We start from the raw sequence: 249,111 nt of genomic DNA on the forward strand, positions 1-249,111 counted from the left end.
TCTAAGCTGTAAGCTTCTCTTTCTTTGCTTTCCTTTCTTCCCTCCCTCCCTCTCTTTCTCCCTTCATTTCTCCCTCCGTTTCCCCCTCCCTCCCTCCCTCCCTTCCTTCCTTCTTTCCTTCCTTCCTTCCTTCCTTCCTTCCTCCCTTCTTTCTTTCCTTCTGCAAATGGAAGTCTAACTAACCTCACTTCCAAAAATGTCCATGCCCTAATAACATCCCATCCAAAGATGTTCAAGTCTTAATCCATAGAGCTGGTTAATTTGTTACAGATTGAAAAGGATTTTGCAGATGAGATCAAGTTAACAATCTCATTGGGGGAGATTATCCCAGATTGTCTGCATGGGCTTAAGAGAATCACAAGAGCCCCTAAAGGAAAAGGCAGGAGAGCCAGATTAGAAAAAGGACAGGTGATGATGGAAATGGATGTCAGAAAGATTTAAGGATACTACACTGCCTGCTTTGAAGATAGAAGAAAGAGCTATGAGCCAAGGAAAGCAGACAGTTTCTACAGTTAGGAAAGTCAAGGAAATAGTTTCTCCCCTAAAGCCTCTGGAAAGAATCAGCCTGTTATCACCTTGCTTTTAGCCCAGTGAGACACATTGCAAACCTTCTTACCTCCAAAACTGGGGAATAACAAATATGTACTGTTTCAAACCACTCATGCTTGGTTCTGATGGCTCACACCTGTAATCCTAACTTCTTGAGAGGCTGATATCTGAAGACTGAGATTTAAAACCAGTCTGGGGGCTGGGAATGTGGCTTAGTGGTAGAATGCTTGCCTAGCATGCATGAAGACCTTGGTTCAATTCCTCAGCACCACATAAACAGAAAAGGCTGGAAGTGGCACTGTGGCTAAAGTGGTAGAGCACTAGCTTTGAGCTAAACAGCTTAGGAACAGCCCCATGATTGGAGAATAAATAAATAAAAATAAAACCAGTCTGGGTAGAAAAGTTCATGAGACTCTTATCTCCAATTAGCCACCAAACAACAACAATAACAACAAAGGTAAGTGAGAGCCTGAGGCCCTCAGTTCAGCCCAGTACTGGCACAAAGAAATTAAAGCTAAAAACTATTGGAGTTTTGATTATTTGTTAAAGCAGTGATAAGAAATACAATGGATTTCAAATAAGGGTAAACACAATACATAGAACAATTACATATTTTTGTATAAGTGGTCCTCTTCACTTGAAATGAGAATCAACCCAGGTGATGGTGGCTCAAGCCTAAAATCCTAGCTACTTATCCCTGTTCTCTGTGATAAATGCAACTTCTGGACCCAGTAGCATTTGCTTTAACCTTAGGCCTTTTCCCATAGGTTACCCTTTACTGGGAGTCTTTCTCCACATGCTTGCACACACACATGCACATACACACACACACACACACACACACACACACACACACACACACACACACACATACTACAGAGCCAGTTTCTATGAAAATTAGCCTTTTTTTTTTTCTGGGACATGTCAGCCCCTCAGGGCTATGTGCCTGTCCAAAGCTGTTACCTCTGACCCATAGGCCAGGTCTGTCCAGAGTAAAAGAACCCAAGCCATTGGGAAAAAAGGCCAACTGTGTTTTTGTGTGTTTATGATCTGAATAATATCTTTACAGCTAGAACACATGCAAATGAGAAGACTGGCTTACTTGACTCCTGGGAAGTGTCAGGGAACTCCTAGGCTGGCAGGGTAGGGAAGGCTCATCCTAGCCTGGCTCTGAGCCAACAGTAGGTCCTTAATCAGAGCCTTGGGCTCTCAGGCTTCCTGGAACTCTTCCTGGAGCCCTGTCTTACTACAGATCAGTAGTCACCTGTTTCAGCCCTAGCTCTGCCAGTCACCAGCTGGAGACCCTGGGAAAATCTCTTAACCTTTCTAAGTCTCTGTTTGCTCTTATGTAAAATGAAGCTACTAACAGCTACTGTATCAGGCTGTGACAATTGATCATGCTGATAAAGCACACAGAGAATGTTCAATGGGTTGTAGTCACTGGTGTGTATAATCTAGATCTTTCCATGTCATTCTACCAGGAAATGATGCTGATCATTTCATCAACACATGCAATTAAGTTTAAATAGCAAATTAGCCTTTATGGGAGGTGGCCATCCAGAGCTCTTACTCTCCTGGCCTTCTTCATCTGGGTCACAACACCCTCTCCAATGGACCACGGATGATTCAGCCCATCCATCTGGTTTGCCCTATCACCAGCATCTTTACCCCTCTGGCAGCACCCTGGACTCCTGATTTGCCTCTCTGCTATCACTGGGGAAACAGAGTAGAGCTCCTGTTCCTGTCCCTACCCCATCAGTCTATTCTCACAGACTGCAGAAGGAAGAGAAGGAGGGAAAGGGGGAGAAAGAGAGGAAGAGGGAGGGAGAAGGGAGGAGGACCAGGAGGGGGACAGGCAGGGGGAAGAGGAAGAGCTAGACTAGACTATTTTACCTCCTGCTTATAACTCTTACCTCTCAATAAACTAAGAAATTAGAAACAAAGCCATCAGTCTCCAAAACTTTGTCTGCTCCCTAATTCCCAATGACCTCTGAGACCTCACTGACTTTCCTTCCTTTCCTAGAAAGACTCAGTTCCTTCCATCCCAGGCAAGCTTGCCTAGGAAATGGTCAGATAAAATTCCTGAACCAGCCAGCTTATCCATTTGGGCCTGGGCCATCAGAACTTGCCCTATAATTGATTCTCAGACCACCTGGAACATCACATCCTCTGGGAAAACTTATGCTACTCCATCCCCCTAGGAGAGGTCCTCATACCCATAGGACCTTGGGACTCTGCTTTCTGGTTGCTTGTCAGTGGCTCCTTCCTTGTGTAATAATCTGATTAAGGCCTGTTTCCCTAGTCAGAGAGGGATCAGACAGGAAGAATAATGCTTGTCTTGCTAGCCGATTGTTTCCCTAACTGAGCCAGGAACACAGTAAGCAGTCAATAAATGCACAAGGAATAGAGGAAGAAACGAATGAATAATGCTACAGATTCTTCTGAGAAGCTTTTTGTAAAGTTTTTTTTTAAAAAAAGGTGTAGGAGGAATTGATGGGATCTATCGAGAAAATCAGTTATTTACTTTTTGGGGAGATTATTTTTGTATAAAAGCTGATTTGAGGGCTGGGAAGGTGACTCAGTGGTAGAGCGCTTGCCTTGAGTTCGATTCCCCAGCACCACATAAGCAAAAAGAAAAAAGCCAGAACTGGCGCTATGGCTCAAGTGGTAGAGCGTGAGGGACAGCACCCAGGCCCAGAGTTCAGGTCCCATGACCGGACCCAAAAAAAAAAAAAAAAAGCTGATTTGATTGCACATAGTGCTGATGGTTTACTTCTGTAATCCTTGCTCCTCAGAAAGATGAGACCTCCAGGATCATTATTGAAATTCAGCTCTGATAAGAAAGTCTGTGTGACTCTTTCTCTAAGTGACTGTCCAGAAGCCTGGCTGGAGGTGTGGCTCAAGTGATAGAGCACCAACTATGAGCACGCAAGCTGAGCAAGAGCAAGGTACTGAGTTCAAGCCATGTAAGTAAATTTTTAAAAAAGCAATGGTAGGAGACATGGCTCAGGCTGGTACTCTCATTGGCTAATGAGTGAATGTCAGATACTGAGTTCAAGTCCTAGTCTCAGACCAAAACAAAAACAAAGAAACAAAAATGGACTTTTCTGGATTTGGGATGTTCAGTGGCAAGCATTTGCTTAGCATATAGCAGGGGCCAGATTCAATCACAAACTGGAAAAAATAAAATAAAAATAAACCTGGCTTTATATTATCATCATTACCCACATAGCTTGGTGTGTGTGTGAGTGTGTGAGTGTACCAGTATTGGGGTCACGCTCTCCCTTAGCTTTTTCCCTCAATGTTGTTGCTTTACCACTTGAGCCACTGCAAGAATTTTGTTGGTTAATTGGAAATAAGAGTCTCATGAAGTTTTCTGCCCAGAGTTGGCTTTACATTTTTATCCTCAGATCTTAGTCTCCTGAGAAACTAGGACTATAGGTGTGAACTACCATGCCCAGCTTTTTGTTTTTTTTTCTTCCAGTTTGCTACATTCAAGACATTTTCCTCTCATTAATTTTTTCCTGTTCAGTGGTTTTTACGACTAACTTTGTGCTTTAAGCAAGAAGTAACCTTGTTTGGTATTTAAAGTATTCCCTCAGCTTCCTTGTGAGAAGGTACTGGCAAATCTCTCTTATTGTTGGCTAACCACTCTGCTTGGAACACAATGTCATCCTTCTAAAACTCTTTTTAGGACGCAAATAAAACTTAATTCTATTTGTCTCTAGTTGGGAAACAAGGTGTTTAAAATCAGCACCTTATGAGAAAGAGTTGCTGAGGATTGTCTTCCTCAAAGGCACATGAAATAAAAACCCTGGTTGTGTGGGAAATTCTGGGAACTAAAGATTTTTTAAGGCTTTTTCTCTCCTCTGTTTTTTTTTTTTTTTTTAATTTTATGTTTCTTGGAAAACTGAAGGCTTGTATTTACCATATGTGTTACCTAAGATGCAGAAAGGGGGAGGGAGAGAGAGAGAAATCCCTGGGCTGCTAATGATTTCCAAGTTTATGCCAGCCTGGCTCTGACAGTGACCTTCAACCTTGCAGGGCTCCTGAGAGGGGGATTTCCTTTCAGCCTGCAATTCTTCATTTTGCTTGCTCATTTCTGTGGGGAATGGAGCCTGCATGCAAAGCTGTTGGCTGCTGTCTCTTTATTTCCAAAATTGTGCAGAGCTGAGACACCTGAAATTTTTTCCTCAAATGCTTTTGAGCAAAATCTCTGCTGAGAGCTTTCTCAGTCCTGCTTCCAGAGGAATTTGTTTTGAGTATTCATATCTCAAGACCTTAGATAACCCATCATAATTAACAGAAAAAGCTGAAAATCTAGTGCTCTGAGCTGGGACTGTAGGTTAGTGTTGGGAAAGGCCTGCTTTCTCCTGCTGCCTGATGGCTGGATTCTGGTTGGTGAGGAATAATGCCCAATTCATGTTTTAAAAAAAAAAAATGTTCAGGGACCAGTGGTTATACTTGCCTCTTCTCTCTGAACAAGGAATGTATTTTATTGTCTTTTGCCTGGGGCTTGAACTCAGGGTCAGGGCACTGTCCCTAAGCTTTTTTTGCTTAAGGCTGGTGCTCTGTCATTTGACCCACAGCTCCACTTCCAGCTTTTTGCTAGTTAACAGCCTGGGCTGGCTTCAAACATCCATCCTCAGATGTCAGCCTTCTGAGTAGCTAGGATTACAGGCATGAGGCACTGTCACCCAGCTTCAAGAAATGGTTTGATGAGAGCTCTAGGGGTATTATAAAGCCCCAAAGGCTGTCAGTTAAAAATATTTCCAGGGGCTGGGAAGGTGGCTCAGTGGTAGAGCGCTTGCCTTGCATGCCCGAGGCCCTGGGTTCGATTCCTCAGCACCACATAAAGAAAAAAGCCGGAAATGGCACTGTGGCTCAAGTGGTAGAGCGCTAGCCTTGAGCTGAAGAGCTGAGGGACAGTGCCCAGGCCCAGAGTTCAGGCCCCATGACAGGACCCCCCAAAATTTTTTTTCCATAACTACCCTGACTGTCTGATCTTGCCATGATGGAAGCCAGAGTGGATTTGGCCCTTTTGGGAGGGTAGAGGTTGGTGGAGATTAGCTAACTCCTGACTAAAATAACATAATGCAATGAATAGGACATATATGGGGGGGGGTCTGGTGTGCTTCTTTATTTTTTATTTTTGCCAGTCCTGGGGCTTGAACTCAGGACTTAGGCACTGTCCATGAGCTTCTTTTGCTCTACCATTTGAGCCACAGTACCACTTCTGGCTTTTTCTGTTTATGTGGTACTGAGGAATTGAACCCAGGGCTTCATGCATGCTAGGTAAGCACTACCACTAGCTGGCATTCATATTTTTAACCAAGTGATTAGCACAGGTGATTCTGATTCATGTCTACCCCAAGTCCCCCACTCTTAGCCTACCCCTAACTCATGAGAGAGCCAAAAAGAAAGAGGACACAAAGTGTAAACTTAGACCTCCGATTGGGGCTCCATCAGGAGATGACCCCATATTCTGAAAAGCCTTTCAAGCCACAAAACTCTCTCCCTCCCCCCCCCCCCACCGCCAGCCTTGGGTTTTCACATTTAGAACAAAACAAACCCACTCACTATTTGCATACCAGTGGTAAGGGACCTCCACAGAGAACAGGGACCACTCATAGGTGGTTGCCTTTTCAAGGAATTTGCTGGAGAAAATTGGAGGCAAGGCTGTGAACAAAGCCCCTTCCATCTGGTTTCAGTTTATTTAAAAAAACAACATACACAGGCCTCCCTACCAGCAATCAGAAGACAGCCTGTGCTACCCCAGGGGAGTATTAGCCACCAGGGGTGGGGCTGAATTATGTATATGCAAATAAATTACACCAGCCGGCCAACAGCAACTAATTTTTGTATCTTTTGCAGTTGTTCTGCCAAGAAAAGGCCTGAATCAGGGACAATGAAGCTGTAAAGAAGCAAGTTTTGCAATTACTTTTAACAATCAAGTTGCCTTAATTCTGCCTTTGGGAGACATGTTTCTTCTCCAGAAGCAAAAAAAAAATTAATAAGTCTTTAACCTGGGCTATTGCCCACTGAATAATACCAACCTCCTAGGCTGAAGGGCTGGGGCAGTGTGGTCTCAGAGTTTGGAGAGCCTGTGATCCAGGGTGTGGCATTTTAACTTTTCTAAACTTCTTTCCTTAGGTCTAGGAAAGGGCTAATGATAGTACCTGCTTCGGAGAGATGAGACGAAGATAGTAAATAAAATAAAGTGCAAGCAAGCTGAGCACCAGGACTGGCATGCAGAAACACACAATAAATGTAAAAGAGGGTTATTAATAACTCAAAATCACACTGGAGGATCCAAGAGGGATCTCAAAGACAGCCAAACACTCTCCCTTCCTAAGTGCTCTCAGCTGGGGCTTGCTTGTCCCCTGGGGCTGACTTTGAACCGTCTACAAAATTCTGTTTCCCACCTCCTAGGATCCTAATTCCCAAGCATCTGCCTCCAGTACTAGAGACAATAAAATAACTCAGCGGAGGGTGCCAGACAGAATTTGAAAACCCAAATGATGCTCCTGCCTTCCTGAATCTTACTGCCCCTCACTCCACAACTCAGCCTAGATAGGATACCTCTGAAACATCAGCGATTTCACCTTCCACATCTGGGATGTGTGCTTGAGCCTGTGGGCATCCAGCTGCCTTTGGCCTTAGCCCTTACATGTCCAAGGATATCTCATTCTGTCTAAGTAAGACCTTTGTTCCTGGCCATTATTAGATGCAGTGACAAGACTCTCAACCTCCATCCTTCCCACCTCTGCCAAATCCATTTCCTGGCCAAATAGGACATGAGTCTCCTTTGCTAAGAAGTGTCCCAAGTTCTCCTTTGCCTTTGGAATCCAATATAAGAGATTCCATGTTACAAACAGCTCTGACTAACACACTCTCCGGGAGCACAGACTTTGGGATCAGGTACATTCGAGTTTGAATGTTGAGGCCGATCCAAGTGAGAGGTTTTCTTAGCCTCAAGAAGTCTCCTTTCCCTTGAATGAAAAACAGTGATAATGAGACCCACTATAAAGGGCTATTGTGGGGCCTCCTGCACCCAACCCAGGCTTGGCACAAAGCACGAGGCCAGTGCATACAATGAAAGTTGAGGATGTGGTGGGAAGGAGGTGGCTGCCAGGACTTGGGAAGATGATGAGACCAGCTTTGGACATGTTGTATGCAAGGAGCCTATGTGTGTGTGTCCAAGGGAGGCATCCAGGGCAGCTGGAAGAGTGGGACTAGAATCAAGAAGGAGGCCTTGGCTGGGGAGTACGGAGTGTGGGCGTCATCAACATGTGAGTAGGAAGATGAGCTCATTGGGGGGGAGGTGGAGGGGTGAACAGGACATGAGGCCCTCACAGCAAGAGGCTCACCCACGAGGAAGACAAGCTCATGAAAGAGGCTGGAGAGGTAGGAGGAAACCCAGCCACACTGGCTTCACATCCACCAAAGGGAGACAGGGCTCGAGGTAGGCAAGATGCCAGTAAGAGGCTATAAAGAAGCCACGCTGAAGGAAGACCATGGGTCTGTGGGATTTAAGGACTAGGAAGTATTTACTGGTTACATCTGGTGAGGTCAGGATGGAGATTTGGTCCCTGGGCTGAAGTGGGAGAGGCTAAAGTAGTTATGGCAGCTATAGACAACGTTAGGCTAAAAATGGGGGAGAGAGTACAAGAACAATGCCTGAGGAAAGGGATGTAGGATGAGGTTATCAGTAGGAGAGGCCAAAGCCTAAGTGTCGCTGCTAGGAAGTGGCCAGTGGTTTATTGCTCTACGTGCAATCCATACACAGGACTTCCAATAGGAAGTCAGTTTAACCCCCCCCCAAAAAAAAACAAAGCTACCTTTTACCTGTAAACCCAAACCACTCACTCAGGAGGCTAAGATCTGAAAATCGAAGTTTTGAAGCAAGCCTAGGCACAAAAGTCCATATGGCACTTATCTTGAGTTAACCAGCAAAAAGCTGGAAGAGAAGGTGTGTAGCCCAAGTGGTAGAGCCCCAGGCTAGTACAAAAAAGTCGAGGACAAAGGCCCTGAGTTCAAGCCCTAGTCACTTGTGTGTGCATGTGTGCGTGCATGCATATACACACACACACACACACACACACACACATGCACACACAAATGCTATCTTTGAGGATGGAGTAGGATAAAGTCTAGAATACAGATGAAATGACTGATCATTGACAGGAAGAGGACTTCTTTGTCATTGTGTCAGGGGGAGTGAGCATGAGTAGCACACAAATTTAACTGCCTCTGAGCTGGATCACAGAGGGAGGAAATGGTGATAAGTGAGTTCCTGGCTCCAGGAACCCAGTATAGTCAGGAGCCCTTGGAGACTGACCATCCCCCCATTCCTGCCCACCGCCTAGCCTTTTCCCTAAAGACTCCAGCAAGTTGCTGGCCTTCACAACTGCACTCCCTCAAAAGGCCAGCAGATGGTACCAGTGAGTTGCTTGAGTCCACTAGAACAGAACAGACCCTTGCTCCAGACCCTTGCTCCTCCAGGGCCTGGGGCATGCTAAGAGTTTGAGTAACCAGGTTTTTGACGAAGGTGGATGGGGAGGTGGGACAAAGGACTAATGGAGGCTGCTGGCTGAGGGTTTGGGGTTAACAATGGGGCTCTGCCCCTTCTGGTTGTCCTTCATTCCTCTACTTTTCCAGACTCTGTTAGGGCGCCTGCCCTCTGCTCCCCTTTCCTCCTCTTCCCTGGAGGCCCTACCAGCCTAGATTCCTGCTTCTGGCAAAGGCTGGTTCTCTGCCCCTAGGCAGGTGCAGCCTGGCACTAAGCCTCAGAAAGGGCTGGGCCAGCCACTCCCAATATGACTACCTGAAACACCTTTCACTTTTAGAGTACTTCCACCTGACTAAGGGTGGCCACAGGGGGCTGGAACACAGATCCAGATGGAATGGGCCACCTAGCCTAGGAAATGGGATACATGAGAATAATATGGCAGAGAATCCAATTTCACCAAGACCCAAATCTTACAAGATAAACAGTTTCACCCAAATGTGTCAGTGTCTCAAAAGCTGAGTTGGAAATATCCACTTTCCTATCTAAGCTAATCTATACTCAACAACCAAAGGCAATTCCTTCTACCTCATCATTATGGACTTCCTGATGAGTCAAGATCCTTCAGGGTTCGTCACAAGGCCAGGATAGGATCTTGCTTCTCAATTTCTTCACCTTGCTTTTCTGCCTCCACTCCCCTACTCCATTTCTTACCACTCTTGCTCTGGCAAGTAAGGTACTGTCTGTGTGGCTTTGACCTTGAGGGTTCCTTAGATTCCTTCCCCTTCTCTCCCCTTCCCCCACCATAAGGAGGAGAAGTCCTTAAATGGGCTGAGACTGGAAATTCTACAGCTAGATTTTTTTTTTTTTTGGCTAGTTCTGGGGCTTGAACTCAGGGCCTGGGCTCTGTCCCTGAGCTTCTTTTGCTCAAGGCTAGCACTCTACCACTTTAGCCACAGCACCACTTCCAGGTTTGTTTTTTTTTTCTGTTTATGTGGTACTGAGGAATAGAACCCCGGGCTTACTGCATGCACGGCAAGCACTCTACCACTAAACCACATTCCCAGTCCATTCCAGACTCTTGATGGGGTAGATAGATCTGAGGGGCCCAACCAATGTAAGCCCCACAGTTAAAGCAGGAAGCCAGGCAAAGGGTACTGTGGTTCAGGGCAACAAGAGTGGGTTGGGGTGGGGGTGGGGGGAATGTTTGCTTGAATTTCCAGAGTCAGGATGACCCAGAGTTACCAGAAACACACAGAATACACACAAGTATGTACATGCATCCCAGGGAGATAGTATAGGGAATTATATAACCAAGTGGCACAGATAAGCCATGAGCCCCATAACCTAAGAGTGTATACAGGCACACAAGGTCAAGTATCCAAGGTCAGGCACACACACACCTGGGCAAATCTTGCCTCCCAGGCCAGGGCTGGCCTGCCATCCATACTTCGACAGATGGAGGCACAAGAGAGGCTCTGGGTGGAGATGGGTTCTCTCCTTAAGTGGGTCTGGCTTTGAAGCCCCCTCCCTGAGATCTCTGTGGCCCATCAGAAGCCTATGCCTGGGTGGCTGAGATGGCTTTGGAGTAAAAACCTATCGAAATCTGGGCATAGGAGAGAGGTACTAAGCTGGGAGCTGTGTGACAAGGAGTCCGTGACCTTTCAGGAGCTAGAGAGGGCAGGGATGCAGCACTGGCTAGGCTCATTGGGAGCAAGGATTTCCACTGCCATGAATTACACCTACTCTTCTCTCCATAGGGCCTGGCACTCAGGTACTGGCACCAACTCCCGGTCCCTGGCACAGCCCTGGCATGCCTGCTAGGCACAAGGTGCCAGACACGGGGGTGTCTGGCCACACACAAACAAGGACCTTCATACACATATGGAGGGAAACGCACCCACACACCACTTATTTTATCCCCTGAGGATTCAGGGGAGCAGAACACAGCAGACCACCCTGGCCTAGAGGCTGTCTTCAGGAACGCCCCAGATGCTGCTATTAATTTGGCTCAGGGTGGAGGATGAAGGGGAAAGACAAAGGTAAAGAAAGATCTAGAAACTTCCTCTGACAACCTATTGAGGTGGGGTTGCATATCCCAGTGCTGGGCCCTGGAGAGAAGGGAGGGAGGAGAGGTTGAATTCTGAAGACCCTGGGTAGTCATTCTGCTCCCCCAACCCCTGTCCTATTAAGATTTTGGGGCTCAGAGCTGCTCAGCTGTGAGTGCGCGTTAGGACACGTACACCAGGGACCCTCAGCCGTGCACCGCGTGTGGGTGCGGGTGTGGCTGGCGGCAGGCTGGTTCCGAGGCACGGGGTTCCTTCACAACAATACCATCGATGTGGATGGACGTTGCGCATGTTTTTAGGTGTCCTGAGCAGGTACGAGCAGGATGTGCTCACCTGGGCGAAGTAGCTCAGGGGCCAGGAGGGGAACAGGGGGCGTGGATGGGGCGCAGGAGTGAACGGATGCAGGGCGCACGGGCTTGGGTCCGCCGGCCCTTTCCCCAGCGCAGCCCGCCGCGAACAACTCCGCCTCACCCAGCAACTTGGGACTTTGTTCCGGCTTCTTCGAAAGCGGATCTGGCCGAGGGGGCAGGGCTGGGGGGGAGGGGGCACCTGCCCGGCGGGGGGTGCCGGGAGAGACGTGCAGGAAAGCCCCACCCCTGCCCCCGCCCCGGCCCCGCCCCGGCCCCGCCCCCGGGGCTCTTTATAAGCTGGGTCGGAGGGCCCGCGGAGAAAGCGAGTATCCCTCCCGCCCCAGGCTGGTGTCCCCCTGCACCCCGCGTCCCCCACCCCTCTCAGTCACTCTCTTCATCCTCATCCCAGCCTCCGCCCCGCCCCGCCCCGGCCCAGCCCGGCCCCGCCGCCATGGAGCGCTGGTCTTGGCCGTCGGGCGGCGCCTGGCTGCTCGTGGCGGCCCGCGCGCTGCTGCAGCTGCTGCGCGCAGACCTGCGTCTGGGCCGCCCGTTGCTGGCGGCGCTGGCGCTGTTGGCCGCGCTCGACTGGCTGTGCCAGCGCCTGCTGCCCCCGCCGGCCGCACTCGCCGTGCTGGCTGCGGCTGGCTGGATCACGTTGTCCCGCCTGGCGCGCCCGCCTCGCCTACCGGTGGCCACTCGCGCGGTGCTCATCACCGGTGAGTGCGCAGAGCGTGGGGATTCCAGGCTCGAGGGCGGGACCGCACACCTAGAGGGAACGGCCCCGACGGGCTCCCCGGCGCAGAAGTGAGAGTCCCCTCCCCTGGGCGCAGGGGAGCGAGCCAAGTAGCCAGCGCTGGGCATCTCCCCAAGTCCGGTTAACTACCTGCCGCTGTGCAAAGTGTTGGAGGGAAAGTGAGGTGGAGAGTGGCAAGGTGCTCAAAGGAAACTTGGCAGTAGAGAAAAGGGATCCTCCTGGAGTTTGAGGGTGCATGCTCTGCTCCCTCCCCCAAAAGAGCGGGAGTGGAGCAGGGGACAAGTGCTCTGAGGGACTTGAGAAGACCCCGGGAAGGGAAAACAGTCATCCCTTGGACGGTCTGATATCCCCATGTGGGACACTGCAGCTCCTATTCACTGGCCAAGGAAAGAGCTTAAGTAGTGAGGTCCCTGCATCCAATTGGCCAGAATTCTTGGAGTTTAGAAACTCTTGAGGCCACTATGAGGGGCAGCTGGGCATTCAGCTGCTTCTCAGGTCCGGCCACCTCTAAACAAATAGCATATTCAGTTGTCTGCACCCAGCATCTCATCCCCGAAGTGCCTGGTCCTTAATGCCCAGGAAAGCAGTCTTGGAGATCTGACTCAGGTGCTTCGGGCTGCCTGGCTGAGTTCTCTTTGTCTGGAACAGGGAATAAATCTGTCATCAGAGCAAGGGAAGGGAAGGGGGGGCTGCACACCCAGCAGGAAGTGAAGAGGGGGAGAAAGGATAAGGGGCACCGGTCTGCTGCATGGGGGGAGGGGTGGTCTAGTTTCTCTCTCAACCACCACTACTTGGGACCCGGTTCTTTGGGTTTTGCCCCTTTTGACCTAGGCTGGGGACAATCAGCAAGCTGACTTCTCAGAGACCTTGGTCCGTTATGGGGGTGATAGCCATGATCAGATGAGGTGAATTCAGGAGGAGGTCCTAGAACTGGGCCTTGGGAGACAGGTAGAGGAGAGGTGTCTTAGATCACGAAAAGGGTGTAGGACAACGGCTTAAGGCAGGAATAATCATGGTTTGGGTAAAAGACAGTTAATGGCCAATCTAGCTGCCAGTGTGTGGTGGGAAGTGAGGTTTTCTTGGGAGGGGTCTTAAATGTCAGGTACAAAGTCAAACGTGTCCTGTGGGGAAGGGGGGTGGCACAAGGGCTTTGGATTTTAGTACAGAGGATGGCGCTGGAGCAAGACTTGGGTTAAATGTAGAGATTCAAGTTCAGGGTAAGTATGAAGCCTAAAGGAACTCCAGTTTTAGAGATTTGAGGAAAGAAAGCCACCAGATCCTTAGGATCTTGGATCTGGTGTGAAGCAGGATCTAGGCTTGGGTTTTGCCCCCAGAAACAGGACAGATCCTCTCCCGCCTTCTAATTTGTGAGCTGATCCTACAAAACCATCTCAAGTACTCATGACTCTTCCTGAGCTCTCACCTCAGATCATTGAACTGCTGGTGTCACTTCAGCCTTGAACCAGGGAGAGAGGATGGATGCTTTCATGACCCGGGCTCCTTCCAACTTCAGTTGCAAAGCTGAAGGTTTGGGATTGGGAACAGAACTGCCCATCCCATCCCTTTGAAAGCAGTAGCAGTGGTCTCCTAACTTGACAATTCCTGCAAACTCTGGAGTTTTCCTCATCACCACTCGGCTGTAACAATTTTAAGTGACTAGCTCCTACCCCACCTGCCAAGGGCAGTCTTGTACCTGCCAGAGCTGCTACCCACCCTAACCTGAAAATGCTCCTGAGAACTGCCTGCCAAGCCTATTCCTCAAGCTCAGCCATACGGTTGGGGGTTGGGCCATGTCGTGTGACTGGTTACCTTGTGTGCATGCATGTGCACATCTGTATGCCTGTAAGTGGCAGGGTTCAACTTTATGCGTGAACATCTGGGCAGGTTGGAGGTATGTGCAGGTATCTAAGCGTGTGCAGGTAAGTAAGAGGGTATATAAAATGTGCACGACTGTATTAGAGCCCCAGAGCTCAGGCTCTGGGAGGTCTGTTTTCCTGTGGAGGGCCTGTCTGCTCTGGGAGGCAAAGTGCTTGCATTTGTGCGCACATACTCCCCTCCCCCAGCCAGAGTTGCCTGGGAAGGACCCCTCAGCACAGACCCTGCGGGCCCCCAGCTGCACAAAGCCCAGTTCGCAGCCCCCTGCCCAGCTTTGTTCTTGCCTCAGCAGAGGAGGCGGGACTGAGATGAGGAGGGGTACTGATCATCCAGCAGTGGGGAAGCAGAGCTGCTTTGCAGCTTTTCTGCTCAGCAGGACCCCAGGGCTAGAGAGCTCCACAGAGCCTCCTCCCTTGCTGGCCCTCCTCCTCCCTTCACTGGCCACCCACGGAGCCAGAATCAGAATGGAAACTATCAAGGAAGCAGGGGCTTATCAGTGCTTGGGACCCCCACACTGGCTCTGCCTGGTGGTTCTTATCTCTGCATACCAAGGACAAGAAATTAAGCCTCCAAGAGTAGTAACTGACCTCAGGTCACATTCAATAGTTATGGGGGATTCAAATGCAGGTCTGTTTTTTGTACCACTGTGGTCCTTGTCCTGTGAGCAAGTGGCCTGGGATTCAGAAAATACCTTCCTGTTGTCACTGATTGGAATTCCAGGGGGGTGGGGCAGGGATGAGATGGGGATGGGCCTGTAGCTTGCCTACAGCCTGGAATAATAATAGTAGAGGGAATGAATCTGGGAAGGGAATGGGCACTCAAGTTCGAGAGCACCAGAGTTTAGGCTGCATTGTGAGGCTGGCAAGGTCCTTAGGACAGTGGGGAGCCTCGGGAAAGTTTTCAGAAGCAAAGTGATATTGTTGGCTTTTTTTTTTTTTTTTTTTTTTGTCGGTTGTGGGGCTTGAACTCTAGGCTTGGGCGCTGTCCCTGCGCTCTTCAGCTCAAGGTGAGCACTCTACCACTTGAGCCACAGCCCCACTTCTGGTTTTCAAGTGGTTTATTGGAGATAAGAGTCTCACAGACTTTCCTGCCCGGGCTGGCTTTGACCGCGCCCAGCTTGGTTTTGTTTTTGATGCCAGTCCTGAGACTTAAACCCAGGGCCTGAGCACTGTCTCTGAGCTGTTTTGCTCAAGGCTTAGCACTCTACCACTTGAGCCACAGCTCCACTTCCAGCCTTTCGAATAGTTTGCTGGAGATAAGAGTCACAGAGACTTTTCCTGCCCAGGCTGGCTTTGAACCTTGATCTTCAGATCTCAGCCTCCTGAGTATCGAGGATAGCAGGCGTGAGCCACCAGTGCACAGTGATCTTATCATTTCTGAAAACTCCCTCTGCCTGCTTAGGTAAAGGATAGATTCAGGAAGCAATATGGACGAGGTCTCTATTTCTTCTGTGAAATGAGAATCAGGAGCCATGTTGGATGGGGTAATTATGGGCAGTCAAGGAGATGATAGTTGTCATAATTTGTGTTTAGGGCTCAATCAGAAGGGCAAAGCCTGTCAGAAGTGTCTATAGGGAAGAAGGGAGGGCTGTTGACTGCTGCTGGTATAAGTGCCTAGGAACCTGGATCCCACCTATACCCTGATTCTTTTGTTGTCTTGGGCTAGTCTGGGCGACAGTGGGAGTTTACTGGTTTCTCTGCCCTGGCCAGGTTGTGACACTGGTTTTGGCAAGGAGACAGCCAAGAAGCTGGATGCCATGGGCTTCACAGTGCTGGCCACTGTATTGGATTTGAATAGCTCTGGTGCCCTAGAGCTGCGTGCCTGCTGTTCCCCACGCCTAAAACTGCTACAGATGGACCTGACGAAGCCAGCAGACATTAGCCGTGTGCTAGAGTTCACCAAGGCTCATACTGCCAGCACTGGTCAGTGAGCACATCTCCACTATGGGAGGGAATGCATGGCTGGGCAGGATAAAGGCTGGGTCAGCAAGGATTGCAGATTTGCTGCTAGGCTGATCGGAGGCTTTCCTCTGTCTCTGTGCCCTTAGGCCTGTGGGGCCTGGTCAACAATGCTGGCCTCAATGATGTAGTGGCAGATGTGGAGCTATCTCCTGTGGCCACGTTCCGCAATTGCATGGAGGTGAACTTCTTTGGTGCACTTGAGCTAACCAAGGGCCTCTTGCCGCTTCTGCGCTGCTCGAGGGGTCGAATTGTGACCATGGGCAGTCCAGCAGGTGAGTGTATTTCCCCTCTGGAGCAGGGCAGGAAAGGAGCCTTTGCAGGGTGAGGGAGGGCAAGCCCCTCCCAAGGCCCAGTTGCCTCATCTCCTATTCTATCTTTAGGAGACATGCCATATCCATGCTTGGCAGCCTATGGAACTTCCAAGGCAGCCATAGCTCTGCTTATGGACACATTCAGCTGTGAACTACTTCCCTGGGGGATCAAGGTCAGTGTCATCCAGCCTGGATGCTTCAAGACAGGTGAGTCAAGGTCAGGAGTGGGGAATACCTGGGGCTGGGAAAGGAGGGGTGTGCATGGTCTTACAGATAGGGGAAGGTCTGAGGGGGCAGACCTAGCTTTGGGTTAGCCTCAGTGAGAGGTCTTTGGCTCCCCCGGTGACTGTCCTTTGACCTTCCCACCCCTTTCCCAGAGTCAGTGACAAATGTGAATCACTGGGAGAAGCGGAAGCAACTGCTGCTGGCCAACATGCCTAGAGAGCTGCTGCAGGCCTATGGTGAAGACTACATCGAGCACTTGCATGGGCAGTTCCTTCATTCACTTCAAATGGCACTGCCCGACCTCAGCCCAGTTATAGATGCCATCACTGATGCCCTGTTGGCAGCTCGGCCACGTCGCCGCTATTACCCAGGCCGTGGCGTGGGGCTCATGTATTTCATCCACTACTACCTGCCTGAAGGCCTACGTCGCCGCTTCCTACAGGCCTACTTCATCAGTCACTGCCTGCCCCGAGCACTGCGGCCTGGCCAGCCAGGCCCTATCCCTGCCCAGGATATATCCCGGGAAACAAACCCAAACTTAGACCCTTCCCCAATGGTGGCCCGGTGAGCTATGTGCACAAATGGCTTAGCTGCTCCAGTACGGGAGCCCTTGGCTCTCTCCTGGCCGTTATGAACCCCAAGTCTGCCCTAGAGCCTCTTATAAAGAAACCCAGCCCCTAACTGCCAACGCCTGGTCCAGGCCTAGGAAGCTAAGGTTTCCCAGATAGCCTTGGTCTCTCCACTGCTTCGTGAGTCCACATGAACCTTCCAGGATCAGTGCTCCTCCCTGCAGCATGGAAAACCCAGCTGGATGGGAAGGATAGTACATGACTTTAGCTGTAGCCTTTGACAGGACCCTACAGCAGTGCCTCTGCAAACTAAGGGGTGACTGGGTGGGTTGGGGACCTCCTCAGGATTGTTTCTTGGCACCTATGCCTCAGTGCTGCAATTCCAGGGTAAATCCCACTGCCTCTTGACTGGTTCAAGAATTAGGACCCCCCACCACCCCCCTCAAGCCACAGGGAAGCTGCATACCCTACTTGCTACATTTTAAATAAAGACAAATTTTTATTTCTCCTAGAGTGGGGGAGATGCAGTGTTTGGAAGAGGTGACTGCTTGGTTGCCTGGGTGACAGGGTGTGGCTGTGTGGCAGAGGTTGGGAACCGCCTGAGAGCTCCTGGGGCTCAGCATGGGGCCTGGGCTGGCATGGGCCTGAGAGGCTCCCCTGGCCCACTGCAGTTCTCACCCCTACTCCTCCACTGACTTTAGGCAAATCACTTATCTCTAGGTCTGGTTTTCCTCAGGAAAAGTGGGTAATGACACTGATTGCAGGGGTTATAGGGCTCAGTGAAACAATGATGGAGCTCTGGAGCCCTCCAGAGTGAGAACCAGCTCCCAGGCCTATTTCTGCATCTGTGTCTCCAGCAAAGGGGGACTATCCTCTAGGCATTCACCGACCCTGAAGAATCTAGGCTGCTGGCTTTGTAGGGTGGACTCAGTAAGGGTCATGAGGAAAGCCAGGGGTCTAGAATAGGTACTAGGGCCCAAATGAGGCAACAGACAGTGGCGTAGGGAGGGCAGTTTTATTGTTTCAGTGACAGTTAAGGGTGTTGCAGAGCTAGCTATCCAACATCCCAAGGACACACATACTATCTTTGCCATGGGCCATGACTCTGGGCTGACCCTCAGACAGAGGAGGAAGCTCACACTACTCCCAGGGATTCTAAATCAGGGAGATACATGACAGTGACCACATGCTTCTGAGACATGTTAGTGGCTGTAAACATAGGGCTGAAGGGGGACTCATTACTCTCAGGGGGAGGGGGGGTGAGTGTTGGTCCATTCCTGGTCAATAGCCCCTTTTCAGGCTTAAAAGCAGTCCCAGAGGGGGTCAGAGAACCTGGGCAGCCCCTAAGACAAGGTGCTACCCTCCTGAGCCTCCCCCTCCCCCACCCATACCAGGTGAGCCATGGGCTTCATCACAGCACACACAAATACACATCGTGCACTTGAGTGAGGTCAGGATGCTAGAAGATGGGAATATAGTTGTCGATCTTGGCGCGGTGGCGCTGGGCTATGCACTCAGCAATCCATACAATGTTGCGACATTCCTGCTCCTTGAGCTTCACAAAAGCATAAAAGACACCAAAGTGGAACTGGTTCAGGAAGGCCAACTTGTTCAGCTTTACCTGTGGACAGAGGTAGTCATGGTATATAGATGGCCCTGCCCAAAGTCAAGCCTAAGCCACAACCCTTCCTATGCTGGGTAGGCCCTGTAAAACCCATGCTTACCTCATGCTCAAAGAACCGGTCCTCCAGGGTCTTGTCTCCAGGGTTGCTGCCTGCACCCTCAAAAAGCAGCTTGTACTCCTGGCCAGGGAGCAATGGGAAGCATGAGCATGAGGGTGGTACTGGTAGGTGCGTAGTGCCAACATGCCCACCCACCATCTTGCCAGCCAGGGTACTCACTGGGTAATAATCAGCCACATTCTTGACCTGCTCATAGTCATCTGCCCGAGCCAGCTGAGCCAAGCCCTCAGGGTAGAGGCGCCCGCAGTGTGGGAAGAGCTTGGCACGGTCTTCCTTGGACAACTCTGTGCCGAAGGAGTTGATGGTAATGATGAAGGCGCGGCGGTCTGCTTCAAACTGTGGGGCCAGTGCATAGGCAAGGAGAGAGGGAGGACGGGAGAAGTTGTAGTCAGTTGGCAGAATTTCTCCCAGACCAGAGGAAGTGGAGACTATAAAGGCAAGAAGGTGGGCAGGCACTCACCTCTAGAATGGGGCACATGGCATCAGCTGTGGTCCCGCCCAATAGGGTGCAGAACTTGTAGAAGGACTCTAGGTAGGCCTGTGCAGGGCAGGGAACTTGTTCAGTGCAAACAAAGGGAACTGGGGGCCTTATTAGGCCCCAAATCACAGTTTCCCATTTCCCTCCTCAGCCTCTTTTATGGTATAGAAACGAGCCAGTGCACCTCTGTGGCCAAGCACCTAAAACGTCCACCAATTTCAGTTAATCAGCCATGCTTGGCTGTTATCCAGGAATGAAAGAACAGTCTCTGACCCAATGTCTGCTTCCGGGTACATGTCCTCCACCCTTTCACCTTACAAAGGTTCTGTCTTCTTCCTGATGCTCTGCATTCCTCTTAATCTCCCCAAACCTCCTGTTCCTGGGCCTCAAAATCAGGTGTCCATGGGTCAGCGAGGAAAAATTACTCCTGAGAGTTCATGAAGATGGCCTGGACTGATTACTCAGCCCTCCTTGTACCCCACCACCTTGCAGAACAGGTAGCCCCTAGCCATCACACAGCAGGAACTAAATTGTCAGCCCAGCTTCGGCTGAAGGATGGTTATTGCCTGTGTGGACGTCAGCCTCACAGTGCAACGGCTGGGCACACGGGCTGCTGGTGGGAACAAGTACTTCCTGCCCAAGCAAATTGGATCTGCTTGACATAAGGAAAGATCAGCCCAGACCTCAGATCCCTCTCAACACTCACTCATAAAGCCAGCCAGGCTACACCTCTCCATGGTCTCCATAGGGAGCTCTTTTGCAAGGACTTCCTTCATTCAGAACCCCTCAGGGTCTACCTGTGGCATGATCAAGCAAGACTAAGGATCAACAGAGACTATTCGTCTAAGCTGTTGGAGGAGCCTGGGAGGCATGACAAGTTTTGTACACTAAGATGCATGTACTAAGCTGACTTGCACCTGTAGGTTCAGCTATTCCAAGAAAGATGAGACCCAGGAATCCATGAGATCAGGTCCAGCCTGACCAGCAACACTAGACAAACTGGGCACAGGGGAGAGCTGAAAGGTGACCACTGGAGTGACAAAAACACCCAAAAAACTAGGAGAGTTCAGAGATAAAGAAGCCTGGAAGAGCTTCTTTATCGCTGGTGGCTCACGCCTGTAATCCTACCTACTCAGGAGGCTGAGATCTGAGGATCACAGTTCAAAGCCAGCCCAGGCAGGAAAGTCTGTGAGACTCATTTCCAACAAAGCACTAGAAAACCAGAAGTGGCATTGTGACTCAAGTGGTAGAGCACTGGCCTTGAGCTGAAGAGCTGAGGGACAGCGACTAAGCCCAGAGATCAAGCCCCACGACCAACCAAAAAAAAAAAAAAGAAGCCTGGAAGGGGAGTGTGAAGCCTAGTAAACAGAATCAGAAATCAGATGGCCTGGGAGCAGACCAACCCTGACTATAGCATGATAGTCCTTTCAAACCCTCCAGGAGTCAAGTCTCCTGTGACCAGAAAAGCTGACTATGCTGAAATTCCAAGGTCTACCCTATGAGGACTGTAGTTCCTATCTGTGGAGGAAGCAACCAGTCATGTCTTAGGCCTCATACTCTGTACTTCCCAATTGACTTAGGCAGTTGTGTTGGTTTCTGGAAAAGCTGATCATATTTGGGAAGGCTGGAAGGATAGGCGTAGACTGTCCTCTGGAGGCTAAAACAGCTAAAGCAACTGGCAAGACCCAGGTACCAAGGTCACCTCCCCAACCCCAACCTGTCCCCTGGAGTCATCCAGCTCATGGTTGCTGCACCAGCTGCCTACAGTTCCCACCTGCCAGGCTGCAGAGGGTCCACCTAATCTCCTATCTGTGGCTACCAGGCTGGGAAATTGCCTGATGGGCAGGTGGCCCTGGCACAGAGCCCATAGTGTTGGGTTGGAGTTTATTAGCTGGTGCCTGGGCAGCACACACTGGTGAGTGACTCCAGCTAGAACCAGTCAGGTCCAGTGAGGGTGTGAATGAGGTTGGGGTACAGCCACACCCCTTAACCTGTCTCAGGGCAGGGAGCCTGGCAAGGGGCCAGCTGGGTGGGAGCACTAGGAGAGAAAAAAAAAGAGAAAGTATGGAGAACATGTGTGTATCTGTGCACACACTTTCTTTCTCTGTCTCTCTGGGACTAGGTTGGCTTGTCTCCCTGTGAGCAAGGTGCATGAGAAACAGGCTAAGCCAAGTGTGGTCTCTGGTGCTGTTAGTGACTTACTGTGTAGTTTTAGACAACCACCTTGCTTCTCCAAGTCTTGTTTCCTCATTTTTCTAGTGGATACAATGGTGCATACTAGTTTCTGGGATAGTCAAGGATGGAAGTTGAGAATGACCTTCTTGCTGCTAATATGCCCCCTACACTGCAGGATTTTCTCAGCATACTCTACTCTGCTGGAAACCTTCACTGGCTCATCCTGACCACAGAATAAAGTTCAAATGTATGGCTTGGCATTCCAGGCTTGGGGTGATGACTTGACCCTGTACCTGCCTCTTTCTCTGGACTTCTTTCCAAGTGTCCATGTGGAATCTGTAGTTTTTCAGCAAACTTCCTCACTATCTGGTTCATGCACCATGCTCTTCCTCTGTATGTTCTGTGCCTGTCTATACCATCACCATCTATAGGCAGACTCTTCATTTATCACTAAACTCTCCCTAAAGTCTGGCTCGGGTCTCTGCAGAGAGACTGGAGAGCTAGGACCAAGGCTGAGCCAAATGTCAGACAGCTTGAACCAGGGCAGGAGACGACTCTGTTATGGAGAATGATGCTATCAGGGTTAGCTCAGCATGTTCTTTGGCTAGCACCATCCTCAGCCCCTCTTCAAGGACTGTTCTCTGCTGCTCAGTGTTCCTGACTACAGTTCATTGAAGATCTTGGCACTACAGCTCAGTATCTAACTGCAGGCAGTGTCTGGTCTATCTCAAATATCCCTAATTGGTCTCTGGCTTTTGGAGGTACTGGGATTTGAACTTAGGGCTTCTTAGTAGGCACTCTACCACACCTATAGCCATAGTCCCATCCTCTTAATCTCTTTGGGCCTAGTTAGTGCTGACCCAGGAGTCTCAAGCCCAATCCTCTATCACCATGGTTCAGCCAGTCTATGCCACAGCCCAGTAGGAAGCAGAAGGTGGGTAGAGGATGAAGACAGTGGGACGTAGAAACTGGCTCCAGACCTGGGAACCTGAAAAGCTCATAATGACCTAGCTATGCCTGGCTGGGTCCCTCCCCAACCACAACTGAGCAGTTACCTTAATGCAAGTGCCTATCTTGGCTGGCAATATCCCAGGTACAGTAGGTCTAATGGTTATAGCCTGGGTGGTAGCCTGTGACCTTCCAGAATGCTGAGGGAGTGGCCCTCCAGGAGCCAGCTCTGACAGGCCAAGCAGTAGAGTGCCAGCCACTCCTGCTGATTTTATCTGAGCCTGCCGCAGGCACCAGGGGGATGGATAACCTGTACCATGCAGCCTTGTACCACTCACAAGAGCCAGCGAATGAACGGATAAGCCCCAGGGACAACAGCCTGGCACAGCTGTGCCCTATCACAGCACTTAACATAAATTCACTATCCCACCAACCAAGAGGCCATTCCCCACCATTCATGCAGGGCACTACCTTATAGAGTGTGTTACGGATGATCTCGATGTTCATCTCATCAAGGTCTTGCTCTGAGATGCAGTCCTGGAAAAAAGCCGCTGAGGAGGAAAGATACATGTGTCAGGGCTGGGCAAATGGCCTAGGCGAGAAACCCTGCTGATGTCCAACCATTCTACAGGGCATAGAGGACTCCTGTCACAAGGACCATTGTGCTAGATATGGAGAGGGGGCTATCCAGCCTGAGATATTGCCTTGGAAGTGGCAGAAGCAATGCTCGGGGCCATGAGCACTGACCTGAGCTTTTCCTGCCTCCTTGCTCCTAAAATTGATTTATAAAGGAGGCGGCCAGCCATAACATGATCTAATCGCCACTGGGGCAGACCCAAGTTTAGACCATGCCAAAGAGAGGCTTGCATAAGAGGCCATGAGATTCTCCTTTCTCCAGGGGCAGCTGTGGATTTGGGGCCTGATGCTCACTTTTCTGCCTCCCCTAGGAAGGCCTGGCACCAACATTTGGAAAATCCTCCTTCTCTTCCTCGGGACAAGGAATGAATCCGGCAGCTGGACAAAGCATGGACCTACAACCAAGGGGGCCACTGTAGGGCTGGAAGGGGAGGCAAAGCAGGATAGAGCATCCCCATTCCCCAAAAGGGCCTGAAGACTCACGAATCTGTCTTTTCTTTAAAGATGGGGAGACTGAAAAACCAGGAACTAGCTCAGAGTTACTGGAAGCATCCAGAACTGACTAAATTGGGCCTCTTAGCTGAGAGCCCCTGTGGCTCAACTTTGGTGGCTTTCTATAATGGTTGCTCAGGGCTCAGGCCTTTGGTTATGAGGGCACTAGCTGGTTATGGTCCTCATACCTTCTCCCCAGCCTCCCTAGCCTCCCAATTCCCTTCCCTTCTTTGGCCTCTGACATTGACATGCATCCTGCTGAACACTGTGTGACCTGGTCCCTGGGACCTGCTCAATGAAGGCAAGTGAAGCAGTTTGCTGACCACCCCTTTCTCAGAGGAAGCCAGTCATTCTGACCTCGCTTGAGGCTCCTATCTTTCAGGACTCCCAATACTCCAAGGGACCCAAACCTCTCTCCCTTTTTTCTCTATGTGTCCAGCCCTTCTCTGCAAACCAGACCATTTCCAAAGTTAGATGGTCAAGTCAGGCCATGGGGTAGCCTCCTGGCAAAAGCAACAGGAAAGGAGAAGTGGGGAGGAGAGAATGAGAGGAGAAAGTTGAGGGAAGGATAAAGGTCAGCAGCAGCAGGCAGGTCTCACTTTCAGGATCAGGATAACCCACCCCCAATAGTCTGCAAAGCCCACACTGAGGCTGAGACCCCTACCCAGCTCCTGCTTCTACCTCACTGGCTCACCCAGGGGAGTGTCCACCAGAATAGCATTGTAGAGTTCAGCAGGTGTCTGTGCGATGTTCACGGCCTCCATCTGCTCAAAGCTGCCTAGTGGGTGGCACTTGGGCACAAGCTCAGCGATGGAGCGCTGATGCAGTGTGCCTGTGATGAGCAGGATCACGTTGTCAATCATGTAGCTGTAGCTGTGGGAAGCAGAGAACAGCAAGGCAGCCCATTGAAGTAAGGGGCTTGGAAGGCCTGGCTACGCACCACACCCTTGCCCCAACCCTACACGGTCCACCAGATCCTGAACAATATGGGCTGGTCATGGTTGCTGGAAGTTCCGCTGGTTCTATCTTTGGGTGCCTCCTTGCCCAAGTTCCTCTCAAGTTTCTGATCCCTACCAGCACCAGATACAGAGGACAGACATGTGACCTCTCCCTTTGAGGTGATGGAAGATTCATGTCTCACACGTAACTGAGATATAGGTGACTCTTGCACAGTGTGAACAATGTTCTAACAGGACACAGAAACCATTGGCACATGCAAATGTGGCACACAGCCCAGCCCTAGGATAGGTGTGGTCAGCAGCTTGAGAGATAAAAGGACTGTGAGATGAAAGTGTGTTCTGGGAGGAGGGAACAGTGTGTGCAAAGGCCTGGAGGCACTGAGAGGCCAAATTTGAGGAATTGAGCAGAGTCAGGACAAAGGAAAAGGAAAGGTGCAGCCACAGGCAGGGCAGTGTTGCCAACAGGGTGGTGCCTGGAGGCTGAGCCAGGCCAGACTAAGGATCCTGACTTCAGCTCAAGCACCAGTGATCCATGAGCAGAATATAGGCAGGGATATCATGGTCCAGGACAGGGTCACTCTGGCTCATTGTGGTGACAGAGAAGAAAAGAAAAGCTGAATAGGGTGGAAGAAGCTTCCTTAGGGCCAGTCATCCAGAGAGGATTTATGAAGGCATCCTCTAGAGCAAAGGCCTAGGTCAGGCAGAATGGCACAACCCTGCTCCAAAGAAGAGAACCCATCTTCTTCTTTAGGGCTGAGACCAGCACCAGGCCTCTTCCTAGGAGGATCTGAATGAGACACAGGAACTTGATAGCCTGGGCTCAGATCAGTCCTTGGCTAAGGCTCCCCTAGGCTATGCCCTGGAGGCCAGGTCTGGAGAGTCCATGGGCAGCAGAGGGGGCTATGGAGCTGGGGAGGGTTGGACTTCTCAGTTCAGATTTGGTATGAGACAAAACTCTACCTCCAACCAAAAGGCATAGCTATACAAAGGAGCGGAGGCAGAGACTTCTGTGTAGTTATCTATGAGAGGATGAAGTGAACGAGAGAACAGCCTAGGCATAGTCCACTACCGTAGTCATAACTGTTCTCTAGCCTGTTACTAAAGATAACCTCAGAGAGCTGGATGAGACCTCAGGGAAATATCCTTGAAGGCCATGTTGGGCCATGGAAGGGTAAAAGCTAGAGTGGAGACTGCTGTTATGAGTTAGACCTGAACACAAGTCTCATCCTAGCTTCTTGAGGAGCTGACTTAGGGTCCTATCTTATGACAGTATTTTGAGGACCCAGTGCTGAAGATGTCTGAGGAGGGCTTTGGTAGGAAGTAGTTCCTAGTACCAAAGGACCAAATGGAACAAGGTGGTGGCTGGGGCCTTAGCTCAGAGGGCCAGCCACTAGGGCATTCCCATAGGGGCCTCCAGGAAGGCAATAGGAGGAAGAGGCCTCAGTTCTTGTCCTGGCCTGACCCCTACTCCTCCTGCTTGCTGCACATTTCCTCAGCTCCCACCTGGCCCAGTGCCTTGTTACAACCTCTGTTCTCCTGGGCCTGGAGCCAGGCAAGCTGCCCTCTTCACCCCCAGTCTGGCTGGGTCAGCTACAGGATGTACATTGAGAAGAGGCAGGCCCCACCCCCAGCTGAGGTCCTCAGGCAGGGCCCATTTGCAGCTGCAAGCCAAAAGGCCCATATGGCCAACCTCTTGCCTCCAACCCCACAAAACTGGTAGAGTAGAGGGACTGCAGGGAGAGCCTGCCAGAACTTTGTCCCTTCGTGTCCAGCTCCAGATTATGTCTTCTCTGCCCCCGATGTCTTCTGCTTCTCATGTAAATCAGGACACACCCACTACTCTTCCACACTCAACTTGTGCTCCATTCAGCCTCACTACACCCACTGCATTACTGGAGGTAACAGAAAAGATTCTGCCTCTGAGCCTGAGGATGCTCTGGTATGTTCACATCCTTCAAATAGAAAGGAGAACAGCACTTCATTGGATCCATGTTACCTGAGTGGTTTCATATTCACCAGCCTCGCTGTCAGAACAAATAAGGTTCCAGAGACAGCCAGCACAACATAAAAGGAGCTCTGCCCCCATAGTCACTGTCCATACACCTCTAGCCATGTCCATCTAGCTTTATCTTCTCAGAGGAGCTCCCCGCTCCCCCCACCACAAGCCAGTTTCCTCTTCCTAAACCTCCTGCCTCTTATGTCTACAACTCAGGATATCTGTTTAGGGCAGGGTCAAGGCTGGGGGCTGAGCCCAAAGAGAGTACCTTGGCATTCTTGAGGGTCCTAGCCAAGTCTCAGAGGAAAGCTTTGTGGTGAGACACTGAGTCTAGCTTTGCTGCAATTTCTCCAGTGATGTGGAAAAGACCACATGTGATTCACTTTTCAGCCCTGACAGCATGGAGGCCAGTGGTAGCCTCCCTACTCTACCCATCTCCCTTCAGCCTCTCCTGCTATAAGCTTTAGCTGAGCACAAGGGGTAATTCTGGATCAACTAAAGACCACTCCTGAATATGCCACTGAGCCCTTCCAAGACCTCCTGCTACCCAAGGCAGGTCAGCCTTTATCCTGTGCCAAGCCTAACACTTCCCTCCCCCTGGACTAACTACAAGGTTGCTATAGCAGAGGTCTCTGATTTTCCCCCCATCTGGTGAGGGTAAAAATCCTTTTCTGTGATATAGAAGGCAGGACAGGTCTCGCAGAGATGATATAGCCCAGACATATTCTTTTATTCTAAGGCCGAGATCTTCAGCTGGCAGAGAAACCCTCCACTTCCTCTTCTTTCTCCTCCTCTTTGCCTGGCTTCAGCAGCTGCCTCCCTGCCCCCAGAGACCCACTCCACCATTTCTTCCTTCATTTGGCCTCAATAAAAGAGAATGAGGTTCCAGCTGGTCAGCATCTCCCTCCAGGGGAAGACAGCTGGGGAGTGGATGGCCGGCTGCTGGCCAGGCCAAAGAGGCCCTTGTAGGATGGGGGTGGGGCAGTCTATAATCCGGTGCCCTGAGGCCTGTCTTGCACTGTGCCTCTAAAACAGTTTGAATCCCCAGAAGTCTCAGGCTAGAGTTTGGGAAGCTACTTCCTTCAAGAAGTCTTCAGAGTCCCTAGCCAACCCTTTGTCTTAAGGCATTGTGCCTTTTGGTGCCATCTGCTGGAGGGATTTGGTTTCTTAGCCCTTGGGGTTAGCTTACTGCAGGACAGGAGGCCATGATGTCTGGGTATACTGCAAGTCTGTCCACCCACAGCACCCACCAGATGCCCTCATGAACTCCAAGTGACAGTACCTGTACTGGATTACATCTAGGTCTTGATTCTTGTTCAGGGTAGCAAGTAAACAAAAATATCTACTATAACCTCAGCCCACCAGCTCAGAGGCCTGAGCCTCTGTGCAATAAAGTGAGAAGCTCAAGGAAGAACCAGTAAGACTCTGACCTGCTCTTCATTAACATCCTTCCTCTCCCAGATGGAATGTGGCTTAGTGGTAGAGTGCTTGCCTAGCATGGATGAAGCCCTGGTTTGGTTCCTCAGTACCACATAAACAGAAGAAGCTGGAAGTGGTGCTGTGGCTCAAGTGGTAGAACACTAGCCTTGAGCAAAAGCAGCTCAGGGAGAGTGTGTAGGCCCTGAGTTCAAGCCCTAGGATTGGAAAAAAAAAATCCTGCCCTTCCCCAGAGGTCTGGTTGTGTCCTTCCACCTGATCTGAGCCTTCTGGACCTTGAGGTGCTTTCTCTTCAACATGGTGCTCTTTCCTAGGCTGGGAAGAATGGGGTTAACGCTGTCTCTCATTCCAGACAGAGGCCACACCTAGCCCAGAACCCAGAAGCCCAACAAGTTGAGTGTCCCATTCTATAGCCCACCTACCTTGTTGTAGACAGTGACGGCGGAAGGTCAAGATTTGAGGCTCAGGGAACTACGAATGCCCCTTTGTGGCCAACCAGGGGCCCAAAGTGGGAGACATACTAGAGAGAATGCAGTGTAGGCAGGACCTCAGAGCACCAATTGGTGATAGTGGAAGCCATTACACAGTAGGAATATGGGACCTTGGCTCCCCAAGATGGGTCCATTTCCCCATACTCAGGCTATGCCAATGGGCACCTATGCTACAGGTAGGTTATGTATACTGAATAAGGCCCCTAGCAGAATAAGGCCTCTATTTTGTCCTCATCCAACTAAGACCAAGTTCTCTCTGCCTACAAACAACTCTCCTAGCTTCTCTTCCAGAGCTGACTTTCCTGTAGGAGAATATCATGAAACTACCCAGATCAAAGTCTCCTGCAAGGAAAACCAAAAAGCAATAGAGGCTCTACCCCAAGTCACACAGCAAGCTAATGGTTGGTCCAGATAGGAGCCCTTGATACAGCAACATTGACATATCAATACTATGAAATTATGCTGGCCAGGCACTGGTAGTTCATGCCTATAATCCTAACTACTCAGGAGACTGAAATCTGAATATGACAATTCAAAGCCACCTGGGCAGGAAAGTCTATGAGACTCTAAACTCCAATTAACCAGAAAAAAAATGGAAGTAGGGCTATGGCTCAAAGTGGTAAGAATACTAGCTCTGAGCAGAAAAGGCTAAAAGGACAGTGCCCAGGCCCTGAGTCCTGAGTCCAAGTCCCAGTCCAGGCATAGATGAGAGAAAGAAAAAGAGGAGAAACAAGAGAGAGAATAAGAGAGAGAATGAGAGAGAGAGAGACAGAGACAGAGACAGAGACATAGAGAGACAGAGAAAGAGAGAGAGATCAATCTGGTTCATCTCAAGATCACATGCTGACAGTCTAATTTAAAGTACTTATCTCACTCAGTCTATCCTATACTACATGGCCTCTACTGAGACTACTCTCTCTTGTTCTCTCAAGCAATCATCTGACCCCCTGGAGTTCTTTCAATACTGAGAAGCCCTCTGTGACACTCATTCCCAATTTCTAAAGCTGCTTGTAGGCCTCTCCAGCACCACTGCACTATCCCCCATGTCCATCCATCTCCCTCCTAGTACTAAATCTGGCCCAGAGTGAGTGTTGGATGCAGACTGGGGATCTATAAAAGCACAGAATGCTCTCTCTCACACAGAAGGGCAGGGTGTCTTGACCAGTTTCTGCTTGCATCCTTTCAATGTCAGGAAACTCATTACTTCCTGCAAAAGCCTGTTCCAGTCATCAAAGGGAAGCTCTGAAGGCAAAAGCTGTCTGAAGGATGGAGCTCACTGACCTCTGTGGTGTTCCTAACTTCTGCCTCAGCTGTAGCAGCTTTGTTTGTGAGTAGCCATGTCTCCAGATGGGGTCTCTATCTGTCCCCATTCCTATAGGAATGCACTCTCTAGGTACACCTTTCTCTGGGCATTTCAAGAGGAGCTTACTCCTTTCTAGAAGAAGCAATGCCTTTGGAGACTATTGGGGCACAGGGCCAGAGACTCCATGATCACAGCTCAGGATATATATAGTTCCCTCAGACTATAGATCTTCTCCAATTCTTCCTTAAAAACTTCACCAAGCCGGGTGCTAGTGGGTCATGCCTTTAATCCTAGCTACTCAGGAAGCTGAGATCTAAGGATTTCAGTTCAAAGGCAGTCCAGGCTCCAGGCAGGAAAATCCATGAGACTCTTATCTCCAATTAACCACCAGAAAACTGGAAGGGTGCTGTGACTCAAGTGGTAGAACATTCACCTTGAGCTGAAGAGCTCAAGGACAGTGTTCAGGCCCAGAGTTCAAGCCCCATGACTGACAAAACAAACCAAAAACAAAACAAAATACTTCACCAAGTAGCCATGTCCTCAATGAAACCAGTCATGAGTCTGAGTCTGGGGTGACACTTGGCACAAGCTCTGAAGGGAAGACTTTACCCCTTCTGTAACACTCCTCATACCTGCAATGGTTTTTCTGGGGCAATGGAGAAAGAAAAGCAGCCAGAGGTAGAGACATGAGAGGAGGATGCTACATAGTGGCCAAGCCTAGAGACCTTGTTCACATGAAGGCCATGAGTGACACGTGATTGAGTGATAGGACTGTCAGAAACTGACTAGAGGCTTGAGCAAAGGGGGAGATGAAAGAACACAGGAAATGTAAAAGTTTAGACCACATAAAATATTTATTTGTTGTTATTGTTGTTTTGTTTGTTTTTTGCCAGTACTGGGGCTTGAACTCAGTGCTTGCGCAATGTCCCTGAGCTTCTTTTGCTCAAGACTAGCACTCTACCACTTGAGCCACAGCATACCACTTCTGGCTTTTCCTGTTTATGTGGTACTGAGGAATCAAACTCAGGGCTTCATGCATGGTAGGCAAGCACTCTATCACTAAGCCACCTTCCCAGCCCCAAGAAGGCTTTTAAGGTGTGCTTAATGGTGTTAGAGATTCCAACAGGAGTAAAGGGGAATAGCCACTCAGGGTCCAGGAGTAGGGTGAGCATGTTCACAACACTGGATCTCAGAGTAAGGAGAGTAAATCTTCCTCTGAAACAGTGCTAGGGATGTGGAGTCCAGATGCAGTCCTGGGAAGTATACTGGCTTCTATTGTCTTAGTAGAAGAAGAAGTGGGCCATTTGCCCAGAGAGGAGGAGGCAGAGGGCAGGAGAGGGATGATATTTAAGATGGAGGTGGTCTTCCCAGCCTTGGTAGGGATGGCTATAGGATGCTGAGTAGGGGCAGTAAGAGGCAGCCACAAGCTAAAGCTACCCGAGTGGGTGAGCATGCATGTCTGGCAGCAAGAATGATCATCTTCCTCCAATCACTGAGTTTTCTAGCCTTGCTCTCAGCAGTGGACAAGGGGGGAGGGTAGCTCTAGGCTGGAGGCTCTGGGATTCCTCCAGGGCTGGGGGGCTGCCAGCCGGGCGGGACTATGAGTTGGGCAGCCAAGAGAACTGCGGATGTTGGCAGAAGAGAGCTGGAATGATGGACCAGGGAACCTCAGCTGGGGAGGGCGGGAAATGAAGACAGAAAGGGTAACAGGGGAGGAAGCAAGGCTCAGTGTCCTGCTGAGTCTGGAACCCATGTCCTACAAGGGGCTGAGAGTGGGCTGGAGACTCAGAAGGCTGTGGGTAGAGAAAGGATGCCTGACTCAGCCATTTTAGAGGTGGAGCAATTCCAGGTGGTGACATGGTTTTGGGCAGCCCTCAGTGTGTGTGAGGGGGTGGGAGAGTTGAAATGGAGAGCAAAAGAGCAGGTCACTGGAGATGATGGGGTCAGGGAAGGAGCAGCCACAGGCTCAGACTGGCTGACACGTGGCTGCTGAGCTCTTCCCAAGTGAGGGCAGAGTGAGTAGATGGGAATGCTGTAAGCTACAATCACCCATGAATGGAAAGGGAGGGGAAGTGGTGGATTCAGACAGCTTGCCACAGGATAGCACTTGGCTGCTTTAAGCACACTTGATGCTTGTAGCCAACCTCCAGCAAAGAGCTGGCGGCTGCTCTGTCTCAGTCATGCTCAGAGCTCGCTCTAGTTTCATGGTCTGGCAGGAAGCACCAAGTCAAGTTAGGAGCTATATGCACAGTCAGGTGGGCAAGTGGGTAGGAAAATGGATAACATCCACCCTCTGACCACTGGCACAGACAAGAGTTATGCTTCCTCTGGCCACCCTAGCTGGCATGATCAGAATATTCACCAGGAAACTGAAGGAGCCTTGTACAAATAAGCTGAAGGTGAAGGGTGGGATCTGACAATAAATACACTGCTTCCTTGTATGTCCTGGGCTCTGACCTTGGGGCAGGGAACACACAGGCCCAGGCCAGAGTTCAGGTGACAAATGGCATGGTGCAGCGTTCCCCTATCCTTCCATGAAGTAGCACATAATATACCCCCCACCTCTGGCATCCTGCCCCAGTAGGTCTATACTGGCATACTTTGACAGGGGCCAACAGTATAAATATAAGATGGTCTAGGACAGCAGAGAGGGCCCCAGGGAAGGAAGATTGTGGCCAGGAGAGGGTCTGCTCTCAGTGTGGGCAGGTTTCTGAAATTTTCAGGTGTTCCAGTCTATGATCCTTGTCCGAGGATGAAGCCCTATGGCTAAATACCACATCTGAGCATGTGGATTCTGTCAAGTGGCTGTTCCCTGCTGGTGATGAAAATCAGGCCAGATGACAGGCATAACCCTATCCCTCCAAGGACAGGTACAGTAATATTCCTGGTCCCAAGGAAGAGGAGCACTATAATTATGGAAGAAACTAGACAACATCTAGAAGAGTGGAGGAAAACACATCCCCTACAATTATATTTACTCACATGCCACCAATACAGAGAAAATCCATAGAGGCTGGCCACTGATCATGCCTCTGTTGACTATGTGCATGAGGTGGCAACCCGGGCTAAGCTGTTCTTATTCACCAAGTATTGGTTGATGGCTCCTGAGCTATCCCTGCAGAGGAAACTTCTCTACCTCCCTGGGATCCATAAACTCACAGTCCTGATCCAAGTGCCCCGCCTACCCTGCTGGTCCCAGGGTCCTCTTATCTGTTCAGCTTCTCTAGCAAAAGACCCCTACCCAAGGGTCATAACGGAGAAGCTGGTACAGTCAAGAGTCATGGGTGAAGGGGGGGGGGCCTACCCAAACTCCTGGGAAAGGTGGCAAGGTATTCAACCTCTCACCAACCTATAAATCTACCTAACTTTCCTGAAAACTAAGCCAATGTCAGTAAAGGAAGAGAATGGGCCTCAGTCCATTCAAAAAATCAGATTCTTCATGACCCTTGGCCCCAGCAAGGGATATAGGACCTGGTAATGGTTCAGTGTGGGTACTACAGAGTAAGTAAAAAGGAGCTGCCATCTTTTTTTGTCTCCCTACTCCAATCTCTGAAACATTATAGGCATAGAGAAAGAGGCTGGTGACCCTACTCTACAAGTTGTGAACCTGAAAAGTCCAGTTACATAGCTGAAGAGGACTCTGATGATGTTGCTTAATGACCTTACAGCCCTATCCTTACTCTGTTGGCCTAACTAACCTTACTCTGTCAGCTGTCAAGTCTCTCAGCTGACAGAGGCACATGATGAGGCTACCTTCTGTAAATATTATCTACTCTACCCAATGCTATTGGATACTTACGTAATGAAGTCCAGGAAGCTGGCAAGTGGCTCATAGGCATGGTTCCTCATGTGGCGGAACTCTACCACCATCTTCTCCTTGAGCCGGTCATCAATGACTGACACTGTCAGAGGTGATGCCTCATTAGCCAAGAAGTTGCCATAGTCAGTACTCTGCAGGTGTAGCTTCAAGTCTGAAATTCAAAAACAGAGGATGAGAACTAGCTTTGCTGAGCCTCCCCCAGTGCTCCAAGTCCCCATTCTCACCCAACTCTGGGCCCTCCTATTTCCATCTTCCTTTTAGTTCTGGGCATAATACAAGCAGCTAGGCTAAAGACCTGGAAATACCCCAAACTATAAGACCACAAGCCACCACAAGATGAGAAGGTTGAGATGACTCAACCCAAGCAGCCATTTACAACCCACAGCCTCTGAAGTCCTAACCTAGAGCAAAACAACATAGGCCCTACTCTCCAGGGTGTCAGGGTTGAAGGGGCATGCTACAAATACATGAAAGATATGAAGAGAGGAGATGCCCAAAGCAGTGAGAATAGAGAAATGGGCACCAAAATAGGCCTTAGCAGGGATGAAGACCATGCTAAGTTGGGCCACAGCAAAAGGCTGAAGGAAGTATGAAGGTAATAGTCAGCAGGACACTGAGTAAGAAGAGGCCTCAGGCTAATGAGTAATGTAAGAAGGGAATGGGGCTGAATGGAAAGTAAGGGTTCCCTAAGCAGTAGCTGAAGACAGACAGGCCAATCAGGATTCTCCTGAGCCTTTAGAAACAAGAGTGAGGAAAAAGATATGAAAGAAAGACTAGGACAAGAAACTTGGAAGACAGGACAAGTAGAATAGTACAATGTAGAAATTTCCCAGTTTCTGTCCTTTATTCTTTCCCTCAGCCTACTTTCCATATAACTGCCACAGTGATCTTTTTAAAACAAAAAGTAAGCATGTATTTATCTGCCTCAAACTCTCTCAAGCTCCTAGTTCACTCAAAGTGAGTCTCTGCTAGAATGGGGCCCTTATTGGTTGCTGCTTCTTACCTCTCTCATCTCCATCACATCCTTTCAGAGCCTTTCCCTGCTCCTTAGCCAGGAAAGAGATTGCTGATCCATCCCTTCCTTCAGATATCTCCCCATTCTCCCCCCTGAGGCCTCTCTTGTTCACCTGTGTTGTTTTTTATCCCACTGTGTTGTTTTTTATCCCACTTGATATAGGGTATATAAGCTCCATAAGAATAGGGATTTGGCAGTCATTGTGGTGCTATAGAGGCTAGAACGGAGCATGTGTACATATTTCAATAAACTGCTGTAGAATAGAAGAAAAATGGGAGAGAGAGTGGGCAAACTGGCAGGAGAGTTACTCCTGGGACTTTGATAGGGAAAACACTATAATAAATTATGGCAGTACCAAGGACAGTGACAAAGAAGGGGAGGATAGAGATCCAAGGCCTCTTTAGGTATCCTTGAGGCCAGAGGGCTGTACAATTCTGGTTGCACAGGCTTTAAGGACCCATATAATGCTTCTTCTACTATACTTCAAAAGAGGAATGACCCTCATCTACAGTGGGGTGTGATAAAGGAGATGGAGGAGTATGCAGGAGAGGGCATAAAAGGAGGGTATATAATGCTAGAGGGAATGTCTTTCATCTGTGAGGCTAGGGGCTGGTGGCCGGCAGCACTCATGTCTCTGTGGCTCCCAAGCACTCAGAGTAGACTTTTAGCTTCCTGTTTTTCCTGCTCTACTACTGCATGTCTACTTTTCTGCCATAACCACCCAAAAGAGGATAAAAGAGAAGACACAGTGGGTAAGTGAACCATCAGGCCAAATCTGTCCCATGGACAATGCTGATCTTGCTGTGTTTTTGCTTTAGATATGTGTATGCCCTCCTACTTTGCCCCAGGCTATCTACAATGAGCCCTTCTGAGTTCTTCTTCCCTATCTTCATTATTCTGACCAAACCTAGCTACTCTTACAGTAAGACAGTGCTCTGCTCAGTAATAGTTGCACTATTGCAGTATTTGGTTATTTGATTGGTTTTTCCAGAAAAAAAAATCTTATCTAAACTGTGTGGACTGTTAAATTGAAAAAAAAAATCTTATCAATAATTAAAGGTTACTACCTTTAATTAGTAGTATATTGCCTGCATCTCTACCTCTAGAAATGGGCTTCATATGCTAGAGCTTTTTTTGTGGGTGTGCCAGTACTCAGGGCTTTAAACTCTTGCTCCAGCTTTTCACTCAGGGCTGGCACTCTACCACTTGAAGCAAACCTTTCACCTGGCATTTGGCATTTTCCTGGTTAATTGGAGACAGATTCTCTCTACTTTTTTGCTGGGACTGGCTTCAAATTAATTCTCTAGATCTCAGTCTCTTGAGTGATTAGGATTATAGACGAGAGCAACTGACACCAGGCCATATGTTAGATTTCTAGTATCTTTAAGCAAATGCAGAAGTCTTGCATAAAAAGCTCTGGGTTTGAAACACTGAAACATTGTTAATGACTCTGAAATTATTTTATGGGTATGATACAAATAGTAAGAATATGATTTATTCCCCCTTAACAGTACTGAAATTAAGCATACTTCTCAAGTCATGTTCATGCCCTGATTTTATATACTTGCATCTATCAATAAATATTTTGATAAACTGAAAAAGAATGGGCAGATGGTTCTGGTCCAGGCAGGGCAAGTGCCAAGCCCCAACTAGGAGAAGCTTTAGAGCAGACAGCAGCTGGGAGCCAGAGCTGGTTCAAGCCATCTGCCAAGATGAACCTGTCCATTTGTTCATGGAGTCCCTGCAGCCCTTCTCAGGCCAAGAGACTTCCTTTTCAGCACATAGCCTGGGCCTAGAGGCCAATCAGATGCACAAAGAGAGCTTTAGGGCAAAACCCAGCCCCTCCTGCCAGCAATCCCACTAGTTCTTGGGAGAGCAAATCTGGCTCTAGATTGGCTTCCTGATCCCTCCTATGCAAAGTACTGGAAAGCCAGTCCTCCCCAGGCAGCAGTACACACCCTACCCTTCTGAGCCCTGGCACATGCTGCTGGGAGGCTTCCCCAGGCAATCTGTCACCTCCCACTGGGGATCCTCATGAGCTTTCCAGCAGTATGAAACTTCCTCTGCTCCAACCTCCGCCTTTGCTCTGCATGGCTTCTCTCCCTGGCTAACTCAGCAACTTTTCCACTGCCAAGCACCTTTCTCCTCTCTGGCTCCCAATGAGTCTCCATCCAATATCTGGCACTAGTCAGGTGAGAATCCTAACCTCAGATCCACTGTAACTAGAAACACAGTTTCCATGCAATGGACTCAGTCCCATGCCAGGAGCAACCTTTGTGCTAGATGTTCTGGCCATGGCTACTTCTCAGACTTAGCAATAAGAAATCAGATGAGCTGGGTGCTGGTGGCTCACACCTGTAATCCTAGCTACTCAGGAGGGTGAGATCTAAGGATCACGGTTCAAACCCCATCTGGGCAGGAAAGTCTGTAAGACTCTTATCTCCAATTAACCACCAGAAAACTGGAAAATGATGTGATGGCTCAAAGTAGTAGGGTGCTAGCTTTGAGCAAAGAGTTCAGGGACAGCATCCAGGCCAAGTTCAAGCCCCATGACAAAAAAAAAAAAAAAAAAAAAATCAGATAAAACCAGAATCCTGTCCAGAATCCCACAGTTCAGATGTAGAAAGGTCAGGATATGGTACAGGTCTGGTAGACTATTTTGGTCCCTAGCCCTAGTTTCATTCTCTCTCCACACCTCCTTAACCACATTCTTCCACAACCCTTAGCTAGGACAGGTCTTTCAGGTATAGACTGTTCAGATAGTCTTTAGTTCTAGAAAAGCCTATGGGTGGCAAAGGAACTACCCTTGCAGGCTACCTGGACTGTACTGTCCACCTGCATGTCTAGTTGTGGGCCTGAACTGTCATAACTCAACAACAAGTCCCTCTTGCATCACTGGAGCAGTAGCCATTCCTAGAGAAGCTAGGAATATGTGGTTTTGATTGAGTGGTGGCAAAGCCAGGATGCTCTCCTTTGATGCCCCTACTCCCTCCCCCAGAGCCTAGCATGGGCCTCAGAGCAAACACTCCTGTGCTTTGGCTGCTGCATTCTGCTGACATTGCATCTAGAGAAGCCGCGACTCTAAGCACTGCTGGAATGCAGGCGGCTGGGTGGTTTCGCCTGGCGTTTGTCAGATCAGAGCAAACCCAGGAGACTCTACTGAGAATCCTGCTCAAGGCCAGAGGAGTCTTCCTTACCAGGAAACTCATTTTTAAAAGCCCCCAGGGATGATGTCAAAGGGCCGTTCCAGACCACTTTCCCTGGCCAAACCCCACATCTCCCTGAGACCCAGGGAAAGGGACAGCCTGCCAGCCAAGAAGGCGACTTGGAGGGAGGCAGGCAGGCTGATCTCTCAGCTCGCCCACGAGGGGACCACACAGGGCTTCTAAACCAGCTCTGACCCTGCTGGAGAAACCTGGCACCCAGACCCAGTGGCTGGCAGCCCTAAGCCCTTCAGACAGGCCTGGCCAGGATGAGGACACATGGGTTAGGACGCCCTCTCCTCAACTTCCTGCTCTATCCAAGGGAAGCAGAGGAGGTGATGTGACTGGGGGTGGAATCCAGGCACAGGAGGATAGGCCTGGAACTTGTAAAGAGCTTCGTGGGAGACCTGGCTACCCAGCCCTGACCCAACCCCTGAGGGCACCCAAGGACGGCAGGAGCTCTGGGAAGGCAAGGGATAGTTCTGCTCTGGGGTCTGGACTCTGCATCCTGACAGCCTTGATGAAGGCCCCTGAGAGGCCCAGACATGCCCCGGCTGAGGCTTGAGTAGTGTTCTGATTAGAAAAGACTCAGGGGACAGCTCTGGTCTACCCACAAACCCAGCTGTCTACCCCAAATCCTCCTATCAGTGGCCTGGCACCAGGAATGTCTGGCCAGTTTGAGATCTCTCATAACAAAAGACTTCCTCAGAGGCCAATTTCTCATGTTCAAGAAGATGCTACTGCTATCACAAAGTTCTTTCTGCAGTCTGACCTAAGCCTACCTCAGACAAAGCATACCAACTCCATCTCATGTTCCCAGCTTCCACCTAGGGACTTGAACATGTTTGACAGCACCTGTTCTCAAAGCCATTTCAGACCTGTGTCTACTGAGCTCTTGTCTCAGATGTTCAGGTTTCTCTCCCTTAGCTGTATCTCTGGACACAATGCAGGCCTCCTGCCCCATACTTCAGCTGCCTGTTCCCAAGTCCATTCTCTCAGGAATGAAGTGATCCAACTGCAACATGTCACTGTCGCCTTTACTCTACAATCCCAGTGGCCCTTGAGCTACAGCTCTGCCTCCTCCCACAAACTCCATCATGCCCTCCTCCCACAAGCCATCAGCCCTGAGTTCACAGGCCAAATTGGAAAAAAGCCTTTCAGGTACAGGAAGCAGGGTATATCCTCGCACCTAGCTAGAAAAGGCCAGCCTGGAAAATGAGAGCCCTTGTCACCCCTCTTCCACAGGGCAGCCCAATCTACCTTGCGGTTGCCTGTGTCAAAGACCAACTTCCCTGGCTCCCACAAGGTCCAGCTGAGCTCTCTGAAGGCACTTGGGAAGGCTACATCCCAATATCCACCTTGCATGGCTATTTCTTTCAGGGCTTGTCAGTCTGTACCAGACTGAAACTGGCTTCTACCTGTCCCCATCATCCTTGTCTACCCCTAATCAATGGTCTCCTTGGGCTAAGACCCCTCAGCAGCAAAGCCCAGATGCCACCAAATGATTCTTGGTTCCTGATCAGTATCAGGGCAGGAAGACTCCCAGCCTAACCAATGCTCTGTTCTGTGAGGACAAAGTATGGGCTTGGCAGCTAGCTCCACTCAGGCCCAGAAAAGTGGAACTAGGCAGCCATGTCCCCACCTACTTCCAGAAAGCTTTCCTTGATCCCACCAACTTGAAGAGTCTCCTTTTTGTCTGGTAGGTAGTATATAGCCTTTCTAGCTCCTTGACCCCTGCAGCTCCTCCCCAAGGACCTAAGGAAGCAGAAGGAAGGTTCCTAGTCCATGCCAAGGTTGGTTCCAACATGCCTCAGGGTTCACCAGGCATGAAGACAATGTCTGGCCCAGCCTATTAGCCAGGGTGGCTCCTACTCACCCCTAGTTTCATGGCCTATGACAGGGTCCTGCTGGCCAGCTGGCCACAGCAGAGTGTGAGAGGACAGTGTGTTCCCAGACTTTACTTCTGCTTTTCCAGAGGTTTACTCAATGACATTCTCCCGGGGAGCTCAGGGGTTTTCAGGAATTGTAGCCCACTGAATAAAACCAGATGTGAGAACATGCTCCCTCAAGCCTAGTGTGCCCACTCTGCCATTCCCTACAAGGGTGGCAAGGCTTAGGACCTGTTCTATTATCCCCCTCCCCAGGCCCAAATGTGGGGTCTTTGAAGAACTAGGGTTCTACTTTGGATACTATATAGGGGCTCAAAGAAGGAAAACTCAGGTAGACAAATAGAAAAACCACCAGCTTGGCGACCCAAATGGAGCCTGTGCCACCCTGCTCCTTCTGGATAAATGTGTTGTGCCTAAGCCTCCTTCCTGGGTTTGGGAACCAGGGAGAAGAGACCTCTTCTTCACATCAGTTCCAAAGCAGATGTGTGCACCGGCTGGCTGGATCTGCAGAGTCAGAGAGCCACATCTGGAATTCACAGTGTGGGAGCCTCAGCATGGGAACTATTAACCCTGAGTTTACCTAGGGCCTGTAGCACAGATTGTGAATCCTCTTCAGCCTCAGGGCCACTGATATGGCCTATCATAGGCTCCCTGAAAACCCCATATAATACCAACTGACCAATCAATAATGTAGTCCAACTTTTTTCAAATGCTAGCTTACCCCTCTTCTCTCATACCACATGATCTCCACCTGAGCCTGGCATCACCACCGTTAAATGGGGTGTTTAGAGTACCTTTGTATGGCCAGTACAAGTATACCATCCTCTATCAGCTGGTCCATGCCACAACTTCAGTCCACTCTTTTTTTTGTTGGCCATGAGGCTTGAACTCTGGGCCTGGGCACTGTCCCTCAGCTCTTCAGCTCAAGGCTAGTGCTCTACCACTTGAGCCACAGCGCCTGAGATAAGAGTTTCATGGACTTTCCTGCCCATGCTGGCTTTGAACCATGATCCTCAGATCTTAGCCTCCTGAACAGCTAGGATTACAGGCGCGAGCCACTGGCGCCTGGCTTTTCCAGTCCACTCTTAAGACTCTTTTGCTAATTCACTCTTTAGGCAGAAGAGAGGAGAGAAAACCTTTATTTTTTGGTGATACTGGGGTCTGAACTAGGAGCCATGCACTTGCTAGGCAAGCACTCTACAACTTGAGCCATACCTCTAGCCCTTATTGTTTTGGCAAACACTTTCACTATGTAACTCAAGGTAGCCTAGAGCTTGTACACTTCCTGCCTCGGCCTCACAAGCGCTAGGGTTACAGTCAAGTGTAAGAATGTAGGTTCAAATGCTGTCCACAGAGAAACTTATAGAATGTCTCTGGACCCAGGCTCCTGACTGGTCCCCTGGGTCTTGTATTGTCAGCCCCTCAGGAAAACTGCAAAGAACTGAGGCTCTGGTATACAGAGAACCTGAATACAACATCTCTCTTCTGGCAGACAGAACTCCAACCAGAACTTCCTGACCATTATCCTCAGCCCAGTGATCTATGGTTCTCTATGCTAAGCTGTTGCTCAGTCTGCCCTCAACAGCTCAGACGGAATGCTCCTTTCCCTCCTTCCCATGGTCTGTCCCAATCCTTCCCCTAGAGCTCTAGCATGCCCTCTGCTTTGTCATTGTCTGTAGAAGGACCCATGCAAACTCACAGGCCTCAATCTGTTATATCCTGGGAAAGGAAGAATAGAGTGGCTCCAAGATCCAGGATCCTGGGCTGGAAAGGTGGCTCAATGGTGGTGCTTGCCTTGCATGCATGAGGCCCTGGGTTCAATTCCTCAGCACCACATAAGCAGAAAAAGTTGGAAGTGGCGCTGTGGCTCAAGTGGTAGAGCACTAGCCTTGAGCTAAAGAGCTGAGGGACAGTACCCAGGCCCAGAGTTCAGGCCCCACAACTGACCAAAAAAAAAAAGATCCAGGATCCTGTTTCCAAATTTGTTCACCTACCACAAAATCATACAGAGCTCTGGGAAGCCCAGAAATCAGGTAGACAAGCTAAGACCCAACTTTGTCCCACCCACCACACACTAGGCTGCTTTGAGCTATGACCCAGAGTTTTGGGAGAAAACAGAGGGTAATATAGCCAAAGGCAGCTCTTGCTCCATGGGAAGCCCCTGGGCTGGCAGGCCAGTAGTCTTGGGAAGAACCTGGAGTCTACTGCTGGCACAGCCTCATGCAAGCTACAGGGTTTCAGTTGGCACAAGGCAGGACTCCTGCAGAGCAAGGACAGTAAGTTCCCTTGCCTTGGTCCCTGGACCCACATTTTGTTTAATGCTAGAGGCTTTTCAGTGAGGTGAGGCCTTGGCAGCAGGGATTGAACCACAGAGGTGGCCCAGCTAATACCAGTGGCACCACCCATCAACATCAAACACGAGGATACAGTGGTCTAGTAGGCAGCAGGATGTCTGCCCCAGGTTTACCACCCTGCTCCCTGCTCCAGGACAGGTGGCAGGTGGCAGTAGATCTACATTTAATTACCCACATGCTCTCAGGAACATCCCGTCCCTGTGCTGGGACAATGAAAGCATCCCATGAGGAAGTCAACCCATCTACCAGTCAGCAGGGTGCCAGTCAGGTTATGGTCTCATGTGCCAAAGGGAGGGGCAGAACTAGTTAATGCTACACCCAGGGCAAGTTCCAAGAATCTCTCCTCTGACCGAGTAGAGAGCCAACTGGACAGCCGTCACCAGGCTGTTCCCTGCTAGGCCTTATTGCTCCATGGGACTGGATGCTCCTGTGTCCCAAAAGACACAGGGCTTGCTGAGTAGCTTCCTTATGTTTCCAGGTCACAGTCTGGCTTGACAACTGAGAGACAGATCCAGCCTCTCCCTGAAAAGGGGAGACACCCTACTCTGCTGACTTGCACTTTGACCTTGAGCAAGCTTTTTCTTGCCACTATAGCTTTAGAATCTGCAAGCTGGAATGGATATGGTGCTGTTAAAAAAGAAGATGAAGCCGGGCGCTGGTGGCTCACGCCTGTAATCCTAGCTACTCAGGAGGCTGAGATCTGAGGATCGTGGTTCAAAGCCAGCCCGGGCAGGAGAGACCGTGAGACTCCTATCTCCAATAAACCACCAGAAAACCGGAAGTGGCGCTGTAGCTCAAGTGGTAGAGCGCTCGCCTTGAGCTGAAGAGCTGAGGGACAGCTCCCAGGCCCAGAGTTCAAGCCCCACGACCGACAAAAAAAAGAAGATGAAGAAGAAAAGGCTACTTTTCATTTTCCAAAGTCGTGAGTTTGCCTGAGTGTGAGTTAGAGAAGTAAAATGGTCTGGCCAGATGCCAGCCAAGAAAAGGTCAGCTGTAGCAGTGAACTATGCTCAAAACCTGGCCCATGTCCGTGTCTAATTCTCTAGTCTGCTGACCTACACAACCTGAACAATCCTTAATGCTGGGCGCCTGTTCCAAAAGCAGAGACCTCTGGAAGAAGGACACAAAGGAAAGTTAACACTAGCACAGAAGTAGATGAAAGGTAGTTCTAGGGTTCCCCATGTGCTACTGTTCTCAGTGAAACCAAACTAAGCTAGGATTCTGGCTAGAGCATCCAGTCAATTCTATGGTGCCTAAATTCAGCTCAAAGAAGAAAAGAAAGAAAGATTCATTTTGCTTTGATCTAGACCCTGTAAGTGAACTCAGGGGATAAAGCCTAATTTGAGGCTGTGAGGATATGCTTTCAGTACAGAGCCACATTCTCTTCAGCTTATAGAAATGGCACAGAGCAGACCAGGCCAAAGGCAGAGTCAATCTATGCTATGTCCAGCAGAGCCAAGAGGCTTGGAGCTGGCAGGAAGGTCAAAGCAGTAACCATCTAGGCTGGTTCTGAGTAGCACCCCCAAACCCCTCAACCCATCTTGCCTTTTTCAGTCTTCCCCCAGCTCAAGGACATAGTGTAAAATGTGTAAGGGCAGTAGTAAGATGCCATATTGAGTATGGTTGGTACTGTGCATCAGGCATAGATCCTGTACAGTAACATCATAGTAGAACCTAGTTCCACTGTATAGAAGGTAGAAGGCATGGAGCCTACACTAGGCCTTTAGAAAAATATTCCAAGACTTCAGTTCCTCCAGGCCTGAGCACCTGGGATCTATTTTGAAACTTAAAGAATTGAGGGGCACCGGTGGCTCACGCCTGTACTCCTAACTACTCAGAAGGCTGAGATCTGACGATCACAGTTCAAAGCCAATCCTGGCAGGAACGTTCATGAGATTCTTATCTCCAATTAACCACCAGAAAACCAGAAGTGGCGCTATGGCTCAAATGGTAGAGCACTAACCTTGAGCTGAAGAGCTTAGGGACAGCTTCCAGGCACAGAGTTCAAGACCCACGACTGACTCCCCCCTCCAAAAAAAAAAAAAAAAAAAAGAATTGAAGACACAGAAAACCAGTGAGCTGACAGTAAGAATGGTAACACAAATGATACAGAGGGCAACCTCAGGTGCTGTGCAGCAGATTATGAGTTGAAGTTCACCTAAATTCCTCAACTCCCAACTCATTAAGCTCTAAGCTACATTCTTTGTGGAAAGTCCTGAGGGACTGACAAGCACCCCAGAAGCCGGATGTCTTTCCACTGTCCACCCATTACTGAGTCAGGGGCTGAGTACACAGAGGCATAGCCTTGAGGAAACAACATTTAAAAATAAATGAAGGAAATTTCGAAAAAATGTACAGTGATCAGACCTGAAAGGCCAAGGCAGATGTCAGGAGACCATGAATAATCCCCTGGATCTTACTTGAGACCCAATAAAATAAGAAGTTCGGGTAATGTTATCCTTAGAGACCTGACCAGTGCTGCCCCTGTTCTAGCCTAGTCAAGCCCAGGTCACTGTGACTCCCTGTAACCAAACCTCTGAAGGCCACTCAGGAGCTCAGGTTAGACAAGTAGCATGGACATTTATGGAACAGCCTTGGTAGGACTGCTGGAAGGTTCAGGGGGAGGCCCTGGAGCTACAGCCCTGAGAGTAGGAGTAGGGGAAGCAGCAATGGCTACACTGTAGCAAGGATATCACAATGACTCCTCAGAGAGAAAGCTCATCTTTCAGGCAAACTTGAAGCTTCAGCTAAGGTCAAGGTCTGAAACTATTGCCTGAATATTGGGGGAGTGGAGAGCAAGGCCAGAGCTAGCCAAAAACGAAGTGCCAAGTATCTAGTCTGATTTAACTCTACCAACATCCTTTTTCTTCCCTCAAGTCTTTCTGTCTTCAAGACAGACCAGTCACACAAGGTCAGTCCAGTCCAGCTCTCCTCTCCACCCCCAGCACTCCTTTGGAGTGAGCTACACGATGCTGCAAGTCAATAAGTAGAGCGAGTGTCTAGGCTATACACTATCAGCCTAACCTAAAAATGCCTTGATTTTCCTGTTTCTTAAAAGGGTGTGTATGTGTGTCCAAGTGCGCGCACATGCACACACGCACATACACACACACACACACACACACACACACACATGCATTATAGCAAGTATTACTTGAAACAAAGGTCAGGAAAGCCAATAGAAAGGCACCCAAATTGTCAGTAACCTGATAACCACCTCATTATCAAGACAACTGTAGGATCTACAATGTTAATTTGGAGTAAGGGTACCAGATTTAAGCCTCTCCCAGAGTCACCTGCACACATGTAGATGTACATGTGTCATGGATGACCAGACTGGCATGACAAGGGTGGGAATTGCTTGGGGAAGATCACTTCTAGGGACCTAAAAAGCATGGTTGTTTCTGACCTCTGGAGAGCTCAAGTTCCTATTTAGAGCCTCCAAGGCACCTGGGTTCATATTAGCACACTATGTTGTAGCTGCTGCTCTGACTCTGAAAACTGCCAGCATGATTAAAATTTGAGTAAATGAGGACAGCTGAAGTATCCTGCACAGGACACCAGGGCAGAAAGCATGAGGGAATGTCCTCAGATCTCCTTCAGATCCCTGGAAGCTAGGACACAGGGAAGTAAGAGCAGGAAGAGACAGGCAGACAGGAGACACTGAGCCATGAGTCCTACCTGAACAGGTTTGGGTGAGGGAAACAGAGCCCAGAACAGAATCCTAAGGGACAGCTAGGCAGACTCAGAGGCCCAGCCACATACCCCTTTCCCAAGCTCTCTGGCAGCAGAGTGATCCTCCCACACCCCCTTGTGGCCAAAGGGAAGGTATCCAGCAGTGAGGGGGCCTAGCTCCAGCAGGAAGAGTGCTGTGTAGCTCCACTCACCTCTCAACACATCCTTCTAATTATGCCTCAGCCTCCTGGTCTGCATCACCCCTGCAAGGCATGAGGCTACAGACATCAAGAGTTGTGAAGAAATGTGTCAGAAAGACTAGACATTTAGTCTTGAGGTGGACATAGGAAAGCCAAAACAGAGACTTGTGAGCATAAACTTGGCATGAGAAACTGGTCTGTTCACACTGGTGCAGTCAGAGCTCCAGTTAAGAGGAGGCGGAGGGAAGCTTGGGCATCCTTAGTGCTCTACTCTTGTTTTCTAGCCCAGTCACACCCTCCCAGATCTCCAATGCCCTTTAATTTTCAATTGCTTTGTCTTTACTGTTAGGCATGCAGCTCATAAAAGCAACTGTTTAATAACTCAACTTGTCACAGGACAACCTGTGACAGTGTCATCTTCAGGACCTTAGTGTTTCTCCTCCATAGTCCAAATCCTAATACCATGTTAGTACCAAATAGAGACCTGTCACTAATTCAGCCACATAAATATCTACTGAACATGTACTTCAGCTAGGGCTATGCTACTGAATCTAAAAAAACAACAACAAACCCACCTGCAAAGCTGAGTACTAGTGGCTCACTCCTGTAATACTAGCAAGTCAGGAGGCTGAGATCTGAGGATCACAGTTCCAAACCTGCCTTGGCAGGAAAGTCCATGAGACTCTTATCTCCAATAAACTACTCAGAAAAAGCCAGAAGTGGTGTTGTGGTTCAAGTGGTAAAATGCTAGCAAAAGAAGCTCAGGCCCTAAGTTAAGCTCCAGAACTGGCAAAAAAAAAAAAAAAAATGCAGAGGAGATAGACAAACCAACCATCAGATGGATTTTAAGCAAAATGTTAAAATAGTATTGAGACATTTCCCTCTGTGCTACCCAGAAAATATTCTACAAGTGATCAGGACAACTGGCATTCGTCTAGATTCTGAAACCATCTTGAAAGATCCAAGACAGAGGCTTAGACATAGGCTCCACTTCAGAAACCAGGCTCAAGGAATTGCTGAGTAAATTGAAAAAGTGTGTTAGCATTCACCAGAGCAAGTTCTGACGTGACCTCCTGGGGCAAAGCTTGTAAGAACAGGGGTTATTTGTTCCTATGTAGACCATTATTGTCTTGACCATAAATAGCTTCTTAGATTAAATTAGTTAAAATATATACCAGTGCAAGATGTAATCAGTGAAAAAGGAAAACAGGAGTGGGGATAGAAGGAAAGGCAAAGAAAGAAAAATGCCCAGGCAAGAGGAGACCTGCCAAGGACAGCTATACATACCTGGTCAGAGGCCCTGGAGCTCAAGCTTGGGATACAAAGGAGGAGTCTATCCTGGTCTAGGCCCATAAGTATCCAAGGACCTTCCCTAAGTCTTCAGGTATAGTTTAATGGACCTCTTTAAGACTCAGATCAGCCCTATAATAAATTAAACAAAATCTGGAAGAAATATGCTCTGGACTCACACAGCACAGGTCTCAGTTTGGATAATCTGCTGAAAGTGGAATTTTTTTTTTTTTTTTGGGTGGGTCACAGAGCTTGAACTCTGGGCCTGGGTGCTGTCCCTGAGCTTTTCAGATCAAGACAAATGCTTTACCACTTGACCAAGGCACTGCTTCTAGTTTTGTGGTGGTTAATTGGAGATAAGAGTCTCATGGACTTTCCAGCCCAGGCTGGCTTTGAACCTCAATCCTCAGCTCTCAGCCTCTTGAGTAGCTAGGATTACAGGCATGAGCCTCCAGGACCCATCTTGAATGTGTATTCTTACCTTGACTGCTTATGTATTCTAATTTTCCTTATTTCAAATATCCTTATTAGTAGTTTTAAAGTAAGGGGTGACATTCTTCAAAAAGAAATGCCTAGAAGTAGAGCAGTGGCTCAAAGTGGTAGAGCACTAGCCTTAAGCAAAAGAGCTCAGGACAGAGCCCAGGCCTTGAGTTGAAGCTGCACAACCAACCAAAAAAGAAAAAAAGAAATGTACTCATTACCTGATTTACGTTAAATGTAACCGCTCTGAGCATCGTTTTTTTTACAAATATTTCTTTTTTTGGCGGGGGGAGGGGAAGTCCGGTCATGAGGCCTGAACTCTGGGCCTGGGCTCTGTCTCTCAACTCTTCAGCTCAAGGCTAGCGCTCTACCACTTGAGCCACAGCGTCACTTCTGGCTTTTTTTCTTTTTTTCTTATGTAGTGCTGAGGAATCAAACCCAGGGCCTCATGCATGCAAGGCAAGCACTCTACCACTGAGCCACCTTCCCAGCCCCTACAAATATTTCTTTATTGAGATTAATTGACTACATAAATTTCACAATACTGTGACATAGTTATACTTAGCTAAAGTCACAAACACCTTTTAATCTTCACAATGATAGTCATCATTATCTTAATCTACATAGCTTATGACCTCTATGACCTTTTATAAATTTATTTATTTATTTATTTATGTTGGTCATAGGACCTGATCTCTGGGCCTGGGCACTGTCCCTCAACTCTTCAGCTCAAGGCTAGCGCTCTACCACTTGAGCCACAGCGCCACTTCCAGCTTTTTCTGCTTATGTGGTGCTAAGGAATCGAACCCAGGGCCTCATGCATGCCAGGCAAGCACTCTACCACTATGCCACCTTCCCAGCCCTAACTCTATGACCTTTAACAATAAAACTATTTCTTCCAAATCAGGTGATATGTACATTTCTTTTATTTGCCTGGTATCAGCTGTTCCCTCTTTCTCTTTCATTTCCTCCCTTCCATTACTGTCCTGGAGTTGCTTAGTTCACTTTCTCAATGTCTGAGAATCATTTTTATAGTAACAATAAAAAATAAGCCATGCACTGGTGGTCATGCCTATACACCTAGCTACTCAGGAGGTTGAGGGCTGAGGATTGAGGTTCAAAGCCAGCTGAGACTCTTATCTCCAATTAACCACCAGAAAACTGCAGGTGGTGCTTTACTTCAAGTGATAGAGTACTTGCCTTGAGATGAAGAGCTCAGGAATAGTGCCCAGGCCAAGAGTTTAAGCACCATAACTGACAAAAATAAAATAAAAATAAAAATAATAAAAATAAAAATATAATAATAATAATAAATAAATTTTAAGTTGGGTGTCAATGGCTCACATCTGTAATCCTAACTACTTAAGAGGTTCAAAACTAGCCCAAGCAGATAAATCTAAAACCAGCACAATAACAGAGATGGAAGTATGGCTTAAGTGGTAGAGTGCCAGTCTTAAATTAAAAAACTAGGCAACCCGGACACTGGTGGCTCATACCCGAAATCCAGCTACTCAGGAGGCTGAGACCTGAGGATCACAATTCAAAGCCAGCCTAGCCTGGAAAGTCCTGAGACTCTTATCTCCAATTAACCACCAGAAAATCAGAAGTGGTGCTGTGGCTCCAAATGGTAGAGTGCTAGCCTTGAGCAAAGAAAGTTCAGAGACAGCACTCAGGCCTGAGTTCAAGTACCATGACCAACAACATCAAAAAAAAAAGCTAAGCAAGGGCATGAGGCTCTGAATTTAAGCCACAGTATACATATATACACGTATATACACACACACACACACACACACACACACAATTGAAAGTAATAATTATTCATTCTAATACACGCCAACAATAAAAGAATATATGTTAAATATTGAAATGTTTCCTTTTCCAATCCTTCCACAAAAAGTTGTTACTCCATGAAACTTGATGCTTATGTTTCCAAACACATTTCCATGTGCATGTCATCTACTATTATACTATAGTGGGACTCTTATACATACAGGGAACTATGTTATACATAATGCTTTGCAACTTTCCCCTAGTGGTATATATATATTTTTTTGGGGGGGGGGTAGAGGGTCCGGTCGTGGGGCCTGAACTCTGGGCCTGGGCGCTGTCCCTTAGCTCTTCAGCTCAAGGCTAGCCCTCTACCACTTGAGCCACAGCACCACTTCCGGCTTTTTTCTTGTTGCTTATGTAGTGCTGAGGAGTCGAACCCAGGGCCTCATGCATACAAGGCAAGTGCTCTACCACTGAGCCACCTTCCCAGGCCCCTAGTGGTATATTTCTAAATCACACTTTTGAGCACTTGCTAGTTACTGTGGCTTACTTATCCAGATCATAATCATATCAGTGGATATGCCACTGGTTCTAATAGTTTGTTATTACCAATGAGGCTACTATGAGCATCTCTGTACATGCTATTTGTGTTAACCTATAAGATAAAATAATATAAATAAGGTTGCAATATAAAACAGGTTGTGTTTTGGCAAGGGGATGAGAAACATGTAAGACAGAGAATCTACATCAAACCTTTATGTCAATTTTATTTTAGAATTAAATAATACAGACAAAAACCCTTATTCATGCAGGACAAGGCACAACAGGAACTTAGGAAGGTTATTCTCCCTATGCTGCTTGCTAAATTAGGACCCCTGCCAAGCATCCTTGTTAGATCATCCTTGTATCCACTTGGCCTGAAGTTAAGTCTGTTCTCTAGCCACATGCCAGAACTTGGAGCACCAATAGGTTTCTAAGGCAGTTGTAAGCCAATAGATGGCCAACCATAGGTCTAACTGCCATCAGCCACTGCACTGATGACTTCCAGATTCATATCTTTAATGCTACTTTCCCATATGTCCACCTGCCTACTTGACTCCTCCTTCAGAGTATCTCCTCTTCTGTCACTCTATTTACTGCCCAAAACTTTCACCACAGAAATAGCTCAAACACCCATCCAATCTGTGTGTGAGTGTGCCAGTCCTAGGGTTTGAACTTAGAACCTGGGAGCTGACCCTGAGCATTTTTGCTCAAGGCTAGTACTCTATCACTGGAGCCACAGCTCCACTTCTAGCTTTTTGCTGGTTAATTGGGGGTAAGAGTCTCACAGACTTGTCTACCTGAACATGATTCTCAGACCTCAGCCTCCTGAGTAGATAGGATTACAATTTGCCAGGCTAGCCTTTCGTGAAGTCAGGATCCTGACTTCCAGCACTTTTCACCTCATATCTAGTTAGAATTGGCCCTACCTGGTAAGTGTCATCCTCTGACCCAGCCTGTCATATTTCCCTACATATTCCTGCCTGGTCCAGCCCATGTTCTATCACCTGAAGAGCTGAAAGAGCCACCAGCAAATGTCCTGCCTCTAGCCCAGCTCCTTCTGAATCAACTCTTCAGAGCCTCAGAAAAAAATTTCATTTCTTTCTTTCTTTCTTTCTTCTTTTTTTTTTTTTTTTTGGCTGTTAGTCATGAGGCCTGAACTCTGGGCCTGGGCACTGTCCCTCAGCTCTTCAGCTCAAGGCTAGCGCTCTACCACTTGAGCCACAGTGCCACTTCCAGGGTCTTCTGCTCATGTGGTGCTGAGGAATCAAACCCAGGGCCTCATGTATGCAAGACAAGCACTCTACCACTGAGCCACCTTCCTAGCCCTCTTTCGTTTTCTTTTCTTTTCTTTTCTCCAGTCCTGGTGCTTGAACTCAGGGCATGAGCACTGTCCATGAGCTTCTTCTTGCTCAAGGCTAGCATTCTACCACTTGAGCCACAGTGCCACTTCCAGCTTTTTCTGTTTATGTGGGCTTTATGCATGCTAGGCAAGCACTCTACTGCTAAGCCACATGCCCAGCCCAATTTTTTTCACTTCTTGTGCTAGTCCTGGGAACTTGAACTCGGGGCCTGGGCACTGTCCCTGAGCTTTTGTACTCAAGACTAGCGCTCTAGTTCTTGAGCCACAGCTCCACTTCCAGCTTTTTTGGTAGTTTATTGGAGATAAAAGTCTCACAGAGGGGCTAGGAAGGTGGCTCAGTGGTAGAGTGCTTGCCTTGCATGCATGAGGCCCTGGGCTCGATTCCTCAGCACCACATAAGCAAAAAGAAAAAAAAGCCGGAAGTGGCGCTGTGGCTCAAGTGGTAGAGTGCTAGCCTTGAGCTGAAGAGCTGAGGCAGCGCCCAGGCCTAGAGTTCAGGCCCCACAACCGCACGCAAAAAAAAAAAAAGTCTCACAGACTTTTCTTCCCAGGCTGGCTTTGAACTACCACCAAGAGCTCAGTCCCCTGAGTATCTAGGATTATAGGCCTGAGCCACCAGATTCCAGCCCCAGAGAAAATTTCTATGTATATCACATCATCTTCTAACCCCTCCACAATACTTCTCTGCTTTATCTATGGAGACATCAAGTTCCTGTCGGCTCATAGCAGCAAGATGTCAAACTTCCCTCTCTATTCACATTCTGGGGATCTCAGCCTACTGGGCAGCAGCAAGCTGGAGGAAAATTATCAAGATGTAGCAGGCTGCCAGAGTCATCACCAATAATCCATGCCAGTTCCTTGAACATTAGGTACTGACATGATTTTCATGCAGTAATACTATTTCCCAGGGAAGCTGGAAGATAAGTCCTTTAAATACTGAGGAGAAAACTTCAAGCCTGTATAAGGACCAGATCCTGACAGCTCAGAAATCTGTGTTCATTTTCTTTTTCTTTTTTTTTTTTTTTTGGGGGGGGGGTCCAGTCGTGGGGCCTGAACTCTGGGCCTGGGCGCTGTCCCTCAGTTCTTCAGCTCAAGGCTAGCTCTCTACCACTTGAGCCACAGCGCCACTTCCGGCTTTTTTCTGTGTTCATTTTCTTCCTTCTGAAGCATAAACTCTCTCTGGGGTCTGTAAATGTGTTCTTCAGTGGCCCCTGAATGTTTCTCTTGCTGTGATCATTAGATTGTTAAGACTATGGCATCCCTTTCTTTGGATCATATTTGACTCTGAGGAATTTAGAACTGAGCTAAGGCATCTAGATGTGAAAACTGTGGTTATCTAATTTCAGCATTTCAATATTGTTTCCTTAGACAAACAAAACACAATATACAAACTATTTCCACATAAGACCATATATACTCTGTAGTCCAGGCTGGCCTCAAACTCACAATATTCCTGCTCCAATCTCCCAAGTGCTAAGATTACAGGCATGCACCATCAAGCTAAGGCAATTTAAAGTGTACAATTCTAAGTTTTCAGTATCAGCCATCACCACAATCAATTTTAGAACATGTCACCCCAAAAATAAATTTGTACTTCCATAATTGCCACCTACCACATGTTCCCATCCCATCCCCAAAGTGCCCTGTACCTACTATACATTCAATGTTATTCTGATGTTCACAGACACACCTGCCCCAAGCAAAATCAGAATGATCTATTTGTACTTTGCATTCTCAACCCATGGCATCTGCTTCCTGGGAGTGAAACAAGGGAAGGATCACAGTGGAAGCAACTGGCTATTTTTGGGGGGGGGGGCGGGGAGGGGGTCTGGTCCTGGGGCCTGAACTTGGCCTGGGTGCTGTCCCTCAGCTCTTCAGCTCAAGGCTAGCGCTCTACCACTTGAGCCACAGCGCCACTTCCAGCTTTTTCTGTTTATATGGTACTGAGGAATCAAACCCAGGGCCTCATGCATGCAAGACAAGCGCTCTACCACTGAGCCACCTTCCCAGCCCCAGCTACTTTCTTTACCAACAGCCAGGCTCTCCAAGAGATCCTATCTTCCTTTTCTTTGGGGATGGTGATAGGGTAGTAGCCAGGCTTTCACTAGCGCAGGCTAGCCTCAAAGTCCTGAGCTCAAGTGATGAGCCATCTCAGCCTCCTGCATAATTAGGAGTGCAGATGTGTGCCATTCAGCTGAAAGATTCTATTATCACTAGCACTTTATAGGTAAGAATAAATGACTTGATTCAAGGTCACAAAGCCAGTGACTGAGCTGAGATGTCCCTATATCATATTTACAATCAATGCCATCAGCTAGTGTCTAGTCTCACTTTCCTCTGTTCTCCTTATGATGACTCATGAAATGCAATCATGCTATTCACTGAATGTAACTTGTGGATAGGGATGGGAGGGGAAAACTGGGGGAAAGAAAAGGAAGGGATGACATTGTCAAAACAAAAACAAAAAAGGCTGGGAATGTGGTTTAGTGGTAGAGTGCTTGCCTAACATGCATGAAGCCCTGGGTTCCACTCCTCAGTACCACATAAGCAGAAAAAGCCAGAAGTGGTCCTGTGGCTCTCAAGTAGTAGAGTACTAACCTTGAGCAAAAGCAGCTCAGGGACAGTGCCCAGGCCCTTAATGCAAGCCCCAGGACTGTCAAAAGAAAAGAAAAGAAAAGAAATGTATTCAATTACCTGACTTATGAAATGGTAACTCCTCTGTATAATACCTTAATAATAACAATAGAATTGTATTTTAAAAAGATTACTCATGGTTTCTCATGGGAAAACCAAATTGAAAGCTTCTTCGAAGCATGTTTGAGGTTCACCACGCACTTCCCTTTCACGTTCTTCTATGGGCTACACCCCTCTCAGGCCTTGGCATTGGCCTCCCTCCTCCCCATTGGGTTGTGGGGCTTGAACTCAGCTTGGGTGCTGTCCCTTAGCTCTTCAGTGCAAGGCAAGTGCTCTACCACTTGAGCCACAGCACCATTTCCAGTTTTCTGATGGTTAACTGGAGATAAGAATCTAATAGGTTTTCCTGCTCGGGCTGGCTTTGTACTGTGATCTTCAGATCTTAGCCTTCTGAGTAGCTAGGATTACAGGCGTGAGCTACCGGCACTTAACTAAAACATTACTGAGAGGTAGGAGAATCAATCTTTGGCTTTTCTTTTGATTCTATGTCTGTTTTGGAATTTTTGACTTCTGTAAGATGTTTCCCAAACCCAGACAACACACCTTCATCTCTACTCAGAAGGTTCACAGATCTTCAATCTCATCTTCATTTCTCCTTCTCCAACCTGTTCCTTCTCCTACATGCCCAAATCATTTCATTGTCTACTACACAATTACCTAACCCAAATATAAGAATAACAACCTTTTAAACCCTCATTCTTGATCAACCTCCTTATTCAATCCTCTTTCTAAAACTTCCCTACAGTTTTCCCAGCCAGTCAGTACCTGAGGAATTTGGCCTCCTATCCATGAGAACTTTCTGATTGTTCTATTTCCAGTGTGACCTCCACTACCACCTTGATCTCCAACTTTAAGTCCAAGTTCTGAATTCAGGAAAAAGTCTTTCCTTTCGCTTTATTCCCCCACCTCCACCCCACCCCCTTTAAGACAGGGCGCCTCACTATGTAGCCCAAACTGTCCTGAATTCTGGATCCTCCTGGTTCTTCCTCCCAAGTGATGGGATTACAGGCATACACCATCAAAGCCTACATTGGCTTTTGCAACCTTACAAGAGTTGGTGTCTACGTAACTTTCCAATCGCATTCCAAGCCATTTCACAAACAATTGGTGCTGAATGACTTTCCACTCCTGGAAGACACCATCAACATTTCTACCTTCTGTTCCCTGTGACTGGCGATTGGTCTAGCCAAGCCTGGATTTTCCCTTTCTTCTTCCCATAAGCGGCCTGTCTTATGAAATAATATTGAAATGCAAAAAGAGATGTGAATAGAAGACAAGTGAATGAAAGCAAACAGGGATAAAAGTGTTCTGAAAAGCCGGGCACTGGTGGCTCACGCCTGTAATCCTAGCTATTCAGGAGGCTAAGATCTGAGGATCGAGGTTCAAAGCCAGCACGGGCAGGAGAGACCGTGAGACTCCTATCTCCAATAAACCACCAGAAAACCGGAAGTGGCGCTGTAGCTCAAGTGGTAGAGCGCTCGCCTTGAGCTGAAGAGCTGAGGGACAGCGCCCAGGCCCAGAGTTCAAGCCCCACAACCGACAAAAAAAAAAAAGTGTTCTGAAAGACTGCAGCACATCATACATGTGATTGCTACAACCATGCACCTAAGTGTCTAACCCACTGGCAGAAAAGCAATCCTCAAGACCATCCACTACATAATGAAACTGAGAAAATCACAGGGTTCCTCCTCTCAAATGTTAATATTTCTTTGCCGTAGGAAGGAAATGTCCTGACTTGCCCAACTGTGATTAGCCTCACCCCAGATTAGGAAACTGGCATACTGGTACTCATCAGCTGAGTATAGCTTGTAATCCAGCATGGTTTTTGGTATATTCCAGTACTCAAGTGAGAAGAAAAACAATACAGAAAAATCTAGAACAAGGGATAGAGCAATGAGAATCCCTAGGACAAAAGTAATATCTCAATATGTCATTTTCTGTGTGTGTGTGTATGTGTGTGTTTGTGCACATATGTGCATGCACCAGTCCTGGGGCTTGAACTCAGAGCCTGGACACAGTCCCTGAGCTCCCTTTGCTCAAGGCTAGCATTCTACTACTGTAGCCACAGTACCACTTCCAGCTTTTTCTGAGTAATTTATTGGAGATAAGAGTCTCACAGACTTTCCTGCCCAGTCTGGCTTTTAACTGTGATCCTCAGATCTTAGTCTCCTGACTAGCTAGGATTACAAGTGTAAGCGACTTCAATATATCATTTCAGTCAATAGAATCAACTCCAGACCATCAGTGTGAAACCTGTGAGCCAAAATAAATCTTTTCTTCTTAACTTTTTCTCAGATATTTGTCAAAGTGACAAAAAGTCTAGCATGATCACCATTTTGCAATCCCTAACAGAATAATGGCTCTGGTAAATTAATGTCAGTGATTACATCATAAAAAAAAGGAAAACAACAAGGTATTACGTGTTTCCCTGTGGGAGTGTAAACAGTACCTTTTTGTTTTTTTGCCAGTCCTGGGGCTTGAACTCAGGGCCTGGGTACTGTCCTTGAGCTTCTTCAGCTCAAGGCTAGCACTCTACCATTTGAGTCACAGCACCACTTCCAGCTTGTTCTGTTTATGTGGTAAAAGAAATCAAACTCAGGCTTCATGCATGCTAGGCAAGCACACTACCACTAAGCCACATTCCCAGCTCAACAATATCTATTAAATATTTTAAAAATATGAATCTAAAGCTAGGTGCCAGTGGCTCATGCCTGTAATCCTAGCTACTCAGGAGGCCAAGGTCTGAGGATCACAGTTCAAAGGTAGCCTGAGCAGTAAAATCCATGAGACGCCTATCTCCAATAAGCCACCAAGAAAATGTAAGTGGCACTATGGCTCAAAGTGACAGAGTGCTAGCCTTGAGTGAAAAACGCTCAGGAACAGTGCCTCGGCCCTGAGTCCAAGCCCCACAATGGACAAATAAATAAAATATGAAGCTAGTCAGAATTTAATCAAGCCTCTAAATCTAACTACTAATTTACAGGGAAAACAAAAAAGTGCTGGGGATGTAACTTAGTGGAAAAGTGCCTCAATCCTAAGTACTAAAAAAAGAGAGAGAGGGGCTGGGAAGGTGGCCCAGTGGTAGAGTGCTTGCCTTGCATGCCTGAGGCCCTGGGTTCGATTCCTCAGCACCACATAAGCAAAAAGAAAAAAGCTAGAAGTGGCGCTGTGGCTCAAGTGGCTAGCCTTGAGCTGAAGAGGTGAGGGACAGCGCCCAGGCCCAGAGTTCAGGCCCCACGACCGGATCCAAAAATAAAAATAAAAATAAATAAATAAAAAGAGAGAGAGAGAGAGAGAGAGAGAAAGAAAAGGAAAACAAGGGACCTCGAAGAAACATATGAATCACATGGCTGAATGTAATCAGCAAAACTATATTGTGTTAGTCCCTATTCTTGTTGTCATTAAGTAAAAAATAAGTATACCTTACATAATAAAGAGTGATATCTGTGCAAGAGAAAGTAGACAAGTTACATAGAATCTTTTTTTGAGGGCATGGTTAAGACCCTCCAAGGAAGGGTAACTATTTCAGCTGAGTGCAAAGAATGAGGCATTAGCCATGCAGAGATCTGACAAAGAGTGTGGAGAGCATTTTAGACAGAGAAATCAGCCTATGAACACAAATAGGCCATAAGAAAGATCAAAAGGAGTCCCAAGGGACAAGATACTGAGGACAGGAGTACATTTTTTTTTTCAAAAGATGGGATCTTGTTGTTTAATCCATTTTGGCCTCCAGTCTTCCTGCCTGAGCTTCTTGAGTATCTTTGTTTAGGGGCATAAATCTTCTGGGAACCCAAGTTCTTGGTTTAAAAACAGGCTAAACCACCAGGTGCTGGTGGCTCACACCTGTAATCCTACCTACTCAGGAGACTGAGATCTGAGGATCGAGGTTCAAAGCCAGCCCAGGCAGGAAAAGTCCATGAGACTCTTATCTCTTATCTTCAATTAACCAAAAACTGGAAGTGGTGCTGTGGCTAAAGCGGTAGAGTGCTTGTCTTGGGCTGAAGAGCTCAGGCCCATAGTTCAAGCCCCACAACCGCGGGGAGGGGTGGGGGGAGAGTGGATAGGCTAAACCCATGGGGGAAGCTCTACTTTCTTAGCACTGGGTATGAGGGCATAGTGACAGTAAAGAGTATTACTTTCTAAGGAGGCCTGCTGAATCTGGGTTTACTAGATGTGACTAAGTGAATGTTTTCAGACCATGAGGAGCATGCTAACTGCTACTTCCATGTTCATGTGTGTTGTCATATACGCACCAGGTGTGGAGAGACTGTTTGTATGATATAGAAGTTTATGTGTAAAAGAGCAGAGGAGGGCTAGGAATGCGGCTTACTGGTAGAGTGCTTGCTTAGCATGCATGAAAGCCATGGGTTCAATTTCTCAGTACCACATAAACAGAAAAGGCCAGAAATGGTGCTGTGACTCAAGTGGTAGACTGCTAGCCTTGAGCAAAAGAAGCTCAGAGACAGTGCCCAGACCCTGAGTTCAAGCCCCAGGACTGGCCAAAAAAAAAGCAGAGGATCCTTGAATGCCAAGCTAAAAGTCTGGATGATGTTTCACAAGAGAAAGGGGTCATACGCTGAGCAGTGCTGCAAGATTAGCCTAGTATCTTTATGTAAAATGATAGAAAGTCGGGGCTGGGAAAGTGGCTCAGTGGTAGAGCGCTTGCCTTGCATGCATGAGGCCCTGGGTTCGATTCCTCAGCACCACATAAGTAGAAAAAGCTGGAAGTGGCGCTGTGGCTCAAGTGGTAGAGCACTATCCTTGAGCTGAAGAGCTGAGGGACAGCGCCCAGGCCCAGAGTTCACGCCCCATGACCGGCAAAAAAAAAAAAAAAAAAAATGATAGAAAGTCAACTGGAGAAATAGGAACTTTGTGCTCCTAGAAGTTCTATGGAGGGAGGGCAAGACAGCAACAGAATAAGGAAAGCCAAAGAAAAACAACCTATTGAATGTCAGTTGATGATCAATGGTATTCACCTTTAGGTTTAAGCAATAAATCTCTCCTTCAAGTCCCAGTTAGTACACTAAACTCTTATTAAGTGCCTACTGGATTTTAAGCCCTCCCCCAGGCAGCCTCTCTGGTTTTTTGTTTTTGTGTGGGTCCTGGGGCTTGAACTCAGGGCCTAGGAGCTATCCCTGAGCCTTTTTGCACAAGGATAACACTCTACACTTGAGCCACAGCTCTACTTCTGGCATTTTGGTGGAGTCTCACAAAATTTCCTGCCCAGACTGGCTTTGAACTGTGACCCTCATTTCTCAGCCTCCTCAGTAGCTAGGATTACAGGTGTGTGTGAGCCATTGGCACGTGGCTTCAGCCTGTTTCTTTTCTTCTCAAATGAGTTCCGTCAGGTTGCTGACAGGCTCCTATACTCACAGAAAGAAGGCAAACAACTTTCTTGCAGGCTTACTTTAAAATAATAAAATCCATAATTACTGAATTTTAACTTTGGTAAGTTCCATATTTTAACAGTGTTTTTACTAGACTGTCTAGTTTGCAAGATAAGCAATAACTGATTGAGCTCATTTTAACCTCAAAAGCTTATGAGAAAATTTTCTCCAGTAGGTCAATCATCTTCTCATCATCTTCCCCTCCCACTATAATGAATACTCCTGCTCAAAGAAAGCACTTGAGTGTCAAGAACGGAACTCACATTTCTCCCGTTCACTATCACTTGGTTGGAAGACCTGGTATTAAGGACATCTCTAATTTAGTATCTATTACAGCTGTGTCTGAGGAAGTCAATGTTGCTTTGGAGCTGTGTGCTGAAAGAGGAACTCTGCTTCTCTCTAATCTTCTACTGCCCCCCCCCCCGACCCCACCCCGATATTGAGTTTTGAACTTAGGTGGAGGCTTGCTCGCTGAATGCTGCTTGCTGCTTATTTTGGAGATGGGGTCTTGAGAATGTTTTCTGACAGGATGGCTTCAGACCATGATCTTCCAGATCTCAACCTAAGATAAACAATGCCTTGCTTTTCTCGATTCTTGTGTAAGAAACTGTGTGTCCCCCTTTATTGAAATTACAGGAGTTTGGGCCAAATATTTGTCTATGAACATCTAAATTTTCACATGTTCTCTCGACATTTCAGGAGACTGCCCAGCCAGTGATAGAGTTGGAAGGAACTCCTCATTAAACCAACTCAGCAATTCCTTCCAAGAAGGCTCAGAGCGAAGACAAGATGATTCTAAAGGCCTTGGGAGAGGAGGGAAGGCTTTCCCCCCCCCCCCCCCCCCCCCGCTTACCTTCTCTAAGCGTTGGTGGCACGAAACAACTCCCTGCCTACATCAGGGTAATGAGGTTTGTTGTGTTCTTCACACCCGTCCAGCCACCCCGTAGAGACCCTCACACACTTCTTCCAAACTACGGGACTAGTACAACGTGGAAAGAGGCAGCCTTCGCAGAGATGAACATTGCAGTCCTTAAAGCCTTGTTTCTGTCTAGGCTGGCTCAGGCCCAACAACGGCCATCCGTTACCATTTTCCCCAAAAGGACTCTCAGGCCCTTCAACAGCCCCCCCCCACCTCCCCCCAGCTTCCGGCTTCCCAGCCCAAGTCGGCCTCCATTCTGGCCTTCAAAAGCCCCTAAGCCCCCGCCCGCGCGCGCGGCTCACCCTCGAGCGTCTCGCACTGCACCAGGTTGAGGTAGTCCGCCTGGCTGAGCACCCCGGCCTTCAGACCGCGCACTAGTCCTTCCAAGTAGCCATTGTCCACATTGAAGTAAAGCTCCGGGAAGAACGACATGACTGCACCGCGGGGGGAGTGGGGGGCGGCGGGACCCAGGAACCCAAACCAGCCGGCACGCAACGCGACTCCAAGATCAGCTGACGCGGCGCCCGAAACGGGCTGTCAAGTGCGTCAGGTGACGCACACGCACCTCACGTGACCTCCATAGGGCGGGGAATCTGAGCGGCGCCGAGCTTCTAGGCGTCTTAGTACGCAAGCGTGGCGCAGACGGGAGGGGCTGCCTTTTGGCGCCTGCGCAATGACAGGGAGCCGTCCTCTCGCTACTCAGCCTGGAAGCTGCTGAGTTATCCGCAAAGATAAGCGCGAGGTGGCGCCCGTGGTCGCCGGATGTAACGGGAACTCTAACTTCGGGTTAGGCGCCCCTGACACTGCAGGAACCGGCAGGGTAGAGATGGAACTGGAGGTGCTTCTTATGCTTGAAAGCCGAGTCAGCCCTCCGCCCTCCCCCATCCTCGCCACCGACGGGGACTGAGGTCCAGGAAAGGGCGGGCTTTGCTGGAGGTCACAATTAGCGGCCAGCTGACTCTGGAACTTACTGCTTTATTCGCCAACTGGGAACTAAGCCCCTCAGTGCACCCCGTTGTCTCCGCATTTTGTAGCACGGATGCTTACATTTCCTGCTTCTCCAAAGGTGTCTAGTGACCCTGAAAGTGTGCGTGTATATGGCTCAGATGATGGGGTACCCCAGGCCTTGGCGTAAGCGAGTGTGTAGTTTCTTGGCTTGACAACGCCCCCTCTCTCTCTCTCTCTCTCTCTCACACACACACACCTACCATGAATCCCCTTAAACGATCACACTGGAAATAACCACAGCTTTGGGATTGATCCCAGCCTTTATTCGCGTTCCCCTCCCCTCTCCCCCATGCTGCGCCAAGGGCCGGTTAGGTGCGGCTGCAGGGGTTCGTGGCAGTACCCAGCTTGCGGCAGTAGCAGAAGGCGTTGAAGAAGCGGCAGTAGCATGTGGCACATGGGTCGCAGCATGGTACTTGCTGTCCCAGGCAAGACTCGTGCAGCCTTACGCAGCGACGTGGGGAACGTGACTCGCGTTTCTCTGGGTCTAGCACCTGTATTGGTTCGTAAGGCAGGAACATGGGCAAGGGCTTATCAAGACAGGTTCAGAGCCCTGTCTTGCTCTAGTCCATGAAAGATGGCAATGGAACATGGGGAGAGGTGGTCAGGAGGTGAGGAGAGGAGATGATCCTAGGACAGATGCCCTCTGCCTGCAGCTTCACCCCTTTGCCTGAGCTGTTACCTCTGCCAGAGCTTCTGCCTTCTGCAGCAAAGCATCTTCTGCTTGGTCTGCAGGTGTCCTCTTCATCAGGGCACGCAGACCTAGGCCTGGGACAGAGAATGTAAGGACAGGTCCCGCCCTCTCAGAGATGTAATTGGGAAGGAGGAATGAGGACTTACACCAAGCAGTCAGGTTTGTGGCCAGTGAGTGTCCAGCCCCACCCAGCCCTGCTTCCACCCATACTGACCTGGAAACTCTGGGAAGAGGGCCTGGTCAGGCCTTCTGATGCCCTCCAGGGGTGCCAAGCCCATCTGGGCACCCTGGGTGGCAGGCAGTGCCAACAGCAGGACACAGCTAAGCAGCACTGTAGTCAGCATGGCCTGGCTCAGTAGAAAAACCCACCACTTAGTCCCTCCTCTTCCTTGGAGTACCCTCTAGGTGCCCAGAGAGAGGGCCCCAGAGAGCAGGAGAATCTATCCAACCTGAGGACTTACCTCTGCTTGCTGGTCCTTGCTAGGGAGTTCTGGGCCACCAGTGCCCTCAGCTTATATAGCAGGGTTTAATAAAGGACCTGCACGTGACTGCTCTCTGCAGCCAAAGCATGAGGGGGCCCTCCAAGAGGGCGGTGGCACAATTCAGTTTTGCTCTCTGGAACCTGAGCCTTTTTTGGGGTGCTCTACTAGAGGTCCACCTACCTCCAATTTGGGATGAAGCTTCCAGGAACCAAAGGTTGGGAACAAGATTGGGTGCCCACCTTCCAAAATCTCCTGGGTACCAGGACATAGGGCCAGGCTGGAGCCATTAGCAATAATAAGGCAGGCGGACCTGAGAGCTTAATTTAATTTCTGGCCCCGGAGATGCTCACTGAAGCCTTTACATGGCATGTTATTTCCTTTGCTTCCTGGAACTTGGGTCAAGGGCACTGAAGGGACTGACAGGTAGTGGTTATTTTGGGGTAGGGGTGGTGTGAAGAGCCAAATCTTTGATTTCTTAACAGGAAGAAAGGTGGGGATAACCCTCCTTGCTAAACCTAGCTCTCCTAACTGATCTCTGGCCCTGTCTCCTCTCCTTTTCCCTCTAGGCTTCCCCAAGACCCCCACCTTTATATTTGTCCCAAGCCCCTTTCTGCCTAGGGTTCCTGGAAGCCAGGAGAGCAGAACGGACTGTTCCCTACTTGGGTAAGCAGCTTCAGAGTAAAAAGCCTTTCAGGCCGCCTGCCTCATTAGCGCTAATGGCTGCTCTCTTCCGCCCTGCGCTGTTAGACCTCTGCTCACGTGGGTTTTATCAACTCGAGGCCACAGTGAGAACTCCTTGTTTGTAGACATGGCAGCATACACAGGACCCCACCTGCCCATGCCTTCACCCTTCTGGAGGTATTTTTATCACACAGGGGCCCATCTGGGGAAAGTATGCTGGCTGAATCAGCTTGGAGGCCCCAAAGCACAAAGGCTCATTCAAGGACAATGGAAGAAGCCGCCATTGTGATTTATAGCCCAAGTCCACACAGGCTATTTGGACCGGGAAGATGCTTAAGGAAATCCTCTCAGCTGCAGGTGGAAACAGATTGCCATCTGACAGATTTCTCCTGGAGTCAGCACCAATTGGTGTCTGTATACAGGAGTCATTGAGGCACTCTGCAGAAGGAGACCTGTGGCAAGCTTCTTCTGTAGCTAGGAGTTGGTGTTGTTTTGGATCTCTGCTGGCATTGGGTTCTCCTGAAGTAGGCAAGGAGACAGTCTTTAGAAAACCACTGTCTAGAAATGGAAAGACCTCCCATGCTCCTGGATAGGCCGACTTAATATAGTAAAGATGGTAATACTTCCAAAACTAATATACAAATTCAACGCAATTCCTATTAAAATCCCAATGACGTACATCACTGAAATACAGAAAACAGTCCAAAAATTCATATGGAACAACAAAAGACCTAGAATAGCCAAAACAATTCTAGGGGATAAAGACAATATGGGAGGGCTATCCATGCCGAACTTCAAACTCTACTACAGAGCTATAATAACAAAGACAGCATGGTACTGGCACAAAAACAGACCCGAAGACCAATGGAACAGAATAGAAGATCCAGAAATAAATCCACAGGCCTACAGCCAGCTGATATTCGACAAAGGAGCCAAAGACATACAATGGAAGAAACACAGCCTCTTCAACCGCTGGTGCTGGGAAAACTGGGCAGCCACATGCAGAAAACTAAAAGTGGACCCCAGCCTATCACCATGCACCAACATCAACTCAAAATGGATTAAAGACCTTAACATTAAACCTGAATCTCTGAAACTACTGCAGGACAGAGTAGGAGAGACACTTGAACTAATAGGCACAGGAAGGAACTTCCTGAACAGAGTCCCAGGGTCACAACAAATTGGAGAGAGACTCGACAAATGGGACTACCTTAAAATAAAAAGCTTCTGCACAGATAAAGCTATCGCAACCAAGCTAGAAAGACAACCAACTAATTGGGAAAAAATATTTACCAGCAATATATCAGACAAGGGGTTAACATCCTGTATATACAGGGAACTCAAGAAACTAATCCCTCCCAAACCCAACACACCAATTACTAAATGGGCAAGGGAACTAAAGAGGGACTTCTCAAATGAAGAAATAAAAATGGCAAAGAAACACATGAGGAAATGTTCATCATCCCTGGTGGTGAAGGAAATGCAAATAAAGACAACCCTGAGATACCACCTTACCCCAGTCAGAATGTCCCACATCCACAAATCAGCCAACGACAAATGCTGGAGGGGATGTGGAGAACGAGGAACGCTATTACACTGCTGGTGGGAATGTACACTCATACAACCACTTTGGAAAGCAGTCTGGAGGGTCCTTAGAAAGCTAAAGATTGACCTCCCTTACGACCCAGTCATACCACTTCTAGGCATCTACCCTGAACAACAGGAACCAATATACAAGGACACGTGCACCTCCATGTTTATTGCAGCACTGTTCGCAATAGCTAGGATATGGAAACAACCTAGATGCCCCACCACAGATGAATGGATCCAAAAATTGTGGTATCTATACACAATGGAATATTATGCAGCCATTAGAAATGACAAAATAATGGCATTTGCAGGGAAATGGATGGAGCTAGAAGGAATCATGTTGAGCGAGGTAAGCCAAGAACGAAGAGACAAACAGTACATGGTCTCCCTGATAAGTGGATGATGAATCCAAAATGTTAGGTGATATGACAAAACTAACAGGACTTAAGAAACAAAGAACTCCCACTCATCTGGTTGAACCACTACTAAATATCCCCATGCTGCTGATCACATATATGGTATATAACATATGAGCACCGTTATATATAACAGACTGTGATAGACAATTTGCTCCAGGAAAGTTAGAATGAACTTGTGACTTTAAATGAGCATCATTATTCCACAATACTGTGAATTTCCGGAAATTAAGTAATCACTTAATCACGATCAAAAAAAAAAAAAAAAAAAAAAGAACCTTGGGGAAGGGAGGGAGGGAGGGGATGGTAGGGGGAAAACAATGGAGGGGGTAACAATGTTCAAGAGGAAGTGGAAGTGTACTCATTACCTCACTCATGTAACTGTAACCCTCTGTATAGTATCTCTACAATAAAAAAAATTAAAAAAAAAAAAAAAAAAAAGAAAACCACTGTCTACTGCCTGGTTAGGGGACACTGAGGAATCAGAGAAAACCCTTGAGAGGAAGTAGTAGCTGGAACCATGAGAACAACTCGGCAAAGGGTCAGTCCCCTTTGCTACCTGCCCCCCTCCAGAATAGAATTGACAGTTTGGTAACTGTCACACAGCAGATCTGGTAGCAAAGCCAGTCTGGCAGTTTTCATTGACCCTTCTCTCCCAGAAGCAGTGGCCAGGCCTAATAGCCCACTTCAGGCCTTTCTCTTCTCTTGAGTGGGACAGGGTGAAGGTACCAGACATTCAACTATGCCTGTTGTCAATTGAGGCTCAAGAAGGGTAATAATAACAAATGTACATGAGGCACTTTCCATAAATTCTCATGACCTACTCCCATCCTTGGAGATTCTGGTGGAAGAGGTAGGGAGCAGGAACTGCATAAAGACTGGAAAAGTCCTCAGGTAAATTGAGGTGAAACTTCTGGATACCTGTCTGGGCCTGCTTTGCACTTACCTTACAGACAACTCTTTATGTTTGATTGAAGGGAGACTTCACTCTTGCTAGGCAAGCACTATATCACTTGAACGACACTGTCAGCCATTTTGTGATATTTTTCAAATAAGGTCCTCTATTTTTGTCTGGGCTGGCCTAGACTTTGATCCTCCTTTTTACCTCCAAATAGTATGGGTGTACCACCTCACCCAGCTTATTGATTGAGGCGGGATCTTGCTAACTTTTTGTTTGGGATGGCCTCAGACCTGTGATACTTTCTGACCTCTGCCTTCTGGGTAGCTGGGATTACATATATAAGCCACTGTGCCCAGCCAAAAGGAATGCTTTATAGTACACTGGAACCCAGAGCCTGTCCCACATGGTAGAGGTATTGTCTAGAAAGCACAAAGCCCAAGTTTAAATCCCAGGATTACAAACAAAATTTTAAAAAGCTTCAGTGGGATTAGTGTTTTAACACAGAAATGTCCCAAGGCCTTTGTGGCCAATTTGTGCATCTACTCCAGCTAAAACTGGGCCAGGAGTTGGCTAGAGAAGGCTTGCTGGGGGAGGAGACCTTTACTCAGTCATGAAACTTGAGTAGGAGTTGAGACGTGCCGACCAAGGCAGTATAAGTCCTTGAGACTCATAACTGACACACTGTTTACCACACTGACTGCACTGAACTAGTTCTACTGCTTAATACATGCTGTGCCAAAACCTGGTTCCTACCCAAAGGCCCCAGCCTAGTAAACAATACTCTTTTTGGGGACGGGGTGGTTAGAGGTGTGCCTCAGGTTTGAACTCAAAGCCTTGTGCTTGCTAGGCAAATTGCTGCACCACTTGGGCCATGTCTCTAGCCAAGAGCTGGTGAGACAGCTGCCCCCTCTCCAAAGATGCTCCCCAGAGTTGTTTCACTCAGTAAGTCAATCAGCAAACATCTAAGTCTTTGTCACATTGTACAACTGCTACCCTGAACACTGCTCAGACTAAGCCAGTAGAGCCCAGATCACTCTGGGCTCAATAACCATGAGCTAAATAAACTTTATTTCCTAAGAAACTCAAGTAGAATCTGGAGGAGGAAATAAGTTGTTTATACCCTTTCCAACACTACCTCCCTCACCATTTTTGTGTGCTGGTTACTGGGGCTTGAACTCAAGGCCTAGGAACTGTCCTGGAGCTTTTACACTCAAGGCTGGAACTCTATCATTTTAACGAGAGCTCTACTTCTGGCTTTTATTTTTTTTTTAGTTTACTGGAGATAAGAGTCTCATGGACTTTCCTGCCTAGACTGGCTTTAAACCATGATCCTCAGATCTCAGCCTCCTGTGAAGCTAGAATTACAGGCATGAGTTACCAGGCTCCACTCAAATAGTCTTAAAACCATAAAAACAATTGATTGATTCATATAACTGGAAAAGTACAGAGCAGGACTGGTTAGATGAGGTTTGCTCTAACATCTCAAGTTCAGTGGGGCAGACACAGTTACCTTCCCAATGCCTGTTCCCAGTTTTGCTTGGAGCAGTGCCCAAACTTACTAACTTCCTGAAAGTCTAAGAGTTTGTGGTATCCTTAGATCTGTTTATGATCCATAAGACTCACGTTGAGACCTCTGGGAAAACTTTGATTCCCTTACAAAGTATCTGAAGGAAGTTTCTAAAGGAGGAAGCTTCTTGAAAGGGGGAAGAAACTTCTAGGGCAGCTTTTGCAGTTGTTCGTGACCAGAATCCTCATGGCCCCTGTGGTTTCTAGCAGCACAACCCTCAGCCTCCGCAGTACTACACCCTCAATTTGTTCCATGTTCAAGGAATTCAGCCCCCTTTGGCTCTCCCTGACACCAAGTAACAGCTGAAGAAATCCCAGAAGTCCTTTCAAGCGACTGGATGGCGGCATACTCTTCGGGGTGGCAAATGAACCTTTCAGTTCCAGGGGCCTCTCATTTTCCCCCCTTGAAGATAGGGCCCCTTCCTGCTGCAATAAAGAGAAGTGGGAAGGCCTGAAGATTCCAGGCTGAGTGAGAGTTATCCTTCTCTTGCTTTCCCTACAAATGGTGTGAGAGCCCTGGAATACAGCAATAAAATACATGTCTCCACCAAAAGCAACAGGGGAAATTAGATCTAAAACAATCCTGGAAGTAGATGTTGAAAATTGCTAACTCGTGGTACTTAGACCAATTTTCTCTCTTTTCTCCCTCCCTCTCTTCCTTCCTTCCTTCTGTGCCAGTACTGGGAATTCCAAGTCTGGGAGCTGTCCCTTAGCTTTTTTATTTAAGGCCAGAACTCTACCACTTCAGCCACACCTCCACTTCTTTTTGGTGGCTAACTGATAAGAGTCGCACAGACTTTTTTGCCCAAGCTGGTTTTGAATCACAATCCTCAGATCTCAGTCTCCTGAGTATCTATTACAGACATAAGCCACGAGCACCTGGCTCTGACCAACTTCAAGAAAGAGTTTGGGAAGGTCTAGGCACCTTAGAGACACTAGCTATGGATCCATCAGAAAGATGGAAAAGGTAAAGAAGGTCCAGCAGAACCCCAAGAGCTTGTGTTTCAGGTATGTCTAAATATCAGAGCACCTATACCAGCAGCAGAAACCTAACCTATGAACTTGGGGAAAATGTCAATTTGTCCCTACCCAGACTTAAAGAATCATAAACCCCAGGAGTTTATGATTGGGCCTAGTTGTCAGTTTTTACAGCCCCTCCAGGTGACTGTGATATGACTGAGCTGTGAGAATGCTCACTATTGTTTTTAATTCTAGAAATCAACCCTAACCCTAACCTTCCTTATAGAAAACTGTGGCTAAGACTTGAGGTCCAAGGTAGGAAGGGCCCATGGAGGTGTGAGGGGCAAAGGAACACTTTAGCCTTGAGAGACACAAAACAGGAGTTCATGTAGAAGCAGCCTCATTCTCTCATCCATGATCTATTTGAGTGTCCCCTGTGTATTAGAGCCTGGGACAGATGCTTTGGCTTTACTAAGGGCCTGAGGGTGAAGGTAGCAGGGTTCATGTGAGGGTTAGGGATAGAATACAAACAATTTGAGTTTCGTGGCATCCCTGTGGTCCAGTTGAGTCTTTGAAAATGCTCACCTTGGTGATGGCTCAGCCTTTCCAATCTAGAAAAGCTCAAACTGGGCAATCTCCTTCAGAATATTCTGGATGGCCCTTAATGACCTACATTTACATCAATGGGCTGTGCTAAGCATAGTCCTCAAAGTTCAACTGAGACTACTTGGCCACAAACCAACCTACAGCCAAACTTGCAGAGTTGAACTTCTCTCTGGGAGGTTCCCAGGGAAGTTGGATGCCATAGTTACAGGGTGTTGAATGCTGCCTGCCAGTAGTCCATGAACAGAACATATGTATGTGGATAGATCTAGATCTCCTCTAACCCATTACATCTTCCCCAGTCTCATGGATGTTCCTGTCTGGACTGGCTTTGAACCATGATCCTCAGATCTCAGCCTCCTGAGTAACTAGGATTATGAGTGAGCCAGTAGTGCCCAACTTTACTTCTTCCCTTCCTTCCTTTCTTCCTTCCTTCCTTCCTTCCTCCCTCCCTCCCTCCCTCCTTTATTTCCTTTCTCTCTTTTCTTTCTTTCTTTCTCTCTCTCTCTCTTTCTCTCTTTCCCTCTCTTTCTCTCTTTCTCTCTTTCTCTCTCTCTCTCTCTTTCTGTCTGTCTGTCTGTCTGTCTGTCTGTCTGTCTGTCTGTCTGCCTGCCTGCATGCCTGCCTGCCTGCCTGCCTGCCTGTCTTTATTTTTTTGTCGGTGTGGGGCTTGAATTCAGGGCCTAGACATTGTCCCTGAACTCTTTCACTCAAGGCTAGTGCTCTACTACTTTGAGCCACAGCTCCACTTCCAGTTTTTTGAGAGGGTAACTGGAGATAAGAGTCTCACAGGTACTTTTCTGCCTGGGCTGATTTCAAACTGTAATCCTCAGATCTCAGGTTCCTGAGTAGCTAGGATTACAGGCCTGAACTACTGGTGCCTGGACCAACTTTTCTTTCTTTTTTTTTTTTTTTTTTTTTTTTTTTGGTCGGTCATGGGGCTTGAACTCTGGGCTTGGGTGCTGTCCCTCAGCTCTTCAGCTCAAGGCGAGCACTCTACCACTTGAGCCACAGCGCCACTTCCGGTTTTCTGGTGGTTTATTGGAGATAGGAGTCTCACGGTCTCTCCTGCCCGGGCTGGCTTTGAACCGTGATCCTCAGATCTCAGCCTCCTGAGTAGCTAGCGCCCGGCCAACTTTTCTTTCTTTACTTTTCTTTCTTTGTTTTTCTTTTCTTTTCTTTTTTAGATAAGATCTCACTTCCTGCCTGGACTGCAGTCCTTTTATTTCCCTATTTCATCCAGTTATTAGTTGAAAAGGGGAGTGATCTCATAAACTTTTATTCAAGGGCTGGTCTTGTACCACTATCCTCCTGATTTCAGCTTCTCAAGTTGCTAGGATTACAGGTGTGAGTCCAACTCTTTGATCCTCTTTACTGGGGGAGAGCTCTCCCCCAACAAGTCCTTTACATGAAAGAGACAATAGCAGAAGGGTCCTAGAATGCAGACCTAATAGAACTCTAGGTTAAATTCCTAGTAGGTCACATTGTGAGAAGTACTCATTGAGGAGGTGGTGTCTTAGAATCCTTGCAGTAATGTGCTAAGACATTCATCTGGGACAATGGAACAGGATTTCAAGGGAACTTCATGTCATGAACCCAGAAGGCAGGCAGAGCCATGCTAGGTACAGGACTCAAGTGCAGAATGGCAAAACTGCAAAGGAGGTCTGCACTTGGAAATCTCCTGCATCTAAGTTTCTGATGAAACAAAAGCAGGATCCTTTGATTTGTATTGGCAGACTCTGGAAAAAAACAGCCTTGTATGGAATTACCCTAGGCTAGGTGTCTAGCTCCTCTTTCCAGGATAAGACTTGATCGAAATAAGGGAGGTCCCTTTGGTGTGATGGTACCAGTTAGAAGCATCTAGAGACAAAATCCCCAATATTAATATCTCTTTCTCTTTCTCTTTCTCTTTCTCTCTCTGTCTCTGTCTCTGTCTCTCTGTGTCTCTGTCTCTGTCTCTGTCTCTGTCTCTGTCTCTGTCTCTGTCTCTGTCTCTCTGTCTCTCTCTCTCTCACATACACACACACACTGGGAATAGCCCGTGAACAGCAGCTACATCACAGGAATACCTGTGCATTGGACTGGCACACAACAAGCTTCCAAATGGAAGTGTGTAGAATTTCTCCATTGACAGCACCTAGAGATGTGGTTCAAGTTCAGAGTGCCTGCTTAGCTAGTGAGAAGCCCTGAGTTTAAACCCAATATTACCAAAACAGAAACAAAAGCAAAGCCTATTTTGACACAGAGGTATAATGCCGTGGTTGCATGTGGCTTCAGGCCTCAAAGGGTCTCGTGATTATGTCCATGCTCTACTGTTGCCATATTGAAATCCATAGTAATTCTGAATGAAGCACTCTACATTTTGATTTTGCACTGAGCCCCACAAATTATGTCCTGGGAAAAATGTTCTAAGAACAGAGGCAGAGCAAGTTTGTCAACCTAAAATAAAATCATAGAGAAACTTGAAGAAATGAATGTTCTTAGTAATAAACAAGGAAGTATAATCCAGAATATGCATGCTGTAGGCACACTCATGAGGCAAAGGAAGTCAAAGATTGGAGGGGGTTGTTGTGGGCCTTGAATTCAGGGCCTGGACACTGTCCCTAAGCATCTTTGCTCAAGACTAGCACTATGAGCCACAGCACCACTTCTGGTTTTCTGGCAATTATTTGGAGATAAGAATCTCATGGAGTTTCTTGCCTGGGCTGGCTTTGAACCTTGATCATCAGATCTTAGCCTCTTGGTAGCTAGAATTACAGGTGTGAGCCACCAGCACCAGGCTAAGATAAAGATTTTTTTTAAGTAAAGTGAAGAAGGTAATATAAGTTGTTTTTTAAATTATCTTTGGCTAGAAATATCAATGGGGGTAGTATCTATTCAAGCTTGGATAGGCAGTTGCTTGGAAGGAACTTTCCATATAGCGTTTTCTGTGGGAGGTTGTGCAAGGTTGTGGTTCTCAGAGTGCCTCTGTAATAGTTTTTGTCATGGATGTGTATACATGACAACCTCCCCCTTGTGGTCTTCTTGACTCCATTTTATTAAGGTTTGACATAAGGGACTCCATTTTGACTTTGACAATTATCATGTGAGTAAAAGATGGGAGGTGCCTAAGCAGGGACAAATGTGTTTGGCTTATAGTAAGTTCACAAAAGTGATGAGTATAGACAGGTTCTGGTGGTTTATGTATGTAATCCTAGCTACCCAGAGGTTGAGAGCCAGATGACTGGGTGTTCAAAGTTAGCTCAAACAGATAAGTCCACAAGATTTCATTTCTAAAAATAGCAGCAAAAATATTGTTACTGTGTTATTGATGATGATGGTAAGGATTAATGAATCCAGTTGTTGGTCTGTTGTTGCTGGGTTTTTGTTTGTTTGTTTTTGCACTGGTACTGGGACTTGAACTCGGGGACTAGGCACACTGCTCTTAGCTTCTTAGCTTTATCACTTAAAACTGGTGCCTTTCCACTTGAGACACAGCTCCACTTCTAGCTTTTTGGTGAAAAAAGTCTCATGGACTTTCCTTCTCAGATTGGCTTCAAACCAGGATCCTAAGATCTCACCCACCTGAGTATCTAGGATTACAGGCATGAGCCACTGGTGCTTAGCTTCTGGTTGTTTCTCAGACTTCATTTAAACCTGATTAATTCTCTCTCCACATGTCATCACTCTGCCTTCTTTCACGGGATGTACTTACACAGCATTTTATCAGCTGGCACTGTAATTCTAGCTACTCAAAAGGCTGAGATCTGAGGATTATGGTTCAAAGCCAGCCCAGGCAGGAAAGTCCATGACACTCTTATCACTAATCAACCACCAGAAAACTGGAAGTGGCGCTGTGGTTCAAAGTGGTAGAGCACTGTCCTTGCATGAAAAAGCTCAGGGACAACACCCAGGCCCTGAGTTCAAGGCCCATGACTGACCAAAAAAGAAAGAAAAAAAAATTTTAACTCACTTTCTTAGACAACCCTTAGGGAACTCAACAAAATATACACCCAGCTGCACACACACTCTCATTCAGATATTAGCCCCGTTCATCAGTTGTACCAACATTCCCTAAGAGCCATCCTAACCCCCCCACCCAGCTGTCAGAGATTCTCTCAGTCTTCATATAGACAAATATGCAGGCCATCTGTCTGAACTTGGCAACCTCTGCATGATTCCTTCCTGTCTGACCAACTATTCCTTCCAGGGATGGTTGATACTTGCACACAGTGCAAACTGCAGAGTTTGCATTTAAGCACTTTTAAAGTAGTAAAAATGAAAAATAGTGTGTGTGTGTGTGTGTGTGTGTGTGTGTGTGTGTGTGTGTGTGAAAGAGAGAGAGAGAGAGAGAGAGAGAGAGAGAGAGAGAGAGAGAGAGAGAGATTGATTACTGGGTGTCCCAGAAGGATATCTTTTTTTTTCTTTTTATAAATGTATTGATAGAGATGCTTTCAGAGAGATTACAATTACATGAGTCAGGTAATGAGTACATTTCCTTTCATACAGTGCCTTCTCATTCCCTCTCCAGAGAATGTTTGGTACATTTTCTCCCAGTCCCTCCTGTCTCCTCCCACAAGTTGTATAGTTCACTTTCATCAATGTCCAGTGAGCTCCACCGCTGTACTTTTTTTTTTGGAAGTATATTACTTTATTATGTTTACTTTCATTTTTATTAAGAGATAAAGGATGAGAGAATCCTGTAGTTAATAATAACATTATGCATGTACTGAGTCAGAATATTTTGTCACAGTTTTCAGTAAGTTTTTCTTTCTTCACTCTTCTGTTTGAGACTAGAGTTTGTGTAAATCAATAAGCATCTCAATCACCCCATACAGTCAGCATATATTCTTAGTTTTTTAGATGTCATTTATTTCATCAGAGTCCCATATTAATCCCTCAGACTTCATTGTATATATTTTTCTCTTAAGTGTCTTAAAAAAAGTCTCCCAAGACTTTTCATCTAGTCTAGTAGTTCAAAGTACCATCCACATATTGACGGTTCTCAATTTATATCTATCTTGAAATTATTCTTTGTATTCCAAATATACAACATTTCCACTTGTATAAGGATATCTTTTTAAATTTTTATTTAAAAAAGTGTTTACTGTTATTATAAAAGTGATGTACAGAGGGGTTACAGTTACATAAGTCAAGTAATGACTACATTTCTTTTTGGGCAATGTCACCTTTTCCTTCACTTTTTCCCCTCAAGGATGCCACCTTGAAAATACATTAGAGCTCTGTGCCAGTTGCTCACATCTGTAACCCTAATTCCTCAGGAGGCTGAGATCTGCAGGTCATGGTTCAAAGCTAGCCCAGGCATGGAAGTCTATGAGACTATTCTCTCCAGGTAACCACCAAAAAACCAAAACTGAAGCTTGGCTCAAGTGGTAGAGCACTAACCTTCAGAGAAAAAAAGCTAAGGAACAGGGTTCAGCTCAGGCCCTGAGTTTAAACCCCAGTCCAACACACAAAAACAGAAGATACATTAGAAATACTCTATAGTTTTCTTGATTTCCAGGGTAGACCCAGAGTCTGTCATATGTGGAAATTCTTCAAAGAAACAAAAGATGAGTTTGTGTCCCTACAGAATTTGGAGGCTGGGAGCTTTGGTGACTCTGCAAAGGTTTGCACTCTTGGGAGGTACAGAGTGATTTAATGAGGTCTGTCAAAGTTAAGGGAAAACCTAATGACTCTCCTCTCCTCTCAAGTTCATAAAATCTAGGGTTTTAGATAAGAAAAGCCAGGACCAAAAAGGGATAGTGAAGAAACATACACAGAGACACACACTTCCCTGCTTCTTTGCTATGAGAAATCCCAGAGAAGACACTGCTAGCTGCATAAATGAGTCATAGTCTTTATAAAGCAAGGGAGGTAGGAAGCAAATTCCAAGAGATAAGTCAAGATGACTCTCAGGGAAAGTTTTCAGCTTTAGTGTGAAATTGTCAAGCTGCTATGCTATTCTGGAAAGTAAGGAGAAAAACAATGGTGAGAAAGACATGAAGCTTCACAAGGATCCAGGCCACTCAAGTGAAAGAGAGCCTGTGTCTTAGGGCAAATTTGAGCCAACCAACTGAGAAGACATTGTGTTAGCAAGATTCAGAGAGACGGAAAATGTCCCAGTGCCCCCAGCCATTTATATTCCAGTAGGTATTCAGTAAGCGTCCTTCAAGTTCCTAAGGAAAGTGCTGGCAAGGAGTGCTACTGACACACTACAGTTCCTGGCTCCATAGAACTTGCATCTCAATTTTGTGAAATGTAAGAAAAGCCTGGGGCTGATGGCTCATGCCTATAATCCTAGCTACTCAGAGGCTGAGATCAGTTGAAGGTCATGGTTTGAAGCCAGCCTGGGTAGGAAAGTCCATGAGAGTCTTTAAAGAAAAACCTATTTTTAAAATTATTTTTATCTATTTTTAAAATTATACAAAGAGGTTTCAATTCAACATATCACTTTATGAGTGATATATATATATATATATATATATATATATTTTTTTTTTTTTTTTTTTTTTTTTTTTTTTTGTCGGTGGTGTGTCTTGAACTCTGGACCTGGGAGCTGTCCCTGAGCTCCTCAGCTCAAGGCTAGCACTCTACCACTTAGCCACAGCGCCACTTCCAGTGTTCTGATAGTTAATTGGAGATAAGACTCTCTCGGACTTTCCTGTCCCAGCTGGCTTTGAACCATGATCCTCACATCTCAGCCTCCTGAGTAGCTAAGATTACAGGCGGGAGCCACCAGTGCCCTGCTCATGAGTGATACATCTTGATCAATGTCACCCTTTCATCATTCTTATTAATCTCTCCAAGCCCACCCCACCCATCCCCTCAGTCTGTGACACATTTTTTTTTTTTTTTACTTTCCATGTGGGGCTTGAACTCTGGGCTTGGGCACTGTCCCAGAGCTTTTTTTGCTCAAGGCTAGCACTCTACCACTTTGAACCACAGGACCACTTGTGGTTTTCTGGGGGTTAATTGGAGATAGGACTCTCAGGGGCTTTCCTACCCAGGCTGGCTTTGAACTGCAATCTTCAGATCTCAGTCTCCTGAGCAACTAGGATTATAAGCATGAGCCACTAGAGCTAGGCTCTGTGACACTCTTATCTGCAATGAACCACCAGAAAAGGTGAAAGCGGAGCTGTGGTTCAAGTGGTAGAGCACTAGCTTTGAGTGAGAAAGCTCAGGGACAGCACCAGTCCCTGAGTTCAAGCCCCAGTACTGTCACAAAAATCAAAGGACAAGGAAGAAAGCTTGGGGGTATAAGGCCAACTGTGGGAATACTGGAAGGCTTCTCTGCTCCTAGGGGATGAACGGTCAGATCTAAAGTTCAGGCCCCTGCTGAACTTCAAGCAGGGGCCTGAATAGAGATAGCAGGGCTGTTCCCAAAGAACTGCAAAGGAATGCAGTTTGGGGAAGAGGGCACAAAAGATTGGCTGGGTTCTTTCTATTTTACTTTGGGATGTTTGCTTAGCAAATTTGGTAAAGTGGAGGGGGTATCTCCTCTGTGCCAGGCAGCCTGGTTGGCACTTTTTGTTTATTTACAGAACAATTCAGTTCATCAGTATTTGCTGAACTCTCTGAGCAGGTGAGCTGGGGCCATTCATGGAGCAGAGGGCACCACAGGAGCAAAGGATCAAACTGAAACCCCACAGAGAAGAGCCAAGGGTCCTGTAAGGCTGGAGCAGAGGGAGAGCGTGGAAACCTGAAGCAGAAATGAACCGATCTTCCTTCAGTGGAATGGGTCTGGAGAGATCCGAGCAGAGCCCTGGGAGGCCCAGGCTGAGTGGGGGAGGCCCCACCTCAGCACATTCTCTACTCCATGACATTAGAAATAATTAACCTGGGGACTAGAACAGCTGCCACCAACACCCTTCAGGAATTCAGGCCCTCCCCAAATGACACGTCGGCCAGCACTCCCACTGTGCAGTCCTGTGGGAGAAGGAAGTCTCATTAAGTTCTCTCATCAAATGTGCTGACCTCAGGTCACCCATATACCAGCCCTCTTGGCTTCTGGTGACAGCATCCTAGGCTCTCAAGAGCCCGGACTGTCCTCCCACAAGAGAGAATCCCCCAGGATAATTCTCTTCTGGTCAAGGTCCCCACGTCTTCAAGGACTGATTCAACTCATGATGGCATCAGGGGGCTCGTGGAAGCTCTGGAGAGAAAGGTAAGAGCATTGGGTTCAATACTAGCCTAGCCACTGGTTGACTCTGGTAACTTACAGGCTCTTGCTAGAATTCAGTGGCTTTTGAGATTGGGGCCCTGTGAGTATGGGAACTGGGCAGTCAGGTGACTCAGTCTAGATCTGGTTGAAGTGGGGAGCTCTGATCAAGAGCAGGTGATCCTTTTGGAAAGGGGAGCAAATAGATCAGCACCATGATGGGAGGGAAGTAGAGGGCATTGTGAGTGTGAACGAGAGGTTCCTGGATCAACCTGGGGTCTGGGGAGACCAGAAATGATGTCCTAGCTAAGACTTAATGGGCAAGAAGGAGTTAGGTGAGAGAAAGAGGAAAAAGCATTCATATGCACAAACCAGCCTGTGCAGGAGGAGGCAGGGAAAAGCAGTCTGTGCTCAGGGGATCACAAAGAAATTCAGTCCGGATAGAGCTTGAGGGAGAAACTTATCAGAGATGAAGTGAGGAGGAGCAGGGTCCAATGTGCACAGGCTAGAACTGTTCTGTGGAACCAGGACCAGCACAGTGGAACAAAGGGGACTTAGACCTGGCAGGAGGTGCAGGTACTGGCCTGGTCAAAGGCAAGATGGTATATAGGTGGAAAGGAGGGAGTTCACTCAGGGCTGATGGAGTCTTAGGGGGAGAGGTGACCCAGGCGATAGTGTTCTGACGAGAGGAGAGTGGGTTGACTTTACACAATGAATTTGTAAAGCCTGAGGCTCATCCTAAATGGGTACAGACTCTAGAAAATATTGGGATTCCCTAGAGAAAAGTATCAAAGAAGAGGGAAGAGGCCCAGTCCCTATAAGGGGCAGAAAGAAAGACAGAGAAGCAGAGTAATTCAAGAGGAGTGGTCACAGAAGCCAAAAGGAGTTTCCAAAGAGAGCAGGATCAGCTGTGAACAGTACCCTTGAACTGCTCAAAGATACTGACTGGCCTTGGGTTGTGGGAGGGGGTTTTAATAGTGATGAGGGTGTTCCACAGTCTCTGACCTGTGATCAGGTTGGAGTATGTGCAAAGCCTCTATACCGTACTGAACAGATTGGGTGTGGCATACCCCTTTGATATGCAAGTAAACAGGCCTAGAGATGATGGAGCGTCCTTGGAGTGGATGGCTATTTGAAGTCTGAAATTGTAATGTGGATATTTACCACATGGTGGCGCCAAAGACCAACTCTGGACTTGGGGGTCCGTTTGGGACTCCACCATAGATCGTGTAGATCATCATGTCCCGTCAGGAGAGAGTGCTGCTAGATACCTGGTGACTGAACCCTCACCACCACGAGTCTCTGTCAGACCCTTCTAGTGGTAGACACAAACTGTATCACACACCATAGCCTTTATCAAGGGACCTAGCCTGAAAGAGCCTCAGGGGAACAGCTCATCGCATGATCTAAGAAAGGCAAAGATGTCCCTCCCATTTGTCCCTTAGGAGAAGGGAGTCAGGAAGGAAGGAAGGATGCCCAGCCCTACCCAAGGGACACACAAGTCACCCCACCCCTACCCACAACTAGCCTAGCATGGCCCTGCTCACAGCTCCCCCTAGAGGCCAAAACTGGACCTGCTAGGTCCATGGCAGAGACCACCTGGTCTTGGAGTCCCAAGGAGAATCTCCCACCCAGAGTAGAAATTTACACCTTCCAGTGAGGAAGCCAGCATGAAGATATCCCAATGAGTAATGGTCATATTCGCTGAGAAAAAGATGCCATGTTCTCTGTATACCTTTTTGTGGCATAATTAAATACAAAGAACATAATCCAATTAGGGAAAATTCCAATTTCTGGGCATGAATGGTCACTGTTAGCCCTATCAGCTCTGAGTCAATGGACATAGACACAAGCTGTCTTTCATCTTTCTCTACTGATATATAAAAATTTCTCTCCTACCTGACCTCACCCTACTCTGACATTACCTCTTTGCCTCTCTTCCAACTTACATAACTTAAATATAACAAGCTCATTTCTATATCCTACCCATGGATCTTGCTGTTCCCATTTGATATGTTTCCTTCTTATTCAGGTCTCAGCTCCAATGTCACTGCCTCAAAATAGACTTCCTCAGCCACCTTGATAAATAGGAGCCCCTCCTATTACTACAAATTTCATCATGTTCTAAAATCGCCTTATCTATATGGTTGCTTTTTCCTCCCCCAGTCCAAGGGCTTGAACTCAGAGTCTAGGCACAATTCTAAGCTTTTTCACTTGAAACTAGAGCCCCACAACTTGAGCCACATCACTTCTGGTGTTTTGGTGGTTCATTGTGGATAAGAGCCTCATGCTCTGTCCTGCTCCTCTGGCTTTGAACCTTGAGCCTCAGATTTCAGCCTCCTGAGTAACTATGATTACAGGAGTGAGCCACGGACTCTGGGTTGACTTAGCTGTATATGAACTAACTTACTATCTATTTCCTTTTGCTACACTTTAAACTCCTTCAGAACTACCACTGTGTCCCCAAGTACCCAGAACGATGCCAGAGACATAGCAGTGCTTGGTGTATGCCTGACATCCATTTTCAGTAGCCCTGGAACATCGAGGAACATGCAAAAACTTCTTTCATCCTCTGTCTCCCTCCAACAGGCCTGATTTAGAAAGCCAGTAATCAACATCTTTAGGCATAGATCTTCTGTTTGAGATCATTGTTTCTTTGAGATAAATTTCTCAAAGGGGAAATTTCAGGGTGAAAGGGAGTTTTACATTCAATATCCTGATATGGACTGAAAACCACCGTTCTGAAATACTCAAACCAATGCTCCACTCTCCTGACAATGTCCATTCATTCATCATGCTCATCATTGCCAGTATCTGGACCAAAAAAAGAGAGAAAGAAAAAAATTTGTTTTGTCGGTCATGGGGCTTGAACTCTGGGCCTGGGTGCTGTCCCCCATTTCTTCAGCTCAAGGCCAGTGCTCTACCACTTGAGCCAGAGCACCACTAGCAGTTTTTTTGGTGGTTAATTGGAGATAAAAGTCTATGGAGTTTCCTGCCCTGGCTGGCTTTGAACTGTGATTCTCAGATCTCAGCCTCATGAGTAGCTAGGATTACAAGCCTGAGCTACCAGCGCCTGACTAGAAAGAAAACTTTTTTTTTTTTTGGGGGGGGGGTCCGGTCATGGGGCCTGAACTCTGGGCCTGGGCGCTGTCCCTCAGCTCTTCAGCTCAAGGCTAGCGCTCTATCACTTGAGCCACAGCACCATTTCTGTCTTTTTTCTTTTTGCTTATGTGGTGCTGAGGAATTGAACCCAGGGCCTCAGGCATGCAAGGCATGCGCTCTACCACTGAGCCACCTTCCCAGCCCCTAGAAAGAAAACTTTTATCTTGTTAGTTATATTTGCATGGAATCCCTCCCCCACCTTTTTGTGCCAGTACTGGGGCTCAAACTCAGGACCTTGTACTCGCATTTAGATTCTCCTCCCCTCAATGCTCACACTGCATCTCTTGAGCCACAGCTCCACTTCTGGCTTTTGGGTGGCTAATTGGAGATAAGTTTCACAGAAGAAGTAGAACTATACCTCAAAGTGGTAGAGCACTATCATTGAGTAGAAAAGCTCAGGGATAGTACCTAGGCCCTGAGTTCAAGCTCCACGACTGACACACACACAAGAACAACAACAACACTACAAAACCTTGTGTTTGCCAGGCACTGATGGCTCACGCCTTTAATCCTAGCTACTCAGGAGGATGAGATCTAAGGATCATGGTTTATCTCCAATTAACCACCAGAAAACCAGAAATGGCTCTGTAGGCTCAAAGTGGTAGAGCACTAGCCCTGACAAAAACAAAACAAAAACAAAACTCAGGGATAGTACCCAATCCCTGAGTTCAAGCCCTATAACCAAAAAAAAAAAAAAAAAAGAGCCAGGCACTGGTGGCTCACACCTGTAATCCTAGCTAGTCAAGAAGCTGAGATTTGAGGATCGAGGTTTAAAGCCAGCCCTGGCAGGAAAAACCAAGAGACTCTAATCTCCAATAAACCACTCAGAAAACAGGAAGTGGTGCTGTGGCTCAAGTGGTAGAGTGCTTGCCTTGAGCTGAAGAGCTGAAGGACAGCGCCCAGGCCCAGAGTTCAAGCCTCACAATTGATTTAAAAAAAAAAAAAGAGTAAATAGGGCTAGGAATGGTAAAGTCTAGACTAGAACATGGGACAGCATACTGGACCTCAGCCCTGCTGGGGGTATGTGGAAGCTGGCTGTGTGTGAAGTGGAATCCCACACTTAGATCTCTCAGGTCGGCTTCTACTCCACTCTATATTGAAACCCTTCAGCGGACCCACTTTTCTGGCACTTTTGGTCTTCTCTCACTTGCCCTGATTGATCACTGCTCCTCCAAAAGCTATCTCTAGTGCAGACCCTCTCTTTCCTCTACCCACATGTCTAGCTGCCTTCTGGACACTTTCCCCTGAAGGAACCCCAGACCTCTCAGTTGCCACCTACCCTAACTGACCATATCACTGTCTCTCTAACCTGATCCTCTAGGCCTCCAGTTTGAATTGAGAAAGCACTACCTTCCACACATGCCCCAGGCCCAAAGCCCTGCATCTAGGATGCCTCCATCTCCAAATCCCTATGGAGTGCCAAGCCCTGCATACCTCCCAAATACTGTTTTCCATCCCCACTGACCCCAAGGCAGGCCTAGAAATGGCATCCACCATCAACGTGGTGTACAATCTCACAGATATACCCACAACTTTGGTGATAAAGAAGGTGTATAAGCTGAATGCTGGATGCTCACATGTGATCCTAGCTACTCAAGAGGCTAAGATCTAAACATCGAGGTTCAAAGCCAGCCTGGGCAGAAAAGTCTGTGAGACTCTTATCTCCAATAAACTACTCAGAAAAAGCCAGAAGTGGGGCTGTGGCTCAAGTAGTAGAGCTCTAGCCTTGTGCACAAAGAGGTTCAGGGACAGCACCCAAGCCCTAAGTTCAAGCCCCAGGACTGGGGGGTGGGTGAGAAGATGTATATATAAACTTGGGGGATATACCTGACCTGACCAATTGTGTCAGGGATGATGGTAATCTAGACTTTAGTCCTTATCCCTTCCCACCTCCCCCCCCCACCTCCAGCGCTGATGGACACAAATGCTTGGTGAATCTCTGGTGAATGAATGATGTGGCCACAGGTATTATAAAGGGGTGGCTTCTATTCTGTCTCTTCACAGAAAGCTGGGGGCAGGGAGGCTGGATGCCAGAGAGCTATGAACCATGGGAACTGTGGGGTGGGATAAAAGAAGCCTGTTTTTCTGGATTTTTGGACGTGAGCTGCATAGCTCCCCAAAATAGAGCAGACAGCATGATGTGGGAGCCCCGGGTGCTCACTAGGGCCCTTGCTACCCTGTGCCATCTGTTTAGGAGGATTTTTCTTAGAACAAAGTCCACTCCTCCCTCAAAATAAGAACTTCTCTGGGTCGGAAATGCCCATGATTCTTTGCTCCACCCCAGCTCCCAGCTCAGTGCCATGCAGAGGATGTACCCAGAGAGTACAGACAGTGATGCCTGACTCAGGCAGCGCCAATCCAACTATGAGTCAGGAAGCCAAGCTGGAGCTCAGGCTCAGCCCTTCCTAACCACATGACCTGGAAATGTGCTGCTTTCCCTGCTTCAGATGTCTCCTCTGCATCGTGGGTTTCAGATATGTCCTTCCTTGGAGGCCAACTCACTAGTAATTGGGAAGAGGCCTGAGATACAGGACTCTTAGTATCCCATGGTTCTCAGATGCCACGCCTCCATCAAGAGCTCCAGGCAGGGGGGCAAGGGCCAGACCAACTCACGGGTGTGCCATTACTCACAAGTAGCTCCATCTTCGCTGGTCCTGGTGGTCACAGGCCTGCCCATAGACAAGTACAATAGGCAGTGATGGGGTTTCAGAGGAAGAGGATCTGGGTTGAGGGGGCCTTTGAGCTATTTTCTAATGGAAAAAAGGAAGAAGAGAGGATAGGAGAAAAGATGAGCTAAACCGGGCGCTGGTGCTTCACAACTGTAATTCTAGCTACTAAGGAAGCTGAGATCTGAGGATCACAGTTCAAAGCCAGCCCGGTCAGGAAAGTCCATGAGACTCTTATCTCTAATAAACCACTCCGAAAACCAGAAGTAGTGCTGTGGCTCAAGTGGCAGAGGGCTAGCCTTGAGCTGAATTGCTGAGGGACAGTGCCCAGGCCCAGAGTTTAAGCCCCACTACTGACCAAAAAAAAAAAAAATTGGGCCTAGTAGACAGCATGTCCACTGCAGGTAGGCTGGAATAATGGAAGCCAGAGCAGCTCAGGCTTTATCTTGTGAAAGATAAGAAAGTGTAGTCAACTTAGGCTGGATCTCCTGAAAGTCTCATCATAGACTTATCCTAAGGGCAATAAGGAACCATCAAAACCTCTGAAGAAGGAGAATAATATGATCTGATTGATTATTTGAAAGGTCCTTCTTCCAGGCTGTTGGGTAAAGATTAAATTTAGTCACAAAGGTAGACACTGAATGGTCAAGAAAACACAAACAAACAGTAGCTCAGGTCCAGATATAAGAGAACAGAGAGACATGGCCAGACACAGGTCAGTGTGGCTGACTGATTGTGAAGAATATGGAAATCATCCATGAAAAATGTGGATTCTGGGGCTGGGTGTGGTGGTTCATGCCTGTAATCCCAGAAACTCAGGAGATGGAGACTGGGAAGATCACAATTTGAGGCTGACCCTGGCAAAAATTTAGTGAGACTCTATCTCAACCAAACATGCCAGGCATGGAACATTGTGCCTTGTAACTTCAGCTATTTGGGAGGTATTTAGGAAGATCTTGGTAACTGTGAGATCTTATCTGAAAGTTATATTAAAGGCAAAAAGTGCTGGGGCCTGGCATCTGCCTAGTGAGCAGAAATCCCTGAGTTTAAACCCCATTACCACCAAAACAAACAATAAGGAAGTAGCCTGGTAAGTGCTTCCTTAGCATGCAGGAAGCCAGGGTCCAATCCCCAACATGAGAATGAATGCATAAGCAGCCCTATGTGTGACTCCTGTTCTAGGTGCTCAAGGAGTATTCACGGAATGAACAAATTTTTAAAAATGGAGCACTAGTAGTAGGAGTGAGATGGAGGAAGAAATGAATTCAAAAGATATGAAGCAGATAGAATCAAGAAGACAAGGCCCACATACAAAGCATACATCCTTAATCCTAGCACTTGGAAGGCTGAGAGGCAAGATGATCTCAAGTTCAAGGCTATATAGCCTGGGCTATACAGTGCGCCTTAGAATGGTCTCAAACAACAACCAAAAGGACAGGGCAGACAGTTTGAATGAAGATAGGAGTGGGGGTAGTCGAGGGGTCATGAATTTGCTCATTCACCCACTTACTCAGGCAACAAATATTTCTTGAACTCCCACTATGGAGACAGGACAATAGTGACCAGTACTGAGGTTGCTTAGCGAACAGTCAGGCCCCTAGGCACACATGGGTATGAAAGCCACCTAGCCCTAGTACAAAGGAGGAAGAGAGTCAGCCTGGGGCTGGACAGAGTAACAAGAGGAGGCTGTCTGCAGAAAAGGTATTTGGAAGATGCATGCCTTGCTGAGGAGGTATTTCAGAAGGGGGCAGGGGGCATTGGAGGTGTGGCTCAGTGGTAGGGCACTTGTCTAGCAAGTATGAAGTCACTGGTGCCCGTTTTAGTGCCAGGAAGGCTCATGTGTGCCTGGGTTCAAGTGATCCTTTGCAGGGTTGAGGACAGAGGAAGAGAATGGCATCTTCTGACAATCATGAGACCTGGGAGGCCATCCACAGCTTTGGAACAAGAGGCGGTTCCAGGCAAAAGGTTAGGAGGAGGGCTGGAGAGGCGGAAAACTGGGAGAGGCTAAGGGTGAGGGCCTGGGAGATGGAGTTTGTCAGTGCCTCCAGGGCTCCAGCCCTCAAGGTCTAGATCAGGGGCAGAAGTTTAAAGACCTTTTTGAAGTCCCTTGAACCCTTTCTGCATATGGCTTCAGGAGACTGGGTCTGAGGCATGGTATGGGCTCAGTGCCCATGGTTGAAGAGGGCCAACAGTACCTGGTTAATGGGAGAGATGGGCCATTTGAGCTCCTCCTTTGGCCCGATTGGGGGATCAGATCTCAGCTCCACCTCAGCCCATTCCAGAGAAAGGCTATCAGTACAGTGCTGGCTTTGGAAAAGACAGAACATGCACCCCCAAGTCTGTATACCCAAACCTTGCCAGGTTTCCCATCTATGAAGCAGGAACAAAGCCCGAGGTTCCCCAGAAACCAGTATCCAGTGAGTAGTGAATGCAGGGCTAGGTTACGCTCCTGACCTTACCAGCCCTTTCTACAGTGGTAGAAAGGGCTGCCAGGTCCCACAATGGGGAAACTGAGGCTGACTGAAAAGGCAGGGAGGGACGGAGAGAGGGAGGAGGGATGAGCGGCAGTCTCGGCCCAGAAAGTGTGAGATGTTGCCCTTCTTCCCAGAAACTAGCCTTGATTTCTCCAACCCACCCAGCCAGCAGTGGCACCTCCAAGGACATGTTTCAGGGTGAGGGTTCACAGACTGGGGGCCCGGATGGTCTCTGGAGCCACAGGGATCTTGGGGAGACGGCCGAGTAAGGAGGGGGTTCTCTAGCGCCCTCTCCTCTTCCCCGTTGTAAGGTTCAAAGGAAATTACCCAAGACGCCCTCGGCGCCCCAAGCTCTCCCCCACCTCCCCACAAGCCATCCATCAGCCCGGTTACCGGAGAGGGCGGAGCGAGCCGTGGGCGCCCCTAGGGGTGCAGGCGCCCAAGGAGCCGGGGGGTGGGGCCGGCGGGCCGGGGGAGGGAGGGGAGAGGAGGGCGCGAGGGGCGGGGCGGAGGGAGCGGCCGGCGCCAGCGGCGGCGACAGCGGCAGCTGCGGTGCGACCAGGCCGGGCGACACCGAACACCCCGACCAGCTCCAGGTCCTCGCGCCCCAGCGCAGCCATGTGAGTGTCCGCGCGGTTCCGGGGGCCGCGCCCGGGCCGGAGGCTCCCGGTGCCGCCTCCACGTCCCCACCGGCGGGCCGCCCGGTGGGTCCGGGGATCTGCGGCCCTGTCTCCCCTAACCCCCTTCCCGGGACTCGCGTTGTCTCCCGCCGCCGCTCCCGATCCCCTCTCTTGGGCGTGGAGGACGCAGCTTCGCCCCACAAAAGCCGCCGCCTGCGGGCCTGGCGCGCCCGGCGCTGCCTGCTTCCCTCCCCCGGGCCGGGCCTCGGCGCCAGTGCCCCGGGGCCGTGCGGTGGGCCGGGCGGGAGGGCGGGCCCGGTGCTGCAACCAGGGCCGCGGACCAGCTTTCTTCCTCGCGGAGACGCCCGCTGCCCACGCTGCTGCCGGGGAGGCTTGGCCTGCAAATGGGGAGGGGGCTCGGGCGGCTTTGCAGATGAGCTAATCTTCCTGGCCCCGCGGGCCGACCTAAGCTGCTTTGGAAAGGCCAGGCCCGAGGTAACCGGCGCGGGCGGGGGGCCGACCCTCCCCGTCCCTGCAAATGGAGGCTGCGGTGGGGACTCCCACGGCACCCGGGCCCGGACACCCTGCAGAACTGGTTTGGGGAAGGGGTTGCTCACCAGGCTAAGTCAGCCTCGGTACCCTCTGACCTCCTGTCCTGGGTGAAGCCCGAGTCTGGCCTATCGAACCCAACGAAGGCAGTTCTGATGCAGGTCCAGGGGGATCTCCCCAGTACCTACTGTGTGCAGTCCCCACGGGACAACAACCGTGCTTCGCCACCATTTGTGGGGCTGTGCCCTGAGCCTGCCACATGCCGCAGGGGAGGGTTATTACCATCTGGCAGATGTAGAACCGGGCCCAGAAACGTTAGTAACATTCTCAAGGTCACACAGCTGGTTTGAGGGAGAAGCAAGAATTAGATAAGAATTCTTGCCCCCCTGCGCCATCCTCCTCCGTAGTACTGACGGTGGGGGCGTGTGAAGACGGGATGGATCACCTATGCACGTGTCCTCTTAGAGGGAAGGGACTGCCATGGCTCGCTCTTCCACCCAGGATCCCGTTCCTGGGTCCTTTGGGCAGCGGCGGGAAAGGAGCCAGACGGGCAGTCTCAGGGGGTCGGAGCTCGTACGGGAACGGGGAGGGGAGAAAGCAAGGCTCCGGGCTAGGTCCTGCTCAGGTGGGAAATCTGGCGAGCAGGGCGCGGGTGAGTCACCGCAGTCCCGCTCCTCCGTCACCACTAGACTTGCGTCCTAGTCAGGCCTGGCTGGCCCTGACTAGGATCGGGAATGTAACCAGCTGACCAGGGGAGGAGGCCGGCAGGAAGTGAGGCCACTGGGCCGCCTCCGCCCGGTTCCGGGGTGGGGGTCTCAGGCCGCGCAGCCCCCCCTCTCCCCCCTCCCCGCTTGTCTCCGCATTCTGGTTGGCAGCTGCGGGATGACGTCAGCAGCCGGGTTTGGGGCAGTTGCCATGGAGACAGGGACAGGCTCTGGAGCGACCCCCTTCCGCCTTGCAGCCACCCCTAGCCCAGTTATTTTTAGCGTCTGTTTACCTCAGGCTGGGGCAGCCCTGCAATAAGGGCCGGGCTGGGCTAGAGGGACTCCCGGACCGGCGGCTTCCCTGCCCATGGCGCTGGGCAGTGCCCAGGGGCAGGATCTCCCGAAGTTGATGGGACAGTCAACACACTTGAGAATCCCAAGACAGCTCCACCCTGCCCCATCTCCAGGGAGCAGAACCTCCTGTCTGATGGCATATGGTATAATCAGTGGGCTGGAAGAGAGAAGAGAGAATCGTAGAGGGTGATCGGGTGCTCAGACTTTAAATCAGCAAGTCAGGTTATCTGTCGAGACAGCCCAGCTTTTCCCATGCACCTCCCTCCCTCTCTCATCTCTCAAGTGCCTAGGCCCTAGGTGGAAAGCCCCCAAACAGACAGACCCCATCCTCCACAAGGTTCAGGCTGGTGGGAAAAAAAGAGATCTTAAAGGAGAACTGACAACTGAGTTATATGACCTCAGGGATCAGAGAGAGGAAGCTTTAGAGGCACCAAAAAGGAGGAACCAACCCAGGGAGGCTTCTTGGAGGAAGAAGTTAAGAGGATCAGATTTGAAGGTGAAGGAGCTAGTCAGGACAAGAGGGTATAGGAGTAATGGGGGTTACTGCTGGGATAATGATAAACCTTGAGCAGTGGCCCTAGCCAGAAGGCAGGGCACTGGAAGGAAGAGGACAGACCCAGAGGGCTTGCCCGTCGTCATGAGTCTAGGCTGTACTCTTACCTTAGGGTAAAAGATGACTGTGACTGTTTCACAAGAGTCTGGATTCCCCACCACCCTTGGGATTTGAACTCAGAGCCCTATGCTTGCTAGGTAGACACTTGAGATAAACCCCAGTGCTTTTTGCTTTTAGATGTTTTGTTTTGTTGTTGTTTTATTTATTTTATCAGTTGTGGGGCTTGAACTGAGGGCCTGGGCGCTGTCTGTGAGCCTCTTTGTGTTCAAGGCTAGCGCTCTACCACTTGAGCCATAAGTGGTTAATTGGATATAACAGTCTCACAATCCTGTGAACCACAATCCTCAGATTTCAGCCTCCTGAGAAGCTAGTATTACAGTCATGAATCATCAGCACCCAGCTTTTTTTTTTTTTTTTTTGTTGGTCATGGGGTTTGAACTCTGGGCCTGGACACATGTCCCTCAGCTCTTCAGCTCAAGGTGAGCCACAGTGCACAATCCTCAGATCTCAGCCTCCTGAGTACCATGAGCCACCAGTGCCCAGCAAGGTATTTTTTAAATAAATATTTTTTAGGATATCTTTTAGATATTTTTATGCCAGGGCTAGCATCAGACCAAGATCCTCCTATCCATTTGTAATCACACATAGCTGGGATTACAAATATGAACAACAAGTAACAAACCTGGCTTCTTCCCCAGCCCACCCCTCCTTTTTAATTTGTTTGTACTGGTATTGGGGCTTGAACTCAGGGCCTGAGTACTGTCCCTTAGCTTTTTCGCTTACTATTAGCACTCTACCAGTTGAGCCACAGCTCCACTTCCAGCTTTTGTGCCTGTGACTATGCATGTGCTCATGCTTGCATGAGCAAGTACTAGGGCTTGAACTCAGGGCCTGGGGCTTGAACTCAGCCTGGGCACTGTCCCTGAGATTCTTTTGCTCAAGGCTAGCATTCTACCTCTTGAGTCACAGCGGCACTTACAGCTTTTTCTGAGTAATTTACTGGAGATAAGAGTCTCATAGACTTTCCTGCCCATTCTGGCTTCGAACTTCAGTCCTCAGATCTCAGCCTCCTGAGTAGCTAGAATTACAGACTCATGCCACCAATGCCTATGTTTTGTTTTGTTTTGTCTCCCCCCCACCCCCCTCCCCCCATCTCCGCCCACACCCCCACCCCCAGGGCTACCACTGCTACTCCCAGCTTTTTGGTGGTTAATTGGAGATCAGAGTTTCATGGACTTTCCTACCCAAGATGGATTCAAACTGTTATTCTCAGATCTCAACCTCCTCAGTAGATAGGATTACACGTGTAAGTTATTAGTGCCCAGTCACTTCTGGCTTTTTGGTGGTCAATCAGAGATAAATGTCTCACAGACTTTCCTACTCAGGCTGACTTCAAACCTTGATCCTCAGATCTTGCCTCCTGAGTAGCTAGGATTACAAATGTGAGCCACTGGCACTCAGCTTGTTTGTTGTACCAGTAATGGGGCTTGAACTCTAGGCACTGTACTCTTGCTTGGCTTTTAGCTTACTGATGTCACTTAACTATACCTCCACTTCCAGTTTTTTGATAGTTAATTGGATTTGTCTGTCATGGTTGGCTTTCCTCAAGGTCTCAGATCTTAGCCTCCGAAGTAGCCACCAATGCCTGGCCACCTACCTTGTTTTTTTTAAGATGGGGAGTCTCCATTATACCTCCACCCTGCCCCGGGCTATTCTTGAACCACACTCCTCCAGACCTCCACCTTCTGAGTAGTTGGGATTATAGGCATGTGCCACCAAAGCCAGCCACAAGAGTCTGAAAATTATAAAGGTTTATTGGCGTTCTGGTTCATAAAACCTGATGTGAATCCTGGCTCTGCCCCTTACCAGCTGTATAACTTTGGGCAAATTAATGATCACTAACAAAAGTGGCGCTGTGGCTCAATAATAAGTTATTATTTGTTGTGTGCTAACAGTAAGGTAATATTCACCCAGAACACCCATGACAAAGGGATGTAACACAGTATTCTTCCATCAGCCCTGTGAAGTAGTGTTGTGATTGTTACTTTTATTTTTTTTTTGGTTGTTACTTTTATTATTATTACTATTATTATTATCTAAACATTATTTTATGCATATCTAAAGGATAAAATCTTAAGTATTTTACCCAAGGTCACACAGTCAGTTAGACTGTGGGTTCTCAGCTGTGAAGCAGAGCTAGTAGCCCTTAGAGCTAGTAGCCCTTACCCCATAGGATTGTTGCTTGAATTAAAATATATGGCATATGTAAGCACAGTGCCTATGACTGGCACATTGAGATTGGAAAGGAGACAGGGAACCCTTTAAGAGGCTGCTGTAAGGAAGAGAGCTGGTGATGGCTTGAACCCAAATTCTCACTATGGGGGTAGAGGTAGGGGAGCTGATTTCAGTGACATTTAAAAGCTAGGCCTGTTGACTACCAGTAGCTCACGCTTGTAATCCTAGCTACTTAGAGAGGCTGAGATATGAGAAGAGAGATTCAAAGCCATAGCAGACAGAGTCTCATGGAGGTGAGATTCTTATCTCCAATTAACCAGCAAAAAAAAAAAAAAAACAAGTGAGGCAGTGGCTCAAGTATCACCCTTGAGTGAAAAAGTTAAGGGATGGTGCCCAAGCTCTGAGTTCAAGCTTCAGTACCTGTATATACACACACACACACACAAAGATAAAAGCTCTTGACAGGAGTAGAGACTGAGACATCCCGGGATGGTCGTGCCATCGTAGACAGATTTAGGCTAGAGAGGCTCAAGCTTGAAGAAGAAAGTGGTGAATTCCGTCTAGAGGTATCAAGTTCAGCTCATCTCTTACAGTTCAAAAGACCTTGTCAGGGCTGGGAAGGTGGCTCAGTGGTAGAGCACTTGCCTTGCATGCATGAGGCCCTGGGTTCGATTCCTCAGCACCACATATGCAAAAAGACAAAAGCTGGAAGTGGCACTGTGGCTCAAGTGGTAGAGCGCTAGCCTTGAGCTGAAGAGCTGAGGGACAGCGCCCAGGCCCAGAGTTCAGGCCCCACAACTGGACCAAAAAAAAAAAAAAAATCAAAAGACCTTGTCAGCTGGAGTGGAGTCAGCTGGATGTGAGGACTGCTGCTCACAAGAGCAGTGTGGGTGAGATACAAATAAAGAAGCTGGCAACATTTAAACGGCATTGAACTGAAGATGTGTAGAGCCTGAAGGGTTGGAAGGGTGAGGCCCATGGAGATGAGGATAGGGAAAGCGACAGGGCCTCTGTGGGAAAAGATGTGGGAGCCAGACATGATGGTGCTGGCCTGTAATCCCAGCACTAGGGAAGCTGAGGTAAGGCAGTTTGAGTTGGACGCCAACCTGAGCTACAGAGTGATTTTGAGGCCAGCCTTGAGACCCTGTCTCAAAAAAAAAAAAAAGTATGGCTTGAGAGATGATGGAAAACCAAGAGTAGGTTGTTTCTTAAAACTCAAGGGCAGGAAGGACTTAAAGGAAGAGGAAGGGAGACACCAAGTCCAAAGCTTTATTGCGATTACGCAGGATAAAGTCTAAACATTGGACACTGGGTTGATTCAGCAATAGGGAGGTCTCTGGTGACCTTGTCTGGACCAATCAGGAGAAGGGTGAGTACAGTAGTTGGGACAGGATGGGAAGAGGAATAGTAGGTGTGGTAAGGAAACTGAGGTAGACCATTCTTCCAGAAACTTGGCTCAAAAAGGAAAAAGAACAATGAAGTGAGGAGTTGCAGAGGGAGACACAGGGTGCACAGAAATATTTCTTTTTTATATTTATTTACTCATGTGTGTGTGTGTGTGTATGTGTGTGTGTGTGTCTGTCTGTCTGTCTGTCTGTTTTTGTGTCTCTGTGTATGTTACATAAGATCAAACCCAAGGCTAAGCAAACACTTTACCACTGATATATACCCCTTTGTAATCATTTGGTTAAGTCTAACTTCATACTAGATGAAATATAATACAGAAAATAACTCAGGACAGTAAGGCATACCTATAGTTCCAGTTAATCAGGAGGCTGAGGCAGGAAGATTGTTTTATTTTACTTTTTGTTGGTCATGGGGCTTGAACTCTGGACCTGGGTGCTGTCCCTCAGCTCTTCATCTCAAGGCTAGCGCTCTACCACTTGAGCCACAGTGACATTTCTGGCTTTTTCTGCTTATGTGGTGCTGAAGAATCAAATCTAGGGCCTCATGCATGCAAGGCAAGCACTCTACCACTGAGGCACCTTCCTAGCCCAGGAAGATTGTTTTAGACCAAGAGTTTACTACTAGCTTGAGTAACATAGCCAGACTCCATTGAAATACACACTCTGTCTCTCCAGATTTGTGTGTGTGTGTGTGTGTACATATATATATATATATATATATATATATATATATATGAACACACACACACACACACACACATATCCATCCTAAATAGAAATCAGAGTAGGACTGGGCACTAGTGGCTTGTAATCCTAACTACTCAGGAGGCAGAGTTCTCAGGAGCACGGTTCGAAGTCAGCCCAGGCAGGAAAAGTCTGTAAGTTTATTTCCAATAAACTACTCACAAAAAGCTGGAAGTGGCGCTGTGGCTCAAGTACTAGAGCATTAGCCTTGAGCAAAATAAGCTCAGGGATAGTGCCAAGGCCCAGAGCTCAAGCCCGAGGACTAGAAAAAAAATCAGAGTAAGAAACAGAACACTGCCAGACTTTAGAAGACTCCTCTTGGGGCTGGGAATATGGTTTAGTGGTAGAGTGCTTGCCTGGCATTCGATTCCTCAGTACCACATAAACAGAAAAAGATGGAAGTGGCGCTGTGGCTCCAGTGGTAGAGGGTAGCCTTGAGCAAAATGAAGCTCAGGGACAACGCCCAGACCCTGAGTTCAAGCCTCAGGATTTGCCAAAAGAAAAAAAAAAGAAGAAGAAGAAGAAGAAGAACCCTCATCCCCTCTTCCATATTGTTACACATATTATTTTTCTTTCTTGTTATATAATAATTGTCATTTATTGATATTTACATATTTTTCATTTTCTTCTGTGTGTGTGTGTGTGTGTGTGTGTGTGTGTGTGCTACTGAGGTTTGAACTGTGTGTGTGTGTGTGTATGTGCTACTGAGGTTTGAACTCAAGGCCTCAGTTCTGCCTCTTAGCTTTTTCATTCACACCTGGTACTCTACATTCTACCACTTTTTTGGTGGTTAATTAGAGATAGGAGTCTCACATAATTTCTTGCCCAGGCTGGCTTCAAATTACCATCCTCAGATCTCAGCTTCCTGAGTAGCTATGATTGTAGGCATGAGTCACATCATTGCCAGGCCTCTTCTGGCTTTTCCTAGTTAATTGGAGATAAAAGTCTCATAGACTTTCCTTCCCAGACTGGCTTTGAACCTCAGTCCTCATATTTGAGCATCCTGAGTAGTTAGAATTACAGGCATAAGCCATTGGGACCTGGCTGTTTTTCACTTTTTTATTAATTTTAATTTTAATTTATTTATTTAGCCAGTCCTGGGGCTTGAACTAAAGGCCTGGGCACTGTCCCTGAGCTTCTTTGGCTCAAGGCTAGTACTCTATCACTTGAACCACAGCGACACTTCCAGCTTTTTCTGTTTATGTGGTTTATGAGGAATTGAACCCAGGGTTTCATATATGCTAGGCAAGCACTCTACCACTAAACCACATTCCGAGCCCCTTGTTTTTCATTTTTTTATATGAATGATGAGGTTTTTGGTAATTCATGGAAAAAATCTGAAACATCCATCTTCTTTGAGATGGGATTTTTTTTCCAGATGGGAAGTGAGAATCTGGCTGAGATTGAGAGTTGTTCTGTAGTTCTTACCATGCTACACCATACCAAGAATGCCTCTGGCAGCTTCCTCTAGTCTGTGTGCAGGTGCAACGAAGACAAGGGTAGAGTTGCCAGGGGTTTCTGCGGGGTAGGAGAGAGGTGCAGAGTGCTGAGGATGCTAGCAGCAAGCAAGGGATGGAAAGGCAGCTGTGGATGCAGACTTGGAGGAGGGTGTGCTGGGAAGGTAGAGAACAGAAAGTAGGAGGGAGCTGGCAGTAAGAAAGCAAAGCAGAGGCGGACTGTGAGTTCCACACAGGGTGGTGTCTGTGAAATTCCAGGCTCTATCTCCACTGACTGGCACATGCTTGTTGACAAGCTGTCATTCAGTGCATAATTGAATAAATGAGCTGAGGGTTTAGGGACTAAATGTCTCATGTAAAAAGCAGGTAAGGTGGGAGTGATGGAGAGAGCTGAAGCTTGTGGGTACTGTGGGTGCAGCTTAAAAATGGGGCATTCTAGAATAGGTGATAAGGCCGGGGCATTGAAGGTCGCTGAAAGAAGCAATCCATGGGAATGTGTAAGTCACCAATGAGTGCAAGTTACCCAGTCTTCAGAGTAAGGGTGGATACTGTTCCTCAAACCAGAGTCCTTAGCCTTCTTGCAGCTGCATCTGTAGGGGGCGCTAGTGGGTTTGTTGCACAGGCTGACCCCTGGGCTTGAGAAAGAAAGCACAGTGTGGCAGAATTGAGCCTCAAGGAGGTTATTTGTAGAACATTACCTTCTTAAAGGTAATGGGGATCAAGGTTCAAGAGATGGGGTGTCTAGGGAATCCTGAACATTTTGGGCCTCTCTCCATGTTGGAGATGGACAAGGGATATTCAAGGAAGTGTGTGTGTGTGTGTGTGTGTGTGTGTGTGTAAAGAGTTGTCACAGAAGTATTGAAAATTCAGGACTGGAGGTGCTATAGGAAGATGTGCTATGTGAGGATGAGACCTCGGCCTTAGGATGCATCTTCTGTTAGAAAGGAGGCCCCTGGCAAGTCCCTGGGACCTGATCCTTTTCCCTGGGACTAGGTGGAGGGGAATACCCAGACTGAGCACCCACTTTGGGAGTATAAGAATGTGAACCAGGGCTGGGAAGGTGGCTGAGTGGTAGAGCGCTTGCCTTGCATGCATGAGGCCCTGGGTTCAATTCCTCAGCACCACATAAGCCAAAAGAAAAAAGCCGGAAGTGGCGCCATGGCTCAAGTGGTAGAGCGCTAACCTTGAGCTGAAGAGCTGAGGGACAGTGCCCAGGCCTAGAGTTCAGGCCCCACGACCGGACCCAAAAAAAAAAAAAAAAAAAAAAGAAAAAAAGAATGTGAACCAGGTGCTGGTGGCTCACACCTGTTTGAAGCTAGCCCCGGTAGAATCGTCCACGAGACTCTTACCTCCAATAAACCACTCCAGAAAGGCCAGAAGTGGTGCTGTGGCACTAAGTTCAAGCCCTGGGACCGGCAAAAAAAAAGAACAGAAACAGAGTGAGTGTGGTACTGGGGCTGTGTGAGTCTCTACACCCAGTTCCGTCTCTGCATAGCTTTTAGCACAGCAATACATAATATGCCCAATTCTCTACCCTCTTGTTGACACAGTTCCCCCACTTCGAGCACCCCAGATTCACCCCTCTACACCTCAGCTATGTCCAGCCTTCTCTCCGCACCTCCCCACAGCCACGCAGAGCTCCTTACTCGCCCTGCGCCCCACAGCTCACTCGTTCTATCCCTCCTTATTCATGCCCGTGTTCAACTCTCTCACTTGCACTTCTTGACCCAGCCACCTTCCGTCTCCTCCTGGAAAGGAACCTCTAAGTCACCCTGGGGAAGCCAGGCAGGCCGTGATCTGATGCCCCCCTGGTCCGAGGACCGGTCCTGCCCCATCCTGGCGGGCTGAGTCAGGAGGCAGGAACTGGGCGGGGGGAGGCGCCGAGAGCAGCCGAAGCTCGGGCCAGAGAGGCAGGGAGCGCGCGCGCGGAGCCCGGCGGGGCCGACACCCACCAAGCGGCCCGGGGCGGCGGGGACACGGGGGGCCGGCGCGGCCAGGCGCGTCGAGGACCTACCATGAACTCCAAGAAGAGAGGTAGGACTCGGCTCGGGGCTGTGAAGGTTCCGGGGCTGCCACCCGAGTGCAGTCCAGATTCTGGGGACCAAGAGGGCGTTTTCGCCAAAGCGAGTGCGTAGTAGTGGTAGGGGGCCCACCAAGGACCCCCCTCCCTCCGAAGGATTAGGGGTATAGGGGTGAAGGCGTGCGTCCGTGACTCAGTTTACAGATCGGAGCCACGGGAAGTGGAGGAGGCGGGCCCTTCTCGGCACAGCCCCGCACCCTGGGAATCCCCGGCTCCCCGCAGGGAGAGCTCCAGCGTCGCGGCGCCGGGGAGCTGGGGGAAGGGGGGACGGTTGGGAGGGGGATCTGGGGGTGCAGTTTTCGCAGAGTCGGCTGTTTGCGGGAGCCAAGCCCGCGCCGGCCGGGCCTGTCCAGCAACTCTTTCTGGGATCCGAATGCGCGCCCCGCCCCGTGACCTCCCGCAGCCTCTCGGGGTGGGAGCGCCCGAGTTTCTCGTCCACTTTGGAGGGGGGCGGGGGACAGGCCAGGGGTTGGGCTGGGGAGGCCGCCCCGCCCCCGGGTAAACAGGCGCTTCCGCACATTCTTCGCGCGCCCCGCCCCTTTCCTGCCCCTTCCAGCCGGTGGAGGGTCCACGCGACCCCCCCTTTCCTGCCCTGCGGCAGGCGGAGCCCGCACCTCGCCAGGAAGTGGGGGCCGAGCCGAGGCCACGCTGAGTCCCAGGCCGAGTCGCCTCCGGCTGCCCTGTCATTAACGCCAGGGCCGGCCAGGCTAAGAGTAGTGAAGCTGGAGCCCACTGGGGCAGTTGTTTCTAGGGACAAGATCTGGGACCCGGCCTCGGGGGAGGGACCTGGGACCCGGCCGCGGGGAGGGGGCCTCAGGGACCCGACTGGACACACACCCCCGCCACCCCCAGGGAGCCCCGCGCGGACTCATTCCATGATGTCCCTGTCGGTGCGGCCACAGCGCCGCCTGCTCAGCGCCCGGGTCAATAGGAGCCAGTCCTTCGCAGGCGTCCTCGGCAGCCACGAGCGCGGGCCCAGGTACGCGGTGGAGGGGGGTAAAGGGGGTCGAGAGTCAGATGGGGTCGGGAGTGGATGTGCAGTGAGGGCTTGGGGGACTCTTGTTCGCCCCTTTCTGAAGGCAGCTTATTTTTTATTTCAGGACCTCTAGGGTCTTCAGCCCACCAGGGCCCCCACGGAAGACCCTAACACTCTCCCGAGTGTCCAGGATGTTCTCTGTGGCTCATGCGGCCCCCAAAGTCCCACAGCCTGAGCGGCTGGATCTGGTGTATGCCGCTCTTAAGCGAGGCCTGACGTAAGCAACTCCTTCCCAGCAACAATCCCCCTACTCCTAACCCGGCCCCATACCCGAAGGCTGACGTAGTAGGAAGCTGAGGGACAGCCTGTCTGTAAACTAACTTTTGTCACCTCTTCCCAGGGCCTACTTGGAAGTGCACCAGCAGGAGCAGGAGAAACTCCAGGGGCAGATAAAGGAGTCCAAGAGGAATTCCCGCTTGGTGAGTGGTAGTAGGGGTGCCCCTTGCCTTTGGGGTGTTGGGGCTTGGCCAGGCCAACCCTGCATGACAATCTGTTTTCTGGGGTGACTAGGTCCAGATGTGTGTAGAAAGGTAGTATAAGGAAAGGCTGGTTGAGGATGTTTCTATCCCCATTCTTTCCATTCTGCCTGGTCAATTGGTCATGGGACTTCAATTCAGGGCCTGGGCTCTGTCCCTGAGCTTTTTCCCCAGTGCTCTACTATTTTGAGCCACAGCACCATTCCAGATTTCTGGCGGTTAATTGGAGATAAGACTTTCCTGCCTGGTCTGGCTTTGAACCACCATCCTCAGATCTCAGCCTCCTGAATACCTAGGATTACAGACATGAGCCACCAGCTAGGGAGGCACACTTTCTGCTTAAGACCCAGTATCTGCTCACAGATGCTTCAAGTGTGTGGAGTGGGAGAGGAGGGTGTTAGACCCAGACATGACAGCAGATTATATTACAATGGTACTGAAGAGAGTCACAGTTCTTCATGGAAAAAGAAGTCAGGGATTAACAGAGGAGGAAACCTTTTTTTGCTGTCTTGAAGGATGGGTCTGGGTGGGCAAGTAACCTGGGTAAGGTCTTCCACATACCTCCTAAGTACCCCTTTTTATCTCCCCCGTAGGGTTTCTTGTATGACCTGGACAAGGTAAATGTTTATTGAATGGTGATGGAAGGGGTTGGCTCCTGGGGAGGGAAAAGGGCCTTGGGCCTCAGGCCTCTCCTGACTCACCTCTCCCCCAGCAAGTCAAGTCCATTGAACGCTTCCTGAGACGATTGGAGTTCCATGCCAGCAAGGTACTTGTGCAGCATGCAATTGGAGTGGGATGGAGGTTTGGACAGTTTAGGAAAATGAGGTTTCTAGGCCAAGTGAGAACCTCATGTCACCTTGCCAGATCGATGAATTGTATGAGGCATACTGTGTCCAGCGGCGTCTCCGAGATGGTGCCTACAACATGGTTCGAGCCTATAGCACTGGGTCCCCAGGAAGCAGAGAGGCCCGGGACAGCCTGGCTGAGGCCACTCGGGGGCATCGAGAATATACAGAGGTGAGAGATGAGTGCTGCTCAGGTAGAGACATGGGGTGTGGCAGGGCTGGTGAGTGGGGATTGGTTCTTTATTCATTCCTTTCCCCACTCCTCCTTCTCAGAGCATGTGTCTGCTGGAGAGTGAGCTAGAGGCACAGCTGGGAGAGTTTCATCTCCGGATGAAAGGTACCAAGTTGTGGAGACTAGTGGGAGGTAAGAAGGAATTATGTTCTAGCTCCCCAACATGGCTCATCTACTTCTCCCCCTACTTGCAGGGCTAGCTGGCTTTGCAAGGCTGTGTGTCGGTGATCAGTATGAGGTATGAGGATGTACATGGGAGGGCTGAAATGGAAGGGTTGCAACCCCAAGGGCTGACTCATCCTATTTCCCCAGATCTGCATGAAATATGGCCGTCAGCGCTGGAAACTGCGAGGCCGTATTGAGAGTAGTGGAAAACAGGTTTGGGACAGCGAAGAAACCATCTTTCTTCCTCTGCTCACAGAATTCCTGTCCATTAAGGTGATATATGTGTCCAGGTCCCTAAGATACCTTGGTCCTGTAAACCCCATGAACCCCTGTGACCCTCTTGACCCTGAGACCTTTATTCCTGTGGTCTCCCTTCCTGGCTCTATGATTTCCTCATGAAATTTGAGGCTTCAAGAACAACCGTTGTAATTCCTATACTTCAAGGCCTCCTGACTGTGATTTCCATATAATCTTTTGACCCTATGAATATTTGATACCCCTCAGGAGCCATGACTCCCATAACCTCAATGACCCACCAACTTGGACCTCTATGATCTTCATGTTCCCAAATGGCTTTAAGCCTCCATGGTCTCATATCCCTGTGACCATCCTGTAATCTCTGTGAAGATTCAGGCCTCGATTGCTCATAGCCCTTGCACCCTTATGATCCTATCATGTACTCTTTTCTACAGGTGACAGAATTGAAGGGCCTGGCCAACCATGTAGTTGTGGGAAGTGTCTCCTGTGAAACCAAGGACCTGTTTGCTGCCCTGCCTCAGGTTGTGGCTGTGGACATCAACGACCTTGGCACCATCAAGCTCAGCCTAGAAGTCATATGGAGGTTGGTGGGCTTAAGGGTTAGGGGCAGGGCCAGGAAGATGATGGCATAGCTAACAGCCTATTTACTCCTTAGCCCCTTTGATAAGGATGACCAGCCTTCAGCTGCCTCAACTGTCAACAAAGCTTCCAATGTTACCAAGCGCTTCTCCACCTATAGCCAGAGCCCACCAGACACCCCTTCGCTTCGGGAACAGGCCTTTTATGTGAGAGTCATAACCCTGACCCAGACCTTTCTATCTCCTAGAGGCTTTTCAAAGGTAATCCTGAAATGCCCTTCCCTCTTTCTCAGAACATGCTTCGGCGGCAGGAGGATCTGGAAAATGGGACAGCATGGTCCTTGTCATCTGAATCTTCAGACGACTCATCTAGTCCACAGCTCTCAGGCACTGCCCGCCACTCATCAATCCCAAGGCCTCTGGTGCAGCAGCCTGAGCCCCTGCCCATTCAAGTTGCCTTCCGCAAGCCTGAGAAGCCCCGTTCTGGGCCCGTGGATGAGGAGGGAGCTGTGGCTCCAGCCTTGGCCAATGGGCATGCTCCCTACAGTCGGACCTTGAGCCACATCAGTGAGGCCAGTGTTGATGCTGCCTTGGCTGAGGCTTCAGTGGAAGCTACGGGCTCAGAGAGCCTGGTCCCAAGACCTAGCCTGCCTATATGTCCAAATCCCACCCATGGGGAGCACCCTAGTACTACTCCACTTGCTCTAGACACTTGCCATTCTGCCACAAGCCTCACCCTCAACACACCCAGTCCTGCCCCCACATCTATGGACCATGCACCATCTGCACATCCTGACTCAGTTGATAAGACCACAAACTCTGGCCCTTCTGGGCCGGGAAGCCCAAACACCACTATAAGCTCCATCCATAGTGCCATAAGCCCTGTTAACAGTATTCAAAACCTCACTTCTATTACTAGAGGTTCTGTACACAAGCCTGTGCTTTCTACCCTCACTACTATAAGCCCTATCTCTGATACTACAGGCCAATCCCAGCTCATCACAAGCCCTACCTACACTATACCAAGCCTCACACATACCACCACAAATATCACCCATACTACTGCAAGCCCCACCCATGCCACCCTAAACTGTACCCATACCACTATATGCCCCACCCACACTACTCCAAGACCCACCCATACCACTGCAAACCTCACACCCACAACCCCCACCCATACCACTGCAAGCCCCACTCCTACAAACCCCACTCATACCACTGCAAGCCCCACTCCTACAAACTCCACTCATACCACTGCAAGCACCACTCCTACAAGCCCTACCCATACTACTGTAAGCCCCACTCCCGCAAGCCCCACCCACAAAGCAAGAATGTCAACTAACGCAAGTCCTACCCCCAATGCTATGAACCAAGTTGAAACCACCCCCAGTCCCACTCTTACAACTGTAAGCCCTTCCTCCTCTCCGGACCTTGAGGTGTTCTCCAGTCCCTCTGGAGATGTCACACTCCCCATCACCAAACCCCTGCCCTGCAACAACCCAGCCTTGGCTCCTTGTATTCAGGCAGACACTGTAGTACCCAGTACCTCCTTCCAGAGTCATGCCTGTTCTGACTGGAAGCCCCTCACAAACCCTGACCCAGACCCTCCAGAGCCCAACCTTAAGAGCTTAAGCCCTCCTCACTCACCCATAGCCCCTGCACCCCAACATTCAGAACTTAACTTGGCCACAGCTACTCAAGTTCCAGCCCCAGTAACAACTGGAGGAGCTGGAGACAGGAGGCTGGAGGAAGCGCTGGGCACCCTAATGTCTGCCCTGGACGACTATCGTGGCCAGTTTCCTGAGCTCCAGGGCCTGGAGCAAGAGGTCACTCGGCTGGAGAGTCTGCTCATGGTGAGGAAGGTTAGGCTGGCCTGGGTGGCCTGGGAGGATGACCAGCTAGTGGCAGCAGCTCTGACTCCCTTCCCAATTCTAGCAGAAACAAGGCATGACTCGCAGCCGGGCCTCCAGTCTCAGCATCACTGTGGAGCATGCTTTGGAGAGCTTCAGCTTCCTCAACGAAGATGAGGATGAAGACAAGGATGGGCCAGGGGACAGGTAAGGGGACTAGGTGAGACTGGAAGAGATAATAAAGGGCAAGAGGTGAGGCATTGCCAGGCAGAGGAGATGCAGGTGAGTTGGGAGAAAGGCAAGATGGGGTGAGGTGGAGCCAGGGAGGGCACATGAAGATGGATTTGCTGGCATGTCTGTGTACACTCTTCCCGTGTATACCTCATGTGTCCTTCATGCTGGTGTCTCTCATACCATCTGTCCCTAGTGCTTCTGGCCGCCCTGCTCCTCGTCTCTGCAATATCTGCCTCCCCCACCGGTCCCCATCAACTCGTGTGCCTTCCACCCCTCCTCTTTCCTTTGGCCTCACCTTGGACCTACCCTATGAAGAAGCTCCTCCAGTGCCACCTCAGGCACCCCGCATCTCTCAGCATCACCCCCGACTATCCCAGAGACCCCGGTCTCTCAGGTCCCAGAGTGGCCATTTTCAATTGCTATTTGAAAGTCGTGCCCGATCCCTCCTTCCTCTACTGCCTCCCAGGTTACATTCTCATGCTCTGCGTTCCTTTCAGTCTACATTTTGTAAACCATCCCCCCTGCAACCCTACTCTCACCTATCCCAGCCCCAGCATCCCCTAGCTGGTGTGGCACAGGGAAGACTGATTAAAGACCCCTCTACCCCTGCTGGTCACACCCCTCCCTCCTGGAAGTCTTCTGTGAACTTACCCACTGTCTGATGTCTGTGCATGTGTATTCTTCCATTTGGGGATAGGAGGAGCTTAATAAAAATAAACTCTGGTGACCAGATGGTAATGTGTGCTTCTAGTGTGGTTGACTCCATTTCTCTCTCAGGCCCCCAAGCAATCCAGAGGCTAGGACTGAGGACAGCCTAGACTCACCCAGTGCTCACCACCTCAGCACAGGGTGTCCAGCTCTGGATGCTACTTTGGTTCAACACCTGTACCACTGCAGTCGCCTCCTGCTGGTGAGGCTAGTGGTATTTCCCCCTCCCTTCCCTTTTATCCCCTTGCCCCAGAGAACCCTGCACTCCAATCCTGGCCTTCTATACCCTAGTACTCCATTGCCATGACTTCTAGGTCTTGCTGGATGAATAACTCCTGCTCTCTGCCTATCCTCAGTCTCTCCCAATGCATGCTGGATCTTAGATCTTGTAGTCCCTGGTTTCTGTCCTTCCTAAGTCCTACCTTGAATCCTGTTCTACTTGGCCACTCTTGTTCTCCAGAAACTCGGCACATTTGGGCCCTTGCGCTGCCAGGAAGCATGGGCCCTAGAACGGCTACTACGGGAAGCTCATGTACTTGAGGCAGTGTGCAAGCTCAGCAGGCTATGGGAGACCCCCGTCATTTCCTCCCAGGAAGGTAAAGGACACCGGCTCAGGCTCTGATGTTGTCTACCTGAGACTTCTGCCTTACTTCATTCTACCTATCTATCCACCTGTCTGCTCCCTGCCTGCCTGCTGGGTTGCGCACAGTTTCTCTCATCCCCTCACAGTGGTGCAGTTCTCAGCCTCTCGTCCTGGCTTCCTGACCTTCTGGGATCAGTGTTCAGAGGGACTCAGCCCCTTCATCTGTCCAGTGGAGCGGGTGCTCCTCACCTTCTGCAGCCAGTATGGAGCCCGTCTCTCTCTGCGTCAGCCAGGCTTGGCTGAGGCTGGTAAGTGGTTTCCTTACCTGCCCTTCCATCTTCTCTCAGCTTCTCAGCAACAGGGACCTTGGAAAGGCTAAGTCAGCCCATATTAACATATGGGCTGAGCACTGAGGAGAAACTGACTTGAAGACACATTTCTAGATTGGTAGGATGTAGACAGGGAACCCCTGGACCAGAGCCTGGGACAGAAGCACTATCTTCCAACTGGAAGTCTGGGTCTATCCCAACTCAAGCTATGGCACCATCTCCTACAGTATGTGTAAAGTTCCTGGAGGATGCCCTGGGGCAGAAACTGCCCAGGAGGCCCCAACCAGGCCCTGGGGAACAGCTCACCATTTTCCAGTTCTGGAGTTATTTTGAAGCCTTGGACAGCCCTTCTATGGAGGCCTACGTGACAGAGACTGCTGAGGAAGGTGAGACAGTGGCCCTGACCACAGTTACTTGGCCCTGAGGGTATGGATGAGGACATGAGGATAAGGCCTCTAAACCCAATGAACCTCCTCGCCTTTCATCTTGGCCCAGTCCTTAACTTTGCTCCCTTCTTTCAGTGTTGCTGGTGAAGAATCTGAACTCTGATGACCAGGCTGTTGTGCTGAAGGCCCTGAGGTTGGCACCCGAGGGGCGGCTGCGAAAGGATGGACTTCGGGCCCTCAGCTCCCTGCTTGTCCATGGCAACAACAAGGTTATGGCTGCTGTCAGTACACAGCTCCGAAGCTTGTCACTGGGCCCTGTCTTCCGGGAAAGGGTGAGAGTCAGGCGAGGCTCTCTTGAGGGTGAAGGTTGTGGTCCTGGGCTCTCAATGTCTGGCTAAGACTGCTCTCCTGCCCTTGCCCAGGCCCTGCTGTGTTTCCTAGACCAGCTTGAGGATGAAGATGTGCAGACTCGAGTGGCTGGATGCCTGGCTCTGGGCTGCATCAAGGTGATACTTGCCAACCCACTTACCCTCTCACTCCCCTGCTGGCATCCATTCTGAGGCCCTTCCCGCCTATTCCACTGAGCCCACTTCACTGTTCTCTTTCTTGATAGGCTCCTGAGGGCATTGAACCCCTGGTGTACCTGTGCCAAACAGACACAGAAGCTGTAAGAGAAGCTGCCCGGCAAAGTCTGCAGCAGTGTGGTGAGTCAGGCATATGGGAGATAATGGCTCAAGTGGATTCTGGGACATCCTGGCTAACAGAAGTAGGATGCATTGAGTCTAAGAATAGAAGGGTAAGGATGGAGCCAGGGCCATGACTGACCCCATACCCATGCATTACAGGGGAAGAAGGACAGTCTGCCCATCGACGGCTGGAGGAGTCACTGGATGCCCTACCCCGCATATTTGGGCCCAGCAGCATGGCCAGCACTGCATTCTGAACTCTACTCACTGGCTCCCAGAGCCCCTTCTTACCACTTTCAGGGCTCACCAGGCACTGGCGGGAGGGTGAGGGCCGGCTCCAGACACCCCTCCCCACAGATTCCTATCAATGAAAATCTAATATATTCTTCTGTTACCCCTGGGGTTGGTAGAGTCAGTGCCTGCAGTCAAGTGCCTCTCAGCCTCGACTCAGCACATCCCTCGCCACAAAGTGTCTGGGGCCTGGCCATCTTGCCTCTGCCTCACCACTTCCCTTGGTTTTGTATTTTATTTACAGAGTTTTACAGAAAATAAAAAGCAAAATGCCTTTCCTACACAGCCTGCTCCACTCCCTCTGCTCCAACACCCTCTGGCATGCCCTTCCTGGCACTGGTGTATCCACACTTCCAGCTGTGACAACAGTATGTGCATCTGTCCTGGAAACCTTAGTGGAGCAAAGCCCAGAAAGGACTTGGAGAAAACAGAGGAAAGAGAGAGGACATTGCTGAGCAGGGTCAGCTAGCATCTGGGCCTGGGACCTATAACCCTTGGGTGCGTCAACTGTACAGCTGGCCCAGAGAAGGCCCTAAAGGGTGCTAGTTTTGGACTGGCTATGGCCATGGAGCAGAAAGCAAACACTATATTATGGCTGAGTTTGTGACTAGGAGAGAAAAACAAACAAACAAAAAAACCTATGCCGAATAGTGTGGCTGAGTTTTTGGCCACAAGAGGGCAGCAGAATTGCATAACCGGATATCAGACTTAGGGGTGTTCCTTCCACCCTGGCAGTTTCCTACAGGGAAGGCTGAAGGAACTCATTCTGGAAGCTGGGGATCAAGGGAGAGATCCTTGCAGAGGGGAGGAGCTGGGGCTTGGGAGGCAGGAGACCAGGATAGCTGCTCTGTGACCTCCTCCCTGAGGTGCTTCGCTGGAATAACAAACCTGCTGAACCCTGTGGTGCCCAACAGACATCAAAACTGTTGCTTCAGAAGGCAGGGTTCCCAGAATATGGCTCCCCTCCCTCAGAGCTGCCTGGAATCTGATTTGTTAACCCAGGAGGTGAAGAGTCAAAGTGGGAAGAACAAGAGAGTGGGTCTGATTGCAGGATGGCAGGCTTATTCTAAGAAGGGCCTGAGGAAGGGCCATACCCTTGGCTAGAGAAACAGACTGCTCTTCCCCTCTCCCAACAAAATGTCCATGATCCAAAAGAGAGAGTGTATAGGCAGGACCTTGCTTACTCTCTGAGTCTACTCTGGTGTCCCAGGACCTGTGGTAGTAGCACAGCAGTGGGACAGCAAGTACACAGAGGTGTCACAGGGAGTGCATGTGTACCTGTACTCAGGAAGAGCTAACGAGGTGCCAACTGTCCCAGGGGATAGGGATAACCCAAATTTCTGTGGAGCCCTATCCCCCTAGTGCTTTAAGGCTGTGTAAAGAGGTTTGGCTAGTACGTTAACCACCTGCTGGGGAAGCCACACTGAGCAGAAGAAAAACAAAATAAACGACCAAAAAAAAAAAAAAAAAACCACAGCAACAGGAAAGCATACAGGAAACACCTGTGAGTAGATGCAGGTGGCTCACTAAAGACATGGGGTACGGGGTAGTGACAGGCAGACAGCCATCACGTTGACCTAACTTTGTGCTCCCCCCTTTTTTTTGTTTGTCGTAGGGCTTGAACTCTGGGCCTGGGCACTGTCCCTCAGCTCTTCAGTTCAAAGTGAGCACTCTACCACTTAAGCCACAGTGCCACTTTCAGTTTTCTGGTGGTTAATTGGAGATGAGCCTCACGGACTTTCTTTGCCCAGGCTGGCTTTGAACTGAAATCCTCAGATCTCAGCCTCCTGAGTAGCTAGGATTTCAGCCATGAGCCACTGGCACCCGGCTCTTAACTATGAAGGGCAACTTAGGCAGGACTGACTGTGCAGCTCAGCTCAGCTTTTTGCATGGTTACCTGGGATGGCATGGAGTAGATTAAGGCAATCAAATGGTAGAAACCAAGCCAGCACCCAAATCTGGCCACAGCTTGGGCCTTGTCCATGGGCTCTTGCAAGAAAGTTGCAATTCCAGAACCACCACTAGGTGCCCCTCAGAAACTGAATCTTGTGGACAAGAGGCCTACTGGTAGCCCAGGTGGTGGAAAAAGAGGAAGTGGACATTGGTGTTGACCAGGTCCTGGGAAAGTACATATGGGGTGAATGGGCCAGCACATACTCATAGCTCAGTCCACAGGATAGGGCAGGGCTTGGGCGAAAAAATGGAAAAATGTCATCATCCCAGACAGGTTTCACTGGAGCCATCACTGAAGATCCGTGCTCTCTAGTGCTGAAAAGGAACAGAATTCCCGTCTTCCACAAATAGGGTGCTAAAGCCAGAGCCTAGTATTCAGCTCTAGCACAGCCAGGTGAAGAACTAGCATACTTAGTACAACAGAGAGAGAGAGAGAGACCTTTCTCTGTGACTTGGCTTACTTTGCCCAGGGACCCTGATCTGTCAGATGGTAGAGGGCAGGGAGAATCCTTTTATAACTACACCTCTCTTCAGAGGTCTCTCTCACAACGCAAAGCCGCCCCACAACTCTACCTCCTGCCCTGCTGTTATACAGGTTGGGTAGTTACCTGTTCCTGTTGCCCTGAACTTAGGACAGTTAGGAACCAGTTGCCCAGGTGATAGAAGATAGATACTATTATCAGAAGTAAAGGTACCCAAGTAAAAAAAAGTCTGTGCCCAGTTGTCCCGTGAAACCCGTGCCTGCCTTGGTGAAGGGACAGATGGAAGTAGGCCTCTAAGGTCTATGATATTGAGAAGTGCCCTATCATTGGCATCCATTGAAGCCACAGCTATGCATTAGTCATCATCTTCAGGGCTTTGCCTAAAGGAAACTGATATGTACATACTGTTAAAAAAAAAAAAAAAGCCAGGCAATGTGGTCCAGGATACAATTTATTGTTGGTTGTTGGAGCTTCCTTCAGTTTCCCTTCCTCTTGCCCTCTTCCAATCTTACCTTTCCTCTTAATTCTCATTCTTCTTCCTCATGTTTTCAAAGCTGTAGAGAACCTAAAAAAAAAACAAAAAAGAAAGAAAAGACATGTTTGTAAAGGCAAAGAAGCAGATGGGCTGGCACACAAGGAGAGGACTGCTTCTTTGTCTCGCCCACACAGCGGGGGTGCCTTCCTTGTGTGTTTCTGTGCCTGGTGTGTGGGTACAATTTGCTGAACCCCAGCCATGTATATGAATGTGACTTTCATCTGTACCCCCAGCTTTAAAATGTCCTATTGAGATCATTCATAATGACACTTGCACCATGCCCCCTACCCTTTTCAACTTTAGGTTTTTTGTTTTTTGTCCAGAGAGGGTTTTGTGGTTTTGCCAGGGGCCAGCCTCAGACCAAGATCCTCCTACCTACATCTCCCAACTAGACATGAAATGTCCCATCATGTCCAGCTTGTTGAGTGTGTGACAGAGAGAGGAGAGAGAGAGAGAGAGAGAGAGAGAGAGAGAGAGAGAGAGAGAGAGAGAGAGAGAGAGAGATTCATAGTCTTAAAGAGTCTCATAGACTTTACTGCTGGGCTGACTTTGAATGTGATTCTCAGATCTCAGCCTCCTGAGTAGCTAGGATTACAGGGGTGAGACACTGGTGCCTGGCTCTTACTAACCTTTTGCTTGGTCTGGTCTTGAACCATACTTCTTCTGATATCTACCTCTCAAGTAGCTGAGATTACAGATATGTACTTCTATGACTGGGCATTTTAAACAGCCCTATTGAGAGTTCACATATTAAACAACTCAACCATTTAACAGTACATAATTATGGGTTAGGAATGTGGCTTAGTGGTAGAGTGCTTGCTTAGCATGCATGAAGTCCTGTGTTCAATTCCTCAGTATCACATAAACAGAAAAAGCCAGAAATGGTGCCATGGCTAAAGTGATAGAGTACTACCCTTAAGCAAAAGAAATTCAGAGACAGTGCCCAGGCCCTGAGTTCAAGCCCCAGGACTGGCAAAAAAAAAAAAAAAAAGGTATAATTAGTTGTATGCTGGTGGTGCATACCTATAATCCCAGCTACTCAAAAAGCTGAGTGAGATCTAAAGATATCTTTTCAAAGCTAGCCCAGACAGAAAGTTTTTTTTGTGTGTGTCTCTTTTCTTTTTTGGTACTGGGGATTGAACCCAGGATGTTGTACTTGCTGGGCAAGTGCTTTGCTACTGAGCTAAATCCCAGCCCTGTGAGACTATTTCCAATTAACCACCAGAAGACCAGAAGTGGAACTGTGGCTTAAAGTAGTAGAATGCTAGCCTTAAGCAAAAGAGCTTAGGGACAATGCCCAGGCCCTAAGTTCAAGCCCCATTACAACAAAAAAAAAAGTGCATAATTAAGATCTATGCATTCGTATCCAACACTCAGGATGTTGAGGGAGGAGGATTGTGAGTTCAAGGCCAGTCCAAGCTAACAGCCATACCCTGTTTCAAAAATCCAAGGGCTGTGGAGCTGGGGGGTGTGGTCAAGTAGTAAAATTCAGTCTAGAAAAATTGAGATCCTAAGTGCAAACCCAAGTATCACCAAAAACAAATAAAAAACAAAAGAGTTGGGGATGTAGTTGTGTGGTACAGTGCTTGCTTAGCAGGTACGAAGCCCTGGATCTGATCACTAGCATGGCAAATAAATAAATAAAATTGAATGGCTTTTAACATATTCATAAAGGTATATAGCTATCACTACAATTTTGGCATATTTTCATCAATGGAAAAAATTGCATTGAAATCCCTTTGCACATCTAAAGTTAATACAAAAATTTAATAAAGTAAGATTAATATAAAATGAAATTGCATCTCTTAGCTATTATTCCCAAGGCCCTTGCATTTTCCTCCACCCTATTCCCAGTCCCAGACAACTACTAATCTATTTTCTGTCTCTGTGATTTGCCTATTGTGGATAGTTCTTACACATAAAATCAGGTTAGGTCTTTCCTATTTACCTAGTTCTAAGGATCACCTCAGAACTTCCCTAGTGGTTCAAATTCAGTGCATCTGGCATAGGGCCAGACAGCATTTGATCAGACAGCATCTCTCTCTCTCATTTTTCCCCCCATGTTGAAGACAAGGTCTCCCTAAGTAGCTCAGACTGTCCTTGAACATTTTATCCTCCCATCCCCTGAGTGCTGGGATAACAGGTGTGTACCACCCAACTGCATTTCCCTTTTAGCCCTGGTACTCAAGGCCACCTACTTGGTGAGTAGTCATAGTAAGTGGCCAAAAAATGTCTTTTGATGAGTACTGATAAAACCTGTCTACTTTTGGCTCCCTATATCTAATTCCTCACAGGATGGTTTTGTCTTATTTCAAAAGCAACCTGAAAGCATTTTGAGGATAAAAGTATAACATATTCAATGGAGAAGTCTGGAAATTCAAAACATTTCCCCCTAGGGACATCATTCTTCTCCATTATTACCTAGCCTAAAGCATAAACCTTGGTCCTGAGTAGTTTGTCAGTAAACACTTACAATAGATTAACTAGTCATTATTCAAATACCACTGTAATCTGCTGTCCAAATTGCCTTAAATTTCTACCACTAAAGCCCTTTGAATTGAAGCAATTGACATCAACTTGATTTAGGGACAGAAATCTTTTCATTCCCCTAAAAAAAAAATCACATAGAATTTGAAAAAGTAGGAGACTGGAAGGGTATGATTCAAGAGAAGCACACATGCTTAACATACTTGAGGCTCTGTGTTTATTTCCCAATATTAAAAACAAAAGAGTGGCAGGGAACAGGAAGTAGGGGGACCTAGAACTCATCTGATAGTTCTCTCTCCTCCATTCAAGGTAGGCTTAGAGGTGAAGCATCCCCTCCAGAGAACTGCTATAAAAATAAAAATGTTGAGCTGAGTACACTTATAATTTCAGCACTTGGAAGTCTGTGGTGGAAGAACCACTGGAGTCTAGTTCAAGATTTAACTGGGGTAATATAACGAGACTTCATCTCAAAATAAGAAAGCAAGAAAGGAAGGAAGGAAGGAGGGAAGGAAGGAAGAAAAGAAGGGAGAAAGGAAAGAAGGGAGGGAAGGAGGGAGGGAGGAGGCCATAGCCAAGTATTGTGTGAGGATACTGAGCAACCCCTCCCTCCCTCCCTCCCTCCCTTCCCTCCTTTTCAGCACTTTTAATTAGCTTATATTTGTTATATGTTTATTAGCTTATATTAGAGGAGGACTTCATTTTCATCACTTTCAGAAATTTGAGACAGTCATGTTGTATACCCTAAGCTATCCTAGAACTCACTTTGTAGCCTTACGGACAGGCCTTGAACTCATAATTTTCCTGTCTCCTCCTGAATGCTGAGAATATAGGCAAATGCCACTACTCCAGGTTTATTTCTTGAATTCAGCACAAAACTGGGCCTGGCTTATCAAATAGAACTGTGGATATCATTTGAAAAGGCAAACATGAAGGTATCTTGCAAAAATGAAAAATGTATTTCTGCAGTCATCAGTGACTGTAATCCTAGCTACTCGAGAAGATTGAGATCTGAGGATCTCAAAGCCAGCCTGGGCAGAAAAGTTCATGAGATGCTTATCTCCAATTAACTACCAAAAGGCCAGAAATGGCACTGTGGCTCAAAGTGGTAGAGCACAGGCCTTGAGCACAAAAGCTCAGGGATAGGGCCTAGGCCCTGAGTTCAAGCCCCAGGACTGGCACAAAAGAAGGAAAAAATGTACAGATGTGATGAATTACTGAAGTATAATCAATGCATGTTTGGAAAATACAGATGAAAACAAAAATTATCCTGCTTCCTAAGCATAGGATATAGTTCTAGGTAAAATCTTTAAAACTTTAAAAGTCATTTGAGCTGAAATGTGAAAGACAAATATAGCTTTCATAAGGGTCTAAAGAAAGCAGACATTAATAAGGAAAAAAATTCCTGTGGTTTGGGCAAGCTACGATGTGGAAGTCTTTAAATGTTAGGAGCAAGTGGTTGGTCTTGGCAGTTGATATCAGTAGACACTGAAAACTTTCCAAACATTTTATAAAGTTTAGTGTCCCTATTCTACTCCTAGCCCAGTGATGTGGGATGATCTGTTGTCCTCAAACTCTTATATAATTTTATGCCCTTCATCATGGATGGCTCTTTACCTTACATGCCTTTCTCTTGCCTCGTGATGCCTTGGCAATACTTTAGATTCAGCTGAGATGAGATACTATTAGAGAATGATTTGTTCCTTCTGTGAGTTCATTTCTTCCTGTTACAAATATCCTTCCACTATTTTTCTTAACCACTTTTACTAGTTAACACATCTTAAATCATCTTTAAATATTCATACCTAAAGCTACATACACTAGGGAATCCAATAAATATGTACTGAACTAGGGTATAGCTGTAGCTCAGAGGTAGAATGTTTATCTAGCATGTACAAGGCCCTGAGTTCAATCTCCAGGAAGAAGAAAAAGAAAGAAGAAGAAAGGAGAAGAAGACAAAAATGAAGACAAAGAAGAAGGTATTTGCTAAACTGGATATTTCACATTTGTCCTTTATAGAACAGGAGTATTTATGTATAACTTTAGGCCTTACACTGAAGTTTAGATTCTTCCCATTGATTATGTAGAAAACACATTTTCCTCCATTTGTTGATTCTCCGGTATAGAAGGTCTAAAAAACAAAACATGTAAATGATCACAACTATGCAAGACTTATATGGAATTATAAAAAGGGGTTGCTAGGCCCCAATGGTTCACACCTATATTCCACAGCTAGTCAAGAGGCCTTTAAGATATGGAGGACCATAGTTCAAAACCAGCTGAGGCAGAAAAGACTTGGAGACTCCCTTTCCAAAATAACCATAAAACACTGGGCTGGAAGCATGGCTCAAGTGGTAGAGTGCCAGCCAAGAAAGCAAACCAAGTGAGCTTGGAGCAAACCCCAGTACTACAAAAATAGGGAGGTAAGAGAGTCAAGAAAGCCCTTAGAAATATAGCCATTTGGAAAAACACAGCACAAGAAGGAAAGAAAGGTTTCCAAGGCCAGGGAAATCCTAGTCAAACTTAACTGTTTTAGCCAAGCGCTAATAGCTCATGCCTGTAATCCTAGACTTAGGATGCTGAGATTTGAGGATCACAGTTTGAAGGTGTACCTCAACTGGTAGGGTGCCAGCCTTGAGTGAAAATAATAAGCAAGAGCCGGGCGCTGGTGGCTCACGCCTGTAATCCTAGCTACTCAGGAGGCTGAGATCTGAGGATCTCGGTTCAAAGCCAGCCCGGGCAGGAGAGACCGTGAGACTCCTATCTCCAATAAAACCACCAGAAAACCGGAAGTGGCGCTGTAGCTCAAGTGGTAGAGCGCTTGCCTTGAGCTGAAGAGCTAAGGGACAACGCCCAGGCCCAGAGTTCAAGCCCCACGACCGACAAAAAAAAAAAAAAAAGAAAATAATAAGCAAGAGCACAAGGCAATGAGTTCAAGCCCCACCACCAGCACCAATAAAACAAATTAAATAAAGAGAATACGTAACTGATTCTGCTAGGTACCAATGGCTCACACCTATAATCCTAGCTACTCAGGAGGGTGAAATTGGAGGATTGTGGTTCTAAGCCACACTTGGCATGGCAGGAAAGTTCAGGAGGCTCTTATAAACTACTACTCAATAAACTACTCAGAAAAAGCCAGAAGTGGCATGGTGGCTCAGGTGGTAGAGTGCTAGCCTTGAATAAAAATAAGCTCAGGGACAGCACCCAGGCCTTGAGTTCAAGCCCCAGGACCCCGCCCCCCCCCCCAAATAAAGTAACTGATTCTCTAAATGAATCAAGAATGATGAAATATATCAGAAGGTAAAGTTGAGAGTAAGGATAGGAAAGCCAAAAATACATAATAATAGTTTACATTGATTATATAATTACGATACCTACAGTTATGCCAGCTTTGTTTTTCTTTAATAATCCTAATCACTGTCAAATACAATTATTCATCTTTAGACATCTATATTTGAGTTGCTACCTAATTTACTTAAGATCATAGAGATACTAAGACGCTAAGACAAGACCTGAATCCAAGACAATCTGACTCCATCCAGACAAGGTGATAGTAAATGTTTAAGTTATATAACTAACATTTTAATTTAATTAATGGTTCAATAAAAGCTTTTTAGTAATCTGCCTTCTCAGATTGTTCGCCTATAGGAAAATCACAATTCTCCCTCCCCACCTCCACCCCCAGTACTGGGTATTGAACCTAAAGCCTCTCCCATGTTAGGCAAGTGCTCTAATCACTTAACTACAACACACCCAGACCAACAGCATGCCTTTTGCCAGCATGAGGGTACTGGTCCACTTGCCAGTAAAGCAGCATTCTGATTATCCATCAAGCTATGCAGCACCTGACTCTTGAGGAATCTGCTCTTAGGATATAAACCATTTTAGGTTTCTGGTCCTGTCTGTGAAGCTAAGGACTAGTTTATAGTTCATAAATATATATATATATATATATATATATATATATACACACACACACACACGCATATGTACATACAAACATGTATTTGTGTGTGTGTGTGTGTGTGTGTGTGTGTGTGTGTGTGTGTGTATGGGAGGGAGGGAAAAAGAGCAAACCTTTATTCCTTCTTAGGACAAGCATCTGAAATTATCCTTCCTTTTCTTTCTTTTTTTTGGGTCTGGTCGTGGGGCCTGAACTCTAGGCCTGGGCACTGTCCCTCAACTCTTCAGCTCAAGGCTAGCGCTCTACCACTTGAGCCACAGTGCCACTCCCGGCTTTTTTCTTTTTGCTTATGGGGTGCTGAGGAATCAAACCAGGGCCTCATGCATGCCAGGCAAGTGCTCTACCACTGAGCCACCTTCCCAGCCCCCTTCCTTTTCTTTTTCATGACAGTATTGGGACTTGAATTCAGGACCTCATGCCTTCACTTGGCTTTTTCACTCAAGGATGGCACTCTACCATTTGATCCATTTTTTTAATTTTTTAATTTTTTAATTTTTGCTAGTTACTTGAAAATAAGTCTCACAGACCTTCCTGCCTGGGCTGGCTTTGAACCTCAATCCTCAAATCTCAGTCTCTTAAGTAGCTAGGATTACAAGCATGAACCACCAGCACCTGACTGAAACAAATCACAGAATGGGCTCTCATTTTTCTTAAGTAGCTTATTTAGGAACAAATTCACCTTATTTTTCAGTTCTAGGGATCAAACTCATGGCTACATCCGTGCTAGGCAATTAATTGCTCTACCACTGGGCTACATCCGTGCTAGGCAATTAATTGCTCTACCACTGAGCTACATTCCTAGTTCCTATGTTTATTATCTGAACTGTTTCAATGGCTCTCATCATAGTACCATTCCCTCTCAGTTTTTTTTTCCTTGCCAGTTGTAGGGCTTGAACTCAGAGTCTGCATGCTGTCCCTAAGCCTTTTCACTTAAGGCTAACATACTACCACTTTGGGCCACAGGGCCACTTCCAGTTTTCTGGTGGTTAATTGGAGTCTCAGGGGTACTTTTCTACCTGGGCTGACTTTGACCTATGATCCTCAGATCTCAGCCTCCTGAGTAGCTAGGGTTACAGGCATGAGCCACATGCACCAAACACTGTTTGTTTCTTTTCAGCCTGAAATATTTTTTATTTGGCTTTTCATTCTTTGATTCTTGGAGATGATTACACAAAGTAGAATATATAAGGATTTCCTATAAGAAAAAGAAAGACATCCTTTTATTCCTTCCTAGTGATTTTCAGCTTTTTCTTAGCCCATTTAGGTCAGCACTTCATCTTTAGAAAGCAGATTCCAAAGGCCGCTTGGACCCCATTCCTAGCTCTAACATGCCTCAGAGGTCAAACTGTTGTAAATATAGTTCATACACTGGGTAAATACGGTTGAGGTTTGTTTCTCTTCAAAGACACTACATTATATTTGCCCACGTTAAAAAGAGATATTCTTGTAGGTTATTCTTAAGATGATTTGAGATAAAACACTTTACCACTTGAGACATATCCCATCTTGTTTTTGCTTTTGTTTTCAAATAGGGTCTTATGACCCGGCTGGCCTGGACTGTGAGCCACATACTCTTGCATTTTCCAACCATATCCAGCTTTTAAAAAAAAATTGCTTTGAGGGGCTGGGAAGGTGGCTCAGTGGTAGAGCACTTGCCTTGCAATGCATGAGGCCCTGGGTTTGATTCCCCAGCACCACATAAGCAAAAAGAAAAAACCCGGAAGTGGCGCTGTGGCTCAAGTGGTAGAGTGCTAGCCTTGAGCTGAAGAGCTGAGGGACAGTACCCAGGCCCAGAGTTCAGGCCCCACAACCGGACCCAAAAAAAAAAATTGGTTCGAGTCTTGAAATCTTTTTGCCTAGGCTTCTCTCAAGTTGTGATACCCCTAACCTCAACTTCCCAAGAAGCTGAGATACAGCTTTGAGTCACAAATAGATTTATTTTTGTTGGTGTAAGGCTTGAACTCAGGGCCTGGATGCTGGCTCTGAGCCTCTTTGTACTCAAGGCTAGCACTCTACCACTTGAACCATAGCACCACTTTCTGTTTTTGAGTGGTTTACTGGAGATTACAAGTCTCATGGGGACTTTTCTGCCTGGGCTGGCTTTGAACCGTGATCCTCAGATCTCAGCCATCTCAGACTCCTGAGTAGCTAGGATTACAGGAGTGAGCCACTGGTGTCTGGTGACAGATTTATTTTTAATTGGACTAGTTAGGATCAAACCCAGGTCCTTGTGCATGCTAAGCTGTCATTTACCATTAAGTTCCATCCCCAATCCATAAACAAAATATTCAAATGCAAGTCAGCATTATTATTACTTTTTTTATTTTTTACCGGTCCTGGATTTGAACTCAGGGCTTGGGCACTGTACTTGAGCTTCTTTTGCTCAAGGCTAGCACTCTATCACTTGAGCCACAGCACTACTTCTGGATTGTTGTGTTTATGTGGTACTGAGGAATGGAACCATGCATGCTAGGCAAGCACTCTATAACTAAGCCACATTCCCAACCCAAGTCAGCATTATTATTGTTATCTAAGTTCTAAAGTGTACCAGGCTCTATTCTTTTTAGCAAAGAGAATGCAAAACACAAATATCCTAGAAGTATGTTTGGTAATTTTTTTTTTTTTTTGTCAGTCGTGGGTCTTGAACTCTGGGCCTGGGCGCTGTCCCTCAGCTCTTCAGCTCAAGGCGAGCGCTCTACCACTTGAGCTACAGCGCCACTTCCGGTTTTTTCTGGTGGTTTATTGGAGATAGGAGTCTCTCGGTCTTTCCTGCCCAGGCTGGCTTTGAACCGAGATCCTCAGATCTCAGCCTCCTGAGTAGCTAGGATTACAGGCCACCAGTGCCCGGCTGGTAAATTTTTTTAAATCCACCTTATCCTTATACTTGAGACTTAACATGTGTACATAAAAGACAAATGGGAGCCAGGCGCTGGTGGCTCATGCCTGTAATCCTAGCTACTCAGGAGGCTGAGATCTGAGGATCATGGTTCAAAGCCAGCCCAGGCAGGAAAGCCCGTGAAACTCTTATCTCCAATAAACCACCAGAAAACCAGAAGTGGTGCTGTGGCTCAAGTGGTAGAGCGCTAAGCCTTGAGCTGAAGAGCTGAGGGACAACCCCCAAGCCCAGAGTTGAAGCCCCACGACCGACCAAAAAAAAAAAAAAAAAAAAAAAGACAAATGGGATAATTTTGCTTCTAGAAAAAATGGGGACGGGCTGGGAAGGTGGCTCAGTGGCAGAGTGCTTGCCTTGCATGCATGAGGCCCTGGGTTCGATTCCTCAGCACCACATAAGCAGAAAAAGCTGGAAGTGGCGCTGTGGCTCAAGTGGTAGAGTGCTAGCCTTGAGCTGAAGAGCTGAGGGACAGCGCCCAGGCCCACAGTTCAGGCCCCACATCCAGCAAAAAAAAAAAAAAAAGGGAGGTCATATGTAAATTTTCCAAATACTATACACATTTCTAGAATAGTATCTCATCTAGGGCAAGCAACTGGAATGAGGAGAAAACTTGGGTCATGTTATATCTGTACTTAAGTAGCTGAAAGTTAATGGGAAACACATACACACCCACTGAACCATCTAGTTTAAACTGAAGATCACAACCATAAACCATGAAATGGGTACTCAGTGCCCCTACAAAGGACTTGTTTTCTCTTTCTCTTGCATTTGCATCCATCTAATACCCTTATTATTAGAGGAAGCATCCTATCCAAGGTCTCTTCTCCCATTTCCTTATATCCTTTATTTTTTTTGGGGGGGGGGTCCAGTCATGGGGCCTGAACTCTAGGCCTGGGTGCTGTCCCTCAGCTCTTCAGCTCAAGGCTAACACTCTACCACTTGAGCCACAGCACCACTTCCGGCTATTTTTTCTGCTTATGTGGTGCTGAGGAATGGAACCAAGGGCTCATGCATGCAAGGCAAGCGCTCTACCACTGAGCCACCTTCCCAGCCCCCTTATATCCTTTAGAGGTCAAGTAAACGTCTCTCCTGTGCCATTCATCTTTCTTCCCTATTACATCACTCCCAACAGTGCAGAAACCTGCTCAAGATGCTAGTTGCTGGTGGCTAACACCTGTAATCCTAGCTACTCAGAAGACTGATCTGAAGATTGTGGTTCAAAGCCAGCCAGGCAGTAAAGTCTGTGAGACTTCTATCACTAATTAATGACTAGAAGCCAGAAGTGGAGCTATGGCCCAAGTGGTACATCACTAGCCTTGAGCAAAAAAGCTCAGGGATAGTGCCCAGGCCTCGAGTTCAGGCTCTAGGACTGGTGGGGGGGGGGGGGGGAAGGGGAGCTCAAAAAACATACTGTCTTAAATATCTCTGGAGCTCAGTAGTAAGAACTTACTTAGCATCACAAGGTCTTTGGTTTAATCCCTAGCATGGAAGAGGCAAAAACCCTTTACAACACCTCACATCCTTTTTGACTATCCCTAAATTTCTGTGCTTACCTCACTGAAAATCTTCTCTCAAGTTGCCTACATGTACTGTCTCTATTTTCTCGTGTTTCTGCTCATTTTTTATCCCATTCTAGTTAGATTAACATCCATGTATGACCCACCTGAATCTGTCCAAGATCACCAAAGACATTCTCCAGTCATCCAACACAAGCTACGCCTCTGGTCCAAGATTAGAACTCTCAACCCCTTAGCCAGCTGAAGCCTCCCCACTACCAGAATCTTCTGCCCTGGGATTCCACAACTGATTTGCTCTTAGAATTTCCTTTTCTTCAAGTCAAGGATCATATGCTGACAGACCGCACTATGGTTGAAATCCAGTCACCGAGTTTAAAAACTTCTCATCGAGTTACCAGCACCTACAATTCTGGAGATTTTACATTTTCGAAAACATTTCTCTTTCCTTTGTGGGTAAAAGACCCCAGTATATCAATATTGGGCCAATATTCTCACAAGAACAATCAGCTGAATAGAGGAAAAGCATCTCCATTGGCGCTGAATGAGTCTAACGAAAGGGAGTTGAGGATTAAGCCGCATTACGGTAAAAACACTAAAAGACACTCCTTCGGGAGCCACCACAACACCTGGCAATCGGCCCCGTTAACTTCAAGGTCTGGCTGGGCGGGGTCCGCAGGCACTTCCAGGGGAGGGGGAGGAGCCAAAGGACTCCACCCACCGGGAACTTAACAGCTCCCGGGCAAAGACGAGAAATGAGAAAGGCAGGTTTTAAAACAGAAACTACACGGCGTCAAATACTCAAAACTCCTTTCCGCTAAAGGTGACTGTAGTGCACAAGACTCAAGTGGTCTTCTGCTATCTCTCCAGGCTGAAGTCGCCTGGGAACTCCCAGAGTAGGCCCTGGTTCCCTCTGACCCGATTTCAGGAGACTCTTTTTCTAGGGAGTGAGATCTTCAGAAGCCTCTAGGCAAACACAGCCCTTCTTGCAGTCACTCGAGAGCACTGGACTCCATACGAGAAACAGCAACGCACAGATACCCGCTGGGCCTCACTCGGTGGCGGGCCACTGAGCCGCGGTTGACGGGCGGGTCCCAGTAGGGCGGAGACTGGGCGGGGCCGGGCCTAGGAGCCGCCCATGTCCCACAGACGGCCCCGCGCGCGCTTCCTCTAGCCACCCCCACTCCTCCAACTCCTAAGGGGTTTAGAGGGCCGGAGAGAGCAGTTTGGGAACCAGGTCAAACAGGCAGGAATCCGAGACGGCCCCGAGACGACGGTCCCCACCCAGGAAGCCCCACCCAACGGAAGACCGGACGCCACCACGCCAGCGAAGTCCACGCGCGACCGGGCGAGGGCGCGGGAGGGCGCGTGCGGCGTGACGACGCGACTCGCGGTGCGTCCCGTGACGCCATCGCGCCTGCTTTTGAAAGTTGGCGCCCGGGGCCGCCTCCCATGCTGCCCTGCGCCAACCCCTCCCCTCACCTTTCCTCCCCCGCCCTCCACTCGCCGCCCGGCCGGCCCCCCCACCCGTCCCTTCCCTTATCAGCACCCGCGGCCCCGGCAGCGCCGACGCAGGCGCACTGCACCGCACCGCCGCCATTTTGTGTCCGAGCTTGTGGAGCGATTAAACCGTGCGCGGAGCTGCTTCTTTGGCGGCAGTGGCGGCAGCAGTAGCCGGTGCGGGCGCGCAGAGCTGGCCGGGGACGCCGGGTGGCCGGAGCGGTGGAGCGGCGGCGGAACGGGCGCCGCGGGGGGTGTGGCGCGGAGGTAAGGGGGCCCAGGGTGGAGGAGGTTTCGCGGGCCGCCTCTAGGTGTCACGATGGGGCCGCTCCGGTCGGCGCTGGCTGTAGCCCGGCGCCAGCGCCGCCGCCGGGGGGTGTTTGTCTCCCTCTACCGTCCCTGCTGCGGCGCGGCCGCCGCCATTGCCCGCCGCCGCCGCCGCGGCCCGGCCGCCCCACTCCACACCCGCTCGCTAGGCCTCCTGGCCGCACGCTAGGCCTCGGGCGGCGGCGGCGGCGGCGGCGGCGGAGGCCCGCGCGCCCGGCGACTCCATTTTCCTTCCTTTGTCTCTGCCCTCGAGGCCGGCACTTGGCCCGGCTGATCGCCCTGCCGCGGCCCGCCCTCTGCCCTCCGCCCCTCCCGCGGCGGGTGGCCTCAGCCGAGACTCGGTCTCCGCGCTCCGGCTTCCTTGCTCGCTACTCGTTTAAGAGTTCAGACCCTCCCGCGGCCGGGCACGCAACTGAGTCCCAGAGCCCTGTGGGTGTCCGGGCCCCTGTCGATGCGTCTCGGGATACCCATCCTCCAGGCCACCCAGTCCCGGAACCTACCTGGTTGCTCCGAGTGCTTCCCCAGCCGCCCGGCTGCTCCGCGGTCGCTCCCAGTCCGCGCGTCGTCGCCGCTGGTCTCCGTCTCCGCCGAGTGGCGCAGGCGGCGCTGCTGCGGCTGCGAGCACAGGGACCCCAGAGCTGCCGAGAGCTCCCTCTGCAAGGCTGGCTGAGCTATTCGCGCCTCGACGCCGCCCGAGCGGGCGGGGGAACGTGCGCTCGCCGCCCCCGCCGGGCCCCGCTGCGCCCCCAAACTCGCGCCAAGGCTCCGCGCGCGAGCGGACTTCGTGCCGACCCCATAGTTGGCAGAAAAGCCGAGTTCCGCCTCAAGTAGCATTTCTTCTGCCAGGCTTCCACTCTCTTAACCCCCTTGGAGAAGTAACAGCCTGTGTACATTCAGTGATCTCAAAGGGACTGAAACAATTTCGCTCTGATCTCAAGTGACGTGACCATCTGAATTCGGGAGTTCTAGGCTGGTTATTTTGATCGAGACGACCCTTGAGTCGGCCTCCGGTTTTTAATTGTCCTGGCGCTAAACTTCGTATACTTAGTACCTGATGCTCTAGGGCTAGGCATAGGCAGTTTCAGCCTTCGAGATTGTGCAACCTGATCTAAAGCGCCAGTAGGACAGAATGAATTTATTCTTGACTCAACTGGTAATTTGCCCGTACGCTGAAATATGAGGGTTGGTGTTGTAATTGAATCCTGGGTCATTGCAGATGGTTTATAAATATCTATGCCTAATGTAACTACTCTAATAGCTAGCCGACTTCCTGCATTTCTCCTGTTCGACATTAGTAAACATTCGAATACAGAGTTTTCCTACTTTCTTTGAGTACAGATCAACTAGGAAAGTGAGGATTCCATGTTTCCTATAGACAGGAAAAGAAGTTAAATTAGGGCATGTATTTAAAATTTACTGTCAGTAAGCCGTCCTGCATCATTAAAAAGCTTCCTATGTTGAATTGTTGAAGTTTAGTTCCCCTCCTCCAAACATACTACCTTTGTATGGTACAGGATAGTACAATATATCAACTCCTTAGTTTAAAAAAGGCTGGGTTAGCTCCATACACACTGGTTTGAAGTCTAGGCCTCATGCTTACTATGCAGCTGCTATACTACTTGAGCCACGCCTAGCATTGCTACGACTTTGTCGTCTATGTGCCGGATCTGAGGTTTGAACTCTGGGCCTGAGTGCTGTCCCTGAGCTTTTTTTTGGGGGGGGGTCCAGTCGTGGGGCCTGAACTCTGGGCGTGAGTGCTGTCCCTCAGCTCTTCAGCTCAAGGCTAGCACTCTACCACTTGAGCCACAGCGCCACTTCCAGCTTTTTCTTTTTGCTTATGTGATGCTGAGGAATCGAACCCAGAGCCTCAGGCATGCAAAGCAAGCGCTCTACCACTGAGCCATCTTCCCAGCCCTGTCCCTGAGCTTTTTGCACAAGTCTACCTCTACCTTGAGCCACAGCTTCACATCCGGCTTTTTTAGCGGTTAATTGGAGATGAGCGTCTTACGGACTTTCCTGCCTAGGCTGACTTTGAACTGCCATCCTCAGCCGTCATCCTTCTGAGTAGCTAGGATTACAGGTGTGAGCCACAGTGCCCAGCTGTTTTGATATTTTTAAGAAAGAAAAGCTATGTTAATTTATGAGGTAAAGGTCTCCACTGTAATGTAATCTCAACCTGTAAATCCTGATAATGATCTGCTTCCGTATACATCTTTTTGAACATCCTTTTTTTTTTTTTTTTAACTGAAACTAGGGTTAGGCCAATTTCTCAGGAGCCACATTAGAACCTTATTTATGCAACTTTTATTTTTTGTGGTACTGGGTTTAAACTCATGACTTTTGCTCTACTACTGAACTTATACTTTCAGCTCCCTCATCCGTGTGTGTGTGTGTGTGTGTGTGTGTGTGTGTGTGTGTGTGTACACTACTGGAGTTCCTGCTCTGCCCTCTCCCAAGTAAAAAGCAACTAAATGTGGCAGTATTCATGAAATGTTAGGCTTGGGACTAGAACTACTTTTTATTTATTTTTTATTTTTTATTGTGTTTAAGTGGTTACATAATTTCCCAAATCACAGTATTATGGGATAGTGATGCTCAGTTAAAATCACAAACACATTCTAACTTTCCTGGAGCAAATTGTCTATCACAGTCTGTAACATTTATGAGTTCTGTGAGCTTTGCGATACAGTTATTTCTTTCATGTTGGGTGGTATGTACATTTCTTTTGCATAGCATCAGCTGTTCCCTCTTTCCCACTTGTTCCCTCCCCTCTAGAACTACTTTTAATTGATAAATAATCCACTTATGTAACTCATTGCATTATTTTATGTTTTCAATCTTTCAAACTTCTGAGTGACAAGTGGCAGGTTTAAGATAAAGCCCACAGAGATTTAAAAATTAAAATGCAGCAAGTTTGTAATTGAGTCAAGAGTAATGCTTGTTTTCCCAGGTTAGAATTATGCTCTGCAAATCCTGTGTTGCTTTTATAGAGTCTGCTGTTCTATATGTGGTTTTGTTTGTACTAGTACTAGAGCTTGAACTCAGGACCCTTGCACTCTTACTCAGCTTTTTCTGCTCAAGGCTAGTACTAGCTCTACCACTTGAGCCATACCTCCACTTGAGCCGTACCTCCACTTCTGGTTTTGGGTAGTTAATTGGAGGTAAGAGTTTCATAGGCTTTTCCTACTTGGATTGACATCAAACCTTGATTCTCTGATCTCAGTCTGCTTGAGTAGCTAGAATTATAGATGTGAGCCACCAGCACCTGGCAGTTTCTTAGTCTTATGCATTATGATGACTTAATAGTGTAGACCTTGGGCTGGGGAGGTGGCTCAGTGGTAGAGCGCTTGCCTTGCATGCATGAGGCCCTGGGTTCGATTCCTCAGCACCACATAAGCAAAAAGAAAAAAAGCCGGAAGTGGCGCTGTGGCTCAAGTGGTAGAGCACTAGCCTTGAGCTGAAGAGCTGAGGGACAGCGCCCAGGCCCAGAGTTCAGGCCCCACGACCGGACCCAAAAAAAAAAAAAAATAGTGTAGACCTTATCCAACACAATTGCTATTCTTTGGGGTCTGTATGCCAGAAATTATCTTTGGGTTTTTTGCTTATTTTGTTGTTGTTTTGTCAGTCCTGATACTTGAACTCAGGGCCTGGGCACTGTCCCCGAGCTTTTTCTTTTTTGGGGGGGGGGTCCGGTTGTGGGGCCTGAACTCTGGGCCTGGGCACTGTCCCTCAGTTCTTCAGCTCAAGGCTAGCGCTCTACCACTTGAGCCACAGCACCACTTCCGGCTTTTTTTTTTTTCTGCTTATGTGGTGCTGAGGAATTGAACCCAGGGCCTCATGCATGCAAGGCAAGCACTGTACCACTGAGCCACCTTCCCAGCCCCCGAGCGTTTTCTTCTCAAAGCTAGCACTCTACCACTCGAGCCACAGTGCCACTTCTGGCTTTTTCTGTTTATGCTGGGCAGGCACTCTACCACTAAGCCACATTCCCAGCCCCAATACTTTGTTTTTAGTAGAAAGCTAAACCTAGAGAAAATAAATTTGGGATAAATGGGTTATATCAGGGAAACCCAAAGACTCTACTTGTTTAAATAGTTGTAGGAGCAAGATTGCAAGAATTTTGCCTGCATAAGAAAATTCTGCTTATTTACCTAAAGTTGTAAAAGATGCCACAAGATGCAAAATTGCTGGGCATCAGTTGCTCACACTTGTAAACCTAGCTACTCAGGAGGCTGAGATCTGAGGGTCATGGTTCAAAGCCAGCTCAGACAGGAAAGTCCATGAGACTCTTATCTCCAATTAACCACCAGAAAACTGGAAGTGACTCTTTATCTTCAAATCATCCCTGCCAGTATCTGTGTGTGTTCTTTCTGTGATATCATGTGTGAGTTCAGAGATAGGTCACTGGATATAGGCAGCTGACATATCTCAAGGGTTTTGATATAATTTTTATGCTTGATATTTATTTTGGCCCACCCTTAGAACTTTCAGTGGCATAAAATTCTCTTCCCATTGAAGTTTCTAGTGATACATGGACACCAATCAATACACAAGCCAGGCATCAGCACTCAGGAGGCTGAAGCAGGAGGATCTCAAGTTTCAGGCCAGCCCAGACTACATAAACTTTGACTCAAAATAACCCAAAGAAAGAAAGAAAGAAACTAGTGGCTCACATCTGTAATTCTAGCTACTCAGGAAGCTGAGATCTGAGGATCATGGTTCAAAGCCAGCCTGGGCAGGAAAGTTCATGAGACTCTTATTTCCAATAAACCACCAGAAAACCGGAAGTGGTGCTGTGGCTCAAGTGATAGAGGGCTATCCTTAAGCTGAAGAGCTGAGGGACAGCCCCCAGGCCCAGAGTGCAATCCCCATGATCAACACCCCAAAAAAAGCCTTGTGCTGGTGACTCACACCTGTAATCCTAGTTAGTCAGGAGGCTGAGATCTGAGGATCGTGGTTTGAAGCCAGCCTTGGCAGAAAAATCCCCTTGAGACTCTTAATTCCAATAAACCACTCAGAAAAAGCCAGAAGTAGAGCTATAGCTCAACTGGTACAGAACTAACTTTGAGCACAGAGTCTCAGGGACAGTACTCAAGCCCTAGGACCAGCAAAAAAAAAAAAAAAAAAAGTTTCTTGGATCAAATATACAAATCCTCTTTTGTGTTATAAGCTGCCTATCAACATAAGAGACTTTATTTAGCTTGGTCTGAGAAAGAATAATCTTTTTTTGTTGACTAGTTAATTATGAGATGAATTTCCTCTTAGTATTTTTTTTTTTTTTTGGTAGGTCATGGGACTTGAACTCTGGGCCTGGGCACTGTCCCTGAGCTCTTCATCTCAAGGCAGTCCCTCTACCACTTGAGCCTCAGAGCCACTTCTGGATTTCAGGTGGTTAATTGGAGATGAGAGTTTCATAGACTTTCCTGTGTGAGCTGGCTTTGAACCATGATCCTCAAATCTCAGTCTCCTGAGTAATAGGATTACAGGTGTGAGCCATCGGCGCCCAGCTCCTCTTAGTATTTTATATACTAAATTCTTTGCAAACTTTTTTGTTGTTGAGGGTACCCTCAAACTTGCCAGCCTCCTGAGTGTTGAGATTACAAGCATGTAATACCAGAACCCAACTAATTATTTATTTATCAATTACATCAAATCTTTAGTTTGCTCTCATTTTATTCCATGCTGCATGGTGCATTTTTGTGAAATTCATATTTCATATAATTATTTCTTTTTCTTTTTAGAATGATTGTGGATCTAGAGACAAAAAACAAGATGCACTAGTAGACGGACTGCTGACCAGGGACTTCGTAGCTGGTTCTGTTTTCCTTCCTCAAACCAACTTTGCAGCCACGGAGCGGTAATTGCTATTTTCATTTCTTGCTCTAAAAAAAAAATGGGAATAATGAAAACTCCTGGACTAGAGGATTTTATGGGTAGTTCTTGGGTATAGGAGATAGAGGTTATTGGGTGATTGAGAGCTATACAGCTTTAGAGTCAGAGTCCTGGGTTTGAAACTGTGCAGTGTCACAAACTAGCTGAGTGACATTGGACAAGTTACTTAACCTGTCTAATTCTACAGTCCCTGTTTCAGAGAGAAAAATAAGACCAACCTCAGTGTGTTCTTCAGGTGAACAATAATGTATGTAACAGATTAAATTCCAATCTGATTGTATGTGTAGGAAAACTCCCAAGAAGTTGTGGCTGTTTTTCTGTAGAAATTTTTGAATTGTGTATTTTGACTATTGGCAGATGACCTGAAATGTCTATGGCCTATGGCAATTTGTAATTTTAATGAGGAACAGAAGGAATGCTGTTTTTGGAGAAATTAATATTCTGGATAAGAATTGTCTTAATTCGAGCTAGTCAATTTAGCTGATAATTTTCTGCTATAAAATATAATGAGAACTTGAAACAGTCCTAATAAATGTTGTCGTCTGCTCTGCTTTGGGAATCTTTTTTTTTTGGTCAGTTATGGGACTTGAACTCGGGGCCTGGGCTCTGTCCATGAGCTCTTTTGCTCAAGGGTAGAGCTCTACTACTTTGAGCCACAGCTCCACCTCTGGTCTCAGGGCTGCTGGGAAGGTGGCTTAGAGGTAGAATGCTTGCCTTACATGCAGGAGGCCCTGGGTTACATTCCTCAACACCACATTAGCAGGAAAAAAAAGCTGGAAGTGGTGCTGTGGCTCAAGTGGTAGAGCACTAGCCTTGACCTGAATAGTTGAGGGACAGCGCCCAGGCCCAGAGTTCAGGCCCCATGACCAACAAAATAAAGTCTCAGGGCTAGCTTTGAAACTTGGTCCTTAGATCTCAGCCTTCTGAGCAGCTAGGATTACAGACGTGAGTCACTAGCACCTGGCTTATTTTAGGATCTTGAAGTAACTAAGTAGGTATAGATATTAAAAGTTTTTTCTCTGGGTTGGGGATTTGGCTCAGTGGAAGAGTACTTGCCTTTCAAGTACAAGGCCCTGAGTTTGGTCCTCAGCTGGGGGTAAGGGGGAGCTATGGAAGTGGTTTCTCTTCAGGCTTATACAAGGCACATCTTTTTATCCCTTAAAAAAAAAAAAGTGAAAATAATTGAAATTGTATAATGGCAAAAAGGAATGTGGAGGCAAAATTTTCAAATGCTAAAATTAGCTAAGCTTATATAAATGAATCATCTAAGTGACTACTAGAGTTTTTCTTAGAAGCTGTGCTAGAAGTAAATGTAGAGGGAGAAAGGAGGAATGAGAGCTCTATTATTCTTTAAGCTTCTGTTCTACAAATGAGCAAACTTGGTATCTTGCTAGATGGAAAGAACAAAGTCTGCTGTACTCATAAGATCCTGAAAAGAGTAATGATACTGATTTGAAGAACTAGTAAGAAATTTAGACTTAATAGTTTGGGAAATGAGATCTTTGAAATATGTTGATCACTTTTTTATTTTTTATTTCTTTTTGGGTCCAGTCGTGGGCTTGAACTCTGGGCCTGAACGCTGTCCCTCAGCTCTTCAGCTCAAGGCTAGCGCTCTACCACTTGAGCCACAGCGCCACTTCCAGCTTTTTTTCTTTTTGCTTATGTGGTGCTAAGGAATTGAACCCAGGGCCTCATGCATGCAAGGCAAGCGCTCTACCACTGAGCCACCTTCCCAGCCCCTTGATCACTTTTTTAATGTATGTGTGTGTTCCAGTTCTAGGACTTGAACTCAGGGTCTGGACACAATTCCAGATCTTTTTTGCTTCAGGATAGGGCTCTACTACTTGAGCTACAACTCCACTTCTGGCTTTTTGGGAGTTAGTTGGAAATAGGAGTCTGCTGTCCCAGCAAGCTTTGAACCATGACCCTTACCAGCCAGCCTCCTGGTAACTAGGATTACAGGTGTAAACAACTGGTGCCTGATATATATATCTACTGATATATATCAGTAGAGCAAGCGCTCTACTGCTTGAGCCACAACACCACTTTTCTACTAGTTTATTGGAGGTAAGAGTCTCATAGACTTTCCTGCCCGGGCTGGCTTTGAACTGTGATCCTCCGATCTCAGCCTCCTGAGTAGCTAGGATTACAGGTGTGAGCCATTGGTACCCACCCTGCCTGGTGCACCTGATGACTTTTTAGAGTCGAACTGTGACTCAAGTGGTAGAGTGTTACCCTTGAGCAGAAAAAGCTAATGGGCAGCAACCAGGCCCTGAGTTCAAGCCTCAGTACCAGCACAAGGGGAAAAAAAGAAATTATCATGTCTAGCTTATCTGTTTATATTCCCAGACAGTGAATCCACAGGATTAGCTTATTTGGAAAGCTTCTAAACTTAGGGGATAGTGAATAACTGGAAGAAATTAAAATATTGTAATATTTAGGTCTAGAGGCATGGTTCAAGTAGTGGAGCGCCCACCTAGCAATTTCAAACCTAGCTCCTGCCCCCTCCCAATGAGTGTGTGTGTGTGTGTGTGTGTGTGTGTGTGTGTGTGTGTGTGTGTGTGTATCATAGATATAGTTACATACAATTATATTTAACTAGTGGAATGCAAGCTATGATTTTCTGGCACATACTTATCTTTAACAAAATGAGGTGTGAATACCTGGGATTGGAATTCTTCTTTCTAGAGGCACCACAGGAGAAACACAGGAAAAAGTACTTTTGAGCCATTAAACAGTTTCTTAGTTTGTCCCTGTTGTAGTGTACTGAGATACAGAAGTTGGTATTTATTGCTTGCGTAAGTGTTTCTGTCAGAAAAAAATGTGTCTCATTGTCTTGAAAATGAACTGGACAACTTGTGGGTGGAGGGACTGGGAAGGTGGTTCAGTGGTAGAGTGCTTGCCTTGCATGCATGAGGTCCTGGGTTTGATTCCTCAGCACCACATAAGCAGAAAAAAAGGTGGAAGTAGCATTGTGGCTCAAGTGGTAGAGCACTAGCCTGGAGCTGAAGAGCTGAGGGACAGTGCCCCCAGGTCCAGAGTTCAGGCCCCACAACCGACCCCCCCCCCCCCAAAAAAAAAAAAACCACAACAAAAACCCAACAAGTTGTGGGTGGGAACAGGAGGGAAAAACTGGGAAAGAGTGGAGAAAGGAGTTATATTATCCAAAAGGAAATGTACTTATTACCTGACTTATGAAACAGTAACCTATCCCTCTGAACATTACCTTTATAATAACAATTAACTGGAGTGTACATGACAATTGGTAGATGACTAGACCAGATTGGAAGTGTTGTTATAAAGACCATTCTGATGATATAATTTAAAAGGAAAAAAGGAACTATCAGAGACTGGTTGGTCTAAAACCTTAAAAGTAAATTCTGTAAAACAATTTAGGAAGCAAATGTCAAATTTTAACTCATTTTTTCCTGTCATTTTTGCTTTATGTTATTGTTTCAGATATAATCTGGATTATGCTTCTACTTGTGCCTCCTGTAGCTGGGGTTAAACACATGCATTACTATGCCTGGCTTATTTATTGAGGTGAATTTTGATAACTTTTTGGACAGACTGGTACAATTTTTGCTCCTCAAGTAGCTGGGATTAAAATTAACTCAATCTTAATTAACAGTTTATATTCGTTTGTGTTAGTTTTCCTTCCAATTCCAGTCAAATACTAAATCCAAAGCTAGAGACCTATGACTCCTCTAATTCTGTGTGTGTGTGTGTGTGTGTGTGTGTGTGTGTGTGTGTGTGTGTGTGTGTGTGTGTGTGTGTGTGTGTGTGTTTTCATGGGTGCACTTGTGCACATATATATGTACACACATGTATGCATGCCTAGGACTATATTGAAGTTTGATTTCAAGGTGTTTATTCCTTAGCTTTGTCACTTAAGCCTGGTATTCTACCACTTGAGCCACAGTTCCACTTCTGGCTTTTTTGGAGATGAGAGTCTCAAGAATTTTCTTGCTTGGGCTAGTTTTGAGCCTGGATCCTCAGATCTCAGCTTCATGAATAACTAGGATTACAGGTGTGAGGCACAGATTCCTGAGACAGTCTTTCGTTTTGGGAGGTAGGGGTGGTCATGGGGCTTGAACTCTGAGCCTAGACACTGTCCCTCAGCTCTTCAGCTCAAGGCTAGCACTACCACTTGAGCCATAGCACTACTTGCAGTTTTCTGATGGTTTATTGGAGATAAGAGTCTCAAGGACTTTCCTGAGTAGCTAGGATTACAGGTGTGAGCCACTGGTGCCTGAGCTTGAGATACAATCTTTTTCTTTTTTCTTTTTTGTGGGGACGGAGTGGAGGGGGTGTTTTTTTTTTTTTTTTTTGCCACTCCTGGGGCTTGAACTCAGGGCCTGGGCACTGTCCTTGAGCTGCTTTTGTTCAAGGCTACCACTCTACCACTTGAGCCACAGCACCAGTTCTGGCTTTTTCTGTTTATATGGTACTAAGGAATTGAACCCATGGTGTTATTCATGCTAGCAAGCACTCTACCACTAAGCCATATCCCCAGCCCTGAATTTTTTTTGTGTGTGTGTGGGGGTCCGGTCGTGGGGCCTGAACTCTGGGCCTGGGCACTGTCCCTCAGCTCTTCAGCTCAAGGCTAACGCTCTACCACTTGAGCCACAGCACCACTTCCGGCTTTTTTCTTTTTGCTTATGTGGTGCTGAGGAATCGAACCCAGGGTCTCAGGCATGCAAGGCAAGCGCTCTACCACTGAGCCAACTTCCCAGCCCTGAATTTTTAAAAAAATTGTTATTATAAAGATGGTGTTCAGGGGCTGGGAAGATAGCCACATCCATATAACATTATTTGGGATTAAACTCAAGGTCTCCTGATTGTTAGCCATACATTCCACCATTTGAGCCAAGTCCCCAATCTTGCTTTTATTACTACTAAGAAATAAGCAAGTTAATAAATTACTTCTTTTAGCCAGGCACTGGTGCCTTACACCTGTAATTCTAGCTACTCAGGAGTCTGAGATCTAAGGATCGAGGTTCAAAGCCAGCCCAGGCAGAAAAGTCCGAGAGACTCTGACCTCCAATGAACTGGAAGTAGCACTGGGGCTCAGTGGTAGAGTGCTAGCCTTGAGCTGAAGAGCTGAGGGACAGCGCTCAGACCCAAATTTAAGCCCCATGACTGACAAAAAAATAAATAATAATAATAAAATAAATAAATTCCTTGTTTTAGTAATTTTCATTTTAGTTCAAAGTAAAATTTTGCTTCTTTTTTTTTCTTTTTTTTTGGTTGGTTGTGGGGCTTGAACTTTGCCCTTGGGCGCTGTCCCTCAGCTCTTCCAATTTTGTTTTTTTTTTTTTGTTTAAACTTAAAAACTTCCACTTAAGCCACATATCCAGTCCTTTTTGCTTTAGTTAATATTTGAATTGAGTATTGCATCCTGCCGAGGCATGTGCCTATACCTCAGTCTACCTATATTTTAGGCTTCTTGGTATAGGATGATTAGACATGGGTCACTACTTCTAGCTATTGTATAAGAAGGGATTCTAGAAATTTTTCTATCCTAGGTAGCCTTGAATCACAATTCTCCCTATCAGCCTTCCAAGTAGCTAAGGATGACAGGCATGAACTACCCATGCTTGGCTGTGTTTTAGATTACTTTTGTTTCTTCTAGCTAAGAATATAGTAGCTGGTACTGATGTAGTAACTGTATCTTTTTTCCTTTTTTTTAGATTGTCAAATACATTGTTGCCATTTATTACCATTTTGCTATTTGGTACAGATGTACATTGTTGAGTGTAAGCTACTAGTTTTTTATTTAATCTTAAAGGAGACCTCCTTTACTAAATAAAAATTGCTTTGATTCTAAAAAGTGGCCAATGTGACTAAGTCTGAGTTGTAGAGACAATAGGATCAGTGGCCACAAAACCACAAGTAATTAGTTCACTTCTTTGTCTGTATCCATTTCTCTCTTTTTTCCCTTCTGTCATACCTTGAACTTTGTCTTCCTACCTAAGAAATCATTGAAGCCAAGTGTTGGTGACTTACCCTGTAATCCTTGCTACCCAGGAGGCTGTGAGATGAAGGGTAGGATCTAGGTTCAAAGTCACTCTGCTAGAAAAGTCCATGAGAGGGGCTGGGAAGGTGGCTCAGTGGTAGAGCGGCCCTGGGTTCGATTCCTCAGCACCACATAAGCAGAATAAGCTGGAAGTGGCACTGTGGTTCAAGTGGTAGAGCCTTGAGCTCAAGAGCTCAGGGACAGCGCCCAGGCCCAGAGTTCAGGCCCCACGACTGGACCAAAAAAAAATGCTATTCTTGGGCTGGGAAGGTGGCTCAGTGGTAGAGTGCTTGCCTTGCATGCCTGAGGCCCTGGGTTCGATTCCCCAGCACCACATAAGCAAAAAGTAAAAAGCTGGAAGTGGCGCTATGGCTCAAGTGGTAGAGCACTAGCCCTGAGCTGAAGAGCTGAGGGACAGTGCCCAGGCCCAGAGTTCAGGCCCCATGACCGGACCCAAAAAAAAAAAAGAAAAGTCCATGAGACTTTATCTCCAGTTAACTAACAAAAAGATGAACTAAGCCCAGTACTGGTGGATCACACCTATAATCCTAGCTATTTAGGAGGTTGAGGTCTGAGAATCACAGTTCAAAGCCAGCCTAGGCAGGAAAGTCTGTGAGACTCCAATAAACCACCAGAAAACCAGAAGTGATGCTATGGCTCAAGTGGTAGAGCCCTAGCCTTGATCTGAAGAGCTGAGGGACAGTGTCTAGGCCCAGACTTCAAGCCTCACAACCAACAAAAAGATGAACTAACAAAAAGATGAGTTGTGATTCAACTGGCAGGGTGCCAACTGTAAGCAGGAAAGCAAAGCAAAAATAGGAGCCCCTGAGCTCAAGCTCTGGTCTCTGGGGGGAAAAAATTCATTTAATATTGGTTGTACATAGAATAGAAGTGAAACTTAAAAGCCGGGTGCTGGTGGCTCATGCCTGTAATCCTAGCTACTCAGGAGGCTGAGATCTGAGGATTGAGGTTCAAAGCCAGCCCGGACAGGAGAGACCGTGAGACTCCTATCTCCAATAAACCACCAGAAAACCGGAAGTGGCGCTGTAGCTCAAGTGGTAGAGCGCTAGCCTTGAGCTGAAGAGCTGAGGGACAGCGCCCAGGCCCAGAGTTCAAGTCACACGACCGACAAAAAAAAAAAAAAAGAAGTGAAACTTAATGACTTTTTCTTTAAGAAACGTAATGATAGACTACAGATTTTATTTGAAAAATGAACAAAAATTATTTTTTTTAATTTATCTTTTTACTGGTCTTGGGGCTTGAAATCTGGGTCTGGGCGCTGGCCCTGAGTTCTTCAGCTCATGTCTAGCATTCTACCACTTGAGTTACAGCACCACTTCCATTTTTCTGGTATTTAGTTGGAGATAAAAGTTTCATGGACTTTCCTGCCCGGGATGGCTTTGAACCGTGATCCTCAGATCTCAGCCTCCTGAGTTGCTAGGATTACAGCCTTGAGCTACTGGCACCTAGCCAAAAAATTTTTACACAGAAGATTATGTGGATCTATATTTAGACTGCATTAACTTGCATACTAGGTCAGTCACTTCCAGAGCATGGTCAACAGCAATTTTGTATGAGGATTACTTGGAAACCCTTTTTGTTTTTTGTTTTTAAAACAGTCTCCTACAAACTTGACATTCTCCCTGCCTCCACATGTTAGAATTAAAAGCCTGTACCATCATTTCTGGCTATATGATTTTTTGTTTTGTTTTTAACTGGTCTTGGGGCTTGAACTCAGGGACTGGGTGTTGTTCCTAAGCTTCTTTTACTCAAGGCTAGCACTCTACCACTTGAGCCATAGCTCCACTTCTAGTCATTTCTCAGTAGTTTATTGGAGATAAGAGCCTCAGGGAGGGGCTGGGAAGGTGGCTCAGTGGTAGAGCGCTTGCCTTGCATGCCTGAGGCCCTGGGTTCGATTCCTCAACACCACATAAGAAAAAAGCCAGAAGTGGCGCTGTGGCTCAAGTGGTAGAGCTCTAGCCTTGAGCTAAAGAGCTGAGGGACAGTGCCCAGGCCCAGAGTTCTAGCTCCACTACCCGACCAAAAAAAAAACCAAAACAAAGAGCCTCAGGGACTTGCCTGCATAGGCTGGCTTCAAACCACAATCCTTAGATCTCAGCCTCCTGAGTAGCTGGGATTATAGGTGTGAGCCACTGATGCCCAGCTGCTCCTGCTGCTTCTTATTTTCTTTTTTCTTTTCTTTCCTTTTTTTTTTTTTTTTTTTGGTGCCAATTCTATACTTAAAGTAGGGCTTAGATATTGTCCTTGAGATTTTGTACTCAAGAATAGCACTTTAGGCTGGGAAGGTGGCTCAGTGATAGAGAGCTTGCCTCGCATGCATGAGGCACACTGGTTCGATTCCTCAGCACCACATAAATAGAAAAAGCTGGAAGTGGCATTGTGGCTCAAGTGGTGGCACGCTGGCCTTGAGCCGAAGAGCTGAGGGACAGTGCCCACGCTCAGAGTTCAAGCTCCACAACTGACAAAAAGAATAGCACTTTAGAGGGAAGGTGGGAACACCTTACACTAAGCAGAAGGAAAGAAATGTACATATCACCTGATTTGGAAGTAGTTATGTTACCATAGTTTATGGAATTCACAAACTTTTAGACCATGATAATAACAATTTGCCCTGTAAAGGTTAAAATGTGTTTGTGACTTTTAAGTATCACTATCCCATAATACTGTGAAATTTATGTAATCACCTAATCCCAATAAAAAAATTATTAAAAAAAAAAAAGAATAGCACTTTACCACTTGATCCACAGCTCTACTTCTGGCCTTTTGATGTTTAATTAGACATGAGTCTCTCCAGTTTGTCTGCACAGGCTGGCTTTGAACCACAATCCCCAGATTTCAGCCTCTTGAGAATTATAGGCATGAATCATTAGCATTTGGCTAGTTATATATTTTTTGAAGCTCACTAGCCATTCTGATACAAACTAGTTCTAAGGAGTGATGCCCAGGAAGTGTCCGCCCACCAATCCTTAGAAGTTCCTGTTGTATATATGCATATTTACATTGTGTATGTAATTTCTCATATTGTGTAATATATTTATTCAAAGTAATAAATTTGCCATAGATACTCAGCCTTTTCATATATCAAGTGATGAAAGACTAAGGGATGTTCCAAAGGTGTTATAACTCTGAGCTGCTTCCAGGGGGTGGGTATGGAGTAGAGTGGAAAGGCATCTAGTTGTCACTGACAAAGTCACCCTAGGGAAAATACATGAAGAAGTGACACATTAGGTTGCTTTGTGCCAGCAAAAGTATCATCTAGGCTTCAGCGTGCAGAGAAGGACAGCATGTGCTCAGGACCTAGCAAATACTTGGTATGAAACTCCATCATTGACTTCCAGATAATCATTTTACTCTATTTTGTGTATAAATGTTGAATAAATGAAATAAATAAACTGTCCTTAATGAAGGGCTAGAACTTGCCCTCTGAAACCAGATCCCAGTAGTAAATTTGAGATGATTTAACATAACTTCAATTGGGTACATTGAATGTCTTATATAGAAATTTTCATTTATATATAAACTAGTGTTCTCATATAGAATCCTTCTGCTAGAATGCTTCTGTCTAGTAGCTTGCCTGATAAAGGCTATTTCATCCTTTAAGATTGTTTTAAAAGGGGCTGGGAAGGTGGCTCAGTGGTAGAGCGCTTTCCCTGCATGCATGAGGCTCTGGGTTTGATTCCTCAGCACCACATAAGCAAAAAGAAAAAAGCCGGAAGTGGCACTGTGGCTCAAGTGGTAGAGCGCTAGCCTTGAGCTGAAGAGCTGAGGGACAGCGCCCAGGCAAAGAGTTCAGGCACCACGACCGGACCCCCCCCCCCAAAAAAAAAAAAAAAAAAGATTGTTTTAGCAATTCTTCTCCTTTAAACCCTCCTTTTTTCTAAGTAAGTTGCTTTCTTCTGTTCCAGGGTGATGAGAAGAATGTTAACCCTGTTAGAGTCACACTAGATAGCTGCTATTTGTTTTGATGGTTTCTCTGCCAGATGAGCTCTGTGAGAACTGAGCCCTGTGGGGAATTCAAAGCTTATCTGGTAGTGAACAGTGCCATAGTAAGCCACTGTACCAGTTGGAGGTTGCCTCTGTTGCCTGTATTCTTTATGTGCTCTATTTGCTGGTATACAGCAACCTTATTCCTAACATATTAACTTGCAAATGAGCTGTTAGAACCTTTTTTTTTTTGTCAGTCTGAACTCAGCCTGGGCACTGTCCCTGAGCTCTTCTGCTCAAGGCTAGTGCTCTACCACTTGAGCCATAGCACCACTTCCAGCTTTTTCTGCTTATGTGGTGCTGAGGAATGGAACCCAGAGCCTCATGCATGCAAGGCAAGCACTCTACCACTGAGCCACCTTCCCACCCCAGGACTTTTGTTTTAAATGAAGTTGAGGAGTAAGTCACAGCAGGAAAGAAGGGAAGGAAGGACTAAGAATATAGCTTAAGTGGTAGAGCACCTTCCTAGCAAGTACATGGCCTTGAGTTCAGATCTCAGTACTGTCAAAAAAAATATACTGTATGGTGAACATGATTAAAGTACACAAAAGCCCCAGGACTGGTACAAAATAAGTAAATGAATATTTTGAAATGGTACTAGACTAGGCTTTCCAACACCATTCATTCTTCCTAAGTAGCTAGGATTATAGGCATGAGCTATAGACACCTGGCAACATTTGTGTAATTTTAAAAGTAGGAGACTAGGTTGAGATACCCAAGTAGTATAGCACTTGCCTAGCAATTGAGATGCTCTGAGCTCAATCTGCATTCCTGCAAAAATAAAAATAAAGATCTAGAAAAAAAGAAAAGCACAGTTTAGACCTGTTTTTAGTGACTTTCATTTTAGACTTTCAGAGTGGCTATGGAAGCTCATGGAAACTTGGGGCTGCAATTTCTTGGCAAGATAATGTACACAGTCTCCTGCTCTTCAGGAAATAAACTGGAGGGGTTTTTTTGTTTTGTTTTTAGCAAATATTTGTCCATTATACAATAACCAATATCTCTAAATGACAAAACCCTGCAATAATGAATAGAGGTTATTTTGACAGTTCTCTTTTGAGAATGGTTTGCCAATTTGTTACATAACCATACAATGATAGGTGTACTCACAGTTAGCATCTATTTTATGTGACAGATTGTTTTGTTTTTAAATATAATCTATAATTGTATTAGGACATTTTCTCTTTAAAGAATTAGATAGAGCCTGGCTTTGGTGGCTAGGATTACGCCTGTAATCCTAGTTACTCAGGAGGCTGAGATGAGGAGGATCTCGGTTCAAAGCCAGCTGGGGCAAGAAAGTCCGTGAGAATCTTCTCTCTAATCAACTACCAGAAAACTGGAAGTGGCACTGTGGCTCAAGTGGTAGAGGGCTAGCCTTAAGCTGAAGAGCTGAGGGACAGAGCCCAGTCCCAGAGTTCAAGCCCCACGACCGACAAAAAAAAAAAAAGACATAGAACCAGACTTAGTGGCACACGCCAATATAATCCCACCACTCAAGAACCTGAAGCTGGAGAATTGAAAGTTCAAGGCTAGCCTGAACTACATACAAGACCCTGTCTCCAAAAATGTTTTTTCTTTTGTTAAAGAGAAAATGAAATAAATAGTGCAGCAGGGAAAAAAAAATTAATAGTTAAGCTTTCACTAAGCATATACTGTTTCATTTTTCTATATTCCCTTCTTTTACTTATCCTATACAAGAAAGATTTATATATTTCATATGACTGAAAGTGTTATTGGGGGGGCTGGGAAGGTGGCTCAGTGGTAGAGCACTTGCCTTGCATGCATGAGGCCCTGGGTTCCATTCCTCAGCACCACATAAGCAAAAAGAAAAAAAGCCGGAAGTGGTGCTGGGGCTCAAGTGGTAGAGCGCTAGCCTTGAGCTGAAGAGCTGAGGGACAGTGCCCAGGCCCAGAGTTCAGGCCCCACGACCGGACCCCCCAAAAAAAAAAGAAAAAGAAAAAGAAAATGTTATTGGGGTATCTACTATTTACTTAACATTGTTTTAAATCTGTTGTTATAGAGGATCCAAAAGAAAAAAGGTTTTTTTTTGTTTTATTGTGAAAATACTGTACAGAGGGGTTACAATTACATGGGCAAGATAATGAGTACTTTTCTTATCAAGCATTGTAGCCTCCTCCTTTGTTTCCCCTTCCCATCCCATCCTCCCCCCAAAGAAGAAGAAAAAAGTGTTAATTCCTGGGGCTGGGAAGGTGGCTCAGTGGTAGAGTGCTTGCCTCCCATGCATGAGAACCTGGATTTGATTCCTCAGCACCACATAAACAGAGAAAGCCAGAAGTGGCACTGTGGCTCAAGTGGTAGAGTGCTAGCCTTGAGCTGAATTGCTGAGGGACAGCACATAGGCCCAGAGTTCAGGCCCCACAACTGACCAAAAAAAAGTTTAATTCCTGCCCTAAAAAAGCTAATAGTCTGTTGTGGAAAAGGCACAAATATAGAACATTATGCTACTGTAAAAACAAAGCAAAACCAAAAAACTTCAGGTCAGTCTGCCCTAGTAAAGATTGAAAAGACTGATATAGCTGGGAGGTGACAAGACAAAGAGTATGACACTGGTGTAGAGATGCCCATCAGAGTATTCAGAGGTGACATTGAGTGGGTAGAAGGAATAGGAACAAGCTGTACAGAGCTCTGGGAGCGAAGCCAAAGAGTTTTGACTTGATTAAGTAAACACCAACCATCATGAATTGTTTGTTTGTTTGTTTGTGACAGCTTCCCTATGTAGTCCAGACTGGCTTCAAACTCCCAGTCCTCCTACCTAAGACTCCCAAGTATTATAATTACAGGCCTGCTGCCACATTCAGCTCTGTTTTTTAAAAAGATTAGGTGGGAGAGAGAGAGAGTGTCTCGCTGTGTTGCCTTGGCTGGCCCCAAACTCTTAAATTCAAGTGATCTTCCTGTCCCATCCCTGATTAGCTGGGACAATAGGTGTCATGTCTGACTTGATAGATTTTTGAGCCTCATTTTAGGACAGTTTAGTCTGGCATTACTATGTCATGCAGAGTAAGAAAGACCAGTCTGAGAGTGGTTCTGGGTTTTTTGTTGTCATTGTTTGTTTTTTTGTTTATAGCGATAGGGACTAAACCCAAATGTTGGGCCCTGACTAAACCTTCCCAGCCTTGTTCTGTTTGTGTTATTGTTTCGTTTTGTCTTTATTCATCTTATACTATGAATTCACTTAAAATTGAACAGGATCCTAAAATGGTAGACTACTTCCCTCAAACATTGGTATACCATGTCTCCTCCATGCTGCTCTCCCTTGGTTGGTAGATTCATATGTTTGTTCTGGCTTCGGTTAGTCATAAAGTTCTGTCAGGTAGGGCTGGGAAGGTGGCTCAGTGGTAGAGTGCTTGCCTTGCATACAAGAGGCCTTGGGTTCGATTCCTTAGCACCATATAAGCAGAAAAAAAATAGTGGTGCTGTGGCTGAAGAGCTGAGGGACAGCACCCAGGCCCCAGAGCTAAGGCCCACAAACAAACAAACAAAAGTTCTGTCAGGTATTGCTACCTTCTTCTTCTAGAAACCCAGGAGTTTTGTTTTTTTGGTTTTTGGGTTTTTTTTAGAGAAGTCTGTCTTTGTAACTGGTCTGATTATTCAGGGCCTTGAAATTGCTAGTCTCTCAAAATTAAGAGAGGTCCTCAGCCCCTAGAGAGACTATTTTTGTTAGGAAACTTATCTAAGGTTTCATGTCATTGTTCACATCTGAAATGTGTTGACTGCTTTCTGGTACGGCCTGTATGATTATTAAAAAAAAAAAAAAAAGCACCAAAGCAGGCATCATATAAGTGCATTAGATGTCATCATTCTCTTTTTATATATAAAAGGGCCAGGCACAGAAAGAAGTTTATCATATCCCAGGTCACACTGCTAGTTAGAAGAACCTGAAATAGGAATTCAGATCTTTTGACTCTTAATGTCTACTAATTCCTTACCCTCCCTTTATTTTTTATTTTTTTGTTGGTCATGGGGCTTGAACTCTGGGCCTGGGCACTGATTCTGAGCACTTCAGCTCAAGTATAGAACTCTACCACTTGAGCCACAGCCCCACTTCTGGTTTTCTAGTGATTAATTAGAGATACGAGTCTCAGGAACTTTTCTGCTCGAGCTAGCTTTGAACCATGATCCTCATATCCTCAGATCTCAACCTCCTGAATAGCTAGGATTACAGCTATGAGCCAGTGGTGCCCTACTTCCTTACCCTCCCTTTAAAATACACACACACAGGGGGAAAACAATGGAGGGGGTAACAATGTTCAAGAGGAAGTGGAAGTGTACTCATTACCTCACTCATGTAACTGTAACCCTCTGTATAGTATCTTTACAATAAAAAAATAAATAAATAAAAATAAAATAAAATAAAATACACACACACACCAGCGACGGCTTACCCTCCCTTTAAAATACACACACACACACACACACACACACACACACACACACACACACACACACACACACACACACACACACACACACACACACACACACACACACACACACACACACACACACACACACACACACACACACTACATTTTCCCCATAGTAACCATCATCTACCCTACATAAATACAGGTTCTAACACCCATGGATTTAACCAGCTACAAATTAGAAATATTTGGAGGGAAAGGTTGCAATTATCCTGGTGGTCCTAAAGTCTAAATACCATAGCACAGTCACACACTTGTGGCTCATGCCTGTAATCTTAGCTACTCAGGAGGCTAAGGTCTGAGAATCACAGTTCAAACGCAGTTCATGAGATTCTTATTTCCAATTAACCACCAGAATGCCATTCTGGAAGTAGAACTGTGGCTCAAGTGTTAAAGCACTGACCTTGAAATAAAACAAACCTCAGAGACAGCATCCAGGCTGGGCACTGGAGGCTCATGCCTATAATCCTAGCTACTCAGGAGGTTGAGATTTGAGAATTGCAGTTAGAAGCCAGCCCAGGCAGAATAGACTGTGACTCTTTTGGGTTTTTTTGGTTTTTGTTTTTTTGGCAGGTCATGGGGCCTGAACTCTGGACCTGGGCACTGTCCCTCAGCTCTTTAGCTCAAGGCTAGCACTCTACCATTGAGCCACAACGCCACTTCTGGCTTTTTCTGCTTATGTGGTGTTGAGGAATCGAACCAGGGCCTCATGCATGCAAGGCAAGCCCTCTACACTGAGCCACCTTCCTAGCCCCAGACTGTGACTCTTATCTCCAATAAACTACTCAGGAAAAGCCAGAAGTGGTGCTGTGGCTCAAGTGGTAGAGTGCTAACCTTTAGTGCAAAGAGGTTCAGGGACAGTGCCTAGGCTTTGAATTCAAGCCCCAGGATCAGCAAAAAGAAATAAAAGTAATAATAAAAAATACCATAACACAATTTGAATATTTTTAAATTTTAAAGATTCATGGAATCTGTTCCTTCCAGGAGCACTATGCTGGTTTCATTGTACTGTGACCAATATTGCAAAGTATCTTGAACAGACTTAGCAGTGTTCCATTTGTCCATTTGTTTTCTTTAGCTATTTTGTATAAAATTTGGGGAGATGTTTGCCATGCTCTTTTTTTTTTTTTTTTACTTTTTATTCTGAGGGTGGAGCCATGACCTCACACACTAAGTAGGCACTGCCACTGAGCTCTGTCATTTGTAATTTGAATCATCTTTTTCAATCTCTTTTTGCCTAGAGTTTTCTTTGACATTAATCTTGTTCTTAGAAATTTTACATTTCTTTATGTAATAAAGGTGTTTAATGTATTGTCATAGATACTTTTTTTTAGGTTTTATACTGGGGTTTTGAATTCAGGAGCTTGTGCTTGCCTGATAGGTGCTCTCCCACTTGAGCCACATGCTAACCTTTTATGCTTTAGTTATTTTTTTAATAGAATCTCAAATTTTTGCCCAGGCTGCCTGGATTGTGACCCACATACTTTAAACTTCCCTCATAGTAGGGATGACAGACAAGGTTCACCATGTCCAACTATTTATTAACTGAGATGAGCTCTCATGAACTTTACCTGGGCTGGCCTTGAAGTACAATCTTCCCAAACTCTGCCTCCTAACTAGTTTGGATTTTAGGCCTCTAGGAGTAAAATACTGGCACCAAGTTCTACTCCCCTTTCTTAAAACAGTTTCTCCTGGTTTCAGAGTTCTGTTTTCACATATGGCAAACAAACTATTTTTACCATAGTCATCTTTATTTCCCCTCTTTTGTTAGCCCTCTCCACTTATACTGGTGGCCTGAAACAAAGCTTTTCCAAATAAACTGAACCCACATATCCTTTACTGTAAGCCAAGAATATGATACCAAAACAAAATTCAGTGAAAGCAGTTCTGTAGGGAATACAAGTTTCCCTTGTTTACCAAAGCTTAGGGTATACCTAGGATAGAATGCTGATTTCTACAAAGAAGTCAAGGTTAGGATAGAGGAATCTCCTTTGAATTGACCAAACAAGTGCCATTGCTGGCCTCGAGTACTAGTTCAATACAATAGAATATTGGGGTACATAAACTGGTAATTAGGAATGGAAGAGAAGAAAAGGATTGGAGGTAGTACAACATCATATCTACATGTGCTACACTGAAATCAGGTTAAGGGGCATTTTAAATTGGGAGTTCTTTTAAACCATGTAGAACTGGCAGAGAAACTGTGGAAAGAAAAGGGGGATGGTTGGTCCAGCAGATTTCCTAAGGATAGAGATCAAAGATGGTGGTAGAGCTGGGAAGGTGGCTCAATGGTAGAGTACTTGCCTTGTATGCATGAGGCCCTGGGTTCAATTCCTCAGCACCACATAAGTAGAAAAGGTGGGAAGTGGCACTGTGGCTCAAGTGGTAGAGTGCTAGCCTTGAGCTGAAGAGCTGAGGGACAGTGCCAGCCAAACTAGCAAGTTGAGTGAGCACAAGGTTTCGATTTCAAACAGCACACTGCACCCTCCACCCCCGAAGTACCATTGTAGCTGGATGGATTAGAGACTAGAGTCCTGGTGTCTTTATTTGTTGACTATACTTTTGAGGGGAAAGTGACACGCAACCATCCATATGGAGAGATTCAGGCAGTGAAACTAGGATTGCAAATATGAGATAGACCCCTATAGTAGAGAAAATTAAAGTGAAAAAAACTAGTGCAACATTTATGTTCATTGACACCCTACTCTCAATAGAAAAGTTGTAGGAACAACCCAGATATCCTACATCTTGAGTGGATCAAGAAAATGTGATACATACATACAATGAAAATTTATTCATCCAGGGCTGGGAAGGTGGCTCAGTGGTAGAGCGCTTGCCTTGCAGGCATGAGGCCCTGGGTTCGATTCCTCAGCACCACATAAGCAAAAAGAAAAAAGCCAGAAGTGGCGCTGTGGCTCAAGTGGTAGAGTGCTAGCCTTGAGCTGAAGAGCTGAGGGACAGCGCCCAGGCCCAGAGTTCAGGCCCCACGACCAGACCCCCCCCCCAAAAAAAAAAAAAAGAGAAAAAGAAAATTTACTCATCTATTAGAATGTGCCATTTGCAGGGAAATAGATGAACCTAGAGAAAATAATGTTAAGTGAAGTGAGTCTCAGACAAGTGGCACATGTTTTCTCTCATGTGGAAGCTAGATCTAAAATGCATACATGCATGATAACATATACAGGGTTCTGTGCATATACACACAAACTGACTAACGGATGGGATAACTTTGGGGGGTGGGAGGAATCCAAAAGGTGTAACTCCTCTGAACAACTAATGTATCTATCAAAATGAATACCAGGAAATGGTAATATATTTTGGAGGGAGACAAAAGAGTGGCATGTGACTGGAGGAATAAAGAGTAATGTACTCATTATAGCCATTGTACATTATAAACTGCATAACCCGAAATAGGGATGGGAAGGAAAAAACGGGGGAGAACAATAGAAGAAGTGACATTAATTAAGGCACATTGTAATAAATAAATAGAAGCATTGTACTCATAACCTGACTTATGGGATTGTAACCTTTGTAAGACTACCTAGTAATAAAGAAAAATAAGTTTAAAAAGAAACCTAAGCCAGGTACCAGTTGCTCATGCCTGTAATCCTAGCTACTCAAGAGTCTGAGATCTGAGGATCCCAGTTCCAAGCTAGCCTAGGCAGGAAAGCCCGTGAGACTCTTACTTCCAGTTAACTACAAAAAAAGCCAAAACTGAAGTTGTGGCTCAAGTGGTAGAGCAATAGCCCTTCAGCACAAAGCTCAGGGACAGCACTCAGGTCCTGAGTTCAAGCCTCAGGACTGGAAGAAAAAAAAACTAGCACAAATAGTAGCTACAATGAAAGGAACAGACCCTTGGTATGTTGGGGGAGGGGGAGAGGGTGGCGGAGATGGAAGGGCCTTCAGCAACAAGAGAAAAGACCTGGGACAGGCAGCATTCAAGGGATGAGAGAAGCTCAGGATAAAGGAAGATGAGTTTTATTTTTAGAGAAACTGGATAAAGAAAAAAGGCTTTTGGGTTGGTTAAGATGATTGTGATGAATGCTGCTTGTGGGCCAGGCTAAGGAGAGAATGGGGTCTTTTCTTTCTTTCTCTTTCTTTCTTTCTCTTTCTTTCTTTCTTTTCTTTCTTTCCTTCCTTTCCTTCCTTCCTTCCTTCCTTCCTTCCTTTCTTTCTTCTTTCTTTCTTTCTTTCTTTCTTTCTTTCTTTCTTTCTTTCTTTCTTTCTTTCTTTCTTTCTTTCTTTCTTTCTTTCTTTCTTTCTTTCTTTCTTTCGTCCATTATGGGGCTTGAACTCAGTCTAGGCCACTCTACCTGAGTGTTTTTGCTCAAGGATAGCTAGTTGAGCCATGGCTCCACTTTTGATTTTTCTGGTGGTTAATTGGAGATGAGTCTCACAGACTTTCCTGCCCCATCTGGCTTTGAACTAGGATTCTCTGATCTGAGTCTCCTGAGTAGCTAGGATTAGAGGTGTGGACCATCAATGCCTGGCTTTAAGTGGAATCTTTCTTAAGAGAGCAAAACTAGGCCTGGGATATAGCTCAGGGGCAAAGCCTTTGCCTAGCAAATGCAGTGTCCTGGGTTCAATCCCCAGTATCAAAAAAGAAAAGACAAAAAAAAAAAGAGCAAAATTACTCATAAAAGGGGTGGAGACATAGTTCACGTGGTATAGCGACCATGAAGCGCCTGGGTTCAATCTCCATCACTGTCCTTAGCTTTTTCCATACAAGGCTGGCACTCTACCACTTGTGCTACAGCTCCACTTCTGGCTTTTTGGTGGTTAACTGGAGTTTTAACTAAGGAGGTGAGACTGGTTTGTAACCACGATCCTCAGATCTCAGCCTCTGGAATAGTTTGGTTTACAGACATGATCCTGTGCTTGGTAAATGATTATCTTTAGAGTAAGAATTGTGAATGTTATTTATATCTTTTAGATGCTGCCTTTTTCAGATTTCTATGAATAAGACTGATAGTTTTGAAGAGAAAAGTTGTATCCCTGAAGTAAAAAAAACTTTTAGTGGTAGCAGTCCAAACAAAAGAGATTTGACGAAACCTAGAAGGTAAGGCTAACACAAATGAGAATGCCTGAGAATCGGGGGTAGTGGTGGAGGAACTAATGATTTGAAAGCAGAGAAAGGAAGTGAGGAGACCGATGGATTGGAGCTGTTTGCAAGAGTAAAGCAGCTAAGAGTGAAATCCCCTGGGAGTGGAGAGACAGGGCTTGGTCTAAGCTATTGGGTTAGTTATTGATTCAGAAGAGACTCACTCCTGGAGAAAGCTAGGTTAAGGGATCCACTTCTTGTGAGATTTCTAAGTATCTGGGAGAGGATGCTTGCTTGCTACTTCATATGTGATGTTTCTATAAAAAAATAGAAGCTATTGCTTCTATTAATACCTGAGTGTATGGTAATTTTCATATATCTTGGGCATTCGTTCCTTTTTTTTTTTGTCATAGGGCTTGAAGTCAGGGCCTGGACACTGTCCTGTGCTCTTTTACTCAGGACTAGGGCTCTAAAACTTTGAGCCACAGTTTTTTACTTGTCAGTTGGAGTTAAGAATCTCACAGGGACTTTTCTGCCTGTGCTAATTTGAAACTATGATGATTCTCCAGGTCTTAGCTTCCTGAGTAGCTAGGAATACAGGCAGGCACCCGGCTGTACTTAATTAAATTTTTTATTTTTTGGTTGGTCGTGGGGCTTGAACTCTGGGCCTGGGCTCTGTTCCTCAGCTCTTCAGCTCAAGGCTAGCACTCTACCACTTGCCACAGTGCCACTTCTGGCTTTTTCTGTTTATATGATGCTAAGGAATCAAACCCAGGGCCTCATGCATGCGAGGCAAGCACTGAACCATTGAGCCACCTTCTCAGCCCTTTAAATAAATTTTTATTTAGTTGAAGGAGGTAGGCACGGGTGGCTCATGCCTGTAATCCTAGCTGCTCTGGATGCTGAGATCTGAGAATTACAGTTTGAAGCCAGTCCAGGTAGGAAGTCCATAACACTCTTACTTCCAATTAACAACCAAAAAAAAGATAGAAGTGGCCAGGTGTTGGTAAGCTCACACTCATAATCCTAGCTGTTCAGAAGGCTGAGATCTGAGGATCACAGTTTAAAGCCAGCCCAGGCATGAAGAGACCACGAGACTCCTGTTTCTATTTAACTACTAAAAAGCTGGAAATGGTCCTATAACTCAAAATTGGTAGAGCACTGGCTCTACCAATTGGTAGAACACAAAAGCTTAAGGACAGCACCAGGACCTGCACAGAAAAAAAAAAAAAAAAAAGAGCCAAAGGTGGAGCTGTGGCTCATGGTGGAGTGCTAGCCTTAAGCAAAAAATCTCAGGGACTTAACTAAAGTCCAGGACTGGCACTTAAAAAAAAAAACTCTTAGTTTGAGACTAGACCAAGAATATAAAGTATTTTACCTTTTCATTTAAGATTATTTATATTTATACATGTGTGTATATATATATATACACACACACACACACACACACATTTGTAGTTTTTGCTTGAATTAGATGACTGCTCACAATTTACTCTTTGAATATTTGAGTACTTTTGGTACTCCTTAGATTTAATAGCTAGAAACTATGAATTAGTTGAGTTATTTTCTGTTTTAAGTAAAATTCACTTGATGTTATTTGATCACCAGGGAACTGATGGTCTCATAAGAAAAAAAGATAGGCTAATGTTGTTTTTGATATAATATTGGAAGCTGTATGAGACATTGCTGTTAGAGTCTGGATTGAAAGTCTGACTCTGGCTCCAAGGTTTAAAAACTCTGGATCAGCGGGGTGCTGGTGGCTCATGCCTGTAATCCTAGCTACTCAGGAAACTGAGGTCTGAGGATCATGGTTAGAAACCAGCCTGGGCAGCAAAGGCATGAAACTCTTATCTCCAATTAATCACCAGAAAACTGAAGTGGTGCTGTGGGTCAAGCGGTAGAGCACTGGCCTTGAGCAAAAGAGCTCAGGAACAGTGCCCAGGCCCTGAGTTAAAGCCCCACAACTGACTAAAAAAACTTCCAGGTCTAGGCATAATAGTATACACCTGTAATCTTAGCTCTCAGGAAGCTGAGGCAGAATAGCAATTTTACCAGCTTGTACTACACAACAAGAATTCTTCAAAGAAAAAAAACTGCTGGGAGAAATACAGTTGTTAATCAATGTATATAAAATTTCACTTAGGGAAAATGGGTAACTACTGAAGATCTCCTATATAATGTAGTACCTGTAGTTTCTAATATAGTATCAGTGAAGTTTAAGAGGACAGATCTCATGATAGAAAAATCACAGCAATACTGTAGACCCTTGAATCACAGCAATACTGTAGACCCTTGGTATCTATGGGTATATAGTTAGAAGGAAACTGCTATTGAGAAGAAACTGAATGTTCGGGATGCATAGAATTGAGTATTATACTGGGGATGTTTAACTTATTTTTTCCATAGTGCTGCCCAAATATCTCTCTGTTAAAAACATATCAACCTGGAACAAATCTAAAGCTTGTCACTTAAATTTTCAGATTACCTTGCTTTGGGAGAGGCATATGTTCATATTTTCATAAAAATAAGGCAGGAAAACACCAAGCAGATCAAATACAACTAATTATAATGTAGGACTGAATTGAGAGTTTCTCTCCATCAATAGAACTTAATGTAACCTGTTTGTGAGAATTATAAAGGTTTTGTTTTTGAAATTTCCTTTTTTTTTTTTTTTTGGTCCGGTCATGGGGCCTGAACTCTGGGCCTGGGCGCTGTCCCTCAGCTCTTCAGCTCAAGGCTAGCACTAGCGCCACTTCTGGCTTTTTTCTTTTCGTTTATGTGGTGCTGAGGAATTGAACCCAGGGCCGCATGCTTGCAAGGCAAGCACTCTACCACTGAGCCACCTTCACAGCCCCTGTTTTTGAAATTTCTTTTAAGACAGTCTTACTATACAAGTAATGGTGATGTTTAGTTCCTTGATTGTAGTTAATGGTATCATGGGTATGTGTATATGTCTAAATTCATCAAATGTACACAAATAAGCCAGGCACTGATTGTTCATGCCTGTAATCCTAGTTACTCCGGAGGCTGAGATCTAAGGATCCCAGTTACAAGTCAGCTCAGGAAGGTCCGAGAGATTCTTTCTTCTCTCCTTATCAGCAAAAAGGTGGTAGAGTCAGGTTTTAGGGACATACTAATGCCCCAGGCCCTGGGGCAGTAGTGACAATAGAAAATGGCACAAGAAAAAAAAAGTATATACATAAGTGTAACTTTTACATACATAAATTGTAGCTTCATAAATCTGTGTATATGTATGCACACACATGCACACAAGCCCCAGTGCTGGGGCTTGAAATCAGAGCCTCAAGCTCTGTTCAGCCTTTCACCAATGGTGGTACTCCTTCACTTGAGCCATGGCTCCACTTCTGGCTTTTTGTTAATTAATTGGAAATAAGAGTCATAGATTTATCTACCTGGGCTGCTTTTGAACCTTGATCTTCAGATCTTACCCTCCTGAGTAGCTAAAATTATAGCTATGAGTCATCAAGTGTGCAGCTTTTTTTTTTTTTGGTCGGCTGTGGAGATTGAACTCGGCCAGGGTGTTGGTCCTGAGCTCTTCAGCTCAAGGTGAGCACTCTACCACTGTGCCACGTCCAGTTTTCTGGTGGTTAATTGTAGCTAAGAATCTCATGGACTTTCCTGCCCCGGCTGGCTTTGAATCCCAATCCTTAGATCTCAGCCTACTGAGTACCTAAGATTACAGGCATAAGTCACCAGTCTGACTCAAAAAATTTTAAAAGCAATATGACAGAATGGTTTCTAAGGTAGAATTTATCTTAAAAGCAGCAAAGTAGGGGCTGGAAAAGTGGCTCAGGGGTAGAGTGCTGGCCTTGCGTTCACGAAGCCCTGGGTTCAATTCCTCAGCACCACATAAGCAGAAAAAGCCGAAGTGGTGCTGTGGCTCTAGTGGTACCTTGAGTTGAAGAGCTCACAGACAGTGCCCAGGCCCAGAGTTCAGGCCCCATGACTGACAAAAAAAAAAAAAAAAGGCAATGTGCAAGACTGGCAGAGTAGCTAGTTCCCAGCACCATAAAATAAATTTATTTATTTATTTATTTTTGTTAGTCATGAGGCTTGAACTCTGGGCCTGGGTGCTTTCCCTGCACTCTTCAGCTCAAAGCAAGCCCTCTACCACTTGAACCACAGCAGTACTTCCGGTTTTCTAGTGGTTCATTGGAGATAAGAGTCTCATGGAGTTTTCCTGCCTGGGCTGGCTTTGAACTGTGATCCTCAGATCTCAGCCTCCTGAGGAGCTAGGATTACAGGCGTGAGCCACTGGTGCCTGGCTAAAATCAATTAAAAGAAAGAAAGAAAGAAAGAAAGAAAGAAAGAAAGAAAGAAAGAAAGAAAGAAAGAAAGAAAGAAAGAAAGAAAGAAAGAAAGAAAGAAAGAAAGAAAAGAAAGAAGGAAAGAAAAGGAAAGCATCTGGGAGCCTGGTGGCTCAAACCTATCATCCTAGCTACTCAGGAAGCTGAAATCTGAGGATTGCAATTTGAAGCTAGCCTGGACAGGAAAGTTTGTGACTCTTATCTCTAACAAACTACTCAGAAACATCCTGAAGTGGATCCTGTGGCTCAAGTGGTAGAGCACTAGTCTTGAACAAAAAGAAGCTCACAGACAGCACTCAGGCCTTTAGTTCAAGCCTGGCAAAAAAACCCAAAAAACAGGGAAACAGTCTCAAGACCATAAAAACAAACAAAAATCCAGTAGGGCTTTCTACTTATACTTTAAAGGTAAATACATATAAAAGGGTACATTGTTTTTGTTTTGCTTTTTTGTGTTCAGGTTCTAGGGCTTGAACTAAGAACCAGGGTGATATCACCTTAATTTCTTTACTCAAGGCTGGCACTCTACCACTTGAGCCACAGCTCAACTTCTGAGTTTTTTTTTTTTTTTTTAAGTGGTTAAGGAGGTAAGAGTTTCACAGACTTTCTGCCCCTGGCTGACATCAAACCTAAATCTTCAGATCTCAGCCTCCTGAGTAACTAGTACTACGGGCATGGGCCACTGCATCTGGCTTTGTTTTGTGTTTCTAGAAATTCAACCCAGAGATTCACAATTGTTAGGTAATTGCTCTACCATTGAACCACATTCCCAGACCGAGATTTATTCTTTTAATTAACCAATGTGTGTGCGCGTGCATGTGCGTGCACACAATGGTACTGAGGCTTGAACTCAAGGCCTCAAGTTCTTGGCTTTTTTGTTCAAAGCTGGTTCTCAACTACTTGAGCTACACCTTCACTTGCAGCTTTCGGATGGTTAATTGGAGATAAGAGTAATGGACTTTTTTTTTTTTTTTTTTTGGGTCCAGTCGTGGGGGCCTGAACTCTGGGCCTGAGCGCTGTCCCTCAGCTCTTCAGCTCAAGGCTAGCGCTCTACCACTTGAGCCACAGCGCCACTTCCGGCTTTTTTCTTTTTTGCTTATGTGGTGCTGAGGAATGGAACCCAGGGCCTCAGGCATGCAAGGCAAGTGCTCTACCACTGAGCCAACTTCCCAGCCCCAAAAGTAATGGACTTTATGTCCAATTATCTTTGAACCTTAATTCTCAGATCTCAGTCTCCTGACAAGTTTAGATTACAGGTGTGACCTACCAGTACTGGCTTATTTAACTTTTAATTATATACAGCATAATTTGAAATAGGTTGTATATGTTCTAGAATGACTAGGTCGAACTTAATTTATGTAATTTGAGGTGAGAACATGTAAAATCTCTCAATGTTTTTTCAAGTATGCAGTACGTTCTTACTAGGTTTAGTCTCCATGTTGTTTTGTTTTTGTTTTTTAGTGATAACTGGAGTTTGATCTCAGGGCTTCCAGCTTGCTTGGCAGGTGCTCTACTGCTCGAGCCATGCCTTCAACCCTTTTTGGTCTGTTCTTTTTTGGGAAGGTGGGTTGGTTTGGGTTTGGGTTTCAGGTCTGGCTATTTTTTAAATAGGATATTGCTTTTTGCCCAGGTGGACCTGGACTGCCATTCTCCTATTTATGCTTTCTGCTGCAGCAGGCATGACAGGCATGCACCACCATGCCTAGCCTTTTGTGCTGAGATGGAGTCATGAACTTTTTGTCTGGGCTGGCCTTGAACTTCGATGGTCCCAATCTTAGCCTCTCTCCTAGCTGGTATGACAGGTAGGCATCACCATACTCAGCTATTGGTTGAGACGAGGTCTTGTATATGTTTCATTGGGGCTGCCCTCCAATCATGACCCACCCAGTTTCCACATCCTCACTTGTTAGAAAACAGATGAAACCAACTGGAAAAAAAACATTGCTATAACTGAAAATTGTTATCCTTTCACTAATGTATTCTTCCCTAATCTCCTTGGATGTATAAGATTTAAACTAGTTAATAATTCTTTGCCTAATAGCTTTTTGTTGTTGTTGATTTGAAACTGAATCTTACTATGTATCCCAGACTATCCTGTTCTGTACCCCCTTCTTGCCTCAGCCTTCCAACTTCTTAGATTATATTTGGTAATCCACTGTATTACACACACCTATCTCTGACAATTCTTTGTGGTGGAAGACTAACTTGAGCATTGTAGGCTATTTCATATTGCCTCTATCCACCTGATGTCAGTAGTGACATTCTGGCCAGTAATAACCAAAAGTGTCTCTAGACCCTGCCAAAAGCCCCTGAAAGTCATCCCACATTGAGCTCTTTCAGTCTGTAGGTTGTCACTTCAGTCTTTCTTTCCCTTTATTTTTCCCCATTGATTTGCAAAAGAAACTCAAAGTTAATCCTGCTATGTTTCCCTTAGACCAGATTTGTCTATTATTTCTGCAATGTGCTTTAACATCCTCTGTTATCAGTTTGCTATTAATTGGAAATTGGATCTAGGGACTAATCAGTTACAGGTTTTTTGTATTGTTTTGGTGATACTGGGCTTGAACTCAGGGTTAGTGTTCAGTAGGCTTGTGCTCTACCATTTAGATCATACCTCCAGCCCTACTTTTTGCTGGTTACTTTGTAGATGGAATCTCAGACCTTCTTGCCCAGGCTGGCTTTAAACAGTGATCCTCTTGATCTCAGCCTCTTGAGTGTGAGCCACTGGTGTGTGCCCAGCAGTTACAGACTTTCTTTATCGTTCATCAGGAGGCACATGATGTTCTTTTGAACAATTATTGATTCTTAATTCATTCATCAGGGATCTTTTTTTGTTTTAAAATGTAAGTTTACATTTAGTCAAGCTTTATCTTAAATAACAATCTTATGTTCTTCCTTAATAAAGGAAGGGGAAATGGAAGGTGAGGCAGTCGAAGCCATTGTGGAAGAGTCTGAAACTTTCATTAAAGGAAAGGAGAGAAAGACTTACCAGCGACGCCGGGAAGGTGGCCAGGAAGAAGATGCTTGCCACCTACCCCAGAACCAGACAGATGGGGGTGAGGTGGTACAGGATGTCAACAGCAGTGTACAGATGGTAATGATGGAACAGCTGGATCCTACCCTTCTTCAAATGAAGACTGAAGTAATGGAGGGTACGGTGGCTCCCGAAGCGGAGGCTGCAGTGGACGATACACAAATCATAACTTTGCAAGTTGTAAATATGGAGGAACAGCCCATTAATATAGGAGAGCTTCAGCTTGTTCAAGTACCTGTTCCTGTGACTGTACCTGTTGCTACCACTTCGGTAGAAGAACTTCAGGGGGCTTATGAAAATGAAGTGTCTAAAGAGGGCCTTGCAGAAAGTGAACCCATGATATGTCACACATTACCTTTGCCTGAAGGGTTTCAGGTGGTGAAAGTGGGGGCCAATGGAGAGGTGGAGACACTAGAGCAAGGTGAACTTCCACCTCAGGAAGATCCAAGCTGGCAGAAAGACCCAGACTATCAGCCACCAGCCAAAAAAACAAAGAAAACCAAAAAGAGCAAACTGCGTTACACAGAGGAGGGCAAAGATGTGGATGTGTCTGTCTATGATTTTGAAGAAGAGCAGCAGGAAGGCCTGCTGTCAGAAGTTAATGCAGAGAAAGTGGTTGGTAATATGAAGCCTCCCAAACCAACAAAAATTAAAAAAAAAGGTAAAGTAGTAGTCTTAAAAGTATTTTGAACTAATGATACAACTGTTCACATACAAGTTACTTTGTTATATTAAATTTATTTTTCAAGTTATTAAGTTCTAAAGAGAAGTAAATCTGTTAGTGCAATGACATAATTTCAACTTACATGAGTTACATTGGCTTTAGTTACAAAAACCAATGAAATATATTTGTAGAAATTAAAGTCTGTGCCAACCTAAGTACATTGAAACCCTATAGCAAGTGTTTTCTTTTGCATATAGGTGTAAAGAAGACATTCCAGTGTGAGCTGTGCAGTTATACATGTCCACGGCGTTCAAATTTGGATCGTCACATGAAAAGCCACACTGATGAAAGACCACATAAATGCCATCTCTGTGGCAGGGCATTTAGAACAGTCACCCTCCTGAGGAATCACCTTAACACACACACAGGTGCTGTATGAAAATGTGAAGACTGTAATATAAAGTTGGGTTTCAATTATCCACATTGATTACAAGGAGAAAGCTAAAGGAGTATTTCTGTAGGGTTTTTGTGCCTTTTTTGTAATCTTAATTTGATTTTTTTTTTTTTTTTTTTCTGGTCGTGGGGCTTAAACCCTGGGCCTAACTCTGGGCTTGAACTCTGGACATAAGCTGTCCCTCAGCTCAAGGCTAGCGCTCTACCTCTTGAGCCACAGCGCCACTTCCAGCTTTTTCTGCTTATGTGGTGCTGAGGAATCCAACCCAGGGCCTTATACATGCAAGGCAAGCATTTTACCATTGAGCCACCTTCCCAGCCCCAATTTTTTCTTTGTTTTGGTCGGTCATAGGGCTTGAACTCTGGGCTTGGGCGCTGCCCCTGTGCTCTTCAGCTCAAGACAAGTGCTCTTCCTCTTGAGCCATAGCGCCACTTCCAGTTTTCAAGTGGTTTATTAGAAAGAAGAGTCTCACGGACTTTGCTGCCCAGGCTGGCTTTGAACCTCGATCCTCAGATCTCAGCCTCCTGAGTAGCTAGGATTGTAGGCATGAGCCACTGGTGCCAGGCTCCCAATTTAAAAAAAAAAAAAAAAAGCATATGGACTTAGTTATAGGTGAATGTCAAGAAAACTTAGTGGAAGCCAAATACTTGTGGCTCATGGCTATAATCCTAGTTACTCAAGAGGCTGAGTCTTGAGTCTCCAGAGTCTCTGAGTTCTAAGGTTGATGAAGCTGTAGCTGTACTACATGCCCACCAAGCTAAAGAGGCTACCCAGAAAGCAGTTAACAGTGCCACTGGTGTTCCAACTGTTAAAAAATTGATCAGAGACCATGAAAAGAAACTCGTGCTTCACCAAAGAAAAATATCTAAACATCGAAAAACCTAAATATAATGGAAAGAAAATTGTAAAATATAAAATAATTTAAAAAAGGAAAGAAAACTGAACCTTATGTACTGAGCAAATGCCAGATCTAGCGAACAGTGCTAGTCCTAGATTACTTGATTTAAAATCAACAAAAAAACTACAAAAAATAGTAAAATATAAAACAATGTTAGACCTGGGAAAAAGAATTTTCAGCAAAGTACAAAAATTTAAAGCATTTCTTTAATTTTCTAATTCTTTATTGTGGAATAGCTCAGGATGTCAGTTCTAAGTAACAGAATTAATAACTGTGCAAGGAAATGTAATTTGGATTATAAAATTCTTGCTTTAATAAAATTCCTTAAACAATGGGGGGGGAGGAAAGAGGCTGAGAGTTAGAGGACTGGGGTTTAAAACCAGCCCAGGCAGAAAAATCTCTGAGACTTTAACCAGCAAAATCATTCAAGTGGTAGAATGCCAATTATATACAAGAAAGCCAAGCAAGAGTATGAGGCCTGGAGTTCAACCACAGTTTTGGCCCTAAAAGAAAATGCTTAGTGGAAAATAATCCAAATGATTTAAAGGAGATGAACCAGAAAAAAAGGCTATCTGGTTGTTATTTGGAATAATTCCTAGAAACCTGACCGTTGTGTAACTGAGGTTTATACAGTAATTACAGAAAAGTCCAAAAAGTTCCACATAACAATTGTCAGGCACTATGAGGACGAACAGAAATTGAAGTAAAACCCTGAGTAATTCATAATTGGAGAATGTAAGGTTTAAAATATTTTTTAGGCAATTTGAATGTTCAAGGGGTAGGGGTATAATTCAAATGGTAGGGTACTTTCCTAGGTTCAATCCCCATACCCTATCTCAAAAACAAAAGAACAACAGTGGCAGAACACTTAATGTCGCATATGTGAGGCACTGGGCTCGATTGCTAACACCATAAACCAAGCAAGTGTAAAACGATTCATTTGTCCAAGTGCCATATATACTTTAATAAGTTGTTCAAATATTCTAATATTAGCTTGGTGAACTGGATTGAAACGTTGAAAATATATTGGACATATGACTAAAAGCTGGCCCTATGGTAGGATATGTCAACATGAGTGTGCCTTAATGTAGACAGTCTCCTGTTCTAGACTTTTAGCTTTGCAAATGAGAAGTTGGATCTTTCTGGTCTCAGAGCTGATTAGGTAGAAGTTCATCCATCTAGTAACCAAGCCTGCAAGAGATTGACACAGGGCTAGAGGTGTGGCTCAAATAGTATAGCAGCCTGGCAAGTGCAAGATCCTGGATTTAAATTCTAGTATGACCTAAAGGAAGGAATCACATATATACACAGAGTGCCAGTTTATAGTGGGGAACAATTTTTTTTCTTTTTTTTTTTTGTCAGTCATGGGGCTTGAACTCTGGGCTTGGGTGCTGTCCCAGAGCTCTTCAGCTCAAGGCTAATTCTCTACCACTTTGACCCACAGCGCTACTTCCGGTTTTCTGATGGTTAATTGGAGATGAGTCTCACCAACTCAGATCTCAGCCTCCTATGTAGCTAGGATTACAGGAGTGAGGCAGGCTTATCTTTTCATTTTCTAAATGCAGTTGTGTAAGAGAAGCTCTTGCCTATGTCAAGATGTAATAAATGAGAGATGACTGAATGAGCATGGATCTTGGGCAGAGAGACAGTGGTTATGTAGTGCAGCCTGGTGGAAATTCCTCCACAGCAGTGTCTACTTCATTAATGTCATGACATGCTTACTTCTACCAGAGGTAAACCTCTTCCCCCTGGGAAGTACTAGGGTAAATAACACCAAAAGTTATTTTTCAGCTTATCTGTCCTAACAGAAATGAATACAAAATGAATACAACTAATTGTTTCACTTATCCTTACCTCTATACTGTACACTTACCACAGAAGAACTATCCTTCACACCCTCCTACACCTTTAGTAGTACTGAAGAAGGAAGGTGAATGAACAAATGAATATTCCTTCCTTAGAATTTCTTTTTTTTTTATTTGGTCGGTTGTGGGGCTTGAACCCTGGGCTTGGGCACTGTCCTTGCACTCTTCAGCTCAAGGCAAGCACTCTACTGCTTGAGCCACAGCGCCACTTCCCATTTTCTAGTGTTTTTTATTGGAGATGAGTCTCACGGACTTTTCCTGCCTGGCCTGGCTTTGAACCGTGATCCTCAGATCTCAGACTCCTGAGTAGCTAGAATTTACAGGCATGAGTCACCGGTGCCCAGCCTTATTGTCATTTTCTTTTTTTTTTTTTTTTGTCGGTCGTGGGGCTTGAACTCTGGGCCTGGGCGCTGTCCCTCAGCTCTTCAGCTCAAGGCGAGCGCTCTACCACTTGAGCTACAGCGCCGCTTCCGGTTTCATGGTGGTTTATTGGAGATAGGAGTCTCACGGTCTCTGCTGCCCGGGCTGGCTTTGAACCGCGATCCTCAGATCTCAGCCTCCTGAGTAGCTAGGATTACAGGCGTGAGCCACCAGCGCCCGGCTCTTATTGTCATTTTCTATTTATACTTAACTTTCTAGAATTCTTCCCATCCTCTTAGGAAATATTTCTGCACATGACTGGACCTATTCATTACATTGTTTTACATTGTTACACTTGTACTTCCTTTTTTTTTTTTTTTTTTCCTTTTTCTTTTTCTTTTTGTCCTAGTCCTACAGCTTGGACTAAGAGCCTGGGCACTGTCCCTAAGCTTTTGTGCTCAAGGCTAATGCTCTATTGAGCCATATCCCCACTTACAGCTTTATGGTTGTTAATTGGAGATAAAAGAGTCTCACAGGTTTTCCTGTCCAGGCTGGCTCTGAACTATGAAATCCTCAGATCTCAGCCTCTTGAATAGATAGGATTGTGGGCATGAAGCCACAAGCACCTGGATTTACTTCCATTCTGTTTTTGATTTTTAGTTTTGGGTGTTTTTTTGTTGTTGTTGTTGGTTTGGTTTGGTTTTGGTTTTTTGGCCATTGAGCTTGAACTCAGGGTCTGGGCACTGTCCCTGACCTCTGCTCAAGGCTAGCACTTTACCACTTTGAGCTGTAGCTCCACCCCCAGTTTTCTGGTGGTTACTTGTAGACAAGAGTTGTATTACAGATTTTCCTCCCTGGTCTGGCTTCAAACTGCGGTATATGTAGGTGGTAGTAACAGTACTGAGGTTTTGAATTCAGGCCTTTTGAATCCTAGGCAGGGCCTCTACCACTTGAGACACATCATCAGCTGAGTTTTTGGGTTTTGGTTTTTTTTTTTTTTTTAAGGGGTAGGTTTATTCATTGTTCCGGCTGGCACCAGGCCATCTTGGTCCTCCACGAGGTGGGGAAAGGCCTGGGAAAGAGAACTGGGAGAGCTGGGAAAGAGAGAGAGAAGAGCTAGAAAAGAACAGAGAGAGAGCAGAGAGAGCTAGAAAAGAACAGAAAGAGAGAGTTGGGTTTTGGGTATTTTTTGGGGAGAGTCATGGGCCTTGAACTCCGGGGCTAGGCGTTGTCACTCAGTTCTTCAGCTCACGGCTAGCATTCTACCACTTGAGCCACAGCACCACTTCCAGTTTTCTGATGGTTTATTGGAAATAAGAGTCTCACAGACTTTCCTGACCATGTTAGCTTTGAACCTCGATCCTCAGATCTCAGCCTCCTGAGTAGTGAGGATTACAGGCGTGAGCCACCAGCATCCGGCTCCCCATCCCCTGTCCCCTGTCCCCCACTCTCCGTCCCCCGCCCCCACCTGGTTGTGTGGCCTGAACTCTGGTCCTGGGCACTGTCCCTCAGATCTTCAGCTCAAGGCTAGCGCTCTACCACTTGAGCCACAGTACCACTTCCGGCTTTTTCTGCTTATGTGGTGCTGAGGAATTGAACCCAGGGCTTCATGCATGCAAGACAAGCACTCTACTACTGAGCCACCTTCCCAGCCCTCAGCCTGAGTTTTTTTTTTGTTTGTTTGTTTTGTTTTTTTTTGGGGGGGGGTCCGGTCGTGGGGCCTGAACTCTGGGCCTGGGCGCTGTCCCTCAGCTCTTCAGCTTAAGGCTAGCGCTCTACCACTTGAGCCACAGTGCCACTTCCGGCTTTTTTCTTTTTGCTTATGTGGTGCTGAGGAATCGAACCCAGGGCCCCAGGCATGCAAGGCAAGTGCTCTACCACTGAGCCACCTTCCCAGCCCCTCAGCCTGAGTTTTTATCAACCTTGAATCCATAGTGATTGGATACAAACTAGGGGCAAAAAGGGGTTTTGTATTCAAAGGTAGCAGATTCAAATTAGATAATAAGCAAAAAAGTTTGGTGTGTTCTTGCATCCTGTGTTGTAAATTTAGCTAGGCCTTCCCATATCTTGTAGAACTAGTCTTGGGTTAAGGCAGAGTTGATAGGATGACTGAATTCTCATCTTAGGCAACAGTTGTGTGCTATACTTTGAACTCTGAACTATGCCTTTGATCTTGTTCTGTTGTCCTTTTCTCTATCTAGGTACTCGTCCTCACAAGTGCCCAGACTGTGACATGGCCTTTGTGACCAGTGGAGAATTAGTGCGGCATCGTCGTTACAAACATACCCATGAGAAGCCATTTAAGTGTTCCATGTGTGATTATGCCAGTGTAGAAGTGAGTGTCAAGTTCCTTGTTGGTATCTTTCATGGTAGACCTGTAATCTGGCACTACTAAAGAAAATCAGTTCAACATGTCAATATATGAGTTGATTAATATCAATATCTTGATGATCAATATCACTTTTTTTTGATAGAGCAAACATGTTTATTTACTCTTCTCAAAAAAAATTGAAGGTGATTAAGAATAGCTTATATAAAAGTTCTCAAAGTCCTCTATGTTGAATTGAAACTCCTTTGTACAACTATTTGAAGATAATAAACATTTTAAAAGATTTTTAAAAAAAAAGAAGGGCTGGGAAGGTGGCTCAGTGGTGGAGCGCTTGCCTTGCATGCCTGAGGCCCTGAGTTCAATTCCTCAGCACCACATAAGCAAAAAGAAAAAAGCCGGAAGTGGAGCTGTGGCTCAAGTGGTAGAGCACTAGCCTTGAGCTGAAGAGCTGAGGGACAGTGCCCAGGCCCAGAGTTCAGGCCCCACGACTGGACCCAAAAAAAAAAAAAAAAGAAGAAGGAAATCAGATCTGAGGGTCATGGTTCAAAGCCAGCCTTATTAGGAAAATCTGTGAGACTTTTATTTTTAAAACTCAGCAAAAAGCCAAAAGTAAAAGTGTAGCTCAAGTGGTAGAGCACCAACTTTGAGTAGAAAAGCCAGTGGAGGGCAAGAGCCCCTGAGTTAAGGCCCCAGGACTGCTGCAGATTTTTGTCTGGAAGAGTAAATGTGGATGGTTAGCTAAGAAAAATTTGGAAGCTATAGAGGTGCTTGCCTAACATATGCAAGGCCCAGTGTTCACTTCCCAACATTGCAAGAGAGAAAGAAAACAGCTCAGTAATGCTGTTGGGATAGTTACTAACTTAACAAGTGTGAAATTTTAGTGTGTAAAACGTAAATGCAGAAATTTTTTTGTTTTTCATAAAATCAGAGCAACTTAAATTTCAAGCTAGATACTGGTGATTCACACCAGCACTCAGGAGACTGAGATCTGAGGATCACGGTTCAAAGCCAACGCGGGCAGAAAAGTCCATGAAAGAGGCAGAGGCTCACAACTGTAATCCTAGCTGCTCAGGAGGCTGAGATCTAAGGATCACAGTTTGAAGCCAGCCTGGACAGAAAAGTCTCCATGATATTCTAACTCAAAAACGCCAGAAGTGGCACTGTGGCTCAAGCGGTAGAGTGACAGCCTTGAGAACAAAGAGGCTCAGGGACAGTGCCCAAGCACTAGGATCAGCAAAAAAGAAAAGTCCATGAGACTTTTATCCTCAATTACCATCAGAAAACCAGAAGTGGCTCTGTGGCTCAGAGTAGTAGAGCACTAGCCTTGAGCTTAGGGACAGCACCCAGGCCAAGTTCAAGTCCCCAGACCCCCTTCCCTCCCACCCCCACCCCCAAAAAAAAACAGCTACATCTTTTAACTACTAGAGATGTAGCTCAGTGGTAGAGTGTTTACCAAGCATGCATGAGGCCCTGAGTTTGATCACTAGCACCACACACACAAAAGTAAAATAGTAAAGAGAAAAGCACATACCTTATCACACACTTAAAGCAATTACCAAAAGTAATTAATCCTTTTTTGTGTGCTCATGGTACTGGGGTTTAAACTGAGGGCTTACCCTTGCTAGTCATTATCTTTTAGACTTTTCCTACCTGAAGTGCCCTAAAACTAATCAAGTAAGCATTTGTACCTAATCTATAGTGTTCATGCTAGCAGTCTGTTAACAGAAGCATAAGAGGTTTGATTGCTTTCATATTACAGGTCAGCAAATTAAAACGTCACATTCGCTCTCATACTGGAGAGCGCCCGTTCCAGTGCAGTTTGTGCAGTTATGCCAGCAGGGACACATACAAGCTGAAAAGACATATGAGAACACATTCAGGTAGGATTTCTCCCCTCCTGGTATTAGTGAGCTCTTTTCAATGATCCTATAATAGCCTGTGAGTCACCACATACAGTCATTGCGTACCTGAATGGAAGACTTAACAAAGGCTCTGGCTTAGCCTCTGAATGCATAATTTTAAATCTAGAGTTTTTAACTCTAGTCTTTTTTGTTAAAGTGTAGTCACATGCACTGCCCCTAGCCATTGTGCTTCCCTGGTAAGTGGGACAACAGGTGCACTCCACTGTGCCCAGTTGGTTAAGATGCTGTATGTGGTGGCACATGATTGTAATTCCACATATGGAATGCTGAGCTGAGACAAGAGACTCAGGAGTCTGAGGCCAGCCTAAGGCTACAGTATCGACTTTGAGAGCAGTCTGGTCTACATTGCATGAAAGAAAAAGGAAAAAAATATTTAAAGACAAGAAAAAGTTGGAAGTCCTCCATTAGTCTCTTCCAAAGATTGGCCTTGCCATGGAAATTATCTTTTTACATGGAAGATTATGTAGAAAAGCTAGACAGCAGAAGTTTAGGGTTTGTCATCTCTGAAGATAGGCTTGAGTTTGACATACAGAATAAGTCTCAGACTTACTAAGTAGAACTTAGAGTTTCTATGGCCCAGTATATCTGTCTGCCACATTAGTTACTCCCAATTGAATCATAATATTCATTTAATTTGTTTATTCTGTATTTCCTTTTAAGGGGAAAAACCTTATGAATGTTATATTTGTCATGCTCGGTTTACCCAAAGTGGTACCATGAAGATGCACATTTTACAGAAGCACACAGAAAATGTGGCCAAATTTCATTGTCCCCACTGTGACACTGTCATAGCCCGAAAAAGTGACTTGGGTAAGTAGATTTACTAAAGGCAAATGAAAAACAGAAAGTATAATGAAAGTGGAAAGAGCCATTGATTCCTGGAGTCTGTCTGCTCTTCTTGCTTCTACCATTTTCCCTCCTTTTTTTTTTTTTTTTTGGATAGTACTGGGGATTGAATTCAAGGCTTCTCACTCACTGGGCAGGTGCTCTACCACTTTAGGCACTCCTCCAGTCCATTTTTGTCTTGGTTATTTTCAAGCCCAACCTATGATCATTTGACTTGTACTTCCATGTGTTTGTAGGGATGACAGTCATATGCACTGCACCTAGCCATTGTGCCCAGTCCTTGGTTGAGATGGCCTTTTGGGAAATAATAGATACATATTTTTTGTTGGTCGTGAAGCTTGAACTCAGAGCCTGGGTGCTATCCCTGACCTTTTTCGCTCAAGGTTGGCACTCTACCACTTTGAACCACAGCGCTGCTTCCAGATTTTTGGTGGTTAATTGGAGATGAATCTCATAGACTTTCCTGTTTGGGCTGGCATTGAATTGTGATTCTCAGATCTCAGCCTCCTGAGTAGCTAGGATTACAATTGTGAGCCACTGGTGCCTGGCTTATTTTTTAAAATCTTTTTGCCTAAACTGATCTCCCATTCTCCACCTCCCAAGTAGCTAGCATTGTATCCTTGAGCCATTATACCTGACTTAGATTTTTGTTTTTAAAGCCTAATCCATAGACTTCCTTTTTCCTTTTAACATTTGCCTTTGTGATCTCATCAGCTCCATAATCTCATTCAAGCCCCCAAACAAAATTGATGTTCCTATTTCAGATTTTTTTTGTTGGAGGGGGGAGAGAGATTGGGTTTGTTTGTAGGGCTTGAACTCAAAGTCTGGGCTCTGTTCCTCCCTAAGCTTTTTCACTGAAGGCTAGCACTCTACCACTGTGAGCCACACTGCCATTTCCAGTTTTCTGGCAGTTAATTGGAGATAAGAGTCACATAGACTTTCCTGCCTGGGCTGGCTTTGAACCATAATCCTCAGATCTCAGCCTTCTATCTGAGTATAGCTAGATTACAGGTGTGAGCCACCAGCACCTGGCTAGGTGTGTGTGTGTGTGTGTGTGTGTGTGTGTGTGTGTGTGTGTGTGTGTGTGTGTGTGTGTGTGTGTGTGTGTGTGTGTGTGTGTGTGTGTACACATGCATACGTGTGTGCACGTGTGTGCATGTATGCACCAATCCTGGAATTTGAACTCGGCCTAGGCTCTGTCCAGGATTAGCACTCTACCACTTGAGCCACAGCTTCAATTTTGGTGCTTAATTGGAGATAAAAGAGTCTTGTGGACTTTGTACCAGTCTGGCTTCCAACTGCAATCCTCAGATCTCAGCCTCCTGCGTAGCTAGGATCCACAGGCATGAGTCACTGGCTCCTGGCTTCTTCCTGTTTCAGATCTTTCAGTTAGATTTCCTTTATAGCCATTTATCCATTGCTATAATCACCTCTACTTCAATAACACTGCAATTGTAAATTCAACATGTGAAACTAAAGCTCTATAACTATTCCACACTTTCCCATCAAAATAGACACACACAGCTTAGTCTTCATCTTTTTCCACAATTCACACACTCACACACACACACACACACACACACACACACACACACACACACACACTAATTTCAGTAGATTTCCCTGACATGCATCTTCTTCCATAGTCAGTAACTCTTCCTGGCCTCACTTCTTGGGTTTCTCATCACTTCTTTACTTCTAAATCCTTTGCTAGCCTTCTTGTCCAGCCTGCCATCTTCTCCCACCTACCTAATTTAATTGCTTTCTCTCTCTCTTTTTGATGCTAAGTGCTAGACTGCTGAACTTACACAACCTCAGCCAGCCCACAGAATAATTTAAGAAGTAGAATAAATGTAGGAGTAATTTGTTGCAATGCTTGTTTGTGTTTTCTAAAGTTCAGCTTGGCTTTTTATATTTTGCTCTCAGGTGTCCACTTGCGGAAGCAGCATTCCTATATTGAGCAAGGCAAGAAATGCCGTTACTGCGATGCTGTGTTTCATGAGCGTTACGCCCTCATTCAGCATCAGAAATCACACAAGAACGAGAAGCGCTTTAAGTGTGACCAGTGTGATTATGCTTGTAGACAGGTAGGAACTGTCATAGTTACAAGGCCGTTAATGCCTGCCCTATCCATGTCGGGTATTCTCAGAGGGTTTTTATATACCTAGTACAGTGACTACTTCTAAGAAAAATACTTTCAAATTGGTTTATGAGGGCCCTCACCAAAATCAAAGGTTCCTTGTCAGTTGTATCTGGGTCTTCAGCTGCTGTTTAAGTCAGTCAGATTTACCCAGTCCTAAGACTGACTACACTTCTTTCTCAAAACCGTGTTGGAGTTAAGTCCAGAATTTGAGGGAAGAACATAATCTGGTTCTGTGACATGTTCAGACTTTAGAGAAACAGCCCACTAGGGGTGAACAGATTTCTTTGTGCTAGGATTTATGGAAGCAGTTTTGAATTCTTGTAAAAGATAACTTTATCATGTCAATCAGGTTAGCCCCTGTTGTAAGGGAAAGGCCACATGCACAGCAGCTGGGATGGTGGCCCTGTAACCAGGCCCTGGGGCCTCTTTCCTGTTGTCTCTGTTTTCAGGAGAGGCACATGATCATGCACAAGCGCACCCATACTGGGGAAAAGCCTTACGCCTGCAGTCACTGCGACAAGACCTTCCGCCAGAAACAGCTCCTCGATATGCATTTCAAGCGCTACCATGACCCTAACTTTGTCCCTGCGGCCTTTGTCTGTTCTAAGTGTGGGAAAACATTTACTCGTCGGGTAAGAGTCAGTGTTGTAATGTTACTTCCCCATATTCTTTTTTTTTTGGGGGGGGGGGGGCGGGTCCGGTCGTGGGGCCTGAACTCTGAGCCTGGGCACTGTCCCTCAGCTCTTCAGCTCAAGGCTAGTGCTCTACCACTTGAGCCACAGCACCACTTCCGGCTTTTTTCTTTTTGCTTATGTGGTGCTGAGGAATTGAACCCAGGGCCTCAGGCATGCAAGGCAAGCTCTCTACCACTGAGCCAACTTCCTAGCCCCACTTCCCCATATTCTTTTTTTTTTTTTTTTTTTTTACTTGCCCATATTCTTAATATCACATTCTTGGTCTTCCACTACAGAGCAAGGCTTTTTTTCCTCCTAGGTTACAAATATAGTGAAACGTTATCATTTGGTAAGGGTCCATCATCCCCATCTGGAGGTGTTCAGTCCATGTGTGAACCTTCCACTTCTGGGAACAGCACTATCTTTGAGTAGTTTAATGTATGAAGGAATTGTCTTTGGATTAAAACCTGTACTTCATTCCACCTCTATCTAGTTTAAGTCTGTCTTAGGTCTTCCCTGTTGCTGTTTTAGCCAGCTCTGCTGGCTGCTTAGCCTCCCCTTAGAAGACCTAGCTTTATCTTCTGAGGGTTAATCTCTCTTCTTTCTCTGGATCTTCTCTTTTTTCCTCTGGATTGAGACCTCTGAATGACAGGAGAAAGCTCAGGTAGATAACAGAACTTTCAGGCTTAAATATGGATTCCCAAGATTTTGATTTCATTAGAAAAGCTAGAAATTCCAATTTGATCTTAAGCTTTTTTAGTAGTGTAAAACAACAGTTATTCCTTTTGTCAGAATACCATGGCAAGACATGCTGATAATTGTGCTGGTCCAGATGGTGTAGAAGGAGAAAATGGAGGAGAAACAAAGAAGAGTAAACGTGGAAGAAAAAGAAAGATGCGTTCTAAAAAAGAAGATTCCTCTGATAGTGGTAAGTGGCTTTTTTCTTTTTCCAGTATTGAACTTATTGCTAGGCAGGTCCTCTACTGCTTATGGGTGGCTTGTTTATTGATTTAGTTATGTGTGGCAGATTTTGGAACCCAATTCCAATGGATAAGTGTGTGAGATATAGTGGTGGCCAAATCACTCTTAACTTCTTTAATTCTAGTCTTCCTAATGTGCATTTACAACAGGAGCTAATTTATTTCCTGGGTTAATGTTATTGTATTTACTTTTTCAAATTAGTGATAGTCCAAGGCTAGCAGAGTTTCTTTCCCATGTTATTTTACATGTAGTCCAGATTTGAGCAGTGACTGTAATGGACATCAAGGTAGTTGCTTAAGTATCTTGACTGTGTTTTTCAGCCTAGCCTTGAGGTACTTGATGAAATCATCTTGAAGGCCAGCCACATGTTCTTCCTACCTTAATCTCTGCACCTATCATTTAACCACCTTTTTTGCTCTCTCATTAGTTCTCTATGGTGTGATAATTGCTTTTCTAGTCAGATGTGCCTAAAATTTTTGATTGAAAAGGTCATAGAGAGCTCTGTTTGGGGGAATGGTGGTGCCTAATTCCGCTAAGGACTTTTTGTTTTCGTTCTTGGTTTTCTCAGTACTAAGATTTGATCTTGGGCCCTTGAATTTGCTAGGCAGATCCTCTACCACTTGAGCCACTACCCCTAGCCCTCATTTAGTCTTTTGAATTGCTGGTTAGTAAAAATAATGTAATGAGAATCAGGCCCTGTGGTTTATGTTTATAAATCCTATCTACTCAAGAAGCTGAGAGTTAGAGGATTGCAGTTTGAAGCCAGTCCAGGCAAAAGTCAGTGAGACTCCTATCACCGGTTAACCAGCAAAAAGCTTATTTATAGTTGTGGATAAAGCAGTATTGCATCAGCTGTGAACAAAGAAACCTGAATGAGAGCTCGAAACCCTGAGTTAAAGTCCCAGTACTGGCATGCACAAAAAATGATAATAGTGGGAGAGGATAGAATTTTTGGAAAGTAAGCCAATTAGAGAACTTCCATCACTCTGTGTTTTATTATAAAACTTGCTCATTGAAAGCTCTAGCTTAAAAAAGTTTTTAAGGCCTTCAATTTTGAGTACTTCTGGCAAAATATTGTCTGGTAAGCATAAGAATAAAGTAAGCCGGGCGCTGGTGGCTCACGCCTGTAATCCTAGCTACTCAGGAGGCTGAGATCTGAGGATCGCAGTTCAAAGCCAGCCCGGGCAGGAGAGACTGTGAGACTCCTATCTCCAAAAAACCACCAGAAAACCGGAAGTGGCCCTGTAGCTCAAGTGGTAGAGCGCTCGCCTTGAGCTGAAGAGCTGAGGGACAGCGCCCAGGCCCAGAGTTCAAGTCCCACGACCGACAAAAAAAAAAAAAAAAAAAAAAAAAAGAATAAAGTAAATCAGCCAGGCACTGATGGCTCACGCCTGTAATCCTAGCTACTTGGGAGGCTGAGATCTGAGGATCACGGTTCAAAGCCAGCCCAGGCAGAAAAGTCCATGAGACTCATACCTCCAATAAGCCACTAAAAAACTAGAAGTGGCACTGTGGCTCAAGTGGTAGAGCACTAGCTTTGAGCTGAAGAGCTCAGGGACAGAGCCCAGGCCCAGAGTTTCAGCCCCACAACCATCAAAAAAAGAAAAAATCAGAGGTTGGAGGTATAGACCAGCAATTGAGTACCTGCCCAATAAGCATCCCAGTACCAACCCTCTCCCCCCACCCAAAAAAGAAGAAAGAATGATGAAATTCAGGCATAGTAGCTTATACCTGCAAAAAAGAATTTGTGTGCGTGCATGCGTCTGTCATCTGTGTGTGTACATGTGTACACTAATCCTGGGGCTTCAAATCAGGTCCTTTTTTTCAAGGCTAATACTCTGCCACTTGAGTCCAAGCTCCATTTTTGGCTTTTTGCGTAATTGGAGATAATAAGTCCAACAGACTTTTTAAAGCCTGGGCCAGCTTCAAACTGCGATCTTCAAACCTCAGCCTCCTTAGTAGCTACAATCACAGTGAGTCACTGGCACCCAGCATTCCTAGAACTTGAGGCTGAGTCAGATGGATCTTGAATGTTAAGCTACTGGCCTACATAACAAAAAGTAATTTTTTTTTTTTTTTGGTCGGTTGTGGGGCTTGAACTCTGGGCTTGGGTGCTATCCCTCAGCTCTTCAGCTCAAGGCAAGCGCTCTACTGCTTGAGCCACAGTGCCACTCCCAGTTTTCTAGTGGTTTATTGGAGATAAGAGTTTCACAGACTTTCCTTGCCCAGGCTGGCTTTGAACCATGATCCTCAGATCTCAGCCTCCTGAGTAGGATTACAGGTGTGAGCCACCGGCTCAAAAGTAATTTTTTTTTTTTTTTTTTTTTTTTTTTTTTTTTTTTTTTGAGCTAGGTGTTGGAGGCCAATGCCTACAATCCTAGCTACTCCAAAGGCTAAGATCTGAAGATCATGGTTCAAAGCTAGCCTGGGCAAGAACATTGTTTATGAGTTTCTTATCTCCAGCTAAGCACCAAACATATCAGAAGTGGAGCTGTGGTTCAAGTGGTAGAGCACTAGCTTTGAGTAAAAAGGCTCTGGGTTAGTGCCCAGACCCTCAGTTCAAGCCCTAGACCTGGAACCAAAAAACAAAAAAAAACAAAAAAAAACTTTTGATGGTGGTGGTGCTAGAGATTGCACTTGACCTTTCATTGAGCTATATCTCAGCTCTTTTGCTGCCCTTTTAAGTTAGAAAATCTACAAAAGCACACTAGCCTTTACTACAGGTCTTTGTGGGATCTCTTGATTTGGCTAAGAAATTATTGCAGTGAACTGTTGGGAGATACCAAGTAATGTCAGTCAGACCCCAGATATTACCAGTGCTTGCAGTGACCTTGATCTTTGGGATTCCCTGTACTTTTTTTTGCAGAAACTCCTGCTACTGTGCTCCAAGCCCTTTCTTCCCCTAGTACTGCCTTGTTTCTATCTGTGGTTCATCTTCAGCATGGTCAGCTTCACTTCCTAATTGCACATTTCCAGAAGTCTCTTTAAACTAAAGAGATTATTGATGGTTCCTAATCAATTTCTACACTTCTTCCTTTTGTCTTTTTGCACTACTGGTTTGTTTGTACCTTTGTACCCAGTGTTTTTTTATGCCCCCAGAACGAGGAAATCAGTATGGACTTGATGCATCCCGCTGCTGACAAAGGCCCCACAATCTTACTTGTCCCATCCAGGAAGTTCTGCCTATTGGCCATCAGCAAAATGTACTGCTATTTTCAAGGCTTTTCTTCTAAAATATCACTAAGCCAGTAATCTTTTGACCCTGTCAACCTTCTTTTTGTGCCCCCTCCCTAGTTCTAACTGAATTTGTTAAGTCTTCTAGGCATTGGGCCAACTTAGGCAATAGAGAGCTTAAATAAATTCAGTTCAGAAGCACCTTGTTTTTTACACACTACCACCTACCAGTGAGTTCCCTGTGTCTAAGGATTTCAGTCATTTGATAAAGGAGGCATTTTGTCGTGAAAATAAGGCATTTTCTCACCGATTTTGTAAGTTTAAACATTTTGTTCCAGAGAAAATGTCTGTTTTAAGATAGCTAGTGCAGTCAGGCTCCAGTGGCTCATGGCTGTAATCCTAGCTACTCAGGAGGCTGAGATCTGAGGATCAGGGTTCAAAGCCAACCTAGGCAGGAAAGTCCGTGAGACTCTTACCTCCAATAAACCACCAGAAAACCGGACGTGGCACTGTAGCTCAAGTGGTAGAGCGCTAGCCTTGAGCTGAAGAGCTAAGGAACAGCACTCAGGCCCAGATTCAAGCCCCACAACCGACAAAAAAATAAAAGATAAAAAAAAATAAAGCTGAAAGTGAATCTGTGGCTCAAGAGCTAGAACGCTAACCTTAAGCAAAAAGAAGCTCAGGGACAGTACCCAGGACTGGCACATACACATAAAAAAAGTGCTTGTGTAAAGTGTAATTTCCTGGGCATGATTCTCAAGTCACTATTAATTGGGTTGGGATTGCTGTGTAGATTATTCAAAGAAAGGGAGAGAGGGTCTTAGTTCATGTAGCAACTCTCCCCACCCTTCCCCCCCCCCCCCTCACACACACACACAGGCTGTGAACCCAAAACAGATCTGGGACTCAAACCTGTATTATCTGGCTGTTTGTCAGTATTCTCTTTAGCAGTTCTCTCCCTTTGTTCAGATATTAGAATCAGTGGGTCTATAAATTAACCCATTGAAGCTGATAATTAAGTTTTGAGACTTTCGATGTAAAAAATCAGGGCTGGCAATGTGGCTTCGTGGTAGAGTGCTTGCCTAGCATGCATGAAGCCCTCGGTTCAATTGCTCAGTACCAAATAAACAGGAAAAGCCAGAAGTGGCGATGTGGCTCAAGTGGTAGCATGCTAACCTTGAGCAAAAGAAGCTCAGGAACAGTGCTCAGGCCCTAAGTTCAAGCCCCAGAACTGGCAAAAAAGAAAAAGGAAAATTCAGTAATAGTCTCAAAAGAACATTTTTTGGTGAGGGGTTCCTAGGGATTGAACTCAGGACCTTAGCTTTTTATCTCAAGACTGTTCATTGGTTTTCCCTCTCACAAAGACAGACACACACACACTCCTACCCAACCAGATATGGGCAGATTTCCAAGGATCAGGCTTAGTATCTTGCTTTATCCTTACATAGTAAAGGAGACATTTTTATTTTCAGCTTGAACACTATTTTGTAGTTGTATATAGCTAATAAAAGATGGAATTGGGCTGGGAATGTGACTAAGTGGTAAAGTACTTGCCTAGTATGCATGAAGCCCTGGGTTTGTTTCCTCAGTATCACATAAACAGAAAAAGCCAGAAGTGATGCTGTGGTTCAAGTGGTAGAGTGTTAGCCTTGAGCAAAAGAAGCTCAGAGACAGTGCCCAAGCCCTGAGTTCAAGCCCTAAGACTGGCAAAAAAAAAAAAGATGGAGTTTCCTCCCAAGAATTTGAAACAGAGACTCCTATCTCCAATAAACCACCAGAAAACCGGAAGTGGCGCTGTAGCTCAAGTGGTAGAGCGCTCGCCTTGAGCTGAAGAGCTGAAGGACAGCGCCCAGGCCCAGAGTTCAAGCCCCACGACCAACAAAAAAAAAAAAAAAAAAAAAAAAGAATTTGAAACATACCTGTAATCCTAGCAACTTTCAAGAGGTTGAGATCTGAGGACCTTGTTTCAAAGCCAGGCAAGGCAGAAAAGTCCATAAGACTATTATCTCCAATACACTACTTGAAAAAAAAAATCAGAAGTAGAGCTGTGGCTCAAGTGGTAGAGTACTAGCCTTGAGCAAAAGAAGCTCAGCAACAGTACCCAGCCCTGAGTCCAATTCCTAGGACCAGCACCAAAAAAGCAAGAATTTGAAACAATGATCTGAGATAATAGTGGGAAAAACACTCAATGTAAAGGAGGATTAATAGCATTTTAGTTGATTTGCCTAACTATTATAGTATCTGTTTACCGTATATCAGTGCTGATAGCTAGAAACGTGTGTGTGTGTGTGTGTGTGTGTGTGTGTGTGTGTGTGTGTTTTCTTGCGAATATTGGAGCTTTAACTCAGGGCCTTGTGTTCTTGCCTGTTTTTTGTTTGTTTTCCCCCACTTAAGTTGCTCCACCATTTAAGCCATACCTCCACTTTTGACTTTTTGCTTGTTAATTGGAGATAAAAGAGTCTCAAGGACTTTCCTGCTTTGGCTGGCTTCAAACTGGGATCCTCAGATTTCAGCCTCCTCAGTAGCCAGGATAACAAGTGTGAACCATTGGTGCCTGGCTGGCAAGCTTTTTTTTTTTTTTTTTTTTTTTTGGGGGGGGGGGTGGGGTCCAGTCGTGAGGCCTGAACTCTGGGCCTGGGCACTGTCCCTCAGCTCTTCAGCTCAAGGCGAGCGCTCTACCACTTGAGCCACAGCACCACTTCCAGCTTTTTTCTTTTTGCTTATGTGGTGCTGAGGAATCGAACCCAGGGCCTCATGCATGCAGGGCAAGCGCTCTACCACTGAGCCACCTTCCCAACCCCTGGCTGGCAAGCTTTTGTTTTGCTCATGTCTGGTGCTTTACCATTTGAGCTATGCCTCCAACCTAGCTTTTTGCAATTAGAGATAATGTCACTCAGACTTTCCTGCTCAGGCTGGCTTTTAAACATGATCCTCTAGGTCTTAGCTTCCTCAGTAGTTAGGATTACAAGTCTATGCTATGGGTACCTGCTGCAAATGCATTTTTTTTTACTGGCTTTTCTTTTTTAACTACAGAGCAAAAATATTTTTACTGAGCAGAAAATTAAACCAACAGAAAATCCCAAAGACTGTGCTTGAGTTAGAGGTATAGGACTTTTCTTTTTGGTCAGTTGTGGGCTTGAACTATGGGCCTGGGCACTGTCCCTATAGTCTTCAGCACAAGATGAGTCTCTACCATTTGAGCCACAGCACCACTTCTGGTTTTCTGGTGGTTCATTGGAGATAAGAGTCTCACGGACTTTCCTGCCTAGGCTGGCTTTGAACCTCCTGTGTAGCTAGGATTACAGGCGTAAGCCACCAGAGAGGTATGGGACTTTAAACATTTTTTTAAACATTGTATTACATGCACCAGATAAGGAAAGATGATCTTTCAAAAGACAGAAAAATCTTAGCTCACTAAAGGAGCTTTACTTAGTAAAGGAAATAAATGTGTAATGAGACTTCACAGACATATGATTGTCTGTTTTCTTTTTCTTCCACTACTCACCTTGCCCTACTACCTGTTCCTCCTCATTTCCATGAGAAGAAAATGCTGAGCCAGATCTGGATGACAATGAGGATGATGAGGAACCTGCGGTAGAAATTGAACCAGAGCCAGAGCCTCAACCTGTGACCCCAGCCCCACCACCTGCCAAGAAGCGGAGAGGAAGACCCCCTGGCAGAACCAACCAGCCCAAACAGAACCAGCGTAAGTTGCTTGCCTCTGCTCTTGCATCTCCAAATTGTGAGGGAACCAGGCAGGCGGGTCTGTGTTCTCAGGGAGGTGGGAACTAAGCCATGAAAACAAGTTAGGTCAGAATGGGAATAAACGCTCAGGAAATTACTTTTTAGAAGTTCTTACTGAAGAACATATGAGGAAGTCTCTACAAGCTTGTTAATTTCAAGAAGAAAACGTCCAGAGTAGAAGAGTACTTATGTTCTACAAGATGGGTATTGTTAATGTGGGCGAGTTTGGCAGGGTTGATATGGGAATGAACATAAAAGAGCCAAATTTTCAAGGATAAAATAATTTGTCTGATGTTGCCCCTCTGAAGAAATTCAGAACCATAGAGTCAAGTGTTGGCCTCCTGTTCTATAAAAAGACCCAGAGGAAATGTTTCCCTGCCACTTTACACCACCAGGTGTGAAATGTCTCCTTAATCTCTTTAGGAGTGGCTATTTCATTTTGGGAAGTTTTGTGCCAGTAACTGGGGCTCACTCAGAGCCTCACACTCTTGCTTGGCTTTTTGCTAGTTAATTGTAAATAAGAATCTCATGGACTTGTCCAGTCTGTCTGGCTTTGAACCTCAATCTTCAGATCTCAGCCATCTGAAGAGCTAGGATTATAGCCATGAACCACCAGCACCTGGCTTTTTTTTGTTTTGTTTTGTTTTTTGTTTTGTTTTGTATGGCAGTTCTAGGGTTTGAAATCAGGGCCTCACACTTGCTAGCTAGGTACCCTACCACTTTAAGCCACACCTACAGTTCATCTTTTTTTTTCTTCCATATTTTGTATATTCTCCTCAGCCCTGTGTTTAAATGTCTATCATGGGGGGAAAAAAAGATTAATAGGTCATATAGCCCTCTCATTTCACCTACACAATGTTTGAGTGACCAAACTAGCAGGAAAATGGCCTTCACCCAGTGTAGAGGTGTGGACGAGCTATAGAATTAAAAATGTCACCTAGCCCCAGGCACTGGTGGCTCACATCTATAATCCTAGCAACTCAGGAGGCTGAGATCTGAGGATTGTAGTTTGAAGCCAGCAGGGGCAGGAAAGTCTGTGAGACCCATCTCCAATTAACCACCAGAAAACCAGAAGTGGTGCTGTGGTTTAGAGGGTTAGAGCACTAGCTTTGAGCACAAAGAGATTCAAGGCCAGGCCCTGAGTTCACGCCCCACAACCAACCAAAAACAAACAAAAAAGTTACCTACAGCATACATTCTAAAGTATTCATAGTTTCAGATCATGTGCTATTTTGTGTGTGTGTGGGGGGGGGGTTCTTCTGATTTAGTTTTACTTGTTTCACACACTATTTATAAAGCTTAAAATCTAAATTTCTAACATAAAGGAAAAGTAAGGATTTCAAAATGTAAGTTAGGAGGTATATGAGGATGAATGTCAGCATTTTGTCCTTTGGCAGTTTCTAAGTATTAGGGCTCTATTTTATGTATGTCTACATTTTAGGTGTTTAAGGTGATCTTTCATTGACTTTATCCTCATCACCTCTAAGGGTTTCCTTTATTGCTGTCTTATTCACTGTCGTATCTGAAAAGACCCTTGTAGTTTCTGGGGTTTTTAATGTACTGTTTGTTTTGTCTTTGCTTTGCTTTGCCAGCAACAGCCATCATTCAGGTTGAAGACCAGAATACAGGTGCAATTGAGAACATTATAGTTGAAGTCAAAAAAGAGCCAGATGCTGAGCCTGCAGAAGGGGAGGAAGAGGAGGCCCAGCCAGCTGCCACAGATGCCCCTAATGGAGACCTCACACCTGAGATGATCCTCAGCATGATGGACCGGTGATAACGGGGCCTTACTTGTCTCCAGGACTGTTCTAGGCTGTGTTTAAACGGCCTAAATTTTAATTTTTCTCCTTTTCTTCTTTTGGCTTTGGGAAAAGCATCATTTTACACCCATTTTACCAAACATACTGAGAACGAAAACTTCAAGGATGATGTTAGAAAAATGTGATTTAACTAGAACTTGCTGTTTGATGTTAGCAAATCATGGAATGTCCTGAGTTCCTGAGGGTTTACTGTGAAGTGTTGAGGACAGTGTTGATGCCTAACTAGTTTTCTGAGATGGAAACAGACATTGAGCCCTCTCTCTTGATTTAGTAAACCACTCCAGAATGGCCACGGGTTTCCCAGAGTTCTATAGTCTTCTTCCCAAGAGAGTTTTTAATTGTAAATGCAGACTTGGGAAGGACTTAGACTTTTAACCTGTTTTTTGCTTTTGCTTTTCCCTGACTCCCTTTGCTCGGAGCCAGCTGCACACCAGTAGTATGGCATGCTATGATCAGTTCCTGTCCTGAAAGCTTTGCCTCTTTCTTGGCAAAGTCTCTGGTATGGTCAAGCTTGTAAATAACTTTTTTACATTTTAATCTTTTCCATTAATTAAGAGATTGAAAAAAAAAAGTGCAGTGTAAGAAAACCCAGCATTTAATTACTTGCAAATTAAGTTACCACGGACTCGGTGGTGTGTAAATGTTGACCAGGAATTGGATCACAATCATGTAGCAGAAAAGCACCCAGATTGCTGTCTGCTAGTGATGGATACCCATGTGGAGGTGATTTTCAGCCCATGGAGCCAGCATTTGAACCTTGTACAATTAACTTTATGATTTCCCATCAACATTTTCTTTGCTCTATTTGTAGCTAAATGTTGTATTTTATAAATCTTCTGTTAAAGCCAGAAGGGTGATTATGAATGGGTCACAGCAGCCCAGAAATGCTGGGCCAGAAAATTTTACTAGGTCAGTAATTTAAACTTTGGATCTGAAAAAAAAAAAAATTTATAATAATGTGAAGCAAAACCAACTTAAAAAGTGATTCTTGCACATGAACTGTCACATGTTTAAAATGTGTTTTTTAGAGAGCCTCAGTCTTACTGATTTCAAACACTTTTTTCTTCTGTGTATTGCTTTTAAGAGAGCCATCAGTTAGCTATCAGACTCTAGGTTGATGCATTTTGTACTTAGCTGTACTGTGTGATATTTTTCATTATTTTAGGACGCCAACATGAGACCTGTAATAAAATATGTAATGGGGTTGAAAGCTGGGGAGGAGGAGGATCTACTGCTGTACAGCTAATAAATCATAACGGATTAACAGGCACGCTTAAGACTCCATCTGGCATGATTCCTGCCTGCTGGGAGCCCAAGGGGGCCTGTGCATGGCTCCAGGTTGCTCAGACCTCCTCTTCTCAGGCATTCTCTATCCCTAACATACTTCTTTTGCAGTAGATGAGATGGTTTGGCAGATGACAGGATATTGGATGCAACCTGCTTGCTGCAACTTTTAACTTCCCAAAACTGTGTGTGTGAATAAGAGGCAAGTGAGTGGACCACTGCCAACTTCCACGAACCACCTTAGGAATGTATGCCCCATGTACAGAATGAAGTGCCCCAGAGCTGCCTTGAATAGAAAGAGCTGGGTGAGAAACTGTTCTTGGAATCTTGGCTCAGAGGGCTTAGGGTCACCCAGGCTCATGGGAGCAGAGATTTGGGTCCAGCATGACAAAAATCTGAGAATCATGGTTCGAAGCCAGCATAGACAGCAAAGTCCATGAGACTCTTTATCTCCAGTAACTACCAAAAAAGCCACAGTGGGCCTTTTGTTCAAATGGTAAAAGCACTAGTCTTGAGCATAAAAGCTCAGGCCCCGATTTCAAGCCCTACGACCAGTACCAAAAATAAATTAAAAAAAAAAAAAATCTTGTAGATTTGAATGAATGTTAGTAAACCTCAGACTGTAAGAACACAAATTCTTCATCCCACCCATGGGCTAGCTCCCCTACCAGAATTGTTAAGATGGGTACATCCTTTTCTAAAAGAAGTAAATCTGCAGAACAGTGAAGCTATATTTATCTGCATCTTCAATGTAGTTTGTTTCTAATTGTGTATATTCAATTGTTTGAAAGTGGATTTGTTTTGGCTAGTGTGGGGGCAAGAGAAGTAACATAATGGAAGCTGGGAAGTGATTCATTTTTATATAGCCCATATATCCATATAGCCCATATATCCTTCCACAGAGGCCAGTTATCACTTGAATTCCTCCACTGAACTTTGAGCAGCAAGTTCCCGAACCAGTTTGCAACTCCCTTCCTCATTTTTAAACCACAGGACTTGAGTAAAGTAATTTGCCAGGCTCCAGTAACTAACCTTTAATCCTAGCTACTTGGGAGATTGAGACCTGAGGATGTTGATTCAAAGCCAGCCTGCACAGCAAAGTCCATGAGACTCTTGTCTCCAGTTAACCACCCAAAAAAAAAAAAAAAAAAAAAAAAATGGAGCTATGGTTCAAGTGTTAAGAGTGCCAGCATTGAGCAAAAAACGTCAGACAGCATGCAGGCCCTGACTTCAAGCCCCAGTACCAGCATACATTTTTATTTTATTTTTCTTTATCTTCACACCTCTGCAAGCATTTAGCCCTTTTTATTGCCCAGCAGACACCTTAGCCTTCTTGGGTTTTTGGTCAGGATCCTCTCCTAAAACCATCCCTCACCCTGTACTTCTCAGACAGCAGGGCTGATTCTTATTGGGAGCTTCAGCATCTTAGTGCCCAGTGTGGTGTGCTGTCCAGAACAAGCTGAAGGCTTCACTTCAGTGAAGGAGTTATTGTAAGATCTGAGGCCAGTTAAGGTTTGTTTTGTCATTATTTTCCTGATCACTATCAGAAAAGGTGTCTGACTGTCCCACACACCAGTCCCAATCTCTATGTAGATCCTGGTTGCCTTAGTGGCTCTTGCCTGCCGCAAGTACTCACTTGGTACAGGGGCTGACCTGACCCTCCTGTTGTTGCTCCTGTTCTTGGACTTCAGGGTCCTGCCTGAGAACTATTGTAGCCCTTTTGATCATCACTATTTTCCATTCAGAATAGAATCCTAGGGAGGAGTTTTCCATCCTCTCTGAAGTCCAATCCTAGGGTTGCTGTGATCGATTTTGCAAATGCCTCTGCTCAGTGTTGATACTATTACTGTGGACACTCTCTTAAACATAAAATCCTTAGAGCAAGCTGGGTGCCATTGGCTCACGCCTATAATCCTAGTTTAAAGAAGCTGAGATCTGAGGATTATGGTTTGAAGCCATCCTGAGCTGGAAAGTACAGGGGACTTATCTCTAGTTAACTACAATAAAAAAAATTTTGAGTGGTTCAAGTGGTAGAGCACTATCCTTGAGCCCAAAATCTTAGGGACTGTACCCAATCCCTAAGTGTAAGACCCAGAACCACCACCACCACCACCCCCCCCCCAAAAAAAAAGAAAAAGTCCTTGAAGCAACACGGGTCCGGTCTTAGGGCCTGAACTCTGGGCCTGGGCGCTGTCCCTCAGCTCTTCAGCTCAAGGCTAGTGCTCTACCACTTGAGCCACAGTGCCACTTCCAGCTTTTTTCTTTTTGCTTATGTGGTGCTGAGGAATCAAACCCAGGGCCTCATGCATGCAAGGCAAGCTCTACCACTGAGCCACCTTCCCGGCCCTGGAGTGACACTCTTAATAAGTTAATAGCTCCTGCTTACAAAAAGGAACTGAAGCCAGGTGCTGGTGGCTCATGTCTGAAATCCTTGATAGTCAGGAGGCTAAGATCGGAGGATCACAGTTCAAAGCCAACCCAGACGGAAAGTCCATGAGACTCTTTATCTCCAGAAAACCAGAAGTGGCACTGTGGCTCAAGTGGTAGAGCACTCACCTTGAGCTGAAGAGCTCAGGGACAGCACCAAAGCCCAGAGTGCAAGCCGCCATGACCAACCAAAAAAAAAAAAAGAACTGAAGCTGGGTACTGATGGCTCACAGCTGTAATCCTAGCTACTCAGGAGACACAGCTGGGGAAAAATCCATGAAACTCAAACTACTCAGAAAAAGCCAAAAGTTGTGCTGTGGCTCAAGTGATAGAGAACTAACCTTTAGCACAAAGAGTCTCGGGGCAGCACTCAGTCCCTGCCGAAGTCATGGACCCTAGATTCAGAACAGCAGGACAGGACCTGTGCCCCGCTGTGCCCCTCCCTCCCCTGGGCGCCTGCCCGCTTCGCTAGCCTGGCCGTGGGAGGGGTGGGCCGCTTGGGATTCCCCAAGCGGACGGCGCCCCCTGGTGTTCACGGCAGACCCTGCGGGGCGGGATGAAAGTAGGGAGCGGCACACAAGATGAGTGGCCCCCACCCTACTCCCCTCCCCCTCTTCACCTCCGTATGTACGCTGGCAGAAGAGCTCCTGCATGATAGGGTGGGTGGGCAACTAAGACTCTCCTTCCTCCCACAACCCCGAGCTGAGCCCAGGCGAGATCTTGGCCCAAGAGGCTGTGGCAGGGAGGGGCCGGGCCCAGGAGGGTGGCAGGCAGGAAGCTGCGTGCACTTTCCGCTGCTAGAGGAGCAGGTGGCTGCCGTGAGGCCCTCTGCCAAGCTTCCTGTGTGTGGGGGCCTTGGCTGGCTGCTCCTTCCCGCCCTAGCTCGTTAGGCCATCCGGGCCTGGCCAATTCTATGGCCCAGAACCCCGACGACATATCCAGTGAGCTCCGAGGTAAGCCCAAGCCCATTCTGCCCATTTGACTGTGAGGAGACAGCTCAGGCCCCAAACCTTAGAGGTTGGCTCAGCATCCCGGAGTTCTCATCAAAGCTTTTCTTTGCTCTTCCTGTGACCTAGAACCCCTCACCCCCATCTACTCCTTCCTGGCTAACCTATGGCTCCTGCTACCTCACAGCTTTCCTGGCACAGACAGTAGGCAAGGAATGGCCCTTATGGGCCCAAATTCCCAGCAGCTTGTCCTTCCTCAGGTGAGATCACCAGATTCCTGTGGCCCAAGGAGGTGGAGCTGCTGCTTAAAACCTGGCTACCTCAGCAGGGTGCTGAGCAAAGTCATGTCTTGGTACGGTGGGCAGGAGCAGACCCCAAAGGGCGGGGTGGTGAGGGCCCAGCCCATAGCCTCTTGCTTTGTCCGGAGTATCAGCCTCTGTCTCCCCCAGGCCCTGCTGAGATGGAGGGCCTACCTGCTGCACACTTGCCTCCCACTGAGGGTGAGTCCCAGGGCCTGCTCACCCACCCCATTTCCTCCTCACCTTTTACTCTCCAGCATCTTCCTTAGCAAGGGGCTCCATCTGCAGGGGGTTTCCTTTCCCTTCTGGGCTCCCAGCAGCAGACAGGAGGGGGAATCTGAGTTGGGCTGGCTCTAGACTTCAGGCTGCACAAAAACTGAACTTGTAGGCCAGTGTGATGGTGTAGATCTGTAATTCCACCACTGACGGAGGCAGCCTAGGCTACACAGAGAAGCCATGTCTCAACCACCACAACAAAAGGCCCTGGGTTTCCGTGAGGGTGAGGCTCGGGGGCTTGGTTGCAATCTAGGTGGACTGTACATTCAACTATCTGGAAGTCCAGGCCATGGTGCTTCAGGAGACACCTCCACAGGTGAGACGTGGTACCCCACCTTTACCCATAGGATGGTTTAGTCTTCATCCTCCGACACATGGAGCTCTAGAAGGGACACCAGACCCTACACATGGAGCCAAAGCCCAACAACTCTCCTCTCCCCAGGTTACTTTTGAACTAGAGTCCCTACCTGACCTGGTCTTGGAGTTTCCTGGTGTGGCTGCTGTGGAACAGCTGGCCCAACATGTAGCTGCTGCTATCAAAAAAGCCTTCCCTCACTCGACCCTTGGGTGAGGCCTGGCTACTTCAAGGGGTGGAGGGAAGCGGGAAGCAGGAAGCACTCCAAAGGAGCACTGAAGTTCTAGAAATCCCTTGCCCCTTCTCCTTTATTCCATCCCCAGGAAGCTTTTCCGAAAGCCCACCCCTCCTTCAATGCTGGCTCGGCTGGAGAGAAGCAATTCCTCAGAGCCCACAGCACCCAGCAGTCCCTGCGGTAAGGCCCTTAGAGTTGGGAGGGCTCCCAAGCTAAGCAAAGCTACTTGGATCATGGCCACTATTTAGTCTGATCTCCCAACTTGCATTTTTTGTTTTTCCCTCCATCATATCCCTGGCACCTCCCCAGGTGGCTTCTTGAAGACATATGAGGCTCTGTGTGACTACAATGGCTTCCCTTTCCAAGAGGAGATTCAGTGGGTAAGAGTAGGAACTTTTCTGGGAGACTCTGGAGACATCTGGTTCCCATGTGTGTTGTGCCTCTCTTTATCCTTCATGGCTCCACACTAGCGATGAACACTTTTTTTCCCCACCCAGGATATAGACACCATCTACCATCGTCAGGGCTGCCGCCATTTCTGCCTGGGAGATTTCAGCCACCTTGGCAGCCGGTGCGAGGCCTTCCAGAATTGGGAGGACAGGAGGACTCTTACACTCATGCTTCTGGGCCTTGGCCTCCAAGGAGGGAATGCTGGGTCTAAGATCTGGCCTGAGGCCCTGAGCTGTCCCCCTGCTCTGCCCCTCATCCAGGGATCTGGCTTTGAGTGTGGCTGCCCTGTCCTACAATCGATGGTTCCGGCGCCTTTCCTGTGTGGACATGAAGCTGGTGAGGTAGAGTGCAGGGAGGGCTAAGGGCGTGAGGGCCAAGGTACAACCTGCTGAGAGTCATGGCCTTCTGGTCTCAGAGCCTCGAGGTCTCAGAACAGATTCTGCACATGATGAGTCAGTCGTCCCACCTGGAGGAGTTGGTGCTGGAAACCTGTGGACTGAGAGGGTGAAGAGGGCCTATGAGGGAAGGGTGGGGCTTGGGATTGGGGGCTAGTGATCTGGGGAGCACTTGGGAAAGCCAGGATCAGAGTATCATGCCTGGGGTCTTGGTCCTCAGAGATTTTGTCCGGAGACTGGCTCAGATATTGACAAGACACTCCAACTCTGGGTTGCGGGAGCTTAGCCTGGCTGGAAATCTGCTGGATGACAGAGGTATAATACGGCTGAGCCTGGGGATTGAGAAAGGCAGCTAGCTGGAAGAGACGAGTCTTACAGAGCTTCCCCATCCCCAGGTATGGCTGCACTTAGCAGACATCTAGTATGTCGTCCAGGAGCTTTGAGGAAACTCAACCTAGCACAGACAGGGTTGACTCCACGAGGTGAGCTGGGTGATAATAGGGTAGAGAGGGTAATAATTATAAGGGGTCTGTGGGATTATTGAGACACACCCTCGTCCACCTCCAGGAATGCGGGCTCTGGGCCAGGCACTGGCCACCAATGCTGCCTTTGACTCTACCTTGACCCACCTGGACATTTCTGGGAATCCTGGGGCTCTGGGAGCCTCTGAGGACAGTGGGGTGAGTGGTGGTCTTCAGGATCTGAGACTGGAGTGACCCAAAGCACTAAGATGATTCCTAACTCCTCAAAGCCCTCATCCTCCCACCAGGGTCTCTATAGTTTCCTGAGCCATCCTAATGTTCTGGCGTTCCTGAATCTTGCAGGAACTGACACCGCTTTGGACATGGTAAGAGGTTGGTCAAGAGTGGGGGTGGGGGACTAGCTGGTGGGAGGTTGTTAGCCTAGACAGGGTGGCCTATAGAACAGAAAGGGTGGGGCTGGGGCTGGGAAGGTGGCTCAGTGGTAGAGCACTTGCCTTGCATGCCTGAGGCCCTGGGTTCGATTCCTCAGCACCACGTAAGCAAAAAAAAAGAAAAAAGCCTGAAGTGGTGCTGTGGCTCAAGTGGTAGAATGCTAGCCTTGAGGTGAAGGGCTGAGGGACAGCGCCCAGGCCCAGAGTTCAGGCCCCACGACCGGACCCCCCCCCCCAAAAAAAAAAAGAAAGGGTGGGGCTGGAAAGGTGGTTCAGTGGTAGAGCGCTTGCCTTGCATGACTGAGGCCCTGGGTTCGATTCCTCAGCACCACATAAACAAAAAGAAAAAAGCTGGAAGTGGCTCTGTGGCTCAAGTGGTAGAGTGCTGAAGAGCTGAGGGACAGCACCCAGGCCCAGAGTTCAGGCCCCACGACCGGACACCCCCCCCCAAAAAAAAAAAAAAAAAAAAAGAAGAGAAAGGGCTCTGCAGATGTAACCAGCACCTTCTTCCCACAGCTCTTTGCGGCACTGTCCTGTGGCTGTTGTGCCAGGCTCACCCACCTGGACGCTTCAAGGAACATCTTCTCCCGCATGTAAGGGCGACTGGGACTGTCAGAGCTGGGGAGGCTGCTGAGAAAGGCCTGTGCTTACATCCTTCCTCCTGCTTTCCACCCTAGGAAGTCCCGGGCCCAGCCTGCTGCGCTGAAGCTTTTCCTCAGCCAGGCAGGGATGCTTCGGCATCTGAGCCTGGCAGGCTGCAAGTTGCCTTCTGATGCACTCAGGTGAGTCTCCTTACCCCTGGCCTGGCCATGTACCCACAGGTGTGGCCACCACCTTGAGGTCCTCTGGGACCTCACCCCATTCCTCTCTCACTCACAACCTCCCCTAAGTCCTGGTCCTGACTTTTGTGGTATTTGGTGGCACCATGGGGCCCTCCTTCCCAGCTCCCACCACCTCCCATGACATTCTTCCTCAGGGCCCTGTTAGATGGCCTTGCACTCAACACACACATCTGCAACCTACACTTGGACCTCAGTGCTTGTGAGGTGAGTGCTGTGTTCTAAGTGTGAGTTGGTGTGCCCACACATTGGAAGTAGTGGGGGGGAGGGGAGGGAGCCGGCCTGTTCACTACGTGCCCCTCCCCATCATGACCTGTTTGGCCTTCCTTCACTCCAGCTGCGCTCAGCGGGTGCCCAGGTGATACAAGACTTAGTGTGTGATGCAGGTGCTGTGAGTTCCTTGGATCTGGCGGATAATGGTGAGGCCACCAGGGAGTCCATCCTCCCATTATCCACCCAGTCGCTAATCCCCACCCAGCTACTACAGCCTCTGCTTTGGGCATCGCCCTAGCCACGCCCCACCCCTCAGGTTTCGGCTCAGACATGGTGACTCTGGTGCTGGCCATTGGGAGGAGTCGGTCCCTGAAACATGTGGCACTTGGAAGGAACTTCAACGTCCGGTGCAAGTGAGCCCCCAACTCATCCCTGATCCTCCCAGATAGCACCCTACCCACCCTGGTCCCCTGCCTTCAACAGCAGTCCCTGCCCGCAGGGAGACCTTAGATGACGTTCTGCACCGGATCGTCCAGCTTATGCAGGATGATGACTGTGTAAGTTCACAGGACCTTGTGGGGCCCTGAAGCAATGGACACTTTTGGCTTTTTCTCACTTTTGCTTCCTCCAACCCTGTGACCTGCCCTCCTTGCTAACCTTTGTCTTAACCCCAGCCTCTGCAATCCCTATCTGTGGCTGAGTCACGGCTGAAGCTGGGCGCCAGCGTCCTGCTCCAGGCTCTGGGCACCAATCCGAACTTGACAGCTCTGGATATCAGTGGCAACGCCATGGGGGATGCAGGAGCCAAGATGCTAGCCAAAGCACTGCGAGTCAACACTAGGCTCCGGTGGGCTGGGTCATCAAAGGGATGGGCGGGGTCATCGGGGACCAATAGGAGTGGAAGGCAGAGTTGGAGCAGGCAGTGCAGCTGAACAAATGCATTAGGTCAGCGGATTGGGTGGAATCTGGAGGGGGCTTCTTGGGGACTCAAGGCCCATCTCGCTCAGGTCTGTGATCTGGGACCGGAACCACACATCTGCTGTGGGCCTGCTGGATGTGGCTCAGGCCCTGGAACAGAACCACAGCCTGAAGTCCATGCCTCTGCCACTGATGGACGTGACCCAGGCACAGCGCAGCCGCCCAGAATTGACAGCACGTGCAGTAAATCAAGTGAGGGCCACCTCCTCCCCTGCCCTTCCCTCCATTGTGGCTCTGCCCCCTGCCAGTTCTCAATATCCTTTGCCCCCAGATCCAAGCCTGCCTCTTGAGGAACAACCGCACAGACCCTGTCTCCTCAAATCGTACATCCCACCTTGAACCTTTAGGTCTGGTCTCCGACCGATTAGAACAGGTCAGTGTCACCTCTCCCCAACTTTGAGTACCCAGGGAGACGTGTAGAGGTGAGACTAACATCTTTGAGGTCTCTGCTAGACAATTCCCTGACTTTGGACTGCAGACCACCAACTGCACCTAAAATAGCTCCCCAGATAGCACCAGGGGCTGCTTTACTTTCAAGCTTGTTATCGGGCCCTCCTAATAAAAAGGAAGTGTTTTCAAACTTCCAAATTGGCTGGGCGCCAATGGCTCACACCTGTAATCCTAGCTACTCAGGAGGCTGAGATCTGAGGATCACAGTTCAAAGCCAGCCAGGGAACAAAAGTCTGTGAGACTCTTTATCTCCAATAAACCACTCAGAAAACTGGAAGTAGCGTTTTGGCTCAAGTGGTAGAGTGCTAGCCTTGAGCTGAAGAGCTGAGGGACAGCGCCCAGGCCCAGGGTTCAAGCCCCACGACTGACAAAAACAGAAAACAAAAAAAACATACCTTCCAAATTGTAGCCTCATCTCTGATTTCCCATTCCCAGGGCTCCCCTCCTCTCTCTGCTGTCCTCTTGTGTAGCCAGGAGGTCCCCCCTGACATGACCTCCCTCTACTGTTTTTCTCCAGTGCTGGAGCTTGGAACTCAGGACCTGGGCACTGTCCCTGAGTTTCTTTGGCTCAAGGCTAGTGCTCTACCACTTGAACCACAGTACCACTTCTGACTTTTTGTTTGCTTGCTTGTTTATGTGATACTGAGGAATCGCACCCAGGGCTTCATATGTGCTAGCCAAGCACTCGATCACTAAGCCACATTCCCATCCCTGTTCCCACTTTTCTAAATTTCAGAGCCCAGACAGCTAGATCCACACATGCTGTGGAGGTTTTATTCACTGTACCTCTCCAAGTGAGCATCTCTCCCAAATTCATTTCTCTACTCAGGAACCCAATTTCCCTGATGCCCACAGTCATCAAGTATGTGAGCAAAGATTTAAGTGTTCTTCCAAGTTCCTCCTGGCCTCATTGCGGTCCTTGCAGTCCTCCTTGCTCTCTCCCCTGGACTGTTTCTCAAGCATTCACTACTCACCCCAACCAACCTCTGCTTCCTAGGTTCCATCTCTATGGATCCTAGCTTCCCCCCCCCCCCCCGAGGCCCTCCCCCACATCCACTATTTGAACAGTAAACAGCTTTTACTATTTTTTGTTTATTAGAGATTGAACTCAGGACCTCTACCATTCAATCCATTCCCCTAGCCCTTTTAGGTTTTTGTTGTTTTTCAGATTATCTTATGTTTTTATCTGGGGCTACCTAGCCTCAAACCTCTATCCTTTTCCCATGTACCTAGAATGGAGGCATGTACCACCAATCTTGGCTTCTTTGTTGAGATGGAGGGGTCTCCCTGAACTTTTTACTTTTTACTTGAATCTCAATCCTCTTCCCTCTGAGCTGGGATTACAAGTATGAGCCTCCATGCATTGTCAGAATGTCTTTTCTGTGTGTGTGTGTGTGTGTGTGTGTGTGTGTGTGTGTGTGTGTGTGTGTGTGTGTGTGTGTGTGTGTGTGTGTGTGTGTGTGTGTGTGTGTGCCGGTGGCTCACACCTGTAATCCTAGCTACTCAGGAGGCTAAGATCTGAGGATCACGGTTCAAAGCCAGACCTGGCAGGCCTGGTTTCTAATTAAAATTTCTACAAGTTTCACTATTCTTGAAGTTCTTGAACCACACTCAACTTCATTCACCTCTGCCATTGCCTCTCTCTCTCCCCACTGGTGCCAGTCCTTAACATTGCTTGTTTTACTTTCTAGTTATGCTTTTTTTTTTTTTTTTTTTGGTCCGTGTGGAGCCTGAACTCTGGGCCTGGGCGCTGTCCCTCAGCTCTTCAGTTGTAGACTAGCGCTCTATCACTTGAGCCTCAGCCCCACTTCCGGCTTTTTCTGTTTATGTAGTGCTGAGGAATCGAACCAAGGGCCTCATGCATGCAAGGCAAGAATTCTACCACTGAGCCACCTTCCCAGCCCCTCTAGTTATGCTTTTGTTCACATATATTAACGTAAAAGGGTTTCACCATGGTAATTCCCATGAGCATATGTTATCATTTAGTCAAATTAATCTTATCTATTGCTCTCTCTTTCCTGATTCCCCTATCTTCATATTGTTCTACAGCTTCAATGACTTTCCTTTATTGTCTCTTCATATATAGATTTATTTTTCAATATTATTTGTCTTCCATCATTGTCTTTTCCTCTTCCTCTTTCTCATCCTCCCAGTCTCACAACTACAACTACATTCGTGTTCACTATCTGTAGGTGTGTGTTCTTGTGTATTTATGTATGTATGTATGTATATATATATGTGTGTGTATATATATATATATATATATATATATATATATATATATATAAAATACATAGACATATTCTTTTCTTCCTGGTCTGGGTACTTAGGAAGTATCAAGTCCCTAAAATGACCAAAAGGAAGAGGTACTGTTCTCCCTTCTTGAACAAACAGGGTTCCTAAACAGCTGGCCTGACTGTGGGGCTTCAGGACTTTACCCATCCTGTCAGAGACCCTGGGAAGAGACAGGCAGAATCACGGAGAGTGGGAGAGAACTGGGACTGATCCCTGATGTCCTCCTCAGGAAGTGAATGAATTGTGTCAGTCGGTTCAGGAGCATGTGGAGCTGCTGGGCTGTGGGGCTGGGCCCCAGGGTGAAGCTGCCGTGCACCAAGCTGAGGATGCCATTCAGAATGCCAACTTCTCTCTCAGCGTGAGCACTCCCTCTCCCACTGGGAGGACCTCTCCCCTCTTAGTCACCTGTGAACTTGCAACCCTCTCTTCCTTGGCCCTCAGATTCTTCCAATTTTATATGAGGCTGGGAGTTCCCCAAGCCATCACTGGCAGCTCCAGCAAAAGCTGGACAGCCTCCTGGAACAGGTGGGTGAGATCTGCTGTCAGGACATCCAGGTAAGATGATGCTTATATCCCCAACTCCACCTCCATATGTAGACTTGACCCCCATCATATAGAAGTCTGTGATACTCTCTGTAGGGGCTTCTAGTCTCAAGCTAAAGTGCCGTGGCCCTAGCCACATGCTCACCATACTGTAATCTGTGTCCAGAACTTCACTCAGGCCACACTGGACACAACCAAGAGCCTCTGCTCACGGATGCTACAGGAACCCGGCTGGAGAGAGCAGCTAGAAAAGGTCCTGGTGGTCTCAAGTGGCCTCCCAGAACTGCTTCCAGAGCAACTTCTACAAGATGCCTTCACCAGGCTCAAGTAGGCTGGGTGGGGCTGGGCTGGACAAGGCTAGGCAGAGCCATTACACTAACATTGCCTCTACTGCCCTCAGGGACATGAGGCTGTCCATCACAGGGACCCTGGCAGAGAGCATTGTGGCTCAGGCTCTGATGGGTCTGAGTGCAGCCCGGGATCAACTGGTGAGGAGGGGGAACTAGCTATGCGCACGTGCGCGCACACACACACACAAACACACACACACACACACACACACACACACATACACACACACTGATCTGGCCATCTGCTTTGCATGGACCCTTCAATATCTTCTGGCGTCAGGTAGCCCAGGGGTACATCTTTGCGTGGCCTTATATTGCAGGTGGAAAGTCTGGCTAAGCAAGCACCAGTAACGATGCCCCCTACCCGGCCGGCGGTGAGTGGAGAGCTTAGCCCCTTTGGGCCTGGGGAATTGGAAGGTCTTTTTTTCCTGGAGAAGAAGGAAGAGGAAGAAAGGAAGGTATAAGTGGTCCCACAATTCCAAGTCTAAAACTTCACATCTTCTCTCTTGCTTTGGGGAATGGGAAATGAGAAATAGTTCCTCAGAGCCGGGCGCTGGTGGCTCATCCCTGGTATCCTAGCTACTCAGGAGACTGAGATCTGAGAATCAAGGTTCAAAGCCAGTCCAGGCAGGAAAGTCTATGAGACTTTTATTTCTAATTAATTACCAGAAAACCATGGTGCCGTGGCTCAAAGTGGCAGAGCACTCTCCTTGAGAGAAAAAAGCTCAGGGATAGCGCCCAGGCCGAGTTCAAGCCCTATGACTACCACCACCAACAACCAAAAAAAAGAAAAAAAGAAGACGAAGCAGTTCACCTCTGCCCAACCTAACTGAGGTCGTTCCTTTCCCACCAGGATGACAGTCCCTCTGGGAAATGGCCCGAGGCCAGCCACTGTCTTCACCTAGTCCCTTTCCTCCACAGTAAGTCGGGGCCCCTGGGAAGTTTACCTAAATGGGCAGAAGCTCCTCTGGACCTGGGCACGGTTAGACACTCATTTGGCCTGTCCCGGGTACTCCCTAAACTCCTGCGTGGGCCAGGCCGGGCAAGACCCGATGCAACTGGCAAAGCTGGGGTCTGCTGCGGCCAGCATCCGGTGGTACCTGAGTAGATCAAGGCCAGGACACTTCTCCCCGGCCTCCCCCTCCTCTTTTCCCAGCCCCGGGACGCGCATGCTTGGCGCCGCGCGCACTCGCGGCCGCGCTCAGCACCACGGACAGCGGCAGCGGGGGAGGGGCGGGCGGCGTCGCCGGGCCCCTCCCCGCGCCCTGGGCGGGTCCCCCGCCGCCCTAGCGCCTCCGCTTCCACCTCCCCGGGCTCGGCGCTTCCTGCTCTTCTCGTGCCCCCGCCTCAGGTGCTGCTGAAGAAGCGGAGCGGGGCCCCGAGCTGGCGGCTCCCGGGGAAGATGCGGAGCCGCAGGCGGGGCCGTCCGCGCGCGGCTCTCCGAGCCCCGCCGCCCCCGGACCTCCGGCCGGCCCGCTGCCTCGCATGGACCTGCCACCGTCCGGACAGCCCCTGCGCCATCCGACCCGTGCCCGGCCGCGGCCACGCCGCCAGCACCACCACCGCCCGCCGCCGGGGGGCCCCCAGGTGAGCGCCCTCCCCCCACGCCGGGACTCCTGGACTTGGGGTCGTGGGTGACCCGGTCGCTCCTCAGGAATGATGGCGGGCAGAGAGGCGAATTGTGGGGCCCCAAGGCCACTTGGTGGCATGGCCACGGTAGTGTCCTGGCTTTTCCCTGGCCACCCGCACCTTAGGCCATGCCCATGCGGGGCCTTCGAGATGTGCCTGCGTGTAAGACTCCGCCTCGGAGTGGCCCACCACCCCGGTGGATGTGGGAGAGAGGTGCTGTCCCCCCTCCCCCTGGGTTACTGGAAGATGCCAGGCCTCTGGAGCAATCCTGAGTCTGCTGCATGTCTGGCGGGTGGAGGTGTGGGGAACTGGGGGGAGGGGGTTGGTGCTGGTAGGGGCAGTGGGCACTGGCATGAAGCGAGGAGGAGCCTGCCAAGGCCCCCCGAGGATCTGACGCAGCAGCCGGCGCCACTAAGCCGGCAGCAGGCCTGCCGGGTGGGGTGGGGGTGGGGGTGAGGGTACTGCAGGAACTGTTGGGAGCGGATGGGGTGGCAAGTGGGAATGTGTGATCCAGGGGTCACACATCCGGGAGTGCTAGCTTGGCAGTGGCCAGGTGGTTCAGGACATGGGATATTCTGTGAGACAAGAATGGGTGTAGGCTGGGCGTGTGTACCAAGGTGGGCAGCTGGAGGGAATGTGTAAAAGCCAGAACCTCTGCCCCACACTGGACAGCGGGAGGACGGGTCCAAGCTTCAGGATGAAGCATAAACAGGCTCGACTGCTGGTAACAGCAGCCACCACAGCTGCCTCCAGCCCTGACCTCTCGTGGTCTTCTAGGTGCCCCCAGCCCTGCCTCAAGAAGGGAATGGGCTCAGTGCCCGTGTGGATGAAGGTGTGGAGGAATTCTTCTCCAAAAGGCTGATCCAGCAGGATTCCCTGTGAGTGAGGGGCAGTTACCAGAGGGCAGGGGAGGGAGGGATGCCAGTGGACTGCCCTACTCACTGATGATCATCCCCACAGCTGGGCCCCTGAGGAAGACCCAGCCACTGAAGGGGGTGCCACTCCTGTTCCCCGAACACTTCGCAAGAAGCTGGGCACCCTTTTTGCCTTTAAGAAGCCTCGTTCAACAAGGGGTCCACGGCCTGATCTAGAGACCAGCCCTGGGGCAGCTGCTCGTGCCAGAAAAACCACACTCGGGGACTTGCTGCGGCCACCACCCCGTCCTGGCCGTGGTGATGAGTCTGGAGGAGCTGAGGGGGGCACCAGCAGTCCTGACCCCGCCCGCAGGAGCCGGCCACGCTACACACGAGAAAGCAAGGCCTACTCCATGATTCTACTGCCTGCTGAAGAGGAAGCAGCAACACTGGGTGCCAGACCTGACAGGGTGAGGCCTGGCACTAGAGTGTGGGCTTTTCTGCATCAGAAGGCAGTGGGCTTTCTCCTGATTTAAGCATCTCTGTCCCCAGCGGCGGCCCCTTGAGCGAGGAGACACAGAACTGGCCCCATCCTTTGAACAGCGGGTACAAGTGATGCTGCAGAGGATCGGTGTAAGCCGGGGCAGCGGGGGCACTGAAGGCAAGAGGAAGCAAGTGAGTTGGGGAGTAAGTGTGAAGCGAGGGGGCAGGTGGCATGTGGGTGACATCTGTGACCAGGATGGAGGAGACTCATGACATAGATGTAATTGTCAGTTCCACTCTTCTCTGAAAAACAGTGATTGAACTTTCTTCCCTTTCAGCTTCTGCCCTGGTCTAGGTCACTGGTACTTCTTACTAGAAGGGTGCTTCTCTGGGAAAGAACTTTCTCTGCATATGTAACAGAAATCTCACCTTGTCATCTGTATTTGAAACAGCAAGTCCTCCAGGAGCTTCCTTTGGAGACTGTCTAGGCTCCTAACCCTGCTCCAAGGTCCTAATTGGCTTTGGTTCCAGTCACCTTGGACCTTACTGCTCTTCTTTCATGGGGCCCTGCCTGCAGTATTATGGGTTATACCAGGTTCCTGCTCAGCCATTCCTGCAATGCTTCCTGAGCCTTCCTTGACTCTCTTCTATAACTGCCCTGTTAAGGTCACTATTAAGACTGTACACAGCCCTAGCTGGCGGTGCTGGTGCCTCATGTATGTAATCCTGGCTACTCAGGAAGCTGAGATTGGAGGATCATGGTTTGAAGCTAGTCTACACAGATGAATCCCCAAGACTCGAATCTCCAAGTAGCTAGCAAAAAGCCAGAAGTGGAGATGTGCCTCAAGTGGTAGAAATGTCAGCCTTGGGCAAAAAAGCTAATCAAAAAAGCACAAGCCCAGTGCTAGTACAAAACCAGTAGAGCCTTATGTACCATCCACTTAATTGCTTTTCATGTCTGGGTGCTGATAGCTCACTCCTGTAATCCTAGATATTCAGGAGGCTGAGATCTGAGGATCGAATGCAGTTTGAAGCCAGCCCAGGCACGGAAATCACGAGACTATTATCTCCAATTAAACACCAGAAAGGGGCTAGGAAGTTGGCTCAGTGGTAGAGTGCTTGCCTAGCGTGCATGAGGCCCTGAATTCAATTCCTCAGCACCACATAAACAGAAAAAGCCAGAAGTGGTGCTGTGGCTCAAGTGGTAGGGCGCTAGCCTTGAGCTGAAGAGCTTAGAGACAGTGCCAAGGCCAGAGTTCAGACTCCACTACTGAACCATAAAAAAAAAAAAAGGAGACTCAACCAGGTGCTGGTGACTCGCCTGTAATCCTCGCTACTCAGGAGGCTGAGATCTGAGGATCATGGTTCAAAAGCCAGTCTGGTCAGGAAAGTTTGTGAGACTTTTTTTTTTTTTTTTAATTGTATTTTATTTTATTTGAGAACATACTGTACAGGGGGGCTACAATTACATGGGCAGGATAATGCATACATTTCTTACCAAGCATTGCAGCCTCCTCCTTTGTTTACCCTTCACTTCCCTTCCCCGCCTCCCCCCTCCCCCCACCCAATTTTACCCCCCTCCCCCCACCCAATTCTACCCCCCTCCCCCCCCCACACCGACAAAAAGTTTGTGAGACTCTTATCTCTAATTAACCACCAGAAAACCAGAACTGGATCCATGGCTCAAGTGGTAGAGCATTCCCTTAAGCTGAAGAGCTGAGTGACAGCGCCCAGACCCAGAGTTCAAAGCCCACAACCAGCCAAAAAAAAAAAAGGCAAAAAAATGGAGACTCAAACCAATGGCTGGGCAAGGTGGTGCACATGTTATCCTAGCTATAAGAAAAGCAGTGACTGGGCACAGTGGCATGCACCTGCCATTCCCATCGACAGAAAAGCACAAGTAGACCAGGCTGTCCACTACGTAAAGCAAGACCCTGACTAGGCATTGGAGGCATGGCTCAAGTGGAAGAATGCCTGCCTAGCAACAGAGAGGTCCTGAGTCCAAACCCCAGTATCACCAAAGGACCAAAGAAAAGGACAAGACTAGAATGAAGGGAGCAGGACCTGGGTTTGACTGCCTTTTTTCTTACAGAGCAAAGATGGTGAAATCAAGAAAGCTGGCTCAGATGGTAAGTGGGACCATGGGTAAGAGTCCATTTACGGGGAGCTAGTGTCCTTAGAGGTAGTCTCCAAGGCACGTGTTCTCCTGGGGGAGGTCAGGTTTTTCTTGCCCTCATCCCTAAGGTCTGGTGCCTGAGCCCCCAGCCCCCCTTGCAGGTGACATTATGGACAGTTCCACGGAGACTCCTCCCATCTCAATCAAGTCTCGCACTCACTCTGTGTCTGCTGGTGAGTGAGAGCCACTGCGTGTGTTGGGGAGTTGCAGGGATGGGCCAGGAAGGGGTCAAACCATTGCTCAGACCCATGTCTAGGCTGGGCTCAGATTGTGACCGACACCTTCCTTCCCGCAGACTCCTCATGCAGACCTGGCCCAGGGGGCCATGGGCCTGAGTCTACCACCTGGAAGACCCTGGGGCAGCAACTGAATGCAGAGCTCAGAGGCCGAGGTTGGGGCCAACAGGATGGTCCAGGTCCCCCTTCTCCTTGTCCTAGCCCAAGCCCCCGAAGAGGCAGCCCCTCTCCAGACATCCTGGGCCTCCCAGAGGACCCTTGCTTGGGCTCCAGGAATGAAGGTAGGCAGGCACCCCTCTCTCCTATCCCAATCATGGGCTGAGGACTGGAAAAGTGTCCCTGCTGGGAACTCGGCTCCTCTGGGGACCCTGAAGGTGGGAGGCAAGGGCTGGGGGGAAGCAGCTGTTGGGCTCAGACCCTGATACCCTGGCCTCCCCTAGATGGCCAGTTGAGGCCACGGCCTCTCTCAGCAGGGCGACGAGCAGTGTCTGTGCATGAGGACCAGCTCCAGGCCCCTGCTGGTGAGGGAGATACCTCCACGTGTGCTTGAGTGCAGAAAATGGGGGAGGGTGGGCTCTGGGGCTTCCTACCTGGTGCTTCCTGGTGGAGGGGGCCACAGTGACGTGAAGACTAGGGAAATCAGGATGTAAGAGTTTGGCAAGCTCTCCTTACTAGCTCTAACTCTACCTCATGAAACGCAACCTTTGCCAGGGGTGGGAGGACAGAGTATGGGAAAGCATGTGCACGCTTTTACATGGCTTGAAGGTGGGGGAAAAGGCTGGGTCCAGACAGTCAGCAACCATCTTTGTGTCCCTCAGAACGGCCCCTGCGGCTGCAGCGCTCCCCAGTCCTCAAGCGCAGGCCGAAACTTGAGGCACCCCCATCCCCAAGCCTAGGTAAGAAGGGGCCAGGGCCAGCTGGGAGGGTAACAGGACTGCTCAGCACAGCCCTGACCCTTCCTTTCTCCCTTCACAGGATCTGGTCTTGGAACCGAGCCTCTGCTCCCACAGCCCACCGAGCCCTCAAGCCCTGAGCGGAGCCCACCCTCCCCAGCCACAGACCAAAGAGGCGGCGGCCCCAATCCCTGATCTTCTCCTGCCGCATGAGATTATTTTATTAAAAAATTTGAAGGAAACAGAGCGTAGGGAGCACTGTTTGTCCACACCTCAGCATACACCTGTGTGGCTACATCACCTCATGTACTCGTAGTACTCACACCTGAGTTAGCTCGGTCTCTGGCTGTGGTTCCATCAAGTACTGCAAAGCCCAGGCCACAAGCTGAGGAGGGAGCCTGGGAAGAAACCATGTCTGTGAATTAAGGTTGCCCCAGGCTGATGATCAACAAAATAAGCAGCCCTCGATACACACCTGGCAGCTTGGACTTGGGCACGGAGGGAGGCACAGGGTGGCTCATACTTATATTGGAAAGCAGAGCCATCACGATGTCTCTTTGGGGGCTCCTAGAATGGGGGTGGTATTTGGAGGAGCCAATAAGGACCCCTAATCCCATCCAAGCCTATGTTCCACCCTCCCACCCCTCGCCCCATCTCTAGCCAAAGCCCTACCCTTTCTCCCTTCCAATTGCAGAGTAAATGCTCACCCAGACAGAGCAGGGCTCCTGGATGCCTTTGGCTGGGGTCATTGGAAGACGCTGCCCATTTTTGGGGGACAACTCTACTTCTTTGAACTCCAGCTTCTGGGCTCTGGTAACAGAGGCCCGGTGTTGACTGGAGGCATGGCCAATGGGTGAGAATGTGGGAGTACAAGAAGTGGATACACAACTGGGGTGTGGGGGGCTGTGGGTTAAGATTTTAGAGGGTGAGCAGTTGGCTGGTGGGGATGAGGAGCTGTCTTCCTGCTCTAGTTCTGGAGTAACCAAGGACAGGGCAGGCAAAAGGCTGATGCTGGCACCACTTTCCTCCAGTGGCATGTGGCTGGGTGAGGTAGGGGTTCCTAGAGAAAAGAGAACTCACTGTGGGCACAGCCCTCTCAGCCCAGACCAGCTGAGTGGCCTGTGAGCTCATATGAGTTGGTAGGGTCTATGTTCACTCCCACACCATTCCATAGCATACTGTGTAGCCCAGGAACCTGACTGACAGTACTCACAGTCTGAGCACCAGTTTCTCATCCACAGGGTGAGGATGGACAGGAGATTAAGATCATAAACAATTCCTACAGAGCTGGTTATAGGACAGGAGATTAGGAGCATAAACAATTTCTACAGAGCTCAGGGACCAGTGACTCTAGAGAGGCTCAACAGTGGGGGCGTTGGACTCCAAAGACCCCCTTCTGACCCCTCCACTTTTCCTTACCTTGTTGTGCCCTTTTTCTTACCTTGTTGTGCCCTCCGGCTTGAATCCAGAGATCTCAGAATTTGTTGGTCATTGTCAGAAATGTGCAGCAATAAACCAGAGACAGTGTACATGTCTTCTACCTGTAGGACATGAACTCTCAACTTGGCCCTCATCTAACTCCTCACCCTGACACCTGCCAAAGAAAACCCCAGACTGACCATTGCATTGCAGTAGGAGGCAGCCCACTGGGTGAGAGGGGGCGCTGTGCAAGGGCCTTTCAACATCAGGCAGCTCTCAGCCAGGCGTACTAGCGCCCCCCGGTGCTCCTGTTCCTCTTGAACTTCATCCAGAAGCTGAGACAGTGTTAGGCCTGGGAATGGGACCAGGCAGCGGACTGAAGCCCAAAGAGAAGGAAGTGTGGGAAGTGTTCACTGGGACGCACGCACAGGATGGTAGGAGAGGTGAGACTAAAAAACTGAGGAACACTGGGCAACCCTGACCAGTACCTGCACTGGAAGAAGTGGACTCTGAAAGGTGATCCCTATAAAAACAGAGTAGACAAGTCTCAGGCGCAATTCTGAGGCCTGTCTACCCAGATTTGGCACTCCGACTGAACCACACTCAGAGCCCAACCCCAGACTCACTCAAGGCAGTCATAGAGCTTTTTCTGTACATCTGAGTCCTGGTTGCTGTGGAGAAGAGGAGGTAGGAAGTCAGTGTTATTAAGGATCCAAGCCCTCTCACCCAAAGGTCTATGCTACAGCCAGCCAGGACTGGGTGGGGGATAGAGTGGGGGATAGAACCCATACTTCAAACGTGGCAACCCTGAGCGCTGCTACTGAGCTTCACAGACCTGCCTTTGGGGACATCACTTACCAATCTGTCACCTGTACACGGGGTTGATCTGTGGGCAGCATGGTGAAGCGGTCCAGCTGGAGGTAAAACTCTGAAGGCTGGAGGAGTTGAGGAGGGAGAGAGACTTACAGTTTGTCACGAAAAACCCGGACACAGAAACTCGCCCTAGCCAGTTTCACCACTCACCACGTCGCCCTCAGCGACCTGGATGCGGACCTCACAGGCCTTCAACAGCAGCAACTGGCCCTCTTTGCCGCAGAATCCGAACTCCTTTTCCTCCCTACGGCGGAGAACACGACCCTCATAGCTTGGCCCTACTGAACACAAGCCCCACCTGCGGGGAGCACAAGTCTCCTCCCTAACTCTCCGGGGCCCGCCCACCTTTCTGTTGAGTTCGGCGGCGCCTCTCTTACCAGTCTGAGGCGTCCAGGGCCTCGCTCGTCACCAGACATCTGACGCTGTAGACGCCGTCAGATACAAGCAGCATGGCTCCGGTGTCAGGGGAGTCGGGGGCATTGGATGGGCCCGGCGTCTCTGAGTCCCAAAGTACCTGAAGGCGGTGACTGGCGTCAGTCTACTACACTTGCCCAGTCCCGTCTCAGGGCCCCGAGTGGAGACTCACCTTGAGCAGCTGCCCGGGTCGTGGGCTTGAGAGTGTTTCTGAGCCCAGGATCAGCTCTCGAATCCAGGGCCGCAGGACCGGCCTCCCATAGTTGGCCATTCCCGCGGCTAGGCGGGACGTACGAGCAGGGTTTCCCGCGGACGCCGCGGCTCCGCCTCCAGTCGGAAGAGGAAGCGCGTGTGGTTGGGCGGGTCTTGAGGCCTAAGCCCCGCCTACTACCGCGCTCGTGCGTGCGCAGAAGGACTTTCTGTCAGAAATTGAAATGCATGTTTCTGCTCGGTATGCTGGAGTCAGGTCTCGGAGCCGCAGCCCAGCTGCTGGGATGTGGCTCAAGACTCCTATAGCATCTGGAAGGAAGGGCCGAGGCCTGGCCCAGAAGGAAAGGCATCTGCGAAGAAGGCATCTGCGGCTGAGAGTTGGCGCGAAACCACGCCAGTGTCGTGTGACTCCGAGGGATTCAGAACAATACTGACGTCCCCATCTACAGAATACGCGGTCTCGTAAAGCCAGTGGAAATAACAGCTAACGGCGCATAATTGACAGTTCCCTGATTCTACCCTCCGATTGGCCGAGTCGTCCCCCTCCTCCCTCAGATTCCCGGTCGCATGAACTATAGCGTAATGACGTAAGAGCAGAGGAAGACTCTTCTCCACCTCCGTTTCCTAGGAAACGTGGACTCCGCGTTCCTCCGCGTCGCGGCCCCCGTGACGTCATGGTCGAGGTGGAAGGGCGGGGCGAGTGCTACCGCCAGGGGCGGGGCGGCGCGAGCGGGCCGGCGAGGCTGTGCACCTGCGCCTCGGCGGGCTGCCTGGGGCACGGGCCCCCGCCCGCCCGTCCCCACCATGGCCAGGCCGCAGCGGACTCCAGCACGCAGTCCCGACAGCATCGTCGAGGTGAAGAGCAAAGTAAGGGCTCCTCCGGCCCCCCGGCGCTTCCAATTCCTTCTTTCTCCCTTCCCTGCTCCTTGGTGTCCATCCCTCTTTCTGTCCTCCATCCTCTATGTCCCAGTCTGTTTTTCTGGCAGCATTCCTTCCATTCTCCCTCCCCCACTGCGTGTCTCCAGTCTCCTGTGGCTTTGGGTATGGGCGGGCGGGGGGAGGGGGGGAAGACCTTGGACAGCGTCCCTTGTACTGAAGCTGAGGTCTAGGCTTAAGGCTGCAGCAGTTTTTGCAGCAGCCCTTTCTTTCCCACCTCTGCCACCCTCAGACCAGTGGTGAGAAAGGGACACAGGCTCTGTCCTGACTTCTCTCTCGCCCAAACAATCCCTGTCTCTCCCAACCCTGGATCTCCAGTTTGACGCTGAGTTCCGACGCTTTGCGCTGCCCCGCGCTTCGGTGAGTGGCTTCCAAGAGTTCTCGAGGTTGCTGCGTGCAGTACACCAGATCCCAGGCCTGGACGTGCTGCTTGGTTATACGGATGCTCATGGTGACTTGCTGCCCCTCACCAACGATGACAGCCTGCACCGGGCCCTGGCCAGCGGGCCCCCACCACTACGTCTACTAGTGCAGAAGCGGGGTGAGAATGGGGGATACAGTGTGGAGCTTGCTCGGGGTAGGGTGACAGGGCAGGTCTACAGCTTATCCATACCCCAGGGTGCACTTTTTGCAGTCCCTGCCCTTGGCCTGACCTCCAAGTGACAGGAAATAGCAATGCTGACCCCTGTAAAGGGCCCCCCTGCCGGGGCAACAGTCTCTGATCTCAGCATTCTCCTCACTGCAGAAGCAGACTCCAGCGGCCTGGCTTTTGCATCCAACTCCCTGCAACGGCGTAAGAAAGGGCTCCTGCTGCGGCCAGTGGCATCCCTCCGCACCCGGCCACCCTTGCTAATCAGCTTGCCCCAAGATTTCCGCCAGGTCTCCTCAGTCATAGATGTGGACCTACTGCCTGAAACCCACCGACGGGTGCGACTGCACAAGCATGGTTCAGACCGCCCCCTGGGCTTCTATATCCGAGATGGCATGAGCATGCGTGTGGCTCCCCAGGGCCTGGAGCGGGTCCCAGGCATCTTCATCTCCCGCCTGGTACGTGGGGGCCTGGCTGAGAGTACAGGGCTACTGGCAGTCAGTGATGAGATCCTCGAGGTTAATGGCATTGAGGTGGCTGGCAAGACTTTGGACCAAGTAACAGACATGATGGTCGCCAACAGCCACAACCTCATTGTCACTGTCAAGCCTGCCAACCAGCGCAATAATGTGGTGCGAGGGGCATCTGGGCGTCTAACAAGGCCACCATCTGCAGGGCCTGGGCCTGCTGAGGCGGACAGTGATGATGACACCAGTGACCTGGTCATGGAGAATCGCCACCCTTCCTGTTCTAATGGGCTGTCTCAGGGGTCTCCATGCTGGGACCTACAACCTGGCTGCCTACTTCCTGGTATTGGTAGCTCTCTGCCTTCCCTGAATGGCCAGGAGCAGACCAGCTCTGTCTGGGGGAGTGGCATTCGAGGAGATGGTAGTGGCTTCAGCCTCTGACAGGCAAAGATGTAGTTTCTTGTCACTGTAGGCTGCTGAAACATGGCAGAAAGACTTCTTGGTAGGGGGTTTTAGCTTGCTCACTTGGGGAACATTAAAAGTTTTCTATAAATACAGAGATGGTCCTTCTGTGTTCCAGCTCCAGCCCCCTCCCTGATCCTACAAACCTGCCTTCTGCCTTAAGACAGGAGTGACAGAACAGTGGGACAACCTTCCCATAATCAAGCAGTAGAAGGGCCACTAGGCTTGGCAGGCACCAGTGGCTCATGCCTGTAATCCTAGCTACTCAAGAGGCTGAGATCTGAGGATCGCAGTTCAAAACAGACTAAGCAGAAAGTCCGTGAGTCTCTTTTCTCTAATAACCAGAAGAGAACCAGAAGTGGAGCTGTGGTTCAAAGTGGTAGCGCGCTAACCCTAAGCAAAAGAGCTCAAGGACAGAGCCCAGGCACTGAGTTCATTACTCCATGACCAACCAAAATAAAGAAAGAAAAGCTTGTATAGAACCAAACCCCATTGTGTGCAAAAAGTTTAATTTTGACAAAGAGGCTGAAAGGCTGGAATGGCCCTTCTGCAGCCATGGGTAACTGGAAAGATTACTCTGAGGATACTGTACACCCCACTGCTTCTGACTTCTCCTCTAGGTAGGGCTTGATCCTGCCCTGTGCGGCTCTGTGTAGAGATCGTCAGCATGGATCTCTTTGTCACTGGCCCTCACAAAAGGCTCAGGTATCCATCTTCACAAACACTTTGGGTCGAGAAAAAATCTTGATGGCCTCTTCTATTTGCACCAGCTTCCTGTCCAGCTCAGCCCGGTGACTCTGGGCTCTTAGTGAGTCTGCGCCAGCAGGCAGTAGTACCAGCTCACGTAGCAGCTGACTCTGGCCTATAGGAATAGTGAGTGCTTGGGAGGGGTGAATGGTCTCCAGTGGGCTCCCCTCCAGACACCCCTGCCCAAGTACTCACTCTGGAGAAGATTGTTCAGTGTCTCCAGCCGCTGGCTCTCAGGCATGCGAGTGTGGCCAGGAGGCATGGCAGGGTCTGGCTGGTTATTCTGGCGGGCCTCAGCTTCCCGGCGCCATAGATCTCTGCGTTCTAACAAGCTGCAGATGCACAAGCCCAGGGTTGATGACACCAGGGTAAAGACCGGCTCCCACTACAAGCACCCCTCTCCCTGGCTGTCAGGCAATAGGACCTACTACTGGGGCACGTGGCCCTTCTGTGTAGTGTTGTAGTGTTCCTGGGCTTGCTGTTTCTGCTCCAGAACCTGTGCGAGGACTTGCAGTGAGCGGGAATGGCGCCGGGGCGCCCTCTTGGCAGCTCGGGCATTGTGTCTAATGAAGTCCACACCTAGGTCTGGCCCCTGCAGGATGCAACAAGAATGGAGGGGACATGACAGCACTGTGTTTTGTCCATGCTCCCCAACCCCCAGGATCCCTGCCCAACCACCTTCTAGCCCCAAATGTTTTCTCACCTTTGCTTTGGGACCTGGTAGACTGAGCTGGGGACTAGGGACACGGGATGGCGGGAGTCCAGGGCCACAGCGGGAGTGTGCCCGCAGAAAGTGGGCAGGCTGTGGCACAGAGGTTTGGACAGATTCCTGGAGGACAGGGTACAGCACAGGAATCAGGCTGAGGTTTGGGCTCAAGCCTCAAGGCCATGCCTCTCTGTCTCTCCTGCCTTTAAGGACTTTTCTATCCTAAATCCTATGGATTTGGGAGCACTTCTCCTCATCAACATTTAAACATACATCTCTCATTTTTTTTTTTTTTGTCAGTCGTGGGGCTTGAACTCTGACCTTAGGCACTGTCTCTATGCACTTCAGCAAAAAGGCGAGTGCTCTCCCACTTGAGCCACAGCACCACTTCCGCTTTTCTAGTGGTTTATTGCAGATAAGAGTCTCACAGACTTTCCTGCCCAGGCTGGCTTTGAACCCTGATCCTCAAATCTCAGCCTCCTGAGTAGCTAGGATTAAAGGCATGAGCCACTGGCGCCTGGCATCTCTCACATTTTTTAAGAAAACAAAGCACCTCTCTACCAGCCTCAGTTCTGGCCCAGCTACTGCTCTTCTTAGCCAAGCCTCCTAGCTTTAGTTCCCCAAGGTCACTAAGGACTGGCCTCCAGGTCCACAAACCCAGAGGGCTGTTCTTTGGTCTCAACCTGCTTGTCAATAACTTCTTGGTCTCATGCCTGAGATTCAGGCCTAAGTGTCCATCTGCTTCCTGGACATATTCCCACCCCCTGGGCATTCCACGGATGCTTCTTCCTCAGTATAGCCTCATGTGACCTTGTCTTTTCTCTCAATCCAGATCCTTTTTCTGGGTTTCTGGATAAAGAAATGGTGACTACCCAAGACAGAATGTCACCACCATAATCCCACCCATACCCTCCTTAGCTGTCCTCAGAAATAAGTGTTGTCAGGAATTGTGGCACTTGCCTGTAATCCTAGCACCCAGAGGCTGAGACTCAAGTTTGAGGCTATGCTACATAGTAAGACCTTGTCTAAAGACAAAAAAAAAGACACAATGGCAAAAGGCATGCTTAGCACCACAAACAAAACATAAAAATAAAGTCAGCCACTGGTGGCTCATATCTATAATCGTAGCTACTCAGGAGGCTGAGATCTGAGGATCATGGTTCAAAGCCAGCCCAGGCAGGAGTCTGTGAGACTCTTATCTCCAATTAACCACCAGACGACCATAAATGGCACTGTGGCTCAAAAGTGGTAGAGTACCAGCCTTGAGTGAAAAAGCTCAGAAACAGTGCTCAGGCTGTGAATTCAAGGCCCACAACAGACAAAAACAAAAAACAAAAAACAAAAAAGAATGCTAACAAATAATTTAGGTCATCTCTCAGATATGGGTACAAATAGCTCATGATTTTCTTCCCTCATGCTTTTCAGTGAACTTACCTAGTATCCCCACTACCCATACTCACTCTGGCCTCAGAACTTCTACCTGGGAGGTTCCATCTCAATGGAATATTCTCTTCCATTCTCCTTTTATCTAATTCTTATTTGTTCCTCAGGATTGGCTCAGTGATCACCACCTCTGAAAAGGATCCCACATCCCTCTGCAGAAGTGCCAAGTGTCTCCTAGTCCTTTTTCTTTTCTTTCTTTTTTTTTTTTGGTTGGTTGTGGGGCTTGAACTCTAGGCTTGGGTGCTGTCCTTCAGCTCTTCAGCTCAAGGCAAGCACTCTACCACTTGAGCCACAGCACCACTTCTGGTTTTCTGGTGGTTTACTGGAAATAAGAGTCTCAGGGACTTTCCTGCCCGAGCTGGCTTTGAACTGCGATCCTCAGATCTCAGCCTCCTGAGTAGCTAGGATTACAGGTGTGAGCCACCAGTGCCCAGCTTCTTAGTCCTTTTGTTATGATAGCCTCTTGTGATTTCTTCCTTCCTTCCCCCATAAATCAGATTGGGTTATAAATGCCTGTTGGCTTCCTAGGAGAGGTACCTGCATTCGGGTCTTGACTCGGGACTCCACCTTGTCATACTTGGGTGAGCGCCACAGTGCCTTCAGGGGCCTGGGCTGGCCCTGTTCCCGGTTGCGTTCCTGCTCTCGGAAGCGCTTCTGAATTTCTTTGATTCGCCTCAGGTTTTCCTTCTCATAGTCTTTAGGATCCTTCCCTGGAGGAAAAAGTGATGCCTGGCTTTGCCCCATATATGGCCTATGCTACACAACTTATACTAGATCATACACAGGCTCACTTCCCAGAAAGGGCTCCCAGAAAGTGATAGGTTGTTTGCCCCGTGAGGCCCTTGGGTTTAATTCCTATAATCATAGAAACAATAAAAAGATCTCCCTGGCATCTTCACCTAAGTTCGACAATACACACACACAGCTACCACATTACCTTGTTCCCTTCCTGTCATGTCTAAGTATCGCCTGATTACTTTCTACATTTTTACAGGAAAGTTTAATATTAATGATCCTGTCTTCACTTGTTTATTGCTTCCACCAGGAACTGATGGCCTAAGTTTGTCTTTAATTCTGTTTTCCTAGCACTTCTGGCTTGACACACAGTGGGCAATAAACCTTCCACTGATGCATGAATGCATGAAGGTAGAATACCTTATTCAGTCCTTCAGTCACCTCCTGAGAGGAGTATGGTTGTTTTTCCTCTTATACGGGAGGTACTGAGCGACACAGAGATAAAGCCTATGCTCAGGGCAGAAAAAGAAGGAGTGTGTGTGTGTGTGTGTGTGTGTGTGTGTGTGTGTGTGTGTCCTGGGACTTGAATTCAGGGTCTGAGTGCGTGTGTGTGTGTGTGTGTGTGTGTGTCCTGGGACTTGAATTCAGGGTCTGAGTGCTGTCCCTGAACTTTTGTGCTCAAGGCTAGTACTCTATAATTACAGCCTCAGCTCCACTTCTGGCTTTTTGTGGGTTAAATGGGGATAAAAGTCTCATGGACTCCCCTGCCCTGGTTAGTTTGGAACAGCGCAATCCTCAGATCTCAGCCCCCTGAGTAGCTAGGATTACATACGTGAATAACCGCTTTTGATCTTGGCTTTTGACTTCCAACTGCCTCACTGCCCCATCTGGTGGGGACTTACTCTTGGAAGAGACCCCTGGACTGAGCGAGATGCCCCCTAGCTGCAGCAACACATCCCCCACGCCGCGCTGGCCACGTTCCAGGATCTCTCGGGCTCCCGGCCTGGTGCGGGGGCCACGAGTAGAGCTGAAGTCTGGGTCGCGGCCTGAAGTCAGCAGGTCCATCTTCAGCGCGTTTCCCTCAAGGCGTCCTTGGGCTGAGAGGCAGGAAGGAGAGAAATTGGAGGCTCAGTGGGGGAACACGGTTCCGGCCTCGCCGCGGGAGCTCCCCCACCCCACCCCAGCAACTCACCCGAGGCGGGTCGCCTGTAGTAGTCAGGGCAGAGCGTGGGATCTGGGGGGATGGGCCCCGAGATGCGGGAAGGGCCCTCGCACATGCTGCGGTTGTCGTCCTGCAACGGTGCACCGCCGCCCGTCGCGCGGGGCATCTCTCGCCCCGGCCGCACTTCCCCGGCCCCGCGCGCGCACGCTCTCCGCTCGAACTCCGCAGTCCGACCGTGCCCTCTTTTCCTAGCCCCGCCCTGTCTGCCGTCGGGCCCTGAAACCCGGCCTGCGCCCACTGCTTCCACCACCCTTATCCTCGCCTACTCCTCGGAGGGGTTCGCCCGCCCCGCGCCCTAGAACGCCGGGGCAGGAGATCTCACTCCAGCAGTTTTGCCGCCAGCTGCAACCCGACGGGAGTTGTTGTTGCTAGGCAACAAATGGCTTCCGTCTCTGAGGTCAGGGGTCAATGATCTCGAAAAGACTTCTGGGACTTGTAGTTCTGGCTGATAGTGTGGAGGAGCGACCACCAGTTTCTCTTTTCAGCTACAACCCCTGTCAACACAGAATCCACTAGTAAAGCTTCTTCTGGGCCAGTCCTCTTCTAGCAGCTGTCCAGGGATGAGCTAACTCAGCATAGCCATGATCTCGACCGGCGCCAAAAGACAGCCGGGGTCCCAGGAAGGGGCAACCGTGGGGTCAGCCCAGGTCGTGGAGAACCCTGAGGTGACCCAGGCCTGCTAACTTTTTGGAACTCTGAACCCTGAACCCTGAGTGATCCAACTCCCTGTCAGGCCAGGCCTTACAGGCAGAGAGGGCTCTATCTGGGCTAGCGGGCTTTATCTTGTATTTGGTGGCCCATGTTGGGCATCCAATGATTGATTGCTATATCCTTTGCCGGGCTATAGCGACTGATTATGTATGTATCATCTCCAGTGTCCAGTGATGGAAGACAAGTGCCTGGTGCCAGCACAGGATGCCTGCAGGACCCCGGGTGAAATCAAGTGTTCATCAGAGCACAGCTGTGAATCAGAGCTCCAGGAGGAAGGTCTCAAGACTGAGGAGGAGGGGCTTGGTCCAAAGGCGGAACCAGGAGAGGAGAGAGGCCCCAGGCCTTTGGCTTCTACCCCCAGGCCCAGCCATGGGCCCAAGAGGAAACCCTTCAAGTGAGGGGGCTTTCGGAGTGAAGGAATTGCAGGGCTAGAGGGAGGGTTTCATGACTCAGGAGTCCCTAGATACTAAACACCAGCAGGACAGATTCTCATGCTCTGCCCCTACCATCAGTCTCTAATCCTGTTTCTCAAGAGCCCAGGTGTAGGAACACCAAGAGAGATGGAGCTTCCAGAGGACTGAGCTCACAGGAGCATTGGGCCCCTACTGGGCCTTGGGTTTTACTGACCAGTAAAGGGATAGCTCTCTAAGCCTGCGGTGGTGGACAGCAGGGCTAATCCCTAGGCTCAAGCCACAGCAGCCAGAGCTTTCAGGCTGTCTCCTCTAGCCTCTTGTCCCTGGCTTAGACAGCCCTTCCCAAGGCCTAGCCATCATACTCCATCCTAGGGTTGAAGCTGAACTGTCACCGGGGCTGCAGAAGGAGGAACAGGAGAGCAGCCAGAGTGAGCCCTCACCATCAGCCAAACAGCACAAAAAAGCCAAGAAACGCAAGAGTCTGGGGGCTCCTGTACTCCCAGTTGCAGCTAACACAGCATCTGCACCCCCAGAGACCTTGGGGTTAGAGCGTGAGTGGCAGTCCCTGGATCTTGCTTTCTTCCCCCACCTGCTCAACCTGATAGGGTACAGCCTGGTGCTTCAGCCTTTGCTCTGCCACGGGTTCTTACAGGAAAGGCCCAGCGCCTGCGACCCCTGTACCAGTACATCAATTACTGCAACCCTGAGCTGAACCAGGCAGGGGAGGGAGATGGGGAGACTGAAGTGGAGCCCGAGTCGGAGTTGGCCTTGGTTCCTGAGGAGGCAGGTGTGGAGCAGCTTCAGGCCTTGCTGCCCATGGCAGGTGAGCTGGGCTTAGGCCTTGCTTTGCCTTCCTGCCCCAATGTGTTAGTGGCCCCTACTCATGCTCTTGTTCCCCCCCTGGTACCTCCCCTGGGAGAAAAGACTGGAGGAGAGGAGCCTGGGGGTCTGTCCAGCCTGAGGGTGAGTGGCAGCCCCAAGGCTGAGATGGATAAGTTAACCCAGGTGGACATTGACAAGATGCTGAGTGTCTGCGCTGCCCCCCTTGTTCCCCCACTCTCCCCTCAGTACAAGTGACCATCTACACAGAGGGGGCTTCCCTCCTCTCAGGCCGGAACCAGGGCTGTAGCCTATGGGTCTAGGCCAATTAGGTGGATGGGGGGTGGGGGGGGGGAGCGGGAGTTTGGCCTCTGCCCCTACTTGAGAGATCTTGGGCTCACTGGAAATAAATGCTTCCTTTTCTAAGACTATGTCTCCCCAAATACGATGCCTAAATTGTGAAAAGAGGCTGGGAAGAAGGGTAGAGAACTCACCTATACCAGGTTTGAGGCCAATTGGCCAAGTTAGGACCTTGACAAATAACAGATTCCTGGGTACCATCCCAGTTCTGAGTCCAAAGTGGGCATGAAGCAGGCATGAGGCCTTTTCTGCGTATTTAGTCTCCCCAGCTGAGGCTGAGGGTCAAATGGCCTAACTGCAAGGGATGAAGGGGGAAATAAGGAGAAAGAACTTGAGATAAAGAGAAGACTATGGGAAGCAAATGTTTGGTCCTGCTCCCTCTCTCTTTTAGGGAATGAATGACCTACCTCTGGTCTCACCCCAAGGGGATCAACACTTAGGATCCTCATATAAAGTAACAAAGTTCTTTTGCTTGTCCTGAGAATAAGAGTTGTGCAATGTTTTCCACTCATTGCCATACCACAGTTAGATAAGGCCTTGCCCACAAGAGGCTCCTGGTGACGGGATATCAGGGTCTCGGTTGGTGGGGGAAGGGAAATCAGTGAGCGCATCCCTTGGAGCTCTGTGGCCAGCCCTGAGGGGTCTCTAGGAAGAGCCATGCAGTGCTAGCTGTTGTGGACACAAATCCTTCTGTGTGTTCTGCAAATACTTCAAACATGAGGTATTCCACATTAAATAGATCATTTCTCCTCCCAGACTGTTTTGACTCACATATCATATCTATGCAAACTGTTCAAGCCAAAATGCTGGGCCTCACCTCAGACCACATCCTGGCCTTTGTTCCTCATTCCTACTAGGGAATCTGCATCAAGACCAATGAATCTACCCACCCTCTTAGATCCCATGTTCAGGACCTAGGCTAATGTCATCTCTGTGGGGGTCACCCATAGATCCATGCAGTGACCCCTCCACATTCACACCTGCACCCCTGATGGGTCACTGACCCTCTAGCACCCTGCTAGCTGCCTTGGAACTTCCTAATGGCTGCCTGTGACTCTCTAACCAGCCACACCTTGTATTACTTTTTTTCTAACCATGGGGCTTTCCCTACCTAAAATGCTTTCCTTCCTTCACCCCTCTCCCTGGCTACTGCACTTGTACCTTTGACAACTCAGGTACCTTTTACCTGCTGAGTCATGCAGCACCCACTGTTGTGTTACACTGTAGCATCTGTATCCCATTACCACTGTGGGTTGTAGCTGTTTTCATGACTGAATTCCTCAATGTCACATACCTGCAACACATTACCTAGTAATGGCCTTCACAAAAGGTACCAAGGCAGGGAGAACAAGGTGAAGGATGGAGGAGGCTGCAGATAGGACAAGTCCAACTCTGAGTAGTTGGAACTATATGCAGGGCCCCTGGAATAATGGCTTTGTATGGTCATCAGAGTGGCCAGGCCCAGGGAAAAGAAGCAGAATAGGCATGATACCTCTCCTGACATCACCCTGAGCCACATTCTCCTTTGAGGGGTCACTTGGATGTTCACTTGGACATGGTAAGACAACAGGCAACGCTGGACACAGGTGGCTCACGACTGTTTTGAGGATTGCAGGCCAAAGCCAGCCTGGGCAGGAAAGTCTATGAGTCTTTTATCTCCAATAAGCTACCAGAAAAGCAGAAGTGTAGCCTGTGGCTCAAGTAGTAGAGTGCTAGTCTTGAGCAGAAGAAACTCAGAGACAGTGCCTAGGCCCTTAGTTCAAACTCCAAGACTGGCATACACACAAAAACAAGGCCAGAAATATAGTTGTGGCTCAGGTGGTAAAGCACCAGCCTTGAACAAAAAAGCTAAGGAGTAGCACCCAGGCCAAGTACAAGCTCCAACACCAGCAAAAAACTTTAAAAGACTACAGACAAGCCGGGTGGTTAGCATATTCTTTTCTGCCTACAGGTTTTTCTGGGCAGTGATTTGCCCACTCCAGGTGATGCTGTTTCAGAGCTAGATTGAGCTTGATCTCAATTTACAACTGGGGAAGCAGAGGCCTGTAGAGAAACAGTCTTGCAGTTGACCACATCCTGAGGCTCTGGTACCTTTGCTCTCACTTAAGTTCTGTCAATGCCTGAATCCAAAAGGATGGCATGCCCTCTCACTGGTCTTTGGGGCTAGAGTTGCAGGCAAGGTCAGCACTGATCTTCCCTTGGTGATAGTGTAAGAAATGATCAGAGAACAATCACTAGGACAGAAGCAGGATGGATGGGAGGAATCACACAAAGGAACCTCATTGCAACTCCTAGAAGCCAACTCTAAGTGGGAGAGGATTCTTAGGCAGCATGATTCAAGGGAACATGAAGGTTCACAAGTGGGAGGGTGGCAAATACATTACCACTAAGCTATATTCCTAGCCCTATTAGAAGTTCTTGTCTGGTTGCAGTCTCAAAGGGAAAAATCTAGTTTTTACTGGCCTGAAACTTCACCGGAGATTTAGAAAACAGGTCCTGGAAGATACTACTGCCTTTTTCCAGGAGAGGGCGCTGCAGGACAGCTTTGGAATTAGTTCCATGCTCAGTTACATCCCAGTTCCATTGGCCACAGGCATCTGGGCCACTTCAAGGCCCAATTCCCCTCATTTTCACTGTAGCATCACAGAGCTGACACTGGGAGACATGTTCAAAGATTCAGGGGTATGGGGTGATATCATGTCAGGGGCAGGGGTACTCTCAGAGGAGCCTGGGTTTCAAAAATAGTCCTACACTAGGCCAATAGCAATCTGCCCCAGCAATCTTCTAAACCCTCAGTACAACTGAGTTAGCAGGAAGGACTTTTCCATTGAAGGAGCCTCTTGTGCTTTTTCAGTCACTCTCAAATTTAGGAGGGTAAAACACAGAAGGGGGGCTGGGAAGGTGGCTCAGTGGTAGAGCACTTGCCTTGCACACATGAGGCCCTGGGTTTGATTCCTCAGCACCACATAAGCAGAAAAAGCTGGAAGTGGCGCTGTGGCTCAGGTGGTAGAGCGCTAGCCTTGAGCTGAGGGATAGCACCCAGACCCAGAGTTCAGTCCCCATGACCAGCAAAACAAACAAACAAAAAACACAGAAGGATCGAACTGGAATTGAATTGAGCATTCCAGGCTCAAGGGACAGACTATTAACTGTTAATGTCCTTCCTAGGGTGAATACTCTCTAGTTCCCTTCCTAGCTTAAGAGGGCATCTTTTCAGAAGGATTCCCAAGTACTAGGATAAGGGTAGTTCAAGGTCAGGAACCGTAGTCAGATGGTCTTGACCAGGCACCCTGGCTCTGTACACACATGTGTGTGCATGTATGCTGGTCTAGGACTTGAACTCAAGGCCTATGCTCTTGCTTGGCAATTTTGTTCAAGTTGGCACTCTACCACTTGAGTCATACCTCCACTTTAAGCTTTTTGCTGGTTAATTGGAGATAAAGAGTCTCATGGACATTTTCTGCCTGGACTAGCTTTGAACCATGATCCTCAGATCTCAGCCTCCTGAGTAGCTAGGATTACAGGTGTGAGCACTCAGCTACACCCCAGTAATAGATATATTAATAGTAATGTATATGTATATACATATATATAAATAGACATATTAATAGTAGAATGGTTTGGAGATTAATCACATAGTAAGCATGAAGCATTTACCATGTGGGTCCAGCACACTGTAAGCAAGCTCCAACATTAACTTTTGTTATTTTATCTCAGACAATGTCTGAAACCAGGATGCAATGGGAACACAGGCCTGGTGACTTTTGCAAGGGATGCCAAGAGGAAGAGGAAACACTTCCTGGGCCTTTCTGGCAAAGAGCCAAAAGTAGGAAGAGGGAGGAAGAGAGGGAAGGAAAAAGAATTGAGTTCATCTAGGTTCACAATCCAGCAGGCAGGCAGGCAAGGGAAACAAAGGGGCAGATGAGTCCTTTTCAACAGTCCACTCACCTAGGCCCTGCCCTCATCCGCAAGTTAGTTAATAAGTATGGCTGGTGGCTGGCTGGGTCAGGCAGTGCCAGCCAAACCTGCACTAAAGCGCCAGGGGCCCTTCCTCTTCAGGCTCCTCCCTTCTCAGGGATTTCTTGAAGGCAGCCATAGTTTCAAGAACAGAATCCCTAGGGCTAGGGTGTGGCTCACGTGGTCTAGTGCCACCTCAGGAAACCAGAGGCCCTGAGTTCAATCCCATAAATAACAACAAAACAAAAACAAAGCAGATCCCTCCAGATTTCCAGCCTAGCAAGCCCCAGGCTTTGCCTTATCTGCCTAAATTGCCAAATAGCTGATTATTAGGAAACCTTGCCTCCTGTCCTCAAGCAAATACTTCTTTGGAGGACTCCTGGGACTTGGCCATGGGGGAGAAAGCCAGAGCCGACAGTGGGCAGTGGCAGAGCCGCTACACAGTCCTGAGGAAAGAGAAAGCCAGTCTGCTTTTATTATTCAAGAAATCCAACTACCAAACAAACCACCGCATAGCACGATGTCATCTTTTCTGACTTATTTATTGACATTTATCCGATGTTCTACAGCTCCCCATCTTCTCTCTGCCAAGTCAGGGGCCCTCTTCCATAAGTCAATAGCCCCTGAGAACTCATTTAATACAGAAGCCCCACTCTTCTCTGCAGGAAGGGTTGGCCTGGGGTCTGGGTACATGGGAAGGCAGGTGAGGATCCCTGAGGGGTGACTTGTTGCCCTCACTCTTCCTGAGATGCCCCAGCCCAAGAAGGGGATGGAAACAAGGCTTCTTGTCATTTCTCCTCAGGCCTCAGCCAAGCTGGCTTTTTTATCCTGTATGACCACAAATCAGAGCCCTTAGGCCAAACTTTTGCAGGCTTTGCTCCCTAGAACAATGAAGAGGCCTGGCGGTAGCTCCACTCTACACAGAGTGGGCTCACCCACCCAGTCCTGGTAGTCTGAGGAGATGAGTGGATAGACGGGGTGTTTAACCTGGGCCTCCTTCCAGCCCTGGCCCATGCTGATTTATTAAAGGAAACACACTGTCTTTACTAAAATCACACCCCCCATCCCAGCTCCTGGCCCCTGACATGTGTTCGGGCTCACAGGTTGTTCCGCTGAAGCGCTTCACACAGGTTCTGGTTGGCATCGGGCTCCTCCGTCAGCACCTCTACAGTCTCCCATTCCCCAGATCGACTTGACCTTTTGATCGCATCCACCACGCTCTGCATGTACAGCCCATCCTCAAAGGAGGCGGCCATGGACACAGGGGTGTGGTCCCAGGTGCGGCGGTCGCCCTGGCCCTGGAAGGATTGGCGCAAGGCCTGCACCATGTAGACCATGCCTTTCAGGTAGAGCAGCGGGACGTCCTCGGGGCCCTGCTCAGGCAGCCCGGCACCCACGGCCAGCGAGTCCCTCACCAGTAGCTCCTCCTGTGTGGCAGAGTTCTTCTGCCCATAGAGGTCAGCTCCCCGGGCCACAAGGCGCCCTGCAGAGCCCACCACCATGACCTCATGCACAAAGGCACCCGGCATGTTGAAGTTAAGTGTCACTGTGCTGCACACCCCCCCACCCATGAGCATCTGGAAAAAGCAGAAGTCATCGCTGGTGACATGCCGGATGCCCCGGATGGCAGCATTCTGCCGCACGAAGGTCTTGAGAAGCCCGTGCACCTTCTCAGCTCTCCGGCCAGTCAGGTGGGTCAGCAGGTCCACGATGTAGGTGCCCATGGTGTGCAGGCCCCCGCCGCCCATGAGCTCATCGCAGATCCAGCCGTAGCTGGGGCTGAGCAGGCTGCCCGAGTAGATGCGGGCATCACAGATCATCACTGCGCCCACATAGTGCTCTGCGATCAGCTGCTTCATGCGCACAAAGGCGGGCAGGAAGCGCAGCACGTTCCCCACCAGGCTCATGAGCTGCGGGTAGTATCGCGAGGCTGTCACCATCCGGAATGCATCCACCGACGTCGCTGCCTTCTCACAGACCACATTCTTCCCGATGCCTATGAATGAGACACAGTGGGAAATCTCAACTGCTGAAAAGAAAATTTTCCAAGTTGGATCGATCCAGGAAGGAGTCTCCTATGGACCAGGAGGAAGGGCGACTCAGCATAGACTGGAAAGTCTCAATGAATGCACTGGAGAAAGTTATAGGTTGGGTAAAGAGGACTTAAGTTCTTTTTTTCTTTTCTTTGTTTTCCCTAGAGCTAAGAATTTATCCCAGGCCTCAACAAATGCTGGGCAAGTGTTCTACCACTGAGCCAGAGTCTTTATAATCATTATTTTTCTTTTCCTTCCACCCACACTTTCTTTAATAACAAAAAATTTTAAAAATATTTATTTACTTATTTATAGTGCTGTTAATGGGGCTGGAACTCAGAGCCTGCGTGCAATCTCTTAGCTTTCTTTGCTCTATCACTTGAGTCACACCTCCACTTGCCAGTCCTGGGGCTTAAATTCAGGGCCTGGGCACTATTCCAGACTTCTTTATTTAGTTATTTATTTAGGTCGGTTGTGGGGCTTGAACTCTGGGCTTGGGCACTGTCCCTGTGCTTTTCAGCTCAAGGCAAGCGCCCTGCCATTTGAGCCACAGCGCCATTTCCGGTTTTATTGGAGATAAGAGTCTCACAGACTTTCCTGCTGGGGCTGGCTTTGAACCTCGATCCTCAGATCTCAGCCTCCTGAGTGGCTAGGATTACAGGCATGAGCCACTGGAGCCTGGTGGGACAAATCTTAAATAAGCCTCTCTCTCTCTCTTAATATCTCATTGATTCAGTTTCTCTGGAGGACCTGATTAAAGCACGTGGGCTGGAGAGGGGGAGATACACATGGACATGTGTTCAACTGTTACCCATTTATCGGATCACCAGCTTGTGGTGAGATAATTGCTCTACATGCTAACATGCTCTACATGCTAACATGCTCTACATGCTAACAGGACGGGCTTAGCATTCCAGTCATAACTCTGAAGAGATCTAAGGGTCCCACAGATTGTCTCTACAACCAGGGTCCAACAAGTTAGTGATCAAAAGGCCCGAGGGCAAACAGAGAGGACGAAAGAGTGTGAATATAGTCAAAAAACTTTATGTGAAAATGAACAGTGACACCTGTTCAGATTGGTTTAAGAAAGGGAAAGGGGAGACAGTGGAGAGTAACAAAGGTGATGGGTCTGATCAAGGTACATTGTATAATATATGTACATGTCAAAAGGAAACTCATTTTCACAAATAATCGATGCTAATTTAAAAAGGGGGGGGGCTGCAAGAGGAGAGAGCAGCCCTATTCCAGACTTCTTTATTTAGTTATTTATTTAGGTCGGTCGTGGGGCCTGAACTCTGGGCCTGGGCGCTGTCCCTCAGCTCTTCAGCTCAAGGCTAGCGCTCTACCACTTGAGCCACAGCGCCACTTCCAGCTTTTTTTTCTTTTTGCTTATGTGATGCTGAGGAATCGAACCCAGGGCCTCAGGCATGCAAGGCAAGCGCTTTAGCACTGAGCCACCTTCCCAGCCCTAGTGAGACACCTTTTGAACACAGTAACTAGAAGTCCTTTGGGAGGGCTGTTCTGTGTATTCTCTGAAGGCCTTGAGCTAACCAGTAAGTATTTGAGCCACACCCCCAAATCCTTTTTTTTTTGTCGGTCGTGGGGCTTGAACTCTGAGCCTGGGCGCTGTCCCTCAGCTCTTCAGCTCAAGGCGAGCGCTCTACCACTTGAGCTACAGCGCCACTTCCGGTTTTCTGGTGGTTTATTGGAGATAGGAGTCTCACGGTCTCTCCTGCCCGGGCGAGATCCTCAAATCTCAGCCTCCTGAGTAGCTAGGATTACAGGCGTGAGCCACCAGCGCCCTGGTTCCCAAATCCTTTTGCTTTTAGTTTTTCAGATAGGGTTTTAAGCTAAACTTGCCATGGGTGGCTTTGAATTGAGGTTGTCCTATTTCTGCCTCTGCAGTAGCTGGTATTGCAGGCATGCGCCCCCCCCCCCCCCACACACACACATGTCTGGCTACCAGGATTCTTTACAGCATGGACATCAAAGGCACTCAGACTTCCAGAAACCAGCAGAACAGGCTGTGTCACCTTTAGGAAGACTTGGGTTGCCTTAGAAGACATCTTCATATAAGCTCATTTAGCTTTCCTGCCAGGATTACAGGAGCTGAAAGCTGCTTTTTGCATCCTGGACAACTTTAGGTGGTTTTTCAATTTTTTTGTTCTTCAGTTCTGTGGGTTTGAACCCAAGGCTTTGATCATACTAAACACTGAGCTTCACACTCAGTCCCTTAAGTTCTTCTTTAGCTCAAAATTTTTGAGGGTATATGAGTTTCAAGCTGCAAGCCTGTCTTCAGTACATGCTCCCTTGTGCAAGGCCCAGAGGAACTGTTCCAGGCTCTGCAGACCAATGCTTTGTTCCTCAGTAGCACCCCACAGGCAGCCAGGTTCACAGGCTGGGCCCAGGAGGATCTAGATAGGAAACTCTTATCCAGAGGGGACTAGAAAAATGACTTCACACAGCAGAATGGAGAAACAGCCCATGAAGAATACTAATATTTAAGCCGGGAGCAGGTGGCTCACGCCTGTAATCCTAGCTATGAAGGCTGAGATCTGAGGATTGTGGTTCAAAGCCAGCCCGGGCAGGAAACTCTGTGAGACTCTTATCTCCAATAAACCACTAGAAAGCCGGAAGTGGTGCTGTGGCTCAAGTGGTAGAGAGCTCGCCTTGAGCTGGAGAGCTGAGGGACAGTGCCCAAGCCCAGAGTTCAAGCCCCAGGACCGACAAAAAAAAAAAAAAAAAAGAATACTAATATTTATATTTATAAGACATAAAGTCCAGGAAGACCCTGTTCTTCTCCCCCTTGCCCTCCAGCCCCCCCACCACTCCTGGGCTTGAATTCAGGGCCTGGGCACTGTCCCTGAGCTTCTTTTGCTCAAGGCTACCACTCTACTACTTGAACCACAGTGCCACTTTTGGCTTTTTCTGATTCTGTGGTGCTGAGGAATCAAACCCAGGGCTTCATACATGCTAGGAAGCACTCTACCACTAAGCCACATTCCCAGCCCTGGGAGTTCCTGTTCTAATGAAGAAGAGTTGGATACTAGAAAAGAAAGCAATAGATACTGGACTTACTGTATGGATAGAGTTGGCGAATATCTTATCCAACCAGAGTCCCAGGACCTGGCCAAGAACTGGGGCCCTCCTGGGCATGGGCTCAACTTTCTAAGGGCTTATAATCTTAATAGGTTCAAATGATCGTACAAACAAATATAGGCACATACTCTAAGTAAATATGATGAAGATGACTGGTGGGATGAGACCAGACAGCAGGGATTTGGTCTGGCCCTGAGACCAGGAGGCTTCTGAAGGGACTGGAGATTTGGGGATTAAATTATCTGGGTCAGCCTGCTGGAGGAATGATCTTTTATTAGGATGATATCCCATGGGAAAGAGAAAATTTGTTTTTCTAAGAAAACAAATGCTAAGAGCTGAGCCATAGCACCTTATCTTTTAGTGACAGATTCAACAGTAGCAAAGACCATGGAAGTACTCTGCCCATTAAAATACATTTTCTTAAACTATTTCTGAATTGAACAGGGAATTAAAATGTACTAAGGATTCTTCTATTCTCCTTTAAGGAATTCCTGGGAAAGCTTTAAGTATAGAATTTGAAACATAGAAGATGGGGGAAAATGGTCAGGCAGTAGCAGAAAAACAAGATGTCACAGAATTGTGATATGCCAAGTAAACCTCTGTAGGATTAATTAAAAATTAATTTTAGAAAGGATGTGGTAATTCATGCCTCTAGTTTTATTTTATTTTATTTTTTATTTATTTATTTTTATTTTTATTTTTTATTCCGGTCATGGGGCCTGAACTCTGGGTCTGGGCGCTGTCCTTCAGCTCTTCAGCTCAAGGATAGTGCTCCACCACTGGAGCCACAGTGCCACTTCCAGCTTATTCTGTTTATGTGGTGCTGAGGAATCGAACCCAGGGCCTCATGCTTGCAAGGCATGCACTCTACCGCTGAGCTACCTTCCCAGCCCCAATGCCTCTAGTTTTAGAACTCAAGAGTCTGGGGCAAAAAGATCTTCAGATGGAGGCCAGCCTAGACTAATGAGTTTGAGGCTAGCCTAGATGGCATTGCAAGACCAACCAAATAAAATGCAGAAAAAAAAAATAAAAGAATTAAGAGACAATTTTTTCCCTCCAGTCCTGGGGCTTTAACTCAGGGCCTAGGTGCCATCCCTGAGCTTCTTTTACTCAAGGCTAGCACTCTACCACTTGAGTCACAGCACACTTCCAACTCTTTCTGAATAGTTTATTGGAAAATCTCTCAGATTTCCTGCCTGGGCTGGTTTGGAATTGTGATCCTCAGATCTCAGCCTCCTGAGTGGCTAGGATGACAGGTGTGAGCCATCAGCACCTGGCAAGAGACAATTCTTATGGACCCAGAAATGAGGTAACAACAAAGCAAGAAGAGAGACATTCAATGTTCCATTTTATGACTTGAGAAGTTATCATTCCTCAATGTTCCTGGGCCTCAGTTTCTCTCTTTTCTTATGGGTATTGGCATTAAACCCAGGCCTAGCAGATGCTAGTTAATTGGGGCTCATATATATCCTCCTACTTACAGTAGGTAAGTATGAAAAGAGAAAACCAACAGCCCCAGAAGCCCCTGTGACCCCTGTTCTTTCCTGTTTTTATCAAGTAGCTCAAAACATACTGTTTTCTTAGACTAAGAATTTAAAAATAGCCAGCTCGTGGCCAGAGAATCCCAGGGTTCCCTCTTTCTCCTGCATAGCTTGGAAATGGTCTCCATGGAGACACTAAAACTCAGGGAGGGCATAGAAAGCCTCTAACACATCACTCACCAGCGACATTCACAACATTCAGTGACTTGGGTGATTCCCATGGAAGCGACTCTTCATTGAAGCACTGGCTTATTCTACTTTCTAAATTCAATTGGGAGCCACCATCTCCCTCCAGTGTCACCTATCTTTAGAGAGCTCTCCAGAAAAGACAAACCATCTACAATTTTTGGCTAAATTGACAGCCAGATGTATTCAAGTTCGTACTTGATTCAATCAACATTAATCTTCCCCTAACCACTAGGTCAAATGTGACAGAAATTCTCTTCTATGACTTTTTTTCCTTAGAACAAGGGAGAGATCAGCAGTAGAGCCTTGGAGCTTCTGCCATGGTAGCAGCCAGAAAGAGTGGTAGTCTCCTGGTATACAGGTTTGTGACCCAGAGATCTCTGATTACCTCTGAGATCCTTGATTCCTATCTCCTTATATAAAACAATTACTTGTTAGCTGGGTGCCAGTGGCTCATGCCTGTAATTCTAACTACTCAGGAAGCTGAGATCTGAAGATCACAGTTCAAAGCTAGCCCAGGCAGAAAATTCTGTGAGACTCATCACCAATTAACTACCAAAAAGTTAGAAATGGAGCTGTGGCTCAAAATGGTAGAGTGTTAGCCTTGAACACAAAAGTTTAGGGATAGCACCCAAGCCCTGAGTTCAAGCCCAGAACCAGCACAAAAACAAAAAACAAAAACAACAACAAGGCAAACCCCGATTATATGATATTTGAATGGTTACTTAAGTCTTCTGTCACTCAGCTTGTGTGTTTCTATTTATTTCATTTGAGACAGGGTAGCCTTGAACTTGAGATCCTGGCTTAGCCTCCTGAGTGCTAGGATTACAAGCATGCCCTCCACCTCATGGCTCAACAGCCTCGACTTAAACTCACAATCCTCCTGAGTTCTGGGATTATAGGTATAGACCACCTCACCTGGCTTCTAGAATTCTAGAGGCAGGGACGACTGTGATACAGCACAGCTTTGAAGGTCCAGGCACACAGGAAGCCCTAAAAAAATAATTGCTGGCTAAATGTTTACTGGTTTGTTTTTCCTACTAAATAAGATTCTGATTTGCATAGGATGAAGAAAAGAATCTGTCCATAGTTGATAGGAAAAAGCCCAGTAGGAACTGCAGAACTACTTAGCAGGCTAGGCCCAGCAGCGGGGTAGAGGCTCAGGAGGTCTCTAAGCCCACAGTTCCCAGAGGGAGTGGCTACCCCAGCAGGCTGTACCTCAGATCCTGTGGGCAAAGTCAATGCTATCAGAGCGCCTTTCCTGCCGTCTGGCGCTACAAGATTGTGGTTGGCAGGAAGGGCGTGTGCTCACTACAGTCAAGGGCTGACAAAGCATGGGAAACAGCAGCCTGCTACACTGCCTCCTCTTCTTCCTGTGGTGCTGCCTCTCGCCATGGGGAAAAACAAATGTGTCAATCACCAGCAGTTTCCCAGTGTCCAGGGAATGCTGATTCCCAGAGGTAGGCCTTGACTTTGCTTGAAATATAATTATCTGCAGCCCCGTGGTGGGACACCCCAGCTTTTGCTGAGGGATTTACTAATGTAGGCGTAAGACTCTCCAACCCACTCTCCTCCTCCAGAGCTCTGCTTAAGGGGTGGCAGATGGGCCATGGTGCTACTACCTGCAAACGCAGCCCAGGAAAGAATACCCAGGCCCAGAGGAGAGCACTGAGGCTCTGAGGACTATCCAGAGGGACAGTCTGCCTGCCACAATCCAACTTGCATACCTAGAGCCTTCACAGATATCTGGCGGGTGAGCGGAGGGGGGATGTTGATGCACACCAGGTCTACATCTTGATGCAGTAAGACATCATCAGTCCGGCTGGTGTAGAAGGTGATGTTCATCTCCTCAGCCAGCTGCTTTGCCTCCTCCTCCGTCTTCCCCCACAGGGCCTCCACTGTGAATCCTTCTGCCCTCAGCAGTGGGACCAAGACCCGGGCTGAGCTGCCAGTACCAAATACACCCACACCTGGCAGCATCTTCATCCTGGCCTCAGCTCACCAACTCATCGCTTCACAAGGGCCTCCGGCATGGAGCTGACCTTCCCAAAGTCCTGGTCAAACATGGCTCCTAGAAAGACAAGCAATACATTGGTGAATAGTGGAGGACACGCTGTTAGCTGTGGTCACTTTCTTGGCTTATCATAAGCAACAAGTTCTCTAAAGGCGTGAGCCACCGGTGCTCAGGCTCAAAGTTTTTTTTTTGTTTTTGTTTTTTGTATAAAAATATTCACTAGGCTGGGAATGTGGCTCAGTGGTAGAGTGCTTGCCTAGCATGCATGAGGCCCTGGGTTAGATTCCTCAGTACCACATACACAGAAAAAAACCAGAAGTGGTTCTGTGGCTCAAGTGGTGGAGTACTAGCCTTGTGCAAAAAGCAGCTCAGAGAGGGCTGGGAAGGTGGCTCAGTGGTAGAGTGCTTGCCTTGCATGCATGAGGCCCTGGGTTCGATTCCTCAGCACCACATAAGCAAGAAGAAAAAAAGCTGGAAGTGGCGCTGTGGCTTATGTGGTAGAGCACTAGCCTTGACCTGAAGAGCAGAGTTCAGGCCCCATGACCGGACCCCCCCAAAAAAAAATAAATAAAAAAAGAAGCTCAGAGATAGCACCCAGGCCCAAAGTTCAAGTCCCAGAACAAGCCAAAAAAAAAAAAAAATTCACTATAGAGCACTTAGGAAGTTAAGGCAGGAGGATTTTTTTTTTTTTTTGGTTGGTCGTGGGGCTTGAACTCTGGGCCTGGGCACTGTCCCTCAGCTCTTCAGCTTAAGGCTAGCACCCTACCACTTGAGCCATAGCACCAGTTCCGGTTTTCTGAGTGGAGATAAGAGTCTTAGGGAATTTCCTGTGTGGGCTGGCTTTGAAGTGTGATCCTCAGATCTCAGCCTCCTGAGTAGCTAGGATTACAGGCATCAGTCACCAGTGCCCAGTTGAAGCACATTTTTTAAAAAAGCATGTAGTAAGTTTCCACAGAGTAGTAGTTACCACATTCACCTAATGTGAAAGGCCCCTGGTTCAAAACTGGGCAGAAATAGTCTGTATATTTGCTGTATAAAAAAATAATTTTAAAAAAATACTGTGGATCAAGTGGTAGAGTGCTAGCCTTGAGCTGAAGAGCTGAGGGACAGTGCCCACGACCCACCCCCCCCCCCAAAAAAAAATTGTGAGTGCATCTTGTAGCATACACTGGACTGGATGCATGACTCAATGGTAGAGTACCAGCCATGATGAGCAAGTGGTGCATGAGGCTCTGACCTCAAGAGCTCAAACCTTGCAACAGGGAAAGGAAGGAAGGAAGGAAGGAAGGAAGGAAGGAAGGAAGGAAGGAAGGAAGGGAGGGAGGGAGGGAGGGAGGGAGGGAAAGAGGGAGGGAAAGAGGGAGGGAAAGAGGGAGGGAAAGAGGGAGGGAAAGAGGGAGGGGGGAGAGAGGCAGAAAGGGAGGGAAAAAAGAAAGGAAGGAAAAAAGGAAGAGAGAGGAGAAGGAAAAGAAAGAAAACAAAGGAGAAAAGAAGGGGAAAGGAAGAGAGGGTGGCAGGGAGGAAGATTGTCAGGGCAGTAAGCACAATTTCAGAAGTCAGATTTTTAAAGGTAATTGGTAAACTAGGGGACTCTAAGGTGCTTCTAAATCTTCTTCTTCTTATTATTATTATTATTATCATCCCGGGGCTTGAACACAGGGCCTAGGTACTGTCCCTGAGCTTTTGCTCAAGGCTAGCACTCTACCACTTGAGCCATAGTGTCACTTCCTGCTTTTTCTGTTTGTGTGGTACTGAGGAATCGAACCCAGGGCTTTATGCATGCTAGGCAAGCACTGTACTACTGAGAAGCCCTGCAGTGACATTTCTTTTTTTTTGTCGGTCATGGGGTTTGAACTCTGGGCCTGAGTGCTGTCCCTCAGCTCTTCAGCTCAAGGCAAGTACTCTACTGCTTGAGCCAAGGCACCACTTCCGGTTTTCAAGTGGTTTATTGGAGATAAGAGTCTCAGGGACTTTCCTGCCTGGGCTGGCTTTGAACCGTGATCCTCAGATCTCAGCCTCCTGAGTAGCTAGGGTTACAGGTGTGAGCCACCAGCGCCCAGCTACACTGACAATTTTTAAGAAGTTAAACCCAAATGTGGGAACTTGCTGACCAACTTGTATGCATATAATATAATGCTTCCTTTGTATCTCTCACAGGTCAGTCAACCCATTTCTGAGCTTAACAGAGACAATGCATTCCTCTGTAAAAGCATCACTTAACTATTCTTTTACATACACACATCTTCTTCCCCTTTCTGACATTCTCAACTCTGGCCATTATTGAATGCCACTTTAAGTCTCTTCTACTCTCCTCCCAGGCCAACGTTGAGGTTCCTGAGCTTCTATCACCACCAGTTTCCTGTCCCCAATCCAAGTACAGCTTGAGGCCCCTCCCCTTTGTAAGATCTTCTTTTGTGTAGTGACTTCCAGATCTGCAGCACAAGTCCAGTTTCTCTGCAGAGCTTCATGTATATGTACTGCTTTATTGTTCTAGCAGCTCCACAAAAGCCACCTGATCAAAGAAGCAGTAAAGGGAAGTGGTGAGCACAGATGCTGTAGTGAAGGCATCAGTGTTATCTAGGTTCTAATCCTACATCGCTGCTTCTTAGCTGAACACAATTCGAGGGAGGGGGGGCACTGCGAATTACTTGAAGTCAGGGCTTTACACAATCCTAAGTAATTCCTTTACCACTGAGATATGCCTTCAGTGCCACTATCATCTACTCTAGGTACAAGGGTACTAGTAACCCATGCCAATGAAAATCTTCCTCTCACACAGCATTCCTCCTGACTCTAGTTATATTTGGGTGTACACATGTTTAAATATCAGTTGTGTAAAACAACAGATTAGAATGGTCAGTAACCTCTGTTTTACTTCCCCTGACTCAAAAGCAGCTTCATCACACCTGTACAGGGCATCAGCTGACCCTGAGAGAGCCAGATGGCATGAAGCTAGGCAGGCTTGATGATTAGGTATTTCCTGCTCAAGCAGGCACAGCTGGTTTTCCTTGTTTACTTCAGTGGCCACCCTTCTCACCCCTAATATTTCCCTATTCTGACTCTAAATCCCTGCACCTTACCCTTCATACACCTCAAAAGACCTCCATAAACCCAGCCCTCACCATATGCTGGTCAAGGACGAAGGGTGAACAATGCTTGGTTATGGCAAAGGAAGGCAGGATAGAGGCTACATGAAGGGAAAAGGAGCCATTTTGCTGGGGTTCAAATTCTGCCTCCATTATTTCCCAGATGGGTAAACTCAGGTAAGTCTTTAATAATTCTGTGTGTCCATTTCCACATCTGCAAAGTGAAGATAATTGTCTCTACTTCCTAGGGGACTTAAAGATTAAATGAGGTAATTTTTTTTTTAATTTTTTTTTTTGTCCAGTCGTAGGGCCTGAACTCTGGGCCTAGGCACTGTCCTTCAGCTCTTCAGCTCAAGGCTAGCGCTCTACCACTTGAGCCACAGCGCCACTTCCGGGTTTTTTCTTTTTGCTTATGTGGTGCTGAGGAATTGAACCCAGGGCCTCATGCATGCAAGGCAAGCGCTCTACCACTGAGCCAACTTCCTAGCCCTGAGGTAATATTTTTAAAGCATATTGTATACTCCATTGTAAATCACTATCTTGTTTTTTGTGTTTTTATACTGGAGATTGAACCCAGAGCCTCATGACACGTACGCTACCACTGAGCTACATCCACAGCCCACCTTTTTTTGTTTTTGAAACAGGGTCTCACGATGTAGACCAGATTGGCCTTAATCCCACAATCCTGCCTCAGCTTTCCAAATGCTGGGATTACAAATGTGTACCACCATACACAGTTTACATATCGTTTCACATACATAGGGAGCAGAATGGTGGGGGGAACACACAAAAAGATGCAAAGTATTAGAAAGGTGAGTTGCAGCCTGAACTAGTGGCATCAAGTTCTAATGGAAGGAGGGTGAACTTTGGCAGGTGGGTGTGCTGAGTGCTCTAGGTCTTTCTCTCAGAACCTCTCCACCAGGTTCAGGAGTCTGAAGGCCAAACGCTAAAGGCCTGGACTCCAGGGCTTCCAGCCTCTTTATGGGTATAGTAGGAAATCCCAGGAAGATATCTGAGAGGAGGAAGAAAGGTCATGGTACTTAGTCTCTGCTCTCTCTCCGTTCCAGGATGTACTTCTGGCAAGATCTGTGTTGCTTGACTGAGGTCTTGAACTAGGGCTTGAACTCAGGACCTGGGCGCTGTCCCTGAGCCTTTTTGTGCTCAAGGCTAGCACTCTACCACTTAAGCCACAGTGCCACTTCTGGCTTTTTTGAGTAGTTTACTGAAGAGTCTCATGTGGCTTACACAGACAACTCCATGAGACTCTCTCTTTTTAAATATTTATTTATTTTGTTGTTTGAGGGGCCTGAACTCTGGGCTTGGGCACTGTCTCTCAGCTCTTCAGCTCAAGGCTAGTACCCTACCACTTGAGCCACAGCACCACATCCGGCTTTTTCTGCTTATGTGGTGCTGAGGAATCCAACCCAGGGCCTCATGCATGCAAGGCAAGCACTCTACCACTGAGCCACCTTCCCAGCCCTCTTTTTTTATTTTTCTGTGCCACTCCTAGGGCTGGAAATCAAGGCCTGGGCACTGTTCCTGAGCTTATTTTTGCTCAAGGCTAGTGCTCTACCACAGAGCCAAAGTTCCACTTCCGTTTTTTCTGAGTGGTTTATTAGAGATAAGAGTCTCATGGACCTTCCTGAGACTCTTAATATCCAAACAACCAACAAAAAGCTAAAAATGAAGGCTAGTCATGTGCAAAAAAACTGAAGACCTTCATTTGACTTTCAGTAGAAGCCCCAGTAGCAGCAAGTACATGTGTGCACGCATGCACACACGCGCATACACAATGCTACCAATTATGTTAGTTTTTTTTTTAACTCAAGTTTAATATTTGGACTTTTCTAATCAATTTCACTTGATGTAACTTAGATGGCTATTTACTAGTTGAGATCACTTGGGCTATTTTTTTTTTCATGATCCTTTCTTTTTTGTTTTTGTTTTTGTCAGTAGTGAGACTTGAACTCTGGGCCTGGGCGCTGTCCCTGAGCTCTTCAACTCAAGGTGAGTGTTCTACCACTTGAGCTACAGTGCCACTTCTGGTTTTCAGGTGGTTTATTGGAGATAAAAGTCTCACAGCCGGGTGCCAGTGCTCACGCCTGTAATCCTAGCTACTCAGGAGGCTGAGATCTGAGGATCTCGGTTCAAAGCTAGGCCATGAGACTCTTATCTCCAATAAACTACCAGAAAACTGGAAGTGGAAGTCATAGTGGTAGAGTGCTTGCCTTAAGCTGAAGAACTGAGTTACAGCGCCCAGGCCCAGAGTTCAAGCCCTAGGACCGACAAAAAAAAAAGTCTCACAGACTTTCCTGCCTGGGCTGGCTTTGAACGGAGATCCTCAGATCTTGGCCACCTGAGTAGCTGGGATTACAAGCGTGCCACCAGCACTGGGCTCATGATCCTTACTTTCTTCAAGCCAGTAATATCTAACTTTTATATACTGTGTGCCAAGTTCTTTACTGGCATTATGTTATGTAACTATTACAACATCTTCACTTTACAAATGAGGAAACTAAAGTCTCTCTCTCTCTCTCTCTCTCTCTCTCTCTCTCTCTCTCTCTCTCTCTCTCTCTCTCTCTCTCTCTCTCTCTTTTTGTTGCCAGTCCTAGGGTTTGAACTCAGAGCCTGGACATGGTCTGTGACCTTTGGTACTCAAGGCTAGGACTCTATTACTTGAGCCACAGCTCCACTTCTCATGTTCTGGTGGTTAATTGTAGATAAGTGTCTCACAGATATTTCTACCCAAGCTTGCTTTGAACCAGGAGCCTTAGATCTCAGCCTCCCGAAAGGTAGATTACAAGCATAAGCTACCAGCTCTCAGCTGCTGCTGCTGCTGTTGCTCCTCCTCCTCCTCCTTCTTTTTTGTTTGTATTAGATAGATGTCTCAGTTAAGTAATTACAATGAAAACTATATTAGCTTTCATTTCTCCTTTTGCTCAGTGGGATGAAAAGCTATATAAAATACATGGCTCACATCCAAAGAAATTATATTTTACACACCCTGAATCAACCAATGAATGAGTATATTAAAAACAAATCTCTCTAACAGACACACACAATTCTTTTGATTACCTATAAGCTTTCTCAAGTGTCATTACTTGTTTTGGGAGTGTGTGCATCTGATCCTGTTAGAAGCATCCAGTTCTTCAGAAATTTACAGATGGATGGAGGCTGGGTGGATCCATGCAAGTTATTTAAAATGTATCTGTAACACTTATCCTGTAACTATGCTTTTCTAAAATTACGAAATAAGCTTTATATTTTTAGTTCCAGGCATTAAAAAAAAAGTTGTTAGGGATTTCTATAGACAAAGCATACTGCCTTATAATACTATCTTTACTCTGCTAGCCACATAAATGCAGTTGATAGATTTTCAGCCAGAGCATTAAATCAATTCAGTAGACAAAAGAAACTTTTTAAGAAATGCTATTGGAACAACTGTCTATCATATGGCAAACAATGAACCCTGATTCTCTCACTGTACATTTAAAACTTAATTTGGGAAGGATCAAAAACTTAAAATTTAAATCAGGCACCAGTGGCTCATGCCTAGCTACTCAGGAGACTGAGATCTGAGTATTGAGATTCAAAGCCAGCCTGGGCAGGAAAGTCTGTGAGATTCTTATCTCCAATAAACTACTCAGAAAAAGCGGGAAGTGGCCCTGTGGCTCACTGAAGTGGTAGAGGGCTAGCTTTGATCAACAAAGAGGCTCAGGGGTAGAGCTTAGGCCCTGAATTCAAGCCCCAGGACTGGCAAAAACAAAATGAAATAAAACCCTAAAGTAGGGCTGGGAAGGTGGCTCAGTGGTAGAGCGCTTGTCTTGCATGCCTGAGGCCCTGGGTTCGATTCCTCAGCACCACATAAGCAAAAAGAAAAAAAGCCAGAAGTGGCACTGTGGCTCAAGTGGTAGAGTGCTAGCCTTGAGCTGAAGAGCTGAGGGACAGTGCCCAGGCCCAGAGTTCAGGCCCCACGACCGGACCCAAAAAACAAACAAACAAAAAAAACCCTAAAGTAAAAGCCACAATCACAAAATTAGAATATCAGAATATTTTCAAGCCCTTTGGGCAGTTTGTTGGCATGGTGGTAGACAACTGTAATCTCAGCACTTGAAAGGCCAAAGCAGGAGAATCTGGAGCTACATAGAGAGAGCTAAGCTACATAGAGAGATCCTGTCTCAAAAAACAAAAACGGGGGTTAAGAAGGTGGCTCAGTGGTAGAGTGCTTGCCTCACATGCATGAGGCCCTGGGTTAGATTCCTCAGCATCACATAAGCAGAAAAAGCCGGAAGTGGTGCTGTAGCTCAAGTGTTAGAGCTGAGGGACAGTGCCCAGGACCAGAGTTCAGGCCCTACAACTGGCAAAAATAACAAACAAAACAAAACAAAACAACCAAAGGCTGGGAATGGGAAGCATGAGTCAAATGGTAGTGCCATAGTCCCTTCTTTTTCTTTCTTGCTTCCTACCCAGGTGAGTGGTTTTTGCTCTGCCATGATGTGCTATCACAGGCCCAACGAGACCCAGTTGTTCATGAACTAAAAACTCTAAAACTGTGAAGAATGTTTGTCTAGATTTCCATGTCCTGCCTTATGTTCCCTGAGCCATAGTGCTATGATGTCTAGCTTAGGACTCATCATAGCTATAGTCATTGTTTAAATGCTCTTTTGTTGTTGGTGGTGGTCGTGGGGCTTGAACTCTGGGCCTGGGCACCACTTCAAGTTTTCTGGTGGTTTATTAGAGATTAGAGTCTCTCAGACTTTCCTGCCTGGGCTGGCTTTGAACTGTGGTCCTCAAGATCTCTGCCTCCTGAGTAGCTAGGATTACAGGTGTGAGCCACTGGAGCCTGGCTAGGCATCACATAAATAGTTGTATCTAGTGGCATAGAACAACCTAATACTACATGTAAGTTTAGATCTATAATCAAACAATATGTGTGAACTTAAAAGTCTCTCTTTAAGCTGGGCACTGGTGGTTCATACCTGTAATCTAGCTAGTCAGTAGGCTGAGATTTGAGGATCACAGTTCAAAGCCAGCCTGGACAGAAAAGTCCATGAAACTCTTAAAAAAAAACAAACTTGAATAACATATAATTTACTGATTGATTGAATTTTTTTTGTGTGTGTGTGTCAATCATGGGGCTTGAACTCTGGGCCTGGGCACTGTCCCTCAGCTCTTCAGCTCAAGGTTAGAGCTCTACCACTTGAGCCACAGCACCACTTCCTGCTTTTTCTGCTTATGTGATGCTGAGGAATCAAATCCAACTATACAGAAAAAGCCACCAGTGGTGCTGTGGCTCAGTGTTCAGAAACTTGTTTAGGGATTTTCCTGGGAATTAGGTGTTTTTTTCTTTCTTTTGGCAACTGAATTCTAATATGAAATATGTTAAAATGAAGCTCACTGGCCAGGGGTGAGGTCGAGCCCTGGTAAGTGTGTGAGGTACTCCTCCAACCTAATTTTAAAACAGATGGTGACATTAGCTGCTAATTATAGGCTGAGTTTCAGGTGTTTATGTAAAAGTGTAAAATGATACTTGTCATTTATGCAAATGGATTCACCATTAGATAGTTGGCAAGCACCTGTTACAGGCCAGGCCAGGCCAGGCCAGGGCAAAGTACAAGATATTTTGGTGAATCAAACTGATACAGCTTCTGTTTGCATGGTGAAGACAATCAACCACATGAGTACATCATGACATTTGAGACAAGTGCTCTAAAGAAATGGATCGCGTGCCACAAGAACATTCAGCAGAATACAAATCAATCTTACTTAAAGTGGTATATGAATACATAATATATCTATAACATACTTAAGTATGTTTCTCTAGGTGAGAAAGACACTACCCACAACCCCAGCTGAATTATGATAAAAGCACTGACACTGTTACTCTGGTAAAGAAATAAAGCATATAAGACTAGGTGTGGCTTCAACCCCACCTCTTGGGAAGCTGAGGCCAGAGGACTCCAAGTCAGATGCCAGTGTGGGCTACCTATATAGACCTCAGTGGGGGCTGGGAATGTGGCTTAGTGGTGTCACCTTTCTTTTTTCTTTGTTGTCTGGTCATGGGGACTGAACTCTAGGCCTGGGCACTGCCCCTCAGCTCAAGGCTGGCGCTCTAACACCTGAGCCACAGTGCCACTTCTGGCTTTTTCTGCTTATATGGTGCTGAGGAATCAAACCCAGGGCCTCAGGCATGCATGGCAAGCACTCTACCACTCTAGCCACCTTCCCAGCCCAGCCCCTGACCATTTCTTAGTCCCCTCTGCTAGTTTCTCCAGATGATGTCTGTAATAACCATGATTCAGGCTTTCACCCATTTCTCTTCTATTTATACTTCCCTGGTGATTCCCCTCAGTCTCATGGCTTAAATATGATCTATTCTCTAGGGATTCTCAACATCATCAGCCAGGTCATCTCTTGAGTTCCAGACTAGTATAAGACATGATCATCTGGCAACCCTATTTGGATGTTTAATAGGCTTCCAAAACTTTTAAGTGTCCAGAACTAATACCCTGAGATTCCCCTGCCACACAAATGTCTTCCTCCCACAAAGGCTTCATCTCAGAACTAGTCTCAACATCTTCCCTGCCCTGCTTCCCATGCTGCATCCCCAATCCACAAAGCACCGTGGGTGATTCAGTTAGAATGTCAGATCAAGCTACTCCTTTGCTCAACCTTTCAAAGGCTTCTGTCTTTCTTAGAGTAAGAGCTAAAGTTCTTCCACTCACCTACAAGGCCCTACATGATGTCTGCATGCCCCTCCAAGCCTCTCTTTACTTTTCTCACCTTATATCCTATTCCAGCCACAGTGATTCACTGCAATGTATCTCAAACATGCCAGGTATTCCTGCCTCAGGGCCTTTGCACTTGCAACTCTCTATTGTGTAGATATTTATTTGTCTGGTTCTCTTCTTCTATTCTTTCCTCCCTACCCCCCCCCACTATTGCTCTTTTCAGGTCTCTGTTTAATTATGGTCTTATAAGAGAAACAGGCTTATGATGCCATTATCTTCTCCATTTCTCCTGCTAGAATATATGTTTCTTGGGAACAGAGGGTTTTGGGGTTTTTTTTGGTTGTTTTTGCCTATTTTGTTCATTGCTCTATCATAATTCCTATAACAAGGCCTGATAAATAGTGAATGCTCAATAAATAGTTGCTTAAAAAATAAGATTTTATGGGCTAGATGAAGTGACTCATGGTTGTATCTAGCTACTCAGGAAGTAAACATGGGGACAATTAAAATTTAAGACCAGCCCAGGCAAAAAGTTAATGAGCCCTCCCCCGGCTTACTAAATAAGCTGAGTATAGTGGTACAGGCTTATAATCCCTGCTATGCAGGAGGCATAGATAAGAGGATTGTAGCTGAAGGCTTGTCTGGGCAAAAATGTGAGACCCTATCTGAAAAATAATGAAAGCACAAAGGGCTAAGAGCATGGCCCAAGTAGTTCAGTGATTGCTTACAAGGGCAAGGGCAAACTCAAACCCCAGGCCTGCAAACTGTGTTCTCACATAGTTCATCAGTAAACTAAGACCCATACACTGAGCAATACTCGTGTGTGTGTGTGTGTGTGTGTGTGTGTGTGTGTGTGTGTGTGTGTGTGTGTGTGTGTGTGTGTGTGTGTGTGTGTGTGTGTGTGTGTGTGTGTGTGTGTGTGTGTGTGTGTGTGTGTGTGTGTGTGTGTGTGTGTGTGTGTGTGTGTGTGTGTAGAGCTGGTTGTCGTGGTGAATGCCAATATCCCAAGACTTGGGAAGCAGAGACAGAAGATTCCTGAGTTCAAGGTCAGCCTGGCTCTCAAAACAAAAACAAAAGAACATGTACATACTTCAGTAGGGACGGGATATATTAAAGTATGATTAAGAGACTCCTCCTTATGTCACTAGCATAAGAAGTCTGGAGCAGAATCGGGTTTATGATTCAAGGAAGAAAAACAAGCATCAGATGATCATGGCTTTCGGATCAAGAAGACAAGCTGCTACCCGGTGTCTTTTACTTCCTGAGAGACCAGCAGGATGTCTTCACCGAGATTTATCCCCTTCTGGTCATGCTTCTCCTCTGGTCAGCTGACATCAAACAAGTGACGGCGACTCATACGTAACCAGATCACAAGGAGCCCTGAGGCTGCGGTGGAGCCTCCCTGCTTCTCTATAGCCAGTCCGCCACCATGCTCATCACCTGCGCATCTTGGTGTCTTGAATTCATTCACTGTTCTGGTTCTTCTGGTTCTAATCACTTCCTCCCCTAGCCTTGCAGTGTCCCTAGAATAAAAGCAAAATTCCTTGGTGTGCTCCCGAAGCAGGTTGGGTTTTTGGCCTTCACTGTTTTCCTCTCCCATTGTTGTTTGTCAGCTACGGAGGGCTAACTCCTCAGAACTGCCAGGTCTCCCCTGAAGCATCACCTTCTCACTGGGCCTGTGTCCCAGCTCTGTTAGGTAGTTCTGCTCTACCACTCTTCTCACAACAGCTTGAGCTTTGCCATTCCTGAAGCTCAGCACGTTCCCTGCTTCACTTATCTAGTATCTATCTGTCAGGAGGCCAGTGCATCAGCTCTTTCACACGCTGCTGCTGCTGCATCCTGAAATAAGTATGGCGCCTGACACAGAATAGGTGCTAAGAAATGGCTGAGGAATGAATACAGGAATGAATGAGGGCAAGAATGAAAAGAATCAACTCAGGTTCAAGGCTCCTGTGGAGATCACACTGACAGAAGGCTCCTCCTGCCTAATTTCTTCTTTACCTTTCTAACTAAATAATTGATTGTTTAAAATCTGGACTATAAGCTACTTGAGGAGGATAAACTATCTTAATAATATGCAGAGCATCAGAGCATTGCCCTAAGGCAGGAGCACCGGGAACTAGCATTGAGTTACAAAGTGGCCTGTAACACCACAGCATAATTCCTGAGCATGACATAAGAGATTTTTTTAAAAAGGGGGGAGGGGTTGGGGTAGAACTCAATAGTAGAGTTTGTGTTTAGCACCCACAAACCCTGTGGGGGAGGGATGACAAGAAACAATATAACGGTTAACCTTTTATTTTGCAAAACCCAGGAACTAGATGGGAAAGGAGCAGGAATACTTTCCATGTGGTCTTTAACAACAGTTATATACCAAGAATGAATTGGGAAAGTGAGTCTGACTGTCCCTCAGCCTTTCTTCTGGTTCTTTTGATATGGCAGAATTTAGCCCCGGGGGCAGACAGGCTAGCATCACCTAAATAACAGAACTGGGCCCAAAGGGCAAAGACAAGCATATTTCATTATCAGAACCAGAACCAGGGACAGGCACAGCTTCACAGCTCTGAACGGCAAGTTCTAGGCCAAGGGACTGCATGCAGTACAGTCACAACTCCCACGAACCAACTTGTACTTCAGACCATGAAATGGTAACATTTCATGCTTCCAGATAGGTCTCTGCTTTCTGATGGAGGTGCATTTATGTTCCTGTTGGGCGATAAGGCTAGGAACTTGACTCAAGTGGTAAAGCACCTGCCTAGGAAGGCCCTGAGTTCAAGCCCTAATATGAAAAAAAAGTGAGTTTTACCAATTAGAATTATGACATGATAATAGGATTTGGGGCCTGGCTTTTGAGAATTCAAAGGCTCAGTGAAAAAAAGTTTAGTTTTGTTTAGAAGTGTACATAGCAAGCTGGGTGCTGGTAGCTCACGCCTGTAATCCTAGCTACTTAGAAGCCTGAGATCTGAGGATCATAGTTCAAAGCCAGCTCGGGCAGGGAAGTCTGTGGGACTCTAATCTCCAATTAACCACCGGAAAACCGGAAGTGGCACTGTGGCTCAAGTGGTAGAGTGCTCTCCTTGAGCTGAAGAGCTCAGGAACAACGCCTAGGCCAGAGTTCAAGCCCCAGGACCAACAAAAACAAAAAGGTATACACAGAATCCTTGACCGAGTCACATATTTCTGCCTTCTCAGTGAAAGCAAAAACAATAGCCAGACAAAGAAGTGCTTGCTCTTCCAGCTCTATGAGCTGACAAGCAGGCAAGTGCTGGGCAGGCACCATGGAATCAGAGCAGAGGCATCAGGTCCCCAATTCCACTCGCCTCCACATATACCCCAGGAGGAACAGAAGTGACAGGCTTAATGACCTGTCCTATAACCACCCAAGGTTGAAAAAGGTCAGTTAAATTAGGTCATAAAGGAGAAGTAAATTTAATACCCACAGAAGTTTCTGGACCATGATTAGGTTTAAAAAGCTTCTGCTGAAGCCGGGTGTCAATGGCTCATGCCTGTAATCCTAGCTACTCAGGTGGCTGAGATCTGAGGATCGTGGTTCAAAGCCAGCCCAATTAACCACCAGAAAACCAGAAGTGGAGCTGTGGCTCAAGTGGTAGAGCGCTTGCCTTGAGTTGAAGAGCTCAGGGACAGCACCCAGGCCCACAGTTCAAGCCTCATGACAGACAAGAAAAAAAAAAAAAAGCTGCAGATGGGAAGGGGAAACAAAGGAGGAGGCTACAATGCTTGATAAGAAATGTACTCATTATCTTGCCCGTGTAATTGTAACCCCTCTGTACAGTATTTTCACAATAAAAATTTTTTAAAAAGCTGCTGAGAAGAGTAGGTCAAACAGTTTGTTATATTACATCTTCATTGTTTTTATTGTTATTCTTTTTAATTAATTTACTTTATTGTTATTATAGAGGTGATGTACAGAGAGAGTACAACTACATGAGTCAGGTAATTAGATTTGTTTTTTTCTGAGACAGAGTATGGTAAGTAGTTCAAGGATAGCCTTGAACTTATGATGTAGCCCAGACTGGCCTCGGATTCATGATCCTCTTACTTCTGCTTCCCAAATGCTCAAATTACAGGCATTTGCCACCATACCCCATTGGTATTTACTGTTTTGTAACATAAGGAAATAATGAACTGAGTGTAGTGGTACAAGGCTGAAATCTTGGCACTTGGGAATCTTAAGGACACACTGACTCAAAAAAATAAATGAGAGGGCTGGGAAGGTGGCTCAGTGGTAGAGTGCTTGCCTCGCATGCATGAGGCCCTGGGTTCAATTCCTCAGCACCACATAAGCAGAAAAAGCCGGAAGTGGTGCTGTGGCTCAAGTGGTAGAGCGCTAGCCTTGAGCTGAAGAGCTGGGGGGCAGTGCCCAGGCCCAGAGTTCAGGCCCCACGACTGACAACAACAACAAAAAAAAAAAAAAAAAAAAAAAAGAATAACATAGTTTTCTGATATTGCTATAATAATGAGGGCCAGAGTGACAGAAATCTGAGAATTCCCTCTCAGTCCTACTCTCCCTGTAAGCAACTGTACCAATCTGCAGCCTTGACAACTGGCTCCTGCTCCAGTTCCATACTTCCAAGTTCCTATCTGGGTGCCTACAAGCTTCTCCAGCCAGAGTTTCTCTCTCCCTCAAATATGAACCAACTCCTGTGCTTCTCCTCCTCTAATGGCAAAATATTCAGTCAGTAGAGTCCCCTTCTTATTCTTTCCCTAGCATTTTTGTGTGCGAGTGCTGGTCCTGGAGCTTGACCTCTGGGCCTACATGCTGTGCCTGAGCTTTTTTGCTCTAGGCGAGTGTTTTACCTCTTAAGCCACAGCCCTACTTCTGGCTTTTTTTTTTTTTTTTTTTTTTTTTTTTTTTGGTAGCTAATTAGAGATAAGAGTCTCCTGGAATTTCTTGTCTGGGCTGGCTTCAAACCGTGGTGACCCTGGGATCTCAGCCTCCTGGGTATCTAGGATTACAGGTGTGAGCCACCAGGGCCCTGCCCCTAGTATTTTTAAACACCACAATGAATTAGGCATTATGCCAGCTCCTGGGGTATGCAGGAGTGAAGTAAACAGATAAGATCCCTGGAGCTCACAGTTTCCTTTTCTTCCCATAGCCTAGCTGAACACAAAAGATTCATGGCAGATGGGTAAAGGCTGTTCCCTATGGCAGGCATGGCAAATGCTTTGCCTTTAAGACACTGGTATAAAAACACACTCATCTGTGATGCACATGTCTAGCCAGCCTTAGAGAGAAGTATGTTAAACAGTTTGGTTTTAACCTTTTGCCCCAAGAAGAACCTAGTTTTAAGTTATGATGTAGGTTTGTTGTTGTTTGTTTTTGCTGGTCCTGGGACTTGAATTCTAGGCCTGAGTGTTATACCTAAGCTTTTGTGCTCAAGTTTAACACTCTACCACTTGAGCCACAGCTCTACTTATGGCTTTTTGAAGGGTCTCATGGATTTTCCTGTCTGAGCTGGCTTTGAACTTTAATCCTCAGATCTCAGCCTCCTGAGTAGCTAGGACTATAGCTGTGAGCCATTGGTGACCAGCTAGGATGTATTTTTAATTTTAACTTTTATTTTTGGTGGAAATGATTTTCAACTCAAAGCCTTGCACCTGCTAGACAGTACTCGACCACTTGAGCCACATGCCTAACTCTTTTTGGTTTAGGTTATTTTTCAGATAGGGTCGCACTTTTCTTGCTCAGGGCAAGAAAAGGACTCCTATGTAAATGGCAGTTTGTGACACCATGCCTGTTTGTTGAGATGGAGTCTTGCCAACATCTTACTAGACTTGGCCTTGAACCTTGATCTTCCTGATCTCTGCTGCCTAAGTAGTTAGATTATAGGCTTGAGCCACCCTAGCTGATTAGTGTTCAATAATGATTAAATCTAATTGACTAAAAATTTCCTTTATGTGTTTCATCTTAATATGGAGTGCTCTGTTCTTTCTTTTTTTAAAAAACAGATTTATTTGTTTGTTTGTTTGTCGTGGGCCTGAACTCAGCCTGGGTGCTGTCCCTCAGCTCCTCAGCTCAAAACTAGTGCTCTACCACTTGAGCCACAGCACTACTTCCTGCCTTTTCTGTTTATGTGGTGCTGAGGAATCAAACCCAGGGCTTCATGCATGCAAGGCAAGCACTCTACCATTGAACCACCTTCCCAGCCCCATGTTCTGTTCTTTGTACTGCAGCAAAAGGCACTTTGGGTCACCCATCTGCCTTTCTTCTCTAGGGTATTCCTAGAGACCCAGTAACACAACAATTATGGGAGTTCTCTTAATAACTGTGATGTGTGGTTTGTCACTGGGAAGATTAAGCAGTTCTCCAACAACTGGAAATGTCCAGTCCCCTCATATGCAGAAATCTCCTTACCAGCTAGGTGATGACATTTATTTATCATCTCTGGTATGGAATGTAAAATAATGTAATCTTGGGACAGATGTGGTCACACTACTCCAGTGTTTTCTTTATTAGTCTGCAATGAAGGGGCAAGCTACAAAATACATGGCTATATATACAGGATGTGCCTACTGGAAAATAGCCATGCATTCGAGAATTTTCGAATTTTCTGGGATTGTTTTTAAGTGATGTCCTGTCTCTGAAGTATCAGGTAGATAAATCTCTGAAAAGTCATACTTCAAGCTATTTTGCTAACATTCCTATATAATTTGGAAAGAAATACATTTAAACAGTTCTTTGAATGGCAATCTTAATATACCAAGGGTATTAAACATTGAAGGAGAGACAAAATAATTTTGAAAGAATAAATACCATGACCAAGAGTTAGCCAAGGGCTTAAGCCAGGGATGGGCTAGAAAAATAAAAGTGCTATTTAAATATTTATTTTGAAATTAACATTAGATAAGGGATGCTATCGTTAATAATTTCCCTCACTGCTCCAAAATATAAACTATATCTATCTCTTCCTGTATTTTTTTTTTTTTTTGGTCAGTCATGGAGCTTGAACTCTGGGCCTGGGCGCTGTCCCTCAGCTCTTCAGCTCAAGGCGAGCGCTCTACCACTTGAGCTACAGCACCACTTCCAGTTTTCTAGTGGTTTATTGGAGATAGGAGTCTCATGGTCTTTCCTGCCCGGGCTGGCTTTGAACCTCGATTCTCAGATTTTAGCCCCCTGAGTAGCTAGGATTACAGGCGTGAGCCACCGGCGCCCAGCCTGGTGTGTGTGTGTGTGTGTGTGTGTGTGTGTGTGTGTGTGTGTGTGTGTGTGTGTGTGTGTGTGTGTGTGTGTGTGTGTGTGTGTGTGTGTGTGTGTGTGTGTGTGTGTGTGTGTGTGTGTGTGTGTGTGTGTGTGTGTGTGTGTGTGTGTGTGTGTGTGTGTGTGTGTGTGTGTGTGTGTGTTGCTGTTCCTGAGCTCTTCAGCTCAAAGAGAGCGCTCTACCATGTGTGTGTGTGTGTGTGTGTGTGTGTGTGTTGCTGTTCCTGAGCTCTTCAGCTCAAAGAGAGCGCTCTACCACTTAAGCCACAACACCACTTCTGGTTTTCTGGTGGTTAATTGGAGATCACAGTCTCACAGACTTTCCCGCAGGGGCTAGCTTTGAACTGTGATCCTCAGATCTCAGCCTCCTTAGTAGTTAGAATTACAGGCGTGAGCCACCGGTGCCAGGCTTCTTCCTGCACTCTTGACACAGGAATATGAATGCAAAAGGCTAAAGAGCAAAAGGAAGTTGGTCTCTCTACCATCCCCCTTTTCCCTGACAAACAGAGGATGCTTTGGCAGAACAAACACACCATGTCCCCAACTCCCAGAGCCTCCCTTAAAGAGGCCTCTCGGAGATCATTTCATTTCCTAGCATGAGCCCCCAGGAGGCTTCAGAGACCACTAACCACATGGAACATCTCTGCTTGGAGATGTTGTCCACCAATAAGCACCAGAGAGGACCTAGCATGTAGTTTAATGGTATAGCACTAGCCTAGCATGCATGAAGCCCTGGGATAAATCCCTAGCAGAGAGAGGAAGGAAGGAAGGGAGGGAGGGTGCTGTCCTGCACTCTTCAGCTCAAGGTGAGCACTCTGCCACTTCAGCTACAGCGCCACTTCCTGTGACACTCTTATCTCTTATTAATCACACACACACACACACACACACACACACACACACACACACACACTGCCATAAGTAGAACTGTGGCTCAAGTGATAAAGCACTAACTTTGAGCAAAAAAGCTCAGGGACAATGTTCAGGGCCCTGAGTGCAAGCCCCAGGACAGCACAAAGGGGGAAGGAGTTATAAAGGAAAAAGAAGTTGAGAGCTGACAGTTTGGGAAAAACATCCTAACAGTTATACCACAAAGGAAGCATGCACTCAGTATTCAGTCCCCATCTCAAACTCTCACTGTAAAAGACAGGAAAACATGACAGAAGTAGCCCTTGCACATTGCAAGAGTATTTTATCACTGGTTACCTAGAGAACAAAGGTACTACTTGAATTCTTTAAGAGCAGGAACTCTACTAGTGTATTTAATATTTATTTTCTAAGTGTTTTTCATCAAGAGATAGAAATTTTGTCATTTTCTTTGTCTTGGTTTGATGAGATGGCATTTCAGTGGTTGTATTTCTGACCAAATGTCCAATTTATGAGTTAGAAATATAAGGAAGTCTTGCAATTTTGTTTTTCACAGTATCTCTCATAGTGGAGGATTAAACTCAGAACACTGCACTTATACTACGAGAACCATACCCCTAGCCCTTTACGCTTTGTCTTTCAAGTAGGATCTCCTTTCCTTGTCCAGGTTAGCCTGGACTATGATCCTCCTATGTTACACCTCCTATGCCAATGGGATGATGGGTACCTGTCACCATATCCAGCTTTTTTTGTGGAGGGATCTTGCTGTTTTGCCTAGGCTGCCCTTGAACTGTGATCCTCTCAATCTCTGTTTCTTGAATAGCTACAATTATAGGCTTGAGCCACCACATGATAGCATCTCTTAACTTTTGTGACTTGAAGGCTTAGTTCTAGAATCTTTCATTTCCACTCTTAAAAACGTACCTAAATTTTCAAGTGATTAGGCTTTTAGACTCCCAAAAGAAGGATTTTTAAATTTTATTTTATTTTTATTGGTTGTAGGGCTTGAACTCAGAGCCTGGGCGCTATCTCTCAGCTCAAGACAAGTGCTCTACCACTTGAGCCACAGCGCCACTTCCGGTTTTCTGGTGGTTTATTGCAGATAAGAATCTCACAGACTTTTTCTGCCCAGGCTGGCTTTGAACTGCAATCTTCAGATCTCAGCCTCCTGAGTAGCTAGGATTACAGGTGTGAGCCACTGGTACCCTGCAAAAAGGAGTGTGTGTGTGTGTGTGTGTGTGTGTGTGTGTGTGCGCGCGCGCGCTGGGGATTGAACGCAGGGCCTTACATACTAAACATTCTATCATCTTCAGCCCTGAGGTTTTGCCTTTTATGTTTACTAATGCAAAACTGCTACTTTTGCATGCAAGAGAAGTAATACCTCTTCATTATACTGCATACAAATTCTCAAAAATACCAAACTCTCCAATTTGATATTTTTCCTCAATGTTTTCCAACTCCAATTGTGTATCTATCCTAAAATCAGACTCCTATTAGAAATTTCCTAGAGTGACTTTTCACGCAGGAGGAAGGCATTTTTCCTATGTCTAAGTTAGTGGAGTTGTTTGATTCTAGTGTTTTCTGAACACCAACCTCTGTATCTCAACTTCTTATATCAGATTATACTGCATGCTCACTTCATTCTTCTTTCTAGTCAAACTAGAAAATCATTTCAGTGAAAGGAGATCTTGTTAACATTTACTAGTTTAGCTAATAAACTCCACTCATGGTTAGCTTGCCAAACACTGTTGATTACTTTATTGCAGGTCAGACTTGATAACTGTCCTTCGTTGCTCCCAAAATGGAGTGGATGCTAAGTTATTATTGGTCAAAGTTTTGTTGTCATAGTAATTTAGAGATACTGTGAGAGTCCTCTATAAATCCACTCTTCTCTGAAAACAAGTGCCTTTTTCTGATTGTAGAGCTTGAAAAATGCACCCAAATCTATGAGGTACACTGCAGCCACATTTGAAGAGGACATTTTCCAACAGCTGACTCTAGAAAATACTTGGGGTGCCTTTTTTTGTTTTGGTCGCTCGTGGGGCTTGAACTTTAGGCTTGAGCACTGTCCCTGCACTCTTCAGCTCAAAGCGAGCACTCTACCGCTTGAGCCACAGCTCCACTTCCCGTTTTCTAGTGTTTTATTGGAGATAAGAGTCTCTCGGAGGGCTGGGAAAGTGGCTCAGTGGTAGAATGCTTGCCTTGCATGCATGAGGCCCTGGGTTCGATTCCTCGACACCATATAAGCAAAAAGAAAAAACCCAGAAGTGGTGCTGTGGCTCAAGTGGTAGAGCGCTAGCCTTGAGCTGAAGAGCTGAGGGGCAGTGCCCAGTTCAGGCCCCATCACTGGAACCCCCCCCCCAAAAAAAAAAGAGTCTCTCAGAGTTTCCTGCCCAGGCTGGCTTTGAACTGTGGTCCTCAGATCTCAGCCTCCTGAGTAGCTAAGATTACAGGCGTGAGCCACCAGTGCCCGGCTTTTGGGGTGACTTTTAAAATGTGCTACCACTTCCTATCTAGTGTAGCAGAGGGTGACTGCTCCTTCCACCTTACCTTGATTTTGGCAGCTTGGTCTTACTTCCACCTGGACCAATACTAAAGCAACAGTGGTGTAGATCATTAACCTTTCCTGACAGAACTTGATTGACAGTACTGATTTTCCCCATAGATTACACAGTTTCTGATAATGCTTCAATATATCTTGCTGTTGTTGTTGGTCATGGGGCCTGAACTCTGGGCCTGGGCACTGTCCCTCAGCTCTTCAGCTCAAGGCTAGCACTCTACCACTTGAGCCACAGCACCACTTCCGGCTTTTTCTGCTTATGTGGTGCTGAGGAATCGAACCCAGGGCCTCATGCATGCAAGACAAGAGCTCTACCACTGGGCCACCTTCCCAGTCCCTTCAATGTATCTCTTGAGGTACCTATATAAAATAAGTCCACACATATCAGAAAAGTAAAAAGAAATGCAGTCACTATATCCATCATTACAGTATCACATTGACTTATCAACCTAAGACAAAGCTTTCTTTTTTTTTTTTTGTACTGCTATCGCTACGCTCTTCAGCTCAAGGTGAGCCCTCTACCACTTGAGCCACAGTGCCACTTCCGGTTTTCTAGTGATTTATCAGACATAAGAGTCTCATGAACTTCCTGCCTGGGCTGGCTTTGAACCGTGTTCCTCAGACTTCAGCCTCCTGAGTAGCTAGGATCATAGGCATGAGCCATTGGTGCCAGCGGAGACAAAGCTTTCTTAAACTTGATTTGACCTATTAACAAACTTTTAGTATAGCTTACTACTCTGAGGAAGAAAACATGCTGTAAATATTCACTGAATATTAGTTTTTTCAAGCTACGCACAGTAGCCTATAATCATAGGTATTCGGGGGGCTGAGATCTGAGGATTGAGGTGCAAAGACAGTCAAGCAGATAAGTCCAAGAGACTATATATTTCAATTACCCAGGAAAAAAAAAGAAGTAAGTAGGGATGTGGCTCAAGTGGTAGAGGGCCAGCCTTGAGCAAAAATGCCAAGCAAGAGACCTCAAGTTCAAGCCCTAGTACACACACACACACACACACACACACACACACAAATTAAACTATCAACAAATTGACTTTGATTAGTAGAATCAGGAAGTAAAAAAAACCATTTCTGTGGTATTGGTGTTTGAATTCAAGGTCTCACATGTCTAGTCAGGCATTCTACCACTGGAGTCCTGACTCCAGTCCTTAGATTTAGGGACTCCCCCCCCCCCAAAAAAAAAGTCACATTTCTCTCCCACAGATTGCAAATTTTTAAGCTATTATTTGAGGTGTGGGCTTTATTCTTTTCTTTTCTTGCCAGACCTGGAACTTGAGCTCAGAGCATGGGCGCTGTCCCTAAGCTTCTTTTGCTCAAGGCTAGTGCTCTACCACTTGAGCCACCACACCACTTCCAGCTTTTTCTGTGTATGTGGTACTGAGGAGTTGAACCTAGGGCTTCATACATGCTAGGCAAGCACTCTACCACTAAGCCACATTCCCAGCCCATAGGCTTTATTCTTTCACTATTGATTTCTAAAATTACTATTAAAATCATATATCTGAATTTTCTTTTTCTTCCTTTTCAAATTTTTGAGACAGGACCTTGCTATGTAGCTCAGGCTCACCTTAGCCTTCTAAGTACTGGAATTACAGGCATGCAATACCAGCTGGAATTTTCTTTGTAAATAACAAGTAAATAATAGATTAAAGCAAGATCAATCATTGCATAGAAACAGTGGGACAATCAGGTAAGCAATGAATGCTTTATAACAATCTTCATCTGTAAAATGGGCACTTTCCAACCAGAACTACCTGGCAGAAATTTTCATCATTGGCCTAGACAGATTGTCTAAGTTCCCAGCCTGAAGGCAGTAATATTTTTAGGTTGTCAAAATTGAATATCTGAAACCCTTTTTGTTCTCTGATGTAGCTTCTCAGAAGGAATCTAGCCATGCTTAGGATACATTGTATACATGTGTGAAGATACCAAAAACAAACCTCCTCACCTTGTACAACTAATTATGCTAATTAAAAATTAAAGTCTGGGGCTCATGCCTGTAATCCTAGCTACTCAGCAAGCTGAGGATTGAGGTTCAAAGACTGCCTGGACAGGAAAGTCTGTCCACCACCAAAAAAGCCAGAAGTAGAGCTCAAGTGATAGAGCACCAGCCTTGTGAGATAAAGCTAAGGGATAGTGCCCATGACCCTGAGTTCAAGCTTCAGTACCAGCACATATGTGTGCACATATGCATGTATACACACACACTATTCCCTTCACCTGAAGGATCATACACAAGAATCTTCCTCTGGAGGCCTTAATACACTATAAATCACAAGGCCATGACAAGGCTATGCCTTAAGCATGACACTGTGAGAACAATGAACATAAATACAATGGTTTATAAATTTCTGGGTGTCGATCCTATGAAGTTTTTAACTTTTCAATTCCCGTCCTGTTTTATAAATTGTGTTCCAATTTGGAACATAGACTTTTCATCCTATCATTCACACACTCTCATGTCCCCTACCTTCTTTTCCCTCTCCATTCAAATGTGATAAGCCGTGAATAGGAATCCTTTATTTCACCTTTTGTCTCCAGAAGTCCATCTGCTTCTTCCTTGAGCTTTAAAGGTAGGCCAGGGCCACTGGCGACGTGGCCAAAGGGCATTCGGGACTGGCAGAGACAACCTAACCCTTCTGGGATGTTCCTTCTTCAACTTGTCACTTTAACACCTGTTCCTTAAATAAATATTTACCCTCAGAAAGTCCGATCTCATTCTGAAAGAGGATGGACCAGCTATCCCACGAGCCCTTTGTCTCGGGCTTCCACCCCTCACATCCTCATTCACAAAGGGCCCTTCCTCACACAGGTAGGAGGGTCTGCTGGGCCCAGGACGGCGGAGCCTAGGTTTCCGCATCTGTATTACAGACGGGATGAGGTTCTGTTCAAGGACCTCCAAGATCCCAAATTCCATAAGCAAACGCACCGTATCTACTTCTGGGCTGGGGAGAACGATTCCCGAGGCGACCCTGGTAATCACGGCGCATGCTGGCAATTTAGCACAGGCCCCTTCCAGCCTGGCTTTTAGTCTCCACGCCTCCGACCTCGGGCACCGGCGGAGGCCCGGCTGGCGCCCGCTCGCGGCAGCGCCATGCCCTCCTTCACCCTCACCCGCCGCTGCGGGCCGCCTCTCACCTGGCACGCTGGCATCGCCCGTCCAGCGCCGCACTGGAGACCATGGGTCCGGACAGGTCTCAGACGCCACCCGTCCGTCTTGAAAGAGGCTGGCGGGGATGCGCGGGGACCAGATTTTTTGCGCGCTGACACCGGGAACACGCCGCCTGGTTTCTAAGGAACACAGGGCTCTGGGAGGGAGGGGCGGGACGGCGGGAGGACGGCGCATGCTCTGTGAGGGGGGGGGTGGATCCGTGCGGGGCGGGGCCAGCGCTAGGAGCTGCGCATGCTCCCCCATTGGAGGCGGGGCTTAAAGTCGCTGGGCTGCGTGGTCCAGGTCCTCGGCTTCCCGCGGCGGACGTGGTGGGGGGCGAACCGACCCAGCCTTGGCTCACCAATTGGCGTCAAGGCCGAGATGGGCGCTTGAGAACTGTGGTCGATTTGAGTTTTCCGGGAATGAAGACAAGTCTTGTTTAGACAACGACCTATCTTTGTAAAAGGCCAGGTCCAGGTTTGGTGTACTGATTACTAGTGTATTCTCTGGTGCCTCTCTGGACGACTCGAATTCTGGATGTTATTTGACTGTTCCTTAACTGTCAGTTTTCTAAACTATGACTTCAGTGCCCTACTGTGTTCTCCCAAAGAAATATATTTAGTAACAAAGCAGCCCTTGGGCTCAGCAGTGCTAGCTTAGGTCTTGTTGTGAAACTGGCTCTGTAGGAATTGTGATTCTCCTGCCTGGAAAGTCTCTGCCCCTGCTTGTCTGACTGTCTAATGACCCATAGTCTCCCACCCATCTGCATCAGGAGGGCCTCTCAGCTATCATTCCACAGCAGCCAGTGATGACAAGAACATGCCAGATGACCTGAGGCACTTATGCCTGTGATCTGCTGACCAGCTGTAGAACTGCACCTGCTTTGAGCTTGAGACAGGAGTTGCTTTCAGTCTGAACTTGAGAGGTCTGTCTGTCTGTCTGTCTCTCTCTCCCTCTCTCACCCTCTCACCTGGGCTGTGTCCCTGAGCTTCTTTTTGTGCAAGTCTAGCACTCTACCACTTGAGCCACAGTACCACTTCTGGCTTTTTCTATGTATGTGGTACTGAGGAATAGAACCCAGGGCTTCGTGTATGCTAGGCAAGCACTTTACCACTAAGCCACATTCCCAGCTCTTGTTTCTTAATTTTTAAGGACATTTGTACTATATGTAGAAATCAAACCCATCCCTCTATGACTCCTCCCTCCCCACTTCCTAGAATAAGTTCAACGGGGTACACATTTTTTTTTTTTGTAGGTTGTGGGGCTTGAACTCTGGGCCTAGGCACTATCCCTCAGCTCTTAAACAAGGCTAGCTGGGTGCTGGTGGCTCACGCCAATAATCCTAGCTACTTAGGAGGCTGAGATCTTAGGATCATGGTTCAAACCCAGCCTGGGCAGGAAAGTCTGTAAGACTCTCATCTCCGGGGCTGAGAAGGTGGCTCAGTGGTAGAGCACTTGCCTTGCATGCCTGAGGCCCTGGGTTCGATTCCTCAACACCACATAAGCAAAAAGAAAAAAGCCGGAAGTGGCTCTGTGGCTCAAGTGGTAGAGCGCTATAGCCTTGAGCTGAAGAGCTGAGGGACAGGGCCCAGGCCCAGAGTTCAGGCCCCACGACCGGACCCCCCCCCCCAAAAAAAAGACTCTCATCTCCAATAAACCACTCAGAAAACTAGAAGTGGTGCTGTGGCTCAAGGGTAGAGCGCTTGCCTTGAGATGAAGAGCTGAGGGACAGGGCTCAGGTCCAGAATTCAAGCCCCACAACCAACAACAACAACAAAAAAAAAAAAAAAAAAAAAAAAAATTGAAGACTAGCGCTCTACCACTTGAACCACAGAGCCACTTCCGGTTTTCTGGTGGTTTACTGGAGATAAGACACTCCTGGACTTTTCCTGCCCTGGGGTGTGGCTCTGATCCTCAATCCTCAGGCTCCTGAGTAGCTAGGATTACTGGCGTGAGCCACTGGCACCTGGCTTACATTGTTCTTTTGTCTTACAGGTATATAAAATGATTCAACCTGGACCCCATACCTTCTCTTTTCCCTCAGAGGAACACTCTTGAAACTAACATCAGCAGCCAGGCACTGGTGGCTCAGGCCTGTAATCCCCACCCCACTCCACCCCCCCCCCCCTCCAACAACAAAAAAAAGCAGAGTCAGTGTGCCTGTGTTTAATAACTTCTGGTCATTGTCAACACTTCCAAATCAGGATTTCTCAGAAGCAGCCATATTGACATTTGGGATCTGATCATTCTTTTTTGGGCATGGGTAGAGAAAACACTACGGGATATTTAGCATCATCACTGTGGCCTTGAAATGCTGGCAGCAACCCCAACCTCAGCTATGCTTATCAAGGATATCTCTGATTGCCCAATGTTCCTTGACAGGGTCAAAGGCAAAATGATTCCACTAATCTGGAGGAAATGAGCCTATTCCAGGACTACTGTGCTTAATTTTATACCTTACTTTTTTTTTTTTTTTTAGCATTTTATACACAAATGTTTATTTCTCAATTAAACATTCCCTTTAAACACAAGGAATGAGTTTTAAATCTTCATAAAGATGAATTAAAAAATGAAATCTCTCCAGTATAGTGTGTGTAATCACTGAGTTCTTGGTCACTACTGTTTACTGCTTAACATCAAAAACAAAGACAGGTTATTTAAAAATCATGCTACTGGATTTCTAGTTCTTCCTCTCTGATACCTTACTCTTTACACTAGTTCTCAAGAGATTTGTAAGGGGTAAAGTGAGCTACAGATCAGAGGTAGAACACTATAGGTATAAGGTCCTTGGTTCAGTTCCCAGGACTGGAGAAAAAAAGTTCTGTAAGATGCTACTAAGTGAAATTCTGTAGTAATGAAAGTTTAGAAAAATCAGTGTAGTTAAGCAACACATTAAACACAGGATGTTCAGAAATTTCAAATAGCTAGTAATGTTTACTATAAACATCCAAGACATTGTTTTCCTGATTTACAGGTCTCTGAGATATGATCCTACATGCTGTCCTTCAGCAAACATCTCTATCCCAGTAACTTTTAGCTACCATCTGCTGCTTTCTTTTTCTTTTTCTTTCTCTTTTCTTTTTTTGGCCAGCCCTGGGGCTTGAACTCAGGACCTGGCATTGTCCCTAATCTCTTTGTTTAAGGCTAGCACTCTACCATTTGAGGCACACTCCCACTTCCAGCCTTCTCTGCTTATGTGGTACTGAGGAATTGAACCCAGGGTTTCATGCATGCTAGGCAAGCACTCTATCCCTAAGCCATATTCCCAGCCCCACCTGCTTCTTCTGTGTATCATTTTGTGCCATCATTATGCATCCTGTCACTCACTCCAACCAAAGCCTGTTTGCTTTGTCTCATCTCTCACCTCCTTCAGTATTGTCACATTCCTTGAGCCAATTTTTTTTTTTGAATAAAAAGACTTGTTAGGGGCAAGAGGATGCAAACAATATAAAAATGAAAAGCTTATTTGGCATTTAATTAACGTTCCTTTCTCTGCTTGTCAAATGGGAGTTGGATGCTATTTGTACTTTTTCCTAAGGGTCCTCATCTGTCATAAAATCTTTTGTGGGTAGACGGGCTGGGAAGGTGGCTCAGTGGTAGAGCGCTTGCCTTGCATGCCTGAGGCCCTGGGTTCGATTCCTCAGCACCACGTAAGCCGAGAAAAAAAAAGCCGGAAGTGGCACTGTGGCTCAAATGGTAGAGTACTTGCCTTGAATTAAAGATCTGAGGGACAGTGCCCAGGCCCAAAGTTCAGGCCCCACAACCGGACCCAAAAAAAAAAAAATCTTTTGTGGGTAGATCCCTTACATGACCCCTCAGAACTCTTATGCAGTGGGCAGAAATAAGTGCTGGATTCCATCTACTTCATTCCCTTCTGCTTCATGTGTACTACGAAATGCAATGGTGAGGCCTGCAATTAGTGAAAAGAAGCTCTGGAAGCCCACTTTGCCATCTCGGCACTGATCCAGGTCCTTCATTATTTTGTCCACAGCCAGAGGATCTTTTTGGTTTTCCAAAAATCCAGGGAACTCCTTATCCATGAGTACTCTCAGGATAAAGTACTCTCAGGGATAAAGTAGCCTTTATCCCTGCATATTTGTGAAATGTAAACATGATGGTTTCCATGGTGTGTTCCATCTGAGATGGCATTTTGGCAAGGTCTGTTGAAATCTTATCCCCCCGGGGGGGGGAGGCACCCCAAAATGTTTTTCTTATTTAACTTGCCTTATTATTTGTGGCCTACTATAGTAGCATCCTACTTAGTTTGCATCCAATCTGTTTCTAGTCTCACCTTTGCATAGACACCAGCACAATGGGTTTTTATCTCTCCTATGCACAAAACCTTTTTTTTTTTTTTTTTGTCAGTTGTGGGGCTTGAACTCAGGGCCTTGCTGTTGTCCCTGAGCTTTTTGCTCAAGGCCAACCCTCCACCAAGTTAAGCCACAGCACCACTGCCAGTTTTCTGGAGATAAGAGTCTCATAGACTTTCCTTCCTACCTGGGCTGGCTTTAAACCATGATCTTCAGATCTCAGCCCCCTAAGTAGCTAGGATTACAGGCATGAGCCATCAGTGCCTGGCTAAATCCTTGGTTTTATGTGGCCAGGAGGGGCAGAATTAGTCATACCAGAGAACATCATGAAGGAAGAGTGCTCACATGTACTTTGTTTCTAAGTTCCAAGTACCTCTCAATGCTTGAATCATCCCTTACTTCCACAGGATGGACAAATAAGCTACATTGAAAGGATGGGAAACAAGTTGAGAGAGGTCTTTTTCATTCTTTTCCTTCAGTGCTGAGGACTGAACTCAGGGCCTAATATCCACCATTGAGCTACATCTCAACTAAGAGGTCACCTAGTTAATAAATGGTAAACAGCTGGTCTGGAGTTGTGGCTTACGTGGCAGAGTGGTAGCCTTGAGCAAAGCAGCTTAGGGACAGCGCCCAGGCCTTGAGTTCAAACCCCAGGATTGGTGTAACACACACACACACACACACACACACACACACACACACACAGAAGAGAAAAAAACTGCCAAACATAACTTTTTCTTGTCATATTTCCTAAACAATAGGATAACTATTTACAAAGCATTTTTCAGGTATTGGGAATAATAGAGATAATGG

General features: G+C 47.2%; 11 protein-coding genes and 2 long non-coding RNA genes across 33 annotated transcripts; 7 read left to right on the forward strand and 6 right to left on the reverse strand.

Moving 5' to 3' along the window:
• Window positions 1-11,828: 11,828 nt before the first annotated feature.
• Window positions 11,829-17,683, forward strand: LOC138806997 (11-beta-hydroxysteroid dehydrogenase type 2). Its single transcript, XM_069992545.1, has 5 exons — window positions 11,829-12,193; window positions 15,816-16,028; window positions 16,154-16,339; window positions 16,448-16,585; window positions 16,756-17,683. The coding sequence occupies exons 1-5, from the start codon at window positions 11,929-11,931 to the stop codon at window positions 17,169-17,171; spliced, it is 1,218 nt and encodes a 405-aa protein (XP_069848646.1). The 5' UTR covers window positions 11,829-11,928; the 3' UTR covers window positions 17,172-17,683.
• Window positions 17,684-18,173: 490 nt separating this feature from the next.
• On the reverse strand, window positions 18,174-60,964 carry LOC138806998 (V-type proton ATPase subunit d 1). Its single transcript, XM_069992546.1, has 8 exons — window positions 60,734-60,964; window positions 33,629-33,800; window positions 24,338-24,516; window positions 22,987-23,066; window positions 19,375-19,452; window positions 19,074-19,250; window positions 18,897-18,974; window positions 18,174-18,793 (listed from the first exon to the last, which is right to left on the reverse strand). The coding sequence occupies exons 1-8, from the start codon at window positions 60,861-60,863 to the stop codon at window positions 18,632-18,634; spliced, it is 1,056 nt and encodes a 351-aa protein (XP_069848647.1). The 5' UTR covers window positions 60,864-60,964; the 3' UTR covers window positions 18,174-18,631.
• Window positions 60,965-61,747: 783 nt separating this feature from the next.
• Window positions 61,748-62,474, reverse strand: LOC138807003 (agouti-related protein). Its single transcript, XM_069992556.1, has 3 exons — window positions 62,345-62,474; window positions 62,119-62,204; window positions 61,748-61,930 (listed from the first exon to the last, which is right to left on the reverse strand). Exons 1-3 carry the CDS (start codon window positions 62,472-62,474, stop codon window positions 61,748-61,750), a joined length of 399 nt encoding a protein of 132 aa, XP_069848657.1.
• Window positions 62,475-77,253: 14,779 nt separating this feature from the next.
• On the forward strand, window positions 77,254-105,473 carry LOC138806999 (rho family-interacting cell polarization regulator 1-like). 6 transcript variants are annotated; one of them, XM_069992550.1, is made up of 22 exons: window positions 77,254-77,475; window positions 97,386-97,512; window positions 97,634-97,786; window positions 97,910-97,988; window positions 98,639-98,662; window positions 98,758-98,811; window positions 98,910-99,062; window positions 99,164-99,227; window positions 99,317-99,360; window positions 99,435-99,560; window positions 99,980-100,128; window positions 100,201-100,330; window positions 100,417-101,976; window positions 102,059-102,180; window positions 102,985-103,117; window positions 103,376-103,511; window positions 103,645-103,806; window positions 104,055-104,213; window positions 104,349-104,545; window positions 104,636-104,719; window positions 104,827-104,917; window positions 105,059-105,473. In XM_069992550.1, exons 2-22 carry the CDS (start codon window positions 97,409-97,411, stop codon window positions 105,154-105,156), a joined length of 3,822 nt encoding a protein of 1,273 aa, XP_069848651.1. In that variant the 5' UTR covers window positions 77,254-77,475; window positions 97,386-97,408; the 3' UTR covers window positions 105,157-105,473. The 6 variants fall into 6 exon arrangements, with proteins under 6 accessions (XP_069848651.1, XP_069848652.1, XP_069848650.1 ...); XM_069992549.1 differs by lacking the exon at window positions 77,254-77,475 and adding an exon at window positions 86,310-86,391; XM_069992548.1 differs by lacking the exon at window positions 77,254-77,475 and adding an exon at window positions 96,423-96,487 and having other exon boundaries at window positions 102,062-102,180.
• Window positions 105,474-108,058: 2,585 nt separating this feature from the next.
• LOC138807004 (uncharacterized) lies at window positions 108,059-121,447 on the reverse strand. Of its 2 annotated transcripts, none has more exons than XR_011366017.1 (3): window positions 121,346-121,447; window positions 112,698-112,775; window positions 108,059-108,190 (listed from the first exon to the last, which is right to left on the reverse strand). It is a non-coding gene; the product is annotated as an uncharacterized lncRNA (long non-coding RNA). The 2 variants fall into 2 exon arrangements; XR_011366018.1 differs by lacking the exon at window positions 121,346-121,447 and adding an exon at window positions 119,168-120,004.
• Window positions 120,623-176,750, forward strand: LOC138807001 (transcriptional repressor CTCF). Of its 3 annotated transcripts, none has more exons than XM_069992555.1 (13): window positions 120,623-120,785; window positions 126,587-126,702; window positions 146,140-146,265; window positions 153,478-154,267; window positions 154,528-154,698; window positions 160,049-160,182; window positions 161,936-162,056; window positions 162,759-162,908; window positions 164,871-165,031; window positions 165,537-165,719; window positions 166,554-166,689; window positions 173,461-173,622; window positions 175,253-176,750. In XM_069992555.1, the coding sequence occupies exons 4-13, from the start codon at window positions 153,487-153,489 to the stop codon at window positions 175,435-175,437; spliced, it is 2,184 nt and encodes a 727-aa protein (XP_069848656.1). In that variant the 5' UTR covers window positions 120,623-120,785; window positions 126,587-126,702; window positions 146,140-146,265; window positions 153,478-153,486; the 3' UTR covers window positions 175,438-176,750. The 3 variants fall into 3 exon arrangements, with proteins under 3 accessions (XP_069848656.1, XP_069848655.1, XP_069848654.1); XM_069992554.1 differs by lacking the exon at window positions 146,140-146,265 and adding an exon at window positions 152,203-152,374; XM_069992553.1 differs by lacking the exon at window positions 146,140-146,265.
• A 3,290-nt stretch (window positions 176,751-180,040) lies between these two features.
• LOC138807005 (capping protein, Arp2/3 and myosin-I linker protein 2-like) lies at window positions 180,041-195,195 on the forward strand. Of its 8 annotated transcripts, none has more exons than XM_069992557.1 (39): window positions 180,041-180,144; window positions 180,399-180,490; window positions 180,588-180,638; window positions 180,967-181,029; window positions 181,156-181,280; window positions 181,392-181,483; window positions 181,613-181,683; window positions 181,801-181,874; window positions 182,014-182,089; window positions 182,169-182,257; window positions 182,369-182,463; window positions 182,544-182,630; window positions 182,716-182,828; window positions 182,900-182,995; window positions 183,578-183,654; window positions 183,739-183,843; window positions 184,038-184,107; window positions 184,238-184,319; window positions 184,430-184,526; window positions 184,613-184,670; window positions 184,788-184,960; window positions 185,121-185,283; window positions 185,363-185,464; window positions 188,066-188,194; window positions 188,278-188,391; window positions 188,546-188,706; window positions 188,780-188,867; window positions 189,050-189,187; window positions 189,583-189,649; window positions 190,081-190,316; window positions 191,136-191,236; window positions 191,319-191,682; window positions 191,765-191,899; window positions 193,788-193,824; window positions 193,973-194,044; window positions 194,167-194,388; window positions 194,548-194,628; window positions 194,926-195,003; window positions 195,083-195,195. In XM_069992557.1, the coding sequence occupies exons 1-39, from the start codon at window positions 180,105-180,107 to the stop codon at window positions 195,193-195,195; spliced, it is 4,227 nt and encodes a 1,408-aa protein (XP_069848658.1). In that variant the 5' UTR covers window positions 180,041-180,104. The 8 variants fall into 8 exon arrangements, with proteins under 8 accessions (XP_069848658.1, XP_069848659.1, XP_069848664.1 ...); XM_069992558.1 differs by having other exon boundaries at window positions 191,765-191,887; XM_069992563.1 differs by having other exon boundaries at window positions 189,050-189,103.
• Window positions 195,196-195,197: 2 nt separating this feature from the next.
• LOC138807007 (adrenocortical dysplasia protein homolog) lies at window positions 195,198-198,033 on the reverse strand. Of its 2 annotated transcripts, none has more exons than XM_069992566.1 (11): window positions 197,879-198,033; window positions 197,670-197,806; window positions 197,443-197,536; window positions 197,278-197,354; window positions 197,046-197,090; window positions 196,908-196,942; window positions 196,620-196,771; window positions 196,442-196,541; window positions 195,708-196,060; window positions 195,476-195,567; window positions 195,198-195,398 (listed from the first exon to the last, which is right to left on the reverse strand). In XM_069992566.1, exons 1-11 carry the CDS (start codon window positions 197,975-197,977, stop codon window positions 195,320-195,322), a joined length of 1,263 nt encoding a protein of 420 aa, XP_069848667.1. In that variant the 5' UTR covers window positions 197,978-198,033; the 3' UTR covers window positions 195,198-195,319. The 2 variants fall into 2 exon arrangements, with proteins under 2 accessions (XP_069848667.1, XP_069848666.1); XM_069992565.1 differs by having other exon boundaries at window positions 196,620-196,795.
• Window positions 198,034-198,128: 95 nt separating this feature from the next.
• LOC138807009 (partitioning defective 6 homolog alpha) lies at window positions 198,129-200,845 on the forward strand. 2 transcript variants are annotated; one of them, XM_069992569.1, is made up of 3 exons: window positions 198,129-198,783; window positions 199,171-199,393; window positions 199,598-200,845. In XM_069992569.1, exons 1-3 carry the CDS (start codon window positions 198,721-198,723, stop codon window positions 200,347-200,349), a joined length of 1,038 nt encoding a protein of 345 aa, XP_069848670.1. In that variant the 5' UTR covers window positions 198,129-198,720; the 3' UTR covers window positions 200,350-200,845. The 2 variants fall into 2 exon arrangements, with proteins under 2 accessions (XP_069848670.1, XP_069848671.1); XM_069992570.1 differs by having other exon boundaries at window positions 199,601-200,845.
• A 17-nt stretch (window positions 200,846-200,862) lies between these two features.
• Window positions 200,863-205,582, reverse strand: LOC138807008 (enkurin domain-containing protein 1). 2 transcript variants are annotated; one of them, XM_069992567.1, is made up of 7 exons: window positions 205,194-205,582; window positions 204,904-205,098; window positions 203,804-203,976; window positions 201,821-201,946; window positions 201,546-201,709; window positions 201,313-201,449; window positions 200,863-201,232 (listed from the first exon to the last, which is right to left on the reverse strand). In XM_069992567.1, the coding sequence occupies exons 1-7, from the start codon at window positions 205,327-205,329 to the stop codon at window positions 201,072-201,074; spliced, it is 1,092 nt and encodes a 363-aa protein (XP_069848668.1). In that variant the 5' UTR covers window positions 205,330-205,582; the 3' UTR covers window positions 200,863-201,071. The 2 variants fall into 2 exon arrangements, with proteins under 2 accessions (XP_069848668.1, XP_069848669.1); XM_069992568.1 differs by lacking the exon at window positions 201,821-201,946.
• LOC138807011 (uncharacterized protein C16orf86 homolog) lies at window positions 205,506-207,469 on the forward strand. 3 transcript variants are annotated; one of them, XM_069992571.1, is made up of 4 exons: window positions 205,506-205,888; window positions 206,099-206,328; window positions 206,720-206,898; window positions 206,973-207,469. In XM_069992571.1, exons 1-4 carry the CDS (start codon window positions 205,805-205,807, stop codon window positions 207,422-207,424), a joined length of 945 nt encoding a protein of 314 aa, XP_069848672.1. In that variant the 5' UTR covers window positions 205,506-205,804; the 3' UTR covers window positions 207,425-207,469. The 3 variants fall into 3 exon arrangements, with proteins under 3 accessions (XP_069848672.1, XP_069848673.1, XP_069848674.1); XM_069992572.1 differs by having other exon boundaries at window positions 207,000-207,469; XM_069992573.1 differs by having other exon boundaries at window positions 205,843-205,888; window positions 206,106-206,328.
• Window positions 207,470-212,006: 4,537 nt separating this feature from the next.
• On the reverse strand, window positions 212,007-220,328 carry LOC138807012 (glucose-fructose oxidoreductase domain-containing protein 2). Its single transcript, XM_069992574.1, has 2 exons — window positions 220,070-220,328; window positions 212,007-213,479 (listed from the first exon to the last, which is right to left on the reverse strand). The coding sequence occupies exons 1-2, from the start codon at window positions 220,326-220,328 to the stop codon at window positions 212,581-212,583; spliced, it is 1,158 nt and encodes a 385-aa protein (XP_069848675.1). The 3' UTR covers window positions 212,007-212,580.
• Window positions 219,715-231,800, forward strand: LOC138807013 (uncharacterized). Its single transcript, XR_011366021.1, has 3 exons — window positions 219,715-219,802; window positions 220,233-220,436; window positions 231,322-231,800. It is a non-coding gene; the product is annotated as an uncharacterized lncRNA (long non-coding RNA).
• Window positions 231,801-249,111: the final 17,311 nt, after the last annotated feature.

This window comes from Dipodomys merriami, unplaced genomic scaffold (genome assembly GCF_024711535.1).
Source record: "Dipodomys merriami isolate MVZ:Mamm:240054 unplaced genomic scaffold, mDipMer1.0.p SCAF_41, whole genome shotgun sequence".
In the NCBI taxonomy this organism is placed as follows: domain Eukaryota; kingdom Metazoa; phylum Chordata; class Mammalia; order Rodentia; family Heteromyidae; genus Dipodomys; species Dipodomys merriami.

Bases quoted from the DNA above. Each gene is read 5' to 3' on its own strand.
- LOC138806997 (XM_069992545.1), top strand. From the start codon at position 11,929: ATGGAGCGCTGGTCTTGGCCGTCGGGCGGCGCCTGGCTGCTCGTGGCG. The intron at 12,194-15,815 runs GTGAGTGCGCAG...TGCCCTGGCCAG, and splicing joins TCGCGCGGTGCTCATCACCG to GTTGTGACACTGGTTTTGGC. The intron at 16,340-16,447 runs GTGAGTGTATTT...TTCTATCTTTAG, and splicing joins GACCATGGGCAGTCCAGCAG to GAGACATGCCATATCCATGC.
- LOC138806998 (XM_069992546.1), bottom strand. From the start codon at position 60,863: ATGTCGTTCTTCCCGGAGCTTTACTTCAATGTGGACAATGGCTACTTG. The intron at 19,453-22,986 runs GTAGTGCCCTGC...TGCCCTGCACAG, and splicing joins TCCGTAACACACTCTATAAG to GCCTACCTAGAGTCCTTCTA. The intron at 19,251-19,374 runs GTGAGTGCCTGC...CTGGCCCCACAG, and splicing joins CCATGTGCCCCATTCTAGAG to TTTGAAGCAGACCGCCGCGC.
- LOC138807003 (XM_069992556.1), bottom strand. From the start codon at position 62,474: ATGCTGACTACAGTGCTGCTTAGCTGTGTCCTGCTGTTGGCACTGCCT. The intron at 62,205-62,344 runs GTCAGTATGGGT...TCTCTGTCCCAG, and splicing joins CCTCTTCCCAGAGTTTCCAG to GCCTAGGTCTGCGTGCCCTG. The intron at 61,931-62,118 runs GTAACAGCTCAG...GAACCAATACAG, and splicing joins AGGCAGAAGCTCTGGCAGAG to GTGCTAGACCCAGAGAAACG.
- LOC138806999 (XM_069992547.1), top strand. The intron at 99,228-99,316 runs GTACCAAGTTGT...CCCTACTTGCAG, and splicing joins GTTTCATCTCCGGATGAAAG to GGCTAGCTGGCTTTGCAAGG. The intron at 99,561-99,979 runs GTGATATATGTG...TCTTTTCTACAG, and splicing joins CAGAATTCCTGTCCATTAAG to GTGACAGAATTGAAGGGCCT.
- LOC138807001 (XM_069992555.1), top strand. From the start codon at position 153,487: ATGGAAGGTGAGGCAGTCGAAGCCATTGTGGAAGAGTCTGAAACTTTC. The intron at 162,909-164,870 runs GTAAGTAGATTT...TTTTGCTCTCAG, and splicing joins AGCCCGAAAAAGTGACTTGG to GTGTCCACTTGCGGAAGCAG. The intron at 166,690-173,460 runs GTAAGTGGCTTT...TTCCATGAGAAG, and splicing joins AGAAGATTCCTCTGATAGTG to AAAATGCTGAGCCAGATCTG.
- LOC138807005 (XM_069992557.1), top strand. From the start codon at position 180,105: ATGGCCCAGAACCCCGACGACATATCCAGTGAGCTCCGAG. The intron at 184,320-184,429 runs GTGAGGCCACCA...CCCACCCCTCAG, and splicing joins CTTGGATCTGGCGGATAATG to GTTTCGGCTCAGACATGGTG. The intron at 189,650-190,080 runs GTAAGTCGGGGC...CCCCCGCCTCAG, and splicing joins CCTAGTCCCTTTCCTCCACA to GTGCTGCTGAAGAAGCGGAG.
- LOC138807007 (XM_069992565.1), bottom strand. From the start codon at position 197,977: ATGGCCAACTATGGGAGGCCGGTCCTGCGGCCCTGGATTCGAGAGCTG. The intron at 197,091-197,277 runs GTAAGTGATGTC...TCTTCTCCACAG, and splicing joins CGTGTACAGGTGACAGATTG to CAACCAGGACTCAGATGTAC. The intron at 196,943-197,045 runs GTGAGTCTGGGG...CTGTTTTTATAG, and splicing joins AAGCTCTATGACTGCCTTGA to GGATCACCTTTCAGAGTCCA.
- LOC138807009 (XM_069992569.1), top strand. From the start codon at position 198,721: ATGGCCAGGCCGCAGCGGACTCCAGCACGCAGTCCCGACAGCATCGTC. The intron at 198,784-199,170 runs GTAAGGGCTCCT...CTGGATCTCCAG, and splicing joins TCGTCGAGGTGAAGAGCAAA to TTTGACGCTGAGTTCCGACG. The intron at 199,394-199,597 runs GTGAGAATGGGG...TCCTCACTGCAG, and splicing joins TCTACTAGTGCAGAAGCGGG to AAGCAGACTCCAGCGGCCTG.
- LOC138807008 (XM_069992567.1), bottom strand. From the start codon at position 205,329: ATGCCCCGCGCGACGGGCGGCGGTGCACCGTTGCAGGACGACAACCGC. The intron at 205,099-205,193 runs GTGAGTTGCTGG...CCTGCCTCTCAG, and splicing joins CTACAGGCGACCCGCCTCGG to CCCAAGGACGCCTTGAGGGA. The intron at 201,233-201,312 runs GTGAGTACTTGG...CTATTCCTATAG, and splicing joins ACTGAACAATCTTCTCCAGA to GCCAGAGTCAGCTGCTACGT.
- LOC138807011 (XM_069992571.1), top strand. From the start codon at position 205,805: ATGATCTCGACCGGCGCCAAAAGACAGCCGGGGTCCCAGGAAGGGGCA. The intron at 205,889-206,098 runs GTGACCCAGGCC...TATCATCTCCAG, and splicing joins AGGTCGTGGAGAACCCTGAG to TGTCCAGTGATGGAAGACAA. The intron at 206,899-206,972 runs GTGAGTGGCAGT...CTGGTGCTTCAG, and splicing joins AGAGACCTTGGGGTTAGAGC to CCTTTGCTCTGCCACGGGTT.
- LOC138807012 (XM_069992574.1), bottom strand. From the start codon at position 220,328: ATGAAGATGCTGCCAGGTGTGGGTGTATTTGGTACTGGCAGCTCAGCC. The intron at 213,480-220,069 runs GTATGCAAGTTG...TCTCATTCATAG, and splicing joins GATATCTGTGAAGGCTCTAG to GCATCGGGAAGAATGTGGTC.